The sequence below is a fragment of the Peromyscus californicus genome, unplaced genomic scaffold (assembly GCF_007827085.1).
Source record: "Peromyscus californicus insignis strain IS unplaced genomic scaffold, ASM782708v3 Scaffold_15__1_contigs__length_86483966, whole genome shotgun sequence".
Classification (NCBI taxonomy): domain Eukaryota; kingdom Metazoa; phylum Chordata; class Mammalia; order Rodentia; family Cricetidae; genus Peromyscus; species Peromyscus californicus.
In genome coordinates, this window is record NW_026294447.1 from 28,551,357 (window position 1) to 28,839,714 (window position 288,358).

The 288,358-nt window shown below is 38.2% G+C and overlaps 1 long non-coding RNA gene and 1 other non-coding gene across 2 annotated transcripts; one reads left to right on the top strand and one right to left on the bottom strand.

The window, feature by feature from the left end:
- Positions 1-55,114: 55,114 nt before the first annotated feature.
- Positions 55,115-55,220, bottom strand: LOC128111301 (U6 spliceosomal RNA). Its single transcript, XR_008218566.1, has one exon. It is a non-coding gene; the product is annotated as a U6 spliceosomal RNA (small nuclear RNA).
- Positions 55,221-75,693: 20,473 nt separating this feature from the next.
- Positions 75,694-195,448, top strand: LOC128110775 (uncharacterized). The gene is made up of 11 exons (XR_008218325.1): positions 75,694-78,733; positions 80,549-86,882; positions 99,291-99,631; positions 99,813-99,988; positions 100,372-100,493; positions 101,119-102,836; positions 104,822-104,973; positions 140,055-140,126; positions 140,708-140,782; positions 145,276-145,540; positions 194,878-195,448. It is a non-coding gene; the product is annotated as an uncharacterized LOC128110775 (long non-coding RNA).
- The last annotated feature ends 92,910 nt before the right edge of the window (positions 195,449-288,358 follow it).

Consider the following 288,358-nt stretch of genomic DNA (forward strand, 5'->3'; position numbering starts at 1 on the left):
TGTTCCACTACCCTTCTCTCTAGAGGTCTTTTTGCACCTCTCCCCACAATCCCTTTTTACTTTCCTAGTTTCTGAAGTTACCCCAGGTTATACAGTCATAGCTAAGAATTTAGAGGACGATCCACAAATAAGAGAGACTATGTAGAGTTTGTCTTTCTAGGTCTGAGTTACCTCTCTAAATTTATGTTCTATTTCCATCCACTTACCTTCAAATTTTATGACTTCATTTTTTCTTTTGTTGTTTCAAAATACTGCACATTTACTTATTTCTATGTTTTCACAGATCTGATATTTTCCTTTTATTTTTGAAATTATAATAATTGCATTATCTCTTTCTCTCTTTTCCTCCCTCAGAACCTTCCCATAGAACCTTATTCTTTTAAATTCATGGCCTCTGTTTCCATTAATTGTTGTTACACGCAATACATATATATGTATATACATACAAACATAGTCACATATATATTCCTAAAATATAACCAACTTAGTTTGAATGTTACTTCTATGCATGTCTTCAAGGCTGAGCATTTGGTATTGGATAACCAATTGGTGTACTCCTGCCTGAAGAATCCTATTTCTCCCACTTTGGAAATTCCTTAGTTACCTGTAGTTCTTTGTGTAGGGCTGAAGTCTCCTGTGTTTTCCTTCATACACTTTGGCACGCTTATTGGTGTTGTCCTTGTTAAGCTCATGTTTAGACAGTCATATTGCTGAGACACTATGAGTGTGCTTTCTAACATTAGTAGGAGACAGAATCTCACAGGGAATCCTCTGATCCTATGACTCTTAGAATCTTTCCATCCTCAGCCTTAAATATGGGAGTGTTTTGTAGATGTATCCATTAGTACTGGGCTTCACAACTCTGCATTTTAATGTTGTGATTTTTCTGTAGTGGTCTCTTTCTTTTGCAATGAGAAGTGTCTTTGATGCAGGCTGAGGACTACACTTACCTGTGGGTAAAAAAAACAAATGCTTATAGATTGTTATTAGGGATTATGCTGGTCTAGTAAAGAGGTAGTTATAGGTTCTCATTCCAGATCCATTCCTTCACTAGCAATGAACAGGTGGGTAAGTTTCCAGTACCGGGAATGTTTCCCTCTTGTTGAGTGGGTCTTAATTTAAATTACAGAGCTGAGAGTTATGGTCAAAGTATTGATGTGACTACTGCATCCTTAGTGTTATCATTCCAGGTTGGTCATCGTTGTAGTTCACAGGTGTCATAGTTGATTAGGACCATTGCTTACCTCCTTCCTTTGGAAGCTTTCATGACACCTTCTGGTACCATGATAGCCGATCTTCAGTGAGGGAGACATTTAGGTCAGTTCCAGCTCAGGGACATGTGGGCCCTGTTTCTGAAATGCTTGGTGTCTTCAGCAATAGAGATTCTTACCTTCCATCTATGTGTGGGGGCAACCAAGGCAAAAGCAATAGGACGCATGTTTCTCTAGCCTCTTGGACATTCCTGAATAACATCTCAAGAGAGGGTATCTCACGGCTGGTATTGGGGTTTTTGTTAGGTGGTCTTTGGCTCTCAGAGGGAGCGTTGTCAGCCCGGATGACAAAAGTTCATTGAGATTGTATGTGTATATTTATGCATAGAATTGCACAGGTTAAAAAAAGAATTACACATGGTATAGGTTTTCGTCAAGATAAAGTAGTTAATAGCATGATTCCTTATGACTTTTCAGACATATTTTACTATTTTTCTCTCCTCTTTCCTTCTTCTGTAATTATCCTTCCCTCCTCCTTAAAGAACATCCTTTTAACTATTTTCCCAGTTGGGTCACATGTATGCTGCTATTCCTCTCTCTGTTGCTCCCCAAACCCCACTTCCTTTGCAATGTTCCCTTTATACTTTTCTGGTTTCTGCAGTTCCTCTGGGATATGCACTCACATTTGAAGATTTGGAGGTAGGAACCTCCGATCAGAGAGAACATGTGGCCTTTGTATTCTGGGTCTGTGTTACTCCTCCCCACCCCATTCAATATGTTCTTTTCTAGTTCCATCCATTCCCCTGCAAAGTTCAGAATTTCATTTTTCTTTATAGCTGAATAGTATTCCACAGTATATGTGTATCACATTTTCATTATCCATTTATTGGTTGAAGGATGTTTAGACATTTCTACTCCCTAACTATTGTGACCAGAGCAGCAATGAACATCGCTTAGTGGGTTGAATTCTTTGGGTAAATGCCAAGAAGTAGTATACCTGGGTCATACAGTCGACTTATTTTTAACCTTTTCGGGGAATTTTCCATACTGATTTCCATAGTGACCGCACCAGTTTGCAATCCCACCCCCAGTTAGTGAGGGTTCCCTTTTCCCCACATCCTCTTCAGCATTTGTTCTTCGTTGTTTTCTTGATCTGCCAATCTGACTGGGGTAAGACGAAATCTCAAAGCTGTTTTGATTTGTATTTCTCTCATCTCTAGCTATGATCTATTACTCTGAATTAAAATAGACTCCAAATAGTCAAAGACCTAAATTTGAAATCTGAAATGCTAAAATTGATAGAAGCAAATATAGCAGTATCTTATATAATATAGGTGTAGGAAAGACTTTCTGAATAGGACTCTGTTTGCTCATGAATTAAGGTGAACAATCAAACTTCATAAAAGTAAAATTTTCTGTACAGCTAAGGAGACAATCAATTGAGGGAAAAGAAAACCTACAGAGTGGGAGAGACTCTTTACCTGCTACACATCTGAAAGATGATTAATATTCAGAAAATAAAAAGAACTCAAAAACAAAGAATCAAAACAACAAATGACACATTAAAATTGGGTTACAGATCTGAACATACTGTTCTCAAAAAATTAAAATGGCTAAGCAATATTTTGAATTTTTTTAACATCTTTAGCAATTAGAGAAACAAAGATTAAAATTACTTTGAGAATTATTAATCTTACTCCAATGAGAATGGCCAACGTCAACAAAACACCTCACAGCAAACGATGGTAAGGATGTAACCATCTTCCTAGTTTTCTCCCTTCATTTAACCCTGCATCAGAGGACTACTTATTATTCCCAGACCATACCATTCTATCAAGATGCTTACAACACATTCTCAGTCTTGCTTCAGACTGTCTTAAATGTCCTCGTCCTTTCTCTTCCACAATCTATGTAATTTTTAGCATTTCATTCTTACTGCCAAAAGTGACAGGAATATAAAGAATCTAAATAATACATAAAGAGTCCTAAGCTAAATAGTTCTGTGAATGCTGGTTGAAGGTAGTAGACTCAAGCGCCACAGGCTGTTTAATAGAATAACAGCACTAACCAGAGTGTTACTACAGAGTGTTCTCATGTTTCTATAGTGGGAACAGCCAGGTCAACAGGAGATAGTTTGGGTTATACAAAGGCAGCCCAGAGCTAAAGATATCTGAAATATTTATAACGGAAATAGAGCTTGCTTGCCCTTATTCTAGGGGGAGACACTATCTGTGTCTTTCAAGACTGTTTATGATATAAACATCCTCAAATAGGCAGTACAGAAAAAGAAGTAGTTAGTCACAGCTCACAGGTATACAGCAGCGTGAGGACTTCCTGGAGACTTAGCTCTGACAGCAATAACTTAACACACAACTTCATGGTTTCATGACCTGCTCACCATTTTACCTTTCCCTTCCATGAGCCCCTTGGTCCCACCCTCATCTGAAAGTTCTTTCTGGAAGACCTCAAAACCCAGAAGTCTCAGGCTGATCTGACCCAAATCTCTAACCTTTCTCTTTGTCATCCTCACAAGTTGTATCAGGTTTTCTATGTTTTCAACCCAGAGTCCCTGACTTTTGTGGTCTGTCTTTTCCCCTAGGTCTCACTCCTTGCCCTGCTCTCTCTGAGCTCCAACTCATGTCTCTGACTCATCATGCCCTCCATGCCTTTCCTCTACCCCTGCCCCGTGCCTTCTTGACTTGCCATGTCATTGCTCTTGGGTTATCTTTTACTTTTTTTCTTTCTTTATATCTTTTTTTTTTTTAATGCCACCAGGCTTTCAAGCAAATGTGGAGAGCAGTAGGCAACTTTATTGATGGAGGCATTAAACATGATAATTTCCCATTTTAGCAGTTTCAGTCCATCTCCCAAGTTCCCATTTCTTACTTATAAAATATTTGGGTGGTAAACACCACAGCAATGAAAACTGGAACAGGCCTCAGATAATGGTCACAATAAAATGCTCATTATAATGCTGACAGTAAATATAAGAGGTATATTTCTGTCTTACCTCTCCCAGGGTAATAGACCTAAAGCATTTTGAGTTTCAAGAGTGAAAACAACTAATCCTTTATTGAAGTTAGGCTAAAATAGAATATACTCAACAGGTTATATTGTGGTCATTTTTATTCAATTTCATTCCAAGTTCAGCAAAGGGACTTTGCAAGGTGACTTACAATTTTTCTCATTTTTTTTTGTTTTGTTATTCTCCATTAGACCGCTAAACACATTGCTGGGTGTCAAAAGCTTTTGCCATTAGGACAGCGAGAAGACTACAACAGTGAATACTCTGTTGATGGTTTTAGTTTATGATGCGTTTCACGCTGTGCCTCTCCAACAGTTAAATCCTTTAGCACTTTCAGTGGGATGAATCATCACGTGTGTGTGAGAACCTTAAGCACCTTTGTTTCAGGAGAAAAAAAATGTCACGTCTGATGTCAGTCTGTGATAGCTCAATGTCTGCTGGGTTTCAAGGAGAAATCCTGAAACTGAGCAACGTTGAAAATGGGGTGCTTGATGGTCCCACTTCTGATGTTTTTCTCCTTCAGGACGGTTCTTATATAAAGTCAAATTTGCACTGTTTATCAATCATACAGCATTTACATTTGGGGCTAATAACTGAGAAGAAGCAATCAAAAACTGACAACATAGACAGTTCCAATTAAGAGGAAAAAAACGGATGGAAAAGTCTGTATCATCACACAGAATGAAACCTACACTGGGGTTGTATTTGCTGGTAAGTTCCCTTAGAATTGTTTTCCCATGTAAAAGCAATGCTAAACACGGTAGATCTGAGTCGTGACAGCAAAAGCCTGTTAAAGTTGCTAAGGCTCTGAACCCTAGAAGCGACACTGTTGCCAGCCTAAGGACAGACCTTAAATAATGAAGATGCCACCTTCATGGTGGCGGGTTTGGTTTTGACTGCCGTTCCTGGCTTCCCTGTTACTGACGATGAGGATGAGTGCCTAGTTTTCTCAAGTCTCTTGAAATAAATGGATGACGCCGTCTTTAAATTTGCTTTTAGTTCTGATATTCTTTTGCATCCTCAGGCCCATTTATTGTTTTCCTGCCCTTTTAAAATCTAGGAGATTGGAAGGATCTCTTTAGAAGTAGCTCTTTTCTGTCAAGCCTGGCATTAGGAAAGCAACTGTCTGCACTTCTCCTTCTCCCTTGTTCATCAGAATAGGGTAAGTTCTCATTTGGGGGGCTTGGTATATATTGGGATGGTATTCACTTTCTCCGTGCTCTTGGAATAGCACCATGCTGCATTGATACTTTCTTTCAGTAAAGAAAGGGGCAGGTTATAGGCTGTCACAATCATTGTAGTCACAGTCCCTTAGTTTTTATGGTTTTGTTTTTGTTTTTGTTTTTTAGCAGTAATTTATTTCAGAAAAGCTCCATGGTTTAGTGTACATAAACACAGTGATGCTCACAGGGTCTGACTGAGTGGGAAGGGATGCATTTTACCAGTATGTCTTCTAGACAGGCAGAGAGCAGCTAGCAGAGTGGAATGAAGTTACTGCAATGAGATAAAAAGGTGTTGACGCTTTGTCCCGCTCTGGTGAAGGGCAGTGGGAAGAGAAGCATCTTGCTTGCCTCACTTGTTTGTGGTCCTTTCTCACCCACTGGGCTGGGGGCTGCTCCAGGACACTGATGCAGTGCAGACAGCAGTGCTCTTTCTCCGAGAATGCCATGTCACACTACTCGGTGTGACACGGGCTCCTTAGTGTCACACCTGGGCCATATTTGCCAAGACAGCTTTGTCAGGTCCTTGGTATTCACCAGAGGGAGATGCCTGAGCCCCTGTGAAACCCCACATTTCAGAGCACGGGCATATTTGAGCAAGTAATTGACTTTCTCCAGCATCGCATTTCTGTAAATCTTGAGCTCAATTTCAGATTTGATTAAATACGACTTTCTGTCTTCCTTGATGTCTGTTTTACTCAGAGTCATAAAATTTTATCACATGATGAGAGAAACAGGGGAAAATGTCAGGTTGAGATGGGCTTTGTGGACCAGACTTGCAATTCCAGTGGGGATGGTGTTGCTGGTGCGGGTGGGGTGTAGCCCAGTACTTCAGTGCAGATTCCTTGTTGCTTGTGGGTTCTTATTCCTGGCTACTCAACTCAAGGAGCCACACCATTCCCATTCTTCTGGTGAAAATGACAGAAATCTAGTGGAAGTTTAAAGTAAAAATCAACAGCCAGCTAGAGCCAGAGGCAGGAACTTCCTACTTAGTTTCTCTTCATTTAGAAACGGCACTTTTTAATAGTTTCTCAGGTAAAAATTATTTTTTATTTAATTTTCACTTCAAATGATTCGATGAGAGGAAATTAAGAGGAATTTTAATAAAGACATCAGATTTTGTTAGCTGCTAAGTCTTGGATGAGACTGTTAATACATAGGTAAAAGTTTAATTGTAGATTGCCCTTTCTAAAGAGGAACCACCTCTGCCCCTGTATGGTAGATTTCTTTGTCTTTGGAATTTGCTTTTGGTGTGTGCCTGTGTGTGTGTGCCTGTGATGTGGTACATGTGTAAGTGTGTACACATGGAGGCCAGTGGTTAAGGTAAGGTGTCTCGCTTGATTACTCTTTACCTTAGGTTTTTGAGAGGACTCTCACTGAGCCACCTGGAACTTGATGATTGGCTAGTCTGGCTGGTCCAAAAGCCCCAGGGATTCCCCTACCTTTACTCCTCGATACTGGGATTATAGACATGCGTCATACATATCTTTTTAGGTGGGTGCTTGGGATCAGAACTCAGGTCGTCTTACTTGTGCAGCAAATACTTAACCTGAGAGTCATCTCCCACACCTGTGTTTGAAACTTTATCATGTTCAACTGATCATTTTTGTGTATACTTATAATGTATCAACCTGTAAATTTTTTGTCATTTGTTTGAGGCAAGAATTTGAAATCCTACCTGCTTTGATGTCTGTGTGGGAGGAGTTGGAGGCCTGATAATTACTTGCTGTTCTGAGTACTGGGCTTTAACTCTTTTTTTTTGGTAAGAACTCTGACTTCAGGGGAACCACTCTAGTCCCACTTTTAGCCCCTATACTTTAGGGAAGCAGCTTGACTTTTGCTTATTTTCTCCATTTGCAATTCATGGTTTAAAGATGGCACTGAAGTACCTACCAGAGATTACTCGTGGCTTTCCTGCATATTTAAGCTTATTTCTGTATGTCAGCCTTGATTCCAGTGTGCTCAGGTGCTTAAGAGAGGGGACTCAGCTTCTCAGGTCATGTTACTTTAGTTATTCTTTAGTGGGAGTCTAATACAGCAGTTGTATAACAGTACAGCTCATGTTGCAAGAGAACAAGATCAAAATATGACATGGATAGAAGCCAAAAGGTTGAACTCAAAAGAAATTAGCGATTATTAGGAGTTGAAAAGAGGAGTTGGGGAACTGGAGGGAATTTTATATTGGGTACCAAAGCACAGATAGAGAGGACAGATGAGGTCTACTGTCCCATTTCACAGTAGGAAATGGGTCTAAGTCAGGGAAGTGGAGCTTGGCAAGGTAAGAGGAACTGAGCCTTTAGAATTTTTAATAAGCCAGGACCAAATATCTTTTTCACTCAATAGTTTTTCAGTGATTTGAATTGAAGTTTCACTTTTGGTTTTGGTGTGTTGGACAAACAGATTGAGTTCTCGTGAATTGGTGTAAAGTTGGAATCCCATGAATGGTAAGCCAGTGAGCCAGCATTACTTTTTGAGTGAAAATCAACCAGTTTAACTTTTTAACAATGAATACAAATGACATTTCTAATGAGTCCCTTATTAATTGGCAAATATGGCTCCATTCAACTTTGAGAGTAAAAACACACACATAATTGAATAAAAACATCACAAGAAAAAGCTCAGTGGTGGCCTGAGAGTTTGGCATGTTTGATTTGGTTGGCCTTCCATTACTTTATTCAGTAATTAATTACCTAACACATATCGTACGCACAAGACAAAAGGCCTTTAAGTTTTAGAGAGCAGAAACAAAGGACTAGGCAATGTCTCAGTAGGTAATGTGTTTGCTGTGGAGCTGAATGACCTGAGTTCAGATCCCCAGAACTCACATAAAAGCAAGAGGAGAGGCAGAGATGAGAATCTCTGGACACTCAAGGGCCCCTTGTCTGGTGTAGTTGGTGGTGGATAAGAGAGACCCTGTTGCAAACACGATAGAAGGCAAATGCTGGTACCTGAGATTATCCTTAGACCTCCACAAGTGGCAGTGTCATATGTTGGTACTCACAAACATGTCACTCACAATGAACACACAAAGCTCACAAGCACTCGAACATGTGTGTGTGTGTGTGTGTGTGTGTGTGTGTGTGTGTGTATGAGTGGGTGTGTGCGTTCACACACACACACACACAGAGCACAGAGTGGGGGAAGGGGAGGAAAGGAAGAACAAATTAAATTAATTCATTTGACATTTACCCCCTAAAGTAGGAGACCCAGGTTTTATTTGTGGAGACTAAATGAGAACACAGCTATGAAGTGGAATTTAAACCTTCCCGTAATGGAAGAGAGATCAGAACCACCAGGGGACATAATTCTAGTGACTGAGGAGTTGGTGGAACCTGCACCATGTAGTTTGATGTGGTTGATAGACAAGACTTGACCATCACAGAAACTGTGTATGGAGAGTGTCTGGACTGTATGTCCTGGCTTATTAAAAATTCCAAGGGCTCAGTTCCTCTTACCTTGCCAAGCTCCACTTCCCTGACTTAGAGCCATTTCCTACTGTGAAATGGAACAGTAGACCTCATACAGTTGTCCCCTCCTGGCCAGCTTCCCTTTGAGGAGTATTGATCACAGTTAAACTGTGCTTTTGAACAAGCACAAAGTCAAGGGATAGAATCAGAAAGCGACTTACTTTTGGGTACTTTACTCCTTAGAATTCATTTGCCATGAGTATTTCTTTACTATTGATGTCCAAAATGACTGAAAGACACTGAAGTCTTGGTTACAAGCAAAAACTTCCATCAAACTTCCATGAATGGGGTGTATGCAGCTGGGAATGGAGTCTACAGAGGGTTGCTTCTCCCTTTCTCCCTTTCTATGCTTGTGTACGGCTCCCCTTCTTCAGGCCCACTAGCCATGACTTCTGAACGCTCTAGCTTTTGAGCTTGGTAGAGGTGTAGCGAGGATGTCAGAGGGGGCAAGAAATTTCTTAACTGGTATTGAAAAAGCTGCCTCCATTCTCTGTGGAAAAGGTTTAGATACAGTTCTCTGCCTCAGGACACTCTCGTGGGTTGGTTAGAGATCACCCAGCTTCTCTAGTCCTACTACTTGGAGCTGCCTTGGGGAGGGAAGGCGCCCTCTGATGTACCCTGTCTTGTGACTTGTCTCTGACCTGTCTGCTTACTGCTTACTGCTTGTCCCCGAGCACTCAGTCCTTGTCATCTCATTACTTTTTACAGAGGGCCACTCATGTTTCTAGTCCACTCTCTCAGACAAGCCCGAAAACGACTCCAGTGCAGTCCTCTCCAGGCACGGAGTTCTCAGAGAGCCCTCTCCAATCCTTTGTTCTCAGGTATTCTAGGAAGGCAGCATAATCACCAAATTGCTACGTCCTCTTTGCTCTGCCATAAGAGAGAGTTCTGGCTGGTTTCTGTGCTTACCTTCCTCAAGTGTGAGTCAGATAATTTGGCTCTTTCTTGATCTGAAATAGCAGTTATTAGATTTTCCAAGTTGTTCTTTTGAGACTTTTTCACTAGATTTGAAGCTGGAAAATACATACCGTTAGTCATATTTTTTGAGGGGGGGGAAAGACTGGGATCCACAGCTTCAAAAAAAGCTCCATCAAAATGCATTAATGAAAGAATTATCTTTCATTAGGGATCTTTTATACTCCTCATATGGTAAGAAGGAATTAACTTGTTTTCTGAGTCTTCTCTTTTTTAAAATAAATTTTATTGATGTTTCCTAATCTCTCTTTAAAAATTGACATATAGAATGTACCTCTTTTAAATGTACAGTAGTACATTTTGACAAGTGAATTCTCATGTAATTCCTATCATAACCAACATTTTAATCATTTCCCCCCAAAGTTTCTTTGGGTCCCATACAGATAACTCACCTTTACGGTCAGGATCCTAGGCAACTTCCAATATACTGTCAGTCACTATAGATTTGGACAGACTGCTTTGGAACTTCATGTAGTTTGAATCCTGCAGGAGGCATTGTTACACATCTTTGTTTGCTTTGCATAATATTTTGGGGATTCAACCATATTTTGCTATGTGTTAGTAGTTAATTTTCCAACCCTTCTTTGGGGATTAATATTATGAAACTGTGTGGCATATAGTTACACCACAATTGGTTTATTCAGATGCTGGCTACATCTTTCTGGGTTATTTTTAGCTCAGGCGATTACAAATGAAGTTCCTGAGGAACAGACTGCTGATACAGGAATGCTTCTCCCTATGACTACACTCTAGTTCATTTGGTTTAAACTTTTATTTCATCAGAATTTTGCAGTTTTTATATTACCAGAGAAGAAAAACTTTAACTTAAGATTCATCATTCAGGTGGCATTTTTATTCCTCTTTTTTTTGTTTGATTTTTCAAAACAGGATTTCTCTGTGTAGCTTTGGAGCCTGTCCTGGATCTCGCTCTGTAGACCAGGCTGGCCTCGAACTCACAGAGATCCACCTGCCTCTGCCTCCTGAGTGCTGGGATTAAAGGCGTGTGCCACCACTGCCCGGCTTATTCCTCCTACAATAGCATGCTGCTTAGTGCATTGCAATACTCCCTATTAAAATACACCTTTTCAGCATTGGGATACTGGCCTACTTTAGTAGCAAGGGATCTTAAGAATCTTGTAGAGAGGCTGTGGGGTGTGGGTCTCTGTCTTAATCATTTCATTCAGCCGTATATTTGCATCTTCTTAGATATCACTTCAGTGTTTATCCTTTGGTAGTTCAATGATGTGCTTTTTTTTTTTTAATCTTTAAATTCCTTGAATCCACTGATAAGGTTTATCTTGTCTTTAAAATTCTTTGAACTTGGGTTCATTTGGGTGTTTCTCACTCGAGAACACTTTCACATGACTAGTGGGTTTTGTTAAGAGCCATACTAGCTTTTCTATTTATGTTGTTTTCATTTTTGATATTTGACCTGGGCATGTGGACTTCTTTCTTTGGTTGTGTGTCTGATGTGATAATCTCGCCTGTTTTAGATTGGATCAGTGAAGGAGACGCGCGATCTGAGCTAGGGAATGTAAAGCTGATAAACGAGATGTTTAACTGGAACTGGGAAAGATGGCTCCCAAACCAGGGTCTGTAGCTAGGCCTGTGGGTGCAGAGATGGACAGGACAGAGGAAAACATGGGAGGGGAATGGAGCCTTTCACTCGTCAAAGATGGCTCTCCAAGTAAGCAAGTTCAAATGCCACAAATCTGGAACCAGGCCCGAGGCTGTGGAGATGGCTACAGGCAGGAGGGAAATCGGAGGAGACTGATGGTGGTGGTGGTGGTGGTGGTGGTGGTGGTGGTGGTGGTGGTGGTGGTGTAGGAAATGGAGGAAGTGACTCACCCAGTAAAGGTGTCTGAGAATGAGGAGGTGGGCAGCTCAAAGCAACCCACTAAGCAAGCAAGTAACAGAGTCACCAGGAGGCCAGTCACTGTCAATCTATGGGACACATAGGAACTTAGTCAAAAAAAGTCACAACAGAAAATCACCACTAGATTGGTATAAGGAGGAATAAGGAGGGTTCTGTGGTAGTAGCTTGCAATAGGCTTGTAGGTTTTCAGATAGTGACAGGTGTGTGTGGGAGGGGACATGCCTAGCACTGGTAACCTAGTTAACTACTCACTGCTTGTGAAGCCATGGCTGTTGGAGGAGCAACTACAACCACTAATTTACTAAGCTAGACTAAACCCTAACAACAATCTATAAACATTTGTCCATATACCCACATCAAAGAAACTCCTCTTTGCAAGGTCACACTCTTTATCTGAATGCAGAATAAAGTTTCTGTTGTCCAATGACTCATATTTTTTTATAACAACAATAAGAAATTTCATATTTTTACTAAGTGAGCTCCAGGCTAATCAGATTCTAGGGCAATGCTATATTAGCTTTGACTTGGTAATCGAGATGAAGCCACTGAATTAAGTAGATGAAAACCAGCTTATTTACTTTCCTCTCCTATTCCCAGGCCAACCTTTTCTGAAGCTTCATTAACAGTTCTTACACTATTGCAGCAGCTTGACAGTTGGTATACAGATACAACACAGTATAGCAACAAGCTTTAAAAAAACACTTTCAAGGATGCATGAACTTCATCAATTCTGTATTTATTATTTATTTATTTACTTGCTTACTTTTGGAAGATGAGGTTTCATGTAGCCCAAGCTAGCCTTGTACTTGCTAGGTAGCCAAAGATGATGACCTTCAATTTCTGACCCTGTTGCGTCATTCCCCAAATGCTGAGATCAGAGATATACTCCACCATGACTGCTCTATGTAGTACTAGAGATTGAGCTCAGGGCTCCGCAAATGTTAGACAAGCATTGTATCAAACAAGCCATATCCCTGGGCTTTGTACATGATTTGTTTTAGAAAATCAATAATTAATAATAATATATGATTACAAATGTCTTTTATTTCCCAGTTAGGTAAATTACGCTTTCTGTCTCAAATGCTGATTACAGGACTTTCTCTTCCCTCCTCTTGTTTTAAAGAAAGTTTCATATTACTTAGTTTGTATCTCACAGTTTGTATGTACCTCAGCACAATTTTTTTAGGCATGGGTAATTAATAAAATTAATGGGTTTCCTAATAATTATATTTTACAGCAGGGTGAGATTCATTATCAGAATGTTTTCAAGCATGGCACATAAAGAATCCTGCCAAACCATACATTAGAGAGTCAAGTACTAGCTAAGAGATGAACCTTTGGGACAGAACATCTTGTTGAGATGCCCCCTGGACTTCATCAAAGGTGGAAACACATTGTAGCAACAGGATTTCTTTGCAGTGGAAAAGGTTCCCCCTCATTCAGGGCACTGAGAACTGGCCAGAAGTTAGAATGCATACTCTTCCAGGGACTTGGCTTAGTTGCTTAAAGAGTTGCAGCAGGGGCACTGTAGCATTGATTCTAACTTAACACAAATGCTAATCTCAGATGACCATAGTGAGAATATACTGAGATTTACATAATCATTTTAAAAATACACTGACTAAAAACTAGTCATAGTCATAAAGGGTTCTACTCTTTTCAAGTTGTGTTAATTTTCTTCACTTTTCCCATAATCTCCACAGTATACGAATAATTCATCCAAGTCAGTGGTGCTTTCCTCCACAGTATTTGCCTTAGTCACTATTTCATTGCTGTGAAGAGAGACCATGACCAAGGCAACTTATAAAAGAAAGCATTTAATTGGAAGCTTGCTTATAGTTTGAGGGGGTTAGTCCATGACCATTATGGTGGGGAGCATGGCAGCAGGCAGGCATGATGCTGAAGCGTCACATTTAATCCACAAATATGGAGAGAGAGAGAGAGAGAGAGAGAGAGAGAGAGAGAGAGAGAGAGAGAGAGAGAGATAATATAGAGACCCTGAGAGAGAGAGTCTGGGCCTGACATGGACTGTTGAAACCTCAAAGCCCATCCCCAGTGACATACTTCCTCCAACAAGGCCATGCTACCATATCTTTCCCAAAACAATTCTACCAACTAGGGACCAAGCATTCAAACATATGAGTCTTTGGGAGCCATTCTTATGGAAACCACCACTGTATTAGAACTTCAAGTGGTCAAGACTTTGTGCCATTTGTTTTCCTTCCCTTAGGGGAATTGCCCTGGGGAATTGCTGCAGTGTAGACCTAGGCAGGGATGCAGGGGAATATCCAGTTCTGACTAAGAGTAGAGGAGAGGTTTATTGTGCCAGCTGGAGCTGTAGGTGGAGAGGGCCAGGAGTTAGATGAAACCATCTAGTGAAACGAAAGTTAGGGATGCTGTCCTGGTTTTGTTCTGCTACTGTGATAAAGCTCTTTGACCAAAGAAACTTGGGCAAGCATGCCTTTATTTGGTTTGTATTTCCAGCTCACAACTCATCATTGAGGGGAGTCAGGATAGGAACTTAAGCAGGAGCTCCATGTAGAACCCATGGAGGAACTCTACTTGAGGGGGTGACTCTTTAGCTCACTCACTGGCTCATGATTGGCTAGTTCTTTACAAACCAGAACCAGCTGTCTGATGAATGGTGCTGCTCCCTGTGTGCTGGGCACTCACCCATCAATTAGTAATCAGGACAGTCCCTTACAGACCCACATAAGCAACCTGATCCAGGCAATTCCTCAATAGAGTCTTCTCTTATGACTCTACACTCACTGTGTCAAGCTGATAATCTAGGACAACCAGAGCACATGTTAACTTAGGGTACCCTTTCCTTCATCTTCATTTTAGTTATCCAATTTTCCAAGGGAAAAACTCCATACCACATACTTTGCTATCCCTAATGCCTAGTGCATTTCTCTCAACTGGAGCAGAATGTAGCCAAATGTATCTTTCCTGAATTCTTAGGTTACATTTCCATCTAAAAAGTACATGACGAATCTATTTTTCAAGATAGATGTGGGTTCGACTCACACTGTGTTTGCTTCAGGGTATGGATTATGTAGTACCAGTAGTAGTAGTGGTAGATGCACATGAAAGAAAAGAAAAGAAAAGGAAAGAACTTCTCTGAATTACAACAACATTTGGTCTTGAATTGGAGATTGATAAATATGGAAATGTATTTTCTAGTTAAAAAGCCAGAATCTGGTACTTTTCTACATTTAGTTCAAAAGTCCGAATTTTAAAGGGAATTGACCATCAAATTTCTTATTCTCTAATACCTCTGAAGCACTTAATCTTCGATGAACAAAATGGCTTTTGATTTGTTCACTGAATATTAATCCTTCTTAAAATGTACAATTGACTTTTTGTTAAGCGTCATCTAACAGAAATCCCTAACGAGTGATAACTTTGATGGGCTTTAAATATGCCAACAGTATTTCTCTGAAAAGCATACAGTACTTCATACAATGAAATGCTGTTTCAGAAATAGCTTCATGAGCCTTAAATTAGATAATTTTAATGAACCTTTATGTGAGACTGGATCTGTGTCTAATTTATCTGACAGTGTCTACTGAAAAGTTTTTGTCATTTTGACAGGTTGTTTAGGAATTTTGTCAATGCAAAGGATGGTAATATAATACTAACCACATTTCCCTGGAAACAATTTCTTCTTGTACAAAGGACTGTAATTTAGTACTGAAAAATCAGAGAAAGAAACTGCAACACATTATAGTTTTATCTCACCCAATAGTAAGCTATACACAAAAGGTACTTGGCATAAGAAAAACACATTCGTGGTAAACATTTCTATCAATCTGAGGTAGTTAGAGAACTAGTTGTCTAATATTATGTCAAGGGCATGGTGGCTGGGGATGCAGCTCAATGTAAGTGCACTTGCTTAGCAAAGGGATGAATCTGGGTTTGTTCCCGGCACAGCGAAATACAAACAAAGTGAATCCCTGCAAAACAGACCAGCTAACCAAGTCTTCCAATGGCAAAAATGACATGATGGCCTCAAAGTGGCTTAGGTAGACTGCACCTTCAGCAGGGCTACGCTCAGCTACGAGACATCCTCACACCGCCGCCCATACCCTCTCCTCTTGGACTTTTGCTACCTTTAGTACTACACTATATTGAAAGAAAGAACATGAAGCCACAGGACTCAGAGAATAACTACCAGATCCTCCCCAACTCCCTCCTCAACCTGGGACTCCGCATCTGAGATTCTTGAGTAGAACAAAGTGCCAGTGCCTAGAGACACAATTTAAAATAATCACATTTCTCCCTGGTTTTAGGAACAAATCCCAGAGTATTTTATCATATTTGTCTTGGGACTAACACATAAAAAGGCTACAGTGGAAGAGTGGGTCCAAAAACAGATTGACAGGGAATTCCTGGACTAATATCTCTGGCTCTTAGCTAATGCATCTCATGGGAAAATAGGTTTTTAAGATGGTCAGCAGTTTCTGTTATGTTTTTAGTGTTGATAGGGAATGGAAAAAGTCAAGTTTACATGATGAACACCAAAGGCTGAAGAATGGAGGAGATGCAGGAATGACTGGAGGGGAGAATTATCCTCTCTTCTTGCATCACGCCCATCCTTTAGCCAGTTCTGTGACAATGGGACAATGCTAACGTGGAGCCCAGCCTCCATTTCTGTCAAACACTGGCTGGCTTGAATTAATGGTTTGATGTCCTGGATACATTTTTTTTTTTTTTTGGTTTTTTTGAGACAGGGTTTCTCTGTGTAGCTTTGCGCCTTTCCTGGAACTCACTCTGTAGCCCAGGCTGGCCTCGAACTCACAGAGATCCGCCTGGCTCTGCCTCCAGAGTGCTGGGATTAAAGGCGTGCGCCACCACTGCCCGGCTCCTGGATGCATTTTAATAATGTATGGGGATGTTTTTAGTTGTCAGGATGGTTGCTGAAACTCACCTCACATCTATATGGTGGAAACTAGAAATACACAGGGTCAAAATGGGGTAAAAAGAGTGCCATTTATCTGGCATGGCTTTGAATGTCTCTCTGAGGACCTTGAAGATGGAGTTGAAACTTGTTTTTTGGGTTTCTGACCTAGAGTCTAACCCTTTTACATACACACCAGCATGTTCTCTGTATTGTGTCAGGGAATGCACCAACATAGTTTACAGGTGCTGAATTTTATAGGAATCAATAAGGACACCTTGGGAGAAAATTTAATTTGTTTTCTTTGGGACTTTCAAAGAGTTGTTCATCATCTAGGAAGTGATGTGCTAACAGGAAGCTCCTTCAGGAATTCGACTTGTAATGCTCCTGTCAATCTACATTTGAGGCAGTAACAGCCTGGATAATTTATGCAGAACTTGAGTGGCTGATGGCTTTCTTGTGTTTCTTAGTGTAGCTGTACTCAAACATCTTCACTGTAGAATGCATGCTATTTTATTTGAACTCAATTCTCTACCATCCTCCATTTTATTATAGATAGTACAGTCTTGCCCACGTGCATCTGAAAGTGTGTGTCAGTTGGTTTTATTATATTTGGATTTCAGCTGTAGGATAATGAATAATCACTGCAAAAATATCTGATTAAAAACTACAACAACAAAAACCAGTCAGAAGCTCTGGGTCTGACAGGGTTGAGAAGCACTGGGGTAGGTGATTTTCAGGGTTGCTTCTGTTGCCATCAACCAATGTCCTCACATAATCTGGCAGTGGCACCTGATCTCTAATTAACAAGGGTCTAGGTTTGTTGTCTGATTCTAACTGGAAGGGACAACCTCTTGTAAAACACTGCATGAATGATGAGAAAGTGATGTGGAGGAGAATGTGGCAGAGACTGTAGAGGAGACTATTGTCTCCTTTTCTTATATTTCATAAATGTTGAGGTCACTGTTAGTGTGCTGCCCTATGTTTCTATCTAGAGTGCTCAGTTCTAAAGGAGACATCTACGTCCCTCACTCTGAAGCCCTTGAAACATTGTAGAAGAAGAGGTAGAAGGACTGTAAAATCAGGTCTATAAATCAAAGGTCCACTCCTAATGATCTACTTCCACTAGCTGGGCATCACCTGCTAGGAACTCTACATGCTCCTCCAAACAGCTACTAGCTGAGGAATACACATTCAAAACATGAGCCTGTGGAGACATTTCAGATTCAAACAAACATCCCTCAGTTTGCATCTTTCTGATGATTTCTCACGATTAGATTGAGGTTATGGATTTGGAGATGACAGAGAGGCCTGGTGTCCTTCTCAGTCTGTGTGTTGAGGGGGGATGCATGGTAGGCACAGGCTTTATGCTAAAGAGCAATGCTTGGTTGCTCAATCCTTTACTATCAGTGGGTCTTACTGGTAGCAAATTTATTGTGGTGCTGCTAGTGATTTTCTTTCTCCTATTCCGTCTACAGTGTGTTTTCTTTTATTTTCTAGATTATAACAGAATTACTAATTACATTACTTCTCCCTTCCCTTTCTTCCTCCCAACCCTTCCATATATCCCTCTTTGCTATCTTTCAAATTCATATCCTCTTTTTTCATTAATTGTTGTTTCATGCATATATGTAACATACACATTTATATATATGTATATATCGTATATGAAAGAGTTACCCTGTTTCTCATTCATTTATTTATTCAATCATTTTAAGTCACTGTGGCCTACGACTACTTACTTTACTCTCTGTGTTAAAGTTCAATTGTATTGCTGTTATTTGTATTTGTACTAAAATTTTTTTTTTCCAGTTTTAACTGCTATGAGCTTCCAAGTTAACTTGGTTAACTTTAATACTCTTTTGGCGTGTGGCCACCCTGCCCACACCTTCTTTCCTTCAAATACTTTCCTAAATTAAAGAATCATAAGACACCCCGGGATCGTCTTGTACTATGTCCCGGACCTCGGATCAACAGTCGCCCACTTATGCAGACGAACCTGTCATGTAGGGATAGCGTGTGCAGGGTTGAGTGGCTGATGCTGAGGCTCTCCCTTTACTACTCTTACCTTATCTTTCGAGACAAGAATCTCCCAGTGAAGCTGGAACTCAGTGCTTCCACAAGAGGAGCTGGCTGGCAAGCTCTCAGGACTCATTTGGCTCCACCTTCTCAGTGCTATCATGCCTAGCTTTTACTTTTGGAAGTAGTTGCTAGGGACCTGCACTTGGGTCCTTATGCCTGCATAGTAGGGGCTTTACCAAGGGAACTGTCCTCAAGCTTCTGAAGGAGTATTTTATCTACATGGTCACAATTTGACAGGCCGTTTAAGTAGCAAGTATTTTGATCATTAGTCACTAATTTTGGACTGGATAATTTTAATTTCTGCAGGAAAAATACTTAATTTTCTCAACTCTTGCAGAAAACTCCCAGATTGCTCTTTCATTACACTCTTTCCTGTCTGTAATTATTTTTATTTCTCTGCCTTAGAATTTTTATTTGGATTGTATTTCTTCTTTCAGACAGCACTAGTGTGTTAGTTCTAGTAACACATGCAACAGAAAGGCTATGCCTTGTGGAACTTGTTGCTAGAGTTTTTCTGCCTGGCCCACAGTCAGGACAAATCTCTCTCACCCGCCAGTCCCAAGCCGCTCAAACCTGATCAAGTAAACACAGACACTTATATTGGTTTCAAACTGTATGGCCGTGGCAGGCTTCTTGCTAACTGTTTTTACAGCTTAAATTAATCCATTTCTATTAATCTATACCTTGCCACGTGGCTTGTGGCTTACCGGTACTTTACATCTTCCTTGTCCTGATGGTGGCTGGCAGTGTCTCCCTCCCCCAGCTTCCTGTTCTCTCAGTTTTCTTCTCTGTTAGTCCCGCCTATACTTCCTGCCTGGCCACTGCCAATCAGTGATTTATTCATTGACCAATCAGCAACACATTTGACATACAGACCATCCCACAGCACCTCCCCTTTTCTTTTCTTAAAAAGGAAGGTTTTAACCTTTACACATCTCCAAAGTCAGCTTGGTATATTTGGGAATTTGGGCATAGCTTCTCTTACTACTTCCTGCTGGAGGGGGGCGCTGTATCTTCTGGGGAAACAAAGAAAATTTTAGGATCATGGAGTAGTCCGTGAGGCTGTATCATCTGAGCCAGTTGCCTTGAAACGGTTCTGGATGTTGGATCATCTGGGCCATGGTGTCATCGGAGACCTTTCAGGTGGTCTTGGCTGGTCAAACCTGATGTGTCTTAATCTGGAACAAATCCATAGCCTCTGGCTTTCTGTGGAAACAAAAGCAGAGTCTCCTTTCCAAAGTAACATATCCTTATATCTAAATTTTGAAGTCAAGGTACCTTTAAAATATACATTTTGGCATAACTCAACAGCTTTTACAATCAAATGTTTTTCTGCAGTTAAAAATCCCAAAAACAACACAATCCAGATTCTCTGTGTAATATTCATCTTCACGTGGCTTATTTTTTATATTAATTTTACTGTCTCTTTAAAGACTTTATTTTTTAAAACTATGTATTTGTTTCTATAACTGTATATATAACCTTTTTTGTCTCTTTCAAGCCTACGTATATTTTACACACATTTTAAACTATTACATCTGAATCTGTCTTATTGTGAATCTCTTGCTTTAAGCTGCAGCAGCTGTGGCTGCTGGCTCCGCCCACCTCAGCTTCCCAACATGGCGGCGCTATGCTTACCGCCAGCTCTGGGAGCCATCGTGGGTCTATGCTTTTATCCAAGCAGTGTGTAGCCCAGAAACCTCTTTCTTTTTGTACTAGCAAAGGCTAAATCCACAATGTAGCTTAAAGTGCCACTTGCAGAGGCCTCATTCCCGCCATACTGCAGGTCGAGCGCGCACGCCAGCAACCAACCAGTAGCTCAAACCGGCAACTGCCGCTCATTTGAGAGAGACAATTAGGAAGCTGTTTTTAGCTCCATTTTAGAATCTTTTTTTCTTTTTTCAGGTTTTAGGTGGAAACTCTTGCCACCACGTTGGACGCCATTTGTTGCTAGAGTTTTTCTGCCTGGCCCACAGTCAGGACAAATCTCTCTCACCCGCCAGTCCCAAGCCGCTCAAACCCGATCAAGTAAACACAGACACTTATATTGGTTTCAAACTGTATGGCCGTGGCAGGCTTCTTGCTAACTGTTTTTACAGCTTAAATTAATCCATTTCTATTAATCTATACCTTGCCACGTGGCTTGTGGCTTACCGGTACTTTACATCTTCCTTGTCCTGATGGTGGCTGGCAGTGTCTCCCTCCCCCAGCTTCCTGTTCTCTCAATTTTCCTCTCTGTTAGTCCCGCCTATACTTCCTGCCTGGCCACTGCCAATCAGTGATTTATTCATTGACCAATCAGCAACACATTTGACATACAGACCATCCCACAGCAGGAACTCCCATTGTAGTAAGAGGCTTTCTGTAAAGCACAAAACAAGATTCATTTCCCAGAAATAGCCAGCTTCTGGATAACCTCACATAGGTCTGTCTTCCCTAAGAGTGTCTACAAGATGCTGGCATGGCTACCTTAGGATTTATGAATTTTGCCTGGAGAGTGGGCTGTACTGGCTGTTAGCTGTGACTTGAGAACATTGAATTTTAAGTTTGCAATTTTCAAGTGTACATACAAGTTATAGGGGTTCATGAAATGTGGTTAACAAAGATAAAGGAACATGAATTGTAAACATGAAAAAAAAAACCATCTCAATGAATGATTAGAAATTTCTCCTAGGAAACAGTTGTAATAAGAAATTGCACAATGTTCACTCCTTGGCACAGGGCTGACTTGATTCAAACCCAAAGCAATGCTGAATTACCTTTAATAATTAGTCTGTTCAATTATAGCTTTGAATGAGGCCGTGTGATTAGGAAAAAGGATTCATGGCTTTTTACTTTTCAGAAATTCTTATGTCTATTTCTGATGAGGGATATTTTGCTAATGAACATTTGTTTAATGGTGGCTCTTCTTTCTTTGAAAAGGTAAAGTAGTTCCACAATGATATGTTTCATCCCTGTGCAGGGATGAAAATGTGTGTGTGGGAAGAGGCAGGAAGGAAGTGTGGCCCTTGCCCTTTTGAACTTACCAAAGGATGATAAAAAACAACTGATGAGAGGCCATAGCTGTCACAGGTTCAGGAGACTGACAAGTAGACTGTAGACATTTAGGCTGTGTTATTCTCATGCATCTCCACATTTTGTACCATTGTGGCATTTTGTGCAAGTGTTATAGTTTTAAAAAGAGTGTTTTCTGTTAGTTAAATGTATTTATATTCCACATCATGGTTCATTTATATTTTGTTATTTGGAAGGATGTATTGATATATTATGAAGAAATTGATGTCTACTACCATGTCTAAAAAAATTATCTGTGGCTTTTAGATTAAGTTTTTTACTGTTCCTTCATTCATCTGGGCAATCAAATTAGAGACTGCTTTGAGGAAACCAGAAATGATCAGCTTTTCTCATGTTACAAAAATAGTTCATTTTTTTTCCTTCGTGAAAAAGCCCATCCTCTACTAGTTCATATTGATTTCACAAACAAATTAGAAAGAGAGCAATAAGCAAGTGACAGTGTAATCAAAACAAATCCAGGTAATTATAATTGGCCTCGTAAATTCTATGCTGCTTAGGGTTCACCACATAGGGAGACTTCTGGAAGACAGATAAGGTTCTGCTATTTTGAAAGCGTGACTCTGTCACTGTTCAGACTGCACCGGTGTACTCGGGTAGGACTGTGTTCAGAAGGAGTTCTTACCTCTTTTCTGAGCTCTTGACTTTGAATTACTGGAAGTTCTATTTGAATGAAGCATTCAGTGTGAGGAAGGGTTTAAAAGTCAGTTCTACACATGTGCTTGTATTTTTCATCAACAGAACTTCTCTACAAATACATGATTTTGAAAGAACCACCCAACTGAGCTGAAACTACATTAGACATGTCTCCTGAGACCATCCTGGCAGGATGCAAATGACCGTGCTGCAGTAGTGAAGGGATTCAGTGGTATGCAGTGAGCTTCATTCTTCTGGCTGAGAGGTAGTCACAGATATGGCAGTAAAATGTGTTCCTCTTCTGCTTGTTATCTGTCGGTGTCAGGAGCGGTGGCTTTTCCGTGATTTTTTTTTTTTGTCCTGGCCCATATTTAATATCTTTCTCAGCCTTCAGCACAATCCAGTGATAAAATACAAAGATGCTCACAGAGGTGAGACAAGGCTCAGTGTTGGACTGTTGGCATGGACAGTGGTGTTTTCAGTGGTCAGGAAAAAGTGTTCAGAAGCAAAGGCTGAACATTGGTCAGGTGACCACGTAAGCTTAGGCTGTGATGGTCTAGACCTGGATGACATGTTGGATATATCATGATGCCTTAGTTTCTCTCTATGGCTTTAATTTCACTGGTTTCTATATAAGCCAAAATAATTTTAAAGTGGAGATGTTGAAAAATATTAGATAATAGATGCTACCATGTATAAACTGCTAGCCATGCCTAATGTTTATGCTGCCCCCTCCATTTTCTTTTGAGGATTTCATGATTTTTTTTTTCTGCAAATGATAAATTGGTATGGGACTAATGAGGACTCTGAGAATGGACTATGGGGAGCTAGACTACTTTTGGCTCACCTAAGTGAGAGAAAAACTTTAAAGTCAACATTAAAGAGACAAATAATCAATGAGGAAGAAAACTTAAAATCTTATGCAAGTCTCAGTATCCATAACTCCTGGGATCAAGTGATCTTGCTCCCACTTGGAGTTCTCCCGTGGGAGTGTCCTCTTTTCAGATCTGCTCCCAGGCCATCCAAGCTCAGAGGCTCAATAGTGCCTTATCTCCAATGTGCAGCTCTCGCTTGGAGTTTCTGTACTCACCTGTTCCTTCAAACTCCCTTCAGTAAGCTGTCCCCAGGTTACTATTTGATTACACCGTCCACTCATGCTGATACTGTTATTGGACAAAGTGAAATTAGAAACCATGAGTGTCAGTCAAAGTTCAGATCTACAAATGAGACAACGGTTTCGATGGGCATCACCACATGAGAAAGAGTTATGCCTTTATGTTATCGGGTGCTATATACTTAGTAAGAGACCCCCAAGCATCTCTACCTGGACCTGTAGGTATTAGCTAACACACTGGAAAGGAATTTGCAGATATGGTTAAATTTACAACATTGAAAAAAGAAGATCGTCTTGAGTTATCAAATGTGTCCCATGTAGCCAAAAGAGTTTTTATAAGCTGGGAGGGTCACAGTGTGAGGACAGAGCAGTCCTTGCCAGAAGGGTGTCTTGGGTCACTGCATATAGAACATCAGCGGCTGAAGGTCAGGAAATGGATTGTGTTCCCTGTCTTCTGGAGTGAATACTGGCATTTTGCTTTAGAGACACTCATTCTGGAACTACAGTATATGAATTTATGTGTTTTAAGTCACTAAGGTTGTAGTAATTTGCTAGAGTAGTAGAAACTAACATGCTTGGGAATAGGGTTGATAATCCCGGTTCATTCTCATTCATTTACATTTAAAAGAAATCTTTTGATCTTCTTTAAAATTAGACTAGTATAATGAATTATCTTCAACTGAGGTTTTATAGCCTCTCCTAGGACTAAGTGAGGTTTCACTTGTCCTGAGTTATCAACCTTCTATGTGGTATTTTAGCATGTGACTTTCCTATCTCTGATTCCAGGAATTCGGCATGAGTTCTTGGTCAGAGCCAACTTCTCAGCATCAAAGCTGAAGTTCCCATTCACTTGTCTTAGAAACATTTCTTGATTGGGGCAATAGCACTAGAGTCTAGATCCTCAACCTTTCTAATGCTGCTACCCTTTAGTACAGTTCCTCATGTTATGGTCACCCTTAACTATAAAATTATTTTCACTGTTACTCCATATCTTTACATTTGCTACTGTTATGAATTATGTTTATATTTGTATTTTCTGATGGTCTTAGGTGACCCCTGTGAAAAGTGTCATTTAGCCCCCAAAGGGGTCACAGCTCACTGGTTGAAAACCACTGGTTGAAAACCGCTGGTATAGGCTCTCCCTAGGTGCTGAGGCCGTTACTCAGAATCAAAGATAGCACCACAGATGGATGGCAGCATGCAGTTCCCAGGCTAGACGGACCAGTGCAGGGCTGTAGCAGCACTGAAACCTTCCACTGCAGCACTTTGTAGCATTGTGCTGTGCTGTTTGGAGTTTTGCAGAGAGAAGTATAGCTCACAGCTGAATTTTCCAGATGTTGAATGATTTTAACAAATCATCTTTAAATCAGAATTTTTCATGTTGCCTGAAGCTAAGAGCTGTGGTTAATAAGTACTTTCCCATTCTGCCATTCTTATTGTGTTGCCTTTCACTTCGGCAAATCCCCAGTCCCCGCTTCCCTCTTGACCACATGGTAGCTGTACTTGCAGGATTACAGACTGACCTATATCTTTTAGGAAGAGAAATCTCTAAATCCCTCCACACTATTCTCTCTCCCCCTTCTCTCTCTCTCTCTCTCTCTCTCTCTCTCTCTCTCTCTCTCTCTCTCTCTCTCTCCCCTCTCTCTCTCTCTCTCCACACACACACACACACACACACACACACACACACACACACACACATACATGAATGCACATTTCTTTACCTTGCACCACTTAGCAGACTTTTCTTACCCTCCATTAATTAGAAAAGCAAAAGCATCTCATAGTAGTATGTTACACGTATTATTGGGCAGGGGAAGGACAGTACCATGGGAATGTTAGATCAGTAGTAACTCTAGTACATTGTTCCAGGCATGAAGTTGATCAAGTAGACAAAGCCACATGTTTGCTTACAGAGAGCCAAGGTGGGAATGTGTGCCGTATAACACACCAGCACCGCTGGTCACAAATGAAGTTTTTGTGAGCAGCTTTCACACTGCACATGGAATATTTGGGAGCACTCAAATAAAAACTTGTCGTATTTATAATGGAATCTCATGGCAAGCTGTATGGTCAGTTGAAACCAAATATTTAGATGTAGGCCCGGCCTAGTCTTCCTCTATTAGAAACTACTTTTGGAGATGCTCAATATAGACTGGGTTAGAAATCACTGAAGAGGAATGATTACATCACTAGAAATAGGAGGAAATAGTGTTCCCGGTGGGGCAGTTCCTTAGAGGGAAGTGAGTGAGAAAACTATTTGTTAGCTGTGGCATTATATCATAGAGGGCTGGTGACAAGGAGACTCAAAAAAGACCGACACTATTACATTTTGTCCTAGGGATGGAGGTTTCAGAGCTATTGGGCCTGAGTTGTTTTTGTCAGGGGAGCCGTCTACCTCGCTGAATTTCCTGCTGCTGCTTTCTCTTAGGTCATAACTTAATGTTAAATGGTTGGCAAGTTAAAGACTGAATAGTAAAAGATATCTATCCTCATAAAGAGCTATTGAAACCAGTGCAAATAAAGGCTTGGGAGGCCCCCAGGCTAGGCTATTTGCCATGACTCTGTGAAAGGTGGATTGGTTTTTCATGCTCTTCTGAGTCACTCAGCTCAGTGATTTTTAACTTAATGGGCATCTTTTTAATTGGCTGACATTGCTGTTCAGGGCTTCACTTGGAGGTCCAGTGTAGGAAAGTGGCAGAGGCTTCAACAAACCAGAGGAATGAAGACGTTCAGCCTTGCTGGCATTGCATGTGGATAACCCTTGTCCAATCTTCTTGCTGACCAGGAATAAGAACGTGAGAGTTCAGGCAATGACAAAAGCCATTATACATTTCATTAAAAACACAGTAATTAAAAATAGACATGACGAAAAAAAACCAAACAAACAATGAGGTGAGAGCACACGTTTGTGAATGACATGCCCATGCGAGAGAAGCAGTGTTTATTCAAGGAATTTAGAGTTTCGGGGCATAAGCCAGGTTGCTAAGTTATTGGTTATTGGTTATAAGTTGGTAAGAAATGAGGAAATAGGTATAATGACCCTTTCCAACCCTTTCTTCTTCCAACAAGCCCTCCTCCTACTTTCCTGACTTTAAAAAAACACGTTCACTTATTCTCTGTGTGTGTATGTATGCATATATGTGTCCATGACACATGTGTGGGGTTTAGAGAACAGTTTGTGGGGAGTTGGGTCTCTCCTTCCTCTACGTGAGTCCTAGGTATAGAACTTACCTTGTCACACTTGGTGGCCAGCACAGTTACCTGCTGAGTCATCTCATTGCCCCATTTAATTTTTTTTTTATTGACCCATTGCATTTAAAGTTATTTGATGGAATTTGAACAACTTATCAGTGTTGCTTTAACGTTGACACAGTGGTTGCACCTTAATCTGTTGCTTTTTTAGCCGGGAATTATGACGTCTGCCTTCTCCTATTCATGATGAAATGTTCGGGGCTACATATTGTGCAGATTTTGTGTAGGCAGCCATAGCTGCTGGGAGCCATTGGGTGCAACAGCCGTGTCATGTCCAGAAGAAAGTGTTTCTTTCTTTTTAAAAATGACTTATTTTGTTATCTTATGTCTATGGGTGTTTCACCTGCATGTATGCATGCACACTACGCATATGCCTGGTTACTTTGGAGGTCAGAAGAAGGTGTTGGATCTTCTAGTGCTGGGGTTATAGAAGGCTATGAGTTACCACGTGGTTGCTGGGAATTGAACCAGGATGCTCTACAAGCACAAGTGTTTTTAACCACTCAGCCAACTCTCTAGCCCCAGAAGATGGTGTTTCAAGCACTCCTCTCTATCCTCTGGTTCTTATGTTCTTTCTATCCCCTCTTTCAAGATGTTTCCTGATCTTGGAGATATTTCAGAGCTCTGGAGGAGAGTGACAGAGGTGTTTAGATGTTTAGGGCTGAACTGAAGAGTTACTTTAGTTTTGTTTTAAAGATGTCAGACACTTAAGGATGCTTAAAGATGCTTGACAAAGACCCCTTAAAATGGCACAGATAAGAAAATTACATAGAGTATTGATATGGTATAAATAATTATGTGCCCCAAGTTTATAGGTTCAAATGTTAATCCTAAATGGTAGTTGAGGTTTGAGGAGTGATTAGGTCATGAAGGTGGGCCCTCATGAGTGATATTAGTATTCTTATTGAAGAAATCTGGGAGAAATGGTCTCACCTGTTCTACCATGGCAAGGCATACTTGTAAGATACCATCTGTGAGACAGCAAGTGGGTCCTCTCCAGACACTGAATATACTGGTACCTTAATCTTGAACTCAGCCCCTAGAACTGTGATATTTAAAAATTACATTCATAAACAGTCCTGTTTGTGAGCTATTGTCATTGAAGCTCAAAGGACTAGGTCACTTTCAAGAATAGCTGGAGGATCAAGAATATTGAAAATATTTCAAGAGATATGTCTTAGCTAGAATGATCTCTAGGTTTCTGTGTACAAATGCATTGAGATTTCCTAATATTTGTTGAGAAGCTGAGGGTATGTATATATGACAGTGATTACTTTCCTTGTGAGGTAGAGTTTAGTCTCATTTTGTGAGACTAAAGACAGAAGTAGGGAAACCTGAGATTGTAAAACATTGATGGGAACTTGGTAAGTCTTAGGTAAGGGTTATGTGGAAGTATTACTCAAGAGAAATTATCAGACCTAAGGCTAATGCTTAATACAGTTTGGATCTGAAGTGTCCTCCTAAAAGGATCATGTGTTGACAAGTTAGTTCCTAGCTCTTGGTGCTATTGAGAGGTGCTTAGGACATGAGGTCCCTGGCCTAATCAATGGGTTGACTCTATTGATGGACTTATAATACAGTGGAATTAGTGGGAGGTAGCAGAAAACTAAGAAGTAGGACCAGATTGGGATAATTAGGTCAATAGGGCATGGTTTTGAAAGGTATCTTGACCTTAACCTATTCCCTTTTCGGTTTGTCTCCCTGCACCATGGAATTAGCAGCAGTGCCCCAGTGTGGTCTATTCTACCATGATATTTCTGCCTTCAACTCTGTAGTGGTAGACCTGGTCCTCCATGAACTGAAGTCTCTGGAACCATGAGCCCAAGAAATGACTCATTTAAGCCACTTTTCTTAAAAGTGTTTGTCACAAAGATAAACAGAGTAATCTGGTATCACATACTCAGTGACTCGATGAACCCAAATTTATAGTGACATCAATCTGACTTACAATGTTTTGTGGATTCCTTCAGCAATAACGCAGTTCCTGAAGGAAGACAGTAAAGAGATTCCTGTATGAGTTCATGTATATTTAGTTTCAATAAGTTTTAGAAACAGGAAAATAACCAAAGCATTCAGATGGTAAAAATAATAAAATAGAAGCAGAATCAGGAAGAAAATGAAAAAAATTAAGTAGGCAGTCAAAGGATAATATGTTCCAAAATGATTGATGTGCAAGAAGTAGTTGGACAAAGAGAAGTATTAGAGAACTGTGGATGGAAAGTGATAAGTTTGAAACTATAATTTCTAGGTGCTAGGGTCTTACTGTGTTTACAGCAATGAGGCATGAGGTGTCACCAAAGAAGAAGTGCCTAGGAAAACAAGCAGCCATAATGTAGTACCTTTAATTCTCACAAGATAATGGAGAATGTGTTAGAAGTGACTACTAGATAAGACATAGTCCAATACTCTTCAGTAAATAAAGAATGTGGGTAGGTGGTGATGATAAGGAAGGCTGGAGCATGTTACAGTCAAAACAACAGGATTAAAAAGGGTTAGGTAGTTGTAATGTGGGAGAAGAAACAAGAAATGTGGATAATTCCGAATCATGGCTGTCATACAAGAGGGTGTGGGATAGAAAACCACCTGCTGATAGTCATGCAGAGAAACACTTCACATAGAGACATGGTTAAGTTCAAATGAGGTCATGGCATCTTCTCTTTCTGTATCTCTATGTGCTGTTTCTGAACCTTGGTTTCTAGCTCATGTAATCGACTGTAATGAAATAATAGCAGAACCAGTGAGCTCAACACTGTCTCTTCATTCTTTTAAGATGTGTATTCCTGGTAATATACTATTTCTGAACCCTTCCACTTGGTTACCACAGACATATGTCATACTTTACATTCCTAAAGATAAATTAATTTCTAAGTTATCTTCACAATGATGCAACTCTGTAAATGGGTTTCCATCTGCCAATTACTCATGTGTAACCCACAGCAAGTCTATGACATCTCTTTCATACCTGAATCCAGCTTTCTTCAGACCTTGTCAACTTTATTTCTTGAATCTGCTCAGTAGCACAAATGCTACTTCTTTCCTACTGTATTTTTATTATTTTTAATTATATATATGTGTGTCTGAATATGAGTATGTGCAGGTACCTTCAGAGGCCAGAGGCATTGCATTCCCCTGGAGCTGACATTACATGTGATTTTGTAGGAGCTGGGAACTAAACTCATATACTCTAGAAGAGAAGTATGTGCTCTTAACTTCCAAACTATTTCTCTAGCACCATCAAAGTTACTTCAGATCCAGGATAACACTTCATTTGAGACTGGAGAGAGGGATCCATATGTGAGAGTGCTTCTCACTGCACGAAAGTGAGAACTTCAGTTTTATCCCCTGAATCCATGAAAAGTCAAATATGCATCTGCAATCTCAGTGTTACTATTAGGAAACGGGAGGCAGAGACAAGAGAATTCCCAGCAGCTTATGAGCTAGACATCCTGGCATATGAAGTAGAAAATAAAAAAGGCACATCATCTTAAACAAGGTAGAATGAGAGGAATAACACAGAGATTGTCCTCTGACTTCCTTACTTGTGGCATGCATGGCATGTGTGTGTCTGTATTGACACAAGTGAATGAGGATACACACACACACACACACACACACACACACACACACACACACACACACATTTTGGTTCTGGATTACTTTAGCATTGTTATCAGGTTCTGTGCATCTAAATTGTTTTTAGTGCCAGAGTGATGTTCAAAAAAAGGAAAAATCTGATTATGTTGCTATCTGGATTGGAATTATCTGTGGATTCCCATTGTCTTTAAGATGAAGTCTAAGCCGGAATTGTCCAATATTTCAAATTTATGAAGAAATTGATAAAGAAAGATGCCAGAAAATGGAATGACATGCCATGCTATAGCTTGAATATTTTAAAAACAGCCATTCTACCAAAAATCATTTACATGTTTAATGCCATCCCAATCAAAAGCCCCACCTCATTCTTCAGGGAAATAGAAAAAATATTCTAAAATTCACATGGAACCACAAAATCCCTCAGATATCCAAAATAAACATGAACAAAGAGAATGATGCTGGACTTTTTACAATTCCAGACTATAAGATATACTACAGAGCCATAGTAATAAAAACAATACGGTACTACCACAAAAACAGACATGTAAGCCAATGGAATAAAATCAAAGGCCCAAACATGAATACATGTAACTACATATATTTAATATTTGAAAAATATTCCAAAACCATATGAGGGAGAAAATAAATGACACTAGGAAACTGAATGTCCACCTGTAGAAGAATGAAACTAGACCCTATCTGTCACTTTGCACAAAACCTAACTCCAACTCCAGATAGATTAAAGACCTAAATGTGAAACCTGAAATACTTGAACTGCTCGAAGAAACAAGGCATTACCTACAGGGACTAGGTGTAGGAAAGGGCCTTCTGAATAGAATACCATTTGCCCAAGAATTCAAGCCATCAATGGACAAGTGGTATGTCATAAAATTAAAAATCTCCACACCTAAAGAAACAATCAACTTCATGAAGAGGAAGCTCCCAGAATAGAAGAGATTTTTTTTTTTAGCTATACATCTACCAAAAAACCCCAGTCAACAAACAAACAAATGACTCATTAAAAATGGACTATAGCTAGGATCTCCCGCTCCCCCAAGCTCTCTTTCCCTCGACCCTTGCCCTTCACTACCCCCACTCATGTCCAGGCTGTTCATGTAGATCTCTTCCATTTCTCTGTAATTGGGTGATCCCCGTGTCTTTCTTGGGGTCCTGTTTTCCAGGTAGCCTCCCTGGTGGTATGAGTAGCAGTCCAGTCATCCTTGTTCCACATCTAGTATCCTCCTATGAGTGAGTACATACCATGTTTGTTTTTCTGAGTCTGGGTTACCTCACTCAGGATGATTTTTTTCTAGATCCATCCATTTGCTTGCAAACCTCATGATGTCATTGTTTTTCTCTGCTGAGTAGTATTCCATTGTGTATATGTACCACATTTTGTTTATCCATTCTTCAGTTGAAGAGCATCTAGGTTGTTTCCATGTTCTGGCTATTACAAACAATGCTGATATGAACATAGCTGAACAAGTGCTCTTGTGGTATGATTGAGCATTCCTTGGGTATATGCCCAAGAGTGGTATAGCTGGATCTTGGGGGAGATTGATTCCCAATTTTTTTTTTTTTTTTTTTTGGTTTTTCGAGACAAGGTTTCTCTGTGTAGCTTTGCGCCTTTCCTGGAACTCACTTGGTAGCCCAGACTGGCCTCGAACTCACAGAGATCCGCCTGGCTCTGCCTCCCGAGTGCTGGGATTAAAGGCGTGCACCACCACTGCCCGGCGATTCCCAATTTTCTAAGAAAGCACCATATTGATTTCCAAAGTGGTTGTACAAGCTTGTATTCCCACCAGCAGTGGAGGAGAGTTCCCCTAGCTCCACATCCTCTCAAGGAATAGGAGACTGTGGTAAATGAAGACCACATGAGAATAGGAAGAAGCAAAGTGCTAGAGAGGCCCACAGAAATCCACAAAGATACCCCTACAACAGACTGCTGGCAATGGTTGAGAGACAGCCTGAACTGACCTACTCTGGTGATGGGATGGCCAAACACCCTAATTGTCGTGCTAGAAACCCCATCCAACGACTGAGGGATCTGGATGCAGAGATCCATGGCTAGGCCCCCGGGTGGAGCTCTGGGAGTCCAATTAGCGAGAAAGAAGAGGGTTTATATGAGCAAGAATTGTTGAGACCAAGGTTGGATAAGGCACAGGGACAAATAGCCAAACGAATGGAAACACATGAACTATGAACAATGGCTGAGGGGTCCTCAACTGGATCAGGCCCTCTGAATGGGTGAGACAGTTGATTGACTTGATCTATTTGGGAGGCATCTAGGCAGTGGGACCGGGTCCTGTGCTCATTGCATGAGTTGACTGTTTGAAACCTGGGGCCTATGCAGGGTTGCTTGGCTCGGCCTGGGAGGAGGGGACTGGACCTGCCTGGACTGAGTCTACCAGGTTGATCTCAGTCCTCGGGGGAGGCTTTGCCCTGGAGGAGGTGGGAATGGGGGGTGGGCTGGGAGGAAAGTGAGGGGGGCGGGAGGGGAGAGAACAAGGGAATCCGTGGCTGATATGTAGAACTGAATTTTATTGCAAAATAAAAAAAAAGAATAAAAAAATGGACTATAGATCTAGACAGAATTCTCAAAAGAAGAGACAAAAGTGGCTAAGAAATACCCCCAAATTATTCATCATCCCTAGCAATTAGGAAAATGTAAAACAGCTTTGAGATTTTTGTCTTACCCCAGTCAGAATGGCAGAGACCACAAAATAATGGACAACAGAAGCTGGTAGTGATGAGGGCAAAAGGGAATTCTCATTCACTGTTGATGGGATTGCAAACTGGTGCAGTCACTATGGAAATTAGTGTGGAGAATTCTCAGAAAGCTAAAATTAAATTGACCTATGACCCACCTACACCACTCCTTCGCAAATGCCCCAAATATTTGATATTCTACCCTATAGATATTTACTCAGCCATGGTCATTGCTGCTCTGCTCAGAATAGCTTGGAAACAGAAATAACCTAAATGTCCTAAAAGTCTATGAAAGGATAATGAAAATGTACTACTTATACACTATGGAATACTATTCACCAGCAAGAAAAAAAATGAAATAATGTCAGTAAATGAAAGGAATTAGAAGAGATTATATTGAGTGAGGCCGCTTAGATTTAGAAAGACAAACACTGAAGGCTCTCTATCTGTGTGGTTTTTATTTCCAAATCTTCAGATGTGAGTCTATAACCTGGAGTAACCACAGAAACCAGAAAAGAAAAGAGAACATGTCTGGTAGCAGTAGAGAGGAACATAACAGGGTATAAGTGTTTTGAAAAGGGAAATGAAAAAAATTTGGGGGATTTAATTATGGAGGGAAGTGGGAGGTTAATATAGTAAGAGAGAGTGAGAGAGGAGGGTAAAATAAAAGTAAAGATGTCTGAAAAGTCATAAAGAATCCTATTATTTATTTACCTAAAATTACGTACACAAACATATATAGCTTAAATGAAATTTTCTCACTTAGTCTGGCAATGCTTTCCCCAAGAGCTATCTATAAACTGTCTACCAGAAACCTCAATACCAGGCATGAGAAGGCCCCTTTGAAGTTGTTGGTCTGGGTTGACCAAGAGCCTACCAAGACACATAGCCTGTTGCTGTCGCTCTTGATTGCCACCAGAGGTTAAAGGTTAAGTCCTTATTGCTGAAGACACCATACACTTCAGACACAGAATTCTAAGGATGGAACTAGATATGATCAAAAGGCTTCCTCCCTGAGGATTAGTTTTCATGGTGCTTGAGGGTACCATGCAAGTTCCCAAGGGAGGGATGCAACCAACAGTTCTACCCAGCTATGATGCCTATGAACCACACAATAACCAACATGGAGAAATAACCATAAGGGTTCAGTAGTGGCATGCGTATCTTAGTGGTAAACAAGAACTCTCTAATTTGACTTAAAGCCTACTCAACAAGAGAGAATTTATACCTGGTACTAGAATCTTAGACAATTATCTGGCACTAGTGAGGTCATGGATATTGGAGGAGAACCTTATTCCACCAATTTACTAAAACAGCATAATTCCTAACAGCATTCTGAGTATTTATCCTTATGCCCACATAAAAGTATGACTGTCACCACTCATCAAAGAAAGTTTATATTTACAACAGATGGAGGTCATTTTAGAAAGCCACTAATGAGATCAGAGTATAGAGAACTGTGATTGGGTGGTGTCCAGCCTCTACTGATAAATCTACAATACTACTCCTATACCTAAACTTCAGGATCATAGTGGAAGAGAGGGCAGAATGCTCCCAAGAACCAGAGGAACAAGAAGTCTGCTGTGAGATTGATTGCATCTCCTAGAAATTTGAGAGAAGCTACTCCCACAGAATCCCAACAACATGGCTGTCCAAGCAAGACCTAAACAAGGATGGCGTAAGTAGATATGCCGACATGGAGGTTGTAATTTCATGGGGCCCCAACCATAGATAAAGAACTACAGGCAACTAAGGAATACCAAAGGGGAGAAATGGTCTTCCCCAGGGAAGAGCCTCTCTCCCCCAATAGTTTATTTAATACCAAGTGGTCAGTCCTGATCTCTCTCTCTCTCTCTCTCTCTCTCTCTCTCTCTCTCTCTCTCTCTCTCTATCTCTATCTCTCAGAACAATTAAGGAAAAAAGAAGAGGCCAAGGTGGTGAGCACATGGGAAGAGTTGTAGGAAGGGAAAATAATATATTTTTTAATTTCAAAAGATTAGAAAAACCATATAATGAAAAGTATATGTATAATTTACCACTTTGTGTTAGGTTCATTAAAAAAGAGAAGGGGAGCTGGTGAAATCAATCTTAGTGCTGTTTGTTTAACTCAACATACCACAGCATTGCTAATTCTATATAATCAACGATAAAATTTGAGGTTTTACTTATTTTGATTCTGTTTTATGAATATTGTATGTTCTCTATATTTACAACTCCTATCAGATTTGACTCACCATAATTTGAATGCTCAAGAGTCACAAGTGGGAAAAGGTTCCCATATGGGAGAGTGTATACTGAAACTTTTGAAAATGACGCACCAACTATTCCCTTCTTTGGTGCCTCAAATGATTGTTCATTTTCTGTCTCTGTTCTCTTACTGTTTGTCTGGTCCTATTCAATTAATGTCTCAGAACCTCAGGTTTTGAGGTCTTTCTGATTGGAATATAACTCATCTACTACAGCAGATTATAAGTGCTTCAATTTTTCAGAAAGCAGAGGCTAAGAATAACTACTCTCCTTCAAGGAAGCCACCTCCAGGGAACAAGCAGTGAGAGGTAAAGGAGGAACAGGGAAGAAAAGAAAAGCAAACCCATTAAGGAAAGTCTCTGCTCAAGATGACTGATAACTCAGTTTTGTTATGTGACTCTTGGAAAAGTGAACTGTTTTCAGAGCAGTTCCTGGGTGGAGGAAAAAGGAAGTTTGTCATCAGTACCTCCTTTTTTAATTGGTTAGAGGTTCATCTCCCTGTTTTAGATATCTCACATCCAATATGGTCACTGATGGGGGAGCTAGGAAGACCATAGTGTTGGAGGGGAGCTGAGCAAGATGCTAGGCAGAGAATGGCAGCCAGAGGTTACAGCTGCATGGGAATGTTTAGTCTAAGACCTGGTGGCCTTCAGAGCATCTGGAGCGAGGATGAGAGCATCTGAAACAGAATGAGAGGCCTGACATACGGGGTGACTTTTGTGTATCTCTCAGTGGTAACTGTTACTTTCTCCATGAACCTGTCACAGATCCTAAAACAGAATCAGAACCTTCCACTGTGCTCTTGCACTTTCCTACACCGTCCTGGAAAAAAATATGCTACCTCTTGCCCTAACTTGCCGTGGGGGTTTGTCTTCCATATTAAATTGTGAACTCTGTGAGGGCAGATTCATGATTGCTTTTCCCCACAAGGTCCCCACCTCTGCCTTCCAAACCTCTGCCTCATGTAACATAGGTACTCCATAAATGCTTATGCCACTAATGGATGAAAATTGGAGTTAGTGAAACAGAATCTTGTGTTTTTTCTGAGCAAGTTTTTGTAGCAGAGGTACTTTCAGAACATAAACTGATTACTAAAGGTTAGCTTGCCTTATTAAGCTTTTCACAGGCTGCCAGGCTGAAACCTGGAATAATGACATGGGGTGGAATGCACTTTCTGACCAATGAGGCCCACTGTTCTCTTAGGTTCATTTGTCTGCAAATTAGATTTGTCAGGTTAGAAGTTCAAATAAAGCCCTCCCTTTTCCCTCCCATTGCTCTTTGATACATTCTAATGAGAGCCGTAGCTCCTGAGTCATTGCTTCAGTACTCACATCTAATATGAAAGAAATTGAAAGCCAAAAGGGAACCTTGGGTCTCAAGAACAGCAGGTCTGCCAGGCAAGACACCAATCCCTTTTCTTAGACATGCTATCCAATGAGAAAATGTTCTGACTGCTGCATGCTTTTGGGTAAGGAAAGTGGTGTAAAGGAGATGTTATAAAGGTAGGCAGTGTCAGTTTTTATTCCAAACTCTTTCTGTGCCATCTTTAGTCAACTTATGTCATAGAGAAGTGACACTGTCTGCTAATTGTATTCCCACCCAGGGACCTCACTGCTGAGTGATGTCCTTGATGCAGCTCAAACATTCTAGCTAATTCCAATCCCATTAAATATTCACCATCTTTCTCAGAACTAAGCTAATGGAAGAAACACAACATAGCTCCCTTATCAAGGATTCACTCAAATAGTTTTTTTTTTTTATGACAGAGAAACGACTGGAAACTGAGTATATAACATCAAGACCCTAAAAATGGGTATAGAAATGATTCAAACCTAAAGTTACAAGGAGTGACTCATATTATCCTGGAGAGGACTGATGTATGAAGAAGCCATTTGTTTAAATTTGTGTCCTTAGTTTGCTCAGTAGGGTATTGAAATGTAGTTTTATTTTAGGTATTTTAAAGAATAGATCAAAACAATAAAATACATTTTTAAACCAAAAAATAATAAAAGTGAAGGGATTACTGGATGAGTTCATTTCATGTTGCTATAACAAAATAATTGAGGTTGGATACCTTATAAGTACAGTTCATTTGACTCATAAGTCTGGTGGCATTTGAGTCTAAACAGCACGATACTGGTATCCTACGGAGAGTCTCTCTGACTGTGTCATAGCATAGCTGAGAAATTGAAATGGTCATGTGTAGAAGAGAGTCAATACGTAGAATGACCTTGTCTTATAACAATTTGTTCTCCTTTGAGAACTAATACTCTTCTGTGAGTTTACCATCTTAGGCTGTAATTTTAACTGTGTAGTGGTTATAGTGGTGGGTTTATTGTAAGAATATAGGCACACAGTGACTATTTTTAAATTTTAATTTACATTTTAAAATTTCACATATATAAATTCTGCCTACTGACCTCTCTCACCTCCTACCTCTCCACCACACCTATTCATCCTCCTCTTCCTCACGCATTTCCCTCCTTGATATCACGTCTTTTTGTTTTGTTCTATGACCTACCAAGTTTCACCAGGGGCATTTATATGATCATGGGCTTATAGCATTCTGTTGGAGCCTGGTTGACTCAGCAGGAGGGACACAACTAAAGACAGCAATCCCCACCCTTCACTGCTCCCAGATTCTATTAATAGTTAATAAAATCTGACTGATTGCTGATAGGGTTGGTCTTGTTTGAGCCCAGGGCAGCAATGATTACAGCAATTGTATAATTGCTTTTTTGTTTTTAATTCCATTTAACACATGGTTGTTGTTAGGTAATGAAGTTTAATGTTAATGATCATCATCGGTGATTATTATTTCATGGAGGAAGAGAGTAGCAATATATTCTGTCCTCTATGACCCCATGTACCACCTCTTATTATGTAGTTCTCTTTCCTTTGCTTTGAGCAAGTTGTAGGCACAGTGCTGTGTGCTATATCTACCTGACTACTTGCTGTCCTTACATCATCCTTCTGAGGGGACTGGACACAGACTTCTTTGTGCTTGATAGAACTGTGGCTCAGAGAGATGTGGAGACTCCCCAAGGTTACAGAATAAATTAATAGCAAAACCTAGTCTTCCTGCCGAGAATTACTGGTATAAAACCCTCATACTTGCATTTTATTCATTTTTGTTTTAGATTTAGCTGTGGGTAAGAATCACATGGAGAACTTGTTTCAAGTGTGTAGTAGATCTTTCTTTCTGGAGAGAGTCAAAGTGTGAGCACTTCATGCACTTTCAAAAATTTTCTCTAGTAGTTTTTAAAATGGAAAAACCATGCTAGAATATGAGATACAGAAGATCTGGGTTTAGTTGTTGGCTCGTTTATTACATCAATTCACTAATCATATTAAGAATCTTCTAAGCAGTGGGCATATCTTTTTGTATTTAAATGATCCTTTCTTGGTTTTGAGGGGTCTTTGATTTCCAATTGAAAGAAAAAATTATTTTAGGCCATTCAAATCCTGACAGGATCTGGAATACTAATAAGAAGATCCATTGCAGCATTCAGTTCACATGGCTTTTTATACTGTGTCTTAAGGACTGTTTTTAAGATGAATACAGCTAAAAGCAGTGTTGAACTCTCTACCTTCTGAATAGGGTACTGATGGCTTGTGTCCATTTTTTCCTAAACAAGAATAATTTGTTGCATTCTGAATCAGATGAATTAACACCACCACCAAGGTCTGGCTCAGAGAATGGTGTTTTGTAGCCCTGGCTTCTTTCCCTTCTTGTGTTGTCTCAGTCGGTTCACTTCCCTTTTCTTGTGTTACAGCTGCCCGTGTGCGGCTATAACATCCTGGAATTAATGTAATGAATTTACAGCTCCATTTTTGGCTCTTTCTTTCCCCAGGTGTTTCTGTCAGGAGCGATGATTGTGCAATTCTGTGTTGTCAGGAGCTTCACCAAATGTCCACATGTACAGCCCTTTCCTCCTCCTGTCCCCACCTTTGAGTCAAGTGTTGCATCCCATAGTCTCTCTCTCTCACTCTCTCTCTCTCTCTCTCTCTCTCTCTCTCTATATATATATATATATATATATATATATATATATATATATATATATATATATATCCTCTATACTCTTGTTATGAGATAAGACGATAGACCACGCCCTTCCAAGGCCCCATGCCTTCTTCCTGTTCTCTGGGTTCTGTAGTAAACACACTCTGTCCTGGGAGTGGTCTGAAAGCCCAATAGGTATGACATCTGTCACTGCAGTAAAGTCCGACATTTTTGAGAAGTGTGCTTTTCTAATTGCAAGAAAATACAAATGGTGCTAAATAGATTTAAAACAACTTATTATTTCAGAAAACTTGGTGTTTATTCCAAGAGAGGCACTATATTGTCCTAAATTTGACTTTATATTCCCTTATCCAGAGAGCTGTCATTAAGATTCATTGGTCTCTGAATCAATTTACACATTTATTTGCCTTGCATTTCCCCACTGTATCTTCTAGAATGGCCTGCACACCAAAGACATGCACAAATTTTATTGGCCCACTGAGTTACCTTTTAGAGTGTGACAGAGGTTGACAGATGTTTTACCAGCCATCTAGGGATTGCATACCACTGGTAGAAATTATTAACTTGTAGGAATCAATAGCTGGAGTGTGCCATGGGCACTTACTTCAAGTACAGGTTTTATAGAAAGTGATTTCATGACTTGACTTCACATGGAGGGACAATTTACTTTTCATTACTTTGTTTTATAAATGTGAGCTTTATAAGTTTTATTGCCATCTTTTTATTACTCCAACACACAATTTATGTTCTACTAACTGAAAATTAGCTACATGCCCGGTCACTTGGTGCTCCCAATGCACAACAAATTTGAGATAAACTGGCATGGTCTTTTGATTTCTATAAATTTTTTAGTTTGAAAAATGAGACTAATATTGAAATAAATGAAGGTAGATAAATGCTCTGTCATTTTCTTAAGGGATAAGAAGATTCCTGTACACTATACACTAGGAAAATTAGTGACTGTGGATTGTATTTTTAGTTGATGAGTAAAGAAATGGTTTGTGAGCAGCTAGTAACAGAAGCAGTAATCACAAGAGGCTGGTGCCTGCTAACTAAGAGGAAACATAATTAGAGCAACCTAATTAGTTTTTTTTTGATGAGATTGCTATCTCAGTAAGTTAGAGGGATGCCCAAAGTAGTGTGTTTGAAAAACCAGGCAATGACCATGTTTTCCGAGCCATGTTTGATTAAGATGGATGCTTAAATTAGTGTTAATCATATTGATGAATAATTTAATGAAGATAATCAGAGATTATATTTATTGTTTGTGTGTAAGTGTGGGTTTTATATGCTTGTGGTATGTAATGTGTGTATGTGTGCACATGTGTGTGTTTGTTTACATGCAGAGGCCTGAGATCAACTTTAGGTTTCTTTCCTCAATTACTCTCTCCTTTTATTTTTTGAGACAGGGTTTCTCACTGGACTTGAAACTTACCGATTTGGCTCGGCTGCCTTGCCAACAAACTCAGAGATCTGTCTGTCTTCACTGCCTCCTACAGCTGAAGTTACAGGCATATGCCACCATGCCCTAATTTTTACGGGGTTCTGGGAACTTGAACTCAGATCCCCCTATTTGTGTGACAGGCACTTTACCAACTGAGCCATCACTTCCCCACGTCACCAAGACTGTTAATTACTATATCTGCATCATCAGGAAGTTCCCACAAAGATGTATCTTAGCACTCAGTCCTTGACCTCAGTGTGTGTGTGTGTGTGTGTGTGTGTGTGTGTGTGTGTGTGAGAGAGAGAGAGAGAGAGAGAGAGAGAGAGAGAGAGAGAGAGAGAGAGAGAGAGAGAGAGAGACTGTTGAAGCAGCATGGTGTTGGAAACTGTAGTGCTGTAGTGATTAAGATGACTATCCGGGCTCAAATTTTGCTTCGATCATATCACTAGTACATGAGCAAGTTACCGGACCTCTTTCCTCAGTGTCCTCATATTTAAAATGACTATCTTAACAGTATCTACCTAATGGAGTTAATGCAGTCAATAAAACAAATCATATAAAGAAGCTGGCAGTGCACTCATTACAATAAATGTTTTAAACTATCAGCTACTATGTTGTAGATGTAGAATTTGAATCACTGAACATACAATAAATTAAAAGAAACAGATATTACAGGATTGTCCTGCTAGCCCCCATTGCCAGCACCTGTGGTTTTCTAAAGATAGGATAATATCTGATAAAGTAAATATTGAAGCCCTAACACACCCACACACATACACACACACACACACACACACACACACACACACACACACACACACACGAGATATGTGAGCTTTTACATCAGGAGTTTTAGTTACCAGAAGTTTAAGATGAGTTTGTATGTGAAGCAGTCATCAACACAAGTGAAGACAATCCTAGGCTAAGTCAACAAAAGCATGCTATTAACCAAGGAATGGAACTCTAAAGGTCTACCAGTTCCACCACTTCTGCGTGTTCTCTTTTACGCTGGTTCTCACAGTTATAAGTACCAGTGATAAGTTAGAGTGGGTTCAAAGAACTGTGGCTAAAACTGCAAAACAACACAAAAGCATACCACAAGGGAAACATTTGAATTTGTCTGATGCTTAACATGGAGACAAACAAGAAGAAACAAATTAACTAGAGGAATTTAACTGACTTTTAAAAAATTTTGTTATTAACTAAGTGAATGCTGCTGTTCTCATAAATTAATGCCTAGCCCAATCGTCATCAGAGAGGTTTCCTCCAGCAACTGACAGGAGCTGATGCAGAGACCCACAATCAAACATTAGGCTGTGCTCGGGGAACCCGCCAGAGTGGCTGAGGACACCAGGAGAACATGGCCCAAAGAATCAACAAAGCAGGCCTCATAGGAGCTCACAGAGACTGAAGAGGCAACCACAGAACTTACATGGGTCTGTACTAGGCCCTCTGCATACACGTAGTTGTATAGCTTGGGTTTTTTTTGTTGGGACTGGCGTATCTCTGACTCTTTTGCCTGCTCATGGGACACTTTTCTTCCTACTGAGTTGCCTTGTCCAGGCCTGACATAAAAGCTTATGCCCAATGCCATATTTGGTTGATGTCCCTGGGGGGGGGGGCTGCTCTTTTCTGAAAGGAAACAAAGGAGCAGTGTATCTCTGGGAGAGGGGACATGGGGCAATGGTAGGAGGAATGGAGGGAGGCGAGGCTGAGGTTGGGATGTATTTTATGAGAGAAAAATAAAGAAAAAGAAAAAGAAAAATAACCACTAATCCATGAAGTTTAAGATGAAGCATCAGATCTACAGCACATTGTTGAACCTCTACACAAAAGTATACAACACCTATTAAGGTCCATCTTGTCTTTGCTTTTCCTCACAGCCCTTACAATACCTCGATGAGATTGTTTTCATGAATACACCCACTTACCACAGTTTATTAAAACATGTCTTATTACCAGGTTCTTGACCAGATGACTTCCCATCTCTCCTCCTTTTCTCCAATTACATTTTATTGACTCTTCATAGTAGAGGTTCAAGGTGAGGCAGTCCATCTTAAGTTAAGAAAAACATGATGAGCTTTGTGGAGGTAATGAGTTCTTTTTTACCACGTTCAAATTTAGACTAAATAGCTATTTTAATACTAAAAAAATAAATCCAAGGTTAAGTTGGGTTGGTACATCAAATTGCCTGTTACAACATGATCATTTCATTCAAAATATGACTGATCAAATATCTTTTATTGCCTAGTTTAATACCTAGACATTCTTCCACCTTATTTGGGGGTTGGATTGAAGGTACTGAACAATAGAATTCATACTTTAACCTAAATATAATTTTAGATGGGCATTACCTGGGGCAGTTTGTTTAATAAATTCCTATTTTTCCCAATTTAGAAAGTATGTAGATTTAGTCTGCTGGTTATTAAAAGAGCAAGACTACTTTAATGAGTGTGACCCCAGATTTCAAGTTCTTAGTGTGAATTTTGCAAATCTTTCTTACATTTTCTTTACCCACCAAGAAGTCTAATAACCATTGTGTTAATGGTATAATACTTCATATTAATTCAACACATTAACTTATATATATATTTTTTTCACATGTATTATATTATCTAGAAGTTCTCCCAGATGGCCACTTAGGTAGATAATGGAACAGATTCTGTGAGGTTAATGATTGTCTGAAGTTTCATAGCTAGCAAGGGACAAAGGAAGGACCAAAGTGCATTTCACCCTATCTTAAATTCCTTTTCTTTCTTTGGATTAATGGTTTTAGATGTCAGCAATTTTATCAGTGAGAAGCTACTTTTCCCTTTGGTTGGAGAAAATTGCATTCTCTTTTTGCAGTCTTTTAGCCTTATTGTGAAGTATATTTCTTGAACAATGCCAGCTTTGAAATGTCATTTACTTCAGATCCTGAAATTATAACCTATTAGAAGCAGTGTGATGATGTCTGCATGTACAGTGGATGCCACTGCTTGGGCTCTGAGGTGTGAGTTGTGTTTACCCAGGTTGGTTACAGATGGAGGCTGGCCAGTGAGGTGTAGGATTCAGGCTCTGTAAGGGTAAAGTCCTGATAGTCTGTATCTAAGGACATTTCAGAAAGGCTCAGTATGGTTGACTTCAGATGTTACTGATGAGCATGGACACTGAAAGGAAGTGCTGAGTATGGAACACTAGATGATAGCTAGGAAGTCTAAGTCACAGAGACAGTAATTCAGAAGTAGATTCTACACGGTGGTCAGGGACATTGTGAGTGGGAGTGAAACAAGACAAGCAGGATAGGAATCCATGCTCTCCGGGGGATTGTTTTCAATGTATATGAGTTTTCTAAGTTGCTTGGCCTATCAGAAAGTGATGTTCCTATCATAGGTGAGTTTGAGACTCTCTAAACCAGATACTAACTCATTGTCTTGGGCTGACATTTTGGATATTGCTTCCACATAGAGATGTAACGTTTGTTTATACTACTGGTATAAGAAAGAAATTGGAGAAGGTATCATAAGATGGAAAGATCTCCCATGCTCATGGATCACTAGGATTAACATAGTAAAAATGGCCATCTTACCAAAAGCAATCTACAGATTCAATGGCAATACCCATCAAAATTCCAACACAATTTTTAACCAACCTTGAAAGAACAATACTCAACTTTATATGGAGAAACAAGAAACCCAGCATAGCTAAAACAATCCTGTACAATTAAAAAAACTGCCAGAGGTATCACCATCCCCGATCACAAGCTCTACTACAGAGCTATAGTAATAAATACAGCATGGTATTGGCACACAACCAGACAGGTGGGTCAATGGAATCGAGTCAAAAATTCAGACATAAATCAGTACCTATGGGCACTTGATTTTTGACAAAGAAGCCAAAAGTATACAATGGAGAAAAGAAAGCATCTTCAACAAATGGTGCTGGCATAACTGTATGTCAGCCTGTAGAAGAATGCAAAGAGATTCATATCTATTGCCCCGCACAAAACTTAAGTCCAAGTGAATCAAAGACCTCAACATAAATCCAGTTACACTGAAATGATAGAAGAGAAAGTGGGAAATAGCCTTGAATGCTTTGGCACAGGAGACAACTTCCTGAATATAACACCAGTAGCACAGATACTGAGATTTGCAATTAATAAATGAGACTTCATGAAACTGAAAAGCTTCTGTAAGTCAAAGGACACTGTCAATAGGACAAAACAACAGCCTACAGAATGGGAAAAAGATCTTCACCAACTCCACAATTGACAGAGGGCTGATTTCCAAAATGTATAAAGAACTCAAGAAACTAGATATCAAAAAACCAAATAATCTAATTAAAAAATGCGGTACAGACCTAAATGGAGAATTCTCAACAGAAAAATCTCAAATGGCAGAGAAACACTTGAACTTCCTTAACCATCAGGGAAATGCAAATAAAAACGACTCTGAGATTCCATCTTACACCTGTCAGAATGGCTAAGATGAAAAACAAAAGTGACAGCTAATGCTGGAGAGGATGTGGATCAAGGGGAACACTCCTCCACTGCTTGTGGGAGTGCAAACTTGTGCAGTCACTTTGGAAATCAATATGGTGGTTTCTCAGAAAATTGGGAATCAATCCACCTCAAGACCCAGCTATACCACTCTTGAGCCTATACTAAAAGAATGCTCAATCATACCACAAGGACATTTGTTCACAGCAGCTTTATTTATAATAGCCAGAACCTGGAAACAACTTAAATGCCCTTCAATCCAATAATGAAAAAAGAAAATGCAGTGCATTTACACAATGAAGTATTAAAAACAATAACTTCAGGGAATTTTCAGGCAAATGGATGGAACTAGAAAAAAAATCATCCTCAGTGAGGTAACCCAGACCCAGAAAGACAAACATCATATGAACTCACTCATAAGTGAATATTAACTATAAAGTATAACCATGCCACAATCCACAGATACAAAGAGGCTAGGTAACCAGTATGGCTCAAGGGGGGGGGGGGGGGACACATGGATCTCCCTGGGAAAAGGAAATAGAAGAGATCTCCCAGGTAGATTGCGAGTGGGTGGGGATAAGAACTCTGAGACCAGGTTGGGGAGTGGGTGGAGGAGGAGAGTACTGAAAGAGATGACTGAAAAGAGAAGGCTTTTTCAGGTCAGGTAGAAACCTGATGCAAGAGGAACTCCCACGAATCTGCAAGGATGACCCCAGCTAAGTCTTCTAGCAAAAGTGAATATGTAGCCTAAAGTGTCTATCTCTTGTGATCAGATTGGTGATCACCTCAATTGTCATCAGACAACCTTCATCCAGTAACTGATGGAAACAGATGCAGAGCCACAGCTGAACATTAGGCTGAACTTGGGGAATCCTGCTGAAGAGAGGAAGGAAGAATTGTATAAACCAGAGGGGTCAAGGACATCACAAGAAAACCCATAGAAGCAACTAACTGGTCTCATAGGAACTCACAGAGTCAGAACCAACAACCAGGGACCTTGCATGGGACTGACCTAAGCCCTCTACATATATGTGACAGTTGTGTATCTTGGCCTATTTGTGGGACATGTAAAAATGGGAGCAGGGTTTGTTTCTAATGCTTTGGCTGGCTCTTGGTAGTCTATTCCTCATACTGGATTGCCTTGCCCCGCCTAAGTGCAAGGGGGGTGCTTAATCTTACTACAACTTGAAATGCCATGCTTTGTTGCTACCTATGGGAGGCCCGGTCCTTTCTGAACAGAAACAGAGGTGGAGTAGGGAGTGGACTGGGGCAGTGTGGAGGGGAAGGTGGGGAATGAGAGGAGAGGAGGGAGGGCAAACTGTGGTACAGATGTAAGATGAATAAATAAATAAATAGATAGATAGATAATTGTACTTGATTAAACAGATTAATTCTCAAGCATAACACTCCTGGAATGGTCTTGGAAGCACAGCTAATTTATCCAATGATATCCATTTAAGAACAAAGATAATTTATTAAATCCATAAAAATGATCAATGTCAAGTCAAAAAGAATCAATGAAAGTTAGTGAATTCTCAGAGGTCACTAAAACCCAGACACTGTTGGAAAGTTAATTTTAGCTTAAAATTACACAGTGAGGCTAAGAAACATAAAGGCAAAAAGGGTTCTGAGTGTATACAACTTGAAAGTCCACAATAAAACATCAATAGTTCAAATTAATAATCAAATCTAGTTCTCTTCATCAGTTCATTGGGTCCTATGCAATTAGTTTTTATTTAGGTCACCTCTCTACTTTCAGAAACTCATCAACTTCTTGATTAAAGAATTCCTGGAAACTCTGGGTGTCTCCTGGTATGGTCTGAAAATTGTCCAAGTGGAGTCAGGCTGTAAGCTTGGTAATGAAGTCAGTTCTTTGAATGATAAGAATTGGCAGAAAATTTTCCATGAAGTCCCAAGAGTGCCCTTTTTCTTGAAGACACAAAAATTTATCTTGTAGCAAAACCTTTAGGCAAGTATGAGTGAAAATAGTACTTACCTATAGAAAAAAGGACAGAATGATGATATTTAACTCATTATAATTTTGAATGATAACATAAAAAGAGTAAAATTCTCTGTTGGGTATAATGAATAATATGTCATATTACATGTTAGATAGTGAAGAAATTAGTAAATATCAATGGCCTGCTGACAATAAGTCTTTTGAAATATTTATGCCAGTGGTAGGTACTTATATGTACTTAACCTAGACTAAACTTCTTTTCTGATTTGATAGTTTTCATAACAAGTGGAGTTATTTAAGAAATGAGGACATACCAAAAGGTTTAATTATTTCTACTTTTTGTAAGATGAAAGATCAAACATTCATGCTTCTCCAGGGGCCTCATAGAAAATCTCAGAGGTTGTTTTAAGTAAAGGATAATTCTGGAAATTTTAATCCAAGTGGGATTTTTTAATTCTAAAATTTAGATTTGATCCCTGGAAAGTTACATCAAAAATTATTTAAAGTTGCTTGTTTGATCAAGAGAGAATCATGAATGCCCAAGAGATGATAGTTACCTAATTAGCCAAAGTGACTTAAATTTTTTTTTAAAAACAGAAACCTGCAAGACTATGCAAAATCTTAATGAAACCTAGGCATGAAGAACTTTGAATTATTTTAAAGATAACAACAAAGTTTATGAAAAAGATAACACAAGCCTAAAAGATGCCCTGGGCTTGCTGTGCAGGTTACAATGAAAATAGAAACCAGAAGGGTTACTACCCTTTGTTGAGAACTCTAACATCAATTTATCGGTTTTCTGTTTGTTTTGAGACAGGTTGTCATATAGACCTTGGACTAGCCTTAAACTCCCTCTGTAACTTAGGGTGATCTTAAACTTGCTAACTTCTGTTTCTCTGGTCCCCAGTTTCCAATTTCTAAAGTGACATGATTACAGGTATGTGTCACAATGCCTACATCTCAATTTTTCATTTGAATAAAAAACAGATTATTCTGCTTGTGTATTAATGTTTGGTAAGAAATTTTCACACTATTCCTATGTCTTTTCATTTATTATATTTGAATAGTTTCATCAAGTATATATATATGTGTGTGTGTGTGTGAGAGAGAGAGAGGGAGGGGGGGGGAGAGAGAGAGAGAGAGAGAGAGAGAGAGAGAGAGAGAGAGAGAGAGAGAGAGAGAGAGGTAGTTGAGGCCAGAGATGCCAGAGTTTGATGTTGGACCTTTTCCAATTGCTCTCCTCCTTAGGTTTTTAGGCAAGATCACTCCCTGAATTTGAAGATTACTGATTTGGTTTGTGTAGCAAACAATAATTGAGCCATTTCAGAAGTCCCCCACTTTTCAAAGTTTAGCAATGTTTTAAGGTTTCCTTTTATATAGAGGTCCTATAAACCAAGGCAAAGATGTTTTAAAATATTTGCAATTCTCTGGTCCCCTTTATGTCTATTCTTCACTATGGTCTTTCATGTTCTGCAGCTAAGTGAGCCACTAGCCTCCTTGGAAAGCCATAGTACACACATACACATGCCTATCTACAGCATGGCTTGCCCCTGTTGTTGTCTTAGTTAGCCCTGTTAAAGATAGACTACCACAAATGCACCTAACTTAGATTTTAGAGAAAAAGCTGCAGGATGGACAGAGACCGTGCTTAGTAGATAGTGTCATAACCAAGCATTTTAGCAAACCTCATGAACACACACGGCTTAATTTTCTGTAGCCCTATGTCGGCTTTTGATATCTCCTTAAACTGCTAAAATATGAATATGTTCATTAGTGAGACTCAGACCCACAGTCAACATCAATAGATGAATAAAAAAGAAAATGCAGTATTTATGCAATGGGGTTTTATTTGGCCACAAGGAAGAAGGAAATTATTTCATTTTTAGGAAAATAAGTAGAACTGGAGGCCACCGTGTTAAGTGAAATAAATCAGTCCCATCAAGGCATGTATTGCCAGCTTTCTCACAGGTGCAAGGAAGCTCAATGAGGAAAAAGGATGTGAAACTAAAACCAGGGGTCACTTGAGATATGAGAAAGGCAGAGGAAAAGGGAGAGGAGAGAAATGAAAGAGGAATAGAAGGAAATATGATCAAAGTACATTTTATGCATGCATGTCATCATGAAATTAACACATATTAATAAATTGAGGGAAAGAAGGAACAAGGGATGCTGAATATAATTTATAAATCCTCCCCAAAGGTGAACTTATCTCATTTATGAATGGCTAGCCAGAGGCATACAATCTCTGGTTTATAATGCCATCTACAGCCCCAAAGTTTATCTGTTCCTATTTCCGAACTGTTCTTGTCAATGGGTATTAAATGTTTTCTTAGTTGATTTAAACTCAAAAATAGACTGATGGGTTAACAATAGCAACAATAAAAGGCTCAACAGACATACTTACTGTTAGTTACACAAAAGGTCCCAGTTTCTGGTCAAATGTTGATGGAGGTCATCAACAAGGAGAAGAGAAAGAAATTGTGGCAGCAATGCACAGGGCCTGCACGGGTCTAAACCAGATGGGATCCTGGTGCTGAGAAGAGGAAGTAGAGATGACCTCCTATCCCCAACTATCTCCAATCTCTGAGGGGTCTGGAGAGCTAGCTCAGTGCTTAAGAGCCTATTCTGCTACTGCATGGGACCCGATTTTAGTTTTCAACACCCAAGTCAGATTGCTTGCAACGACCTGTAAGTCCAGCTCCAGAGGATTGGATTCTCTCTTCTAGCTTCCGTCAGCTCTCAGCTTACACACACACACACACACACACACACACACACACACACACACACACACTTAAAAAGCAAAAGAATCTGCTCAAGAGAGAAGCCCCATCTTTTTGTATTGCAAGTCAATGAAGCACATAGAGTCTGTGCAGGACAAAGAAAACAAGGAGGCACCACATTAGGGAACTGAGCGTCTTCTGATCTATGCACAGTAGGGAATGCCTTGATGATAGTGCTACAACCCCAGGAGCACTTATATTTGCATGGTTTCCACCGGAAGGTCCCGCAGCAAGCTGTCATTTGCAGGCCGAGTCCATCCATTCCCTAGGACCATCACCTGATGATGAGATCTGACAAGTGTCAGGCCTGCCCAAGGCTCCGTCACTTAACTGATCCTCTCTCATCCTTTGACAGCTTCAGAATGAAGTTTATTTCCTGAATTTAATGGATTTGTCATAGACTTTAATTGAATCTTCCAGATAAAAGAAATTTAGGACAACTTCAATAGTCTGGCTTGTAGCCTTGCTAGATGCTTCAAGTCTTGAATATCAATCCAGGCACTCAGAAGATGGGCTGGGATAATTGCAAATCAGTCTTATCAGGCCCAAAGCATAAATCCTTTTTTCATCTTTCTAAAGGTCCAGACTTAGGGATTTAGGAAAGAAAAAAGTATTTTATGGAAATAATTTGTACTTGGTGGATCAAATTCCTGAGTGATTTTTTTCCCTGAAAGAATATTAGGTAACATTTAACAATCAAGTTTACTATTAGGATAAGTGTTTCTTAGGCAAAAAAGTATTTTGTAAATATGCCATGATTGATTTTTGAAACTGCCATCAATCAATTTAAAATGACTTTTGTTAGTGTGTTTCTCAAGGACAAAATAGTCAAACACATCCATTTTTCGGTGCACTATTTTCCTAATCATGTAAAACTTAAATATTGGGCAGGATTTCTTTTTTAGCAACTATTATAACTTACACTTGTCTACTCTGTTGCTTAGCATCAAATGTCTGATCACATGTTTTTATGAACTGACAAGATACTTGATTCATACATTAGGATCTGAAATTGTGTATCAAAGAGAACCAATATCTAAAAATAAAGTATGGCCCTCTCCTTTTCCCGGGTTGATGCTTTTCCTATTGAGTAAGAAGAAAAGTAGAAGGAACAAAACACCAGAGTTTAGAAAATGAACTATTCAGTGAAGTGGCTTTTTTAGTCAGTCTTGGAAATCTTGGGAATAATCAAATCATTTGTCTTTTTGACAGTTACTTATGAAGTCATATTATGCAAAACCAAGCTTTCTGGGGAATGTAAAAAAAATGATGTCTAGGATGTATGGGTATTTTGCTCTTATTTATGACTTTCTGAATAGGAGATTTCATTAGTGCCCTCTGCTTCAAATAAAGCAGTGGTATAAAAGGTTGTTTTGAATGTGTGCCTTGAGAGTAAAAATTATGTATATTAAAGTTTGATACCTTTGTGTATGTTTTGAAATCAGATGATTGATTTACAATCAAGGTATCTCATTTTTGTCCTTTTCATGCTGACTACTTCACTTCTGGTTTTGCTTTCCTATTTCCCTAGATGCTATTGAATTTTCCCCCCAATAATAAGGTATTTTGAGACTTAATAAAAAATAAATAAGACATATTCCTTTGCTTGGAAACCTGCCCTGACACTTGAAAAATTATCTTACTAGTTAGTTTCCCCAATTAATTAATTACACAATATTTTAACATCTGCTAATTTAACAGTTTCTTTACTAGACTATAACCTTATTAAGAGCAGATCAAATGTTTTGAAGTCTGTATATCCCAGCAGGAGCACAGAAATGGTTGTGTTTGTTGAAGGGTTTTCTAAATAAATGAATGAAGAGGCAGCAAGAATATTTTGTAGGAGGTTCTTGGAACTCTCTGTAGCTGTAACTTTGGAACAAGGTTGGGATAGATGAGCACAGTGGCACAAGCTCAGAAACAAATGGTTCTAAATCACAAGGGTGTTTCTAACAGAAATAAAGTTGGATGCGTTCCTAAACTGAAAGATGTGGAAAATGTTATTAACAATGACAAAGATAATCTTGAGCAGTAACAAGTTGCCTCCAAGTTCTTGTCCTTAATTCTTTTTTCTGACTTTACTGGATGATAGACTACACGTTCAAAATTGACTATAAGATCAAATACACCCTTTCCTCCCCAAGTTCCTTTTAGTCATGGTGTTTTATCACGGCAAGAGAAATTCTAAGACAAGAAGAGGCCACGATGGACATAGATGCCTTTCCATGCAGAACACAGCTTTTTGCCACCTCAGCTGTGAACCAAGAGGAGGAAGTCCCTCATTATCATTCATCCTTTCAGCCAGCTTCCCTTGTGAATATCAGTGTGTGTTTGAAGCAGCTGACCAGAGTTAGAATCTGTGAACTGTGAAGATGATTGGATTTAGGAAGAATTAAATCCAGGCCTTTGCTGGTCTTAGCAAAGAATGCTAAATTGAACCAATCAGTCAAGAATGTCCCCATCAGATTTCCAAGATTTTCTACTCGTCTGTTTTAAGTATTTAGGCCAGCTTTTTCCATCTCAGTCCCTGATGTCAGCTACCCAATCTCTTCTGGTTGATGCAGGGCTATCTTACCTTTTAGATGACAGAAACAAAAGGCCAACTTGAAGCTAAGTTTCTATTGCAGCAACTCATCTACCAAACTTGTCAGAGATACTAAAAATATCAAATTGGTTCATGAATGAAAGGCAGTCAACTGCTGTAAAAGCTCATAAATAAGTCAATGGCTATGATCTGATCTGTATTTGTAGATGTTGATTAGGTCATTACCAGCACTGAGATGAAGAACATAGTTACACGTTATTTCTGTTGCTTCTATCTCTTCTCAGTCCGAACCCTCTGATACCTCTGCTGCTTGAGAGTCATACTTTTCTTTCTTCTTCTTTACTTATGACACCTTTGTTTATCCATGTGATTTCTTTTTATATCCACAGAAAATTAAAATCATATTTAAATTGTGAAAATCTCTCTGTCCCAAATTTGTTTACTAAACTTATTTCACTTTTAATTTTTGTTTATTCTTGAGAATTCCATAAAAGTGTTCAATGTACTATCATGTTTATTCCCATTTACTCCTTCCAGGGCCCCCATTTCCTCTCAATAGGACCCTCCTCCAATTCATATTTATATAACTTACTGAGTCTACTTAGTGCTGAAGTTATGTACATTGTTGTGGGGCCTTCCAATAGAGCATGGTAACCATTCCAATGACCACATCTCCAAGGAAGAGTGATTCTCCCTATAGGCCAGCAACTATAAACTGCTAATAGGTTCTCAGAAGGGAATTGGTCCAGAAGATCTTGTAAACCACTGTCTTAATGTTCTATTGATGGGAAGAGACACTATGATCAAGACAGTTCTTATAAAGGAAAACACTTAATTGGGAGCTTACTTAAAGTTTTGGAGGTTTCCTGCCTGGCAGCAGGTAAGAAGTCATGGTGCTGGAGTGGTAGCTGAGAGCTTTACATTCTGATCTGCAGGCAGAAAGACTGGACCTGGTGTGGCCTTTTGAAACTTTCACGCTCATTCCAGTGATGCACTTTCTCCAACAAGGACACACCTACTCCAACAAGGTCACACCTCTAAATCCTTCCAAACAATTCACCATCTGGGGACTGAGCCTGCAAATATATGAGTCTACGGGGGGCATTTTCATTCAAACTGGCCCCCATAAGCTATAGCCCCATCATAATGCAAATATATTAATTCCAACTTCAAAACTACCAAAATCTTTCAATCTCAGCTCTGTTTAAAAATCCAAAGTCCAAAGTTTTCTTCTGAGACTCAAGGCACTCTCTTAATTGTAATTTCCTATAAAATCAAAAGCAAAAAGCAGATCACATATTTCCAACATCCAATGCACAGAATATTAGCATTCCAAAAGGGAGAAAAGGGAGCTTAGTGAAGAAATACTGAACCAAAGCAAGAGTGAAAACCATCAGGGAAAACTCTGAATTCTGTATCTCCTTGTCTGATGTCAACGTGTTCTTCAGATCTCCAACTCCTTCCAGCCTTGACGATTGCAACACTTATATATGACAGCATTGTGGCTAGATTGATCAAGTTTTGTGCAGGTAACCAAAGCGTCTGTGTTTTAATGAGTACAATAACCGTGTCATGTCCAAAAGGCAGTGTTTCTCAGCACTTCTTCCAGTCTTCTGACTCTTACATTCTTTTCTTCTCTTCTTACACAATGTACCCTGAGCCATAAAAGGTATGGTTGACATAGAGGTCCCTTTTAGGGTTGAATATTCAATCTCATGTTCTTAGTAATTTGACTAGTGATGCATCTCTGCATGGAATGCTGCCCACCGCAGGGGTGTTGGGGACTTTTCTGGACAAGGTTGAGACCCTAAGCCCAGGCCCATGGCTATAACATAAATCTTTAGCAGACAATTTGACAGCATGAGTATTCAGCAAAATAAAAACAACAGGTTCTATCTCCTAGCCCTGGACTTTTATCTGGAGTCTAGTACCAGATGTGAAATTCCCTCTGGTGGGGTAGGCCTCATATCTAATCAATAGGCAGCTAGTTATCTCCTAACAGCCACGCCATGATTATACTGGCACATACCTTGCACATCAGCATGCACTGCAGGGTTTAGTGCTGCACATGACCATTGGTTTCTTATAAGATCATTAATGGGTTTTCTTTAAGGTTTTTTCATACGTTCTTAGTTTGGTCTACCTCATCTGTTACCCCTGCTCAACCCACCCCGACTCCCATTCCCACTTAAACCTAGAGCCCCCAGTATTCCTACCCTCTTCTTTCATTTCACATGTATTTGATTATTGTTTTTTAATTGTGTTGCGAGATAGTGGGCTTCTACGTGGCTTTTCGTACACTCTTCCCCTGGGTTAGCCCTTTTTTTCATCTCCTGTGCTCCCCCATACTTCTAAGCCCCTCCCTCCTGCTTAAGCCTTTCCATCCCCAAGTGCCCAACACCCCAACTTTCTACTTTCATTTTACCTATAATCTAATACCCCCTCCACTTCAAGTTTCCTAGCTTACCCTGGTACTCCAAGTTAAACATGCAAGCAGTATGGACCGTTTCACCAATTTGCATGCCATCCTTATGAAGGGCTGTGTTAATCTTCTCTGCAGTGTTCCAGTTTTGGTATGTGTGCTGCCGAGGTTAACATTAAAAAATTATGCTTTATTTTATCCTACATCAAAACTTTTCAGGTTGACTCCCCTATTTATCATTCACAAATTTATTTGTAGACTTCTTTTCTCTCTCTATTTTCCTGATGGCACTTGAACTGGTGTTTTCTCCTCCTCCTCCTCCTCCTCCTCCTCCTCCTCCTCCTCCTCCTCCTCCTCCTCCTCCTTCTCTTCCTACTCCTCCTCCTTCTTCTTTATCCTTTCTTCTTCTTCTTCTTCTTCTTCTTCTTCTTCTTCTTCTTCTTCTTCTTCTTCTTCTTCTTCTTCTTCTTCTTCTTCACTTAACTTTGTCTTTAATTAACTCATCCACTCATTCATGGTTTATTCTTTCTCATGTCATGCCTTATTGCTTTTTTTTTTTCCTAGATCAAACTTTTCACGTTGACTCCCCTGTCTGTTTTCATTTTAAATTTAATCTAAAAGGTTTCAGTACTAAAAAATAGTCATTGCATTTTTATCAATACAAACATGATAGACTTTACAGTTTGGAAAAAAAAAATATCTGCAGAAACACATGATTGCTAGTCTACCAGAAGACCATTCTCATCAATCCTTTGGAAATGCTGACTTCCTTTTCTTCTATCAATTCTTCTGTCCACTTACTTTTGGGTTTTCCCTTGCCATGTTCTGTTCCCATACTCATTATCGTTTCTTCACCTGGCTATTTTCTGTCCTTTCTTACTCTAGATTCTGCTTCCCAGGCTACATGTCCTGACTTCTCACATCTGGATGTGGCATCCTTCTGGTTTCTCACTCTGCCCCACTGGATTTAGTGTGATTATACCACATGAAGACTTAGCTCTCTCCCTTGTACTCCTTCCTCAGAAAGAGTGTGGTTCAGGACATAACACATTAAAGACAATTTCAGTCCTCACAAATACATGAAAGCAGAAGGCCTTTGAGATTCAGAGTAAATGACCATGGGTCTTCAGCATATTCAGTTGCTTACAGACTTATTTACCTAACATCCCTCCAAAGTACGTATACAACTAATCTTACTGAAAAATAACTTTCTATATCATGGACTTAAAACATTTTTTAAAGCTCTCAATACAGCTAATGGGTTTTCTTCATTGTTTTAGAGGATACTTTTATTCATTATCCACTTTGAGGATTGATTTTTTTAGTACTTCTGTTTATTCCCAGTCTGCCTTTGGGGGAGTTATGTGTGTCCCTGCTGAATGGTGTCCTTTGAGTCTATTGCTGTGAGGGGCAGTGACTTCATTTTGAGATTTCAAGTTGAGTTTCAGTTCCATGCACTGGACATCCAAGTATGACCTTAGAGAATCTCAGCTAGTCTTCAAAGCTTTGCTTTTCTCTGAAAAAAAAATTTTTTTTGAAAGCACACATTTTTCACAAACATGTCTGACTTTTGAACACAGTTCTCTCAGCAAGAATTATCTGGTATGTTCCTGAGATTTTATCATTAGGGTCTAACAAGATGGCATCTTCTTCACCATAGACTTAAAACGTGTGTTTTCTCCAGAGTTATACTCATCTTGAAAATAGATTGCCAACTTATTTTCATAATTTTTTCTCATATATTTTATTTTTTAAAATTATTTTATTTTTTGTAAGGGTGTCATCATAGTCAAAATGATCTTTTGATTCCTGCTTCAAACACTGTCAGATGAGCTGGAAAAAGGTTAACAAAATTTACATGTTTTAAAAAAATATTTGTTTTAATTTTTTTTAAATTTATTTTAATTTATTTTGCAATACAATTCAGTTCTACATATCAGCCACGGATTCCCTTGTTCTCCCCCCTCCTGTCCCCCTCAACTTCCCCCCAACCCCCCCCCCATTCCCATCTCCTCCAGGGCAAAGCCTTCCCCCACAGACTGAGGTCAACCTGGTAGACTCAGTCCAGGTAGGTCTAGTCCCCTCCTCCCAGGCCGAGCCAAACAATCCTGCATAGGCCCCAGGTTTCAAACAGCCAACTCATGCAATGAGCACAAGATCTGGTCCCACTGCCTGGATGCCTCCCAAACAGATCAAGCCAATCAACTGTCTCACCCATTCGGAGGGCCTGATCCAGTGGGGACCCCTCAGCCATTGGTTCATAGTTCATGTGTTTCCATTCATTTGGCTATTTGTCCCTGTGCTTTATCCAACATTGGTCTCAACAATTCTCGCTCATATAAACCCTCCTCATTCTCGCTAATTGGACTCCCAGAGATCCACCCGGGGCCTAGTCCTGGATCTCTGCATCCAGATCCCTCAGTAGTTGGATGAGGTTTCTAGCACAACAATTAGGGTGTTTGGCCATCCCATCACCAGAGTAGGTCAGTTCGGGGCTCCGAATGGGTGAGACAGTTGATTTTTGTGGGCCTCTCTAGCACTTTGCTTCTTCCTATTTTCATGTGGTCTTCATTTACCATGGTCTCCTATTCCTTGTTCTCCCTCTCTGCTGTTGATCCAGCTGGGATCTCCCGCTCCCCCAAGCTCTCTTTCCCTCAACCCTCACCTTTCATTACCTGCACTCATGTCCAGGCTGTTCATGTAGATCTCATTCCATTTCTCTGTCATTGGGCGATCCCTGTGTCTTTCTTGGGGTCCTGTTTTCCAGGTAGCCTCCCTGGTGATGTGAGTAGCAGACAAGTCATCCTTGTTTCATGTCTAGTATCCTGCTATGAGTGAGTACATACCATGTTTGTCTTTCTGAGTCTGGGTTACCTCACTCAGGATGATTTTTTCTAGATCCATCCATTTGTCTGCAAACCTCATGATGTCATTGTTTTTCTCTGCTGAGTAGTATTCCATTGTGTATATGTACCACATTTTGTTTATCCATTCTTCAGTTGAAGGGCATCTGGGTTGTTTCCATGTTCTGGCTATTACAAACAATGCTGATACGAACATAGCTGAACAAGTGCTCTTATGGTGTGGTTGAGCATTTCTTGGGTATATGCCCAAGAGTGGTATAGCTGGATCTTGGGGGAGATTGATTCCCAATTTTCTAAGAAAGTGCCATATTGATTTCCAAAGTGGTTGTACAAGCTTGCATTCCCACCAGCAGTGGAGGAGAGTTCCCCTAGCTCCACATCCTCTCCAGCATAAGGTGTCTTCAGTGTTTTTGATCTTAGCCATTCTGACAGGCGTAAGGTGGTATCTCAGAGTTGTTTTGATTTGCATTTCCCTGATGATTAGGGATGTTGAGCAGTTCCTTAAATGTCTTTCGGCCATTTGAGTTTCCTCTGTTGAGAATTCTCTGTTTAGTTCTATAGCCCATTTCTTAATTGGACTGTTGGGCATTTTGATGTCTAATTTCTTGAATTCCTTATATATTCTGGATATCAGTCCTCTGTCAGATGTGGGGTTGGTGAAGATCTTTTCCCATTCTGTAGGCTGTCGCTTTGCCTTGTTGACCGTATCCTTTGCTCTACAAAAGCTTCTCAGTTTCAAGAGGTCCCATTGATTGATTGTTTCTCTCAGAGTCTGTGCTACTGGTGTTCTATTTAGGAAGTAGTCTCCTATGCCAATGCGTTCAAGACTACTTCCTACTTTCTCTTCTAGCAGGTTCAGAGTAGCTGGATTTATGTTGAGGTCCTTGATCCACTTGGACTTAAGTTTTGTGCACGGTGATAGATATGGATCTATTTGCAGCCTTCTATATGTTGATATCCAGTTTTGCCAGCACCATTTGTTGAAGATGCTTTCTTTTTTCCATTGTGCACTTTTGGCTTCTTTGTCAAAAATTATATGTTCATAGGTGTGCGGATTAATGTCAGGGTCTTCAATTCGAATCCATTGGTCCACATGTCGGTTTTTATGCCAGTACCAAGCTGTTTTTATTACTGTAGCTCTATAGTAGAGCTTGAAGTCAGGGATCGTGATGCCTCCAGAAGTTGTGTTATTGTACAGGATTCCTTTGGCTATCCTGGGTTTTTTGTTTTTCCATATGAAGTTGAGTATTATTCTTTCCAGGTCTGTGAAGAAGTGTGTTGGTATTTTGATGGGGATTGCATTGAATCTGTAGATTGCTTTTGGTAAGATTGCCATTTTTACTATGTTAGTCCTGCCTATCCATGAGCATGGGAGATCTTTCCATTTTCTGACATCTTCTTCAATTTCTTTTTTCAGGGACTTAAAGTTCTTGTCATATAGGTCCTTCACTTGCTTGGTTAGTGTTACCCCAAGGTATTTTATGTCATTTGTGGCTATAGTAAAGGGTGATGTATCTCTGATTTCCTTCTCCGCTTCTTTGTCCATTGTATATAGGAGGGCTACTGATTTTTTTGAGTTGATCTTGTATCCTGCTATGTTGCTGAAGGTGTTTATAAGCTGTATCAGTTCCTTGGTGGAATCTTTGGGGTCGCTCAAGTATACTATCATGTCATCTGCAAATAGGGAAAGCTTGACTTCTTCCTTTCCAATTTGTATCCCCTTAATCTCCTTATGTTGTCTTATTGCTCTGGCTAGAACTTCAAGTACTATATTGAATAAGTATGGGGAGAGTGGACAGCCTTGCCTCGTTCCTGATTTTAGTGGAATTGCTTTGAGTTTCTCTCCATTTAATTTGATGTTGGCTGTTGGCTTGCTGTAAATTGCCTTTATTATGTTTAGGTATGTTCCCTGTATTCCTGATCGCTCCAATACCTTTATCATGAAGGGGTGTTGGATTTTGTCAAATGCCTTTTCTTCATCCAGTGAGATGATCATATGGTTTTTTTCTTTGAGTTTGTTTATATGGTGTATTACATTGATGGACTTTCGTATGTTGAACCACCCTTGCATCCCTGGAATGAATCCTACTTGATCATGGTGGATAATTGTTTTGATGTGTTCTTGGAGTCTGTTTGCCAGTATTTTATTGAGTATTTTTGCATCAATGTTCATGAGGGAGATCGGTCTGTAGTTCTCTTTCTTTGTTGTATCCTTGTTTGGTTTAGGAATTAGGGTAATTGTAGCCTCGTAGAAGGAGTTTGGTAATGTTCCTTCTGTTTCTATTGTGTGGAACAATTTAGAGAGTATTGGTATTAACTCTTCTTTGAAGATCTGGTAGAATTCTGCGCTGAAACCATCCGGTCCTGGGCTTTTTTTGGTTGGGAGACTTTTAATGACTGTTTCTATTTCGTTAGGGGTTATTGGACTATTTAAATAGTTTATCTGGTCTTGATTTAACTTAGGTATGTGGTACCTATCCAGAAAGTTATCCATTTCTTTTAGGTTTTCCAGTTTTGTCGAATAGAGGTTTTTGAAGTGTGACCTGATGATTCTCTGGATTTCCTCAATGTCTGTTGTTATGTCCCCCTTTTCGTTTCTGATTTTGTTGATTTGGATGCTCTCTCTCTGTCTTTTGGTTAGTTTGGATAAGGGCTTGTCTATCTTGTTGATTTTCTCAAAGAACCAACTCTTTGTTTCATTAATTTTTTGTATTGTTCTCTTTGTTTCTATTTTATTGATTTCAGCTCTCACTTTGATAATTTCCTGGCGTCTATTTTTCCTGGGAGACTGTGCTTCTTCTTGTTCTAGAGCTTTCAGGTATGCTGTTAAGTCTCTAGTGTGAGATTTCTCCAACTTATTTATGTGGGCATTTAGTGCTATGAATTTCCCTCTTAGTACTGCTTTCATAGTGTCCCATAAATTTGGATATGTGGTGTCTTCATTTTCATTGATCTCTAGGAAGTCTTTAATTTCTTTCTTTATTTCTTCCTTAACCCATTGGTGATTCAGTTGGGTATTATTCAGTTTCCATGAGATTGCAGGTTTTCTGTAGTTTTTGTTGTTGTTGAAATCCAACTTTAGACCATGGTGGTCTGATAGAACACAGGAGGTTATTCCAATTCTTTTGTATCTGTTTAGATTTGTTTTGTGGCCAAGTATGTGGTCAATTTTAGAGAAGGTTCCATGGGGTGCTGAGAAGAAGGTATATTCTTTTTTGTTAGGATGGAATGTTCTGTAGATATCGATTAAGTCCATTTGAGTCATGACATCAGTTAAGTCCTTTATTTCTCTGTTAAGTTTCAATTTGGGAGATCTGTCCAGTGGTGAAAGTGGGGTGTTGAGGTCTCCCACTATTAATGTGTGGGGTTTTATATGTGATTTAAGCTTTAGTAATGTTTCTTTTACATATGTGGGTGCCCTTGTGTTTGGGGCATAAATATTCAGAATTGAGACTTCATCTTGGTGGATCTTTCCTGTGATGAGTATGTAATGCCCTTCTTGATCTCTTTTGATTGATTTTAGTTTGAAGTCTATTTTGCTGGATATCAGGATGGCTACACCCGCTTGTTTCTTAAGACCGTTTGATTAGAAAGTCTTTTCCCAGCCTTTTATTTTTAGGTAGTGTCTATCTTTGAATTTGAGATGTGTTTCTTGTATGCAGCAGAAAGATGGGTCCTGCTTTCGTATCCATTCTGTAAGCCTATGTCTTTTTATAGGTGAATTAAGTCCATTGATATTGAGGGAAATTAATGACCAGTGATTGTTCATTACTGTTATTTTTTGGTGGTGATGTGTGGGTACTTCTCTTCGTTGGGGTTTACTGCTGTGGCTTTATCTGTTGCCTGTGTTTTCGAGGGTGTATCTGACTTCCTTAGGGTGGAATTTTCCTTCTAGTGCTTTCTGTAGGGCTGGGTTTGTGGATAAGTATTGTTTAAATCTGGCTTTGTCATGGAATGTCTTGTTCACTCCATCTATGGTGATTGAAAGTTTTGCTGGGTATATTAGTCTAGGCTGACATCCATGGTCTCTTAGTGTCTGCATTACATCTGTCCAGGTTCTTCTGGCTTTCAAAGTCTCCATTGAGAAATCGGGTGTTATTCTGATGGGTTTGCCTTTATATGTCACTTGGCCTTTTTCCTTTGCTGCTCTTAATATTCTTTCTTTATTCTGTACGTTTAGTTGTTTAACTATTATGTGGCGAGGGGACTTTTTTTGGGGGTCTAGTCTGTTTGGTGTTCTATAAGCTTCTTGTATCTTCATAGGCATTTCCTTCTTTAAGTTGGGAAAGTTTTCTTCTATGATCTTGTTGAATATATTTTCTGTGCCCTTGAGTTGGTATTCTTCTCCTTCTTCGACCCCTATTATTCTTAGGTTTGGTCTTTTCATGGTGTCCCAAATTTCTTGGACATTTTGGTTCATGACTTTGTTGGCTTTAGTGTTTTCTTTGACTGATGAATGTATTTCTTCTACTGTATCTTCAACGCTAGAGATCCTCTCTTCCATCTCTTGCATTCTGTTGATTATACTTGCATCTGAAGTTCCCAATCGTTTACTCAGATTTTCTATTTCCAGCATTCCCTCTGTTTGTGTCTTCTTCATTTTTTCTATTTCCCTTTTCAGGTCTTGGACTGTTTCCTTCATTTGTTTCATTGATTTTTCTTGATTTTCTCTCAGTACTTTATTGTTTTCTTCCAGGACTTTATTGATTTCTTCTAATTTGTTTGCCCTTTCCTCTAGTTGTTTACAGCGTTCTTCACATTTTTTTGTCTTTTCCTCTACACAAGCCTCTAGCTTCTTCATGATGTCATTCATAAGGCTGTTTTCTTCTGCTTCTTCCAATTTCTGATGTTCAGGTCTAGGTGTTGGAGGAGGACTAGGGCCTGGTGATGCTGTATTGCTATTCATTTTGTTGTATATGTTTCTGCCTTGACGTCTGCCCACCTCCTTGTGGTTCGTTCTTGGCCTTATCCGCACACTTGGTTCAGACAGACCAGTGTTCCAAAAGGGAAGTCAGTGTTCCAAAAGGGAAGTCCGGAGCAAGATGGGAGCTGGGGGCCGGCCTCTAAGTCTCAGGAAGAGGCTTGGGGCTCAGGCGGATGGGCGTGGGGGCAGGGCGTGGAGACTGCAGGGTCTGCCAGGGGTCTTGGAGAAGGGGATCCTTCCTGGTGGGACTAGCAGGGAACCTGCCCGGTGGCCAGAACCTGGGGCCAAGTTGGGCAGGTCTTCCCTGGAGTGGCTGGTGCCCATGGATGGGGTCTGGGGCAAGGAAGGGCACTCACCTGTGTTCCAAAAGGGAAGTCCGGGGCAAGATGGGAGCTGGGGGCCTGCCTCTAAGTCTCAGGAAGAGGCTTGGGGCTCAGGCGGACGGGCGTGGGGGCAGGGCGTGGAGACTGCAAGGTCTGCCAGGGGTCTTGGAGAAGGGGATCCTTCCCTGTGCGGCTAGCAGGGAACCTGCCCGGTGGCCAGAACCTGGGGCCACGTTGGGCAGGTCTTCCCTGGAGTGGCTGGTGCCCAGGGATGGGGTCCGGGGCAAGGAAGGCTGTTTTAATTTTTTAACTCTGTGTGTGCTTGTGTGCATATTGTGTGTGTGTGTGTGTGTGTGTGTGTGTGTGTGTGTGTGTGTGTGTATGCTTGTGTGCATTTGACCTCCAGACTTCCAAACAAATGAAGAAGGAGAAATATCTCTCAACTAGTGGAAAATGTTTCTGAGATATTAGCCTTTTTCATTGTTAAGAGGGTACTGCTAGTATTAAAAAAAAGAATTGCTTGTCCATGTCTTTGAAAATGGAGGGAGTTAGGTAACAAATAATGATGCTTCCTGATAGGACTTCAGGTGAGAAGTAAGTCCCATGTGCTTCTTAGCTACCAACCTAAGGAGGACTGTGTTATGCATTATGTTTTCTACACTTCACCATGCATTGTCCATTCCAGATCCCTCTGGAAGTGGAGTTACAGGGGGTTGTGAATGGTCCGACATGGATACAATGAGCCAAACTCAGGTTCTCTGAAAGAGCAAAGCATGCTCTTAAGTGCTGAGCTGTCCCTCTAGCCTCTAAACTACGTTTTTGATTAGAAGGCTATTAAAATTAGTGAACACAGCAAGTAAATTTAGGATGTCTATGCACATGCACACATATGCATGTGAATTTGATGTATTTATATGTGCATGCATATGTGTGCAGGAACACATGCCTGTGCCTATACGCCTGAGGCCAAAGTTAACCTTGAACATCATAGCTTTTTAGTGAATATTCATGAGGCTAATAAAAAACTTGAAGAAAAACTTCAATATTTAAAGAATTGAATAACAACCCATCACTAAAATCATGAGGCTCAATTTGCTTACTTTTGCAATGTATCTTACAGGACCGAATCCTTAAGCTTATTTTTGTTTACTTTCTTTGTTATTCCTCATGCCCAATTCATTTATCAAATTGTTCAGTATAATTTTCTTACCAGAGGTATCTTTAGTTCTACAAAAAAAGAGACTGCTTCCTGTATGAATCTGTATAAATAGTTTTCTAGCACTTTTTCCATTCTTTTAATATTTACAAACATTTGCACTGTACATCAAAATATGTGATTGAAACTATTGATTCAGTCTAGATTTTTTGGAGGTTTTTTATCTTTTCTTTAATCTAATTGAAAGGATCAAAAAGTTATATGTGCATGTGTGTACTTGTTAATTGCTGTCAGTACCAGGGAAGGTTTGTGGGAAGCCTAGTAAAGCCTCAAAGAACTTGTGAAACATAAACTGAATAGGGCTCTGAATAAATAAATGCCATTTAGCCTGTGTTATTACGGAGGCAAAGACTTCGGGGGAAAATCTATATTTTCATCAGAGCACAGTAAACTCCTGAAGTGGTGCCTGGGGAATCAGGTTGCCAAGCAAAGATCTGAGAACCTCATCAGAAGCTAATGCCTGGTGAGGGGCACACACTGTAAGCTTTGCTGATAAGGGAGAAGTGTGAGCTCTATCTACTGTAATTTCCAAGAACTGAGGGTAAATGGGGCAGTTAACAAGAGGACCTCTTCCACCTGGTTACCTTCAAGCTGTTGTCACCGGTACCGGGCTTTCCTGAATAGTATGTCAACCATATCTAACTCAGCATGGCCCCACTGAGCTGCAAGATAAATTTGAAAATGTGTGTCAGCTTTTTAGTGTCCACAGTGGGACTGAGAAAAGAGATGTGGTTGTTCTGGTTTCTACAGAATTCCCGATAGTGAAAGATGTAGAGAACTTCATCTAAGAACTGCCCGCCTATGGAAATACTCATCTCAGAAGAACTTAGAAGAGTAAAGTTCCCTTAGTATGCCATTTTCAGAAAGAAAGGAATCTCGTTGCTTGTCAGAGTCTCCTGAAATATACAGAAAGGCTTGAGATACATTGGGCGACTGATGAACCCCAAGGGAGAACAAACGATGTGCTGAGACAATTAATGATGTTTCTAGAAGAAAAGGTTTGGGGACTGTACCTCAAAGTTCATGCAACTCATTTGATAAATCTTAATTGATTTCACAAATAACTCAAATTGTGACAACAATGATTTTTAAAATCTTGTTTAATTTTGTTTCCTTATGATAAAAAGTTAACATACAAAGTCATACTTTCTCCAAATCCACTCTAATGTTTGATATTAATTTGTGAACACATGACATTTTAAATATTTAGACAAAAAAAGAACTTTGAAATTTCCTTGACATTTATAGATTCCATCTAAAAGAGACAATGACACTTTATTAATCATTGCAGTGCTCGTTTCAAAGATAGTGAAGCATTTTGAAGTGCATTGCAGTGCACTTTGCCACACACAGGGTTGCCTCAGTGTTTAGGAACAGGTAAGCATGTGACTTTGTCAGTGTAAGCATAGTTCAGCTTTCAGACAGGGACCGTCTACATTCATAAGCAATATACTTTGACATCTTCCCTAATTTCCAGCCCAACAACCTCTTTACACACAATAGCCCTCCTGACATCCAAACAGATTCCTTCAGCTTCTCCAATTTATCTAACAGCAAAGTGAACCTGAACAAATACTCAAAGGCCAATACCTCCTCTCACAGAGATAACTGGATATCTATGTTTACTGCTCCTCTATTCACAATGGCAAGGAAATGGAACCAGCTTGGATGTTCATCAACAGATGCGTGAACAATGAAAATGTAGTACACATATACCCAGTGGAACTTGATCCAGCTAAAAATATAAATGAAGTGACATTTTCAGGGTGATGTATGGAGCTGGGAAGTGTATATTAGCTGAGGTAATTTAGATTAAGAAAGATAAAAATGTCATGCTCTCACTCACATGGGTCCCAGTTATTGAATGTTTATATGTCTGTATATTAGTGGAGATGAGTTATGAAATAACAAAGAGATAATAATGAGAGAGGAAAAAAGACGTGTTGAGGGTGTGAAAGGACAATAGAACATATAAGCCATGAATGCAGAAGGAGGTTTTGAGGGTATATGGAAAGTTACATGCAGGAAGGGGCAGGGGGATAGGGTAGAAGTTGGATAGGCAATAAACAAAAACATTTACACATTTTGCTGAAAAAATGCCACAGTGAAACCTGATACTGTGTATTCTAATCTAGAAAAAAGAAGCCCATGGGGGAAAAAGAGATGACACTAAGCTGTAGTTGGGTAGGATTAAGAAATTCTGATGTGCTATTGCACAGTAAGGTGACTATGGGTCACAATAATGAACGGCATCAAACATCCAAAAGGAAGAGTTTTGAATGGTTTTGCCTTAAAAAATGATAAATGTTAAGGAGAAAGGTATATGTAATCTGGTCTTAAAATTACCTAATGTACATATGTTGAAACAGCAAATGATACCCCATAAATATGTATACATTTGAGGTTTTCATGTGTCAGTTTAAAATTTTAACTAGGGCCATTGGTGAATGTAGCCCTGGAGAACAGCTGACCAGCATGCATGAGATCTCGATTTTGATTCTTTATAACACAATAAATAAAATAAAATTTTAAGTAGGGCTGGAGAGATGGGGAAAGTGCTTGTTACATTGGTAAGAAGACCAAACTTTGTATTTCCAGCTTCTATGTAACAGATAGATATGGGGGTATAATGCTTATAATTTCCATTCTGGGAGGCAGAGACAGGAGAATTACAAGGATTGCTGGCTAGTCAGTGTAGTCGATTGATGAGCTCAAGGTTCAGTGAAAGGCCTTGTCTCAAAGAGTAAGGTAAAGAGAAGTCAAGGGAGACACTGGATGTTAACATCTTGCCCTCACATATGCTTATATGGGTATATGTACCTGCACACACCTGTGCACACAAACACACACACAGAGAAAGAGAGACTAAAAAAATAAAATTTTAACTAAAATTATTGTTCCCTTACTTTTTAAAGGATGTGACAAATTATCTCAAAGAAGTAGTCCTAATATTGCCAAGAATGTAGTTTTATGAATACTACAAAATAAAATTTTGAGGTAAAATTTACTCATTGCAGTCTTAGAAAAGAGAATGCCATGAATGATGCTCCTCTGAGCATTGAGTGAGATGCAGCAGCATCTGCCCTGATGTTGGGATTAGAGTTTGTCATATGACTTATTTTGTTTGCTTAAATAAGCCACCTCACTGAAACATGCTTTGCTTAGCAGGTCTACTCTGTGACTCACATCAGTCCTTTACCTAATCTTCACTTTCTGCTTGCTGGCTCTTGATGGCTTGGGTAACAACTCTAATGTAATTTCAGAGTTGCTGTTTGCATTTAATAGGTATTAAATTAAATGTGCAATTGGTTGACTGGAGATAAAAGTATCATTGAGCTTTTGGCAAAAGAGCTGAAACATATATTACATTCCAATGGGAAAACCATTAGTGTTAATAACTGAATATGAATCGCTGGCATTTATTATCCTTGTCAGTATGCTAATGCTCATTAGATTTTTAATGAGAGGAAGGCAATAAAAACACGGCATAGAGTTAAAAATGGATATTAATTAGGGTATTAAAATGTCCTTATTTATGTAGTTGTGAAGAGGAAAGCTTGTAATTGAAACACTGATAATAGAAACATTTCCTCACTCTATTTCTTTCCCCTCCTACTTCTATTTTTAAAACACTATACAAACAGAAATAGAGAATGAAAGACACAACTTGTTTTAGGACAAAATTTTAAAACATCTCCCTTGAGGTGGTGTGTGTGTGTGTGTGTGTGTGTGTGTGTGTGTGTGTGTGTGTGTGTTTGTGTATAGAGTTTTTTTGGTGTGTGTGGTGCTTGTATGTGGTGTATGTGTGGCATTTATGTGTGTATCCCCAGACAAATGTATATTCACTTTGCAGGGTGAACATGATATAGTACTCTAGTTTTGTAAATTAGAAAATGTCTATATATATATATATATATATATATATATATATATTATATAATCAGTGTTTCTCAAGAGGTTGTGTTAATACTGAAATTCGCCAGAAAAACTAGTTCCAATATTTTGGTTGAATTTAAGCAAGTTTTTATTAAAATACTGAATACTGACCAAGATGGAATTTGGTGAGGACCATCACATGGAAACTTTCCAGATAAGTGGCCCCAAGACACGTGTTGGTGCTGCGTATTATGGACAATACTCCACTGTACTTTCCCATGAGGCTTTGTTGTTATCTTTCAAGAACTACAGCTTCAGAATCCCAGGAAGTTACCTGGTCTTTGGGCAAATGGGGCTTACAGGTTAACTTTGGGTCTAACAGTTGCCATGCAGAAGTTAACCTGGCTTTGAATTTTTCCATCACCACTCTCTGGTTATTTTCAATGAAAACAAAACACCCCCCCCCACAAGTTCTCACTTAAGAGGGAATAAGAAATAATTCATTCTGGAGCCAAATTTTAGTGAGCATGGCCTGGGAACTCAGTTTTATGCTACCATGAATTCCATGTTCCAATGTAGAAGCAGTTTCATGGAGTTTTGTAATTTTAAAGAGTAATAAGAATCATAAGTCGAGATGAGTTTAAAATACATTGGTGGGCACATCAGGAGGTGGTTAGAGCAAGATGTCAGAAGCTTTTCCATAGGCCTCTGATGACATTCTTTGCTTTTGGGTTGGTAGAATCTAGTGTTCTGCTAAGTTAACAGATCCCCAAAAGTTTTTTTATCTCTTAGTCACAGGATGTTAATTCCAACACAGAGGTGGGTAAAGAATGGTAACTGAGGGGTCTAATACTAGCTTGAGATCAGGGAATTAGCCTGTGGTCCTTCAGCACTACATCCTCTCTACCCTACTACAGTTCTAGTCAATCATGCTCTGCATATACAACTTATTTCCAAGGATTCTCATTGACAACATATTGAAGAAACTCCCTGAACTGCAACTTCTGTGTCAGTAAAACAAGACTGAAAGTTAAATATGATTCTCTATGTAACATCCTGAGCACAGTTCCTAGCACATAGTAGGATGCATAAAATGATCTGTTATGACTTCTGATCAGGTAAACTGAGGATGGCTACTCCTTTCAAAACAGCCTGCTTGAGCTTTCCTAATTGCTGTCAGTAAGCCTCATCAGTGTGAGTTCTTTTGTTAAGCCCCATGAGCTGGGGCATCCACATTTCATACATGTCACTTTCAATAAATTAAAATGAGTGACCTTTATCTGTGCTGTACCTCTGGGCTTGTGTCAACTTTGTGTGATGCACAGATAAGTGAGAAATAGCATCTGTCTTCAAGTAGATAATTAGAATCAGTATTTTCAATTTCAGCAATTTAGATTTTGTACACTTTTTTTTTAAAAAAAACTGAAAATTAGAATCTGTCTAAATGAAAAATGTCTTTAGTTTATCCAAGTCACTGCTGTCTAGTTATAAAATAAAAAAAATTAAACATATAAAAATTACACACATTTACATTTCCTGGAAATGACCCAGTATCATTTTTCTTTTACTTATGGCATATTTCAAGAAGGCAAATGTATTGATAAAATTAACATGTTCTTATTCTTCACAAGAGAATGATGGATGGAGGGCTTGTGACAGTGTGTTTTGATAGTTTGCCTGAACCAAGGCTCACCTCTGGGACAACTTTAGGTTGGTGATGCAGAGCTCCCAGCTTTTTTTACCAGAATTGATTGCTCAGGCCATAGTCTGAAGTTTGACACACCCGTAAATAGATCACTTGCAGTGAGTGGGGCAATAGGCAAATCGCTTTACATGTGGTAGTCCTCAATGTCCGCATTAAAACATTTTGTAGTACAGTCCTTGGCAAAAAAAGAAAGTATTATGACAACTCATTTTTTTTAAAAGAAAGTTGTTTTCTTTTTAAAATATGTGAAAGCATTTCTACCCCCATTGTCTACCATGCCTCAGTCATATTGATAATCCTGAGATTCGCCAGAGAAAAGCTCCACCATTTTAAGCTAAATTTGAAGCAAGCTTTAATTAAATACTGACCAAGATGGACTTTGTCAGGACTATTACCTGGAACTCTCAGCTGAGTGGCCCCAAGACATGTGTTGTAGGGGCTTTTATGGATAAAACCATTTGGCCATTGCTATTTTCCCATAAGGTGTTGTTATTTTTCACGAATTATAACCCTCAGCATTCCAGGAAGTTATCTGATCCTTGGGTGGGTGGGGCTTGCAGGTTAATTTGGGGCATTACAATATCTCATACATTTCACTACCCTTCTCCTCACATAATGCCTCTTCCTCACCTCCTACAGGCCCCTTTCCAGTTTCCTAGGCTCTACCCATACTCATTGCCACACAAAAGCACATAATAAAATTAGAAGCTGGGATCCACATGAGAGGAATCAGATGTTTGTCTTTCTGAATAAGGGTTTCTTCACTTAGTGTAATGTTTTCCAGTTCTATTTATAGTTCTGTAGATTTCATAATTTCACTTTCCTTTACAGCTGAATAAAATTCCATTGTGTGTTTGTACCCCCATTTTCTTTAACCATTTATCTGTTAATGGTAACCTGGGGTGATTCCTTTTCCTTGCTATTATGAATAGAGCAGCAAGAAACACAGATGTGCAAGTTCTCTGTTATAAAATACAGAGCGCTTTGGAGATTTGACAAGGATGGTAGGGTGGAGTCAAATTTTAAGTCTTTTTTTTTAAGTGACCAAGAAAAGTCCAAACTGTTTTTATTTTTATTTTTGAGACACCCAACCCTGTTCCAATAGTTCTTGTACCAGTTTGCATTCTTGTCAGCAGTAAGTTAAGATTCCCTTGAATCTCAGTGCCATGAGTGTGAGCTACTTTGCTGTGACTTGTTTGTCAGGGAGGTTCCTGAGGTCCCGAAAGCAATGCAGGCATTTGTTACTGCTGTGGAGTGCCCACCAGGACAAGACTTTAAGAGCCTGTTGCTGAGGACATTACATACTTTGGTTAGACAGAGAAATCAAGTTGGACTTGGGCGAGAAGATTCCTTCTGTTGTTCAGCGCTCAAGTCCCTGATGGTGATGAGAGACCACCGCTGGGAGTGAATTGTCATCAACAGTCACATGTAACTGTGAGTGATGCATAGAACAGTATAGAGAGGTCAGGCAGGATGTTCCCATTGGTAACAGAGTGGCAAGTTTGCTGTACTTGGATTTGAAGTATCCTCCACAGGAGGAAATTCTTGTCTGGTACTTCATATCTAGCCCATGGACAAGAAGAAGATCACAGTCCTCAATGGAGAAGTAACTGCTGTTATTTTGCTAAATGGGTATGATATGCCCGTACAATTGACTTCTATACGATTATTTCTTACCCATAGATTGATTACTGCTCTCAGCCGATGATTGGAACAGCTTCTGTTTTTCTCTTTCAAGTTTATAAATATGAAAAGCAAAGTTTCAGTGATTGGAGGGTGCTTCCCAGAATCATGCCTTTCCTTCCTCACCCTATGACTAGCTTAAGGATGTTAATATGAATGATGTAATAAATTGAGACACACAAAAAAACAGTTATTGTAAATGCTATCCTGAAAGACTTCATTTAGCTCACAATTTAGAATGCATAATTTTTAATTATATGAGATCATTAGCCAATTTGAAATTCCATGGACTCACATGTGAAATCTCTGTAGTGCTGGGTCAAAAGGGATGAGAGCATTTCAGTGGGTCCTGACATCACTCTCTTCTTTAAGAGAAGGGATTCTTACCAGGATAGCTAGGTATTTCTTTCTAAATGCCCTAAGAACTGATAGAAGTGTGAACACCTTGGATCAATAGTAACTGCTACTTTAAAATTTGAAATGACCCTTTCAACCCCATCTCCAGAGCCTCTCATTGTGTCCTAGCCACAGCTCTTCTTCATTGATTTTTGCTTCATTTGTCTGTGAAAACTCATAGTCCTTTGAGCTACATCCTGGAAGCGTGAGCAGATAAATTCCTCTCCTTTCTCCCAGTGGAATGTCACATCAGTTGTCACTTATACCTTTCACATGTGCTTACTTGGGGAACAGGATTAGTAATAAGTTAATGTATTATAAGCTTATTCTTTGACATGAACTATATTGTGGGTTTCATATATATTTTCTCATTTAGTCAATGCAAGAACGTTTTAGGAACAACTTGAAGTCAGAGCTAATGTGACTCAGGTCAGGGAGGTGTACTTTTAGGTCTAGTGATTAATTTTACTAAAAAATAGCAAGTATTTGCAGAGATGACAGCATTTGTTGTATTTGTTGAAGAGCCAATGAAGATGAAAATTTATCTTATAAGAAAAAATAAAAAGGAAACACAGATTAAAAGCTTAATTTTACTTACTTACATGATCTAATTAATAACATAAGATTCTTGCTAAATATTCATTTTACTAAATGGTTAAGGACAGAATGCTTCAGGTATATGGTTCTATGTAGCTCTTTGGTATGCAAAGACCAGTATGGGTGGGTATTCATTATCCAAATAGGAGTCAGGGATGGTTACTGGCTAGAAAGAGATATCACTCTAGAAAAAGAACCATAGGGGCTGGAGAGATGGCTCAGAGGTTAAGAGCACTGGCTGTTCTTCCAGAGGTCCTAAGTTCAATTCCCAGCAACCACATGGTGGCTCACAACCATCTGTAATGAGATCTGGCGCCCTCTCCTGGCATGCAGGCACACGTGCAGACAGAACACTGTATACATAATAAATAAATAAATCTTTAAAGAAAAAGAAAAAGAACCATATAGAAAAATAATCATAATTTGAGACATTGACATTTGTAGTTTTGTAGATCAAAGCTGGTCACATGTAGGCAGTTTCATTATTTTGACTTCATATTTGACTATGTAATGATTTATGATGTAAAAGCTTTTGAATATTTCCTCTAAGAATGTAAAATGAGCAAGGTGGTGCTGGCACATGTCTTTAATCCCAGCACTTGGGAGGCAGGCGGATCTCTGTGAGTTTGAGGCCAGTCTAGTTAGAGGCCAGTCTAGTCTACAAAGTGAGTTCCAGGACAGTCAAGGCTGTTTCATAGAGAAAACTTGCCTTGATAAAAAAGAAACAAAACAAAACAGCAACAAAAAAGAAAAGAATGTAAAACGAAAATAAGAATAAGGGGAAGTCTCTATTGCTCATCACACAGTTACAGTTGTTTGTGTTAGAAGTGGACATGAATTTAGCCTCAGCAAAGATTTATTAAGTATTATGGGAAATACTTTCTATTTCAAGAGAAGAATAACAATCCTTGAAGTCACATAATTTAGATTATATGAAAGTGGAAAGTAAATACAAGGAAGCACTTATCAGCATCAAATGTTTCTGTTATAAAGATTTATAGGTGGGAATCATCATTTGCTTTTCATATTTGTCCCTAAACAGGACACATATTGAATCTTAGATACTCTCAGCACAATAGATATTTTCAGATTATTATTTTATATACATTTATATTTAAAATTTAAAGGTGGGGATAGTCAAAAATTTCTGACCTCTCATGAATGAAATAAACAGTCGAAGTAAAATGCTGTGACTAAGGTATTAATCATATTTTAAAGTGAGTTTTTTAGTTTGATTAAAGATATTTTACATCTTTATTACTTATTACTAATCCTGTTCCCCAAGTAAGCACATGTGAAAGGTATAAGTGACAACTGATGTGACATTCCACTGGGAGAAAGGAGAGGAATTTGTCTGCTCACGCTTCCAGGATGTAGCTCAAAGGACTATGAGTTTTCACAGACAAATGAAGCAAAAATCAATGAAGAAGAGCTGTGGCTAGGACACAATGAGAGGCTCTGGAGATGGGGTTGAAAGGGTCATTTACAGGCGAGGATGATATTTAAATGAGAAGACAATGGTAAGAAGCAAAATGAATTTTTAGAGCAACAATAGCCTACTTATGGGGATACTTTAGACCAGTGGTTCTCAACCCTGCTAATGCTGCGACCTTTTAATACAGTTCCTCATGTTGTAGTAATCCTCAATCACGAAATTATTTTGTTTGCTACTTCATAACTTAATTTTGCCACTGTTATGAATAGTCATGCAAATACCTGTGTTTTCTGATGGTCTTAGGAGACTGCTGAGAAAGGGTCATTTGACTCATGAAGGGGTTGTGACCCACATGTTTGGAACCTCTGATTTAGATGGTAGTAGAGACACCAGAGACAGATTGGATGTTGATAGATCAAGCTTTTTAACTTTTTAAATTATTTACTTAAAAGTTTTTGATATTATACTATTATTACATTTCTCCCTTCCTTTTCCTCCCTCTAGTTCCCCCTTATATGCTTTTCTTTGCTCTCTTTCAAATTCATGCCCTCTTTTTTATTATTATTGGATGCATCTATGTATTTGTATATATAAATATATGTATCCATAAATATAACATGCTCAGACTGTTACGTTTTTAGGGCTAACTATTTGGTATTTAATAACAAATGGTGTGCTCTTCCCTGGAGAAGACTATTTCTCCCACTCTTAGGATTCCTTAGTTGCCTGTAGTTCCTTGTGTAGGGATGAGGCCTCATGGAGTTATCCTTGTTTACTTTGATATGTCTATTGGTATTATCCTTGTTCAGTTTGAGTCATCATGTTGGTGAGATTTTTTATGGGTTCAGCTTCTGATATCCCTAGGAAATACAATCTCACAGCAAACTCTATCTTCTGGCTCTTACAATCATTCTGCACTCAGTTCCACAGTGTTTCCTGAGCATTAGGTGAGGGTGTATTTTACTATTCAGTGCTAGTGAAGTTGTGGATGTCAAAGGAGAACCTACAATCATTACTTTAATAAACCAGCATAACCCCTAACAACAATCTAAACATTTGTCCTTATACCCAAGATAAGTGCAGTCTTCATTCATCATCAAGGAAACTTCTCTATGCAAAGATGGAGACTACTATAGAAAGCCACAACCCATCAAAATGCAGAGTTATGAAGCACAGTCCTAACAGATTAAACATTTAAAAATTATTATATTCTAAATCTTTTATAATTCACATGGACCAGAGCTATCTTTTCAAGTAGATCACTAGGATCTAGTTATAAGGTTAAAAATCAGTTGTTTTCTCCTGCTATACAATACAAACTTACTCATAAAAACTGCTTGGCTTGTACTTTGTGCACATTTAAATTTACAGATGATACAAACCAAAGTATGAACTGTTAAGGGTAAGTATAAATCTTAACAAAAACAAAAAAAATTTATAGACATAGTGCTTATTTCATCCACAGAAGTCAATGAAGATAAAAATTCATGTTATAAGAAAGAATAAAAAAGGAGTTGATAATTAAATGCTTAATTTCCTTCACTTATGCACACTAATGAATGCCATGAGATTCATTATAAGGACTATACATTTTGTTAGATGATTAAAAAGTTGACAAACATCTACTAAATGTCATTAAATATGCTAAATAATTAAAAATTGAAGGGAAACCAGGCAACTTTTCAGAAATTGACAATGGCAAGCTCTCTTTGTTTATTCTGCTTAGAATAAAGTAGCATGGACTAGTTGGCTCATGACTAACACAGACTCATAGTTTCTCATAGTTCCAAAGCTGAGAGACATACCTAACGCCAGCATGGTCAGATTTTGATGACATGTTACAGGTGACAACTGACTTATTTTTTTCCTCCAGTGGCAGAAAAGAAGGTGAAAGTGTTCTCTGGGATACCTTTTATTTGGGCTTTCCTTCCATTCATGAGGGTTCCAGGCCATGACCTCATGAATTTCCAAAGACTTCACATAATGCTATATAACACTAATGACCAGAGTGAAGTGATGCAATTATTCTGTTCCTACAATGGACTAGTACAGAAAGAGGCAATGGCAGAGGCACAATGAAATAAAACTAGAAGAAAAATTAATGTGTCAATTTTCTTTTGATGAACTTGAGATCTTTGTTCCACGGTTTATAATCTCAGCTCCCTCAACAGCTTGCTTACTAATCTTACCACAAACATTGGAAAGAAAGATGTAACCCACAACTTTTTAAATTAAGTTTGTCATGAGAAGAATGTTTAAATTAAGTTAGATGCTAAGCAAAAGAAATGAAATTCAAACGTTGGTTAATAAAGTGCCTAAGAAGATAGTAAATATCCAGGCATGCAGTGCAGCAGACTGTATGTACTCCTAACCTACAAAGTCTCAGCAGTAATGCACTCTGGGAAATCAGCCCCAGGCCTTCTGGGAGAGGATAAATAAGCAAGGAGGGGAGGAGGGGACCTTTGTTCTGTCTCTGAACTAGCTCTTTACAAGTTTAATCAAATTTGGAATTCGAGGGTTAAGGCTGAAAACTTTTAGAGCAGATCTGGTTTTGCTCAGATGATAATAGCATCACTCCAGAGATTCCCAGCCAGTTGTCAGGGATATACACAATGAGGTTCAGCTCTACAGTGTGGGAGCCGGCAAAATCTAGGTAGAAGTGATAGACCCCAGACTCAGGGCACTATCCTCTAAGGTGGGCGCCCCAGAAACCCGGATTCCAGACCAGTTGCTGCAATCACATGAAGCTTTATTTTAACCGTTTGCACACACAATCCCTACACAATTCAGTGAGAGGAGCCCCGAACAATAATTGCAGGCATCTTTTAAAGTCAAAAACCACAAAAATTAACATAGCGTTCGGGGCAATACACAATTGGCTAGTTTAAAGATCAGCACCGGAGAGGGGGAGTACAGCTATGGGGACTTTCCATGGGGGCTGCTTTTCTTCCTAGAATAGCCACAGGATCTTCTGCTAGACCCAGACAACGTCACAAGGTTATTCTGCTGATGCCACGAGAAATATGACAAGAATATTTCTGCTGAGGCTAACGGTTTGGGGACCTGGTTTGGGGGCCCGAGGCTGGTACTCGTTCCTCTTTCTCATGTTTAATTCTTTCAGAAGGTCCTGAGGATCTATGTGGGTTGAACATTTCTGATTGGTTCACTGATGTTGAGCTTAGCCTTATAACTTTTTTGGTCAATGAAATGTTATAGTATCTAAAAAGGCATATTTTAAAAATTCTGATTATATTCTGTATTCTATGTCTGTCTCCTGGGATCCTTAGGTAGTGGCTGCATCATCAGTCTAGGCCTATATTGCATGTATGTATCTGAGATCAAGCTCAGACTGTAGCCTTAGGTAAAGGCTAATTGATCCACAGCCTGAAGCAGGCCTACTCATCCAGACAAGCCTTGCTGAGTCACTGGAACCTAGTGTCCCTCAGACCTGTGAGTGCAGTGATATCTCACTATGATTGTAAGCCATTGAGTTTTTATGTGACTTATTTTGGAGCGTATTGTCAAAATAGGAAACTAATAGGATTATCAAAGTGCATGTGTATAGTTTCCTTTCAAAATCTTTAATATTATCCCTGGGTATTTGCTATTAATATTTATTAACAGGAATTTTTACAGTAACAGTTTTTCATCGTCAACTGCACAGCCTGCAGCTTTTGTCCTAAGTGTTCTCAGCCCCAGTTCACCTGGAAGACTCATCAGGAGCAAAGATAACAACTACCCTTTAGCTAGATCCTCTTAGTATTTTGAAAATATTTCATCAGTTCATAAATGCATGGATTCAGCCAGTGAATATCAAATGTGATCCATGCATGTATTTGCTCATTAGAGAAAAGGCCCAATCAGTCCACATGTTTAGTAAAAGCACCAAGAAAGTCGTTTTCTTCAAGAACATCTGTCAAAAAAATCTTTCTGCTGAGTCATTGATACCCAGGAGATTCTGCTGAGTCATTTATCCCCAGAAGATATGTTCACATTTTCATACCATTATGAGAAGTGATTATATTTGCAGAAAGGAGTAGAAATAACAGTGATGCGGCATGATCTGAGGGGTGTCTCTGAGTTGGGGGTCCTTAGTATATATGAACCACTGTTTGGTATAAAGATGTGTTGTTGTTTCCTTATTTTAGAGAGGCTGATTCTGAACTGGAAAGTTTTGTAAAATACGAATAATTTCTCTATGAGGGGATAAGAAAAAGGAGAATTTTGAATCAAACTGAAAATTGTTTCTGTAAATTAAATGTCTACCCCAAATGGAGTTTAAAAAGCAGTCAACTTTAGAGAGAAGTGTGTTTGATTGTTTTAATGAAAAAATTTTATGGAATTTATTTTGATCATATTCTTTCCCCTCTCCACACTCCTTCCAGGTATTTTCTACCTCTCTACCCAGCAAACGTCATGTCCTCCTCCCCCCAAAAAGAAAAGGAAAATAACAAAACCCACAAAAATCAAAACAAATCAACAAACAAAATACCAAAGTAAACAAATCAAACAAACAAAAAGCACACAATAAACAGAGTGTATTTTTTGTTGGTCAAGGACTCCTGGGCATGGGGCCTGCCCTGGCATGTGACTGAAATACCCTGTGTTAATCCACTGGATGAAACTGATTTTCTCTTTCCCAACAGTTATCAGTTGGAAATTGTTCCTTGGTAAGATTTCCGGCTTTGCGTCCAATTCCCTCATCTGTGCTGGAATTTTGTCTGGTTTGGACTTGTGTACATGTTTTTTAATGTGAACACAGTAATCTTTCTTTTGATTTCTAGCATGCATCATGATTAAAGTGCTTTGTAATGTACATATTCCATCCTTGACTGAACTACTTACCAAGTTTGAATGATTTTCTAAAGAAAACATTTTCATTCTTAACCAATTTTGTTATCAAACGACTCTCTTTTCATTATTAAAAATTTACAACTTAGTTGTTAAGGCCAAAACATTAAAAATCCTATCAAAATAATAGTAACAGTAACAAAATAATATCCAAAAGTGTACTGTGTGTTGGGCAATGTTATAAGAGTTCTGCGTGCCTTATTTCAATTATGCCTCACAATACTCTTTTTATATGGACACCATTATTACTCCTGTCTTATAGATAAGAAAAATAAAAGTTTAATTAACCTCTCAATGTCACACAGAGAGTAAATGATAAAAGTAAGATTCTAACCCAGGCAATCTCATTTTAAAGCCTGGATTCTTAACCATTTATACTGGTCAATTACTAATGCTGTAACCTGAAAGACTGATCTAATTAGGATGCTTATTGGTCATAATTTCCCTCTCAAGGCATTGGAACAACTAAAATCCATCTTTAGTAACTGGCAAAGACCATCTCATTGGCACAGCAAAAGGCCAGGATGTCAACAGGTGGAACAATTGTATGCCAGATGTAAGACAAATTGCTAAACGGTCTTATGAATAAAAAACCCAGAGCCAGATATTGGGGTAAAAACTGAGAGATCAGCTAAGCAGAAAGAAGACAGCCACATTCTTACCGCTAGAAATCCTCAGCCAAAGAGAGCCCTTCTTCCTGCATACCCATGACAGTATGCCTTTCTGTCCCTGCCCTCTCACTTCCTCTCTCCACCCAGCTACACTTGACTTTGAAATTGACTGATTCTTTTTTTCCATGTATCCTTTGGTAGGAATGATCAGAAAAATGATAAAAGTTTAATTTTGAATATGGAGCTCTTTTTTCTTTTTTCTTTTTTATTTTATCGAATTACCAAAGTTTTAAGTTTTATGAATGACAATTGAAAGAACTGGATTATCAATTTCCACAGCAAAACTAGAACAAAATTCTAGTAAAAGCAATGATTAAATTTTGTTTTTTTGTAATTTTGGAACAACATGAAAATAAATATTGTTTGCATAATTGGTGATCAAACATTTATTTTGCAATAGGACATTGGGATGTTTCTAAGAGTTTGGAAGTGTAGCATTCATTTAAAAGCCGAGCATGAAGATGCACATTTGTAATTGCAGTACTGTGAGGGTGGAGACAGTACACCCTGATGCCCTTGCTGGCCAGCCAGTTCAGCCAATCAGTGAGCTCCACATTCAGTGAGAAACCTCCAGGGATAGAGGAAGTTACAATGTCAACTGAGCACACACAGGCAAGCACACCTGCACATATAAGTGCACACACACACAAGGGTACACACACACACACACACACACACACACACACACACACACACACACACAGCACACACATCCTCCTTAACCCCACAGTTTCCAAGTTCCTAGATTCATGGTGCCAGTCACTAGGTTGTTATTCAACATAAATGTGATTGGCTGGGAAAACTGTGGAGACTGATCCATTTGAACAGTCCTGGTGGTTGATGTTATTTTAGAAATACTTTGCAGTCCTTTCTTGGAAGGGTAGATCTTGCCACTGTTTTACATCCCATTCTGTGTGAAATAAAGATCTGAAGTCAACTTGAAATAATGATGGAACTTGTTAGTTTTCATTGCAGAGCAAGCACCATCATTTTCCAGATCAACATAATGAGACCAAAGAAGCCTATTTAATATCAGAGCTTGATTTGAAGTAAAATTGGACATCTTGAACAAGGCAGAATTCCATCACAAGTTAAGTAAAAGTGCAATTATCCTTTCTCAGAATCCTAGATACCTTCAATTATGATATAGGAGAGACAATCACAAAACCAGATGCCTAAGTGTAATCAAAAGCTTATATAAGAGAGGGAGGTCAGTGAGTTAATAGATGTGGAATAATGATGTGTATTTTTTTATCATCTCGCAGGGTTTACCAACCCTCTCCAATTGCTGAGTTGCAAGGATTTCTGAGGATGTGAAGCTTCAGCATATGATATATACGGGATTCAAAAGGACATTTGAGAAGTCACATGTGTTGAACTGCCTCTGCCCTTTTCTCATTCTAGTCACTATGAAGTAAAAAGAGTATGCTTGCAAATGTACATAGGACCTCCTGCATAAGGACAATTAATTCCCTCTGTTGAAGATGTTTGTAACATCGATTAGTTGAAAACTTTGAACATAATTCTGAAATGAACCAAATAAAGATGTACAGTCCATAAAACTTGATCCACATTGAATTATACACACATCCTGGGTATTGATGCTTTGTAATAATATAACTCCCTCGGGCATTTTTCTATTGACTACTGTAGAATAGCTAAGTAAGTCAGAGCAATTTTATGTGTTAGTTTCATTTACCTGCTTTAGATTCCTTAGATCCTTTGATTGATTTTAATGAAGTTTTATTCTGTGAAATGCATTCTGGCAGGCTTTTGGCTAGCTATTTTTTAGAGTTTCATCTGTCTAAGCATGATAAATGTTGCTATGACTAAGGAGATAGTTACATTAGATAAAAGTTACTTGTAAAATGTTATAGTAGATAAAGTTAAACTTGCAATTTGCATTTGAAGACAAAACCTACAAGCAAATACACCAGAAGCTGCATGTGCAGCCTTCAGTTTGAATGGGTGAAAGACTAACAGCTGGCTGACTACGGAGGTGGGAGGTGGAAGTGAAGTCCCTCTGCTAAGGCTGTTGGTTGTGGTTGCTTGCTTGCTCTCTACGCATGCGCTGTTCTCTGGGAGCTGCTGCTATCGTTGCTCTATGTTTTATTTTTCATGTGGAGATTGTTTCATAGAGCATAAATCAGAGTACAGGGTATGCTTGTCATCACTTCACTAATACACTTGTCTTTTGACTTTAAGAGGTGAAGGTAAATGGAACTGTGTGTTTGACCCTCATGGGGACAGTTATACATTTTCCTAGGCCACAGCTCTTCTTGGCAATAAACACTGCCATGTTAAACCAACTAAGCATGTTATTTTCTCTATTTCATGAAGAAATTTCACAGAGCTTTGAGAAAACAATGTAGAACTTCTGGCTACTTCAGTGGTTTAGAAGTGTGGGATAAGTATACAATGACTCTTTTGTCCCTTATATTGTACCAACACTGGTAACATTTGCTTCTTTCCCAGTTCCTAAATCAGGACTCCTAAACCCCTTGGAATACCTTGCATGCATCTTTAGTTATAAAGCAACTACTGGTGGACTTCTCTGTAGTGTCAGGATGGGGTCTTATCAACAGAAAAACCCAGTGTAGTAGAAGCCTGGAATAGTCCTACACCCTCTGATCTCTGAGACAAAGTTGAGGATGGAGATTAATGGATTAACAGCAGGTTATGCTTATAAGATTCATGAACTGATACATATCCTAGGAAGTTGCTGTGGCATAACTCCAAGGGACAGACAATCCTGTACCTCTTCATGTAACTATTCATATAATAAACCAACAAACACAAACATACATGTCTTTCTGATTTCTGTAAGCTATCTTAGCAAATTACTGAAGTGGGGAGGTAGTCTTTTTCATATAACAGCCTTATAGCTGTTATATGAAAAGTTTGGGTTATCCCGGAATTTGGAACTAGCATCTGGCGGGAGAGGAATCTTTTAAGAGTAAGCCCTTAAACTATGAGATCTTTTAACTTAGCCATTAGTGACAGAATTGAATTGAATTTTTTAACACCTGGTTGGTGTTTGGAAAACCAGACAATTAGTCATTGGCATTGGCAAATACTCAAGTGTAGGGAAATTAAGTAGTTCGATTTCTACTGCATGTTACTGTCCCCAGATAAATCTAGAGATATGCAAATATTACGGTATGCTCAAACTATGCCTTTTCAATGAAATTCAAGGGGCTAGAGGGATGGCTCAGCAGTTAAGGGCACTTCGCTGCTCTTGTAAAGAAATAGGGTCCAGTTCTGAGCAGTGATGTGGTAGTTCACAACTGTTTATAACTCCTGTTCCAGGGGATCTCTTGGTCTCTGTTGGCACTAGGCACATATGTGGTGAGCATACATACATACACAGAGGCAAATGCTAATACTCATAAAAAGAAATGAGTAATTATTTAAAAGCAATTCAAGAGCAAGTGGTAGTTATGGTGACAAAGATGATTCGGATAACTAGGTTAATAACCAAATGTATGGAATAGTTACTAAAAGTCATTCATTGATCAGAGCATTTTTCATACATTGTTTTATTTAATTGTTAGACCAATGCACAAGATAGCTATCATTATCCCTTCCAGTTTAAAAATGAGTAAATAGAGTCTTGCCAATACTATAATAATAAATAACTCTATTAGGGTCACATATCTAGTGTCAGGCGGCCTAGGAACCCAGGTAAAAGAACCTATAGCCATTTTCCAATCAGACAGCTATGAAGATGAAGGGTCATAACTTCCACATAGTCAGGTTTGTAGAAAACTAAGCCCCAAACTTGCTTACCAGCCTAGAAAACAAAAGCCAAGTTTAACTGACATGTAAGCACTGGCTTGAAATAGGTCCTTCAACCACATAAGGGAAAGATTTTTGGAGGAAATGATCAGTAGGAGACTGGGTGACAATAGCAGTTGGTTTTGTGGCGGTTGGTGTGATAAGAAGCACAAGAGGTGTTTATCTGGCCACAGGTTTTCCAAGAGAAGTATGTAGTGGAAAGAATGGGGATATTTAAGCACGTTGGTTAGCTGATGTGTGTTGTGGGATCTTACCTTCTATAGCGGAGGTCCATGGCCTGGTTTTAGTGCTGATTCTGGCAGAAGAAGATGCCAGGGTTAGAGTCTAGACCACTCTAAACAGAAGCTCATGACACAAGAATTCTTAAGATTTTTTATTTACTTTATGTAGGTGAGTGCTTTGCCTGTACTCTGTATATGCATGGACACAGTGTATACCTGGTGTCCATGGCCAGAAGATCTCATAGAACTGAAGTTATGGACCATTGTGAGGTGCCATGTGATCGCTAGTGTCTGAACCTGAGTGCTCTATAAGAAGAGCAAGTACTCAACCCCTGAGCCATCTCTCCATCTCCCAACGATGAATTTTGTGTATTCTTATGGAAGATTTATTTCTGGATAGAGGTATGTAGACCCAGGGTGTTTGGGGTTTGTTGGAGGTTGGAGGATGTACTTGCAGTTGTCTTTTGTGTTGGGTAAGTCAAAAGCAAGGCTATTGGTTCTTGCCATTTGTGTGGGGAAAGAGGGATTGGAGAAAGGAACATAAAATGATTTAGCTTGCCCCTCTAGTATCAGCAACTTTAATGTGTTTATTTTAATTCTGAATGTTCTGTTCATCTGATATTATTAATTTTAGTTTACTGCTGAGAATAAATAAAACATGGGGCTTTAAAAAAAACACTCCAAAGTTATAAAAGTAGTGGGAAAATCTAGGCTTTAAATCCAGCTCAACTGACTCCAGATACTTTGCTTTTTATACAATAGCATGTGGTGAGACATATTTTGTTAGCTGGAAGTCTCCTGCCTGAGTCTACTAATATGAATTGTGAACATATGGTCATGCCTGAATCTTGTCTAGACCTTTTGTTAAAACAAGGAGACAACTGCTGTGACCTATGGCTTGTGTTTTCCCCCAAGTTTGTCTCAATGTTTTAAGAAAGCAAGTATTGCATGTCTATACTCAGCTTTCACTGAACGTTTCCACAGTCATCACTAATAATTCTGACAGATAATAGGAGGGGATTGAAACAGAAGTTGTTATTTGCAGGGGCTGTGAGAGAGCTTGGCTTTTCTTGTAGAGATGGATTGGGAAGCACCAGCTGTTGTGTCATGGGCTCTGTCTTAAACAGTGTTCCTCATCCTCCACATCCCAGTCATCACACAGATTCTCCACACAACTTCACTGCATCACTGTCAACTTGAAACCGTAGTTGAGGAAGAAATTTCTGCCTGAGCTTACTCCAGGGTCTGGGTGGACATTGGCTCTCTCCAGTCACTGACTCCTGGTTGTCATAATTTCCACATAGCATAGTGCTCTGTATGCCATCTAATGACTACTCCATCCTGGTAGAAAACAAGTACTCAAGGTAGCAGTATTTTCACCCCTTTGTACCCCCTTATTTTTCTAAGTATCTAATAAGTCTTTGTTAAGATGAGAAATTGTAGCTCCAGGGAGAACTGCTTGAGGCTTCTTTACTGGACAGGCATGTTAAGGGGTGGAAAGGTCCTAAGTAGAAACCCTGAGGCATGGGCAGGAAAATGCACTTGGCTGAGAATGTTCTAGACAGTAGTTGAAGGATATTTTTCAACATAGGTAGCTAGTTACAGGGTCTGGCTATTGGTCCCACCTCTGCAAGTCTCTGAATTTGGATACAGCCCTTAATGCAATCACTCACTTCTTTGTTTATTGCCTAACAAGGTAACATTGGCTAATCTATAGAATGACATACCATGAGAGTTCTTTGATTTTTATCAAGTACTGCATGAACAAAGAATATATCTAATTATTTATACTAAATAACTAGTCTTATTTAGAAAGGAGCCTTAAGAACCCAAAACTGAATAACATAACAAACAATAGGAAAAAAAAATGGAACATTAGAAATCCATTTACTTCAATGAAAATACCTGACATTACAATAAAAATAATTTTAATGTAACACCTTGCTTTAAAATGTTATTAGAAACTGTCACACCATATAATCATGCACGCCTCCTGCATTCTAATGAAAATAAACTGTTGTTTCTTTTGAGCCTGTCTCCAGAGGAAAGTCCTCAGGGATAAACCCAGTCATTCAGTCGCATAATAATACGACTGTCTTTCTGTGTCCTGGCAGACAGTGATGTACAGAGGAGAATGCAGAAGGCAGTGGGAATGAAAACTGAATGTGGCGTTTTTTGTCATGACTTTATTTCCTACAGCTGACTGTCTTAGATACTTTCTTTCATTTCATTCTCAGTAAGCTATAGTTTGACTCTACATTTAAATTATCTGGCTTTTAATACCGTCTTTACTTCACCCCAGTTACTTTGAGACATATTTATCTCTGTGAGCATCAGTTCTTTTAACACAGAAAGAGCATATTAATTGCTTTCAGGACTCAATTAGAACATGCACACCAGGTGCCTGGGGCTGTAGCTCAATGGTAGAATAGTTGCCTAGCATGTTTGAGTTTCCGGGTTCAATCCCTGCATGTCCCTCCTCCCCTGAAAAAAATCCAACAGTGAAACTTACGAAAAATGTCTTGGTGCATGCTAGCCATCAATAAATGTTAGAAACTGTCCTGATTGTCACCTTGTTTGGGGGCTGCCATCATGGTAGCAGAACCACCATATCTCATATTTGGATGTTTTCAAGAAATAAAATAGCTTAGAATTGATTTATGTTGCATGGGAATATCAGTCAGTCCTGCTTATTCTAGTTAAACTGCCTGGCAATTTCATCCCTACTCAAGTATGTTCCTGTGCCTGTGCATGTGCGTGTGCGTGTGCGTGTGCGTGTGCATGTGCGTGTGCGTGTGTGTGTGTGTGTGTGTGTGTGTGTGTATACACATATATGTGCATGTGTGTGCTTTCGTGTGTGTGCGTTGCTGGACAAACCTAAGGCTCCACATAAGGCTCCTACCACTCTACCACACACCCTGTCTCACTTCCACTGTTTGTGTGCTTAATCAAACCATCAATACTTGAGAAAAGGCCGTTGCTCTTTAATTACCAGTTGTAAACTTAGATGGGAGTAAAGGGAAGTGCGAAAATTAAAGTGAGCTGGATTGATGTACTCCTTTGTATAGTTTTAAGTAGAGTTGTTTAACACTGATATATGATTAACCGTCCTGCTTCTGACTCCTGGGAAATGGTTCTTTGTCAGTGTGGTAGTTCTGAGAGCTCTGCTTTTCCTTTAGCAGGTACTGGTAGAAGCTGAAGCAGATTAACTGTCCCAGGGATGGTGGTGACGAACGCAAGGTATAGAAGCCAGAAGTCCATTTCACCTGGCTGAAATGGTAAGATAGAATAGGTTATTAAATTATGAAAATACTCAGAATTTAAGGAGAGTTTAAAACAAAATAAAACTCATGGTAATTTGGGAAGTGACTGCTGGGTGTAACTGGGCGTCTGGGACAGACACTCCACTTCTGGTTACATACATATGGCACTCCAGCGAGCCGCCCATACATCCACATGAAGTCTGAGAAAGCTTTAAAAAAAGCATTCTAGAACACATAAACAGAGCCAAAAACAGCTTCCTAGTTGTGTCTCTCATGAGGACTGTGGTACAAAGACACAGCGGCGGCAAGCAGGCTTGAGCTACCGTGTGACAGGTTCCTGCAGCTTCACACAAGCCACGCCCACGGTACAGATTCAGACATGAAGTCCTCTAAGGGGTCACAGTATGTTTAAAAGATGTGGGTAGGCTTAAGAGAGAAACAAAAGGATATATAAAGCCTTAGATTAAAAATATAGATTTAAAATAATAAAACAAAGTTCTTAGAAGGGGGAATAAAGTAATATAAAGGAAATGAGTCACATGAGGATGGAAAATACACAGAGATTCTGTATTATATATGTTATTGGGTTTTCTTTGGATTTTTTGACTGTTAATGAGCTAATTGCTGAGAGACATTTGATTGTGGGGGCTGCTAGGTTAAACTAACCTATATATTTTGAAAATATCTTGACTTCAAAATTTGAGTCTGGGGATGTTTTGTTTTGGGGAGGTTCTGCTTTTGTTTCCACAGAAGGTGAGAGACTGTGGGTTCCTTCTGAGTTAATAAAATCAAGTTTGGTTGAGGAAGACCTCATCAAAATCGTGACTACAGACATGGGAAAATAAACCTAAAGTAATGACAAGACACATGACATATATTTTACTTGCTCAAAACATAAAACAAAAAATTTATCTTTGGCTGGCTTTTGTATAATATTCAGTTTATATTTATATTAATATGGATACATATGTTACCTTTAAAGTTTATATATTTTCAGAACAAGGGGGCCATACACCAATAAAAATGGAATGCCCAGATGATCCAATGCTTCAATACACCTCTGTTACAGTTTCCTCTGAGTTCTGCATCCCAAACAGCTTTAAGGCTGTTGGCTGAGATGAACCAGCCACACAAAATACCCCAGTCAGGACTTAGCCATAATTCTAAATTTTCTCAGGGTTCCCATAAGATTACCGGTCTCCCAAATCAACAGGAATTAGTCTAAAAAACTATGCCCAAATTCCCAAAATATTGTTTATGAATGTTTATTTTCATTTAAGGGTGGTTGACTATAAATTGTTAATGGTCATAGTCAATCTCTTTCTAAGGAAGAAAGGAGATATGATACAGAAAAGATACAGAAAAGATATAATGGGGCAAAAGGTAGATTATCATGATAAAAATGGTGGATTATTAAGTCTACTTTAATCCAGAAAAAGTTGTTAATCTAAAAATATTTTACATTGGTATGGATTTTAGTTTGTTGATACAAATTAAAAGTCAATTTTGTTATACTGTATGTATATTTCTACTCTTGTTTAAGGTGTTATGTTTATGCAGCTCATTTAAAAATGTAATGTATGTGGACACCAGACCGACAGCTGGGGTGCCTGCATGGGTCCAAACTAGGACCTCTGCATATGGATGATAGTCTTGTAGCATGATCTGTTTGTGGGACCCCCCCTTGCAATGGCACCAGGATCTATCCCTGATGCATGAGCTGGCTTTTTGAAGCCCATTTCATATGGTGGGATGCCTTGCTCAGCCTTGATATAGTGGGGAGGGGCTTGGCCCTGCCTCAACAGAGTGTACCAGGCCTTGTTGATGCCCCATGAGAGGTCTTATCCTTTCTGAGGAGTGGATGGGGGTGAGTTGGGGGAGGTAAAGAGAGATTGCGAGGAGGGAAAACTGTGGTTGGTATGTAAAATGAATAAAAAAATTAATTAAAAATGCAATGTATAATTAAAAAATACAGGTTAATAGTCATCTATAGTAGTCAAACTTCAAGCTATATTAGTTAGGTTTTCTAGGTATACAAAGATACATTTCAATTAGATAGGCAATATTCAAATACTTCAAAGATCTATAAAATATGGCATTTAAATTTTTTTAAGAACATAGACTTTTCTCAACGAGACACGTCTGCTCCTGGCAGAACCAACTACTTCAAAGAGGATGATGGGCACCAAAGAAGCTCCTTATGGACTTTACTTTCAATGAGTCAAGGCTAGCCATTTGGGCAAGAAATTGCTCTTGCCTGGTCTGCTTGACAGTATGTTGTATAAACTCTGCATGCAGGACCCATAGGAAAGTGACCATTGAACTTTGCTAATACAAGATAGGATGGTCCTTCAGGGTTCCTCCTTCACAGAAAAAACTGCCACACATTCTGCAGGACACAGAGGAAAGTGTCTGATGAACTTTGCCAATACAAGACAGGGCAGTCCTTCAAAATTCCTGCTTCACTGAAAAGTCTGCCAGATACTCTAGGCCTGCAGATTGAAGACAGATGTTCTAACATTACAGAAGAACTTTGGCTGATTGTCCAGGCAGATAGATGTTTCTGTCATTTCTAGAGTTCTGGAAGTTGTTTACAATGCACTTACTGTTTATTCAGGTAATATATCCTTCTGGGGTCTTTGATGGAGTTGAAGACTAGATAGTTATAATTATAGTTTACCTTAGTTATGATAAAAGGTAAATTAGATATGAGACTTTAAATTCACAAAGATAGGATAAATAGAGTATTTTCTTTAATTTTGTCAAATTAAAGAAATAGACTGGATATTGTAACTGATTCTTACTTGATAACTGTTTTTGTTGTATATAATTTTACTATGTTGAAGTTAAAATCTTCCTTTTTGAGTAAACAGAAAGTGAGAAAAGCTGTGAGAGGATCCTTCTGTATGCTGTGAATACGTGTGTTTCTCATTGGTTGAAAATAAAGTTGTTTTAGCCTATAGCCAGGCAGAATAAGGTTGGGCTGGAAAGCCAAATGGAGATACAGGGAGAAGGGTGGAGTCAAAAGAGATGACTACCAGCCACCAAGGAAACATGAGGTGTAGAAAATGAGGTAACAAGCCACAGACCATGTAGCAAAGCATAGATAAGAAATATAGGTTAATTTAAATGAAAAGTTAGCTAGTAATAAGCCTGAGCCACTGGCCGAGTATTTATAAGTAATATAAGCTTCTGAGTGGTTATTTGGGAACTGACGGGTGGGAGAGGACTGTCTGGGATGGGTGAGACAGAGAAAAACCTCTGGTTACAGGTAAGATACATTGTATTATTAAATTATGACAATACTCAGAATTTGAGGAGAGTTTAAAACAAAATAAAACTCATGGTTTTATTTTTAGAGTTAGAAAAGTATAATTACTATTCTGTACTGCTTATAATAATAAGACAATAGCTTTATAGTTCCTTTTTAATTAAAATATTAGTGTGTGTGTGTGTGTGTGTGTGTGTGTGTGTGTGTGTGTGTGTGTGTGGTGGGGCATATGCATACTGTAGTTCACGAGTGAAGTATAGAGGGCAACTATTGTTGACTTCTACCATATGAGTTCTGGGGGTAAAACTCAGGTTGACAGCAAGTGCCTTTACCTTCTGAGAAATGTTGCTGGCCCAGCTTTACAGTTTCTTTATTGTATTATTAATCATTTACTTACTGGCTTTTCTACATTTGAATGTAATTCTCCCTGACCTTCTGAATTGTGTATCCTCCAAAGTATTTTAATAGACTGAATTATTAAATCATAAAAAGTTTAAAATATTCCTTACTTATATAACCCCTGTTTTTCAAGTTTCCTAATTAAAGAAGAAAAAAAATAATGAAAAAGAAAATCACATCTAACTTTCCCTCCTTCAAACCGGGTAAAGGGCATCCAAATTTTAGAGAGAAATGATTTACCATGGCTTGAGGAAAAAGTCTGTGGTTATCTTGGACCGGCTGAGCTCAGAAGGTGAAAGTTGATGTTTCTAACTTAACTGCCTTTCCCACTACTTTAGTTTTCTATTGCTGCCATAAAAACTAATACATCCCAAACTTGGTGCCTTAAAATGCCATACATTTATTTTTTTACAGTTGTGGGTAGAATAAAGGGGCTGGCCGGCTAAGTTTCATTCCAGGACTCTAGGGAAATTTTATTTTCTTACTTTTCCAGTCTTTAGAGCTTGTCTGGCTCCTTTAAAACCAACGCTGCTGCATCTTCACACCATCTTCTTTCTCTCTGACCTCTGCTTATATTCACAGTTCAGTCTCTGCCCGACTATCTGAGCTTGTGAGTACCTAAAGAGTATGCTGATGCTGATGAGTAACCTAGGATAGATTGCTCTGCCTTCCGGTCATCAACTACATCACATGCAAAGTTTATCAACTTATGGTGACATATTTACAGGTTCTAAATATCAGGCTGTGAACATCTTGGGATGATTGTGTGTGTGTGTGTGTGTGTGTGTGTGTGTGTGTGTGTGTGTGTGTGTGTGTATACGTGTGTGTTGTTCTGTGTGCCACACCCACAGAGTCTGAAGCCTTTCCAGCTGTAGATAGGATCTATCAGGAACTCCATAGAGTAGGTTAGTTAATTACCTGTGGAATTTTAATACATAACTGTGGGGGCTGATGTTTGAGTATTATCAGTGGAAATACGGGTCTTTAGCTCATTACGTAGAATTCTTAGGACTAGCTGTGTTTCATTTTTTTAAAAGTCATATTGTAATTCATGCCTATATAGTACATAATGCCCCCAATGAGGTCTGTAACTATATTAAGTACCATTTGTGCAGTGAAAAAAAACTATTCACACTATGATAATAATTATAAATAATCTTGCATTAAGCCATGTCAGGTTTTGCTACCTCTTGGCTTGCAAATACCTGTTTTGTTTCTTTATTGATTTTGTAGTTCTCAATATCATTATGTAGGGAAGACCAAGAGCCACAAATACACACACACACACACACACACACACACACACACACACACACACACACACTATACACAGACATGTATATACACACAGGCACTCATGTATACACATACACAGAGGCATGCATATGCATTACACACATGTACTTCCAGCAGTTGTTCTAATTTTGTCAGGTACATAGGTGGCACTTAAAAAGTTTCAGATTTTGGAATATTTGTAACTAATGTTAGCATACAAAACATTGGATTTCATTGACTTTTTTATACTTATATCATTACACTTGGTTCTTATCACACTTCCCATGGACCTCCCCTTTCTTCCTTGCTGGTCCCCGGACCCAGTAGTTCCTCCTTCTGTTCCAATTATTTTGTGCTTTCTCTTGCACATGAAATATAGATTTAACTATATATGACATTAAAGTAGAAAGGGGACTAGGAGAGATGAAGAGTAGATATAAAGGGAGGGGGAAATAGGAAATGGAATATATGTAGCAGATTTTGGAGTACTTTTTAATTTCAGTTTTGCTGATTAAAGATGCTTACCCAGTAAAGTACAGATACGTAGTTCCAAATCCAAGAAAACCTCCAGAACCCGAAACACTCTTTTGGTAACCAAGTGTCTTATAAAGGAATATTTAGACCATTTTGATAGAATCTATAAGAAAAAGCTGAGCCATGCTGCAGTAACAAACAACTCCTCAGTCCGTTTACTTCTTGGCATTACTGCTCGCCTTTGCCGAAAGAAAGAGAGCGAATGAGTGCTGAACTAATAATGAGTTGCTTTCCCCTAAAACTCAAGCATCATTTATGATCCGGGTCATGACCTAAATCCCTCCCTCTGATAACAAGGCCAGAAAAAGCAAATCATGTCCCAGAAGACAGCAGACTCAGGGATATTTGGTAATTGACATCAACCACTGTCTCTGTATTTTACTGAATAAATGACATATCTAGAATGTTCTCTCAGTGAGGGAGAGTAGAACACTTGCAGTCAGTCTTGGCCACAGGGCATAGCTGACCAGTGAGAGTGGCGCTGTGTCCAAAGCCTCTGTTGGGGTGGTGAAGCCCTGCTGACTCTTCTTGCCCACCCTCTAGAGGTTCAGGCTGCCATTTCTGTTTCTTCTTCATACCCAGCAGTCTGAAAGAAGTTATTCTGACACAGCCATGGGGTGATATCAAATAGAGTGACAGTGTTAAAAAAAAAAACAAATCTAACAGAAGCAACAATAAAACCCAAACCAAAAACAACAAACAAACAAATAAAAAACAAAAATATAAAAAATAACTCTTTTCTATAAGGATCAGGATTTTGAACTGGAAAGTTTTCTCTTGATTAGAGGAAATGTACTTTGATTGGCCTCATTATTGGAGTAGATTTCTGGTTCAACATTCATGCTCAGATGTAAGCTCTAACTCAAGCATCTGCTTGGCAACCACATCTATGGGGGTTCCTGAATGTCCCCATGCCCTCCCCCCATACACTTGTACAAACTCTGGTAAGAACACAGGACACAGGGATCTGTGGATGTATATGGGGTGGCGAGGGTTGGGGTATGTAAGTAAATGAGTGCTTGAGCTTTGCATGGAGGATTATAAATGAAACCCCAATTTGTACCTCAGCATAAATTTACACAATCAACAGTTCAGGCACACCTCCTCTCTTCATATTTATGAATAAATATTAATATTTATTTGACTGTCTTGAGTAAGATCAGGGTTACTTATATTTTGTTCTTGTTGGTTGCTGAATATGGATGGCAGAGAACAAGCAATAGCAAATGTTAAGGATTGTTTCTTTCAAGCATATTAACTTTAAACAGTCTACTGCACATGCAAGGAAATATATTTATGAACTGTGCAGTGTTGTGAGTTTATTTAGCAGTATGAGCCTATGAGTTTAGAGTAAAATGTTAAGTGGTTAAATAAAATATGCCCTTGCTGGACACAGTCTGTTGATATTGAGGAATGCAATGCTTTTGACAAAGTCCTCCCACAGATCTCTTCTCTCGTGTTATCTCTCCGTTCTTGTGACATCACCCACAGGTGAGACAGAGTGGCTATGCCAAATGCTCCATCTCACTTTGCTGAGACAAATGATAGCTGGTTGGAGATGATGGCTGAAAGTGCCACACCACCCCAATGTGGTTCCCGTGATTTTTGCATGAACAAAGAACTTACTTCTCAGTTACTCATTGCTCTTGTAACTCATTATCTGGCACCCTATATTTTCAATCCATGGCCAAGCCCCAGGTGGAGCTCCAGGAGTCCAGTTGGTGAGAGAGAGGAGGGATTATATGAGCAAGAGATATTGAGACCATGATTGGAAAAAGCACAGGGACTAATAGCCAAACTAGTGGAAACACATGAACTATGAACCAATAGCTGAGCAGCCCCCATGGAACTGGATCAGGCCCTTTGGATAAGTGAGACAGTTGATTAGCTTGAACTATTTAGGAGGCCCCCAGTCAGTGGGACCAGGACCTGTCCTTAGTGCATGAGCTGGCTTTTTGGAACCTTTTGGAAAATGCTGAGATGTTTTGCTCAGCCTTGGTGCAGGGAGGAGGGGACTGGACCTGCCTCAACTGAATCTACCAGGCTGAGTTGAATCCCCAGGAGAGACCTTGCCTTGGAGGAGGTGGGAATGGGGGGTGGATTGGGGGGGAAGGCTAGGGGACGGGAGGAGGGAGGACAGGGAATCTGTGGCTGATATGTAAAATTAAATTAATTATAAAATAAAATAATAATTAAAAAAGAATTATTTTGGAAAAAATTAACAACTACTTCAATATATCAAACTGAATGGCTAGTTGAAGCTCACTGCTTATTAAAAAGTATATTATAATTTATGTGAATATTTAGAGTTTAATTGTACCTGTTTAATTACAGCTTCTCACCAGAATATTCTGTCTTCCAAACTCAAAGCCATCTATTGGTTTCATTGTAATAATTCTATTAAAGTAATCTGTTTATCAGGTGAGCAACTTATACAGGGTGTAGGTAAGCAATGAGAAATACTTATTTTCAAATAACACACAATGGAATATGAGGTAGGAAGGAGTGTGGGTGGGTGGGCTTAGGGACAGAAATATCAGTTTGAATTCAGTCTCTGACACTTGTAAATAATGATGAATGCTAATTTCTTGAATGTCTCCTCATTTGCAAATGGCCTCTTCAATTTCCAGTGGAAAACCAATGAGGGAAATCTGCTTGACACTCATGGTGTTGCATGGTCACAGCTCTCCATCTTACAGAAAAGCGCTGACACACGTTTCAGGGATACAGAAGTGTCACATAAGTGCACAGCATATAAGTACACTTATCTATGTATACAGAAACATAATTTCAACTTTCTAAGAAAGAATCCCAAAACCTGTGTATAGTTCTCCTGCTGCATGTGTCCCACCCTGGACTTCTATCCCCTGTTCACCAGATTATGCCAGTGTTCTAAAGGCAGTCGGCAGGGCAAAGCCTGAGACAGATAGCTCTCAGCTGCAGCAGCTCCAATGGCTTGAGGTTAGCGTTGCTCTGCCTACTACAGTTTGGACCAATTACTGTCTTCATACCTACTCTATAGCTCTTTTGGCCTAGAACCCTGAGTGGGGCAATAGTTCTGTTTGCCTTTGAAGCACTCAGGCACTGTTCTTTGGGTCTGGCTTCAGAAGGGCACCTTGGCTATCTCAGCTGGAGATTCCCTTGGTGGACTCCTTAGCTTCTGCCTGTCTCTGTGGCCTCTCCTCTTCCTCTCTCTCCAGATTTAGGGATACTGCCTTTCCTGCTTCTTTAAGTCGGGGGAGATTAAAAACATCTCTTGTGTTTGTTTTGTGCAAAATAGATTCCTGCATCTCAAATTCTCGAAACATCTAAATTACTTAAGGGTTTAGAGTTTTGAAAAAACCATGCCTAGGAGCAAATGGCAGGACGTCCTTCATTTCTCCATGCTTTTGAAGTCAAGTGTGAGGGAGCAGAAGGTTGGGTGAGTGACTCACACCAGTAATCCCAGCATTCTGAAGGCTGAGGACAGCTTGATCCATATAGTGAGTTCCAGAAACAAAGGAAACACATAGCAAGACCTTTCAAACAAACAAACAAACAAACAAACAAACAAACAAACAAACTCAAAACCCAAATAACAATAACAAAGAAGTGGAGAAGCAAAGGAAACAATATATTAGGAAAAATTGTGTTGATCATCAAATTTTAATCTTATGCTTGATCCTTGCTAACTTGGTATCTATTGGCATTAAATATCATTAATATGCATATCATTGAGAATTTCATTCTTCTACATATTAAAGACAGGGTTTCTCTGTGTAGCCCTGGCTATCCTGGAACTTGCTCTGTAGACCAGCATGGTCTCAAACTCAGATATCTGCCTGTCTCTGCCTCCCAAGTGCTGGGATTAAAGGCATGTTTTTTTTTTTTTTTTTTTTAAAACAGAAGAATTATCTAATTATCTTGAGAGGAGTTACAAAAGACAATTTAGCTACCAAAGAATTTGGACTTTGAGAGGAGATAAAAATCTATAAATAGGGGGAAAGTTGACATAAAGAAATATGAATTAATACATTGTAAACTGAACAAGAGGTAGTATCTCTGGGATTTTACTGTAAGAGGAATAATGATCTATATAGTTTGACAAGCTTTCTGGAGGCTTTATTTGAAATTTTCTATTCTTTTTTGCTTCATCTTAGAATTAATGTATAAAGGGCTACATTGGATTTTGCTGATACCAGTAAGACAATAGACAGCTTCTCAATAAGTTCCATCTGGAGAGATCACCGTGAGCTTTAAGCAAAATGAGAAAATGTGGTAATTTATCTAGGGTTACCTGGCACTGAGGCACACACATAATTTAGTGGAAGAAGAAGATGCAGGGCTCAGATAGACTAATGATACAATTGTAAATGTGAGATGCCAAAGGAAGTTCCTGGCGGCAATGGTGTGATTGCAAGTAAAGACAAGAAGCCTGTGGAAGTCAGGGCTTTCTAGATTTATTAAGGAGTAGGTGATATTTTGGGTGTTTGAAAGTTTGCCAATTAGATTCCTGAACAACTTCATGTGGTAAATACTCTTGTCCTCATTTTATAGATGAGGCAACTGAGTCACAGAATTAGTTAACTGAGTCTCAGAGAGAAAGGCAAGGAAGATAGGATTTGAATTTGGGTGGCCTGGCTTTATAACTCAAATTATTGACAGGTAGTACTTAAGCAATTGCAGAGCAGATGAAAATAACCCAGAACAGAGTGGATCTTGCTGATAAGGAAGAAGAAACAAAGTGCTGGCCTTTGGGTTTGATCCTGGCAAAGCATAAAAATTGTTGCAATCATGGTCCAAATAGTAAAACATTAGGGAGGTTTCTGCATTATTAGGTTATTTGATATGTCATGAAACAGGTATACACATTTTCAATTTATGGTAATTTATTTTAGACATGGATTTGGGAAGCTTTGATTATTTTGTTATTTTTTCCTACTAATAATCACTCTCAACTTCCTGAAATTCAGTCCTGTTTTGTAGATTTGTTTTCCCCTTTTTTCTTTCTTAATTTCTTTTCTCTTCTCTTTCTTCCTTTTTTTTTTTTTTTTTTTTTAAAACACAAATCCTTTCTATCCAGTCCTGGGTGATCTGGAACTTACTATTCAGACCAGGCTAGCTTCAATTTCACACAGATTCCCCTCTTTCTGCTTCTTGAGCGCTATAAAAAAAAATGCAGACCACCATGCCAGATCTTCAGTGGCTTTTGGTTGTTTTTTTTTTTTTTTTTTTTTTTGGTTTTTCGAGACAGGGTTTCTCTGTATAGCTTTGCGCCTCTCCTGGAACTCACTTGGTAGCCCAGGCTGGCCTCGAACTCACAGAGATCCGCCTGGCTCTGCCTCCCGAGTGCTGGGATTAAAGGTGGTTTTTTTTTTTTTTTTTTTTTGGAAGAAAAGTTCCTATAATCCAGGAAATGTTTTAGAAAAAAATGAAGCATAATGTTTTCATCCTGTGTCTTTGTATTTATTGATACTGTTTAATTTTGTCATTCTTGGCTGTCTTAGGGTTTCTTTTGCTGTGAAGAAATACCATGATCATGGCAACTCTTATAAATGAAAAGCATTTCATTGGAGTGGCTTCTATTATCAGAAATTTTGTCCATTATCATCATGGTGCTACATGGTGATGTGCAGGCAGACATAGTGCTGGAGGAGTAGCCAAGTTTTCTAGATCTTGGCTTGCAGGCAGCAGGAAGTTGTCTGAGACCCTGGGTGTGGCTTGAGCATATATGAGACCCCAAAGCCTGCCTCCACAGTAACACACTTCCCCCAACAAGATCACATCTACTCCAACAAGGCCACACCAACTAATAGTGCCGCTCCTTTTGGGGGCCATTTTCTTTCAAACCACCACACTGGCCATTAATTTTTGTTTCTTCTGTTAACTACTTTGTTGACAGGGTATAATTTGATAATAAATTATCTTCAGAAGATTTTCAGGAGTTAACTGGCAAGGGACATTGTCTTAGTTACTGTTCTATTATGCTGACAAAACACCATGACCAAGGCAATTTATAGAAGAAAGCATGTAATGGGTTGCTTACAGTTTCAGAGGATGAGTCCATGGCCATCATGGCAGGGAACATGACAGCAGGCATGCAGGCAGATTTTTTCCTGGAGCAGTAACTGAGAGTTCATACCTGATCCATAAACACAAGGCAAAGAAGGAACCAAGTGTGAATGGCTTGGGGTTTTGAAACCTCAAAGCCCACCCTCAGTGACACACCTCCTCCAACAAGGCCACATCTCCTAATCTGTTTCAAACAGTTCCCCCAGCTCTGGACCAAGCATTCAAATGTGAGTCTGGTGGTGGGGGGCATTCTCATTCAAAATACTATAAACACCTTGCCATGCATCTCGACTGTGAGTTTTGAGGTGAGTACATTCTGACTGTTCTTTGATTTCATTTTGCTGAACTTTAAATGATTGGCAGCAACATTTGGAATTTCCTGTAATGACATTCTAATAATAGTAGTTTCAAGTCACTTTAATAAAAAAGATTCATTGAGTGCTTGAAATTGGTTATTTTGATACTGGAGGATATCAGGTACATGTTTTTCAAGATGCACTTGCAGTGGAATTTCCTTTGTTAAGGTGACCCACTTCTGAGGCTTTTCTAAAAATCCATACCACTTTGGACTGTCACTTTTTAAAACGTGCATCGTTCAGCGTGTCTTTAATTGCCTAAGAGTGATATAAAAGAATACACAGTGGTTCATTAGTATTGACAGAATGACTGCAATTGTCCAAAGGGTTGAAGAGCACAATAAGAATTGCTTTAATATGAATAAATGTTGAAAGGCTTTAAAGATGCTTTAAATGCCTTAATTATAAAATAATGCATAACTGGGTTTTTTACCTTTAAGAATCATCATCACTATTGTTATTACTATTATTACTATTATTACTATGAGACTCTGTGCAGAGAAGGTGCTACCGGTGTTTGTTCTGTTTCTTTGACAGGTATGGGATGACTCATCCCTCACGGGTTTGAGTTGGCCCAAACAAGTAAAAAAGATACTTTCTGAGAACCATCCTGGGTCTGCCTGATGGTTTTAGCAACAGCAGCTGAAACATGATCTGGAGATGACCTGGACCAATGAGAGGCAGCCATGTTACACCAGCAGATGCATATTCATCAGACCTCCCCCCAGGGTGGGGTAGAGGGTATATAAGGATTGCCTCTTCCTGAATAAACTGAGCTTGTTGTTTGGACATTCTCCTGGAGTCTGTGTGGTTTGACTCTGTGCCTACTTGGCCCCCGCCCCCAAAGGGAACAACAGCAAGGACCCTGCAGCAGACAGGTGGAGTTAAGAATTCAATAAAAGTGGAATGAATTACATTGCAAATGAATTGGGAACTTGTGAATTAAATAGAGAATTATAAGTAGGGCAAAGGCAGACTACTACAAGCTCTGACAAATAACAGAATTTCACTCGTGACATCTGGATTTTAATTGTGCATTTTTCTCAATGTGCCTTTTAGGTTATGTTACACAGCTGTCAGGAAAGCTCCTTGTTGGCCACATGGTGGCATCCTTGCAGTTATGATGGTATTTAAAAGCTAACTGCAAGCTGGAGAAGGGAATTCTTGACACATCCCATTAAATGCTCATCTTCAGATGAAGTGTACATGAAGCATTATGCAATTGACCTATAAAGGTATGACAAAACGTTAAATATGCGTTTTCCCTGTGAAAAATCTAAGAATAAATCCGAGTTTAAGAACAACTCTTCCATTCATAATGAGTCTGCTTGCCTCTGAAGCAGAAGGATTTTCCAATCAAGGGCAAACAGTGACTAAAAATAAGAGTGGGTACCAAGAGTTAGTTATTCAAGTAATTAGAAATGGCATGCTGATGTACAGTCATTAAATTTTAATAAATGTTATTTCTCATGACTATGAGAGGCTTGTGGTCTTAAGCTGCTTCCTCTGACTCGTCTGAAGTTCCTATAATCAAGATGAATTAGATCAGCTTTCATTTGGAGCAGCGTTTTCTTCCTGTTTCATGCATGCTTTTATGCTTTTTCTTTTTTTTGCTCAGACTGTATAGTGCTTAGAGTGAAGATTGGACCCAGGCTTATCCTTGGTGAGGCTGAAATTCTAAAAGTCTCTAGAGTTCATGCTCCTGGATCATCATCACCATGCATTCACATTGAGATCAAGGTGAGGTACAGATGTGGATCTTAGCATCTCTGGGTTCTTAAACAATGCCATTGTCTCTCATGTTAGACCCTCCATTCATTGTGGAAGACTAGAAACTGGTTATTTTTATCCACGAACCTTTCATTTCTATTTCCCTACTTTGTACTAAAAGTGATTGAAAACATCACCTTTTAGTTGAATAAAGGGGAAGTATTTTAAAAGATAGGATAAATAGAAAATTCTTAGGAAAACATAGATAGTTGTTTTCTTTGGAAAAAATAAAATTCCATTGTTGGCAAAGGATTATTCATTCTGCTTTGCTTCTTGGTTGATACATTTGCATATTTAAAAATCTCTCAGGGAAGGTGTGGAATTAAAAATTACAGATATTAGATAGCCTAGATATATGACCCAGCTAAAATATATCTGTATTCAGTATTCTGCATAATTAATACTTTGTAGCAGTTTATTTGGCCTTAAAATTTAAAGTGTTAGAACTTGAACGTAATTAATCTTTTGTGTTCTGCTTACCTATGTTAACAACATATTAGAAAATATGAGTTAAATACTTAGGTTCTAGTAACTCTTAAGGTTATATCCTTCACGTTCACAAATAAGTTGTTTTACTCATTTGTATTTTATCCAGAAGGTAACTAAAAGAGGTAAACACATCAATTAAGAAAGCACAAGGATTTGAGAGAATTAAATGGATTCTGGTGCCATTGCTTTCCCAAGAGGATCTCCAAGGAACTGCCTGGTCAGCATCAGTCTGTGACTGTGGGCCCAGCAGAGACTCTGTTGAGCAGACACAGAAGAAACTTAGAAATGGAACATGAATTTTATGTAAGGGAAAAGGAAAGCTCTTTGCTGTTTATCTCAGCAGTTTTCTGGAGACCAAATGCTACACTTTATCCCCACGAAGTACATGAAAGCAAGTTGGTTGTAACTTGTAGCTGTCAGTCGGCTTTCAGAGTAGAATCCATGACTCTACAGTTTCATGCCTAATGTTTTTTGTTTTTATCACTGTCAGAATAAGCATATAGTCTCATGCTTAAACATGAATCAGAAGTGTGCATTCCTCTTTAAATCATATAAACAAAACTTGAAGATTCAGTGGTGTTGCATGTAATTTAAGACCGTGTGGACACATGAATTAGTTAATTCTGTAGTGTCTAATTGCCTAGCCAAACTGTAATTTTGAATATGTTCTTTGGGTAAGGAAAATAGGTTAGTTATTGGGATTATAATATTCTTCACACACCTGTAAAAAAGTATTTTTTGACTTCTGTGTATAAAATAGTTACCTTGTACTCCATAATGGCAATGTTGTGCCAGTTTTAATCCAATCCATAAGCATAGTAGGGAATCACAACTATCTTTCATATTTTTTTTTCTGGCATTAAGAAACGATAATCCTGGGATCTATAGGATGATGACTCAGTGCATATGGTGCTTGCCACCAACTCTGAAGGCCTGAGTCCACCAGAGGAACTCACATGGAGGAAGGAGAGAACTGACTCCTGCACACATGTGCTATGGCATACAGATACTCCTGTGCATGCGCTTGTGTGTGCACATGTGCACAAACACACATACACACACAAATAATACACAAAAATAAAATAAAATTTAAAAATGATAATGATCTCAATTGTGTCTTTAAACTCTATTTCAAAAGTCTCATCAATTTCACTTATAAGCAGACCTAAATTTGACAACAATCCTCCAAATTTATCAAAGTATCCATGAGCAGAGAGGCTAAAGAATTAGGCACAGAACACTTTCTTCCTTACCAAGTTGAGCCCTCTACTTTTTAGTATTTATTCACAAAAATGAAGCTGCTTTAAGTTGGAGATAGCAACAGAATTCTAACATATCAGCTTAATGAATATTCTACTGTGAATTTTATGGTTAAAGAAACTAAGACAAACAATGTTATTCTTCTTCTATGGCAAAGGAAGCATCATTGAAAACACCTTAACTACATTTTTGGGTATCTGGCGTGGAGTTTGGCGGAAGCAATATTGGGATCGGGAGTTGATAGGAGAGGACATGTTATGATGACTAACTACCACAACGTGGTATTTTCAAATGCATTTCTTTGTGCCATTAGTATTTTGCTGTTACTTATATATGTATTGTCGATTTTTATTGATACTAGCTTTATGACTTACGCTATTTACTTAAATTAATGTAAAGTATTCATAGAGATAAGCTTTATCCCAGGAGACAATAGGTACAAATAAGAGTGATGGATCAAAAAACCAGTTCAGAAGCAGACAGGTGACACTGGCTGAACATCAGAGGAATCTAACACTGACAAAGTAATGGATGACAGTTGACAACCTAAAGATATCTTTTAAGGTAAGTTTTTTTTGTTTGTTTTTTGTTTTTTTTCTTTTTGGCATAAGGACTCCAATAATGGCTTTTAATTCTACTCAAAGGTTTTTGGAATTTAGGTCTATTTCTGTAATGACATCGATCTTAACCTTGGTGCACATGTGATCTTTAAAAAAATCCCAGCTGATAAAATCTGCTGGAGGATACCCAATCATTTGCGGCAGGTGCTGTGAGAGGCCTCCCTAGAGAGGAAGTATCCCACTGTTTCAAGTGAGGCAGCAGAAACATTAGAAACCAGTAAGCCAAGGTCATTCAGTGTGACCCAGTAATGCTGCTGGCCTAGAGGCCTCAGCTCTTTTAATCTTCTCTCTGTGTGTATTGGAAAAGTGGAGAAGATAAAAAGATGTTAAAGAAAATATAACTCTTTGGTCAGTTCAATCAAGGGCAGCCCGAAAATGGAGCTAAAATAAGAGAGGTAGCGTCCTCATCCAGGCATTGTACCCTAGACAGCTGTGTGCAGTCAGCTTATGCAACCTTGGCTCTCTGCTGCACTTATAATTGAAGTTCATCTTTATGAGATTTCAGCAGAGCATGGTCAAAGAGGCTGGTCATTAAAGGCAGGAAGCACAGCAACCTTAGTAAATATAGTAGGAAGGGATGCAATTTGCTTTAGCAAGGTGTTAAGATGAGAGCTTTTGAAATTTATCTTAATTTAGCCTTGGAAAGAAAGACATGACCTTCGTCCTTCATCTTTGTGTGGAGTTGCGTTTTGATATACTTGCTCTTCATGCTAAGGGAGACAACTGGCTTCCTCTAAATGAGTTTGTGTTCTTTTGCTTTCTTTGTGAATTCTATTTTAGTAGCTTTAGGGATGGACCATAAAACCTATGCCACATTGAAATTCCAGCAACCCAAAAGGAAACTATTTCTTTTACTGAAAAGGCACTTATTTATAAACTTCAAGGTCATTCGGATATTATTTTTCATACTAATTCATAGAGTTTATTGCTTTTACTCCTTAGATAGTAACATTATCCAAATTTTAATAAAAAAAACCCAGTGGATCATTAGTTAAATAAACATGAAATACTGTGTGCCTTTGCAATAGCTAGATTTTAAAGAACCCCAGAACTAGAGAAAAAGCAGCTTGAAAAGCTGAATAGCAAAATGATGGGCAGTGGGTAGACTTGCAGAGGCAGGCGGTGTGTACTGGGAATGGTTCTACTGAGTACTCAGAAGAGGAAATTTTAGCACTGCTTCTCTAGGAAATAAAGATAGTATGAGAAAAGGGGAGAGCCTGTCAGATAAGAAGGGTTCCTTTCCTTCAGCTTTAAAAAAATTAGTCAACTAATAAAATCATTTCTTCAAGTTACACTTAAACAGAGAACTACCTTTATTTTACTGATTATGAATATGTGTGTAGGGGATAGGCACATGTGTGCAAGTTAGAGCTCTCATCCCACTATGGGTTCCAGGGAACACACCCAGATTGTCAGGCTTCAGTGGGAAGCACTGTTACCCACTCCACCATTTCTCAGGCCCTTCTTTATCCTTAAAAACGGTCTATGTCCTTTCTTTTTCCTCCTCTTCTCATTTTCTTCCCTTTTTCTCTCTCTCCTTCCTCTCTTCCTTTTTCTTCCTTCTATTTCTTGTGACTATCCTAGACCATGACTCTAGAAAGAACAGTGCTTCCTTACTCTTCTTCTCCAAAGCTCTGGGATTTTTCTTAATTTTGGATTACTTCTTTGATGCCCTCCTCCTCTTTCCTAATGTCCATATGTTGGACTTCTGAGTTAGGCTGAAGTGCACAACTGGAAGTTATAATGGTCTTTGGGACCAGTGGTGACCAAATGAAGATGAGTAGAGTTGGAGTAAAGTACAGATACTCTGTCTTGATGCCGAGACGTTTAAGTAGCTGAGCATAGGCCATTTTTAGCTATGTATTTGTAGTTTTTTCCATTCATAAACTACCCTTCCTCATATCCCCCTTTCCCATGGTATGCTTATAGATATGTAAATGAGGCAGACTCACTGCAAAGTGAATACAAAGACTAATGAAGTGAAGTGATTGCTTCCAATGATCCAAGGATTGCTGAAAACCAGCACAATAAGGAAGAGCCAAGGGACACCTCCAGCAGTGTACCCTTATAGTCTCCTGAAGGTGAGATTTTGCCTACACTGTATACCCTGGCCTTTGGCCCCAGGACTGTGAAAGAATATGATTCTGTTGAGTCCACTGTGGAAGCCATAGGAAATGTCTATAAGTCTTGTTACAGAGAAGTAGTGTATACTGTAGCAAATGCTTGCAGACCTGGAAGTGGTTTTACTGTTGATGGAAGGTTAGAGGTGTGAAGAATTTCAAGACCCATGATAGGAAAAGTCTAGGCTCTAGTAAGCACCAAGAAGGAAGAGCTGAGTGCAGTGGACAGTTTTCATTGCCTCAGAGGACTGGAATGCCTTGGATAGAAGTTTATGCGAAGTGCTCCAAAGGACACCGGGAGCTTGTTTCAGTGATGCTTGGTACTGTAAGAGAAAGAAAAACACGATTGGACTGTGATGTACAGTCATATAGAAAATTCAGCGTATGAGCAATAGAATTAGATATTTAGCTGACAAGATAACAAACAAACCTTTAAGGTGTGGCTTTACTTCTTTTAAATTACAGGAAAGATCAGGGGAAAACGTAAGTTGGGGAATGAACTGTTCCGCCAAAAGAAAGTTGCTTTGGTGATCCAGCACATTTGTAGCTTACCCAAACTGCAAAACCTACTTCTCATAGAAGGTTCACTACTAGAAGCATGACTTAAAGCCAGTGAAATAGTTCCTGCTTCCCTGAAAACTTTCTTAGGGTGTGTGACCTCTTTGTTCCTCCAATTTCTATACCTTGGACTAAGAATGTATGTAACAGTTATCCTACGACTTTCTCATCACTTTCTATTGAGAATGGATGCTTTATACTCTATTGTCATAAGTCCATGGATGGAAAATACTTTTTGCAGGATGAATCATGGTTAAATTTTCAACCGTACCTGATTGAGATGAGATTTATGTCATTTGAGCTCAGAAAAATTAGATGAGACTTTGTATTGATATATAACAGAGAGACATTTTGTGGGAGTGTTGGGGTGGTTTGTGTATATTTCCATACAAGATGGACTGGAGTTTGAAGAACCAGAATATACCACCACAGATTGAATTCTTCATCTTCAAAAATATGTCTGCATGTAGATCCCTACAACCAGCACACTTTATACTATTTAGAAAAAAGGCTTTGAAGATGTAAAAGTTCTTCAGATATTATACTGGAGTACCCGGGTGAGCATGAATGTAATGACAAAAGTCTTTGTTAGAGACAAGTGTATGCATGTGGTAAAGAAGGCACTGTGGGGACAGCCACAGAAATTGGAATGATGTGGCCACAAGCTAATATATCAAGGACTATCAGCATTTCCCAGTAACAGAAGAGGTGGGAGGATTTTCCTCCAAGACCTGCCATGGTCTGTGGTCCTGTTGATACCTCCAGTTTGGATCTTTGTCTCCAGAATTATAGGGACAAATTTCTGTTAAGTACCCAGGCTTCCCCTTATGCGTTGGTTAATCATCACTGACATGGTGCAGAATCCCCTGAGAAGGGAGTCTCAGTAGGATTGTCTAGATTAGGTTTATCTTGAGCTTCTTGATAGATTCTTTGAGATGGGAAGGTCTACCCTGAATATGGGCAGCATCATTTAAGGGGCTGGACCCTGCCTGACCTGAATGGAAGAGGAAAGGTGGAGCTGAATATTAGTATGTGTGAATTCATTTATTCTTTCTTGACGGTGTATATGAACAACTGCTTTAAATTCCTTCTTCCTTGACTCACCACCATGATGGACTGTGAACCAAATAATCCCATTCTCTTTTCAGCTGTGTTGTGAGGGTACTTTTTCACAACATCAGGAAGCAAAGCTAAGACAACCTCTAAACTTCCTACTTCCTCTCAGGAGCTGAGACTTTCTTAGTCACAGCCCCTGTATGTCTATTAGATGATAATGCCAGCCAGGTTGACTTCTTTGCTTTCTCTTTAAGTCAGCCGTTATAGTCTGATACTCTTCCCATTGGAGCTAATTCCCTGCAGAACTGACTTCTCTTAGCAATTGGAGCCTTTTCTTAAATTAATCACTTTTTTTCCAGGCTGTTGGATCACATGTCATTTTTAAAACTTTTTGGGGGGTGTGCAGTGAGGTGCAGAGATGGCTCAGCAGTTAAGTGAACTCTCTGTTCTTGCAGAGGACCCAAGTGCAGTTCTCAGCATTCACTAAGTGGGTTGCTTCCAACCCCCTCTAACTTCAGCTCTAAGGTCTCTGAGAGCCTCTTCTAGCCTCCATGGATGCCCACATACATGTGGCAGGTACTCACACACAGGTACACAAATAAAAAGCCAAATAGGTGTTTAAACTCTCCTTTCTTTTTAAAACTTACACTCAGTGAGTTCTACAGCCGCTCTGATCCTTTCCCTTAAGTCCTATCATCTGCTGGCACGAGTCCTTATTCCTTTTGCTGCTCCCTGCAGTTCATTTCTTCCACGGGTGCACCCCTGCAAGAACTCAAGTGCATATTTGCATTTTAATGGAAGGATAATTGACTTTTGCTGAACATTTGAATAATTAAGATCTCACATTTACAATTTAATCCAGATATTTTATAGCCTCATTTCTCCCAACTTTGGAGAAAGAGATCTTTTTTGACACATTAACCACTGGAGCTATTATACTCTGAACACCCAAGAAATTCGCTGTGGAAATCCTAATTTATAACCCTCCCAATAGCTGGTATTTCATCTTTAGTTTATAGACCAGGACAGTAAGTAACTTACAAAGTCTTATGGTTTTCAGAACAAGTTTAGGCTGAGGAAATTGATTATTCTTGTTTTTTACTGTCTTAGATTTTATATACCTTAAGTTTATTATCTTACACATACATATTTTAAAATATTATTTTTTATTTGGGATGTTTTTAGTATAAATTGCAGAAATAATCTTTATTGAACACTTACTACTGTTCATAGTGTTAGATTTTTCATGTTCATCATCATGCATGCATGATATTTCTAATAGCATCACCAGGTGATCATCAGTTTCTTAGTCACAGACTAAGAACTAAACTTTAGGATAAACGTATTAACCAAATTAAATAGCTAGTTTGATGTAGGATCTTTATTAAAATGCAGATATATCAGAATTCAGAAAGTAAGCTTTTAACCAGTTAATAGTACAATAACTCAAGAACTTCAAAGATATAATGTTATAATGGAGTAGCATATCTTTGCAATAAGTAACCATTATTATAGTAGCATTGGAGGGCCGTTAAGGGAAAGTGGTTTCTTTCCAAGATACCGCAGATAGAGTTAATCCAGTTGGTCTAGCCAATTGTCTGCTAAGGGAGCATATCTCAAGCAGACAGATTTGTATTAGGCCATGGAGTGAATACTTACTCTTCTAATGAGATGAGGCACTTTTCCTCTCAGTCCTCTGCAGTTGCTACTGGAGCCACCACCATGGAGTTGTGTTAATTCCTCAGAAAACATAACCTTTCCCTTTCTTTGATCTGTTTTGCAAGTATGCTTTCCCCCACACTTTGGGTCCCTTTCCTCTTTCCCTGACTCTTCCCCGGCCCTACTTTACCATGAATCGTCTTACCCACCATGTGTCTAACCTCCATTGCTCAGTTGGTGCTGGCTTAACTCAAGCAATATGGTGTTCTCTCTTCCTTTTCTTCATCTTGCTCCTCTGAAGGTGCTAAGATTTATAACTTGTTTGACCCGTGCTTTTTCTTTTAAACTCTAATAAAAATTGTCCTTGAGCTTCCTTCTTTATTATCAAGATTAAGAAACCCCAAAGAGAAACCAGATTTCTCTGGAAATATCTTTTACCCTGGGTGGAACACCCCATAATTTCTGGTAGACTCTTCAAAAGATGCTTTCTGCTCAAACATTGCATAAATCGTTATGGATCAAAATAGATGTAAAATGTTTTATATATAATATACACACACAGGTATATGAATCATTTGAAGCAGTTTTCAATTAAAAAATAAAAAAAGAACTCAAAGACACAAACAATAAAAAAGAGCCAAAATATTGAAGCATGGATGGAAAATAAATGTTGTATACAATAGAAGTTTGTTAAACATCTACTAGATCTGTCCACACATAAATGTTCTTGTTTGTAATTCTCCAGGGATTTGGAGATGACTTAATCTCTCTTACAAGAAACAAAACGTATTTTGCTTCATTCTCTTTATATATCAGACAAATCTGTGGGGTTTTTTTTGGTAGTTAAATCTCAGCAACTTTTCAATTTATAAGATCAGTTTCTACCTTAACATGGATGGATATAAGGAGTCCAGAAGGGTATAAAGAATAGCTTCCTAGGGGTAGAGCTCTGCAAGGTTCAGGCTTACCCATTGCCTGATGATTTGCTTTCCTGTACCTGTGCTATACAAATGAAGTAGCCTGGTGGATGTGATGGAGTGGGTGTCTGGGGATATCTACAGGTATATGACGATAAATCAATGCAAGGTGAGTTGGCCACTCACTCCTTGTCTGTCACTGATGCATTTGCTGTAAAATGACCAGAATGCCAATGGTCAGTGCTTTGACTTTGGTCTGCGGTGTGGCTGTGGATGTGCTAGTGGGTCTGCTCAGTTTTCCTGTTCTTAGCTTGATAGTAGGTCCTATTGCCCCCATAGACAAGGCTCTTGCTTCTGGAGTCCTCATCAACTGTTGAACATACAACTTCCTATCGAAGAAGGGATCTAGTCACACCTTTCTCTCAGCTTTGTTGTTGTCTCCCGAACAGCCCCTTTCTTCATAGATTTGGGGTCCCAGCAAATAACTTAGCAAACCATGAAAAATGCAACTGCTTTTCACACAGTTGTTGAAAACTATTTAGGTGCTGCCACTCTATCCTTAACTGAAGGCTGAATTTAATGTCCTCTGTGGCAACATGAAGATCAGGGGCAATTGATGCTGTACCAAAAAGAAGCCTCCCTTATGCTTTCAAATTTCCTTATATGGCAGGAAATTATATAGTAGGTTGATATTTAGAATTTGCTGGAGTATTTTGTTTTAGGAATCCTGGAGACAAGATGGTTAGCAACACAGTGGGTGGTTGACGGGTTTGTTCTTCGCTGAAACGATTCCTACAGCAATAATAGCACATGCAATTGGACTCTGGATCTGAGAGGGCTATAATAATAGTGTTAGGGTCTGGCTGAACATTAGACTCATCTGGAAGTTTAAAAAGTTTTGACTCTATACCAAACTAATAAATTTTGGAATCTATACCAAACTAATAAATTAGAATGTGTGGGTGTCTAATCTCAGTGGCAATGTTTTGTTTTAATTTTACCCATTTAATTTTCCTTTATTTAAAACAAATTGCATTGTATAACATGATGACATTTTCATAAGCTGTATGGTAAGCTCAGTGAAGATGGATGAACACCCATCAGCCCACTGTATCCTTGTTTATAGGAGCATCATCTACTACTGCCCCGACTTGTATAAGCTGAGATAGTTGAGAAAAGAACTATGTTTCTTAGCTTCCAGTTAATCAGGGCAGGTGGAGAAGGAGTTTGAATCACATAGCTTAGTATGATACGTTAATACTTGCTTTATAGTTATAAACTCCTCAGATATAAGGACTTAATTGCACGAACTTTTATCTGAGGGCTACTTAAAGGTCTGTTGCCCATTTCTTACACAACAAATGCTTCTTATTGGTAGAAGTATTAAGGCAACTCTACATAGTTAAAAGGGAGGTTTATTTTGTGGGGTAACTTACAAGTAAAGGGATAGGTTACAGGGTCCGGGAGAGGTGAAACTCAGTCCATTGGTGTTCCCTGGAGAACTCTGCTCGGTCTACCTCCAGCGTCCAGGGTCCAGGAACGAAGTGAGCTGGCACATCTGGATCTTAGGTCTTAAGGGCTCCTGTCTTGGCCCCGCCTTGTAGGCATGACAATTACCAGAAGCCTCAATGAGAGTAGTATTTACAGCTAAAAGCTGGACCAGCTACCCACTACAACTTCTGTTTATTATTATTAGTTTTCTTTACATTCAATAAAATATATTTTAAAAATTATGTCATGGTAGAAGGGTTGAGAGTGATTCAATGCCTTTACCTGGTTCGATTTTTCTCCTGAAGTCTTTTCTAAAGAAGCTCTTGATTCTGTACAATCTTTGGACAACCACATGGAAGTCTATACTGTGACATAACCTGCACTTGAATAGTCTTTTTCTTTAGAAAAATAATCTTTTTGTATTTTATATACATTAGTGTTTTGCCTGCATATATGTCTGTGTGAGGATGTCAGATGCCCTGGACCAGGAGTTACAGACAATTGTGAGCTGCCATGGGGGTGCTGGGAATTGAACCCAAGGTCCTCTGGAAGAGCAGCCAGTGCTCTTAACTGCTGAGCCATCTCACCAGCCCCTTGGGTAGTCTTGAGATCTGCATTCTTCTCCAGTTGGACTATTCTAAAAATCAGCTTGACAGATATATTAATGACTTGGAACTTGACAACTTCAGTCAATACAGGCCCCATGCTTCACTAGTACTCCTTTAGAAAATTTACTTGATTTCTTAAAGCTTCTACTCCTGATTTTGAAAATAGAAGTCATGGTTTCAAAGAAGTACTGTGAGGATTGGGTGAGCAGTACAGACATCCTGCAATGGTGCTTCGGACATAGTAGTACTCAGTGTTTGGAGGACTGCTATTGTTCCAATTCTCCTCATTTGATGTTTCTATGAGAACTTTAATAGGTATGTAATGCTGATTATTATAATGCAGTGGTTCTCAATCTGTGGGTCATGACCACTTTGGAGGTTGAACAACCCCTTCACAGGGGTCATGTATCAGATATCCTACATATCAGATGTTTACACTATGATTCATGAAAGTAGCAAAATTACAATTGTGAAGCAGCAATAAAAATAATTTTAGAGTTGGGGATCACCACAACATGAAGAATTGTATTAAAAGATCACAGCATTAGGAAGATTGGGAACAGCTGTTATAGTGTACAATTCCAATACTAGAGCTTTTAATGAAGAAAATATCAGCACTCAGAGTAATGAGTTTAAAATGTAAATGATTTTCAATCTACTTGCTTTATGGTTGGTTTTCTTTTTTCTTAAACGTGTAAGAAATCTTATTTTCAGTAAGAGTGAACCTGAGTGTTTCCCCCACACCCAAACACGAATCAAAAGCATACAGAAATAGGTCAGTGATACTGTGAAATTTATAATAGGGATAGTCATTGGAGTATTAAGAATTTGATGGATTACACCAGTTTCTTTCATTATATGGATTTCTTTGTAGAAAAGAAACATGACTATCTGTTCATGGGCTTTTACTGCCTTTGCAATCTATCAGCATCACAGTATTGTAACTTCAAAAACATTGCTCCCTTGCAGCACAACTCATGCTTCTGCAGACTTTTGAGTGGGCTGCATCCTTTATGGTTTGCACTGCCGAGAGAGCACATACATGATTCCATTTGCTGCCATTGCACAGAGCTCACACCAGTGCGGCTCACGCTTTCACTGGGCTTAGTGTTCAACAGCCTTGGAAGTATTGCTGTAATCTTTTTCTCATGAAAAAAAAATTAGAAATAAGCAGAGGGATTGCATAAAAATATGACTTCAACCCTCACTCAGCTAGACTCATAGTTGTCAGATATAGTGTAGGAACCAGGCTTTAGTTCTTTCTCTCCATGTCTGTCTTTTTCTAGTACAGACCTTCATCTTTAGAAACTTCTATTGGTGAAATCAGAGCAATGAGTACTCTTTATTCTCTAGAACTGATAACAAATTTAGTGGAAAGAGCTGCAGCCCTGGTGAAACACGATTGTAAGCATAAAAATTCTGTTTGGATATGTGAGTTGAAGAGCATCTTAAACCTTTACATGGAAACAGCATGTTGGAATAGCCTGGAGCCCAGGATCCATGTTGTCCAAGCATTTCTATTGTGCATTCTCCCCACACAGGGAAGCCAACTACTCCAATGGAAGTATCAATGTTATGTTTTACTATCCAAAAACATTACTTTCCATAAAGCCATTTATAATTGTCATTGACAAATTAACCTAATTTGTTTTCCTGGTACCTGAGGGCTGGGTTTAACCCCTTTTCCTCTTGGATTCCATATTTACCCTTCCCCTTTTGCAGAGTGAGCAAAAGGAACTTGTAAAAGATATAATATGAGTCATCTTCCAACAATAGATTTCTTCTGAGATGGTACTTTGAAGAGCAAATTGCCTTTTTTCTCTTCCGCTCAAAATAAGTAAGAGCTGAGGGTTGTTGATTCTGTATTACTGCTTGGGCTATTGTGCAGATAATTTTTCTCTCTCTCTATTTCTGTCAGTTTAGTGGATGGCAATTATGTATTGTTTCTCTAGGTGCCAATTGTAACTGCCATCTTGTTATCACAGTCATAGGAGGCAATTGTGTATCCTCTTGCTGCTGAGAAGGGTATATATAATCAGTAATTCTATCTATTATAATGGCAAGTGGGTGGCATCTATAATACACTCTCATTTTTCAAAATAAAATGATATATGTGTTAGATGTCCAGCTGTTAAGTGAGCTAGAAACTTATAAAAACAATAAAAATGTCAAAAATCAAATGATACAAAGAATTACTTACTTTTAACATTTCTGACCATAAAGAACCATGTTTAGAATTGTGAGACTGTGTAGTGAAAACAAGTTCTCATTTAGAGTATAATGGAGAAAATGACAAAGACCATGTGTTGAGAACAGCAAACCCGCATCCTGCTTATCTAAAAACCCAGAAAAAAAACTAGAAGTGAACATTGATTTTGAAGCTTTCTACTTTTCAGATGAAAAGTTTTCTAAGGGAAGTGTGGACTGAGCCCAGGTATCTGCAGGTTTGAAAGTGTAGAACCATGCTGGGGCGGCGTCATTACATTCCAGACTTGCTCTCAATTTAGCCATTTGTTGGTGGCTAGAAATAAGCAATCTGCAACAGGAAATTATAAACATGCCAGATGGTGTGCTGGGAAAATCATTTAACCTCTCTGATTCTGAGCCTTCTAAATTTTATAGCAGGGAAAAGAATCTGTGCCCTGTAGGACTGATTAAATAGGACCTCGCTCAGTTTCACTCTTAAGGTGTAATCAATACAGGCAATCTATCCTGTATCCACAGGGGTCATAACAAGGGTGAAATGTGAGACTTTAAAAGAACCATAAAGGTCGTCCATCCCAATTCCTTTATTTCACAGGAAGATCCGAGAAGGCTTGAAAACATATGCCAGCACTGGGCGACTGCTCCTTGTTGCCTGTAAGATTTTCTATCAGGAACCCAGGCTTCCACTGTGTCAATAGCACTGATGTTCAGTGTGAACCTGGTAAACAGTGACACCCATGACTCTAACATCTGAGGTGATAAGCAGTATAGACAACACAAGGATTTCACAGAGCAATGGCCTCTGCCTCCTTTTTTTTTCAATGAATCTTGGATTCATTTTATGCTGAACTCCAAAGCCAAAGCAACTGGGGGTCAGAGGAGCCTCTCTTTAAGAGATTACAAATTAAAACCAATTCAAATAAGGGTGGTAAAGATAGCTTACGATAATTAGCACTTTTTTAAATGTGTATGGACATTACGTGTAATATTTCAAATTAGCCTCTTGTGAGACCTGTGAGATCATTCGTCCATTTATCCTGATATTATAGACTATGAAATTTAGACATAGAAGCTAATGACTTTAAGTTTTTAATAAGGAAGTATGTGATTCATTAGTTCAACAACTAAAGGCACTCTGAGAAGCCTGTTGAATCACAGCTTACCCATTGGATAATTGTAATTTTATACTTAGGATATTAGTTGAGAAATGATTTTTTCCATGGAAAAGAAGGAAAATAATTTAGTTGACTCATTTTGTTCTAAACATAGAACAATAAATTTCATTCAACATACTTAAGGTTTACAAAGTGATGTTATAGGATATATTATGGAGATAATAAAACAGAATAACACATCTGCCATAGCATAGTTACTTTTGGTGAGAAAAGCCCATAAAATATATTGATAGGTGATTAAGTTGTATTCATGTCTTGGCGTAGTGTGCGGTGGACATAGAAATCCATATATCTTTGTAAGGGTAACTTCATAATGATGAATGCTTCAACAAAGTCTTGAAATTATTGGTGGATTACAATGGGGTACCATTCCTTTGTCCCTTCTGCCTCTAGAGATGGAACATTCCAGATGAATCATCCCACCAGTATTTTGCATAGTTTACATTTCTGTGTAATGTTTTGATTTGTCTGTACCGCTTCATGAGGACTACTTTATTATAGAGTTCTCACTATTCAATGCTGTTGAATTCCCTTCCTTCCATATGTAGCAGTCAGATGCATATCCGCTCCTATCCCATCATGCCCTATAAAAGTTGACAATGAAGACATTTGTAGTTAGAGTATATTACTTACTTTAAACTCTTTTTGCTGTAACTAATGGGACAACCCAGCAAAGAATTAACCATAAAAATATATTTTATGGCATAGGGTAGAGATGTTCTGACCTCAGCCGATTAGGGGTTACAGCGAAATCATTGAGGTCTAAATTATTACTACCTTGTGTTTGTCATGTGGCATCTTTCCCTCATGTTGGCAAGAGTATTATTATGGTTCTACATGTCTAGAAGTTCCCATGAGACCAAGGAGAAAATTTAACAATGTTTTCTTATGTCCAGGTATTTGGTAGACTCACTCTTCTGTCTATTGGGGGATGATCACATGGCATTTTTTCCCACTGAGGGAGAATAGAACTACTGTGACAGGCTAGGTCCATCAGGCTCTGCTTCGGAGGTTAGAACTGGGACTAGTTTCTGTTAGTAAGGAGGAAAAGGGAGGATGCCCTGGTAGATGACCACAGTCTCTGATACCATAGGAAGAACTTGATAGTAAGTGTTGGTAAAAGTAGACAAGGCATAAAAACAAGAAAAAAACTCTGAAAACAATAAATAACATTAATGATCATCTCTTTAATTTATCGGCAGGAAAAGAAGAAATATAACTTAATTGTGCCATCTAAATGGTTTCTTCTTCTGGTAAATTGTCCTCCTGCTGTTGAAGAAGATAATTATTCTATTTGTGTATTAAGAGTCCTGCTAGCTTAATAGATCCCTAATGAAATTAGCAGAGGGTTTGTATTTCATTATGCAACTTTATGCACAAAAGTGATTATTACAGATACCTTTATGTGTTTGCATGTATCTCTGTTTTATTTTATTAATCTATATCTTCAAAAAGTTTAAAAACAAATTGTTGCCTATGGAACTTTCTTCCACTATAGTCTAGCCTTGGTCTAGCATCAGTTTCTGGAATCTTGTTCTTTTTTTTTTTTTTTTTTTTTTTTTTTTTTTTTTTTTTTTTTTTTTGGTTTTTCGAGACAGGGTTTCTCTGTGTAGCTTTGCGCCTCTCCTGGAACTCACTTGGTAGTCCAGGCTGGCCTCGAACTCACAGAGATCCGCCTGGCTCTGCCTCCCGAGTGCTGGGATTAAAGGCGTGCGCCACCACCGCCCGGCTGGAATCTTGTTCTTTTTGATTGATTAGTTAAATAGCAAGATGAATTTGCTACCAGACTGTAAGTGTTTTCAATTTGCATGTGTGCTGCCTATTTTCATGAAAAGTAAAAACAAAGTTCTATCTAAGACTTTGGAGGAAAAGGATAAGACAAAGAGAGTGAGATACAATGTCATGATGAATCCTGGAAGCAGAAGACAGGAGAAAGATAAGGTGGATACAGCATAAACTAGTTAGTGTACACTTGACCAGTGTATACTGGTAATATGGACACTGGAATATGGTTGATGAAGTGGTGACCAGGGCAGAGGGGAAGAAACTGGAAGAAAGTTCAGAGAGAAGAAATCTTTGATGTGTCTCTATAGAGGTCTCGTGTCATTGAGGTAGAACAAGAGGAAATGTGTTCTTTGAACACTGGACTTCCTCCTTTGCCTTTCCCCTCACTCTAGATTTTCTCCTCACTCTCTAGTCCTTCAAGACAATGATTGGCTAATGCTTAGAAGGCTTCCCAAGTCCTATTGTACCTTGTCCTGACCTCTATTATTCATAGAAGCTGGATTGTCGGTGTTCCCCCTTGGAAACTGGCTCAGACTGCTGCCCTATTCTTCTGTCTCCAGTATACAGAACAGTACCATATGACTAGTCTATAACAGACTATGAATGGATTCCTACCCTTTTCTGCATACGTCTGGATCTGAAGACAGTAACCCTAAAACACATATTTCCTTGTTTAGTCTTCAGATATTTCTTACAGAAGGACTTTTGAGTTGGAAGATACTTCTGGATTTTCAGGTTGAAGTGGTAGTATTAATGGCTTCAATAATGGCTTCCTCTCTATCTTGTCCTCTGACAACTTTGTAAACTGTCCTCAATCAAGAGGTGGGATCTTATTTATTAGCTTGTATTTTCTTTTGCCAGTAAAATGGAGGAAGGCAAGTGCTGAGCCAGTTTATATTTTAGGTCTTTTACTTGTCATTCCCCTGTTCTTTTCTGGAGTGATTTTACCTGCTGATGAATGATTTTGAGTTAGTCTAATCAGAGTTGAAATTCTACAGAGGAGAAAGCCTACTTATGTCATTAGAGGTCTTTCTGGACTAGGCTTACTTGTCTGAATCCCAAACAGAGAACAGCATGTAACGCCTTTATAATGCTTTACACTTGTTAAATATTTTCATGCAATTCCAAAGTTTCTCATCTTCTTTCAAATGCACAATATGACCACTTTATATGGATGCACATCTTTTAAAAAACTCTTTTCTTGTTCAAAGAATTTGGTTTGTCAACCTTTTAATTTAGAATACATATACATTTCTCTCAAAAATATGTTTTTAATCTTATTCATAATTTCAATTACATGCAATATACATATAATCTAATAGTTTTTAAGCATGCATTTATAGCTACTCTCACTTTACCTACATTTGTAAAGTTTACTCAAAAAATGTTAATTTTAGATTAAAGTCTGAATTAATCTGATTCTACACAGTGAAACTTCCTATCCTATTTGCATTTCAGATCTTACTATTCTTGAAGATAATAGTTTATATTTATTTTTTGCTTTATTTTCTTTTCATTGAGGCTTAACTATAAAACTGCCACCAGTGATCAATTTTCTCCAACTAAGCTCCAACTCCTGGTTTCTAGAATGTAGTAAAATAATACCAACATCTGAAGATCTATGTTTTATACACAGGTCCATGGAAGACATAAAACAACTCTGGGCCACAGTCATTCATCCATTCACAAGTATTTTCAATAACTATCAGGATAGAGTTATTGCTGTTAGTCTTAATAACACCAGTTTGTACTGTTTGAAATATATACAGTTTAGTAGACAGACACTATGCTCATGAACAAATAAATAGAACCTTTTAATTACCTAAAACCAAAAAAAAAAGGACACTGGTATAAGTGCATTTTCAAACTCCTCTTATACCAAGATAAATGAAAAGTATTTGTAACCACTTTCCAGAATGAAGAAGTAAATGCTTCTTGGACTAGACTATGAAATAACTCATGTGGAGGAAAAAGGAGGAAGCTTTAACAGCAAAACGAGGAAGTAGACAGCTCAGAAGCTATGAAATGGAAAGCCAACATGGCCAAGCCACATGTCAAGCTCACAAAGCTTAGTACATACTCAGAAGCATCTGTGATTAAAATTGCATTCTCAATCACCAGCCACCAAATATATGGGGAAGATCAATGCCAGCATAGTGCAATTCAGTCTAGGAATAGATATTGACTAAGAAATATATTATTATCACTGTAATAACTGCTTTTCATGTAGTATTATTTGTGATATGACTGTCATTATGACTCTACAATCATTTAAACATGTACAAATTAGAAATTTAAGACCATTTATTTATTTCCTAAATAATAGTTAATTTACAAACAGAGCATTGCAAACAATTAAGAACAAGTAAACTTTTTCCTAGGCTATGAACAATAAATTACGATAATTTATCATTTCATAGAATGAATATTAAAATGTGACTGAGTGGGTGCAGATGAAGAATCTGGTGAAACTCAGTCCTCATTTATAAAACCCAATAATAAAAATGGTCTATGATTATGAAAAGAAGTGAAATTCCATGTAGTTAGCAAACATAGGAAGACTTGCTCAAGTTTGTAGGATTGGAAAACACAACTTAAAAAAGGGGTATTATTTTATACTGGCCTAATGAGCAAATGCTAGAAAACAGGGTAAGTTCCAAATAATAGCGAGAACATGAGGCTATCTAAGGACCCTCCTTGCAGTGGAGTTTGAAGCAGGCTTTCCTTGGGGCTTAGTTCTACAGTGCTTAGTCAAGTTAAATGCTGACATTTCTTATAGCTCATGAACTTCTAGATTTTTTTCTCCAGAGAAGCATGTTTTTATGCATATGTGCAAAGATATTTGTCATGGCCTTGTTAGTAATAGTAGGGAGCTTGAGGCAAAACATAGATGGAGTACATATGTGTAATAGTGTGTTACATTTCAAAACAGTGGCTAGTTGAATGCAGAATAGCAAAGATTTTAAAAGTAGGATGCTGACTGAATAAAGTGTAAAGGAAGCTGGGAACAAATTCACACATTTATGACTTGGGAGGCTGAGGCAGGGGAAATGGGACATTGGGGTCAGCCTGGGCTGGGTACCAAGACTAAACTCCCGAACAGTGAAAAGCAAGAAAAAAAGAATATAGTCTACAGGTCAACAATATGTATGTAAATGAAATATACATGTCTAGGAATTAGCAACTAACAGGAAACACATCTAAAATATTAGAATAATGTTCTATGGAGGGGAAGAATGAAGAAGGACATGACAAAGAAAATGAATTTAAAAAATAATAAAAACCTCTTTATAGAGCAAAAGAACCAAATATAATTTAGTGATGAGCATCATTTCAGAGATAAAAGGCAATACTCACTTCCAAGAGATAAGGATGTGATCATAAAAATGAACCAGTGGGAACACTGTAATGTGGAGATACCATTTGATGTTGACAGGTGCCGTGAAGGAACCAATACTGGCATACAGAAGAGCAGTGGCAGCATAGGTAAAGAGAGCCGCTTCTACAGAGTGGTCATAAAAGGGCTCCCTGGGCTGGGAAGTAAATGTGAGCAGAGGCCCACAGGAGCCGAAGAGCCAGCCATGGGAATACATTTGAGAAGTGCCTGCCAGACACACAACTTGGCCTGTTCTGAAAACTGAATAGGGGCCAGTGCAGCTGTTGTGCATCGAACAGGCATGAGAAGGCCAAGCGGAGCTAGAATCGGAGGCTAAAGCACATAAAGTCTTTGGAGTCCATTCCAATTACAACGAGAAACCCTGAAGGGGATTAAGCAGATGTTAACAAGATCTGGTTTACATTTTTAATTTCTCAAAGTTTACTCTGCTGCTCTGAGCATAGAATGGATTAGCAGAGGTCAACAGAAGGAGCAGGAATTGACCAGGAGGCAGCCTGTGAGAAAGACAATAACTGCCACAGGCTGGCGTCATGGCTGTGCTGTGGCATGCTATAGTCACAGCCGTGGTTATGTAGAATCAAGATGTAACATGGAGGTTGAATCGCCCGGAATTCCTGATGGACAGGTTTGGGAAGTAAGAAAAAAGGGATGAATAGACCTCTTGGGCTCTTAGCTTACCATTTCCTGAGAGATGAAGACTAAGTAAGCAACATATTTTGACAGAAAGTCAAGAATTCCTTATCAGAAAGCCTGTCTATCTTCTTGTAAGACATCCAAGAGAAGGTTCAAAATAAGGAATGAGATTAAAAGTAAGCTTTAAACTCATCTGTGAACAGGGAAGGTGGCTTCTAAGTAACTTCTTTAAGCCATTGAAAAGATGAAGCCAGTCAAATAGTAAACATGGAGGTGGCAAATAAGGGAATCTGTGCAGGGTCTTAAGGAAGTCTGTCTGAAAGGAACAAAAGAGATAATTATGGAAGGCAAGAGTGGCTGAGGTGGTAGGAATGAGTAGTGTGGTTTTCCCTATTAGAAAATTCTAAGCTGTCAATTTTGCTGTCGCCCAGAATAAAGTAAGGATGAGAAGGTGAGCTTATTAAGTGGGCCATAGATGCTCCATTGGCAACTTTAATGACAGTGATTTATACTTTTTTTTTTTTTTTTGGTTTTTCGAGACAGGGTTCCTCTGTGTAGTTTTTGATTCCTGTTCTGGATCTCTCTCTGTAGATCAGACTAGCCTCGAACTCACAGAGATCAGCCTGGTTCTGCCTCCCTTGTGCTGGGATTAGAGGCACGCACCACCACCACCACCCGGCAATTTATATCATTTTTGAGTTGGAAGCTACAGTGAAATTGAGAGAGAAATGAACACAAAGAAAACAGGAGACAATATATGGGTACCACACTTTTAAAAGTATTTCTGAACAAGTTGGACAATGACTACATTTAAGCAGTGTTAAAATCAGTGCAGTGGTCCCTCCAAATAGTAAAAAGAATTACCATATGATACAACTATGGCATTTCTCAGTGGGTATCTACCCATGTCAGCATGCAGCAGACATACTTACATTTGGTGTCTGTCACAGCACTAGTAATCAGAGCCAGCATATGGAGTCATTTTAGGTTACCAGACAAGCTGTAACTTTCTGTAAGACATCTACATGCAGATACCAAATAAGGAATATGATTAAAAAGGCCAAGTAACATATAAAAGCAGACCTATTAGAATAACATCTGACTTCTCAATGGAGACTCTGAAAGCCAGAAGGTCCTGGACAGATGTTATGCAGACACTAAGAGACCAGGGATGCCAGCCCAGACTACTATACCCAGCAAAACTCTCAATCACCATAAATGGAGTGAACAAAATATTCCATGATAAAACCAGATTTAAACAATACCTATCCACAAATCAAGCCCTACAGAAAGCACTAGAAGGAAAAAATCCAAACCAAGGAAGTTAGATGCACCAATGAAAACACAGGCAATAGATAATACCACACCAACAAATCCCAAAGAAAGAAAACACACAACACCTTCACCAAAAAATAACAGGAATTAACAATCACTGGTCATTAATATCCCTTAATATCCATGGACTCGATTCACCTATAAAAAGATACAGCCTAACAGAATGAATACGAAATCCGTCCTTCTGCTGCATACAAGAAACACACCTCAAACTGTGAACCAGCAGCTGAGGAACCCCCATGGAACTGGACCAGGACCTCTGGATAAGTGAGACAGTTGATGAGCTTGAACTGTTTAGGAGGCCTCCAGGCAGTGGGACCAGGACCTTTCCTTGGTGCATGAGCTGGTTTTTTGGAACCTAGGGACTTTGCTGAGACACTTTGCTCAGCCTTGGTTCAGGGAGGAGGGGACTGGATCTGCTTCAACTGAATTTACCTTCTTCTCAGCACCCCATGGAGCCTTCTCTAAAACTGACCACATACTTGGTCACAAAGCAAATCTCAACAGATACAAAAAATTGGAATAACCTCCTGTATTTTATCAGATCACCATGCCTTAAAGTTAGAACTCAACAACAACAAAAATTACAGAAAGCCTAAAAACTCATGGAAACTGAATAATGCTCAACTGAGTCACTACTGGGTTAAAGAAGAAATAAAGAAATTAAAGACTTCCTAGAATTCAATGAAAATGAATGAACAACATACTAAAACTTATGGGACACTATGAAAGCAGTGCTAAGAGGAAAATTCATAGCATTAAATGCACACATAAAGAAGATGGAGAAATCTAGCACTAGTGACTTAACAGCACACCTTAAAGCTCTAGAACAAAAAGAATCAAACTCACCCAGGAGAAAAAGACACCAGGAAATAATCAAATTGAGGGCTGAAATCAATAAAATAGAAACAAAGAGAACAATACAAAGAAGTAATGAAACAAAGAGTTGGTTCTTTGAGAAAATCAACAGACAGACAAACCCTTATCCACACTAACTAAAAGGCAGAGAAACAGCATCCAAGTTAACAAAATTAGAAGCGAAAAGTGAGACATAACAACTGACAATGAGGAAATCCAGAAAATCATCAGGTCATACTTCAAAAACCTGTACTCCACAAAATTGGAAAATCTAAACTAAATGGACAATTTTCTGGATAGATATCATATGTCCAAATTAAATCAAGAGCAGATAAACAATTTAAATATACCTATAACTCCTATGGAAATAGAAGTAGTCATTTAAAACCTCCCAACCAGAAAGAACCCAGGGCTAGATGGTTTCAGTGCAGAATTCTACCAGAACTTAAAAGAAGAGATAATATCAATACTCCTCAAATTGTTCCAAACAGAAACAGAAGGAACATCGCCAAACTCTTTCTATGAGGCTATGGTTACCCTGATACCCAAACCACACAAGTCACAACAAAGAAAGAGAATTAAGGAATGATTTCCCTCATGAACATTGATGCAAAAATACTCAACAAAATACTGGCAAACTGAATCCAAGAACATATAAAAAATATCATCCATCATGATCAAGTAGGCTTTATCCCAGAGATGCAAGGATGGTTCAACATACAAAAATCTGTCAATGTAACCCATCATATAAACAAACTGAAAGAAAAAAAAAACCATGATCATCTCATTAGATGCTGCAAAAGCCTTTGACAAAATCTAACACCCCTTCATGATAAAGGTCCTGGAGAGATCAGGGATACAAGGAACATACCTAAACATTATAAAGGCAATTTACAGCAAGCTAACAGCCAACATCAAAATTAAATGCAGAAAAATTCAAAATGATTCCACTAAAATAAGGAACAAGACAAGGCTCTCCAGTCTCCCCAAATCTATTCAATATAGCACTTGGAGTTCTATCTAGAGCAATAAGACAACAAAAGAAGATCAAGGGGATACAAATTGGAAAGGAAGAAGTCAAACTTTTGCTATTTGCAGATGCTATGGAAGTATACATATGTGACCCCAAAAATTCAACCAGGGAACTCCTACAACTGATAAACACCTTCAGTAATGTGGCAGGATACAAGATTAACTCAAAAAAGTCAGTAGCCCTCCTATACACAAATGATAAATGGATCGAGAAAGAAATAAGAGAAACATCACCCTTTACAGTAGCCATAAATAATATAAAATACCTTGTTGTAACTCTAACCAAACTAGTGAAAGACCTGTATGACAAGAACTTTAAGTTCTTGAAGAAAGAAATTGAAGAAGATATCAGAAAATGAAAGATCTCCCATACTCATGGATAGATTGAACCAACATAATAAAAACGGCAATCTTACCAAAGCAATCTACAGATTCAATGCAATCCCCATCAAAATACCAACACAATTCTTCAGAGACCTTGAAAGAACAATACTTAACTTCATATGGAAAAACAAAAAACCCAAGATAGCTCAAAGAATCCTGTACAATAAAGCAACCTCTGGAGGTATCATGATCCCTGACCTCAAGCTCTACTATAGAGCTATAGTAATCGAAACAACTTGGTACTGGCATAAAAACCAACATGTGGACCAATGGAAACGAATTGAAGATCCTGATGTTAACCCACACACCTATGAACACCTGATTTTTGACAAAGAAGCCAAAACTGTACCATGGAAAAAAGAAAGCATCTTCAATAAATGGTGCTGGCATAACTGGATGTCAACATGCAGAAGATTGCAAATAGATCCATATCTGTCACCATGCACAAAACTCAAGTCCAAGTGGATCAAAGACCTCAACATAAATCCAGATACACTGAATTTGATAGAAGAGAAAGTAGGAAGTAGTCTTGAACAAATTGGCACAGGAGACCACTTCCTAAATATAACACCAGTAGCACAGACACTGAGAGCAACAATTAATAAATGGGACCTCCTGAAACTGAGAATCTTCTATGAGATAAAGGACATAGTAAATAAGAAAAAAAAAACCAACAGCCTACAGAATGTGAAAAGATCTTCACCAACCCCACATCTGTCAGAGGGCTGATCTCTGTCAAAATATATATAGAACAAATATATATATATATATATATATATATATATATATATATATATATATATATATATATAAAATATATAAAGAACACAAGAAACTAGACAGCAAAATACCAAACAATCTAATTTTTTTAAAAAAGGGCTATAGATCTAAATAGAGAATTCTCAACAGAAGAATACCAAATGGCTGAAAGACATTTAGGGAATTGCTCAACATCCTTTGTCATCAGGGAAATGCAAGTCAAAATGACTCTGAGATACTTTTTTATACCTGTTAGAATGGCTAAGATCAAAAACACTGAGGACAGCTTATGTTGGAGAGGATGTGGAACAAGGGGAATAATCCACTGTTAGTGGGAGTGCAAACTTATACAGTCACTTTGGAAATCAGTATGGCAGTTTCTCAATAAATTGGTGATCAATCTATCTCAAGACCCAATGATACCACACTTGGGCATATTCCCAAGGGATGCTCAATCACACCACAAGGACACTTGTTCAACTATGTTCATAGCAACATTATTCGTAATAACCAGAACTTGGAAACAACCTAGATGCCCCTCAACTGAAGAATGGATAAAGAAAATGTGGTACATATACACAATGAACTATTACTCAGCTGTAAAAAACAATGACAGCATGAAATTTGCAGGTAAATGGATGGAAATGGAAAATATCTCCTGAGTGAGGTAACCCAGACTCAGAAAGACAAGCACGGTATGTATTCACTCATAACTGGATACTAGATGTAAAGCAAAGGGTAATCAGATTGCAACCCACAGCTTCAGAGAAACTAGGAAACAAGGAGAATTCTAAGAGGGACATAGGGATCACCTTCGGAAGGGGAAACAGAGGGGAGCCCCATGAGTAAACTGGGGATGAGGCAGGGCAGTTGAGGTGAGGGGATGGGGGATGAGAGCATGAGGAAATGGAATAGTCAAGCTAGGGGAGGGACAGAGTGGGAGAGCAATGAAAGAGATAACCTTGATAGAGGGAGACATTATGGAGTAAGGGAGAAACCTGGTGCTAGGGAAATTCTCAGGAATCCACAAGGACAACCCCAGATTAAACTACTAGCAATACTGGTAAAGGTACCTGAACTGGTCTACCCTGATAATCAGATTAGTGAATACTCTGTCATCATAGCGCCTTCATCCAGTAACTAATAGAAGCAGATGAGCAGATGCAGAGATCCACAACCAAGCACAAGGCTGAGCTCTGAGAGTCCAGTGGAAGAGAGGGAAGAGGAATTATATGAGTAAGGGGGCTCAAGATCATGATGGGGAAATCTACAGAGACAACTGGACCAAGCTCAAAGGAACTCACAGAACTTTAGACTGACAGCTTGGAACCTGCATGGGACTGGAGTAGACTCTCTGCATATGGGAGACAGTTGTGTAGCTGGGTCTGTTTGAGGGGCCATGGCAGTATGATCAGCATCTATCCCTGGTGCATGAGCTGGCTTTCTGGATCCCATTATCTGTGTTTCGACACCTTGCTCACCCCTGATGAAGCGGGGAGGGGCTTGGTCCTGCCTCAACTGAACGCACCAGGCTTAGCTGTCCCACCATAGGAGAATTTACCCTGCTGGAGGAGGGGATGAGGGGTGGGCTGGGGGGAAGGAATGCGGGGGGGGGGGAGCAGGAGGAGGGATGAAAGGGGGAATCTGTGGTTGGTATGTAAAATGAATAAAAGAAATAAAAAATATGATTAAAATTAGCTGAACTTTAAGGATAGTTGTAATCTACAGCTTAAATTGGGGAGATAGCTTTAGATGAAACCTGTTTACACCATGGGAGAGATGGAGGCAGATAAACTGACAACAAAAATATAATGTATATACATAATAGAGTTTTACTTGATCATAAAAGAAATGAAATTATGTTGCCTGAAGGAAAATAGATGAAACTACAAATCATTGTGTTAAGTGAAACAACTCAGTTCTACAAAGACATGGTTTGCATAGTCTCCCTTATGTGAGAGCTAGGCAAACATATATGAACATAAAGCCCAAAGGAAGGCTTGGAGGACTAGGGGAGGGGAAGGATAGATAGTAGAGATGGATAAAGAAGAGCTATAGAAGGTGTGAATATTATCAAAGAACATTTTATGTATGCATGGAAATGTCATTTAAAACTATTTGTACAATGAACAGGGCAATAAAAAATGTCAACCATCGCAGATGTTTGTCCTGTAAGGTCCTTTACACACTGACTCTTAATGCCATGTGCTTTTTTTATTCTAACTGTGTGTATTCCCTCGTTCTCCCAGGCCAGATAGAATGGAGGTGGTTAGTGTCTTCAGATAGCTGATTATAAAGCCTCCTGTGGCAGGTTGATAATTAGCATCTTGTAAAGCCAGTACTCTTGAAGCACTGGTTCAATATGGCTGGAAGTGGAGTCTGAAGCAATAAAGTGTTTTGTTTATTTCAGCTTTCAGTCCAGCTATAGATTTTCATATTTACACAGAGTTGTTCCAGTCTTTATGCTATCTAAAAAATTGAGAGTGGAAGTCTGAATTCTTAGTGTCAAAGTCATGATTCAGTCTTTTGATAATTCAGTAGCTTTTATAGATAGACACGAGGACATTATGTTAGCTGGCTGCTGGGTGCTATACAGCTTTTCTGTGTGAGTTCCTCATAGTAAGTCTGTTCTTGTTAAATTCTCTCCTTCTGTCTGGCCCCCGTGCTCTCTCCTACTACATAATTTCTTACAGGTATGCTTTCTTAATCGATCCAGCTACATAAATGTCTCTTTCTTTCGATCTTCTGATCAATTTTATTGTTTATATAATATCTACTTAGCAGTTAATTTATTTTGCTTGATTTTTAATTGAAGTGAAAATAGATTTTGTTATTTTTATTTACCTAAATAAATGGCCATGCATGCACATGCTCACATACACACATTTACACACATACTAATGTTTTTATTAGGAATTTATAGGGCTGGTTAGTATTTCAACTGTCTGTGATTTCTAGATTCTTACTTATACATTTAAATTTCCTCTATCCATTTGGTTTCATTTTACTTTAAATATTTTCAAAGTCAATATGTTCATTTTCTTCTGCTCTCCAAAACTTTCAGCACAAAGTTTACTTTGCTTTTGGAAATCTGTACTCCTGCAGACTGACTTTAGAACTCTGTGCTGTTTGCAAATTTTACAACTGAGGTTATGTCAGCCTCTCTGATTCTCATCGCCCTCTGTCAAATGGAAATAAAAACTGCTTCTTTGTGAAAATTTAAAGAGATATTTGTGAAAAGCATCTAAATAGAGGTGGTCAACACAAATTATTATTGATTATTTGATTACAAAGCAACTAAGTCTCAAATTGTGTTTGTAAACCTAGCAAGGATTTATAACTTTGACACAACTGAGTGATTTATATCAAAGGAATTATTTGACCTAGTTTTCAACTTGGGAAGGCATAGTGGTGGTTTGATGGGATGTCCAAAGTAAGTCTCCAGCGTTTAAATACCTAGTCACCAGTTGGTGGCTGATTATGGAGAATTAGGAGGTATAGTCTAGCTGACGGAAGCATTTCACCAGGGGTGGGAGGTGAAGCTGGTTTTTGAGGTTTAAAAAGATCCATGCCATTTTGAGTGTGCTCTCTACTTCCTATTTGTGGTTTGAGTTGTGAGCTGCCAACTGCTGCTCCAGCCACCTGCTGCTTCTACTCTGCTGCCTTGGACTATCACTTTCCGAAACTGTAAACCCCAAATGAGCTTTTTCTTCTACTAGTTGCCTTGGTCATGGTGCTTTATCACAACAATAGAAAAGCAATTAGTATACTTTCTATTATTAGTGAACACAATGTTTCTCACCACTTGACAAAATTCAATTGAATTTCAAGTGATCTCTTAGCCTGCAAATATATACATGTAACCCAGATTTCAGTATTTCTTGCCCCGTGCTAACTCCTTCAAAGGTTCTTTTTCATTTGTGTACTCAGGGACAATACTTATTTGTATCATGCCCACGATGAAGCAATTTGTGTTATGGTTACCTTCCCAGGCTTGACCTTTCCCCAGCCTTCTGTTAAAAACGTGGATTCTTGCGGAAACTTCTCAGAACTAGTTGCTGGGATATCTTTCCATTCACAATGCTCTAACTACAGTTAACTCTTAAAGGAGAATGAATGTGGTAAAGTACATCTCTTCGATCTTTTTTTATTGTGATTTGTCATTTACAAAGTCCATATGGTTATAAGTCTTTACTACAGGGTAGATAACTCATAATGAAGATTACCACGTAGGATTTAAAAGCACATGCTTAAGCAAACCTTAAAATAACATAGCAGTCATAAGTCTCTGTGCAGGACAAAGAACAGACACATTAAATTTATGTCAGGTCTTATGGATGAACCTCGGGCTCCTTTTTACTTTCAGAATCTGCTTTCCCCCAACCCTGCTCTGTTCCTCAACCCTCCTACATGTACACTTTCACTCCTCTGATGCAGTTCAGCCAGCCCTGCCGTAAGACTAGGAAATCTCTCAGATCATGGGCCTAAGGGTGAGTATGAGCCTGTCCTACTGATCTCATTCCCTTAGAGAAGCTTTTAAGTGAGCACAACCTGTCACACTTGATTATTTTTCATTCCTGATAGATTATTTATACATACACAGATGCAAATGGTAAAGCCAAATGCATGGCATGAGATGTTTTTCTTCCTACAGCTGGAATGATGCAGAACAACCTTTCAGCAGTGAGAGATGTCTTGTTATGTTTTTACGCTAAGCAGTGTTCTGGTTTCTTTGTTTTCCCCGTTGGGTGTGAAGTGTGCCTCAGGAATTCTACTACACACATCTAGAGTCATCGTGGCATTGTACACTGTAGTACACAGTTGAGATGGGTCATACGTTGAAACCACACAAAATGGCCTTGAGCTTTAGGGCTTTTTTTTTTCTTGACTTATATGTCAAGTTTAATCACAGAAAACTGTGAATAAATGATGGATGAACAAAGAATCATTATTTTTAATTTTTTTCTCTATACCATTCAGTGGTTCTTTATTGTTGAGACTTTCAAACACACATATGATGTGTTTGGAGTCAATGCACTCCTCATTCCCTCCCTTCCAAGACCACCTTTTTCCTCCCAGCTAATGTGCTCTCTTTCTTATTTTCCCACTGAATCTACTTAGCGCTTCCTGTATGTGCACAGGTATAGGACTGTCTTTTGGAGCATGGGTAGCCTTTCAGGGTCTGCATCCCTGAAGAAAACTTACTCTTCCTCCCCAATAGCCAGCCATTCATTGCCGATTGAGTCTCGGCTAGGGGTGACACTTAATAAGCTCCTTTCTGATCCGTGCGGGAATATTGGCTGGCTGGATATTGTGCACTGTTTTCAGGTTTCTAGTGTCGTGATTAAACACATGACCAAACCAGCTTGGGGAGGAAAGGATTTATTTGGTTTAAACTCCTACAACATCCATCTTCTTTGTTGGGCACCATGGCAGTATTTCCAGCAGATGGCATTAGTATCCTAAGGAACCAAGCACCGGGAGCTAGGCATTTTCTCTATGAGTGAACAGCTTAAAAAGGCAACAAACAGAGTATTGGGGAAGTCCATTAGGTGTTGATTTCTTGATGTGCCTAATAACACTTATTTACAGTGTGACCCTGGCAGGTAGGTGTTAGTTTGAAGAAAATGACTAAGAATTAAAAAACCTTGTTTCATGTCTAGTATCCTGCTATGAGTGAGTACATACCATGTTTGTCTTTCTGAGTCTGGGTTACCTCACTCAGGATGATTTTTTCTAGATCCATCCATTTGTCTGCAAACCTCATGATGCCATTGTTTTTCTCTGCTGAGTAGTATTCCATTGTGTATATGTACCACATTTTGTTTATCCATTCTTCAGTTGAAGGGCATCTGGGTTGTTTCCATGTTCTGGCTATTACAAACAATGCTGATATGAATATAACTGAACAAGTGCTCTTATGGTGTGGTTGAGCATTTCTTGGGTATATGCCCAAGAGTGGTATAGCTGGATCTTGGGGGAGATTGATTCCCAATTTTCTAAGAAAGCGCCATATTGATTTCCAAAGTGGTTGTACAAGCTTGCATTCCCACCAGCAGTGGAGGAGAGTTCCCCTAGCTCCACATCCTCTCCAGCATAAGGTGTCTTCAGTGTTTTTGATCTTAGCCATTCTGACAGGCGTAAGGTGGACTGACCTACTCTGGTGATGGGATGGCCAAACACCCTAATTGTTGTGCTAGAAACCTCATCCAACTACTGAGGAATCTGGATGCAGAGATCCATGACTAGGCCCCGGGTGGATCTCTGGGAGTCCAATTAACGAGAATGAGGAGGGTTTATATGAGCGAGAATTGTTGAGACCAAGGTTGGATAAAGCACAGGGACAAATAGCCAAATGAATGGAAACACATGAACTATGAACCAATGGCTGAGGGGTCCCCACTGGATCAGGCCCTCCGAATGGGTGAGACAGTTGATTGGCTTGATCTGTTTGGGAGGCATCCAGGCAGTGGGACCAGATCTTGTGCTCATTGCATGAGTTGGCTGTTTGAAACCTGGGGCCTATGCAGGATTGTTTGGCTCGGCCTGGGAGGAGGGGACTAGACCTACCTGGACTGAGTCTACCAGGTTGACCTCAGTCTGTGGGGAAGGCTTTGCCCTGAGGAGATGGGAATGGGGGGGGGGTTGGGGGGTAGGTGAGGGGGACGGGAGGGGGGAGAACAAGGGAATCCGTGGCTGATATGTAGAACTGAATTGTATTGCAAAATAAATTAATAAAAAATAAAAAAAAAAGAAAAAAAAAAAAAAGAAAAAAAAAAAAAAAAGAATTAAAAAACCAAAAAAACCCTTAATGTTCCCAAAGTATGTACTAGACAAAACCAGGATTATCTAGATCTAGCTGACTCAAATAGTCCATGTGGCCACAACGTTCAGAATCAGTAGTCTTACACAGGGGCATTTGTATATAGATTTCAACTAAACAGGGTAAGTATTTCTATAAGGGAATGGAAAGAATTTAGAGATTTATTTTTTATAACTCAAATATCCTTTAACTGAAAAAATGTGGAAGACTTGTTCACAGAATTGAGGACGAAAGAACTCTGAAAAATCTCTACATAAGCAATGAGAACATGGGCAAATTTTTGAGACTCATTTTTTCTCAGAACTAGAGGAAAGAATGAGAGTTGTCATAGTTCCGTGACAGTACAGGAAGCATTTGTGCTAGGGGAATGACCATTCACCAAAGCAGAAAGGCCCATACTTGCCTGTTCCTCCTCCCCAGCATACCTCTGGAAAACAGGAAACACCAAGTGGTTTAACAGAGGGGGATCCCGGTTTAAAAAGCTCCACCCACGTCATTATCAATACTAGACCGGTTAAATGGAGTCTTAGAAAAGTCTTTCTGAGGATTTGTTTGTATTTAATGTGCCTTAAAGGTTATTGAGCAAACCCTCTCCCTGAGATTAGCCAAAAAAGAAAAAGGAGAAAAGGGAATCAGCATGACTTCTCAGCATCACCGATACTTGTCGAGACAAGCATGAGGCTGTGTTGAAAGCTTAAAGGGAAGCTGAGAGATGTAGTGTGTTCATAGTGGGCTAAACTATGTCTGGGAAGCTTGGACGTATTACCGAGGGTCTTGACTACGCACATGTGTAGGGCTATCCAAAGCCCATTGGAGACCCGAGAAAGCCCTAATGCCTCAACATGGACTGAGTGTGAGGCTCTTGTCAAGCTGAAGTGCTGAAGTCTCCAGACAAGACCCACGACTTCAGAGTACCAATGTTGGTACTAACATACACGGAAACCCCTAGCAGAGACTGGGGTGCACACTGATACAGAGAATTTAAAGAAATATGTTTATTTATTATCCTACAACTAACAGCATGCATACATATATTTGTATATACATATATATTCCTAAAAATGACCTGTTCAGTCTGTATAACGTTACTTGCATGAATGTTTTCAGATTTTCTAATGCCTCTTATGGTTTTCTTTTCTTTTACTCGTTAGTAATCTAGGAGTGTTTAAGTTCTGTGGTAAGCACAGTCTGCTTTCTTGAAAGCATTTTATACCGATTGATTTTTGTTGTTCTTTTGTAATGAACGTATTTTCTACTTTCTCTTCTTGTCTCATAATACATGTACCAAAACACTGCCATTACAATGTGGCAGTCTAGAAATTTCATGCATTCCCAAGCATTTGTTTTTATTATTTATCAATGTTTTTAGTGAGCTTCTGTGAGCTGGTTTCGTACTCTTATTTTTGGTGTGTAGCCACAGACTTCCTCTGTTTGATCTATGGTTTACTGCAGGAATACTAGGTTGATTAAAAACTTGAAAATCATTCAATCAATCATATTAATAGAATACAGGTAAAAAGTCACATGGTCACTACAGTAGAACACGAATAGTAGCAAAGCATTTTACAAAGTTCAACTTCTTTTCATTGTAGAAAAAAAAACCTAGAAAGAGAGAGAGCAATTGCTTGCTCAGTCTCTTGATTTGGCACCTATAAAAATACCACTAGTTGAAGTGAATGCTCTGAGGAAGGACTAAGTGGTCTTTTCTGAGTTCAGCAAAAAATGAGGCTGTCCTCTACCCTAGTCATTTCAGCATCGACTGGAGGTTATAGCCAGGTTGGAACAAACAAACTATGCTCAGATTGCCAAGCAAGAGATAAAACTAAATCTGTTTGTAGAGGTCATGATTTTGTAAATAGAATAGCTGACAGAATTAAAAATAGCTTTAGCACTCACTAACACATTGAATAAGTTTTCAAGATACAATAGCCATGCAAAAAAATTAAAATTATATTTCTATGGACTAGAAATGAAAAAATGGAAACATTCAATTAAAAATCAATTACATTTAAGGATAGAATTTAAAGGCTAAAGAACTAATAGAGGAAGTTCAAAACTAACAGACAATAAGAACAAAATATTTGGAAAACAATTTAAAGAGGTACCAACAACAGAAAAGCTACATTTACAATCAGAAGATGATGATCTTAGGTGAGGCAGCAGTGTGATTCACGTTGTCTCTGGATTCTTTGCATCTCGGCCAAAGTGTCCTTCTGAAAGCATGTCCTAAAGTTATATGGAACTGAGGAGATTAAGAATTAAAATAAGGGAGAAAGGGTAGTGTTTGAGCATTTCCCCCTTCTGATTCCAGAAGTTTCTGTAAAGTTATATCCCTATCTTAGTGGCAAAGGTTAAATGAATGGAGTAAAAAATCTAGAGAAGCAAACTTTCATCTCTATCCACTGATTTATTACAAGCACACCAATGCAATTTCTTGTGGAGATGATGGTATTTTCCTTCAGTGAATGGGACTGGGACACATAAATACAACACATGAAAATAAACTCAAAATAAGTCACAGTCATGTTTGATAGCCAAAACTCTAAAACTCCTAGAAGATCTAAATAAATCTTCGTGACCTTGGATTAAGCAAGAACTACCTAATTATGATATCAAAACCTCAGGAGACAGAAACAACAATAAATAGGACTCCATAAAAATGAAGAAAACCATTTGGGTTTCAACAGATGCTACAAAAATTAAAAAGATATTGTAACAATTTATAGAAAATATTTCCATATCATATAGCACCTTCAAAATATATCTAAAAGATATAAAAATGGTTATAACTAAAAAAATATTTACCCAATCTAATTAAAAGTGGCCAAATGATATAACTAAAATTTCTTCAAAGAAGACTTTAACATAACATCTAAACTCATGAAAATCACCTAACTTTTTGATTACTAGAAAAATACAAATCAGGTCCACAGCAAGCTACCCTGTAACATCTACTGAGAGCCAAAATCAATCAAAACAACAAGTAGGAAAAAACAGACGCTGTATGTTGGCAAGGGCATGGAAAAAGCCACATCCTCATACAGTGCAGGATTACTAGTGATTCAGTCACATAGTGTGACATTGTTAGGGTGGCAGAGAGAATCATCATGGTTGGAATTAGTCCTTTCACTCATTCAATGTGTTTAATGTAAATGTTAACAATTTAGCTAGCATAAATGGATCCCGTAGTTCCACTGCTGTATACTTAGAAAGTGAGAACATGTCAATATACAACCCTATACACATATGTTTACAACAGCCTTAATTCATACTATCTTGTAGGCAGAGTTTTCCTGTCCTAACCACCTGCTCCAAAATAACTGACACAGAGGCTTAATATTACTTACGAATGCTCAGTCTATAGCACAGGCTTGTTACTAGCTAACTCTTACACTTAAATTAACCCATATTTCTTATCTATGCTTTGCCACATGGCTCATGTCATGTTACCTCATGTTCTATATGTCCTGCTTCCTCTGCAGCTGGCTGGCATCTCTCCTGACTCCATCCTTCCTCTTCCCAGAGTCCTCTGTGCCTAGCTGTCCCACCTATACTTCCTGCCTGGTTACTGGCCTGTCAGCTTTTTATTAACCAATGAAACTAATACATATTCACAGTGTACAGAAAGATTATTCCACAGAACTGTCCTAAAGCATAAACATGCAAGAGTCTTTCAACTGCTGAAGTAGTACACTAATATAATGGGATAGTAGTCAGAAATTAATATTAACATACATATGGTATACTGTAGCACATATGATCCTTGAAAATATGTCAAGTTAATGAAACCATGAAGAAAGTCCAGCATACATCTGATGTACAGAACGTTAAGCAAAATCAGATCCACAGATCCAGAAGGATTGCTGAATGGGGTTACCAGTTTAAATAGAAAAAGACTAATACTTAGTAGGTTTTATTCTCAATTTCATTTTCTAAAAGCAAATTTTATGTATTTGAATTTCTTTCTCAATGAAACAGTGTCAAACAGAAAAGTGGTAGCATATGTTAAAAATATTCACCTTTGGGGGCCAAGCATGTTTGAAATACCATCTCTTTCAGAGAAGCATGTGAGGGTTTGGCAATATATCTGAAATTTTATAAGGAAATATGGTATTAGGGGTCACTTACTCTGCAGTGTCACACATGTAGCAGGTGCCAGGATCTGGGTCTTTCTTCTTGCATTTTCTCCAGTCTGTGGTCCAGTGAGTGAGCATATCTGAGTTCTGGTTTGCTATGCTTCTGCTGTGGAAAGGGTGAATTCATGAATAAGGCTGGCAGAGGGGAGAAAGAATGGGGGGACTGTTCATGAGGACAGAATTTCTGCCTGGCCCCATTGGAACTATGATTCCTGGCAAACTAAACTGAAAATTGCAGAAAACATCAATTTTCTCATCTCACAGTGCATTATTAACTGATAATGTCAAATCTGGTCTGTCTGTGGCATTCTCATCTGGCACACTGAATGGGATTGCTCCTAGCTGAGGAAATGCTTCTTCTATGTCTATAAGGTAAGATTAGAATCCAGAGGCTGAGGATGAGGCATGCAAAGGTATGCCTTTCTCCTCAAAACATCATCATCATCAACCTGATAGTTTTTGGGGAAAGGCACACATTTGTATGGAATTACATTTTTTCCCCTGAAATTTGAGTCAACAAAGGTCTTTATTTCCACAAAACAGTTTAGAAAAAGTAGGAAATACTATTAACTTTTAGATATAAGAATTATTTTCAGAGTCATGATTATTAAAGTTGAATTGACTTTTAGATCATTATATATGCAAGGGGTGGGTATATTTGTATATTTTTCCAATTATAAGGAAATTTGAGATGGAATCCTTTTAAGAGACAAACTAGCTTCATCCATTGATAGTGATTATCTGCACAGAACATCTCAGAACATGGCACTTATTCTCTTTGAGTCTCATTTTCCTAAAAGAATCCCTGTGAACTAGCCCTGCAGATCCTTTCCAGCTCTTTGATTATGTGACACTGTCACCAGCAAGCAGAGGCACACCTGCTATGCTACAGAGAGTTCCAGGGAATCATTAATGATTATTCATGGTGAGGGAAGCTGGGGTAACACCGACTCTGAAAGCTGATCCTCTTTTACTGCAGAAGTGCACTCTTGTGTTACAGTGTTTTTGTACATGAGAAATGCCGCCTGCCGGTCCTTGAAGGTCTCTGAGCACATTCTAGAGATCTACTCTAAAACATTTTATATATACTTAAAAACACAGCACTGTGCACTTAACAATCAAGAAGGTAGATCTTATTAACTGCTGATAACATAAAAAAAAATAAGACTAAGACCTAAACAAACAAATGGACACCTGGAAACCTGTGGAGATGAGAGATGAAGGTATCTCAATTTGTCGAGATGGTTTCCTGTGTGTGTGTGTGTGTGTGTATGTAAAACCTCATCAAATTGAAAATTTTATAGCACTCATATCCTGATGAAACTGTTTATGAAAAGCATTCTTTCATTATGACCCCATTCTTTTCATTATGATCCTTGTCTCGTGGGTCCTGAATTTGGAGGAGCTGAAAGAACAAGCAAGCAGCAAGCAGTACTGGAAAACATTGAAGAAAATTTCTAGGAGCTTATCATTTTTGTTGATAGAATTACTCTAGACCAATTTTGCCTTAATTATTGCTTATAATTCTCAGAGTTTCTGAATGAACCTGCAGTGAGTAATGACAAACTAAAGAGACTGAGTTTTGAACCTTACGACTACTTAGGAGACTTCAGAGTCTTTCTGTCCCTGTGATCACATTTTATAGTTAAAAGAATAAAATTTCTAAGGGTAATACACTTTCAGTGAAACTTTTTGAGGAAATAAAAAAAATACTAAAGAGAAAATATCAACACATGAATTCTTAGCTGAGTATGGTAGCATGTGCCTGACATCTTACCACAGGGAGACTGAGGCAGGAGAACTGTGAGTAAGAGGAGACACTATATCCCCAAATCCCTCCAAAAACCATGCTAATACTTGAGCTTGCAGAGATATTCTAATGCAGAGGGCACTGAGTTAATCTGAGTGTGTATTTTCATTCAGAATAATGTAATCTCTTCCTTCCTTCCTTCCTTCCTTCCTTCCTTCCTTCCTTCCTTCCTTCCTTCCTTCCTTCCTTCCTTTCTTCTTTTTTCTTTCTCTTTCTAAACGAGGTTATGGCTAGCCTGTGCAACTTAGTCAGACCCTATCTCAAAATGAACAGTTTAAAAAAGAAAAAAATAAGGCTTGTCTAGCATTTTCAAGTCTCTAGGGGTAATTGCCAGCACCATTAAGACAAAAGAAAACAAAACCAGAAATCTACCACCACCAAGAGAAGGAAACCTCCTAACCTCTCCAGAGTGTGGAATGAGAATAATGTGTCTGAAGCTTTTTTTTCCCCCTCTAACTTTATAAAAATTGATACGTGGAAAGCATTGTAAACTATTAACTATCAAACCACTGTTATAAGACTCAAAATTCCGCATACTAAAGAAACCAACAAAAACCCCTTTCATTGAGGAATTGAAAATCTGTACATTTAGAATATTTGAAGGCTAAATTTCAGACATCTGGATAAAATTAAACCCCATGATTTTAACAATAATACAACAAATCTCTAGATAGTTTGATCAAAACATTTACTTCTGTATTGATGACCCAAATGTGGATAGCTCTGACAAGACTCTGGGTAGTAATAAATATGTTTTTTCTTACTTTGGGCTCTAGATTTACCTGTTAAGCCTAAATCTAAGTGTGTGAATTCAGTAGCTGTGAGAAGTGCTGAAAATGATGGGCTGTGTGGCTGAGTGGAAGCTGTGGAGTAAAAGATTTTCAATTACTGAAAAACTTATCAGTTCAGACAGATACATCTTATTACCTTGTTCCTAGGTGTCCATACTAGAAATGACCTTTTAATTGACTTTTTTTGTACTATTTGAATCTAGCAGATATTGATGGGAAATGTTTTGCCAAAAAGGTAATGTGAAGTAACTCGGAGGAAATAATGTCAAAAAGGTTCTACGTTCTGAGAGAAACATCTTGACAGCTGATATAGTATGTGCTACCGCCTGTTTCTTCTGTGCTCTGTGCTTGGTGTAGTTTATGATTCTGAGTTGCTAAGTAGGGAAGATTAAAAGTTCTTGTGTATGCCTGCATAATATACAAATTGTTTAGTCGTAGCCTATGGAAATAGAATTACTGTACAAATGATCAAAGCTACATATAAGCAAGGGTATCTGTAAGAACAGAATAGTAGGAAATCTGGAGCTATTGTCTTAAGTGCTTAGCAGGATGTTTCCACCACATCTGATGCACTTTCTCAGATTTTTTTTTTCTTGGCCTCATAAATGTGTCTCTCTCAGATTTTCCTCTACCTCAGCTCCTGGGGACAGACCATTCCAGGCAGAGAAAAAGAAATAGCAGATTCTCAAGGTGCAAGCAAGTCCAGCAGATGTCAGCATGTGGAAAAGGGCTCCTATCAAGCAATTGGAGTAATCAAGGGCAGACACAGTCAGGACAAAGTCAGGCAGGCAGACAAGACCTTGTCTGGATCCTATTATCAGAGCGAAGCAATCACTTGTGTGTTTTAATCTAAGGGGCACCTGATCTGATTTGCCTTTTGAAGGCTGATTCTGGCTGCTGCATTAAGGTGGGCTTTGGGGAATGCATAAAAATAGGATACCTGGAAAGAGGTTATCTGTGGGGGAAAATATGGCAATGCTTTAGTCAGGTGTGAGTTATCGAGACATCATAAGGGACAGTCTTGTTAATAGTGACTGTCTTAGTGAAGGTTTCTATTGTTGTGATAAATACCAGTAAGGAAAAGCAGGGCAGGAGCTCAAGACAGAAATCTGGAGTCAGAAACTGAAGCAGAGCCATGGAGAGATGCTGTTTACTGGCTATGGCTTGTTCAGTAGGTTTCCACATGTGTGTGTGTGTGTGTGTGTGTGTGTGTGTGTGTGTGTGTGTGTGTGTGTGCAAGTGCCCACAGGACCAGAAAAAAGTTGAGGATCCTCTGGAGCTAGAGCTGGGGGGTAGTTTGTGAGCCTCCTAGTGTGGGTGCTGGGAACTGAACTCAGGTCCTCCAGAAGAGCCAAAAAGCTTAGCAACTAAACTATCTCTCAAATCTCTTAACTTACATTTTTTAAATTGACTTACAAAGTTATAAGGTTCTGTATGGATTTTTCATGCAATTTTCCTTTGGTTAACCCTTCCTTTCCCCCCTTACCTCCCTGCCCCCCACAGTTAGCCCTGCTTAAACTTTCCACACCCCAAATACTCTCTGTTTTCATATTACCTCCATCGTACTATCACCTTTCACTTCAGGTATCCACACTCAATGGCTTTTTTTATATTTCCTTTCTTCCTACAGGTAGGTACCACAGGTTGAACACAAAAATCTGAAGATTTGAAGAGAGTATCCATACATGATTAGTGAAACATGGTATTTATCTTTTTCCGTGTCTGGGTTACCACACTCAATATCATTTCTTTTTGTTGCTGTTGTTGTTTCTACTTGAAAATTTGTTTAATTTTTCTTCATAGCTGTTTTGATTGATTATCTATTGTTTAAATAGGGTTATTTATTTTCTTTTTTTATTTTATAATTAATTTAATTTTACATATCAGCCATGGATTCCCCTGTCCTCCCTCCTCCCACCCCCCAGCCTTCTCCCTCAATCCTCCCCCCATTCCCACCTCCCCCAACGCAAGGTCTTCCCTGGGGATTCAGCTCGGCCTGGTAGATTCAGTTGAGGCAGGTCCAGATGATTAGTTCTTTGAGCTCTTTTGTTTTCTAGATATTAATCCTCTATTGCAAGTATGGTCTGGCAAAGATTTTCTTCAGTTTTATAGGCTGCCTCTTAATCTGAGTGACAGTTTTCTTTGCTGTACAGAAACCTTTGAATTTCATGAGATCCTATGTGTCAATTGTTAGTCTTATTTCCTTAGCTACTAGAGTCCTATTCAGAAAGTCTTTGCCTTTGCCTATATACTAAATGTCCTCCCTACTCTTTTCTTTAACAGTTTCAACGTATTGAGTCTTGTGTTGAAGTCCTCAACGAATTTTCAGTTGAATGGTGTTCATGGTGAGAGATGAAGGTAGAGTTTTATTTTACTACATATTCATATCCATTTTCCCAGCATGATTTGGGTGAGCTAGTCAAGGCAGTGCTGGAGAGCTCATTCAGGTAGGTAGTGAAGATAAAGGAAACCTGGTGGGCTGACCAACCCAGTTACCACCCAGACCCAGAACCAGGGCTGTGAGTTGACCCACCCCAACATCCACCACATTTATGAACTGTTGCAGCATGAGAAGTGGACCGACCTACAGATCCAAAACAGCAGGATCTCCGTGACATAGGACAACAACAGGATATACAAAAGGAGCCCCAGTGAGAGCTTATTATCAGTGGTGTAGCAAAAAAAACCAGAGGCCTCGTGCCAGACCAATGACTCATGGCAATGAACACTTGCAAGGGAAGATGAGTGGCCACTGATCCTTCATAAAGTAGTTCTCCAAACTCTCAGCCTGGCCTTTCAGCTGGTTTTAGGTAGTGAGGGGTTGTGAGCTTGCAAAGTTGTCATAGTAGACTGTATTAATATATGTTTTATTTTTTTTTTGTGTGTGTTTTGCCTGTTTGTCAGCATGAATTGTTTCCTCCAGTTTCTATCTCTCCCATTTTCCATACTTGTATGTGAGTCTTCCTGGTAAGTTGTTTTCACTTGGAATTTATTTTCTACAATAGTATTTAGGAGGAAAGCCAACTGCAATATCAGAGTGATTTGGGAGGAGTTTTCTTGTCATGTTGTGGTTGGAGATGACAGATGGACTCCACTGCTAGAAGATGAAAATAGTAGAGAAAATATTATAGAGTAGGTACAAAAAAACCCCATGCACGTACAAGCTTTTTCTAGTGCAATATAAGCCAAAACACAGCCAAGCAAATGATGTACAAAAATGCAAAGAAAATAAACAGGAAATAAAGATAGAAGCATCTAGATCCTGAATCACTATTTTCCCAGTGCTTTTGAATGAAATATTTTCTGAAGTTGCTGCTTTCTCTTATAGACCTTAGGTTTCAAATCTAGAAATAATCAAATATACCAATGATAAAATTTAGTTGATTCCTTTGTTTGGGAATTGTAAGCTCTTGTCACATCTGAAGGTAATACCTTTAAATCCTGAGATCTGTAGCACCATACATGACTGATCAGTCCCTTGGAGGGAGGTTAAAATGAATGTGAAATTTGAGTCATTTAAGTGGCATGTTTGGAGATCTTCATAAATATTGTAGTCTAAGAATAATCACATTTTTTTTCTGGTTGGAGCACACATGGAAATTCTTCAACAACGTTGATTCTATTTACCAAATTTAGCTCTAAATAAATAGCTGCAGAATGCTTTTTCTGTTTAAGTTTCATATGGGTATCATATTTAATTGCCCCATTATCTTTTAATGGTACCTTTGCAAAATAGAGTCTGCTTTACTGGCAAAAAACAAGTGGACATGATTAGAAAATATTTACCAAGTAGTCTTTTTATTTTCTTTTAGAAAATAACAAAACTGTGAAAAATATTATCTTTGACTAATGTAAATGGAAATCTCACTTACAATAAAGTGAACTCGGTACACATGGATATGTACACATAAAATCCACTTGTGTACCCCTTGTTCATACAAGCACATGATATTCAGTCATAACATGAGCTGGCAGAATTAAGCACGATATAGCTATTAGTTTTGTAGCTATTGTAAAATACTATTAGCTTTAATTAAGTAACAACAATGAAATTAATTGGTTTTCTGTAGTTCATAAATCATGCAAATATTATAAAGTTTTTTGTCTAATTAAGGCCATGACACATGCTATTTTTAAGGTTGAAAAGTAACAATTTGAATATAATAATGGAATGGATGTTATATATATTTTTATTATGACTTAATCATAAATGAATAGAGTACTTTGTTGTCTTGAGTTAACTTTTTGTTAACACATGCATTTTATTTAGTTGACAAAGCTATTTGAAAACAGAATGACAAACAGAGCTGTTTAGATATATAACTAAAGGTCCTTGCACTGCCCCTAAGGGAGTGGCATGAGTTTTCTGCTAGGTAGATAGACATTTTTAACAAAACACCTTGAGAGACCTCCTTATGTTAGAAAGAAGGAGGCCTTCAGGGTCTGCTTTGAAAGAGACTGATAACAGGGCTGTTCAGTATTAGAAATAAATGGTTATTTGAAGTTGAAAGTGAACCCAGTAGAGAAAAATGCCACAGAAACAAAGGCAAGTTTGGGATGGCATAAAAATGCCAAGAGTGAGAAATGCATAGAAGTGGAGGGATGGGAGGAGGAGCAATGAGAGGACCATACATGCCGCTAGGGTGGTTTCTTACCAGGCATGTGATCATCAACATCTTGTTTATCACACACAGTTTTTGTGTGACACACACACATATCTATCATCTATCTACCTATCTATCTATCTATCTATCTATCTATCTATCTATCTATCTATCTATCTATCTATCTATCTGTCATCTACCTATCATCTATCTATCTAGCTATCATCTATCTACATATATATCTATGTATCCATCTATTTACACACACATTATGCACACACGTATTCAAAAGTGTTTTTGCAAAATCTAAGTAAAAAGATATGTGCCAGATGGTGTTGAACAGAAAGTAAAAAAAAAAAAAATAACTAAGTTGGGTCAAAACTGAATATTAAGAATTTATCAAGAGAGGAGGGTAAAGTTAGAGGGGCAAGATACAAGCTTCTAGTTTTCAGCTAAATTCTGCCTTAGGAGATTTGATTTCTTCCTAACTTGAGACAATAGTTAGAGGAACTCAAAGCAGTCCAGAGTCTCAGCTGACTAGTCGGGATATTCTACTGGCTTTTGACTCTCCACACAAAAGGCATTTGACTCATATTGAGAAATGATAACCAAGTGCAGCAGGCTTTGTTCTGATTCATAGTGGAGTCAATTTGGCATTTCTGGGCTCCTTGGAGTTTTGTCTGTGAAACATTTCAAATATTTTAAAAGTCTAACAAAAATGAACAGCTTCTGAAAAGGTGACATGAGCTAACTAATCTGTCAAATATCTCCTCTGGAATAGAATTGTATCCACTCAGGTGATAATTCTGTAATAGTATCTCTTGCCTTGCAGAAGCTCTGATTAGCAGTTAGATGTCTTTGATGGAAAAAGACAGAGAAAACAATTATTAAAGATTTAAATTTCCATCTCAATTCTTTCCTGCTAGGTTTAAGCAAACTTTCTCGGAAGGCACACGTGGCTCTAACTGTGACTATGATGGCAGAATTTCAGGGAGTTTGTGGGTCTGTTGAGCGAGCTTGTGAGGGTGCCAGATTAGCCCCAAAGGATCTCCAGGTCTGGCATTGCCTGCTCAGTTCCTAGAAGATGAGATGTGGAGCAGCCTTCTGCAATTGAACCCACCAGGCTGCACTCTGGAGGAGGATCAGTCTAAATCTGAGATTTTCCCCAAACCTCCCCCAGACTTCTCATCCAGGAGGTTTGTCTAGTGTGTGGTGTCTTTCTGTCAGCCTTTGTGCCTTTTTCTTCATTGACTTTTTTTTTTTTGGGTACTTTTAATGATTGAAAATAGAGATAAGAATCCAACTTCTTGATTGTTTTTTAAGTAAAAATATTTGTTCAGTTACTTAGAATAGAAAAAAAAATAGTTCAAAGGGGAGTTGTTTATCTACAGAAGATATTTGGTTTCCACTTCTAGCAACCGTTTTAAAATTTTATATGAAATTTATTTTAATAGCTATACAAATTATGAAAACTGTACATAGTTAGGGTTTATGATGTGATATATGTTTAATTGTACAATATTTAAATTACACTAAATGTATCCATCCCCTCAGTTATTTATCATTGAGGGCAAAATGTTCAAAATCCTACTTTCTAAGCTTTTAAAAACATATAGCATGTTATTATTATTACCTATAGTTATTGAATCATCCAGTAATGCGACCGACCTTTTTGCTCATATCTGGCATCACTCAGTGGTATTTTGAGTATCACAAAATGTTAGTATTATATTTTAAATCACAAATGACATAGCATTTTGGGTCCTGCATACTCCAAAGCATTAGTTATGATCCTGGTCCTTGAAGTCCACCGCTGGGTTTGCATCCTTTCTTACTCCTTATTAAATACACTGTTTTTAATGAGTCAGTTCATCTCTCTGAGGCTGTTATTTCATTGCCTACCACCTAATAATGTCTTCATAGTAATTATTTGTAATTACAGTATTATTTTATTATATGGTGTCTTATTTCAAAACCAATTTATTCTACAAAAATAATAGGCTAACTCTATGCCATCAATTATTTTGGTAGGTTTACTTTGTGTTGTATTGCAATGTGAGAATAGCAGGATTAATTTTTCATTTTTTAATTGCTTGTATAAACTAGAATGGAAACTTTTCAGTCATAGAAAAAAAACAGTGAATGTTTACAAGTGAGGAGCAAAAGAAAATTTAATTATGATACATAATTTACCCTAACCCACATGAATTACTGTTTTTTTTTTTTTTTTTAATTTAACGACCATAGGAAAGAACAGACTTTGATTAACAGCTGAGTTCCACGTTTCACTTCAAATTAAATGCTGGAAGAAGCTCATGACCCCAAGTGAGATAAACCTCACCTGTGCTGCGATGGTGCTGAGAACATGCATGGTTTTCTGTGCTGCCCAAAGTGCTGAGTGGAGGCTGCCCAAAGACAGTGATGGACACAGGAGAGCACTTCAGCTACTCAGTGTCATTGAATTTCTGGAGGACAAGAGGGCAGCTGCGCTTGTTTGTGAACAAGGCTGGAGGTAGAATGATCTTGTTTGGCCCAGACAAGTACATAAATGTGAACAATGGAAAAAAGGGAAATACATTGAAGAGTTCCATAGTTCTGAGAAAGGATAATATATTGTGACCCTTCAGTGTGAGAGGCAAAACAATCGATTGGAAGCCTTTCCTAGTAGAATTGATAAAATTTCTCTGGTTTTTATCCACAAGCCTTCCAAATGTCACAAAACATTAATTTGATTATATTTTTTTAAAACTGAAATTGCAACGGGTGGTGACTGAAATGTTCCCTTCTAGAGTCTGGTAAGTTTGCCCCTTTAAAGTAGTGTCAAACCTACAATGGGTAGCTTATAATTTTTCTGTTTTGTGATTGTGCGAAAATAATACATTTTCAGTTGCAAAGGTATTTCAAAATTTGAATAGAGCTCCTTTCCTAGGCTGCTAATATAAGTATGATAATGTTCTGCAGCTGCATACCTGTGAGGAGAATCAACCAGAGCTTTACAGAGTATTGGGTACTGAGTTATGATGTTTGGTAGGTGTGCTCAAGGGACTTCAGACTCTCAATATTTTTAATTTACATGGCTTATCAAGACGTAATCTCATCTTAAGTGGAAAATCATCTTTACACATCACCATTTTAATTCCTTACTATCCTTATTTCCTTTTTATTGGTCTGCCTCTTAAGGCAAAATGTTTTGTATATTTTCATAGCCCTTCCATTACCTGTCCCTTGTTTTATTACTCAACAATTACTTCGTTTTATATATTAAGTTTATGATATATACACCTCAGATACCACTGCATATTCAAATTAATATGTGTGAATTACTGCTCCAGTTTAAGTGTTAGGAACTAAAGGTAAGAAAACTTAATAATATTTTGTGATAAAAGCTTTTTAGTCGCCGGGCGGTGGTGGCGCACGCCTTTAATCCCAGCACTCGGGAGGCAGAGCCAGGCGGATCTCTGTGAGTTCGAGGCCAGCCTGGGCTACCAAGTGAGTTCCAGGACAGGCGCAAAGCTACACAGAGAAACCCTGTCTCGAAAAACCAAAAAAAAAAAAAAAAAAAAAAAGCTTTTTAGTCATGAGGATAATATATTCTAGAAGCAAAATGAACTAACGCTTGAAGTTCCATGAAGTTTACAAAAAATGTTTTTGGAAGGTGCATTTTGGAATAGAAGTTGCAAGGGTTTTTTAGGTGTGGGGTGCTATACCGGGAGACCTGGTAATAATTGTGTGTGTTTAGACTATGGAATGTATGTTGGCATTTTGGGCAGCTAAGGCTGCATAAGTAGGTATTTTAATGATTTTATCCCACTGGTTGGAGAGAGCAATGAGAGGTTTTTAAGCACGCAGTGGGCTGCCTCATTTTTTTTCATAGCTTTCCCCAGCATCCCTAAGTTAATTATTCCCAAAACCTTACCTGCAGTTCTGACTTGCTTGTTATGCATCATAATTATCTTGGAAATTGCTGACTTGTTAGTGTATACATTTCCTGCTGTCTCTCGAACAAGTCCACTTTAAACAAACTAGCTTTGTCCTTTGCATAGCCCCTCCATTTTTTCTTCACTCCCTTGTTTCATAATGGTGACATTTCTCCACATTAGTGTGGTTTAGAGATCTGGTGCCATCTTCCTAACTTATTTTTATTCAGTTTTCCCATCACAATGTGTTCTGCCAATCCTAGCAATTTTGTTCCCATGAACTTCACGTTTTTCTCAGACCTCATTCATCATCATTCCAACTTTTCAATGAACTAGGTGGTTTTTTTCCCCTTCACTTCTAATCTACCATAAAGAAAGGCACCAAAACTTTGTCCTCCAAAATGAACCTCATGACATATTTTCTACCCTTAAAAATCTTTAATGGTTTCTTACCTCTCATAGAATAGCATTTAGATTCCTTAGTGCCATTCAAATTAGATGATTGCCATCTGTTTTCATTGCCCATTTGAGCAATCTTCTTCAGAAATATTTCTTATCAGGACCCATCATTTGCAATGCTTCATTGATGCTTTAAACATTGTCTTCATTCATTATATATTGTTTTGTATTAAAATCAACTTCATTCTTTTAATGTTGTATGCTTGTCTTAGTTAGGGTTTCTATTGCTTCAATAAAACACCATAACCAAAAAGCAAGTTGGGAAGAAAAGGGTTTATTTGGCTTATACTTCCACATTGCTGTTCATCACTGAAGAAAGTCAGGACAGGAACTCAAACAGAGTCGGATCCTGGAGGCAGGAGCAGATGCAGAGGTCATGGAGGAATGCTGCTTACTGGCTTGCTTCCCCTGGCTGCTCAGCCTGCTTTCCTCTAGAACCCAGGACCACCAGCCCAGATATGGCACCATCTACCATGGGCTGAGCCCATCTCCATTGATCATTAATTGAAAAAACATGACTCACAGACAGATCTTAGGGAGGCATTTCCTCAACTGAGGCTCCTTCTTCTCTGATGAGTCTAGCTTGTGTCAAGTTGATACACAAAACCAGCCAGTACAGTGTTATTATCATAATGCAGTTTTAGTTACCTACTCCTTTCCTGAATGGAGGAGGGAAGGCAATTCTGGCTTAGCTGAGCTCTCCAGCTTAGTTGTATCCTAGGCTGCAGTCAAGGTGTCAATTTGGGACTGCAGTCCTTTCCAGATTTGTTTGGTAGAATTTGCTTCTGCATGCATAATTTTATAGTAAGATTCTATTCCTCCTAGGTTGCTTGGTGAGATCCCTGGTTTATCATTGCCTTGGCCTTTCTTCATCGATGTGATCAAGAGAGGCAGAGACAGGAAACAAAAGCCAGTCTTTGAAAGCCTAGTGTTAGAAATGCCATTTTATTAGTTTTACCATGTCCTGTTTGATAGAATTATGCTACTAAGTTCAAGCTTTGTTAAAGAAGAGTGCAGTATACGCAGGCTCTGATATTAGATTGCTGAATGTCACACAGAACACTCATGCTTTTACTACCTTCAGATACCATCTGCTTTCATTGAATTGAAGATCGGCATCCCAGTGTCTCAGTTACTTTTGCTTTTGCTGTGATAAAATATTCTGACAAAGGGAACTTAAGAGGAGAAGTTTATTTTGGCTCACAGTTCAAGGCATCCTGACAAGGAAGTCAAGACAGCAGGAACTTGAAGCTTCTGGTCACATCTTACCCACACTTAGGAAACAGAGGGGGATAAAGATGCAGGCTGCTGCTTAGTTACCTGCCGTCATTCATATAGTCCAGGATCCCAACCGGGGAAGAGTGTCATTCCCAGTGGATGGGTCTTCCTACCTCTGTTAATTTAATCAAAATAATCCCCACACATGCCAAGAAGAGCCTCTTCCATGGGATCCTAGATTTCACCGGGCGGTGATTAACACTAACCATCATGCCGAGGTTACAACTCAAACTGAGGATGACAATGATTCCACTGGTGGTGATGTCTAACACACGTCTGTAATTCTGCCATCCTGGAGGCCGAAGGTCATGAAGTTGCCGCTGGACTGAGATAGGTAACAAGGCTGTCTCAAAAGTAAAAGTTCATCAGTGTTCACTTTTGACTAAAATCACTTAATTTTATTATTTAATTGAAGTTTGTTTTGCAGTAAAAGTGAGGAAAAAGTTAAAAGTTACTGAGTGAACCCCTTTACAACATGTAGCAAAGAATATTACACCATTCTGGGGCAAATGTCAGACAGGATAAAGTGGTAAAGATTATTCCATGGTATCGATGTCTCCGAATTTTACTTGAAATTAACAATAAAAACATCTAACTTCCAATTCTGTTAATAGTTTTTAACTTAAACATTCTCTCATCCTCTCCCTCTCCTTCTTTCCCCCCTCCCTCCCTTCCTCCCTCCCTCTCTCTCTTCCTCCCTTCCTCCCTCTCTCTCTCTCTCCCCTTCCCTGTCATACCTCCTGCCCCCATGCATAAGTAGGTACATGTGTGCCTGTGTACATCAGAGGACAGCTTGTGGAAGTTGGTTCTATGACTGAACTCAGGTGATTAGGCTGGTATAGCGAATGCCTTTATATATAGCCACTCTGCCTACCTCTATTTCACATTTTTTAATTTTGTGTAGTTTGATGTTTCTTTAGATGCTTTAAATTTGCCAGATGTTATATTTGATGAGGCTTTCTCTGGTAAAGACATGAATTTGAATTTGTGTTAGCTACTTGTGTAGCTAAAGAAAGCAAAAACAAAAACAAAAATGAAGTGTTCTTTGGGGCTTACAGTTCTAGGGGATACAGTACACCATGGAGAGGAAAGTGTGGGGAAGGAGAATAAGGACAAATGTTGATGTTCAGCTTGCCTCCTACTTTTTATCAGGTCTAGGATCGCCTTCCACATTCAGAGTAAGTCTTCCTTTCTCAGCCTTAAATTGTCTGGAAACCCCTTACATACAACCTCCACATGTTTGTTTCTTAGGCAAGATTGATCCAATCAAACTGACAATTATGATCATCCATGCTGTACATGTTGATAGTTTTGAAGCTGAGCTATATTTATAAGCTTTAAAATTTCAGAAAGCATGTAAATTTTCTTTATATTGGTTTAATATAGTTATTTTTTCCTGTGGTCTTGATGAGCACAAAAGTATTTTGAGAAGTGTTACAGTCTCAACTTTCAAGGACTATTATTAAATTTCATTTACTTTCACTTTCTATTTTAGAAATTTTATACTTTGACACCAATGAATTACTTATAAGCTTTCTAATGATATAAACAGATTAAAATAGTGTAATATGAAAAAGAATAAATTATTTTAGAATAATTCTTAGTGTAGGTTAAGGTTTTATTCATTACTTAGGTCAAAATGACCTTGTTTTTATTTTTTGATGGGTGCATTATCTGATTTGAGATGTTTGAGACAGAATAAAGCTTAATTCCCAGGAGCAGTGAAATAATTGCACTTTGAATTTATAAAATTCCCTTCCTTCTAAGCTGACAATTGTGATGGAAAATTTGCATTTGAACCCAGCAAACATGTAAATTTTAAAGTTTGCTAAATGAATTAAGTTGGAAATTAAAAAGGAAAAACACTACTCTCCTTTTGCCTTATTGAAACCATTAAATATGCCTTATAAAGCTATTTACTTTTTAGATAAAGTATTACCTAATTAAATTTTTCAGCTTCTTGTAAATCTCTTCAGATATTTCCTCTCCTGGAATCTCACTATCAGGTGTGTTTTTTTTTAAGTAAATATTTGAATTCTGCTTAGATATATATTATTATTACCAGGCTCAGTTATGCTGCTGTTTACCCTCCTTCCTCAACCCAAACCTAAGAATTACATGCATTTTTTTATTTAAGAATTTGAAGGTAGTATATAAAAAAGAACTTTTAAAATAATTGTAGATAATGCCTATTTTACTAAATTCCCAAATGTTCTAATCATCCCCAAAATGAAATAAATATGCTGCTTATTTCAGGAAAATGAACTGTTTGCTAAATGCTAATAATTACATAGTTGCTAAATTCTTCAGGACTGGGTTTGTGTATATCTTTTAACATTTACTACTTTTCGTCAATGGGAAAGATTTTATCCTAAGAAACAATGTTGGGGGACCAGCCCCCACCTTTTACAGGGTTCCTGTGAAGAGGAGAGAGGAATAAGGAACTTGTAGATAGAAGTATAGGCCTAGCCAATGAGAGGAAAGACAAAAACATAGGATAGCTTTGGGAGGACCTGGGTCAATACCCAACTGCGCAGAACTTTATTCAAAAGGGCTTTTTACAACAATGCCAAAGGGTGAGGCAAAAGACCTCCCCATGCTAGATACAACCAAATGTAGACCCTTCCAAACACCTGGCACCCAGGCCCATGGTCCAATCATCCTCTTATGCAGTCCTGCTGGGTAAAGCAAGCTCACATCTCACTAGGAAACCTCTGTGGACTCCCACAAAACAACAAAAATAAAAATGACAAAAATGTGCAATTATGACAAAGAGTCTAAAAGTATGTACATTTGCACACCCAGAACTTCAGCATTCAGTTCACACTTAAGCCCACACTGTGAAAGCCTTTTAAATTGTTTGCATAGTGAATCTGATTTCTTATAATTCATATCTACATTTTCCAATGTACCATTGAAATTAAGTGTTATCTTTAAATTTTTATTTTTATTCCTTTCATTTACTTTTTCCTGTGTGCCTGTGCGTGTTCACTTATAAACTATAGCATATGGATGTCAGAGGAGAACTTACAGGAGTTGACTGATTATTTTCTTCTCCATGTGAGTTTTGGAAATTGAACTCATCAGATTGGTAGCAATCACTTCATCATCTGAGCTACCTTGATTGATAGACTAACATTTTGGTGAAAAACAAACAATGAAATTATTATTAATTAACTTCTTGGCACTAAAAATCAAACATTGAAAAATTCATAAAAGTTTCTTTTGATTTTCTCTGACTAAATTGTCAGTTCAATGACTCAAATTGATCAAATTAATTAAAAATATAGGGCAAATACAATATATATTAAGTGTTTTAAAGAGACTTTCATCTTTCAAAGACATATTGAATAATTCTAAAACTTTTTTTCAAGCACACATGCCTATTTCAAATTTAAAAAGGGTCAAGTATTAAAGTAGTATAAATTTATTAAAGTATTTTTGTCATTCTGAAATTTAAAACACCAACTGATTTTCATAGTCTTATGAGTTATGGAAAGAAATAATGTAAATTGAATGGGTGCTAACAAGAACCAAGGAGAATGAAATGCTATGAAAAAACTGTAAAATTATGTATCATATACCTAATTATTTCCCTGGCAGGAGCTATATTTGCAATAATTTAAAAATGATTATAATTTTTAATTTTCCATGAAAGTTTTGTTAAGGCCAATGTTTATACATGTGTACATGTGCAAAAGAGTATATAATTAATGTCACCCATTTAGCAGACATGAAGGATCATTTTTCCAAAACAGCTGTGTCTGGAGGTAATTCAGTTCTTATGAAATATGTACATTATGAATGAGCATTAATTCATTGCCCGTTATCAGTTGTTTCATCATAGATATAGTATTCAGAACTTTTGAACCTATTTCATACTTGTTAAATGCAAATAATAATAGCTTATCTCTTTTAGAGAAGTTGTAGAAGTTAATATTAATTGCTGCATTATGATGAATATTGTTTGACAGGTGTTAGTCTATACTAAATGATGCCTATTATGATTTAATTTTTCATATCTTCAGGACAGGGATATAGTAATGAATGAAATGAATGAGAACATATAGAGTATGCAAGTAACCAAGATAAATAAGTAAAATACCTAAATAATTAGTAGGTTATATAGTGATAAGTCTTAGGAAAAAGCAGAAGCAGAGCAATGGATGAAGAAGTGTACCAATGTCAGACAGATGCTGAGAGTTTATTGAGTATGCTCAGGGGAGGCATTAGCTTCAAATGCATGCTTTAGTAAAGACTTAAAGAAGAGGAGTGAATAAGCCATGAGATGTTTGAGGACGGAGAAACTAGTGGGAGGGCTTGGGCAGGTGCAATGATCTGTGGAATATTCCTTTACACTGTGTAAATATATGTCACTGTGATCAGTTTAATAGAGAAGCTGACTGTCCAATAGCTGGACAGGATAAGGTTAGGCAAGAGAAGCAGACTAAGGACACTGGAAAAAACAGGAGTTGCCAGCCAGACACAGAGAGGAAACAGGAGGTGCAAGATGAAAAAGAGGCAATGCCATGTGGCAACACATAGATTAATAGAAATGGGTAAATTTAAGTTGTAAGAGCTAATTAGTAATAATCCTGAGCTATCAGCTGAGAATTTATAATTAATATTGAGCTTCTGTGTGGTTATTTGGGAAGTGGCTGGTGGAACAGAGCTGATCGCAGTCCTGACGAAAAACTCTGCATACAATGGCCTGTTGTATGATATTTTGTTTGTTTTGTGACAAATAAAGCTTGCCTAGAGATTGTATGGCTGAGCTAGTCACTAGTTAACCATAGAGGCCATGCAGTGGTGGCACACACTTTTAACTCCAGCACTTGGGAGGAGGAAGCAGGAATATCAGGAGTTCAAGGCTGCCCTGGGCTATGCAAGATTGAATCAGTCTAAAAGAGAAACAGAGCCAGGCAGTTGTGGCTCACACCTTTAATCCCAGCACTAGGGAGATGGAAACTAAAATATAAGGTGGGTGGAGGCAGGATCTCAGGCCATTCAGTCTGAGGATTCAAAGAGACAGGATTGATCATTTTTGGTCTGAGGTTTTGTAGAGGTTAAAAGTGACTGAGGCTGTTCTGCTTCTCTGATCTTTCAGCTAAGCTTTATTTGTCAGATCACAAACAAAATATCATACAACAATGGTTCTCATGTTAGAATGAATTATGGGCAGTGCACTGAGAAGTATGAGATGTGTGCTGGACATGGTGGTATATGCCTGTAATCCTAGGACAAGGGTGACTGAGACAGGAGAATTGCCGATTCAAGGTCAGGCTGACTACAGGGTAGGACTTTGTCTAAATAAAAAAAAATATATTGAAGGGGCCAAAAAAGTCATAGAGGTTTGATGGTGTGGGCCTAGAAGTCTACAGAGCCTTTGCTTTAATTTGAGGAAATTAAGAAGTCCGTGGCAGGTTTTGGGTAAATATGTGGCTTGATTGCAACCTAAACAAGGTCAAGGTCAATCTGGCTGATTATTTAGACAACTCCAAAGGGAGACAGTGCCTTAGAGGCAATGAAGGTTGAGAGACATGGTTGGATAATTGATATACTTCCAATAAGGCAACTGGCTTTGTCAGACCCGATGTTCAACCTGCATGAGAGGAGAGTAAAAAAATAGTTCCACAGTTTCTGTTTGAGTCATGGAAGAAGGTTATTATTGAGAATGGAAAGACAGAGTAATGGACTTGAATATCTTACCAGACAGTCAAAGGAAGAGGCAGAAGATGGATTGGATAAGTTAAGTCAAAATAGAAGGCTCTGGGCTGATGATAAAATTTTAGTAGTCTGAAGCAAGCAAATGAACTCCAGCCATACAACTGAACGCAACGTCCAAAGACAATGGTGGACAGGAAATAGTGATTGGCTCCTCTTTCTGCCTAGGGTTTCAATGCTGTGAAATACATAGAGGACCCAGACAAGGTTTCTGAGGGTGAGGGTAGGGAAGTAGGGAAAATAAACAAGACTGATAATGATCTGGAAAGTCCGGGAAGGAAACTGGGCAAAAGAATAATAAATAATGTAAGCTATGGACAGTGGTTGAGTCTGCTCTAAGTGGAACTTCTACCATCTTTCCTTTGGTTCTTCATTGGTAGAGTCTTATGGAACCGTGAAGACTGGAGTCCACTCACTATGGCTTTCATATTGTTAGGCAGTTTCGACTTTGTCTCTCTGTCTCCATCACAGTGCTTCTGAGTTAAGCAAAACATTTATTTCAATGTCTACTTACTGTTCCACTCCAGTGCCTTTATCTCCTACATTTCAATAACTCCCTACAGTTATAGAGTATTTTTCTTTAATTGAGTCTACTGACAGTTTGAACAGTCATAGACAGCCCATTTCTTTGTCAAATGTCATTTTCCTAATATTCTTTCCAAAGAATGAATTCATTTACTGTCATGCACTCTTTTGTGACTTTTAAAAGTACACTCACATCTCATTTCTTAATAGATATACCTTTTATTGAGAATAGATACAGAGGTAATGAATGCAAGCTACATTATGAAATTCAGTTTAATTTTGAAAAAATACAAGGTGCTAAAATTTAAAGTAGGTGATAAAGATTGAGATGAGTAAGACCAGCCTACTGTTCTTGGGAGTATAAAGAATGGGGCATAGGAGACTGTGTGTTGTGATATGCACCACTGGTGTTGAGGTTGGAAGGGATGGGAATTGTCAAAATTTTATCTTCATGTGTGTTCGGTTGTGCTCATGAGACTAAATGATTGAAATATACCTGTTGCTTTCATTCCTTTTTATCTTATGAAAAAAGTTAATGCTGGTTACTCAGCCATCTTTAGCTCTTGTTTGCCATGTTCCTTTTGATACCATGGAGTGGAAGTATTGTCTCTCTGTACATAGTTTAAGAGCACATTCATCATTTAGTGGAGTGAGTGGTAAAATCTACTCCTCATCTTTACCTCCCTATACAGGCAGCCTATGCTTCACTAAGAATAGAATACTAACCTGGAACCTGTGTAATGTGGAAACAGGAGCACATCTCCTATTCAATGTGGTAATTTTGGGGGCTATAATTGGAGAGTAATCAGATGAGAACTGCAAGAGAATTCAGGGAACTTTGCACTTGGCATAATGTAAACTCCAATATCTTTGCAAGAACAAAATTTTAAAAATGGTTTTCCCCAATAAATTCCTGATCTACGTGTCTTCCTCTCAAAAACATTAATGATTGCATATTGACTGTTGCTGAGATATGGCACAAACTTTATTTCTAATTCTCTACTCTTATTATTTTCTGTCATGTTTTCTCTCCATTCTTTCATTTTCCCAATGCATGCATGGGCAAGTGCACACACACACACACACACACACACACACACACACACACACACACACTCAACCTAATGTCTACAAAGATTAACCTGATGTTTTTTTTCAGTTTACAAGAATTTTTTTAAAATTTTATTTATCTATTTTACATCCTGATTGCAGTTTCTCCTCCCTCCTCATTTCCCAGTTCCTTCCCCCAAAGCCCCTCTGTTCCCACCCTCCAACCTGCTCCTCCTCGTTTCTGTTTAGGAAAAGACAGGTCTCCCCTGAGTATCAACAAAACATGACATATCAAAGTTGCAGTAAGACTAAGCACCTCCCATGTAATAAGGCTGGGCAAGGTGACCCAGTATGAGGAGTAGGGTTCCAAAAGTCAGTAAAGGAGTCAGAGACAGCCCCTGTTCCCACTGTTAGGAGTTCCACAAGTGGACCAAGCTACACAACTGTAATATATATGTATACATACTTGGCCAGGTGGTGGTGGCGTAAGCCTTTAATCCCAGCACTCGGGAGGCAGAGGCAGGCAGATGGATCTCTGTGAGTTCAAGGCCAGCCTGGTCTACAAAGCGAGTTTCAGGAAAGGCGCAAAACTACACAGAGAAACCCTGTCTCAAAAAACCAAAAATAAATGAATGAATGAATGAATGAATAAAATATTAAATAAATAAATAAATAAATAAATAAATAAATAAATAAATAAATAAAATATGTATACATAATACCCCTGACATTGCCTGAAACACCAAGATCCAGAGGCTGGGTGATCCAGAGACCTAGGATAGAAGCAAACATGACTGAAAGAAAAAAATGTCAATGCAATGATGCCTAATGATATTCTGTTGTATTCATAGATTGGTGCCTAGCCCAGTTATCATCAGAAAGGTTTCATCAAGTAACTGATGGAAATAGATGTAAACCCACAGCCAAACAATAGGTAGAGCTAGGGGAATCCTGCAGAAGAGGAGGAGAAAGGATTGTAGAAGCCAGAGGAGTCAAGAACACCACAAGAAAACTCATAGAATCTACTGACCTGGGCTCATAGGGGTTCACAGAGCCTGAACTGACAACCAGGGAGCCTGCATGGGACTGACTTACCCTCATAGTTTAAGATCTATTTCATTTTCTAATCTCTCCATGATCCTTTTTCTGAGTCTCTTCAGTAAATGTTAATCAGTTTGATTTATTCCTCTTTTGTAGTGTATCTCCTAATCTTGCCTTTTTATTTATCTTTATCTTATCCTTCACTTTTGACACATCATCTTATGTAGCTTAGGGTGGCTTTGAACTCAGTATGCAGCCAATGATGACTTCTAACTTCTGATCCTAGTGCCTCTGTATCTATCCTAAGTGCTGGGATTACAGGCATGCACCACCACAGCAGCTTCTCTTTTAGACTTTAGGGTATTATAAGCACAGGAGTAGGCTCTTACTGTGTTAACATTAGATCTGCATCAGTGTCTTACTATTATTAAGTAGCCAGTAGATGTATAAATAAAACTGACTCTCCCAAGCCATGGTGAGGCTCTACTAATAACAGGAGCTATCATCTCAAAAAAAAAAAAAGGATTTTTACTTCATTTTCCACAAAGACTTTTCTCTTTAACTCTTGAATATAAAGAAGGTAAAGATAAAGTAGTAACTTCTCCAGGAAGCCAAATTTATTGACCTTAAAGGAAAGCCTTACTACTTATAAACAACTACATTTTCTTTTTCTTTTCTGGTGGTAGGAAGTACGTGCTTGTCAGGAAAATAAAACATCATCACTACATTAGTCTTTCCATTGTTTTATTTATTTTTCTTTTCTTTTTTTAAACTGATCTATAAAAGTCTGTTGTTTGAGGAATGTTCTAGGATGTCTGTACATTCCAAGATCACCAATCAGAAGGGTTAGTGGGTTTTGGATCTTGATGTCTCTTGATAATGGTGTGAAGAACAGTAAAGATGTAAGGGGGTGGATAGCTCCAAATTAGGTGAACAGCATTGGCCTTGTCTGTGTGGAAGTAAGAAAACTGTATAAGATTCAGAGACTTTCCAAAGTAGTTATGAGACCAAAGTAAATAACCATGTTGAAATAACCATGTTTAACATTGTACAATATTTAGTGTTTTCTATAAGGGGCGTGTTCTGGCGTTTTATTTATTTATTTATTTATATATTTTTTTTTGCAACTTCAACATCAACTGTATTTCCTTTATAGCCTTTATTTGTCATCTAAAGGAAAATTCATGATATCTTTAGGACCTGAATTGCAAATTTTTTTCATCCTTCTAGTGACATTGATTTGATTATACACCATAAACTGTCCAGCAGGATTTTTATTGTCAATTTAAAATGTAATAATAGCTCAAGCATCAGAATGCCACTGGGTGCATTTGGCTTGGTGACTGCAGCAGAGCAATAGCCTAACATTGTTCATGTGTTTGGAAGCCCTAATGGTCCGAACAATGAAGTTAAAGTCCCAGGCACCCTCACAGAGATATTCTGTGTAGAGGATTTTTGTACATTATGGCACTTTTCTTCTACGTTGTATGATCCAAACCAAGAAGAATGAAAAAGATTGCATTAATTTCCAAAGTGATTGCACTTCAAGTCTGCATCAAGACATCTTGCCAAAATATTACACTGTAGAAACCCATGTTAAATTTGAAAGTAGAATGGGGTTTGAGCTGAAAGATAAAACTGGTCACGTTGTCTTCTCTCCTCTGTCATGGTTATTAAAAAAAACACTGCTCAGATCACATCCAACATCTGAAAGTTGGAGAAATTTGTCATTGTCCTTCTTGTATTCACTTAATGCCGAATGGATTTTCTGAAAGAAATTGGATTTCCATTTCATTTTACATCTGAGGTCCATTTGTCTCTCTGCCCTCTGGCTTTGTGAGGACATCTGATGAGGAACTTTTTTGTCTGCCCTCCAAGGAACTTAGTGCCACCAGTTCCCAACAAAACATTTTTATCATTTTCTTGCATCCTAATACAACCTCATTCTTTAGGGCTATTGATCTCAGATGTTAGAAAAATATCAGTAAAATATATCCATGCCAGGATTCATTGCTAATAGCTCATAGTGGTTTGGACAAAGTTTTGCTTGTAAGACAAAGGCAAACCCCAAACAAACAAGCAGGCAAGCAAGCAAACACACATAACTGACCAACACTGACTTCACAGAGAAGGGGATATGAAAGAGGAGTTTCCTCAGCCCATTAAATAAGTTGATAACCTGCTCCGTGATAGATTGATTTAATCCATATCAAATGAGGATAAATTTCTTTAATACTATTTGAATGAGTTGCTGAATTAAAAATTGAAAGTTTTCTGAATTCAAACTGAATATTTTCTATACAGAAGATCCCTAAGCTGAGAGATGAATGGAAATCCAACCCAGTCCTTATGAAAAGGCCAGATAATAACTATCAAATTGTAATTTGAAGTGAGAATCTGATCTATACTGATTTAAAATAAGCAATAGAAGAACAATAGACACAGCAGTGAAATGACAAGGAATTCCTATTTACAAGTGGGTACAGCTCCTAATCATCATCTACAAAACACATGGAATGTAGGGGAAACTCTAGACTCTGAGAATTGAATGGCAGAACCACCTCTGGGGAGTAGATCAGCACACAGGGCATCATCTTATACACATGTGATAAACACTATCATGGAGGTAAACAAGGTGTTTGAAGGGTTCAGCAGGCCACTGAGTATGAACTTGGAATGGAAAGTCAAAAGATTAATTCTGGAAAATCTTTCATTGGGTACACTAAACTGCATATTGGAAGAATGAAAAAAGATTAACTAGAGGAGAAGAAAAATACTTGTCCTTTAATTTTGCTCTCTATTTTATTAGAAAGTCATTATCTCAGAACTCGTCCATTTATTTGGTTTTTTAAAAAGTATTTCCTAAGCTCACATGAATATTAGAGGATAAATTTAAGGTTGGAAAAGGAACTGCAGTAAAGGGCAGGAAGCTTTTCGCCTTCTGTTAAATGCCCAGCTGCGTGTGCACTTTGGTAATTATGGGCTCGGCTGCTCACGTGTGCATTTCACCAGTTCACACAAGTGATGGTTAGAGAAGAGCAGAGGAAGGCCAGTCAGAGAACATTAACACACTCAGCATCCGTTAACTATGGAAGCAAGTGGGGCAAGGTACCATTGTGGACTCAAGACACCAACGGCATGCATGTGCAGTACCATGCCTGCTTGGGGCTTTCATACCATTTTGAACCCACAGAAATTCAACAAGAAGTTATAAACCCCAATTAAAACTCATAGGTCTTTAAAAGGAGTATTGTTTTTATGTTTTTGGTGTGAGTTTATGTGTGCATGTATGTAGGCCTATGTGTGTTGTGTGTGTGTGTGTGTGTGTGTGTGTGTGTGTGTGTGTGTGTGTGTGTGCATATTTGTATGGACATGCATGTTAGAAATTAGAGGTCAATATCTTCCTCAGTAGCTCTCTACCTTATTAATTTATTATTATTCTTATTAGTGTGCGTGTGTGTGTGTACACACTTGTGTATATGTGCACAGGCATGCACATGCTACAGTGCACATGTGAATGTTAGAGATGTTGATTCTTTCTTCTTTGTTTGGGACATGATCTCTCTTGCTTATCACTGTGTACACCAGGCTATTTGGCCTGTAAGCTTCCAGTATTATCTTGTCTCCACATTCCATCTCCCCACAGTATGATTCTAGGATTACAGATGCATGTGATACTGTGTCCATCTTTATGTGATCTGTAAGGTTCCAAATTCAGCTCATGAGGTTTATGTGGCAAGTACTTATTCATTGAACCCTCTCCTGCACCTTCCACCTTATATTTTGAAAGAGAGTCTCTCATTGATGCCTGAGTTCCATCATTTTGCCAAGACAACAGAGATAGTAACGTCCAGGGTATCCCTTCCACTGCCTCCCCATTGCTGGTTCCGGTGGATCTGTCCTCATGCTTACATTGCAAGCACTCCACAACTGGTCCATCTCCCCAGCCCAAAGAAAAACATTTATTGAATCATTAGGATAGCTGAAAGAAGAGCATATATATATATATATATATCACAAACCACTTTCTGGAGGATTGATCTACATATGACATACATACAGCATTCATGCATGTACATACATGCACACCATGCACACATATGCACACACACACACACAACTTTCTGTGTTTCTTTGGTTAATTTAGGTAGAATGGTTTGAGAAAATATACAAGAATCATTTTTTAAATTGTTTATAAATATGGTCAAACTGCTGCTGGACTCAGAGCAATCAAACTCCTGACTTCCCTCTCACTCCTTGCATTGTTGTGATTAGAAGATCTTCTAGAGCAGAGTTTTAGTTTGTACATACCCCTGCATTGTGCTCGACCCTCTCTGTAATTTGTAGTAATCAAAAAAGCTTATGGAAAGTTGGGGAGTGAGGAGAAAGGACACAAAGTAAGATTGTACAGCTGGTGCCACTCACAGAACTAGCTCTTGACCTAAATCTCTCATTTCTGGGTGGATTACAGCATGAAGAACTATGACATGACATGGAAAACATCTAGGAAACAAGAGTGGAGCTACACAGCCTGCAGTTGTTGACAGGAGAAGCACCCTATCCTTGGACTGATTGACATACGTGACACATGGGTGTGGAGCTGAGCATGTAGGGTGCCATCACTCAAACTTAATGTCTCTTTGTATTTGTATTTTCAAATGTCTTTCCCTTGAATCTGACAACCAAAGCCAAATGCTGTTCCTCAAAGGTGAACAGACTTCATAATGCTGAATGGAACAGCTCTTCTCCATCACACAATTTACTACTATCCCTTCCTTCTTATCTTGTTCTCTGATTTAAGTAAATAATAAATAGGTATCTAACAGTGTATTTAAATGTATACCCAGTTGCTAACAAAAGCCTTTTCTTTGTGTCTTGCTCTCACTGATACCAAATGTCAGAATGTGAATTTAAATACAGAATTATGAATAATGAATTGAAAGAGTTGATGTTATCAGGACAGAAATATTCCATGTTTCATCCACTTGTGCTGCTTTAGCAGATTATCTGAGGCTGCATAATTTATGAAGAAAAGAATCTTGTTTTTCACAGTGCTGGAGGTTGAGAAGTTCAAGACCAAAGTGTCTGCATTCAATGTCTGGTAAATGCCTAATTGGCAGGTTTTTATGTCTGAACGTAAGTAAATGCCATGACCTCTCATAACAGAAAGAGTCAGGAGGTGGGCAGAAAGGACCTGATGCTGTGTGAGGTCCTACACTCAGGAAGGAGCTGCTAAGCCTAGCAACTTTAGTTTAAATTTGATCTTTTGAACACACGTGGTAGATGGAAAGAACTGGCTCTACAAGTTGTCCTCTGATTTCCACATATCACGTCACAACACACATATACACACATCAAAATAAAAATTGAATAAAATAAAAAGTTATGAAAGTAACCTACAGAATTTCCACATTGTGATAAAGTACAAAGTTTGAAGAGTCACTCTTTCCAAAATTTAATACAAAGCTACAGTGCTAAAGGAAGTGAAGGAGCAGTGTAAAAATAGACATATAAGGTCAATGACCTTAATCTGACATCACGAAACAAATGCTTATGTTATAGATGATTGACTTTTTTACAAATATCCCAAGATCATTTAGTTAGAAAAGCTGCTTAGCAAATGGTGCTAGGAGCTCTGAATATGACATGCAAAAGGATATATTTATCACCTCTACCTCAAACAATATAAACAATAACTCAAACTGAATGAAACTCAAATAATGCTCCAGATTTAAAATCCAGATGAGAATATTAGTGAATATTTGAGATTTTGAGTTAAGTTATTGCATATTTACAGTGGAAACCAATGAGGCAATTCTACATAGTTTATCTGATAGTCAAAAGATATTTATTTTGGGACAACTTACAGCAAGCAAAGGGGTCAGTTATGGGATCCAGGAGAGGTGAGGCACAGTCTAATGTGATTATCTGGAGAACTCTGACTTGGTTTGTAGTCCAGCATCCAGCATCCAGGATCATGAGGTAGCCAAGAGAGAGTGAGCATGTACGCATTTCAGATCTTAAGGGGTCCCCATCTTGGACACACCCTGGGCAAGGGCAGGTGCCTAGCAGTTACCTGCTACCTACTAGGGATAGTGCTTTAGGGGTGAAGCACAGACAACTACCCCTACATCTCCCCCCCCCTTTTTTTTTTTTTTGGTTTTTTTCGAGACAGGGTTTCTCTGTGTAGCTTTGCGCCTTTCCTGGAACTTGCTTTGGAGACCAGGCTGGCCTCGAACTCACAGAGATCCGCCTGCCTCTGCCTCCCAAGTGCTGGGATTAAAGACGTGCGCCACCACCGCCCGGCTACATCTCCCCCTTTTGTCTAAGGAAGAAAGTTCTAACCTAACACAAAACTATATACAATACGTATATATTAAATGTATTAATAATACAATTACCAAAGAGAAATAAAGGGTAATGACATAAACAAATGGAACTACAACCAATGAGAGTAGCATCAAACAAGGGACACATGCTAAAATCCAGAGAAGTCTGGAGCACAGGTAAATGGCACATACAGAGATCATTTGAAAAGATGTCCTATCCTGAAGAACCTGAATCTAATACTTAATATGTTCTAGCTAAAATACAAGAAGATTGTAACTATAACTGTTAGTTTTCAATCCCATCAAAGACTTGAGAAGGAATACAATAATACCTGAGAAATGGGAGAAGGACACAAACAACTTTTGGGAGTCTTGTGAGAGTAGACAGAGAACAGCTGGCAGCCTAGACAGTCATCTAAAGTGTCTCATTCAAATTGGATATAGGCCTACAGTATCTGACAGACCATTTTCAGAAGCAGGTATTTTGAAAGACTATCTTACCCTGTCTTGGCAGAGTTCAGTAGTTGCTTATCCTTGTATCCCGCTCATTCTGAAGGAACAGTATTCATACTGTCAGCAGTTGAGGCAAATGCAGTTCTTTGCCCAGTAGGCCATTTTGTGCCAAGAAGAAGACAAATTTCCAAATGGAAATGTCTTATAAGCCCAGCATTCTCTTGGGATCAAATCGGTGCTTTCAGAAGCAATCATGTCTCATGTCAACAGAATTGTAAGTTATTTAAATGCCATATTCTCTAGGCCTATGAAGTGCTTGAAGACTGCCTATCCATCTGACCTATATATCTGAAAATATGGACAGCCTAACTAACATAACTATAGAAATGATTAGCATAGGTGACTATAAATCTGTAAGGCTTCTCTACCTAAATAACTTAAGGATTAAGGCTTCATGTAAACAAGGTAAACAGTCTGTAAGCAAATGTATGGTAAAAGGATAATGACCTCAAAATTGTGACAATACACAAAATAGCTAAAGCAGAAGTAGGAATGTATAGTGCAATATGCAATAGACAATAATCCTAAATATATATCAATAGACCAAATATCCTAAACAGAGGAAGAACATATATACAGTATGACAAATATAATTTTACATTTGTATCAATATACAAACATTTCAAATAAGAGTAGAAATATATGTACATTACAACAAACATAGTTCTGTATTTGTATCAATATACAAATTATCTTAAACAGGAATATAAAAATAGCTTACATTTGTATCAATATACAAGAATCCATAACAGTGCAATTTATCTAAGACTGATATTTTATTAAATTAGTTTACTGGTATATACAATAATCTACCTTAATATACTACACCTGTTAATTCTCCAGATTTGTATCCTGCTTTCCCTGATTTATTTGTATTAGTATAGAATGTGGGGACTCCAGAAATTGCCTTTTGTTATACAATGTGAGAAAGGACACATTTAGTTTTCTTTATGAATTTTATTCTCTTGATTTTGGGATAACAGTTGTTAATCTCTCCCAGAAAGTCATTGTAGACTCTCTGCCAGTATTCATTATCTTCCCATAGTGAAGAAATTTCCTCATTAGTTAAAAGTGCTATAATTTCTGCTGGGTCTATTCCTTTCAACTGGCAAAGCCTTATTTTCCTTTTTGAATCAATTCAAAGAGCTTTTCTACATACGTCTTTAATGCCTATCTTGGTTTATGTGGTAGAAATATCCATTCCAATATAACATTTTTCCTTTGCATCAAAATCCCTGTGGGGGCGTGTTTGTAGGGGAGTATGACCAGAATGCACTTAAGTTCTAGATTCCTATGATCCACATGTGCTTCTCATATTGTCTTTTCTACTAGAGCCAATTCCTTCTCAGCTTCAGCTGATAATTCTTTTGAACTATTTAAGTCCTTGTCCCCTTCTAGTGCATTAGCCAAAATTTTTAGTTCATCTTTAGGTATTTCAATGATACCCTGTAAGATGGAAATGTTTCCTAACAATTTTTGAAAATTACTAAGGAACTGCAATTGATCTCTGCTGAATTGTACCTTTTGGGGTCTATTTTTTTGTAGCTCTATCTTATATCCTAACTAATTAATAGAATCTCCTCTTTATATTTTTTAGGACAATTTTTAATCCCCAGTGGGGCAAAGCTTTCTTTACTTCTTCAAACATGCTTTCTAAAGTACCTAATTTTGGATCAGCTAATAAGATATCATCCATATAATGATAAATTATGGATTGTGGAAATTTTACACAAATTATCTCCAAAGGTTTTTGCACAAAATATTGGCACACGGTAGGGCTGTTTAACATTCTCTGTGGGAGGACTTTCCATTGATATCTCTTATCTGGCTGAGGATTGTCATAATTAGGTACTGTGAGGGCAAGTTTTCTCTATCATTTTCTTGTGAGGATATGGTAAAGAAATAGTCTTTTAAGTCAATAGCTATTAAAGGCCATTCTTTGGGTAGCAGAGAGGGCAAGGACATCCCAGGCTGTAGGGAGCTCATAGGCTGAATTACTTTATTAATAGCTCTCAGATCTGTCAGCATTCTCCAATTACCAGACTTTTTAAAAATATCAAATACATGAAAATTCCAATTCTTCAATGTGTTGAGCATTTAACTGCTCTTGAACCAGCTATTCTAAAGCTTGTAGCTTTTCTTTTGTCAAAGGCCATTGTCCAACTCAGACAGGTTTATCAGTTAATCATTTTAAAGGTAGGGCTATTGGTATTTCTGAGAGTTCAACAACAGTTGTGCTCTGTTTATGTACAGCCTGAATTGTTGGTGACTGTATTTTACAGTATAATATTATTCCTAGAAACATACATTGGTCTGTATTTTCTTTCTGAGATTTTAGACATTTTAATCTGGGTATTCCACTGCTGTAACAGATCTTGGCCACAAAGATTCACTGCTATACTTGCCACATATGACTTTATCCTTCCTCTCTGTCCTTCTGGCCCTATGCATTCAATACATCTCGAACTCTGTTTTACCTGAGACAGGGTTCCAATCCCTAGAAACTGGACATCTACCTCTTGAAGAGGCCAATTCGGTTGCCATGATTTTGATGCAATTATAGTGACATCTGCACCTGTGTATACCAGACCATCCAGAACAATGTCATTAATTTGCATTTTAAGCTTTGGTATTTGTTCATTTATGGAAGCCTGCCAAAATATTCATTTTATTATGTTCTTTGGAACTTTTGATTCATCTATCAGAGCTGTTCTACCATCCAGTGCATTATCGTTCTTTTCATTATACACTGGGTTATTTAATTATCCTGGAGAGGAATTTCCTCCACAGTGACTGTAAATATTTGGACCACATTTGATTTGGGGGCCTGCAAGTAGCCCCCTGAGGCATTTCCCACTGGTAAAGGGTTGCCTCGTATATCTTGTGTTTATTGGTCCAATGTTGGCCTTTGCCACATCTTCTACATAATCCAGAAGGTTGGGGTCTCCTGTTTGGGTTATTTCTAGAAGGAGTATTACTTTTAGGAGTACCCTATGTACAGTTTCTGCTTACATGAACTGGTGTACCACAGTTGAAACATTTGGTATACCAAGGCATTCTTCTACCTCTGGAAATTGCCTCTCCTATCCAAATCTCATTACTATAGTTAAGAAACTCAACACCATAAGTATATTGAATCCATTCTTCCAAAGGAGCTGATCTGACTTTTAATGGTATAACAGACAACTACCCACACACCTATTAGAAATATTACCACACTGGTAGCTTTATTATAGAAAAGTTACATTATATTTATATTTATTATAGAAAAGTTACTTTATAAAAATTAAATGTTTCATTCTCTTCAAATTTGTCATCAATACAGTGAAAACACACATACAATGACAGATGATAGTTAGAAATGTTATATCTGTTAATGTCTCATACATAAGATGTACAAAAACCATTTTGTGATTCAACAATAAAAATTTAACATAGACAAAGGAATTATATTGATGCTACATCTCCAACATCTGCAACAGGATATGTATCATCCACATATGTGTGAAAAAACATATCCAATAATTCAGTCTTTAGAAAAGGACAAATACTAGAATAAAATACCAATTTTGCATTAAAATTGTTAAATTACAAACATAAAAATATTGATGAAGGTATGGCAAGACTAGAACCCTCATATACAATCTAATATTATTTGGCAATGAAATGAAATGATATGTTGACATATGCTGCACTGTGAGTAACTCTTAAATATAGTAAGCAAAAGGGAGGCTAGCTATAAGAAGTTTTTCAACCATCTTCCAGGGCTGGTCTCACAACCAGGAATGGTTTGTTAACACAAAATGAACTCCATGGTTATTTGTTAGAGAGAGAGAGAGGGGGGGGGGGGAACATACAATTAGGTAGGAGAAGGAACATAATCAAAATCTATTTATGAAAAAAAATTAATTAAGAAAGTAGTCACTGTCATCCAGTAACTGATGGAAGCAGGTGCAGAGATCCAAGGCCAAGCCCCAAGTGGAGCTCCAGGATTCCAATCGGCGAGAGAGAGGAGGGATTATATGAACAAGAGATATTGAGACCATGATTGGAAAAAGCACAGGGACAAATAGCCAAACTAGTGGAAATACATGAACTATGAACCAATAGCTGAGGAGCCCCCCCATGGAACTGGATCAGGTCCTCTGGATAAGTGAGACAGTTGATTAGCTTGAACTATGTAGGAGGCCCCCAGGCAGTGGAACCGGGACCTGTCCTTAGTGCATGAGCTGGCTTTTTGCAACCTAGGGACTTTGCTGAGACACTTTGCTCAGCCTTGGTATAGGGAGGAGGGGACTGGACCTGCCTCAGCTGAATCTACCAGGCTGAGCTGAATCCCCAGGGGAGACCTTGTCTTGGAGGAGGTGGGAATGGGGGGTGGATTGGAGGGGAAGGCTGGGGGGTAGGAGGAGGGAGGACAGGGGAATCCGTGGCTGATATATAAAATTAAATTAATTATAAAATAAAATTAAAAAAGAGGAAGTAGTCACAATAATATAATTGCATTGATATGAAATGTGCAGAATTGGTAAATTCTAATAATGTACATATTATGAAAGAGATTTTATTGGTTTTTGCCACTAGGATTGTGGAATGTCTTATAATTGGTGAAGACATGTTTGTGGGTGATGAAATTACTGTATACTTAGACAGTTAGGGTGGTTATAAAATAGTGAATGATAAATAACTAAAGTATAAATATTTAAAATGTGACTTTTTTTGGGCAGGTGAGTTGTATCATAATTAATCTGTTGTAAGATGGATATATCCTTCCCATCCTCCAGAATCCCAAAATAGAAAAGAAATGAAACTAACCAAAATACAAAAAATGTAAAGTAATTGAAATACAATGTAATGAAAAAAGCTAATGTAGTTGAAACATAAGACAAGGACTTCAAAATTGCAACTATGGATATCTTCAAGGACCTCAAAGATAACATGAACAAATCCCTTTAAAAAAGTCTGTGAAAACACAAACATCTGAATAAAACAATGAAACAATGAAAGTAGAATTTCATAAAGAAATAGAATCATCAAAGAAAACTCAAACTGAGATAAAACTAAAAATGGAAATTTTAGGATGTCAAAGAAAAGTGTCAGAGGTAATCCCACCAGCAGATTGCAAGACATGCAAGAAAGACTCTCAGGCACAAGAGACAAAGTAGAAGAAATGGATACCTCAGTCAAATGGAATATTAAGTATGAAATAAAATGCAAACATAAAACATCCACAAAATCTGGGGCACTATAAAAAGACCAAATCTACAAATAATAGGAATGTAAGAAAGGAAAGAAACCCAGGAGAAAAGTACAAAGAATATTTTAAGTATCATAGAAGAAAATCTCACCAACCTAAAGAAGGAGGTGCCTATCAAGGTACAAGAAGCACATAGAACACCAAATAGATAGGATGAAAAAAGAAATTCCCTATGACATATAATCAAACAGTAAATTATAGACAAAGAAAGGATATTAAAGGTTTCAAGGGAAAAAAAACCCATGACATATGAAGCCAGGCCCATTAAAATAACACATGTTTCTCATTGGAGACACTGGAAGCCAGTAGGGTATGTACAGAAGTTTTACAAATGCTAAATGACCTCAGATTCTAGCCCAGGCTACTATACTGAGCAAAACTATCAATCATAATTGGTAGAGAAGAAATTCCACAATCATATCAAACTTGAATAATTTCTATCTACAAAATAGACTTCAAACAAAATCTAACCAGAAAAGTTAGGGAAAAACACTATATACCCATAAAAGGAGAACTCTATCATGAAGACATTGTAATACTAAACATCTATGCACCAAACACAGGGGTATCCAAATTCATAAAAAACACACTACTATAGCTAAAGTCATATATTGACCTTCACATAGTAACAGTGGGTGACTCCAATGCCCTACTCTTGCCAATAGACAGGTCATCCACACTAAACAGAGACATGCTACATAGACTTAAATAACATCATAATTCAAATTATAGAAGATTTAACTTAAACACAAAAGAATGTACTTTTCTCAGCAACACTTGGAATTTCTCCAAAATTGACCCATATACTTGTACCAAAGCAAGTCTCAACAGAAATAAGAAAATTGAAGTAACGCCTTGTATCCTATCTGACTATCATAGACTGTAGCTGGATATCAACAATAACAAAGAACAGAAAGCTTACAAACTGGTGGAAACTGAACAACTCATTACTGAATGAAAAATGGATCAGAACAGAAATCAAGAAACTGTATTTCAAGAATACAAATAGATCCATATCTATCACCCTGCACAAAACTCAACTCCCAGTGGGTCAAAGGGCCTCAACACAAGAGTAGATATTCTGAATCTTATAGGCAAGAATGTGAACAATAGGATTGAACTCCCTGGCACAGGAAAGGATGCTCTACTAGGACACTGGTAGCCTAGGCACTAAGACCAACGTGGTACCTCATGAAGCTAAAAAGCTTCTGTATAACAAAAGACACCATTGCTTGGGCAATGCAGCAGCCTACAGAACAGGAAAAAAATCCTTACCAGTCACACCTCTGACAGAGCATTACTATCTAAAATACATAAAGAACTAAAAAAATCAAAATCAAGGAAACAACTCAATCAAAAACTGGAGTACTGAACAAAGCAGTGTTCTCAAAAGATGAAATGCACATGCCTGAGGAAGACTTAAAGAAATGTTCAACAACATGAGCCCTCAGGGAAACATAAATTAAAACGACTTTCAGAATTCATCTTATACCAGTCAAAAATGCCAAGGTCAAGAAAACAAATGACAACACATGATGGATATGGGGTAATTATCTATAGCTGGGGAGGGCAATCTTGAATAGCTACTATGGAAATCAATGTGGTGGCTCCTCAGGAATATGGGAATAGATCTACCTCATGATATAGCTATACCATTCTTAGACATATACCCAAAGGACTCTGCATCCTCCCACAGAGATACTTGCTTACACATATTTATTGCCAGAAATGGTAAAGAGCCTAAATGATGAATGGATAATGAAAATGTGGTATATAATTAATACAATGGAATATTATTCAACTATTAAGAAAAGAGAAATTATTAAATTTGTGGGTAAATATATGGAGCTGGAAAAAAATCAACTTAAGTGAAGTAGACCAGAAACAAAAAGACAAATAATATGTTTTCTCTTAAATGTGGATATTAACTTTTAAGCCTTCAAATATGTGTGCTACAATCAAAATAACCAGAGTTCATGTACTTGGTAAGGGACCAGGGTAGAAGAAAGAATCAATCCAAGGAAGAAGAAATAGAATGTGTTGTTATGGAGAGACCAAAGGGAAACTAAAATAGAATTAAATATTGAGGAAGTGGTTGAGAAGGGTAAAGGAGAGATTATGGGGAGGGACAACTAATACTAGAGACTATTTGAAAAACTATATGGAAATCTACTACTGTAGAAGCCTTATAAAGTATATATATATACAAAAGGAATTTAAGTGGAGTTACCAAATAATAGAGGATATAATGCGCTTACAATACTAAGTAAAGCCTCCAGTGTCAGAAATGTGTTATGTTTTGTTGAGTCATTGGCCAATGGGGCCCCATGGAAAACTTCAAACATCACAGCTATTGGTTGCTCTCCACAACCTGATGGTAAGGCCCTATTGCTGAAGACACCACTTACATCTATCATCGAACATGGAGAGGTCCAGTTGTTGCCTAACTATAAGCTTCACTGCTACTGACTAGTGTTCATTTACTGGAATACTAGAGAAGAAAAGTAGTCATGAACTTGAGTTCAAACCCTGTGATTTACAACAGCAATCTGTCTGCAAGATATACCAGTGTAATAAATAGTGACACAAACCTTATGGGAATAACCAACCAACTTCTGACTGAATCTAAGTCCCTCTCCATGAGATAGAACCCATATGTGATACTGCAATTGTGGCCAAGAACCTGAGACTAGAAAGGCCATGGGAATAGGGGAAAACAAAATAGTCTGCTAAAGGAATATAGCAATAAAATGATTCTTAATGATATCCAGCTGTACCATATATCAGTGCCTCATTAAGCCATCACTGGGAAAACTTCTTTTTTTATTTCAGCAGGTGGGATCTAACAAAGGGACCCACAACTGGGCAATGTATAGAGAGTGAGAGACTTTGGAGCCCTCAATTCTAAATGGGATGTCTTTATCAAACCCCTCCCCTCTAGTCTCAGGGATCTATGTGGAAGAGGAAGTGGAAAGATTGTAAGAGCCAGAAGTAATGGATGACTCTAAGAAAAGGGCGTCTTCCAGACACAACAGGACTGATGCATACATGAACTCACAGAGGCTTCAACAGCAAGCACAAGACCTGCAAGTTTTAGAACTAGATGGAGTACCTGCACTGAGAGGGGGAATTGGACCCAAGCTCCTGCCCAACTAAGAAGTTCTTTAGCTTTAGTACTGTTGGTAAAGAACAAGTTAATTTTCTTCAATGGTGTTTAAGTTGGTGTCTTAATCACACTTCAGGCATCATATTCAAGAGTAGTTAGCCAGCATTAAACAAACTCAATGGTATTTTCATAGACATTTTGTCTTACTTTGTTTTGTTTGGGCATTATTTGTCTTATTGGTCTTTGCTTGTATATGTTGGCTTCTGTGAATTTATTATTTTTGTGTGCTTTCTTGTTATTTTTTGTCTGTTTGATTTTCAGAAAGAGAGGAAGAGAGAGAGAGAGAGAGAGAGAGAGAGAGAGAGAGAGAGAGAGAGAGAGAGAAAGAAAACATAAAGATATAAAGTTGGGTGGGTAGGGATGTTGGGAGCATCTGGGAGAAATTGGGGCAGGGAAAAACCTGAAAAAATACATTATGTGTAAATTGTTTCAATAAAAAATAAGTTTTATATATGACTGAAAGGAAATATCCTCACCATAATTAATGCCCTTAACCTGTGATATTCTTGTAAAGCATGCAAAAATAGATGAAAGTACACTATCACTGGCAGAGTATTAAGTTGCTAGCACACTGCCTCAGCAATGTAGAAGTTAGAAGGGTTAGTCATTTACTATGGAGGGGTCTCTTGTGGATCAGAAGCAGTAAGAAATATTTTTTTAAAAAACTGGTGCACTTGTTTGTATATTCTTAAATATTCAATGAACATTAAAAGTATTAAAACTGTACAGTGTTAGGCATTAGTATTAAACAAATAAAGTCACAGTAAACCTAAGAAACCTGCCCTCATAGATATTGCCATTCTTTTGCGTGTCTTAGCATTTCGGAAGCACACACGTTTTTACAAATGAAGAATAATACTGAATGCTTTCCAAGCACACAACAGAAGGTAGATGTTTCAGCCACAGATTTGATGGATTCATGACTTCTGTAGTTGTGTGCATCATTGGTTTTGAAAATTGACTACATTGGCCATAGAACATTAATATAAATAAATATTGATTAGTTCATATTTTCAGGTTTGCATTTGCTAAAGTCCATTGTCTGTTTTTCTTTGATTCCAGCTGCTTTTCTGTTATTTTGTTTTCTTGTCTCACACCTCTTGCATTGACATTCTAGTAATGTTTACCATGGCATTCCTTCTTGAAAAATTTCACCAACCAAGTTCCCTGGAGCATGCTTATTTTTTTTCCAGCTTTCTCTTTTTTTCCTCTTTCAAACACCATCTTGCTTGTGTTTAATCAAATCAATACAGGTAAGTGATTCTCTCCATATTCTTCATTGTCATGGACCTGATGCTTCATTCAGAGCTTCACATTTATATCTCTCCTTTACTTTCCTCTCACAAGCACACACAGAAAATACAATCCCTTCAAGCTCATATGTTGAATGTGTGTATCCCGAGAGAAGGGTTTCCTTGGAAACACTAAATATGGAAAGCTTCTATGTCTGCCTGCTCATCAACTAGTGGATTGACAACTGTTTCCATGCAGAAATAATTTATTTCAGAATGGTGTGTGCATTGTTAACAGTACAATGTACAGAAAGTAAAAATTACTTCACTGGTTAAGCACCGAGAAAAAGACAACTTGATGTGCTTTCCAGAATTAAGCATTCGCTTTAAAGCCTTAATATCTTACATTGTGCTGGAGACATTTTAATTTTTTTTGTCATTTCATGAGGTATTTTTTTTTGCTTAGAAAAATTTCCTGACATAAAATGGTTTTCCATTTATATTTTACTTCCTAAGTATTCAATATAAAAATTTTAATATTTTTGGTCCCATTTGATCTATTAAGCTAGGTTAAAGTTCCTGAATTCTTATGAATTTATTGATGGGTTTAAAATCAATGTGAAAATTAGTTTATCCTTCATGAAATTTACTTCATAGAGAAGGCCACATATGATACTCAAGATGTTAATGGATATTTTAAAATCTAAGTTCATAATTTAACCTTTAGTATCTCCCCCTTGTTATTTCATGTCACCTGTGTTCTACTATACTGACTGGGGACATAATAGGCCCTGGGGGAACTAGTTGTTTTACTAAATGCTCATGTTGTCACGTTGCCTTCTAAGTATTTAAGTTTATACCTATACTCACTGCTTTGTCCAGAGAAGCTTCTCTTTGGTGCATGTAGTGGTTAATGTAGAGACTCATAACTGGTCAAAGTGCTGAGAATAAATGACTGTGAGTGCTCAGCCGTAGAGGGATCATTTTTATCAACTTCACCCTGTCCAAGGAGGAGGAAGCAGCATCTCAGAAGAGGGAGTAGTGAGAAAAAACAAGAGTGGGAGGATGGAGAAGAGAGCCATGAAATACTGTCTCCTAGACATGACATGGCTGTTGAATACATTAACTCACAGCAAATCCACCACCTTCACAACGTCAAGACAGACAAAATTACAGGTGTGGATGAGGAGTGGCTCCTGAGGCCCCACTCCTTCAAGAAGAGGTATCAGAAGTTAATGGTTGATGAGGGAAGAAGAATAATTTTTCTTTGAGGATGTGGGTGCTGGTAGGTTGCCCAGTGGATGGCCCATACCCACATACATATGGTCAGCACTAATTGGGCTTGTAATGATGATGATGATAATGATGATGATGACAATGATAATAGTGATGATGATAATGAAGATAATGGTGATGACAATGATGATAGTGATGATGATGATAATGATGATGATGATGATGATGATGATGATGATGATAAAAGAGAACATGAAGTTGGGAGAAAGATGGGTTGGTGGACTCATGGGAACATTGGAGGGAGGTAGGAAAGTGTGGTTATGATGAAAATATACTTTATATATGTATGAACTCTACAAAGAATTGACAAAATATATTAAAAAGTTAAAAATATCTTAGATTTATTCAATTCTAGTCTTTTATAATTTTTATTATTAGCTATTGTCTAGTCTCTATGTTTTGAGTAATTTGATAAAAGAGAAAATCTGTACTATGTGAGGAGTGTTTCAGTTTAGAGTACACATGAAAATGTCAAATGAGATAGTGATCATGCAACAAAAAATTCAATGAATATATAACTTTAATAAATAACCAACTAACAAAAGGAGGACACTGATACACACACACACATGAATGAATACATATGCATTTATATACACATGCACAGACGATTTTGACAATCAAATTTATTAACTGTTTCATTGCTCTAAAGTAGGAAGTAGATAGATCCAGATTGATCCAGATTGAAAAACTAGAACTGATGATAGTGGAGGTGTGACTCATGAAATTCAGAGTGGTATGTAGGGTCTTGATGCTTTCATTTTGAAAATTCTTCATTTTATCAATGTGTATTTAGACTGAATTCCTTTAAACTTATGTAGTACTTTTGAGTCCTTTTATTAAGATGGGTAATTTATGCTTCCCAATTTTTTCCATATAAATTAATGATGAATATTACTTTGTTACATAGAAGAATAATTTCTATAGTATTACTTACTGATAGTCCATATATTGAAGTATAACATTATTTGCTAAAATTGGATAAAGCTACTATATCTTAGACCTGTGGTTCTCAACCTTCCTAATGCTGTGACCCTTTAATACAATTCCTCATGGACCCACATGGGGGTCGCTCTTGGAGTTTATCTTCTTGACAGAACTGATCATTTGGGCAAGAAACTGCTCTTGCCTTGACTGTTAACAACATGTTATATAAATTGAACATGTAGGACCCATAGGAAGGTGACCACTGAACTTTACAAGACAAGATGGTCCTTCAGGTACCTGCTTCACAGAGAAGACTGTGAGACATTCTACAGGACACAGGAAGAAGCTGCTGAGAGACTCAAAGCCTGTAGGCTGAAGAATGGATGCCTCAACATTGCAGAAGAACTTTGGATGACTGTCCAGGCAGCCAGCTGTCTCTGTCATTTCCAGAATTTTGGAAATTCCTTACAATGCATTTCCTGTTTACTTAGGTAATATTATATCCTTCTGGGGTCTTTGATGTAGTTAAAGACTAGATAGTTACAATTATAATTTTCCTTGGTTATGATAAAAGATAAATTAGATATGAAACTTTAGACTTATAAAAATAGGATAGATAATGGAATAGTTTCTCTGAATTTGTCAAAGGCAAATGGACTAGACATTGTTGATGTATTTATTGCTTGTATATATTGTATATAGTTATTGTACTTACTGTATATAGTTTTTCTTATATTAGTTATAGCTTTTTAAATTTTTTAAATTTTTTATTAGACAAAAAAGGGGAAATGTGGTGATACTTTATTTGTGCTGAAATGTGGTGATATTTTATTTGTGCTTTGATAAATAAAGCTTGCCTGGAGAATCAGAGAAAAAAGAAAGCCATTATAAGTAAACAAAAAAGTCAGGCAGTGGTAGCACACACCCTTGATCCTATCACTTAGCAGGCAGGATCTCTGTGTGTTCAAGGCCACACTAGGGAACAGAGCCAAGTGTAGTGACACATGCCTTTAATCCCAGTACCAACCATAGCATCCTGGAGGTCTTTACAGACAGACAGAAAGTAACAGAGCTGTGTAGGAAGAGGAAGTGCGGTAGCTGGGCTAAGCTAGCAAATGAGAGGGCAGAACAGCAAGACAATAAAGGCATGGGTAGACAGGAAGTAACTCCCATTTGGAAACTGCAGAGTTGGTGAGGTAAGATTGGCTGGTGGCTTTCCCTATTTCCCTGATCTCTCTAAGGCTTTCACCCCTATATTTGGCTCCTTATTTTTTATTTAGTAAGACCATTTAGAAATTCATCTACATCTCTCAGGTACCTCCATATGCTATTTTTACTTTACAGTCATATATTTTCTTTATTTGTAATCTCTCATGGAATTTATACAAAGTCTGCAGTACTAGATTCCACACCATAGATCAAGTAGACTATTCCTGGCTATTAAGGCCTTCCCATAAACTTGCGATTTCTCTTTATATTCAGAAAGTGAACAAATACTATCCTTGTTTACTCTGGCAATGGAGCCAGAGCAGTTTTCTCTCTCTCATCCCCGAGTAAGCTATTTATTCTTCATCTTTATGTGGGGGCTCTCCAATTACTACTTTACTCATGATGGAGAAGAGCCACCACATGTAGAATAAGATCTGTCAGCTGTGACAGAAGGGTGAAATGAGCTAATCAAGTCATTTTGCAGGCAATCTTTCATTGGTGTATTGATAAATGATTACGTCACATAAGCCAACTTAGTTTTGATTTACATGCTAGTTCCAACTGGAGAGAGATACTAGATGGTACCATACTAGAAGGAAAGGAGATAGCCACTGTTTCTGAAAATTCCCACCTGAGGTCCTCTAATAAGAGAGAGAAATTGAAAAGGGTACCAAACCTTTGGGCAGAAAGCCTGCCTTCTAGGCTCTCAAGTCCCATCTAATTCCTATAAATTTGATTATAGTTGAACAATGCTACTGAAAAGATCTAGGTCTAGTGCAGAGTGAGTTTATATCCAAACCTTTTCCCTAGCCTTTATAACATGTTTGCCTTGGTGTCAATGTTCAACCAAATGCCTCTGAATCTCCTTTGAGGCAGCTCATATCCAAATAAATTTGAGTTGATAAGTGGTAGTTTAAAGGATTTGACAGAACTGGAAAAATTGTCTTCACAGCCCCCTCCTTAAAGCAACTATATGTTACAACAGTCTTCATGGCAGCAAAATGTATCAGAAGCTTGGTGTTCTCCTTGGTAGTTCTGTCCTTCCCTGTTCTTCAGATTCCAATCCTGTTGATTCTCCCAAGATCAATCCAAGCAGGTCATTGGCTTCTTCCTTGAGAATTAAGCACAGCACGTAGATAGGACTTGATTTATGTAGCTTCTAGTTTGGTTACTTTTGTACTTGGGAAGAGACAATAGAGAAGAAATACATAGTTTTCAAGAGGATAAGTTCTCAGTGTTTCTACTTGTTGCTTTTAAGTATATACACATGTGTCCTGGTCTCTGAAGCTCATGGAAGAATAACAGCCACTAAACCATGTGAATTTGCTATATTTTACATTGTGTGGGACAAAGAGGATGTATCACTAGTTTCCTGCCTACTCAGAAGGGAATGTGTGTTTGCTACCTTATGTTGTATTTCTTGCTATGGCTAGCAGGCACACAAGGTTGTCCTACCACACATGACTGGTCTGGACTAGACCCCAGCAACCTCATGGGGAGTTCTTTTAAGCAAGCTAGGGATATCATTCACTTATAGTACAGAAGAAAGCAATTTGTTCTCCAGAGTAGGTGGGGAAAATGATGTCCACTGCTCCAGATGCCTAATATCTTTAGAGTCACAAAGTGGAAGCTTTATTGACAAGATCAAGTCAGAATGAGTTCCGTAGTCAGCATCTTATAAATTTTGCCAGTCTAGTCATATTAGCAAAACAACATATTTTATAATAATCATATTGTCATACCAAATAAACATATATATCATCCAACATCAGTTTAACTAATGTACAGTAGATTTTTTTAAATGTAATTTTTAGTAATTATATATAAGCTAATATTCTAAAGAATATAAAACTAAAGCATGCTTCTAGTATACATGCAACTACATTTAAGACCATTAGGATTGAAGCTAATAAGAACTGAGAGACTGCTGTGTTATAGGCATTTACGTATTTATGTATTTCATGTACACAGGTGTTTTGTCTGCATGTACATATGCACAACAGAAGAAAACATAGGATCCTATGGGACTACAGCTATAGACAGTTGTGAACTACCATATGGGACTCATAGCTCTGCAATAGAACTCAGTACCTCTGGAAGAGCAACTGGTTAGTGCTCTTAATGACTGAGCCATCTCTCCTACCCCAGCATTTACTATAACACGAAAGCTAAGACAGTTCTTTCATTATGGTCTGGGGTTAGTAGAATTGTATACTCGTGGAAAAACTCTGTGTTATTTGAATATATAATTTTGTGTTTCTTAAAAAATGAATAGTAGCTTCTGTAAGATAGGAATGATTAGAAAGAATGAGCACAGTTTACAATAAAGAGCTTTAAGAAACAAGCTTCCTTTGTATTAAGATAATGCAACAGGGAAGTAAGGATAAACTGCAGTTTATTTTGTTATTTTTCCTACTTTCTCTCCTCCTCAGCTGTCTTTGTTTCTTATTTGGGAGAGGGCTAGAGACATGTAACACAGGATGGCCTTGAATTTCCTATATAGCTCAAAATGGCCTTAAATTCACAGAAATCCCCTTGCATCAGCATCACAGAGTGCTGGGATAACAACATGAGCCTGGCTTGCTTATGATTTCTTAATTTTTTTTCCACTTGAAATATTTTGGTTTCTGAGATTAAAATAACAACAACTAGACATCTCTTGTCATTAAATGAAGCTTCTGTACTGGAAATGGGCTCTATCTAATTGTGTTGCTGGTCAAAGCAGTCCTATGGGAATCCTCAAACAACCCAGGGTATTTACAAGACAGTGGGTTGCTCTCCACAAACTGACAGCAAGGCCCCATTGCTAAAGACAATACCCACACATCTCACTGACCACGGAGAAGTAGAGCTGGTGCCTAGAGAGAGCCTTTACTTTTATGTTCTAGATCTTTGGTACAGGAAGGTACTCCGCATGTTACCAAAGGAGAAACATAAATACCAACCCTTTGATCTATAGTGGTGATCTCCCTTCAAGATACGTCAGTGCCATGGTGGCACAAAGATTGTAGGAGAAACCAGCCAGTATCTTGTTTGACTGAAGGCCCACTCCATGAGATTGAACCCATTCCTGACACTGCTTTGGTGATCAAAAACCCCAACACTAGATAGCCCGAGGACCTACAGTAAAACCAAAGTTTACTCTTCTACTAAAAGAATATAGAAATAAAAATGACTCCTAATGACATTCTGCTATACTCATCCATCATACTCAGCCAACATCAGAGTAGCTTCCTCCTACAGCAGCTAGGAACAAATACAAAGACTCACAGCCAGTCATTATGTAGGGAAGGAGAGACCTTAGAACATTAAGCCCTAATGGCGATGTCTCCATTAAATCCTCCCCTCAGAACTCAGGTAACCCTGCAAAAGAGACAGTAGAAAGAGTATAAGGGCCAGACAGGATGGAGGACACCAAGAAAACAGAGCCCTCTTTATCAACAGGATCCATGCACACATGAACTCAGAGACTGAGACAGTATGTTCAGAGTCTGAATAGAGTCTTCACCAGATAGGGTCCTAGAACTGAAAGGAAAAGTGGACATATGCCCCATCTCTGACCCAGAAGCTACGTCTAATGGATAACCACTTGCAAATGGAAACTTAGTTTCCTCCAAGGGACTCTCACTGGGAAAACAAACTACTGTGAAAGGTAGGCTCCGTGCTCAGCAGTAGATTGTCAAAAGAAAATGAACTCAGTTGTCAAAAGAAAATGAACTCAGTGGTGTCTTTGGAGGTTCTTTGTCTCATTATGTCATGTCAGGGTATTTTGTTCTTAATCTTATTTTTTATTTTTGTTTTATTTAATTTAAATATATTTTAATTTTTTTCTTCTCTTTGTGTCCTACAGGTCCTTTGCCTTATGGTTTCTTTGTTTTTTTTTTTAATTTATTTTAATTTATTTTGCAATACAATTCAGTTCTACATATCAGCCACAGATTCCCTTGTTCTCCCCCCTCCCGTCCCCCTCACCTTCCCCCCAAGCCTCCCCCCCATTCCCATCTCCTCCAGGGCAAAGCCTTCCCCACAGACTGAGGTCAACCTGGTAGACTCAGTCCAGGTAGGTCTAGTCCCCTCCTCCCAGGCCGAGCCAAACAATCCTGCATAGGCCCCAGGTTTCAAACAGCCAACTCATGCAATGAGCACAAGATCTGGTCCCACTGCCTGGATGCCTCCCAAACAGATCAAGCCAATCAACTGTCTCACCCATTCGGAGGGCCTGATCCAGCGGGGACCCCTCAGCCATTGGTTCATAGTTCATGTGTTTCCATTCATTTGGCCACTTGTCCCTGTGCTTTATCCAACCTTGGTCTCAACAATTCTCGCTCATATAAACCCTCCTCATTCTCGCCAATTGGACTCCCAGAGATCCACCCGGGGTCCAGTCATGGACCTCTGCACCCAGATCCCTCAGTAGTTGGATGAGGTTTCTAGCACAACAATTAGGGTGTTTGGTCATCCCATCACCAGAGTAGGTCAGTTCGGGCTGTCTCTCGACCATTGCCAGCAGGTCTGTTGTGTGGGTATCTTTGTGGATTTCTGTGGGCCTCTCTAGCACTTTGCTTCTTCCTAGCCTTATGGCTTCTTATAGCTAACAGCTTAGTGTTTTAGTTAGTTATAGGCTTCCTGAGTGTGCAAACAAGTGAATATCTGTGTCTATATCTGTTTTTTTGAGCCTTTTCTTGAGTTTCTTTCCTATAGTTTGTTTTGTCCTATTCCAGTATGTTAGTTTTTGTTTTATCTTATATTATGTTATTTTAATTATATTGTATTATATTATTATCCCTTAGAAGCCTGTTTATTTTCTAATGAGAGACAGATAGGGAATGGATCCAGATGAGAGGGGAGGAGAGGAGAAACTGGAAGGAACAGAGGGAGGTAAAACTGTAAACAGGTGAGATCATCTGAGAAAAAGAATCTATTTTAAGAAAAACCCAAAAGAAAACAGAGAGATCAAGAAAGGGTGTGGATTTGTGTGACTCAGGAGGAGCTGAGAGGAATCTGGAGAGGAGGCCATAATCAGAATACATTATATGAAATAAAATCTATTTTTAATTAAAACAAAATGAAGAGTTTTCTATTAAAAATCTCTATTATTGTGTATGACATTGGAATGGATTACTGTAACCCTTTCCTTTATACCTATATATGTGGAAGCAAATAGAAGGACAAGGACTTGGTGTTTGTAAAACCCAGTACCTAAAATGACTAACAGTTTCTACCACTTGCAAACTTGAACTAAATCTGAAGTCACCACCCCTCCCTTTTTTTTGTCCAACAATTTCCTCCACGTACTTAAATACTTTTGCAATTGCTACTATAATCTAGATTATTCTAGAGAAGTTCCTCATCTCTAACCAAGAATTCCTCCTGTGGTTTGAAGTGATCTCAGATTTTTCTCTGTGATGCAGTTAGCATGTGAGTCTGTTTATAGATATGGACATGGAAGCCACAGGATTGACACAGGCAGGTTTACTGTGCTAGCCAGTTAAAATGCACTCCACCCCATTTTTGATGCTTATTAACATGTAGAACTTTTCTGCACAGTAATTAGGTATAAGTAGTAAGTGCATTACAAATACGACTGAACAGTTGAATCCATTTAGGACTTTCCTTCACTGTCATCTGTTCTGGGAATAGAGGCATATTAAAACTTTTGCCTGTTTCAGGGACTACTAATCAGTGTCATCCATCTAACCCTTCTACACCATGTGTCTCTAGTCTCATGCTTTCTAGGGTCAATTTTTTTTGGTTTTCTTTCACAGGAGACTGCATTCTGCCCTCTTGTTTGTATTCTCCAGGCTCCTCTCTTGTGAAATTTTCCTGGGTATTGATCTAGCTCTTCTCAACTGTATACTAGACATACCAAATAGGCCTAAAGTGTCTTTTGAGCATAGAGTTACCAAAACAGAAAATACAGCTTAGGGTTAGCTCTCAATGTACAGCAAGTCCAAGGGTACCAGCATGTGGGCTACAAACTGTGGTGGATGTTCACCTCCTGGACAAAGTGGCAAAGCATGAGCCAGAGTTTTGGATAAGACAAGATAACCAAGTAGCAATTGCCCAAGGCACCGTCTTTGAGAAAGAAGCTAAAATACCACCGAAGTGAAATAAAGCTTTTAAGGCAAGTTTCCACGCATAACATCTTACATAACTAGAAAAATGTAAATCGGCCACACTCTTCTGCCAAAGTAGATGGTGCCCTTAAACGAAAAGGAAAAGAATAAACTAAAAGCCCCCTCACTGCTGATACATAGCCTAAACCAAATATATATATAAAACCCTAGAGTTTATTGTGGTAAAATCATGCAACATGAGACATGGCCTCTTAGTAATTTTATGCTTACTGCATTAATGCGAAGGACTGGCTACACACACAGTAGTTCTCTCATGCACATTATCATGTACAGCAAAACTTGCACCTGTTAATGAAAAACTCCTCCTTCCTATCCCTCCCCAGCCCCTGGAAATCAGCTTTTCCCCCTGATTTACTGAGATTATTTTGGATTCTTCTTTGTGTAAGAGGAATCAGGCAATATTTGTGTATTATAGCTGGCTAAGCTTCTTGTCCTCAAAATTCTTGCATGTTGTTCCCTATCACGGGACGCCCTTCCTTCTGAAGTGTGTGTAGGAGTCTATTGCATGTCTATATGCCACTCTTTCTTTCTGTATCTGTTCATTTGTTTCTAGACACTGAGGTTGTTTCTACATCTTGACTATTTTGACACCACTGTGTTGAGCACAGGGAGTGCCATTGCCTCTTTAAAATTCTCATTCTCATTTTTGCAAACTGCTGGCAGTGGCTCTCTGCCAGAATCAGGAGCTACATGGTCTGCATTGTCTCTGATCTTCAGTGACCTATAGTCTATTGTTTATTCAGGGGTAATCTTCATAAAGACCCAGTCGTATCTAAATCTGAATCATTTACATACTTCTTACCTAGTGTTCCTTAAAAATTCATTACATTTTTTTTTTACTTATTTATATACACATGCCATGATGCACGTGTAGTGTTCCAAAGACAGAGGGATTCAATCTTCTCCTTCCACCTAGTGAATCCCAGGGGTCAAACTCAGGTCCTCAGCCTTGGTGGCAAGCATCCTAACTTGCTGACATATCTCACTGGCACCCAAGAAATATACATGCTCATACATTTTCAAAAAGAAATGTGAAAGGAGAGCAAGCAAGAACTACAGAAAAGGAGGAATAAAAGGTGTTACACCTTTTCTAAATAACATATTTCACTTAACAAATGGATAAGAATGAAAGAAGTGATCTTGGTTCCATATACTATTTTTTTTTTTGTCATTAGAAAAGTCAGCCTTCCCCCAGTTCTCTAAAAGTGAAAAACAACTTTTATGGAGTGTAATTTTAAATGGTAATGAAGTATTAGCTCTTCAAGGTGTCTGGGTACATCTGTGAAGCCCAGTGAAGAGAATGTGGTTGTTAGGAGCTGGAGAAAAAAGTATATGGTGCGAGTGTAACTCTTAACCTTCTATGCTGAGGTGGGGAATGGACTGATGTGGGAGCATAACAATTAATAAAATTCCTTTCCCATTTGTTCTCTTTTGTCATTGCACATGAAATAAGGTCTTGATACATGGACCAGGCCAGCTGGAACTCACTACATTATCCAGACTGGCCTTGAACTTGAGATCCTTTTGCCTTTGCCTCCTGAGTGATGGGATTATAGTCATGTATCACTTGTTTTCTTATGTTCTGTGGCTCCGAGATGTTAAAAATTAGGAATAGTATAGCAGGCAAGAGTGGGATATAGTGATGCTTGAAACAAGAGAACAAAGAATCATTTTTAGAAAAGAAGATCTGGAGGACATTTGTCAGGGAATCCCAGAGGAACAGAACTGATAGAATGAATACATTAAAAATGATGTTTTTAGATTGATTTATAAAATACAGTCTGGTAGCATACCAATGGCTGTCCTTATACTGAAGAGGTTGAGAACTTGGTATATGCTCATTCTACAAGGCTACATGTCTCAGAAGTGCCAATCTGATGCTGAAATCTTGAAGGATTCCTGGAGAGCCACTGGTCTTCAATAAACATGAGAAGGCACAATAATTTGTGTTTTGATGTCAGCAAAGGATGGCATCAGCAGCATTTTAAATGAACTCAGCCAGCAAGACTTGAAGGTAAAGCTGTTTCCTAAGACCTCCTAAATCTAGACCACTGTCCACATTTAGGGTGAATCTTCCTATTTCAATTAACCTAATCAAGAAAAGCCCTCACAGGTATGCCAAAAGACTTGTCTCATGGGTGATTCTCAATGTTCTCAAGTTGACTGACAAAGCTAGCTGTTACAGACAGAAAGGGCCAAAAATGCATGGGTATATTTTAATATGATAGTATATATAAACATGTTATAAATTTTCCAATGTATAGATATAATTAGGCTTTCAAGGTAGCTATTTAAAGACTGTTGAAGTAAATCATATCACTTTTCTAGAATTGGATGATAAATAAAATGGGGAACAAAGAAAAACTTCAGAATTGAAACTGGTTTTGAACATAAAATCTGACAGATATTTTCAAGATTTGAGTGGTGTTTTAATGAATTTTAGCTACACTTTTCAGTTTGACAGTTTTCTCCAGATCTGTAAGTTCAGAAATATTTAATGAGTGCTTACTTGTTTCCTGGTATCATTTGAAGCATTAAACAATTCAGGACCTTTGCATATAGGTTACAATGGCCCAGACTTGTGTCTGTGTGTGTGTGTGTATGTGTGTGTGTGTGTGTGTGTGTGTGTGTGTGTGTGTGTGTGTGTGTGTGTGTGAGAGAGAGAGAGAGAGAGAGAGAGAGAGAGAGAGAGAGAGAGAGAGAGAGAGAGAGAAGTAGTGCATATGATGATACAAAGAAACACGTTAGTACAGTGTAGAAAGGTTTCTCTTGAGGAGGTGGAGATGAAACGTGTGTAAGTATCAATTGATTGTGTAACAAACAAACACAACCCTGGGAAATAGCATCCCTAACAGAAGCAGCAGCAAGACCAAAAGTCTTAGAAATGGAATTGTTGTCTGTTGAAGGGCAGAAAGAAAGGAAGGACAGACTGTAGTGAATACGGAAGGCGATTAGGTTGCTGATGTGGGTCAATGCTAGATTGTTCAGGGTTTTGGAAGTGGTTGCCTTGTGATTATAATGAAATAGCAATAGTGAGCTTAGGAAATGCAGGAACTAGTGACCAAAGTTCAGAGAAGTGCTGCAGAGGACCCGTGGGTGATATGGTTCTCCATTGGTTCATCAGACGTTAATGAAAATTTCCAAGGAGAGATGAGGAATATGACTAGAGGGACAGCAATAGTAAATGTCAGACTGATCCCACAAAGAATGTACACTTGAAATAGAGGCAGGTAGAGCTACAGATGGGCTGGTTGTTGGGTATGGGAATGAAGGAAAAAGAAGAGTCATCATCATTTTGAGGTTGGAAAATCGTATGAGCTGTGTGCAGTTCACAAATGGAAACATTGGAGGAAAAGCATGTTTCTCTGGGTAGAAATTATGCTGTCTTGGTGGTGTTAGAATGAGTGGGTATGGTAAGCAGTCTACAAGTCTGTAGCCAAGACAAATTGACTAGTCTTCGGGTATAACCTGGAAGATCAGCAACATAAATATTGTCTAAAATCATTCAAGGGGAAGAAACACCTATGACGAGGATAGCACTAAGAAGAGTCTTCTGGGGGGGCAAAATGTAACAATAAAAACTGACAGGTGAGGTGGAGCTAACAAAGGCAACTGAGGAGGTATTAGCAATGAAGAAGGGAATTCTAAGTGTGTTTGCTCAGTCAAAAGGAAACAAATATTTCATGACATGTTGAGAAGTAAAAGCTAAAGATGTGGCTTTCCATTGTCAACATTATCTTATAAAACTATAATCTTGCCTCCTTGGACCATTGAATTTCCTGACACTTGTGGAGCCCCAGTTCATCCTCTGGGACCCCATCCTTGCTGTGGGTAAGTGACAATTGTCAAGATACCATTGAACAGGCTTTTATTCTCATTTCCTGAGACATAGCCTCATTTAACCCTGACTGACCTTAAACTCCTGATCTTCCTGCCTCCACCTCTCAAGTGTTGGAATTCCAGGTGTGCACCACCATGCTTGGCTTCATTTTAACCTAAAAGGAGTATTTTCTGACTGTTGGCCTGTTTCTCAATGACTAGGAGATTATACATGCCTCACTTTTCTCAAAGAGGCCTCAGACGATGCTTTTAATTGCTTCACTTTGTGATTAGCAATGTGTTCTATTCTCCCTCTCCTAATAATCCTCTAAGTTTGAAGCAATGGGGGCACTGTAGAATAGCACATACTATTTTTACTTGTAGGGCAGCTGATTTCTATGAGTTCTGTGAAATTTGATAAAATTCAGGATAGAAGTTGATAGTGACAAGCCTGTATAGGTATAGGTATAAGGAGATTGACAGATTCAAACAGCCTTATGCTGTGGGATGGTCTGTATGTCATATGCTCTGATTGGTCAATAAATAAAACACTAATTGGCCAGTGGCCAGGCAGGAAGTATAGGCGGGACTAACAGGAGAATTGAGAGAACAGGAAGGCAGAGAGAGACACTGCCAGCCACCGCCATGACAAGCAGCATGTAAAGACGCTGGTAAGCCACGAGCCACGTGGCAAGGTATAGATTTATGGAAATGGATTATTTAAGCTATAAGAGCAGTTAGGAAGAAGCCTGCCATGGCCATACAGTTTGTAAGCAATGTAAGTCTCTGTGTTTACTTGGTTGGGTCTGAGTGGCTGTGGGACTGGCAGGTGACAGATTTGTCCTGACTGTGGGCAAGGCAGGAAAACTCTAGCTACAGCCCTATGGGATGGAAGGTTAAAAGAAGTAATCTTGTTTGTATTCACACTTCTTAGCCACAGGATTAAGTACTACCTGCCTTATCTGGCATTCTCTTTTTGGCTCTACATTAGCTTTAGTGTATCACAACATTTTCTTTGCCATTCCATATATTGAATATGATAATGGATCCTTTTATTTAAAAAAAACCCCACAATTTGTTATTGATTCTTTGAGAATTTTACATCACTAACCCCAATCCCCATAACCTCCAAGTCCCTCCATTTTCATTGCTCACCCCTGCAGCATCCTCCCCAAATTACTTAAAACCAACCAACCAACCAACCAAACAAACAAACAAACAAACCCATCTATGCCTTCTGTCTTTCCAACACAATGGATGTTCTTATTCATTGAAATAAATATTTCAGACTGTGGTTTGCTTGAAATATGGGTACTTAATACATGCCCACACATTGTACTAGTGTGTCACAGTCTGTCACAGGAATAATTGCTTGAGAAAACAAATTCTTTGAGAAGCAGTTGAGATAATCCTATGGGATTTTATGAGAATAGTTACGTACAGCCACTGTGACATAAGATTGGAAATGCGGAATGAGTCTGCTTTCCAGAGAGATGCTGTTCCTCCTAAACTCAGTACTGGTTTGGGGCATATTCTGGCAGAAAAAGACATGCCTTTCAAATTAGAATGAGAATGAGACTAGTGAGAAGAAACTAATGACATTGTAAGTTTCCTACAGATTGAGAAAACATAGTAATATTTCCAGTACCACTTTCTTAGACAATAAATATATCTGCTGGTGAAAGGCTAACTCTTCATATATAAGGAAAACAGGTTAATTATAATTGAAATACAGGTTAGGTCTTCAATTTGGGTTCACGATCATAGCACTAGATTTTTAAAAAAAGAAATAGTGTAAACTGATTCCAACTACATTTCTACCTACTTCTAATAATGAATTAGCTTGGCTTATATAGTTGAATGATGTAAGGACAGGGCTATAAACATATTGTGATTTGGTACACAGTACGTTAAATTCTTTATAGTAATGCTCAAGAGAAACTTATTGTTAAATAATTCAGCAATGATTACTAAAGGACAGCATTGATTCCTGTGAGCAAGTCAAGGCTTCCACTGATTAAAGAACACTGCCTCTACTCTATGAGGCCAGGTGGAGTCAGCTAGTTAGGGTGGTATATTATGATTAAATGATAACTCACAAAGGCAAACTATATTGAGTTTGGGCTTTGGGACTTCAGGTTTGTACTTTAATTTACAAAAAGATTCAATATTTAGATTCAGTTTCTCTCAGAAAACTTTGCAATGATAGGAATTTTTATATTCAACTTTGGGACATCTCTAAAGTGGTAATAGTTCTCTGTTAGAAGCTCCTGGCATTATTATTTTAGCTCACTGTAAAACCCGTAGGCCCTACCAGAAAAATGAGCTTGGATGCAATTTAGCATAACAAATACCCTAAGCAATGAAATGTGAGGCCATGAGCAGCGCTTCTGTATATCACAGAGGGTTCTGCTTACCGTCTGCTCTAATGTGATTCCTTCATGGAAATGGCAGCGGTTTCTGTACACCTAGCCTACCTGTCTGAATGGTTACTTCATCCTTGGATTCCTGCCAGTTACCTTCTCTGATGCTATTGAAGAGACATGGTGCCTCATATTCAGCTTGACATCATGGCTAATACCCCTTTCACCCAAACAAATGTAATTTTTGGCATTAGACATACTTTCATGTGGTCTGTCCAATTTACCTGGGTATAATTAGCCTGCAGTTTAATGAAATTTTGTGGTTTTTGCTTTAGCATAGCCTTGACTAAACTTTTCATTCTTTTGCTTACCAAGTCCCATTATCCTCTAAGACCTGACACTAATGCTGATCCTGAAGTTGTTTTCCTGGAGCCTTTTATTGCAGCCAAATAATAAATTGAATTCTGTAATTATGTCCAGTGTGGATTTAAAGTTTTTTTTCAACTTAATTTTTTTCTTCTGCAACAAGAGTTGAATCTTGGGACTGATCATGGTAGGTAAGAATTCTCTACTGAGCTATATCATAGAAATTAGGGTTAGAGTCTTGCTATGTAGCTCAAGCTATCCTTGTATTCCCTTCATGACTAAGGCTAGCTTTGAACTTGAGAACCCCTTGCCTCTGCTTCCTGAGTGCTGGGATTACAGGTGTGTACTACCATACCTGGCTTCATATCTGAACTTCTTTAGGAAGGTAAGTTGAGCTGAATTACAAGAATCATTTTTGTTGTAGAAGTATAGAGAATTGAAAGTGCAAAATAGAAAGTAGATACATTATTCAGGAAAGCATTGTTTTTCCTGCTAAGTAATGATAAAATATTTAAATCATAGAATTTCATATTTTAAATCAGTTTAGTTCATATTTTACAGTTGTCATAATAGGATTATCAGAGATATCAAAGTTCTTTTCTTCCCTATTAATTTGTGGAGTTCTGATGTAAACTCAGATCCACATGGCTCTAGAACTTGAGGCTCCATCTGCTGAGAATCGGGGACCCTCATTTTACTGTGTTTGACCCTCCATGATCTCCATGATCTGTCTTACCCTTTCATGAATTTGTTCACCATGGTAGGAGCTGGATTGTTTGAACCGAATAGGAAGGTTAATTGTTGCCCAAACACGAAATGCCAGGTGCCATAAATACAATACTTTTCTTAAATATGTTTTGTGGATGCTGTTGATTTGTTCCATTTTGTTTTCAACTTTGGATCCCATGGTAGCTTGATGCAGGCATCAGGTTCCTTAAGAACTAGGCTTCCTGCCCAGATCCCAACTTTCATGTGGATTGTAGGAAGTTACTTTAACTCTTAAAGCACCAGTCACACATGTAAAGTACAGAGTCAGGTCAGTGTTCTGTTAGATTTTTCTGTGAAGATCAAATGAATGGTTTCTAGCACAGTGTCAGACACTAGAGAGAACTCAATGAATGAGAAACACAACAGTGACACTACTCTGTGTTGCCAGAGAAAGCTTGGCATAAAACCTACTGAGGTGCATTCCTTTCTTTCTTCTTGGGGGTAAAGAATATCATGCCAGACAGAGAATTTGTCTCCTTAGGTGGAGATATGGGAGCTAGGGACAGAGTCTACCATTAATCATCCAATGGTGTGTGTCAAGGGATTACCAAAAGACAGGTGAAGAAGTTTTATTCTGCATAAGACTAAAAAATTATAACAGTCTCAAGGCAGCAAGTGTGCATTTCATTAACTGAAATTATTACCTGTATATTCTACTGGCTCTCCGATGATATGATAAATGTAGAGAATATGCTACTATGTAATTTTCTGTGTATATTTTATGGACTACACCCATAAAGGGTTCATTTAGGGAAGTATGTTACTATGTGTATCATGAACACAAAAGATTTTTTTAATAGTAATTGACTTTACATAAAAGTAGGGGTATCTGGAAGAGAGAAGTTATTGAAGAGAGTTCAAGGACTAAGTGGGTGCATCTTGAGACAGGAACATGAGTAGAAAATCAAAGCTTCAAAGGAAGTGAAAGTCACTACATGTCCAGTAGCCAAGGTAAATCCACAAAGAGAAAGCTTGTGTAGAGGTCTATGTAGGAGGGACAAAACAAACATTTGATGGTAGACCTAGATACAGCATTGAACATCAAATGAGAAGACAAACTTGACACAAAGTGGAAGAGCGTGTGTGGAGGAGTTGGCGTGCCGTGGGTTCTTCTGTAGCTTTTATCTCTTAGTTAACCATGATGATCAACCTCCTGGTAATGGTAGAAGCTGCTTTGCTTCCTTTTCCAAATGCCATGCAGATCTTTGCTTCTTCTCCTTCAGCCAACTCAGTTAGTGGATTTTAGAGGGCTGGAGGGATGGCTCTGTGGTTAAAAGTACTTGCTGGTCTTCCAAAAGGACCAAGGTTTATTTCCCAGTATCTACGTTGAGCAGCTTACAACTGCCTGCCTCTAACTCAAGGCAATTCCACGACCTCTTCTGGCCTTTTTGATCACACAAACACATTCCACTACCACCAATAATAACAATAATAAAAAATGATGATAATGATGATGATGGTGATAATAATAAACAATGTATTCTGGAAAATATATTCAGTTTTTCTAAATTGTCATAGAATAGCACATTGATTTGCTTATTTCACTTGTAGTAAGAAGAAGAATGGTCCCCTTAAGATGTCCCAAACCTATAAATATGCTTACATGAAAAAAATGGATTTTTTTGAACTTCACAGTTCTAATTAAGGTTAAGAACCCAGAATGAAGAAAGTTTTTCTAGAAATACCTAATTGAGTCTCTTACTTTTGTTTGAAGAAGAATTCTTCCAGCTTGAGTTCAGGAGCTGAGTATAAGCACACACAATTTATATTCCTGTCAGACTTTTAACGAAACTCTATTAATTAAACTTGTGTTGTTTCTAGCCACCATAATATGTGGTAAATGGTTATAGCAGCAATAGAAAATTAATATGAAAATTCCTGCTACTGGGAGCAGAAATGCTTGGACAAGTATTCTAGACTTACATGTACAAGGTGATATAGAGTATTTTTTCAAGAGCAGTCTAATAAACAGAATTAGTGGTTTATATGATATATTGTCCTTAAATTGCTTTCCAAAGTGACACTATCACATTACATTGACAATGAGGACAACAAAATTTGATAAGGTTTTGAGTAGGCTTCATGGATTCCTGGGTCAAGCAGGAGAAATTTGGCATTATTACATTAGTATGCTTTCTGCTTCATCCATAGTCTCTTTCTAATTAGTAAGCACTCCAATCATTTTCTGTAAAACATTGAAGTGTTACAACTTTATAGGATCATCTTTTTATTTAGACATCTTATATTTATGTTCTTTTAAATTATAGTAGAATTATTGTTTGCTGTTGAAATGCAAATACTATTGATTGTTTTATATTAGTTTAGAATCCATCAACCTTATAAAATGCATATCTAAAAATAGTCAGTATTAAACATTTCTTCACACAAAAATCTTATCATCTGTGAATAATAAAAGTTTTTCCAATTTCAACTTGGATACATTTTATTTATTTTTATTTTCTTACTAATTGTCTAGGAATGTTAGAATAATGTTGGGTATGACCTTGAAAAAGAATGCCAATATTTTGTCATTAGTTATGAGAAACATTTATTTCTATAGATGTCTTATATTAAATAAAATTTTCATTTATTTATTTTGTGTGTTTGGAGGTGGATAGCACATGCCGCAGTGTGTATTCAATGGTTATCCATTGAAGTTGGTTTTCTTTATTTACCATGCAGCTTCTGGGGTTTTTAACCTGCTGGGTTATCTTGCCAGTCGCTCAAAAATATCTTTTATAGGTTAAGGAAATTACTCTTCCTTTCCAGTTTGCTAGGTCTTTTTGTACATTGATTTTATTTTTATAGCAGCTTTAAGAAAAAAAAAAAAAAATATATATATATATATATATATATATATATATATATATTATATCTCCTAACCATACTCTTAGCCTTGTCTTAGTCATGTCAGGTCACTGTAACAAAATACCATAAGCTATGTGGCTTAGACATGAGACAGTGCAGTAATACTGTTATTCCCTAGAGCTTTGGAGGCTGAGATGTCTATGGTCCAGGTGATGGCTGATTTAGAGGCTGAGGTGGTAGAAAATTTGGTGATTGGTCAGGCTTGACTATCAAATAGCAACTTCTCATTGTATCCTCACAAGGCAGAGAGAAAGAATGAGAAGGGGAGGGGACACTTGGCCTTTTCCTGTAGAGACACTAATCCCATCTTGAGGATCTCACATATCCTCATGTAATGAATTTTCCCCCAAAGGCTTGATCTTTGAATTACCAGTTCATTGTGAATAAGGCTTTAGCACATAATTTAGCTGGGACATAGTGTAATATATATCACTTGCCTTACACTCAGCATTCTGTGAAGGTGATACATTTTTATCAATGAACTTGCATTCATATATTGCTATACAAAAAGACTTTTAGATGATATAATTAATGAATGTAGAGTCTTGTCTTTTATTTTTTCCTGCATCCAGTCACTCTTGGCATGACCTAATTTTTAATGAACTGGTGTGGCAAATGACAAAAGCTGTTTTCTAATGCTACCTTAACCTTGGATTTCTGTGAAGAGTGAAATTGGTTCTGCTGTACTATCTTTTTGCCATTTTGTGCTACTTTTGACAGATTTTTCCTTAGCGATTGTGTACATGTATACATTTGTGAGTTAAAATGAATTGAAATTTTTTTCAGCATTGTGCTTACAGGTTCATTATAAAAATGAAGCAAGGCTCATATAGTGAAGTGTGCCACATTTCATCATATTTCAGTCTCTGGGGGGAGCTTTTGTAGGACAGAAATTACTTGTCCTTAAATGTTTGACAGAACAGGGTTAGAAAGAGGTTTCCTAAGGGCAGTAGAAATACCTTTCACTTTCTTTCTTCTTGAAACAAGATGGCAACTTTTATCTTTGTAAAATTATCTATTTGATCTAAAATTTCAAAGCTTTGGCTTAAATTATATTTTTTCTTAAAATCCAAGTTTTAGTCACATCTCAAAATTTGGGGTATTAAAAAATCTGTTTTACTTTCAGTCATGGTTTCTTCTTTGATCTATCAGTTAATGCTTATGTAGATGTTCTAAGTTTTCGATTTGCTATTTATTTCAGAGGCATTGAAACTAATGATTAATTTCAGTTCCTCAAAATTTCTAAAGATTTATTTTGTTGCCCATCACACACACATAGTCTGTTTAGTTACATGGTTGCACAGGATTATGGCTGATGGTGTTTTATTGCAATATGAGTGCCTAATAGTCCCTCATGAAGTCTCCTGTGGTGGACTTGAAGAGAAATTTTACAGACATTTCCAGTATACCAAAGTTCAAGGTTGTGGGTTCCACAGGGATTCTTGTCATTTTTGTTCATTAAAAAAAAAAAAAAAAATCCCAGCCACATCCATTGTCCACTCTTCCAGTAGAGACATTTGGACATTACTGGGGATGGTGCTTTATCCATTCCTGGCCATATGGAGACTAATTAGCAATTTTTTATTTCGTAATCCTCCTGCACAGACTTCAGCAAGAGCCACACCCACAGAGCCTTCCAACCCTGTGTCATCCATCAAGTCAGAGAAAAGGGAAGCAGTCCGGAAAAGAGTGCTGGAGAGACGTGGGGAGGACTTTAAAGAGGAAGGGAAGGTCTACAGACTGAGGACTCCAGATGATGGCGAAGACGAGAACAACACTTGGAACGGGAACTCCACGCAGCAGATGTAGATCGCGGCACAGTGGGACAGTCTTCACTGCTTCCCCAGGAGTCCACTCCAGCTTCTGCTGGACAAGTGGGGCTGCTTATGTTTTCAGACCATGGGTACACTATTTCTGCTTAGAGGTTATGAGTTCAAGTTGTTTAACCTGAAAAAGTCAAAATAGGAACTAGCTGGATGCTAGGTCCTTGTACAGGGTAACCAGCTGCTCGCCCAGCCACCTACCAGTTCCTGCTCAAACTTTACAGTCCAATGTTTCATTTAGAATACTTTTTGCTGCAAGATTTTTAAGCTACACAAAGTAATTGGTATGTCACTGGGTAGTCTGACCCTAGAGCTCTTCCACTAGCTCTCAGGTGATAATGATGGTTAGCATTTCTCTTTGCACTCATCAGCTGCAAACAGAATCTTGTAGGTTTTGATCTTACTTAAACCTTGAATAAAATTTTTTTTCCAAAAAAAAATCACATCGAGTTATTTGTTGATGGTAATCTTGAGTGTATAAAGTAAACTTGGAAGTGATTAAGCTTCATTTGAATGTGAAAGATTGGAATGGAGAGAAGGGTGAGTTGATGAATAACTAGAATTTAGTTCACTGTGAGCTATAGAGAAGAGGGGCTGCATGTGACTGTCATATACAGAATACCATGTGCCTTTAAAAATTACTTATCTTCAAGGCATAGAAAAATCATGAACCACCCCAAAGCCTATCCACTGTCCAAACACATTTTCTTCCATTTCCCACTGCCCAGAAGGCCTAAGGAAGGGTACATTTTCAGCAACTGTGCACATTTGACTTCTGGCTAGGGATGGAATTGAGCATGACTGAGTAGAATAGATCACATGTCTGGGTTAATGGCCCCCTTCTTAGGTTTCTAAGTAGGAGGTCACTGCAGGAGAAAAATTGTATTTTTAGTCAGGAGTGAAGTATGAGTAGCTGGAAGAATACTGAGATCAAAGAGTTATTTTTAAATCAAGTCAGGGGAGACCTTAGGTAACTGTTGTGCAGTCACTGTATATGAATAAAGAGGGCAAGATTTTTCTCTGGGGACAAAGAAAATACATAACCAATGATGTCTTTGGAGCCAACATTTTAAATGCAATCTTTCATATCTAAATGGATAGAAATGCTTAGAGTGATTGAGAAGCCCAGACAAGAGGCTTTTAAAGGCCTTTCAGTTATATACAGCAATCTAGTGTCTACTCAAGAAAAAGACACAGGTGAGTCTGCAGTCATTACATAAAAAAAGTTAGTAATCCAATATTTACATTATCCTAGGAGACCAAGAAATCCATTTAGTAATTAGTTAGGTGAAGTCATGAATAGCTTCTAGGCTATGAGGGGAATGAGGCTTTCCATTTTGTCTGCTATTGAAGCCGACACAATGCACTTAAGTCTGATAAAGTTGGAGTTTATTCTTAGATGCTTTGAGATTCATTTATAGTAAAGCTATTCTCAAGTGAAGGTAGTCAATTTTATAAGATGCTCAGAGAATATAATAGGACATCACCAACATATTTGTAAGAGCAGGTCCTTGGAAAGCAAGTGCCTCTAAGTTTGTAACTAAGAATTTACAAGGTGCAGGAGGGTACTTCTTTTTAACTTGAAGAATGTTCAACTATTTTGTTGATTTTGTTAAGCCAGTGCAAAAAGTATCCATAAGTCTAAGTTTAGTGTATAATAAAGCATTGAATGTAGATCTAAATACATAAATAACTGTGTCAGAAATCAGGGATAAGATGATGTTGGGGCTGGGGAAACCAAAAGAGAAGCATATTCTAATGATCTTAAAACCTGTATAAGTGATAGTTGTACCAGTTTGTCTTTTTGAGGGTCATAACAGGTCACAGAGGTCCTGTTATTTCCAGAAGCACATAGATATGACAGATCACAGTGACCTCTCTTTTTATTAGGATGCTTGTACCAAGGACTTGGCCAGATCAGCTGAGACCATTATAGATTTGGCCTCACTTGTATGCCCTACATTTGTACAATTTTTAGCTCAGAAGCTACTTGGCTTAAGCTCTCAATAGATGAGGTTCGAGGTAGTAAAATCTCTATAATTATCAAACTGCTGACTGTATATTTTGCCAAGAAAGTGGCTGTCTGATCCAAATTTAGTAAGGGAACCTATTTTTAAAAATATATTTTGTCCACCAGATTTACTGAAGTGAAAGCTATTAAGCAAGGTGGTGTGCTAACAAGGGTGATGTCCCTGGGAGAAAGATTAGATGAGACGAAAATGCTGAGAGATACTTGAGTCCAGTCTCTGGAATAATTAAGATATCATAAAATTAGAAACAGAATACAGTACTTTAGCCAATTGCAGGGAACTTTTTCATTTGGTTTGAGGTAAGGACAAATTTGGGAAGAATGGAGATGTTAAGTTCTTAGAGGCTGTCATTCTCTTCCAGAAATGTGTTCGTGTTATTTGGCTTTAAATTTCATCATGTTGGAGTCAAACTGTCTTCAATTATGCTCAGACAGCTTAATTCCTCCTACCTGAGCCCACCACCTCAGTTTGAGTACTACTGGAGAAGAAGATGCATCAGTAGAGACTAATGCACTCATCAGGGGCAGCAACAATGGTCTCTAGAATCTGGGATGCACTTGAGTTTTTCTTGTTTATAGGAATGAAAATTTTCAATAATTTTGATCAAAAATACACTAAGGATAGCTGCTAAGAGACAGAGATCTATCATCTTATACTTTTTTGGTGGTCCATTTATGATAACACATATATGAATATATATATATATATATATATATATATACCATGATAGATGCATAATATATAAAACATATATCAAAAGAGGACTCAGGTGTCCTACTCCATCACTCTCTGTGTTATTCCCTTGAGACAGACAGGATCTCCCACTAAACCTGGAACCTGCTAGTTTTTCAGCTATACTGCATGGCCCACAAGCCCTTGGGATGTTTTTTAATAACCTCATAGTGCTGGGGTTAAATTCCCAGCCACACCTAGTTTTTCACCTGAGGGCTGGGTGGTCTAAACTATTTTCCTTTTTTCACAGGAAGTGCTGTACTCACCGAACCATTTCTTCAGCCATAATTTGTACTGTTAGAAAAATTGGTAATCAATCTATATTGCTTAAAACATTGAAGGCTGGGAATATAGCTTCAGTGATACAGCACATGCTAGTGTGTACAGGCCTTTAGGGGAAAATATATATATCAGTACAATATCAAGATTCATGGGTTATTGAGATCAGTCTGCCTCCCTTCCCCATCTTCTTGTCCCTTCCTTTCCTCCCTTTCCTCCTTTTCTTCTCTCTCCTTTCTTCCTTTTTTCATTTTAGGCTATGTCTGGATTCTGGCTAATAAGATGAGATGTAGGTGGTTGTAAGTCCTGCAGTGAAGGCTGCTATCTGTCCATTTGAAAAGGACATCCTACCCTATGATTTAATCTAGCACTAATCTAGCATTGCCATGAAGATATTTTGAAGACATGGTTAACATCTCTGATCAGTTGATTTTAAGTAAAGGAGATTGCTCCCCATAATATGAGCAGACCTAATTCAATCTGTTAGAGGTCTAAAGGGCAAAAATTCAATTTTCTAGAAGGAATTATGCCTCAAGACAACAGTGTTAATTCCTGTCAAGTCCTGCCAGGCTGCTTTATGGATTTCAAACTCATGAATCCTTAAAACAGAATAACCCCATTCCTTCAAAAAAAGTCTCTGTTTTATTTCATTTAAATATTTTATTTCACAATTTTTTTTAAAAACACTTCTTGACATATATCAAAACCATCACTTTCTTTGTAGGGATTTGAATAAAATTTCCAGTGTGAGGCTAGGGAGTGACTTCGGACCAGGTTCAAATAAATTTTTAAGGAATGCAGAAGATATTTTGAGGCTTAATTTTTAATAAGAAGAATGTACAATGATTCATTAGATATGCTGACCAAGGTAACATGAGAAAAATCAAATTCATCATTTGCTTCTTTTTTCTTTTATTGAAAATAGATTTTTCCTCATATAATATATCCTGATTACAATCCACCTGCCTCCTCCCTTTTACTCCCCTCTTCCCTCCAACCCAGATCCACACCCTCTGCTGCTTCTTAAAGAGATTCAGAACACAGTATTTATTCATGATGATTTATGTGAACAAATCATATTGAGTTACTTGAGATACCAAAGAAAACATAAACATAATGTCTTAAAAATCAAAGATATAAAGTAAATCTTAACTTCACACCCATGGGATGGTCTCAGGTGATTTTTTTTTTTCAGGGACCACCTTTTGTGACTATTTTTCTGAAAAGTTGCAAAGATTCCAGATTGTATTTTGGGAGAGCAGTGCCTTACTAAGCTGTTCAATATTTACTTCCTGCTTGTTCATTTTCCTCTATAATTGATTATGTATAAGCAGGTGAACTTTAAAAAATGTTTTACTTTTCTACCACTGTTTATAAGTTGTACATCCCTATATGACTTAAATTATTATTTAGACACTTGCAAATGGAATAACATTAGATGTACTTTCTTTCATATACCCTGACTTCCATTAACAGAATTTTACTTTATCTTTGTTGCATATATTGTTGGAGACTATTAGTTTTTTTATTTTTTTAGACTGTATGACTTGCTGTAATTAGTATAAGCATCCATTTATAATTGTTTGAATTTTTATTTAAATTCTATAAAGATTCTTGCATGTTCCTAACTACTTAGTAAAGACATTTGCTAAGGCATATACTGAAGGGAGAGGACTACTAAAGTATAAAATATATATACACTCATCTAGTATGCAAATGTTTATATTGGCTTTAGTCTTTACAAACATGTGGACCTGTCACATTTTGCCAAATTACTTGTATAAAATAAGAACTTAATTGTCATAATTTGCACTTCTTGATTATAAAATACGTTGAATAACTTTTAATATACTTAATAACTTCTATCAGTTGAGTAGGGCTTATGTCTCTGCTCATTGTTTTATTTGGCTACTTGCAAGATCTTTTTTTGTGTGACTATAGGACTTTGATTACAGATTCTTTTTAAGACTTAAGGTTATTATTTCATTTTCTTGCTGCCTTTTTGTGCCTATAACTTCTTAATCTTAGTAGAGTAACTTGATTTTTCATCTAGGTTATATCATGTTTAAGAAATGTTTTCCTTTTCTGAGTCCAGAGCGAAATTTATTTATATTTTCTTATGAAAGTTAAAAGTTGTCTTTCCTATTAAGTATACAATTGATTTTGCTATATGATTATTGCTTTTGTATTTTGAATGATCTATAATCAATAAAATATATCTAGTTATATGTATTTAAATTAAAGTAATTAAAGAAAATATATCAATATTCAAAAGCATGGGTATAAATTTTATAAAAGTCATATTTAATTGCCTGCCTTCTCTTATTTGTGAAAGGAGTTGAATTTTGTCCTCTACCCCTTTGAAATTGACAGTTTGGAGCACTTCCAACCTCTAGTACCTGAGAGCATGACATTATTTAGAAACACGGTCATTGAAGACATAAGTGGCTCAGACGATGGTGACAGTGACATGTTAAGGACTAAGGCAGAATGGGACCACTGCCTCCCACGGAAGTCGTATTGAGATATAAAGACATTCACTGGGAGGACACTGAGAGAGAGCAAAGGCAAAGGCCCAGATTCTATGAGCCAAGGAACACCAAGAATTATCAGCAAAACACCAGGCTCTTAGGGAAGGGAGTGGACTAGATCTGCTTCTCAGTTCTCAGAAAGAAGCAGTATTAGTTGTAAACTTCTGGTCCTGTGAACTGGGGCATGAGGCTTTTCTATTTTTTTTTTAAGTTGGTAGTGGTTATCACCTAAGCCCCTAGAACTAAAAGAATCTGAAGTATTATTTTTCTAAAAACACCCTGTGGTTTTGAAAGCTGTTTTTGCCCTTCTGTTTATACCTATTTACATCTTATTAGCAAGGCAACTCTTAAAATTGGGTCATTAGTGGAATAGAAAAAAGTACATTATGCTCATAGAGGATGAGTGTAGTAGGGAATACATATTTCTGATAAAAAAGTCTCAACTATCAGAGGAACATCATTTCTTTTTATTACTGATTCTGTTAGGATGGATTTTCATTTATTTACAGTTAATTTAGTGATTGCATGAATTCTTTTATTAGTAGAAAGGTAATAATCTTGTGCTCATAATTTTTCATGTAGAGAAATTAAGGGACAAGATCACAGATGAGGGGTTTTATGCCTTTGTAATGTTGAGAGACATCATCAAATCATTCTGCATGGACATGTTAGCAATTACTCTACCACAAGTAATGGAAGATAAGGACCTAATTTCTCATTGATTCTTCTTAACTAAATCATAAAACTTCTGATCTTTTGTTAATAACTTATCTGAATAAAAAAAATTCAGAGTAATGTTTTTCTCTTGACTCAAATTCTCCTTTACTCCTGTCTTTTGCCTCCACTCCTGACATTCTTGAGAACTTTTTTTTATTAAACAACAACAAGTTTCTAGTGGACCAGAGACAGGGCTCAGCAATGAGAGCACTTGCTTGTCTTACACTGGACCTGGACTGCATTCCCAGCATCCACATCTGCAGCTCACAGAGGTCTGTGACTCCATTTTGAGGGGTCCATCTGACAGAAGCTTCATGAATGTGGTGCACATGCATGAACCCAGACACACACATACACATACAATAAAACAATAAATAAATCTCCTAAGATAATCTTCTATGTTTTGTAGACTTTTTAAAAAGTCAGAGAATGGAATGAAGTGATTAGTTTGGTCAATAGCAATGCAGTAATGCTGGTCCCCTGGTTGTGACAAATGTATTATGGTAGTGTGAAAACATGTGAGCAGCAAGGGGAATAGAAGGAATATATGAGAACTCTGAATTACCTTGGCAATTTTTTTGATCACCTGACTGTATTCTAAAATTTAAACATTCTTCATAACATTAAAGGCATGGAATAGATATGGTTAGAAAAAATAATGTCATTTCAATAAATATCAAGGACAGGCATTTCTGATTATCAAGAACACCATAATTCTTGGGATGGCAGGTGACAAAATCTCTTCCTAATTATTACAGAGGAGGAGAAGAAAGATTGTAGGAGCCAGAGTCAGGGAGAACCAGATTAGGATACTGCAACATTGTACTAATAGCAGCTGTGGTTACCTACACAAGACCTGAGTAAGCTCAGATGAATCAACACTTCAGCATTAAGAGGAATCCCTATCCCTGGCTGAAGAACTGTCGATAGTTGACTTCTAAAGTAGGAGCCCTAGTTTTCCCTAAGAGTATGGCTCCTGGTAGGTCAACCATGCCCTATTGGATGGTTCCTCACCTGTGGATATATGGACAACACAAATTGGACTCAATGTGAGCTATAAGAATACAAAAAGAGGACATAAAATCGTGATGGCAATGGAGGGTGGGAGTGGATCTAGGAGGAGTTAGGGGAAGAGTGGGTATGTGTGAATATCATCAAAATACAGTGAATATAATAATTGAATTCTAAAAATGAATAAAATATTACACTAAAATGTATGTACAAATACAACAAATGCATAATAAAAACTTTTCTGGTGAACATGTAATTGGAACCTAGAATATAAAATAATTTAAAAATTGTCTTTGAGATGTTTTTCTGGAACTGTGTTTCCTCACCAAGTATTTTAGACATGATGCGCTTCCACTGTGCCTTCTGTAGCAAAGCCCTCTAGATAGTGGATTCCTGCTCTCTATGTTTCCATAGCAGACCATCTGCTGCTTATGTCCACAAGCTTTCATTCTAGAGAAGTTAGAATGAATTTATCATCCAGTTAGAACACCACAAATCTCCTAGTCCTACTTCTCTAGTATTATCCCCAAACCATCATTGTGAAATTGGGGTTTTTGGTGCTTTTTCATTTTTCTCTATTTGTCATGGTATGATTGTATTTTCCTGTGTAGCTTTGTATATATTTCAACTGATTTTTTTACAAGGTCTGGTGAAAAAAATACTCATGAGAGAATTTTGAAGTACTTTGATAAATTGTCCTGTATAATATTTATATCAATTTATGGACTGGAAAGGGATGGGTGGGAAGACTGATTTCCTGACACATCTGTTAAGAATGTTGATTTGTTTATTATACAGATGTCTTAAAGTTAACAATAAATTTTATTTTTATATATTTTTGAGACTGTAATATAATAACATCATCTTTCCCTTCCCGTTCCTCTCTTCAACCCCTCCCTAATGTACCATCCTTTCTCTCCTTCAAATCCTGCCTCTTTTCCCATTAATTGATAGATATGTATTTATATTATATATAATACATGTAACACATATGATACATATATATGTTTATACATATACACATATTTCCTAAATATAACCAGCTCAGTCTGTATAATGTTATCTGTATGTATGTTTTTAGGGCTGACCATTTCGTATTGGATAACTAATTGATGCGCTCTTCCCTAGGGACGACTATTTGTCCCACTCTCAGCATTCCTTAGCTGCTTTTAGTTCTTTGTATATGGTATAGGCCTTGCAGTGTTTCCTACCCACTTTAGCACATCTATTGCTATTGCCCTTGTTCAGCTTGTGTTTAGACAGTTATGTGTGTGAGACTTTAGGAGGGTAGCTTCTGACATTACTAGGAGATACAGTCTTACAGCAAGCTCCTTGATTCTCTAGCTCTTACAATCTTTCCACCCCCTCTTCTACAATGTTCCCTGAACCTTAGTTTGTAACATGAATCTTAAATGGTCTCATTAATAAAAAAAAAAAAACCCAAGTCAGGTATTGGGGTGAAAGCTGAAAGATCAGAGAGTAAGCCAGCCATGTCTTATAAGCCTCTAGGAAATCAGCTCAAGGGAGCAAGTTCTTGTTTCCTCAGACTGAAACCCTCTGAGTCCTCACCTGAAAAGGTCTTAGTTGAACTGCTTAAAAAGCGTTGTAGGAAATCCTCACCCAAAAGGGTCTTAGTTGAACTGCTTAAAAGCCTCTAGTTCCTGATCCTCACACCTTATATACCTTTCTGCTTCCTGCCATCACTTCCTGGGGTTAAAGGCATATGTTCTTCCCAGTATTAGGATTAAAGGCATGTGCCACCACTCACTCCCTGGCTCTGTTTCCAGTGTGGCCTTTAACTCACAGAGATCTGGAAGGATCTCTGCCTGCGGAATGCTAGGATTAAAGGCATATACCACCACCGTCTGGCCTCTTTGTCTAATCTAGTGGCTGGCTCTGTCCTCTGACCCCCAGATAAGTTTTTTAGGGTGCACAATATATTGGGGGACACAATATATCACCACATTTCCCCTTTTTGTCTAAAACAGTAAAAGGTTATAACTAATATAAGAAAAACTATATGCTATAAGTACAATAAGTATATACAATATATACAGTCAAGAATTACATTAACAGTGTCCAGTCCATTAACATTTGACAGATTCAAACAAAAAAATCCATTATTAATGTACAAAAATCCAATCCAATGTAAAATATTTAAAACTGGTAGCTGCCTTTTAAAAGTAGATTCAATAATCTACCTTTTATTTTATCATGTCCATATTCCTTTTCTCCTTTTCAGAGTAGATTCAATAATCTACCTTTTATCTTATCATATCTATATTCTCTTTTTTTCAGAGTAGATTCAGTAATATATATATATATTACTTTTATATATATATTACTATATATATAAATATATATACCTTTTTATGTTATTATTTCTGTATCTTTTTTTTAGAGTGGATTCAATAATCTATCTTTTATCTTATCATTAGTTAGTAATAGAATTTGTTTTGTAGATATGTCCATGGAACACAAATCTTAAAAGGTCTTAAAAAAACTCAGAGTCAGATATTGGGGTGAAAGCTGAAAGATCAGAGAAGCAGAACAGCCAGCCACTACCTTACCTCTACAAACCCTCAGCCTCAAGAAGGCAATTTCCTATTTCCTCATGCCTTATATACCTTTCTGTGTCCTGCCATATTACTTCCTGGGATTAAAGGTGTGTGTCACCACTGCCTGGTTCTGTTTCTCTCAAGTAGCCCAGTGTGTCCTTGAAATCTCAGAGATACAGACAGATTTCTGCCTCCCGAGTGATAGGATTAAAGGTGTGTACCACCACTGCCTGACCCCTATGTCTAATTTAGTGGCTGGCTCTGTCCTCTGATCCCCAGGGAAGCTTTATTGGGGTACATAACATATCACCACATGTCCATTGGGACTAGGCTCCAAAAACTCTTCATTTTGATTCATTGTGGGTTTTTTTTTTTTGTTGTTGTTGTTGTTCTCTGTCTGTTGCAAAGACAAGATTCCTTCCAGATGATTTTATTTGGGAAAGTAGAGTACTGTAATCAACTACTATTAATGGATTGCCATTAATGCATGTCTTTAAATCAGTAGTACATTTTTGATGAGACTAGATGCTCCTGATATTGGTGCATATATGTTTAGGATAGTTGTGCCCGATTGGCTAACTGTTCCCTTGATTAAAATGAAATGTCTCCATTTATTTCTTCTGATTAACTTTAGTCCGAAGTCTATTTAGTCAGATATTAGGTTAATGACAACTGATTGCATCCTGATTTGATTAGCATACTTTTGTTTATCCCTTTACTCTGAGTTGGTGCTTGTTTATAAAGTTAAGATTTTTTTTGAATTCAGATAGATGAATTTTGTTTCTTGATCCATTCAGTCAGAATATGGTGATATTTTATTTTGCGCTAAAATGTTATTTGTATGTTAATAAATAAAGTTGCCCGGGGGTCAGAGCTATTAGCAAGCCATAAGAAAGTGGTGGCGTACGCTTGTAATCCCAGCACTTGATAGGCAAAGCTAGGTAGATCTCTGTGTGTTCAGGGATACAGCCAGCATTGGAGACACATGCCTTTAATCTCAATACCAACCATAGAAGACCTGGAAGTCTATACAGAAAGGCAGTGACGAGGCAGTCATGTGGTTAGGTTTACAACCAATGAGAAGGCAGAATTGAAAGTCTTTATAAAGACTTTAACACAGGAAGTAGCTTTTTTTCGGAGAGGTAGGACCACCGCAGGAGGAAGGGTAAGGTTTTAGCTCTTAGCTCTGACCTCTTGGCTTTCTTCTTTGCATTGGTTCTGTGTTTCTTATTTAATAAGACAGTTGGTTACATCTACATCAGCCTGTTCTTTTGATTGGAGAATTGAGGCCACCAGTATTTAAAGTTACTATTGAAATATTTGCATTAATTTTGGTCATAGTGTTGTTGATTTTGGTGGGATTTTTTTATTTGTGTGTGTGTGTGTGTGTGTGTGTGTGTGTGTGTGTGTGTGTGTGTAAGGGTGTTCTCAGTGATACTTTGTGTTTTAATAATAAGGCCATCATATTTCTTTCTATTGTCTCTCTGCTATGCTCAAATCTCTTTAGCCTGAAATATTAATTTCAATATTTTCTTTCTGTTATGTTCTTTTGATATAATTTTTTAGATGGTTCACATAAGGAAGTTTTTATTTCTCATTCAGTACTTTTGGATATTTTTTCTAGGCATATTAGTCTAGGCTGGTCATCAAAGTCTTTGAGGAGTTGAAATGCAGTGTGCTTCAGTCTTTTCTGGCTTTCAAAGTGTCCTTTGAGAAGTAGCTCTTCTGATAGGTTTTCCTTTATACGTGACTTGTGGGTTTTTTTTATCCTGCTTGCAGCTTTCAATACACTTTCTATATTCTGTATTCTTTGTATTTTAACTATGATATGACATGGCTATATTCATCTTCAGTCTTGGCAAGGTGGTATTCTATGAGCTCTTTGTATTTCTATCTTAGTTCGAGGAATTGATTTAATATGAAGTTCTGGTCTATGCCGTTGCCTTAGGATTCTTCTTCATCTATGTTTATTTTGCAAAACTTTAGTTATTTTATGGTGTCCTGTATTTCCTGTGTATTACTTTCCTGTGTTGTTTTTTAAATTTTTTATACTCCTTGCTTATTTGGTCTAGATCCTTTGTTTTTGACTCCTGATAATCTATCTTTGCATTATTTATTTTACCTGTAATGTTTCCTTTGGATTTTTTAGTTGAGTTGTTGGGTTCTTTGTAGCATGAATCTTAAATGGTCTTGTTAATAAAAAACAAACCCAGAGCCAGATATTGGGGTGAATGCTGGAAGATCAGAGAAGCAGAACAATATGGTGATATTTTATTTTGTACTAAAATGTTATTTGTATGTTAATAAATAAAGTTGCCCTGGGGTCAGAGCTATTAGCAAGTCATAGGAAAGCCAGGCGGTAGTGGTGCATGCCTTTAATCCCAGCACTTGATAAGCAGAGCTAGTTAGATCTCTGTGTGTTCAGGGATATAGCCAGCATTGGAGACACATGCCTTTAATCTCAATACCAACCATAGAAGACTTGGAGGTCTGTATAGTCAGGCAGTGATGAGGCGGTCATGTGGTTGGGTTTACAACCAATGAGAAAGCAGAATTGAAAGTCTTTATAAAGACCTTAACACAGGATGTAGCTCTCTTTCGGAGAGGTAGGACCACCACAGGAGGAAGGGTAAGGTTTTAGCTCTTAGCTCTGACCTCTTGGCTTTTTTCTTTGCATTGGTTCTGTGTTTCTTATTTAATAAGATGGTTGGTTACATCTACAGAACAAGCCACAGCTTCCTCACCTTGCCAATTCCTCAGCTGATCCTGTTTCCTCAGACTGGAAGCCTCAGAGTCCTCATCCAAATGGATCTCAGCTGAACTGCTGCTCAAAAGCTTAAAATCTTAACCAGCTCTAGTTCCTGGTCCTCAGGGCTTATATACCTTTCTGCTTTCTGCCATCACTTCCTGGGATTAAAGACTTACTTCCTGTGATTAAAGGCGTGATTCACCATGCCTGGCTGTTTCCAGTGTGGCTTTAAACGAGAGATCTGGATGGATCTCTGCCTCCCAAGTGATAGGATTAAAGGTATGTGTGCCACCATTCCCTGGCCTCTATATTTAGTGGCTGTTCTGTTCTCTGACCCCAGATAAGTTTATTAGGGTACACAATATTTTGGGGAACACAATATCACCACAGTTCTTCAATTCCATCTTCATTTCCACTTGAGTCCTCTTCAATGTTTCTGTCTCTTTATTGAATTCCATTCTTGGATTGCCTTCACTGTTTCCACCAGCCTTATGTTTGTATTTTCTTGGGCATTTATTCTTCTTACATTCTTTCTCTTTGATATATTGAGCTGTTTCTTTGTGTCTTCTTTAAACTCCTTGAAACCTTTGATGAAGTTTATGCTGGTTCTTTTAAATTCTGTATCCTGTGATTCATCTAGGTAGTAGTCACTGGCAAATATTTCTACAGGAACGGTGGGTTTTGTGAAGATATTGACTTGATATTTCATATTGTTGGTAATTTTTGGATGGGATCTGGGCATGTAGACTTCTGTTATCAGTTCTAAGTCTGGTGTGGACCAAGCAGGTTGAGGCAAATGAGAGGATATATGGGTGAAGTGGTCTTAGAGGTTGAAAATGGCTTGGGTGTAATGAAGTTGGGTGTACAGAGACTGAGCTGCTGTATACGATGTGCCTTACAAGCCTGGAGTGTAGCAGTAGACATGGTTTAGTAGAAGGGTTAAATGTGGCAAGTGAGGGGCCTCTGAGTTGGGGGAGAGTTGGACTGTCGCCAAGAGATCATTTGCAGTACCAGCAGTGGAGGCACTGGATGTGGGACCCAAGCTAAATCTGGAAGGATGGGAATATTCTATAGACTGGGGGATCAGGGAGGGCTAGACCTTGGGAAAGGATGTAGGAGATCTACCTTGTTGGATACAACCCAGATGAATGGTGGATGTAGGGTTGGTCCTGGAAGATACCTAGAGGTAAGTTGTATTGCAGACAGCAGGTGCCCAGACTAGGTTGAGGCACTGGATGTGGGACCCAGAGAAGATCAGGTGGGTTGAGGAGAAGGGGTGGATGGGGAGGGTCAGGGGTTCTCACTGGGCTAGATTCTGGAGAAGGAAGCCATTTGGCCCTATTATATTTTTCACATGTGAACACTAATCAATTGTATTTGTGTCTCATTTTTTGGATACAAATTTGCTGATGTACTGTGAAGCTGGATATACTTTTACATTTGCCATATCTACTCCCATATTTTGAGTTACACATAACTGTTCTTTATCAAGGCATTTTGACTTTCAGGGATCAATCTTCATAAAACTGCTTATTTGTGGATTAACTCATTTCTAAGTGACAAGGAAATTTTTTTTTTCCTAATCTGATGGTCTGGACCATACTGAATTCACTTGGACAGTCTTTTTAAGTTCCTGATATCCCCAGGCACAGCATTTTCCTCTTTAAAGATGATCCTGGACATGAGATATTGGAAGCAAATTTATTGTTTCTTGCCTTCTCATTGAGCTCTGCTCTATCAAGATGTTTCCAAACCACAGTTCTGCCCATTTTTCTGCCCATTTTTCAAAGTCAAGTATCTTGTTATCTCCTTTATTTACCTGTAAAGTCTGTTCTCTCTACAAGAAAATGTCCATGGCCACTGGAAATAATTGTGGATATTTACTTTGGGCTATAGCTTACCTATGATAAAGCAATTAATTTTCTTCCAGTTCCTATTTAAGAAACATGGCATATTTTGATTTCCCTCTCAAATGTTTCTTTCTGAAGTTTCTGAGAACATAAGTAATGTTAACACAAGCTATTTCTTGGGAACATATGGGCTTCTGGAAGATTTTGTTTTAGTTCTGAAGCACAAAGACACCTAACATGATGAAATTACTAAGTTTTCTTTTACTCTCAATAAACAGACAATTGAGTTCTTCTCAGATACTTTCAAAGGACTTTCAAATTATATATATGTATATGAATATACATATGAATATAAACATATATCTTTGCTTCCTCCATCTTTTCCATACAGAATTTTTAACATCTTATAAAATTCCCCTTGATAATATTTTAACATTCCTTACCAACCCTGAGTCTGACTAGTAAGAAATAATTCATAGAGTCTCTGAAGTTCACCAGTCATTGTCGTGAAACAGAAAGTCATTTAAATATTTTTTTTTATTTTGCAATACAATTCAGTTCTACATATCAGCCACAGATTCCCTTGTTCTCCCCTCTCCCGCCCCCCCTCACCTTCCCCCAGCCCACCCCCTATTCCCACCTCCTCCAGGGCAAAGCCTCCCCCGCGGACTGAGTCTACCATTTAAATATTTTTTAGAAGAGCTATTTGTAAAATGAAAACAAATGTCAGATTAGTCTTCATGGTGTTCTATATGGAACATAGATTTAGTCTTTGAAACTCTAGGTGTTATCAATGCCAGATATGGACCCAACTGTGCATTGCAGGAAAGCATCTGTAAATGTCGTAGAACAGTGTACACTTTCAGATGGTTTAAAAACTGAGTTTTATGGCAAACTAGGTCAAGGTTAAAGAAGCACTAGTCAACCTTTATGTATTATCTTTTCTCCATTCACTACCGAGGTTTGTCAAATTCTTCTTGTAAATTCAAATTTGAGCATTATCTTTAAAGATTTTCCAGCCCAGAGCACTTGCTTTGTGTCATGGCTGAGCTTTATACATTTTTGTGTGTCCCCCATTGACTTTTATAGATGCAGTTAGAGACACAGCCATTCTAAATGTCAACCCAGGGAACATTAGTAGTGGTTCCATCCTTAATTATTATGATTGGCAGTTGTGTTGACTTATGGTCTCCAGGAATTGCACCCGTATTCTAAAACGGTTAGCTATCTCAGGACAATTAGAATTAAGAGTGTGTGTCTTCAGGGTTTTCTGCCTTATTCATTACTTTTTCTGAACTTTTATTTCAAAGTCTTTTTCTTTTTTTTGTATCTCAGAATTTTTACCTTACAAATGAAATTCCATTTATTTTCCAAAGTAATTTTTCTCTTTAGATTTTTTACTTGGAAGTTATATGGAGTTCTGTATCTTACAAATACTTTCTTTATTCTATTATTTGCATCTTTCTGTCGAACATTACATTCTTTTCAGCTACTATAAACACAGAGGTAGAAGGTAAATGATAGAAAAGTAGTTAGAAGAATGGACCAAGCCTTCTTGTATCAATGAGTGATCCAATTAAAAGAAGTCTTTTGAGACTCAAAAAATTTATTTGTTTAGAAATAAGTTCAGATTGTGTCTTCTAATAGAAACAATTCATATGATCCCTGGCATATGGAACAGACTTTTATAAAACATCGTGCACATTTTTGTCACAAGTGTTCTGTAATAATTACTGGTCTCTGTTTTCTTCATTAAGTTATCTATAGCAAGGGAAAGGCTGCTGTGCGTTTGTGTATTTCAACCTTTTAGCATACCACTTTTACCCAGTAAGTACAAAGTACAGGCTTTCAATTTAAAAGTAATGATTTTTGAAGTCTTTGTTTAATCCATACTGAATAGTGTCCAGATTGATTCATTATTTTGTTTTTGTTTTTGTTTTTTTGAGACAGGTTTTCTCTGTGCTGTTTTGGTGCCTGTCCTGAATCTCACAACGTAGACCAGGTTGGCCTCGAACTCATAGAGATCCGCCTGGCTCTGCCTCCTGAGTGCTGAGACTAAAGGCACGCACCACCACTGCCGGGCGAGTCATTATTTTGTATATCTGGTTTCTGTCCATATTACCCAGGCTGGCCTTGAGCTTCTTAAGGATCAAGTGAGTCTCATTTCACTGTTGTTTGTGGATGTGCTGATGGGCAATTATGGAATGCAAGCAAAGAAAAAAGAAAAAGAAATGTAAAAGTAAATGCTCTGACTTAATAAATATAATATTTAGTTCTAAGTCTTTGAACTTCTCTGGCCATCTCTGTGATTCTACATTCTTTTGGCATGTAGACTCAGCACAGTTGCTTAGATACTGCACATGCAAGAATTTATTATTTTGTGTTGTCAAGCTGCAAAATGTTATGTAATGACCATTATGATTATTTCAACCTTTCCTCAGGCTTTTAAGAGCGAAAAAGTATCTGGTGAGAACTTACATGTGCATCACTGGGGATTATGATACTTGGAATGCCTCTGAAATACATGAAAAAGAACAATGGCTCTGATAAAGTATTCATAGTTCCTAAAATGTATTCATTTATAACTGCCGAGCGTAGCTGAGCAGTAGGTTTATTTAAAGTTAAATTACCTTTGTATTTCCTTGCTTCTGTTCATTTCAGAGCAGCAGGATACTGTATCCAGCCTTCCCCTGAGCAACCGAAGATGAGAACTCCATATAAAATTTAGATATTTAACTGATTGCTTCAAACAATTGCTTTGAAAATGCAGTGGTGTTTTTTGATGAAAAGCCAACAAGTAGAATTTTCTATCAAATCCATTCTTAGAGGAATAACTTTTTCAATTGCTCATCTAATTGAAGGGTATGAATGTATTCAGAAAATCCTCCAATGAATTTATTATGCAATCTGAAAGCGCAAATAGCATATTACATAAACGATAACAAATAGGGTTAAAGCAGGAGTTAGCATCACAACGCCACAAGGGCTTTTTCTACCCTCTGAAACAGCTCGTTCTTTGTAAGCTGTCCTTCATGACTGCTGGTGGATTAGTCCAAGACTCTCAAGGTTTCAGCCTGAAGATGACCAGTAGTCTGTGCAGTTCACCAAGATGCTGTTGCCTTAGACTGAACTGCCAGCTGGCAACTGCGACCTTGACTGCAGTGTTTTAAGACAGACAGATTGGAGAATGGGAGATTAGAGTGAAGCATTTAAAGTATTTCCTGTGTAGGAAAATTTTTGCAAAATATTCTTTTTTTGGTAGTGAATATAAAGAATACCATCCATGAACTTTATACTCTACCATAGGGATACCTGCACATCTATGCTCATTGCTGCCCTAGTTACAATGGCTAGGAATTGGAAACAGCTCATGTCCAACAACTGATGCATGGATAATGAAATTATGATTCCACTGTATGACAGACATTTCCTTTGAAGATCCAACACATACACACATGCATACACATACATACACAAACATAGAGAGAGAGAGAGGGAGAGAGAGAGAGAGAGAGAGAGAGAGAGAGAGAGAGAGAGAGAGAGAGAGAGAGAAAGAGAGAGACTCATCACAGAGATGGAACCCATGGAACAGACCAAAATAACAATTGCACCAAAGTTTACTCGGGAAATTAAGGAGCTTTTATTGGTGTAACTAACAGGGCTATGGGTGAGGAAGTTACTTACAGGAGTAGGTATGACCAAGAATCAGCTGTACCACCAAAGGGCCTCTACCAGCATGGCTGATAACTCACTAACTCTTTAACCCAGAGCTCTCTGCACAATTTCCAGTCAGCTTGACAAGTTGGAGAATCTCCTCTCTGTAGCTAGCCTGATCAGAGTTCTCTCCCAGAAGCTGTTTGCTCCTTTAATAAAACAAGACATGACTTTCAGCATCTTCTAAGTTTCCATTTTCAAGACCTGTGATGTTTTGTTTTCCTCCTTGATACTCTTGGGCTTCTTCCCTCCCGGAAGGAATGTTTGAATTCAGAAGAAGCTGCTATACACCAGGAACAAATATACACAATCAAATTTAATTCAGTTTAGAGGAAAATGAAATTGTGAGATTTTCAGGGAAATGAATAGAAATAGAAAAATTATACTGACTAAGGTTCAGAACCTAGTAGCCTAGGTTCAGAAAGATGAATGCTGCATATTCTCTCTCATACATTGTGTTGGTTTAAATGAGAATGCCCTCATAGGCTCATATATTTGAATGCTTGGCACCAAATTTGTGGAACTGTTTTGGGAAAGGATTAGGAGGTACGACCTTTTATGGAGAAGGGTATGTCACAGGGGATGGTCTTTGAAGTTTCAAAGACTCAGTCTCCTGCAGCCATTATACAACTCAGAATGAGCTCTCTCAGGATGTGCTTCTGCTAGAGCACCATGTCTGCCTACTTGTTGCCTTGCTAACCACCATGATGATCATGGACACACCCTGTGAAACTGTAAGCAAGTCCCTAATGAAATGTTTTCTTTTATATGTTGCTTTGGTCATGGTGTCTCTTCACAGCAATAAAGAAGTAACTATGACACATGTGAATCCTAGCTTTAGCTCTTTGGCTCTTTAAGGAGATGTACTTGTGGAAGCAAGGACAATAGAAAGGGGACATGGGGCTTTGGGGATTCTTTCATGGATGGAGGATAGTAGAACATAGGTAAAAGAAAGTAAAGGAGAGTGTTGGTGCCAAGGTATTAGTAGATAAGGAGGTGGGAAGATTAGATACATGAGGTTGTGGGAAGGGAAGCTGGGTCTGCTCTTGGGATCCTTTTTCCTCCCATTGGATTGCCTTGTCCTGTCTCAACATGAGGGCTTTTGCCTTGTCTTATTGTACCTTTTTTGTCCTGGTTGGCTCTCTTGTTTTCTGACAAGAAAACAGAGGGAGAGTGAATGTGAGGGAGAGGGGAGGTGGGGAGGTAGCTGGGAGGAGTGGAAGAAGGGGAACTGGTCAGGATGTATTATATGAGAGAATAATCTATTTTTAATTTTAAAAAGAGAATAAAGAGGCCATACGGAAGATGGTTGTCTTATAATCCAAATAAACAAGGCAAACTAAAGATTGAAGAGCATCATGCTTCATGACTGGATGACAATGCTCCTGGAAACTAGTACAAATAGAGTTCTCAGAAATACCATCACAGGAGTAGGTCAGCAATGCCTGAGAAGCCCCCATAAGAAGTCCTTGTCAGTTTTCTTGGATGGTCCCAGGACTAGAGGATTATTGTACAGAATATATCACGTATCTTGGCTGTAAACTATAGAGGGAGAAGACTGGCACTGAGCTAAATAGAAACTTCTTTCTTGTTTTCTGGCACTTGAGCATCCACCCATAGGAGATTGCTAAGAGGGTTGCTGAATGAGAAACAGCATCATCAAGCTTGCCAAGCTGTGAACTCCATGAAGCAGAGGTCCAGTCTACTGAGCTAGACATGCCCATGTACAATAGTAACTTGACTGTAGTAGGGTAACCAATTACCCACGACTAAATTTGAGGCCTGCTCAGTGTGTATGAGAGTGTTGATGACCTAGGATTGGCACTATGAACTTGTCTAACAACACAGGTTTGGAGAGGTCATTGGCCCAGTTGAAGAATGTATAATTCAGTTTTAACTAAATGGATTGGTTCTGCCATAGCCAGGGCCAGAGATTCCAGAAGAAGGTCTTGTTTTTCTTTATCTCTTTTGCTCTAAAGGAGTACCTTTTCCAGGAGACTATACTGTATGTGGAAGTTTCTCTCCTGCCTGCCTATTCCCAAATACCCAATAGCCACTTCCCAAATAATTGACTTGGAGACTTAATATTACATATAAATGCTTGGCCGATAGCTCAGGCTTAATACTAACTACCTCTTACACTTAAATTAACCCATAATTCTTATCTATGTTTAGTCACATGGATTGGTACCTTTTCTCAGTTCTGCCTTGTCATCTTGCTTCCTCTGTGTCTGGCTGGTGACTTTTCACTCCACCCTTCCTCTTCCCAGAATTCTCCTAGTCTGGTTGCCCCACCTATACTTCTTGCCTGGCTACTGACTGAATAGAAGTTTATTAAACCGATTAGAGTGACAAATCATTACAGTGTACAAGAGAATTATGTTGCAGCACTATACTGAGAATGTGACTAAAACTATGTGACACCAGGATACCTAGAATGGAAACTGGACTGTCCAGATCATCTCAGCTCTCTTCCTCTATCCAGTAAAGCCTTATTAACTCCATGACCCTCAAGAATATCACCTCCAGGAGACCTACCCTACTGTACAGGATCTCTGTCATTGTTTTCCCTCTTAAGCACCCTATAATAAAATACTTTCTAAAATTTATCCCCTCTGATCTATAAATTTCATTCTTCAAATCTGTGAGACAAGTACCCAAACTCTACCAGTTCAAGGTAGCTTTGGTGGCTGTTGAATTTCTGGGACCCTAGCTTGCAAGCCAAGCAACCCAACAACTAGAAAAGTCTCTGTCACATTCAAAGTCATCCCAATATTCCCATCTTACTGCTCCAGCCTCCTGAGTGCCATTGTTACAGGAATGAGTCACTACAGTGGACTCCTTAATTTAAAATAGTCCACTCAGATGTGATTAAATTCAAGACTGGTGAAACTAACACTAACAACAAATTGGAAAACTGAGTGAATACTTTTCAGAATTGACATGTACCCATAAATATGTGATTAAATGTTATATATTTTAAAATGGAATCCTGTACTATATTGTGACATTTTAAAAAATTTATTTTCTCTAATATGTATAGATAATTGCTTAGGGATGGGCATTTGTCTAATGTGCATGAAGCCCTGGATTCAGTCCTCAGCATAGTATAAACCAGGCCTGGTGTTACATACCTGTAATGTCAGCACTTGGTAGAAGAGTGAGTAGGAGTACAAGGTATCCTTGCTACACAGTGAACAAAAGTCATCCTGAGTTATATGAGACATAGTGTCAACAATAACAACAGAAGCACCAGCAACAACAACAAAAAGCAAAAACACAAAAACAGGAGAGGAAAAAAGAGAAGAAATAGAGAACGGATGAAGAAATTATGTGATTAAATCATAGCAACTCCTATAAACAGTATCAGAATACTGTTTAACTTTGTTTCCTATTATATATATTGGAAAAGGTCAATATCTAGGTTAAGATACTTCATATCCCTGAAATTATTATTTATCTATTTTATTTCTACAAATAAAATGTTTTTAGATTATCAGCAAAAGCAAGTGAATATGTATCTCTATCATAATTCTGCAGTTACAATGAAATTTGAGGAAGATTAATGAAAATTGTTGAGTATGATGAATCTTTAATCTGGCAAAGAAGATAATGTATGAAATATGACTCCTGTAATCATCAAATACTTTATAATTGCTAAAGAAAAGGATAATCTCCTTCTGTCTGCCTCTAAAGATTAGGGCTTTATTCTTAACAGTAAATACCTCTAGCTCACATTAAGACAGATAGGAGCACAACTGATGATACAAAAATGGCTAATAAATCTTTGAGCATCTATCATATTGTGTTAATACTTGACAGTTCATAATCTACCAGCATCATGTTATTGTAAAATGTTATGAAACGTAAAGCATTTGATATTAAGTTAGTATCTTGGGTTATTTGGCTTGATTTAATTAACTGCCATTCAAGTCAATATTTTCAAGGGTTATGAATTTCCCCCTTTACTCGTTCTTCTGTAAGTAAAGAATTGCTGATTAAAATCTCTCTTTATTGCAGTGAATCAAATGTGGGCAGAAGGTGACCCAGGGAAGAAACTGAGAGAAGAGAGTTGGACTGATTATAGTGTCCAGTTTAAAGGACCTGGTCTCAATGTGAACCCCTCTATTCCCAACCCTTCTTTCCGTATCAATGTCCACCATGGTCACGCTGTCCTGACTCCACAGGCCACTGTATGGAGAGTTAAACAAACAACTCAGATATTTGCTGTTGGCTTTCTCTTTATTGATCAGTCATAGAACAAATGCTGTGCATCAATTTTATTGATGAAGTAACCAGGTGATAAATTATCCTTTGTTTCTCTGAGCCTTAACTACCAGGGTAAGCAACAGGTCCCACTGTGAATCTGGTTGTCCTTCATCCAAATAAAGCATTGATGTTGTAGATATTTGTCCACTGCTTAACAGAAAATCTGGGTAATTAATTATATGTATGAGAATAATAAATATATTTATTTTACTTTACCTGATATTTGAGGTTAATTAAACGGGGAATAACTACCTGGTTGACACTGGGCTGTTTGCTTTTTATTTATTTTTCTTTGTTTAGATTAGTTCATTATGCAACTAGTAAGAACAGTTTCGGCACCTTACATGATTGTGTAAGGATGACAAGGCAAACTTTCTTATGCTTGTTATAGTAAGTGCTCAACAAATTCTCTCAAAAATTGTTGTCAGACTATAATTAAAAATCAAGCAGAGTGAAAATAGAGAGTCAGAGTCAGTAGAAAAAGATATATTTTCTTAACAAAATGTAATTTCTTAAACTATCATCAACTGACTTATGTACTATATGAAACTAAATGAAGTAAAATTTTTAAATCTTTAAATTATGTTTTTCCCCACCCTCAAAATCATTTTAAGCCAAAACCATGTTCCTCTCAGAAGATATTGTCCATTTTACTATTATTCTCCAAATATATTGTATTCTACTTTGGAAACATTTATGCTTTAAGCAATAAAGCATGTTTTCCTTTATTAGCAATTTACATACCTATGTTTGAATGTATTTATATATACAGGCATGAACACTTTTTTTTTTATTTTGCAATACAATTCAGTTCTACATATCAGCCCAACCCCACATCTGACAGAGGACTGATATCCAGAATATATAAGGAACTCAAGAAATTAGACATCAAAATGCCCAACAGTCCAATTAAGAAATGGGCTATAGAACTAAACAGAGAATTCTCAACAGAGGAAACTCAAATGGCTGAAAGACATTTAAGGAATTGCTCAACATCCCTAATCATCAGGGAAATGCAAATCAAAACAACTCTGAGATACCATCTTATGCCTGTCAGAATGACTAAGATCAAAAATACTGAAGACACCTTATGCTGGAGAGGATGTGGAGCTAGGGGAACTCTCCTCCACTGCTGGTGGGAATGCAAGCTTGTACAACCACTTTGGAAATCAATATGGTGATTTCTTAGAAAATTGGGAATCAATCTCCCCCAAGATTCAGCTATACCACTCTTGGGCATATACCCAAGGAATGCTCAATCATACCACAAAAGCACTTATTCAGCTATGTTCATATCAGCACTGTTTGTAATTGCCAGAACATGGAAACAACCTAGATGCCCTTCAAATGAAGAATGGATAAACAAAATGTGGTACATGAACACTTCTTAACATATATAACTGTATAAAGTTTTTCATAAAATCTTAACATAAGGAAGAGTTTTCAAAAGCATTTGTGAAATCCAGTTGCTTTCCTGAAATAATATATTTGCATAGTAATTATAAAATATGTTGGGTCTCTATAACTAGTCAGCAATATATGATTTAATTTGTGTTTCTATTTCTTTACAATTTTTGGCAAAGCATTTCTATTTAAATCAGATCAGCACTTTTTGGTATGCTAGGATTTTGCTTAATTACTGGGCATATGGTAGCTTAATTCACCTATTTATCTCCTGCCCTGGTTTTAGACATGACCTGTTAGCAAGCATTGTTTCCCCATCTCAAGAGCAGCAAATCCCCAACCTGTATTGCTAACTTTTAAAGCCTATAGTCTGTGATATAATACCAAAGGAATAGAATGCAGTAAACAGAACAAGAACAAGTCTTTCTGTATAATCTTTGCAATTTAAACAGCGACAGGTAGTGAAAAGGATAATTTCCTTCTGCTTACTGCCAATCTGGACTTGAATTCAAACAGTAAAAGGTAACAGTTCTCACTTGCCAGTTTTGATGAGGAAAAGCAAGCACAGGCAGATGAGAGATGGGAAAAAAACGTCTACAAATTCCTGTCTCCCAAAGCAATGGAATGTTGATTCCTAAACCAATTAAAGATGCTGCTCACTGTAAGTCACTATTTTTTAGGTTCTGAATATCAGTTCAAATTTGGATTGAAATTCTGAGATGTGCACAGATCTCATGCTGGCTCAGGCAAGCCCAAAATATTCCAGTTTCTCATTTAGATATCGAGAGCCATGTTTCCATCTCAGTCTGGAAATTTTAAGCTGCCAAGAAGCTATTGGGGGATTTCATCCAGAGTTGTCATTCACAACACAGATGCCAGAGAAAGCTATTCACATCCCTGGCTGGTTTTGTGGAACTCCAATCAACAGCTGGCTTCTCAGGCTGCCAAAACAATCCACAATATTATGAATTTCTGCCTTCCTTCTCTTTTCTAGGCTTTGCAGAGAGTTTAGGAAACAAACAGTCATTCAATTTCCACTGTTGTAAAGAGAGTCAGGAGTTGACAGATAGGGAAGACTTTCTGCCTATAGGAAGGAAGATATATTTTCCAGAGTCTAATCATGGACACCATTAGCACAGATGACCTCTGACCACCTAACAAAAGTCATCCTTTTGAAAGATAGAAGATCTTAAGTGCAACATTGATATTTAGTCTCCCACCTCTCCTTTTTCTTTCTCTCCCTCCCTCCCTCTTCCCACTCCTGTGTGTGTGTGTGTGTGTGTGTGTGTGTGTGTGTGTGTGTGTGTGTGAAATAAACAATCTGTTTTGTTTTATATGTACAGAGAATACTCTGAGTATCTGTTGTGAGGCAGTTTCCTCAGAGATCAAAATGTTTCGTCCTTCAGGGAAGCTCTTTAAACAGGAAGGTGAACAACTCAAAATAGTTTCAGGAAGTCCCTGAAACTGAGGAGGTTCACTAGGCCACTCCCTGACAGAGAAAGCAATACAAGCTGAGAGTCTCCCTCAGATGAGAGAGAGAGCTGAGTTGCAAAGAAGATTATCAAAGGACTGGATCAGCCAAAAAGACCCAGAGAAGAAGAGCTGTAAAGACACTGAAACAAGACCAGTTGCCTGGAAGAGGCAGAAACCAGCTGAGTTGTCTGAAAGTGGTTTAGGCTAACTGAGTCATTTGGATAAAAGACTCTCCAAATTGTTGATCTTCCTGAAGGTGGTGCAGTGTGCTCCAGGTTCCCAAACTTTTGTGAACTGTCATCCATACTGGGGTGAGCTTTGGTGATGAAGCTTGTCTTTGAGTCTTCTGCTCCTGGAGGTAACTCCTCACCCATGTTCCTGTAGGTAAACCTAATAAAACTCATTGGTTCACCAAGTTGGACTTTGGTGCTTTCCTTACTTGAACTACTGTGGGCTCCTTATCTATAGTGAGTGGATGTGTGTGTTGCATCTTTCCAGGAAATGTCTTATGACACAACAGTCCGCTATCCCCTGTGACTACTATATGTGATAAACATATATCTCACAGCAAATAAAAATGCTTGGCTCAGCTCCTGTGGTATTCTCAGTGGCTACTACATTACTGATACAGAGTGGATGTCTCACAAGTATTTATGGTCAGAGGGAGATGGCTTGATGACTGGAAAGAAGGAAACAAGAAGAGAAAAGACTTAGAAAGTGTTTTGTGATGTGGTAAACATCTATAAACTGAAATCAGCCAGACTTTTCAGATTTGTAATGTAACTTAATTGCAGAAGATTAAAGCACAATTTTAGTATAAAAGGTAAAGATCACAGTTTTGACACACCTGTTCTTGTTAAAATTCTTATTTTACTGAGAGAAAACAAATACACTAAAAAACGGAGTAAAGTGTCATTTGGGTATATTGAATGAGACTCATATCATGTGGTGATAGCTAAAAATTCAAAGGCCAGATGGTTTATAAAAAGAAGAAAAAATAATTATTATCAAGGATTAGATGAAAATTAACAGAAGGTCATTGCCAAAAGCCACAGAATTGATAGAAGTAATGCATACAAAGGAAATAAAATAGCTTTTAAATGTTTAGAATTAAATGATCTTAAATAAGCTATTTAGTTTCCAAATGATGTATTTAACTCAACTTTCTTATGATAAGTAAATAATATCTATTAATTACTCATTATATCAATGACTTAAAATGTGATTGTAACTATGAAGTTACACGGTGAGTTGACTAGAACTTGAAAAGTTCATAGTGGGAATATAAATTGGTCACTATGACACAAGAAAACAAGAATCTAAGCTGTAGCTAGTGTTGTGTGATATGCAGAGATGTGATTTAATGCAGAAGCAAAATGTACTTTAGAGAGACAATGAAAAGGTAGTTTAAAGAGGGATTTTTTTAAATCTGTTGTTATATTTTGTATGTGAGCATTACAAGATAAGACAAGGACACTGAAGATGAAGATGTGTTGAGTGAGCTGAAGGGAAACTTCTTAGTACCAAAGTGGTCTTAGGAAACCAAATCTTATGGGATTATGCAAGTTTATGAGTATTCTTTAGTGATGTGAAAGTTCAACAAGTATGCAGTAATATAAATAACTGCAGTGGCATGAGGAGCTGTAGGGGAGAATAATTATGATAGTGATCAATATTGCTTTAAATGATAACATTTCTTTTACTTAGAGAAGGGGTAATGGTTTAGAGTAGGGAAGGATAAAGCAACAAATACTTCTGTTTAGAGAGACTAGATGGAGACACATCTCAACACAAGTTCTTAGTCTCCATGCAGACTTGTTTTCCAAGGGAAGAAAAAGTTTAACAGTGCCAGTCTCCTGAGTGCAAAATCAGTGAATTTTCAGAGGCATGGACTCAAAGAATCCCAGAAAATATCAAACCAGCTACTGTTTTTAGGGACTGAATTTTTCCTGCATCCATGTGCGACTCAGTTTTCTCATCAAGATGGCCGAATGCTTCACATAAACAATTTAAAAGAAGAAAAGACTTATTTTGGCCACAGTTTCAGAGATTTCATCCTAACATGGTGGGGGAAGGGAGGTGTCAGGGCAGCTCACATCATGGCAGCACAAGAAACAAAGAGGGACAGGAACTGAAAGAAGACAGAGCAAGGTATGGCTTCCAAGGACACTCTGCCAACCTGGCCTCACCTTCTGTCATTCCATACCCTCCTGACAATATGTTCACATTTTGAACCTGTCAATGGATTAAACCATTAATTAACTGAGAGCCCTCATTATCTGTTCATGTTTGGAAACACCCTCAGACATGCCCACAAGTGTGTTTATTGATTAGGTGTTTCTCAACCCAACTAAATTGAAGGTCAAAATTTAACCATCATAACTGGTATATTGAGCAGATGTTCAAAAACTCTATTATGCTAACATAAGATGGAATCCTTCTGGTCAAGAGAGATTTCTATATGCATACAGCTTCACTGAAAAACTTAAATGGAAAATTATTATAAAATGGTCTTCTATGGAAGACTTTATTTCCCAAGATGGCTGTCCTTTAGATGGACTTTATAGATAACATGCTACGCTCTCTGTCTCTGTGTGAAAACAAGTGAAACATTTTGATTAATCTCTTCAAAAAAATTCAAAATCTATTTGTGATTTTTTTCTGGCCAGAACATTTAAAATAAAAACATTAAAAAAATTTTTTTTTCAACTAACATCCCCCTCCCATGACAGAGATGGTCTCTGCCACTATAGCATAGGGTATTCCAGAGTCCGTTGCAACAGGAAAACAATGTCATTCTGAAATCTACAATACTGAATTTTTTGCCTGTCATTTGTCCTTTTGAGTGGACATTGTACTCTCACATGGGTAGATTCTCTGAGGTGAGGACAGCCCAGACAACGAGGGAATGAATGTACATGTCCCCAGGCTGGAGCAGATTTAGTGTACTGTTTTTTTTTTCCAAATAAAATATGATGTAGTTTCTGAAATGGTTACATTCAGGGCAGGATAGGATGTTTTTCTTTATTAGAGTACTTGTAAAAGATTTCAGCATCAGAGCTTCTTGATAGCTGGAGAGATTAAGTGGACATTCACATGGATTTGTCGGACTGATGAAGAATGACACTTTAAGAGAGAGAAAGCAGAGAAAAACCAGAACCCCAGTGCTTCTGAGGAGCATAAAGTGATGCTAGACAGGAGGTTGAAAGCCTATTAAACTAGCCCATGACAGGGTCAAGAGTCCATTTATTTGTTATTTCTAGTCCCTAGTTCGATGACACATGTCCAATGTATTGATATTTTCTCTGTTCGTTTTATTGACTGCTTTTGTATGCGCCTCTAATGTGAGTATTCATGGTCCCCCTTGTCATTCTTTTATATTTACTGAAAGAGTCTGTGACAGGGGCTACAGGGTGGAAGGTAGAGATGACATTCCTTTTATTCCCTGAGAGTCAACCTAAAGGGAGATTTTTCAGATTTGGCACTGGCAGGCATCAGGATAATGATCCTTTGCACCTACAATAGCAAAGAGTAGACACCGTGCTTCTATATCAACACAGAATAGAATATAAAATTCATTCCTGGGCAGTATGTTTAGGAAAATATCTTTCATACATGTGTTTGTGAGACATTGTGAATTTATACAAACATTGAAACGGTTTAAAGTTGGTGCATGGAAATGAGATTTATTCACTACAGTTTCTTCAATGTTCAAGAAGAGAATTGTGGAAATGTAAGTGGAAGATATAGAGGGAATTAACAAATATAATGTTTTATTATTAGTCTTTATTATTTTTATTTTACAAAGTCTGTACGTATAATATAAATACAAACTATGCCCACCTACTATATTTTCTGATTTTCAAAATTCGTTTTTAGCATTTGAATATAACCTGGAATTTCATTTTCAATTTTTTCCCTTCAACAAAATTGATTTAAAATAGCCAGAATAATGAAGCCAGGAGTTGGAGGCCCAACCTTCTGCCTTAACCTTGTGCATCACCAATAACTTCACTCTATAAACTAGAGAACATGAGCTCATCATTTGGGTTGAGAATGGAGATGTTTCTGGAAATTAGGGGCTGCCAGCTGTAAGTCTCCTGACTAAAGACAAACCAAATGGACTGTGAAATGATTACATCCATAAAAAATATGTATAAAGGCCAATGTGAGAATAATGGAGGAATCTTCACTCTACACTCTGAAGAAGCTCCTTGTTGTGTGAATAGAAATGGGAAACTGCATTTTTGTTTAGTTTAGTACATGCTGCAAAAAAGCTACAGTGTTCTAACATTAGACATGGAGTGAGTGGCTTGCTCTGCAGTCATGTTTGATACCGGAAAACAAAATGAGGCCTCTGCTTCTTTTATAACAGAAATTCTTTTAGCATGTGTATTAATCTGATTTCATAACATTTTATTGTTTCCTGCCCAGGGATTTGATCTAGGAAAATGTAATATTATAAGGTTAAGATGTTTGTTTATTGGGTGATTTGGTTGAGGATAATTTTAAATCACATCATTTAAAGTAGGAAATGATTCCCAATTCCCAGTCTATTTGCTCAGTTTCTTAGATATGAGAAACAGAGAGCTATAAATTATCAACATATCACAAATGCACTTTAAACAATTTTGTAATGTTAGGAAATGCACTCTAAGAAGGTGACACTGAAATGAATTTTTGAAAATTGTGAAGCCCAGAACACATGCTCAATACTATCCCAGGTTATGGTGGAAGATATGCTGAGAGCCACAAGAGTATATAAATGCAGAGGTTGTTGCCGTACCCTGATTTTACAACACAAGATGGATAAAGGGCTTCTTGTCTGGTTAACACTAAACAAATGAATGAGTCTAAATTGTTGTTAATTTTTGAGCATTAAAATGACCACACTGGGTTTATTTGTCTTCTATATTAGCTGTGTTTCTTCCCATCAGTACTGTGCCTTCACCCTGGCCCTGCTCCAAACACATCCCATGGCTTTGTGGAGATTCCTAATTGGAATCATATCAGTGTTTCCATGCACAGTATCCCACTATCTTCTGGAAAATTTTCATTAGCATAAGTACAATGGAATTAAAGTTCTGATTTCTGGGACTGGAGATATGGATCAGTGGTTAAAAGGACTTACTGGTTTTCCAGAGGATTGCTGTTTGGTTCTCAGCATGGACAAGGTGGCTTACAACCACCTGTAATTACAGCTTGAGGGGATTCAATGCCTTCTTCTGGCTTCCATGGCCACTAGGTTCCCACCTAGGGAAAAATATACATGAGCACACACAGACACACACTCATGTTTGCACACACACACACACACACACACACACACACACACACACAGTGTCATATGCGCAAGTACACATGCATACACACACACAGAGTGTCACATGTGCAAGTACACACACACACACACACACACACAATTTCAAAAAAGAAAGAACTCTTTCAAAATTCTAATTCCTAATCCAGGTGTGGTGGTGCTCACGAGCATTCAGGGAAGGGCAGGAAGGATGAAGATCTCAAGGGCAGCCTCACCTATACAAGCATTTCAAGATAATCCAGAGTTCCATGAGACCATCTCAAAAATAAATTAAATAAGTTTTGATTTCTTTTTCTAGTGCTATGTGTTCTATTCCCAGATGGAATTACTGTGAAGTTTAAAAAGCTAAACACTGTGGCACATTTATTTCTCCTGGGAGAAGTCCTAGTAAGACATTCAATCTGTGGGGTTGGATTTTTTTTTGCACCAAGGCTGTGCAATGTGTCCCACCATGGGCACTAGGCTCCAAAAAGCCAGCTCATACACTAGGGACAGGTTCTGATCCCACTGCCTGAGGCCCCCCTAAACAGTTCAAGCTAAACAACTGTCTTGCTTATACAGAGGGCCTAGTCCAGTACCATGGGGGCTCCTCAGATATCGATCCACAGTCCATGTGTTTCCATTAGTTTGGCTAGTTGTCTCTGTACTTTTTCCAGTCATGGTCTCTATATCTCTTTCTCATATGATTCCTCCTCTCAATAATTGGACTCCTGGAGCTCTGTCTGGGACCCAGTTGTGGATCTCTGCATCTGCTTCTATCAGTCACTGGATGAGGGTTCTATGATGATAGTCAGTGTATTCAGCCATTTGATCACCAGAGTAGGTCAGTTCAGGCACCCTCTTGACCATTGCCAGTAGTCTATGGTAGAGCCTTCTTTGTGGATTCCTGGAAATCTCCCTAGCACTCTGCTTCTCCCTATTCCCAATGTGCCTTTATTTATCGTGGTATCTCTTTCCTTGCTCTCCCAGTCTGTTCCTATTCCAGCTCAAACCTTCCGCTCCCCTAAGCTCTCAACCCCAGTCCCTTGCCCTCCATGACCCCTGCCTCGTCCCTGGTTTGCTTGTGTAGATCTCATCCATTTCTCTATCACTGGGTGATCCATGGGTCCTTCCTAGGGTCCTCCTTAGTAACTAGCCTTCCTGGAGCTGTGGGTTGCAGTCTGGTTTGCTTTACATCTAATATCCACTTATGAGTGAGTACATACCATGTTTGTCTTTCTGAGTCTGGGTTACCTCACTCAGGATGATATTTTCTAGTTCCATCCATTTGCCGGCAAACCTCATGCTGTCATTGTTTTTCTCTGCTGAGTAGTATTCCACGGTGTATATGTACCATATTTTCTTTATTCATTCTTCAGTTGAGGGGCATCTAGGTTGTTTCCAGGTTCTGGGTATTACAAATAATGCTGCTGTGAACATAGTTGAGCATGTGTCCTAGTGGTATGATTGAGTATTTTTTGGGTATATACACAAGAGTGGTGTAGCTGGGTCTTGAGGAAGATTGATTCCCAATTTTCTGAGAAACCACCATACTGATTTTCAAAGTGGTTGTACAAGTTTGCATTCCTACCAGCAGTGTAGGAGTGTTCCCCTTGCTCCACATCCTCTCCAACATAAGCTGTCTTCAGTATTTTTGATCTTAGCCATTCTGACAGGTGTAAGATGGTATCTCAGAGTCATTTTGATTTGCATTTTCCTGATGACTAAGGATGTTGAGCAATTCTTTAAATGTCTTTCGGCCATTTGAGATTCTGTTGAGAATTCTCTATTTAGCTCTGTAGTCCATTTTTTAATCGGACTGTTGGGTATTTTGATGTTTAGTTTCTTGAGTTCTTTATATATTCTGGAGATCAGACCTCTGTCAAATGTGGAGTTGGTGAAGATCTTTTCTCATTCTGTATGCTGTCTTTTTGTAACATTCACATTGCAAGAAATTAAGAATCATTCTCTCACCACATTGATTTCCTCTTCATTTTACTTTCCCTTGTCTCAGGAGATATTCAAACATGTTTGAGTTGCACTTAGGCTAAGATGAGTTTATAAAGTGATATGTTTATGTTCCTTGGCCATTTTTGTTTATAGTTATTTACCAGTATCCTGTTGTAGGAATGCCATTCAGAATTACTTCCACACCCACTTGCCTTTGTGAGCCCTAAAGTACCTGGCTGGAGAGTTCATTGCAATATGAACATTCCCTGCATCACTGGAAAGTGGAAAGATATGGATTGTAGAGCCACGTTTGGATGATATGCAGGTGAATTTAACTTAGGAAATTATTGGCACATGTTAATGTTTAGTGTCCTAGTTTGCTTCCATTGCTATGACAAACAGTGATCAACAGCAATTTAGGGCAACTTAAGGGAGGAAAGAGTTTATTTGGTTTACATGTTCTGATCATAATTGGTCACTGAGGGAAGAAAGAGCAGAAACTCAAGCAGGAGCAGAGGCAGGTACCAGGAAGGAAAGTTGCTTAGTAACTTGAATCCTCTGGCTTCCTCAGTTACTATTCTTACACAGCTCTGGACTGTCTACATGTGGGAGGTATCAATCATAGATCAAGAAAATATCCTATAGATATGCCCACAGCCCAGTGTGATGGGAGTAATCCCTCAACTGAAGTTCTCTCTCTCCCATGGTGACTCTAGTGTTGTCAAGGTGACTACAAATAACTAGCATAATTATTATCATTTTAAGATTAACTATTTTGCAAACTACTTGAATTGGTTGAAGTCTTATAGCTTTTGGGTGAAGGAAACATGAGAAGAGAATTTTTTCTAAATCTGTCAAAATTTACAAACATTTAAATGATACTATCATTCATAAACCTTGAAGATGAAACATTTCTAAATTGTTAATATTAAAATTCAATATGAAAATTAATATTACAGAAATAAAATTTGAATGCAGCTGTGAGAAACAAAGATTTTCAGTTCCTAGTAAGAGTGACTGCATTTTATAGTAAGAGCATTGGAGACTCAGAGTACCAAGAACAAGGCAGTCTATTTTAGGACTTTGCAGAGTCACATGTCTAGCCCAGATGGCAAACTGAGCCCAGAGAACTCTTTAAGACCTAACACTAAGCACCTTCTCCCTTCCCCTTATTGTCTCAGTAAACAGGAAGGTATAATCTTACATGCCATCTGTCTTTTCTTAGATTATTTATGTTTGTCTTTTTATAAACAAAAAAAGCATGTGAGTTCATCTTGTTTATTTTTAAGACTTTTAGGGTATATGACCTTGTAGGCAAGCTTGGGTGTCAATATTTTTTTACTTTAAACTTTTAGTTGGTTGAGATGGGCATGACCATCAATGTGCTTGTGTGTGTGGGTGTGTATGTGTGTGCTGTGGGATGTTCTGTATGGCAAATGTGTTGCTGATTAGTCAATAAATAAAACACTGATTGGCCATTGGCTAGGCAGGAAGTGTAGGCAGGACAAGGAGGAGAATAAAGCTGGGAAGTGGAAGGCTGAGTCAGAGAGGCACTGCCAGCCGCCATGATGACAAACAGCATGTGAAGATGCCGGTAAGCCATGAGCCATGTGGCAAGGTTTGGATTAATTTAAGCTGTAAGAACAGTTAGCAAGAAGCCTGCCACGGCCATACAGTTTGTAACCAATATAAATCTCTGTGTTTACTTGGTCAGGTCTGAGCATCTGTGGGACTGGCAGGTGAGAGAGATTTGTCCTGACTGTGGGCCAGGCAGGAAAACTCTAGCTACAAATGGTGTTCAACGTGGTGGCAAGAGTTTCCACCTAAAAACTGAGAAAAAAAGATTCTAAAACGGAGCTAAAAACAGCTTCCTAATTGTCTCTCTCAAATGAGCGGCAGCTGCCGGTTTGAGCTACTTGTGGGTTCCTAGCGTGTGTGCTTGACCTGCAGTATGGCGGTAATGAGTCCTCTGCAAGTGGCACATTAAGCTATGTGGTGGATTTAGCCTTTGCAGGTACAAAAAAAAAGAGGTTTCTGGACTACATGCTGCTTGGATAAAAGCATAGACCCACGATAGCTCCCAGAGCTGGTGGTAAACGTAGCCATGTTGGGAAGCTGAGGTGGGCGGAGCAAGCAGCCACAGCTGCTGCAGTTTAAAGCAATAGATTCACAATAAGACAGATTCAGATGTAATAGTTTTCAATGTGTGTAAAATACACGTAGGCTTGAAAGAGACAAAAAAGGTGATATATACAGTTATAGAAACAAATACATAGTTTTAAAAAATAAAGTCTTTAAAGAGACAGTAAAATTAATATAAAATATAAGCCATGTAAAGATGAATATTACACAGAGAATCTGGATTGTGTTGTCTTTGGGATTCTTAACTGCAGAGAGATATTTGATTGTAAAGGAAACTGAGTTAAACCAATATGCATATTTTAAAGATATCTTGACTTCAAAATTTGGATATAAGGATATGTTGCTTTGGAAAAGAGTCTCTACTTTTGTTCCCACAGAAAGCCAGAGGCTATGGATTTGTTCCAGATTAAGATACATCAGGTTTGACCAGCCAAGACCCCCTGAAAGGTCTCCGATGACACCATGGCCCAGATGATCCAACATCCAGAATGGTTTGAAGGCAACTGGCTCAGACAATACAGCCTCATGGACTATTCCATAATCCTAAAATTTTCTTTGTGTCCCCATAAGATACAGCGGCCCCCTCCAGCAGGAAGTAGTAAGAGAAGCTACGCCCAAATTCCCAAATTATATGTAATTTTACTTTGTTAAGGTTAAAACCTTCCTTTTTGAAAAAAAAAAGGGGGAAGTGCTGTGGGATGTTCTGTATGGCAAATGTGTTGCTGATTAGTCAATAAATAAAACACTGATTGGCCATTGGCTAGGCAGGAAGTGTAGGCGGGACAAGGAGGAGAATAAAGCTGGGAAGTGGAAGGCTGAGTCAGAGAGGCACTGCCAGCTGCCACCATGACAAACAGCATGTGAAGATGCCAGTAAGCCACGAGCCATGTGGCAAGGTATAGATTAATGGAAATGGATTAATTTAAGCTGTAAGAACAGTTAGCAAGAAGCCTGCCATGGCCATACAGTTTGTAACCAATATAAGTCTCCGTGTTTACTTGGTTGGGTCTGAGCGTCTGTGGGACTGGCAGGTGAGAGAGATTTGTCCTGACTATGGGCCAGGCAGGAAAACTCTAGCTACATGTGTGTGTGTGTGGCTTAGCAGAATGCAAGCAAAGGTGGTATAGTATCTCCTGTTCATTTGTGGCTGCACTCAAGCTGGCTTGAGATACCTTTGAAAACCAACCATCAGAGCTTCTTCCTTACACCAATCATGATGGAGAAGAACTTAAACTTCAGAAACAATCCCTGCTTTGGTTTCTGTAGTGCATAGGAAATTGAGAGATAATATTTAAATAATCAAAATAAGGTACAAAAATAGTAGACAGAAAAAGTGGTTGAAAGTTGACTATAAAGTTTGTAATAAAAAAACAGTATCTTTGTCTCTTCAAATACCATAATGTGATAGTGTACTATAGACTGGGTGGCTTATCTTTCAGTTGTGGAAGCTGGAGATCTGTGATCATGCTGCCTGATTTGGTTTTTGATTTGAGCTTCCTTCCTAGTTGGTACAGTACTTTCTAATTTTTTCCTTACACTCTTAAAGTGTAGATTAGAAAGAAATGTTCCCTTTCTCATATGAAGTCACCAATACCACCATGAAAGATCCACCCTTCTGACCACATTTAGTTCTAATTAGTTAGTTAGAACTAATTAAAATGGGCTCAAAGGCCTCATATCCAAGTAAAATAACATTGAGAGTTAGGGCATCATGGGTAAATTAAATAGTCACAAACACTTAGTGCATTACAGAAAATGTCTTGGGTGTGCTCAGAGAAAAGAACTCTTTCTTTTTTCAGGCAATTCAGATACCAGGCTTTCCTAGAAACAATAGGTCAAAAGAGGAACTTACCAGTTTCTAACTCTAAAAAGAGCAGTTGTGGATCTCAGTAGAGAGATGGAAAAAAAGCACTTAGATATGAATATGAGAATAAAATAGACAAATACTGGGATCAAACAAAATGATAAAGCCAGCATTTAAGATGAATGGGAGAAAAAATGAAAGTGAATGGTAATTCTAGGAAATAATTGACATCATGTTTATTTCTTACATAAAGAGACAGTAATCTGAAGAGACACAGTTAGCAAAGAAGGCACAGAAATGGAAGAAAATTGACGTATTTTCAGCAACTTTGGAGCTAAAGACCTACGATGAAAAAATCAGCTACTAAAGTCTACAGAGTCTGTAACACGGAGATGTTTCAGTTATAGAGAGGTGTGTCTAAGCAAGTCATGAATAAAATTTTAACAAAAGAGAAAAACATCTAAAGGTATGTCTTCTTCATTTCAATTTTACACCTCATTTGAGTATAAGATGAATCACAGAAATGAGAGTGTTGGGAAAGGGTCAAGGTGTTTGAAATTCTTGGGATATGTAGAAGCTCTTCCATAACTGCAGCGTGACTAGTGAGCAAGGATGAGTCACCTTTACCAGGCTTCATTTTTTATACCATTTTATGGTGTTTTGTTTATAATATATTGTTTTTATACTTCTTTTATGTACTAGGCTTACTTCCCCTTCCATAATGCAAGATGCAATTTTCTCAATTTACCACGCCAAAAGTCATGTGTATGATCCATATGCAAAAATGTATTTATATACATTTATTAAAGTAGATTTTTGAATGGCAAAAAAGTCAGTGGAATGATTCTTAATGATATTCTGCTATACTCATGGATTGATGCCTAGCCCAACTGTCATCAGAGAGGCTTGACCCAGCAACTGATGGAAACAGGTGCAGACAGTCACAACCAAACATTAGGGGTATCTCAAGGAATCCTGCATTGTTTTGTAACTTTCAGTGTTTATATCTTATAGCTTCATATTAACCTTAAATATTTCACTTTTCATGCTATTGTAAATGAAATGATTTTATCAGTTTTGTTCTGCTTTGTTCATTGCTTGGACTAGAAATAAGTTGACGTTTGGTGTATGGATCTTATAGACTGTAAATTGCTCTGTTTATCATTTCTAGAGTTGGTTTCTGTTTATTTTTTCAAAGTTTTCTATAGGCTAGATGACACCATTTCTGAATTGAGAGTATTTTATTCACTCTAAGATGGCTACCTTTTAATTCTCCTTTGCTTAATTTCTGTGTGTAGAAGTATAACGTTTAGTTTACCAATTTTGTTACAAAGAGTAAAACATTTCACAACAAGGTGCTTTATAAAAAATTTAATTTTTATTTTATATGTATGTTTTCCTGCAAGTACGTGTGTACCATGCACATGCCTAGTGCCCATGGAGGTCAGAAGAGGATGTCACATCCCCTGGAACTGGAGTTACAGATGGTTGTGGACCACCCTTTGTAGATTATAGGAACTGAACCTGGATCCTCTGCAGTATTAGCAATCCATCTATCCAGGCTCAATTTGCGAGTTTTTGACTGGTGCCAATTATCAGTTTGGAAAATGTCTTTTTTACTCTCATATTTTTCAGTGTGTTTTACAATCAAATGGTAACAAAAATTGTTAAATGTTGTTTCTGTTTTATTGAGATTAGAGGTGTATTTTCTTCTGCTAACTTGGTGATGACATGATGGACAACTAAACTAACCATGTTTCAATGAACATCCTTACTTGGTGAATAATTCTTTTATATATTGCTGGAATCTGTTTGCTATTTTGAGGGGTTTTTTTGATCTGTCTTCAAAGAGGATGTTAATATATATTCTCTTCTTGGAAGCTATGTCTAATTTTAGTATCATTATAACACTAATTCCACATTCAGCTTCCAGTTGAGAAGTGTCTCTTTTTTTTCAGATTTGCAGTAGTATTCATATCAATTTCTGCATGATATTATATAGAATGCACAAAGAGCTGTAAGGTTTTGTAGAAGGCCATTTTGTGTTAGGTTTCTTTGCTTCTAAAGCCACCAAGTTAGAAGCTGAAAAACACAAACTTATTACATTAAATTTTGGTAGCTGAGAAATTTAGCACAGGTGTCATGGAGGTAAAACTGAGGTGTAGGCAACGCAAGTATCTTTCCCAGGAGATTCTGGGAGAAGATCCATTTTGTCACCTTTTCCAGTTTCTCCAGGGTGCATAGCTTAAGACTGCCTTTGTCTACACAGGCAGTTTCTCCTTTGTTGTATCTCTCCATGTTTTAACAGTCATAATTTGCTAATGCCAACAAGAAAGGGCTCTCTGCATTTAAAGGCACACATAATTAAATTGCAGCCTGGTTGAGAGGGATAGCTGCCTTATCTAAAATCCTTCAACTTCTTCACTTATGTAGTAAGATCCTGCAGCAAGGTGTGTTTATGGATATCGGAGTTTAAAATGGACACATTTTGGGCAATCATAATATAGCTACCACATTTTAAACTTATGACCTCAAGCTCTTTAAACATTATTGATTTATTTAAACTTTATCTTTTTTTTACTGAATTCATTTAGGTAATTTTTTGACCTTTCTATAACATGTACATTTGACCTAGATCATCTAATTTATGAGTATATAGTTCCTCACAAGTATTTATTAGTTTCCTTATATATAGACCATTATATATATATTCAGGTCAGTGATGTTTTATCCTTTCTTATTGATATTTTGGTCATTTGAAGTTTTTTATATTAGTGTATGCTCATTTTTCAAACTCTGGTATAATAAATATGTCATAATGCTAGGTGAATACACAAATGAGTAAATAGTATATAAACTATAGGTCATTGCTAGACTGAATAGGAGGCAATAACTTAATGATATACAGAACTGATGCATATATCCTATCAAAATCAAGTTCAGTATGCCCTCAGTTATCTTAGTTTGGACTTCCCAAATAACTAAAGCCAAACAGCATTAAAAAACAAAAGGAGACTTATGATGAATAGGGACACAAAGAGAAATAATCATTGTAACTATTTCTTTTTTTGTTTATTTATTTATTAATTAAGAACTTTTCTATTCATTTTATATGTCAACCACGGATTCCCCTGTCCTCCCTCCTCTCAACCCCCAGCATCCACCCCACAACTTACCCTCCATTTCCACCTCCTCTAAGCCAAAGTCTCCCACAGGAAGTCAGCAGAGCCTGGTATATTCAGATGAGGCCGGTCCAAGCCCCTTCTCCCTGCACCAAGACTGTGCAAAGTGTCTCAGCATAGGCACTAGGTTCCAAAAACCTGGCTCATGTACTAGGGACAGGTCTCGGTCCCACTGCTTGGGGGCCCCCTAAACAGTTCAAGCTAAACAACTGTCTCACTTATCCAGAGGGCCTAGTCCAGTACCACGGGGGCTCCTCAGCTATTGGTTCACAGTTCATGTGTTTCCACTAGTTTGGCTAGTTGTCTCTGTACTTTTTCCAATCATGGTCTTGATATCTTTTGCTCATATGATCCCTCCTCTCCCTCATCGATTGGGCTCCTGGAGAACTGCCTGGGGTTTGGCCATGAATCTCTGCATCTGCTTCCATCAGTTACTGGATAAACGTTCTATCATGACAGTTAGGACGTTCAGCCATCTGATCACCAGAATAGGTCAGCTCAGGCACCCTCTTGACCACTGCCAGTAGTCTATAGTGGAATCATCTTTGTGGATTCCTGGGGACCTCTCTAGAACTCTGCTTCTTCCTATTCCAATGTGTCTTCATTTATCATGGGGTTTCTTTCCTTGCTCTCCCACTCTGTTGCTGATCCAGCTAGGACCTCCCACTCCCCTAAGCTCTCTTTCCCCCGACCCTTGCCCTCCATTACCCCACCCCCAGTTTGCTCATATAGATCTCATCCATTTCTCCATCGCTGGGTGATCCCTGTGTCTTTCCTAGCGTCCTCTTTGCTAGCTAGCCTCCCTGGAGCTGTGAGTTGCAGTCATTGTAACTATTTTTGATTGAAATTTTTCTTTGGAAAATTATGTATAAAGATAGACTACATGGACACATTTTAGGACTTATTCCAGATTTTATAAGGGGCCTGTTCAAGTAAGCTTTCAAAACATTTAATCCATAAGAACCGCTAATAGTAAAAATTCCATTCTTCAAGTAATTCAGTCCCCAAACATAAGAAAATGTTTGACTTATGTCTCTCCTTCAGGCTTGATATCTATTAGAAAACTCTTCAAAATACACCCAGATTCCAGCTCTCCCCCACTGTACTTTATGAGACCCAAGTCACCATAGACTGTCATTTATATTATTTAATGATGATTAGGGCATTTTCCTGCTGCTCACTAGCTTTCTGTGGCTTGCCCTTTCACTTCATTTAAAAGCCCAAAGCATTGCTGTGACTTGGAAGGGCTTATCTGGTCTTCCCACTTAGATCCTCATCTTCCTTCACTCTCTTCATGACCCCTGGTGCTATAGCCACAGAACACAGGCCACCACTTTGTGCACATGTCAGGCTTGTTTCTATCTTATGGTCATTGTAAGATGGATTGCTAAACGATCTTATTAATAAAAAAACCCAGAGCCAGTTGTTGATGTGAACACTGTCTGGCCTCTATGTCTAATCTAGTGGCTGTTCTGTTCTCTGACCCCCAGATAAGTTTATTAGGGTGCACAATATATTGGGGTACACAATATGTCCCCACAGGTTGTAGTACTCATTGTTCCTGTAGACACATCGCCCAGGAGTCTCCTCAGTGAGGCTTCCCCTGGTCACCACATCTGTGATTTTACCTTTATGGGTTGCCGTCACCCTCATAAGTCCTTTGTATTGTTTATTTTTTCTCATTTTATTTTGTTTTGATAATTTTTAACCTAGTATGTGTTTATTTATTTCATTATTTATAAGTACATTGTCTTATCTGTTATTTCTCTACAAGAAACACACAACACCACAAATCAGGTGCATTTGCTCTTCTTGGTCAATTGTATCCCTTAATGCCCAGAAGGCCTAGGAGAGTGACTGGCACAAAGTAGGTGCTAGGTGAATATTTATTAATAAACATTCATTTAAATACATAGTTGAGGGAATACATTTGGAATTAGTAAGTAAGTCCAACAAAGCAGAATTAATGATATCAATGTTTTTTCATAGTATTTCATAATAATGCACAGAATATCTCAGTTTTGGTGGTATTGATCTTAGCTTTTGAAATTTACTCTTCACATAATTTTCTTTGGCTTGGTCATGATCATCTTTGTATTCTAAGGATATAACATACTAACCAAGACACAAAATGCCTTAAGATAATCTTCAGTAAAATAGCTTAAACTAAGTGAACATGTTGACTAAATTTCCTTCTCTCGAGTATTTTACTTTAAAACATAAAGATAAATACTGTTTTCCCCATCAAAAGAGAATTCTAGAAAATTATAGTGTTTATAGTCCAAATTTCCTAGCTGGAAATTCTAGCCAAGGGATATTTGAGTTCCACATATAGCATGAAAGTAGCATGTTAGTAGTTAGAGATTTTTGAACCAGAGAAGGCTCCATAATAGATAATTCAATTAAGACTATTACTTGTCAATACCTGAGTATATGGCAGTCTGCTCTTGAGATTGTAAGCCCTTAACTAGCTCTCACATCAATGGGAAAAAAGAATAACCAGAAATATTCAAAGGATCCTCTGTATTTGGGGCTTATATTTCAGAGCAATACCTGGCAAACTGTAAAGAAATTTGTGATTATGGAATGTTGGTTTAAAAAAATATTATTAAGTGAAATAAATTTGAAATGACATTTTTTTCTGAAAAATATTTTCAAAGTCTCTATGGTGTGCTGTGATGCACATACTCTCTCTCTCTCTCTCTCTCTCTCTCTCTCTCTCTCTCTCTCTCTCTCTCTCTTCATAAAATTCCTGTTTAAAGAATCATTCAACCTTTCTCCTTGAGACACGTTTCTGTAGTCAGAAGTTTTCTCTAGTACTGCCCGGCCACACGGTCCTTCAGGTGCTTATACAATATTTACTCAGAGGCTTATATTTAGTTATCAATTGCATGGCCTATGGCTCAAGCTTCTTGTGAGTAAGCTCTTTTATCTTAAATTAACCCATTTCTATTAGTCTATAAGTTGCCATGTAGCCGTGGCTTACCAGTATTTTCACATCTTGCTTCTCCTGCTGGCAGCTCACAGTGTCTCCTTCCTCCCCTCTCTCCTTCCCCTCTCTCAGATTTTCCTATCTGGCTCCACCATCTGACCTGCCATAGGCCAATTCAGCTTTACTTATCAAACAACCAGAGCAACACATATTCACAGCATACAGTAAGACATCCCACAACACATTTCATAGGGATTTCTTACATGAAAAACCATGACATGGTATGTTTTTGAAAAAGCATGTCAATGAAAGGGACCATGGCTAAGGTGGGTAGAATTATGTATGGTTCAGTGCTAGGTAAAGGTCTGATGAACAAGCAAGAACAATTTTCCTACCATATAGCTTCTTGCCAGCTCTTTATACCAGCAGTGAGACTCTTGTCTTGCTTACATAGTGGACATGTCTTTCATTCAGAAAGATGAGCCAGCTAACTGTATGACTGTATGGGATCTTTAAGTGCTGCCTTAAGGTGAATTAGTTTGAAGAATTGCTTTGTCTGTAGCAGAGTTGATCCCCTGTGAATTCTAGTGGTCTGAAAGGACCATAATCATTTTTCCAACCATTATAGGTATTTTCAGGCAGTGTGATTAGATTAAAGTTGTTTGCAGCTATGAAGCATTTTTTTTTCTCCTTGCCCTGCTTAGAAGTGATCTGCATTTTCATTATATTATTTGATGGTGTCTGCTTTTTTTTCCAACTGAATAGCCCCCATCTCTGAAATATTTCACAAGATAGTACAGCAGCTGTGTGAAAAGCTGGTTGATTTCAAAGTGATCTCTAGCTTTATGACTGTCCTGGCTCCAGCACAGAACCAAGTGTGATTATAGCCTCCATAAAAGGTTACAGGCTGCAGAAGAATTGGCTCCAACTCAAAGGCAGAATAATACTGATGTATTTTGTTCTTTAGACTTGACTGAGGCAAAAACGTGTATAAAGCACTTGATTTAATTGAACCAATATTTGTTGAGTACCCATCACATGCAAAAATTCATTCAGATACCTAGATGAACTAATGAGCTCAAATTTGAATCAGCAAAACAATGGGTATCGTGAGAGAAGGTGTTCTTCCAAACCTCTGTATAATTCCATGCTGAAACGTTTGTCTAAGCCACATGAGCTGGGGAAAAGAGTTGAGCGTAACTGGGAAAAGACTAGCAGTTCTGGCACCCCTGTCTTCTGATTCCGTACCTGTGTTTCCTGACACACCAGCATTAGGCAAGTCAGATGTCATTTTACAGTTAGGTCCTCAGATAGAAAGCTGTCAATATTTCTACCAACTGCAGATTACTGTTCATTGAATTAGAGATGGAATGAGTAAATAAAAAAATAACAGCAAGGAAAGGATCTATGTCATGCTTTATCATTTTGAAACTGAGATAAAATGGCAGATAAACCAAGTGTTATCGGATGTAAGTGTCATGTAATTTGAGGTAAAGAGAGAGCTGGAAACAGTGAGAGATGTCAAGATGCAGTTCTGGAAAGTGTTCAAAGGTATATTTGATATAATGTATCAAATAAATGTATATAGAGAATATAAACAACAACAATAGAAAAGTAGAGAAGAAAGTAGGTGAAAGTTAATGTGTCAGAAGATAAGGAACGAAGGAACTAGAGAAGGGGTAGTGCTGTGGGATGTTCTGTATGGCAAATGTGTTGCTCTGATTGGTCAATAAATAAAACACTGATTGGCCATTGGCTAGGCAGGAAGTATAGGCGGGACAAGGAGGAGAATAAAGCTGGGAAGTGGAAGGCTGAGTCAGAGAGACACTGCCAGCCGCCACATGACAAACAGCATGTGAAGATGCCGGTAAGCCACGAGCCACGTGGCAAGGTATAGATTAATGGAAATGGATTAATTTAAGCTGTAAGAACAGTTAGCAAGAAGCCTGCCATGGCCATACAGTTTGTAACCAATATAAGTCTCCGTGTTTACTTGGTCGGGTCTGAGCGTCTGTGGGATTGGCAGGTGAGAGAGATTTGCCCTGACCATGGGCCAGGCAGGAAAACTCTAGCTACAGGGTAGCATTGTAGTTACAGATATTTGTTTTCATTCAAAGATTAGCACAGAGAAATATTAGGCTGAAATGAATTTTCAGGAAGATTGAAGAGTGACTCAATATAAAAGCTTGGCATATGTTATGTTTTTCTATTTAAAATGTGCCCCTGAAAAAGGAAACTTGGGGTCTATTTTATCATCTATGCAGAAATGGTTGATGGACTAATGAACTGTGGCCCAAGGAGATGCTTCTTCCTGATGCAGTCCATCTTGGGTCACAGGAATGAGAACTAAGGAAAGTTGCAGCCAGAGCTCCCATGAACTACTGTTCTCCACTCATCAAGGTCTTGGGGTTACAATGAAACTTTTCAAAGCTCAGTGGATTGAAAGTAGCACGTGCTGGCACACTCTAGCTAATGATCTGCAATTACCCTAACTAAGCAAACTGGGCACATCAAACTTCTTGGCACCAGAAAACCTCCATAATGCCATCTGAGAATAGAGATCATTTCAAATTAATGCAATGTTAATCACGGTAGGTGGATTCAACAGGAGAATCACTTATCATTACCGTTCCAGCATTGAAAAATAAATTATTCAAATTAGTACTGTGCTGACCACTGGCACAGTGCAAGGGCAGTCCACTGCCATGGGCGAGTATAAGCAATCAGTCTTCTCACATCTTAACTCATTTGATCCAGATCCGAACCTGAGAAAACGGATCTTGGAGCCTTTCTAAGCTCCGGACACTCACTGAGAGACTAGTTTCAAACACTATTCTGATTTCGAAGCACATAAAGTCTTTTATCCAAAACTCATCTTCTAGTGATGCTTAACTACACAAGGAAGGGCGTGTAAGAAGTTCATTGATTATAACAGATCCCTTTTCAGCCCTGCAGCACACCCTTGGCCGAATTGGACACGGCTGCATCTGGGTGTCAGGCTAAGCTTGTAAGACAGAGTATTTCAAGCGTCCAATCACTCTTTGGCTTGTTTTGTTTTTTATTTGTGCCTCAGGCTTTCCCTGAAGCAGTGGGAGCTGGCTCAGCCTGGATGAATTAGTATGGATTAGGACAGCATCTAAAGTAACCATTACTCCAGGGAGGAGAGTCTTGAGAGTTAAGGCTTCCTTCTCCTCCCTTTCGGAAGGACTGTCTAGGCACTTTCCACAGGGTTCCCCAGAGGGTCACTGGAGGACTGAGACCTCTCTCTCCACAGAAGTAAGTAGCTCCGTGGTGCATGCTTCATTTTTTTCTTGACTCTCCACTCCATTCCTCTTGCTTCCTGAAGTCACATCTAAAACAAATAACCTGTGTCCTGGCCCCTGTCACCAATTTCGCTGTCAGGGAAATTCTAATGAGGACAATCATTCTAAACATTGAATTTTTTAGCAACAATTTTACACTACATTACAGTTGGGAGGCTGCTAGGTCGGCAGCAAAAAGCAGTATGTTATGATATTTCACTACCATATGGGAGTCCTCAAAAACTTCAAGTTAAAAAAAAAAAAGAAACCCAGAACAAAACATGCATAAAACATGGCGTGCAATCTAAAGGAAATTCAGCTACTGAGAAATGCACCACTGGAAGGTCCATTAGAGAAACCATACCACTCAGCTGAAAATATAGAAGGCCAAATTCCTACAGTCCATTTATGAAGCCACTATCATAAAAGGAAAATTATTCGTGCTAACTCTGTTGAGTTTGTATAATTGCATTCATGTTCTTTCGATCATCTTGCTGATATGAGAAACAAACATTATTTTTTAAACTTGTACCTCTTGCATAAGATTTTCAAAACGTAAACAGTATGATTCATATTTAATTCAGTGTATTACAGAGAAGGTGCCAATGCTTTACAATTTATCTGAGGTAAGTGAATTTCTCCATGATCTAGTTTTCTTACAAGAGGTCACACACTTTTCAGAAAGTTCACTTCCTAGATTTCTGTCATTCACATATATTTCAGAAGTAATTGCTATATGAAAGGTTAGTCTTGAAGGATTTCTATGTTTTCCTGTCTCCTTTAAGTGTCAAATATGGGAACATGAAAAAGCAAACACCATGTATCAAATGATCTATATCATTCATGGGAAGGTGATGGATGGGGTCAGACTCACTCAGGCAGTAAATTCACATCCATTTTCTCAGGGAGCAGTTGACATAGTTTTTTGAAGTCCCCTCTTGATGTAAAATATTATCTTCTTCTCCCCATTTCTCTCCTATCTGCTTCTTCCTTCCAGGTAGAACAGGCAGTAAGATTTCAGATGTCTTGAAGACCTAAAAATTGAGTACATCTGATATATTTAATAAAGGTCAATGCCTTGGCATCTAGAATTTTGCAATGAAAATACACTACCTTATGAGTTGTCTTCAAAATGGAAATGTGTTGGAAGTAAAGGTAATTATTTATTCCACACACTGTGAAACAGGTGTATCTGCTATTTGGAGATCCAAATGAACATGCCAATTAAAGCATCAGGTTTACCAAAAATGTAGCCTTATTTAATTGCCCCATCTCAGAAAGCTGGCTTTTTCTTATAAAGTAAGCTTTGAAAAATAACACTGATGGTCATTTAGAAGCTGATGGTAGAATGCCAGTGGATCAGAAGGGAATGGGCTCACATTTTATCTACCTGTGGACCTTTCAAGATGCCAATTTTTCAAACTTCTAGGGTCTTTCCAATGGAACAAAACATTGCATCATTACATATGCCATGGTGGGCACAATACTGTCAGTTTTGGTGGAGCATATATGTGTAGGTACAGAAAAACACAGCAATACAGCAAAATGTGATATAGTCTTTAGAGAGAGTAAGGGAGGCAGATTAACATTCATAAGACCTCACATAAACTAGGAAGAGACAAACACTGAGTTACCTGCTTTTGTTTTATTTTTTCTTCTGCTTTTAATTTTAATCTCACAGGAGTGAGATATGTTTGAGGGAGCCACCTTTCCCCAGGGCTTGGGAGCAGAGGTTAAGCATTTCTAAACATGCATTGTTAAATGCTGCTGAGCATTTCTACATGCAGCTGCTTTTGTGTTGGCACTTTCTTGAAGTCTTTATAGTTTCTTGAATGAGTAAACACACATGCCCAGAGCAGGCTCCCCTCACCTTTCAATGCCAAGAGAGAGACCTTTGCCTTTTGCTGGCAGCCTTAAATGGGAAACTGTCAGCTAAGCAGTCCTTTCTCTGGCAAGCAGTCACATTGTTCTTGTGGCAGCATGGCTATTTTGGATATTTTCCAATCACCCCAGCTGCAAGGACTACTACCATTGAAGCCAAGATCTTGTTCCAGAAATGCTTGCTCAGGTCATAGCTCTCTAGTCAACCTTCACTAGCTTTGGAAAGAAATATACTAGGCGAAGCTAGGTTCAGCTTTATGTGATCCTGCAGTGAAAATGGGAGAGTAACCAGTCCTCAGTAAACCAGCAAGAAGTTAATGATAGGATGAATTGGCATCTGTGCTCTGATTAGAGCAAATATAAGCCTTCATTTATGTGCCACGTACTCCTTTCTGGATATTTAATTAGACTGCTCTCCTAGTGGTGGTAGTGAAGACAGGCAGTTGTAGAGTTCCAGAGAACGACCTATGGGAGAAGTGATAGGAAGGAAAGGAGTGGAAACCACAAAAGATGGTTCATGAAGTAGAGAAGGCAGAGATCCAAGACTGTGGAAAGTGAAGGTAGATGGTGAATGTGGTGTTGGTGTTGGTGGACTGTTAATCCTCAGAGTTGCCAAAACTTGAAGGCTGGGGGGCTCAATACTCAGGGAAGGGAGCTATCATACTAGGTTCTGTAAAGGTCAAGGCGAACTAACACCAGTTGACTGCTGCTATCACTTGCTGGAATTTTGCTAGTTTTCTAGTCCCAGGGTGCTGGCAACTGGAACCCAGAGAAGTTAAGTCTCTATCTTGAGCACCTTGAGTTAAAAGGCTCTATTTCGAAGGTCCAGAGCCATATGTTTCTAGTTCCCACCTCTTGGGGCTACTTGCCTCTGGTTCTGCTCAGCACTAAAGGTCAAAGAAATACTAATACCCCAAAAAGCTGATCCTCATTTACTTAAAATCCCCATTCAAGTAGAACAAAAAGATCCCAGTCAGCTCATGAAAGACAGCAGGAGAAAGCAGTTTAACTTTGTGAACATGATCAGGGCTGACATGTGGATTGTGATATATTTAGGTCAAAATATATATAAAAGTTCAATAGAACGAGTGTCCATAAATCCAACAGTATATACAACTATTGATTTCTTAGGATGCTTTAGGTTTTGGATGCTGTTTCTTTATGGTAACAGGATGAGAGTTTGAAAATAGTACTTCTAATTGAAAAAAGAAGTGCTGGCATCCCCACAACCTAGCCACTTTTTTTAGTGTTTCTTGGGGATAAGAGGTGATTATAGTCATGCAAGGGTTGTCCTGGTGTTGGTAGGAGAAATGCTTTTCCTCCCTTAACAGGTTATACCAGTTATACAATCTAGGTTTGCTCAAAGTAGTGCTGGCTTTGTGGCAACGACTTTGAAATACTTTTTAAATATACCATTTGGCAATCTAGATATTTTGAGGGTGGTAATTTTGAAGGCACAGACAGAATATGCTTGCAGAAGCTAATGTAACCTACTCCCTTTATTCAGGGAGTTTTAGAAACTGGCACACCTGCAAATTGTTAATTGACTTGTATGTGAAACTTAGTCAACTGGCATTTAAATTTTATTAAAATTACTACTGAATATGTAAGGCTAGTTTCATTCAAAACATTACATAAGCATTTTAATATACCTTTGAAGCAACAGAATTCTGAACTTTATCTGGTTTCAGCATCCATAAAAAGGTTTAATCATACATGCAAGTAACATTATACAGACTGAGCAGGCAATATTTATACATTTAAGAATATATATACACATACCTGTACATATACATTTACATATCTATGGAACAACAATTAATGGAGAAAAACGCCATGAATTTAAAAGAGAGCAAGCAGGGGTATATGGGGAGTGGTTTGGAAGGAAGAAAGAGAAGGGGGAAATTATGTAATTATAATCTCCAAAAACAAATATTTTAAAAATATTCAAAACCACAAAAAAGAAAAAGAAACAAGTTTTGAGGAGAATGCATACACACATGAGTGAAACAGAAAAACTATGAATACATGGGTGCCTCAGAGCAGGCTATGAAATCCACACGTAGGAGAAGTAAAGTGGGTTTGTTTCATGCAGCAAACATTCTTTGCAGGGCAGTTTTTCTCGTCTTACAGCTTTCTTGATGTGAAGGAGGCTGATACTTTTTTTAAGGTCCTTGGCATCTTTGAGTAACTTTTTGATATTTATTAAGCCAAACAAAGGCAGCCTCTGCTTCACTCAGTGTTGAGGGACTGGCCACTTTGCTTCTTTGGTCTAAGGGCCCATAGAAAGAGGCACTGAGGGCTCTGTTAAAACAGATCTTGCCTGCTACACATCTCAAGTGAATATGTTTTTGTTTCCTCTCTAATATTTTTCCTTAAGCATCTTCATTGAACGTGCATTCCCACTCTTGTTGTTCTATTTGGTTCATAGACAAGAATGACAGAAAGAAAATATTTACTGTGAAGATAAGAGAATGGTGAGCCAGCTTGACTGTAGGCTTTCTATTTCCTATCACTGGTATGCATCATTGAAGACAGCAACCAAATTTCAAGAGCTATGGGGTCCACGCTAAAACAGTGTTTGAGGTCTGAATGTGTGCAGCTTTAATTTGCCATTTTGTGGAGTCAGAAGTAGACATCTGAGAGACTGCAACTTTAATTCTGTTCTGCGGCTGTAATGGTCTGTTTTGTGAGCACAGGCTCCCGGCTGCTTCTTAATGAGATACCACCATACTTCAGGCGAAAACAGACTAAAAAACCAAGAGCATTGGGAGAAAATGGTACAACAGGACTTAGAGCAAAAAGAAAATGGGCCACAAAAGGATTCTTCACTAGGCCACCCTGTGGTATCTCTTGGTTGCAGCAGATACAGAAAGAGACCCAATTTACAGTCAAAGGCTCCCAACTGTTAATTTGATAAATTTATGATGAAAAGAAGAGGAACTTCAAAATTATCTCAGTTTTGGATCAGTCACTCTTTTAGGTTGATATTTGTGGCCTTTAAATGTGTGTGGACACTTGAAAAGATCTCTGATGTAAGGACTCTGGGTTGTGATCACCGATAAGTGATTATAATTCTGGAAGATAAATTAGAAATAGTATAATACTTTTAGCTCTATGTGCACCTTAAATTTTTTTAAATTATTTTTATTTATATATTTTTTCTTTTATTGAAAACATATTTTGTTTTCCATATAATATAGCTGATTATAGTTTACCCTCCTCTACTCCCAGTTGCTCCCCATATCCCCTCCCATCTGGATCCACACCAATGCTTCATATATACCTGTCCATTCCATGTCTGCTTACTTGAGCTACGGTATTCTAATACCATAGCCCTATGAATCATAGCCCCCATCTTATCTTTTGCAATGGTTCTTTTTTCCATCTTTTAATCTGTACATTCCCCCCTGGGACTTAAATTTTGCAAAAATTAAGAACTAGAAGCACAGTTAAGAAAATGTTTTCTATTTCTTTTAACTTGGAGAATGAGGCTTGAACTTGTGTTATAGGTCATATTTATTTAGTTTTATGTTAAGGTAAATTATTCATAGATTTTAAAATGTAGCATCTGCATTGTAATTTTTAATGTTTTATTTATTTATTTATTTATTTATTTATTTATTTTTACTTTTCTGTCTGTTCACATATACTTCACTAATAATAGGAAAAATAGAAAACTAGATTCATCATGTTACCATATTAAGTTAGACTTCAGCAGAGACTGTTTTCTTTAAGGTTTGGAGAGAAGATGGAACATGAAGGTTAGCAAACTGAAGGAATGGTTACTTATTTATTTGTTTAGGAATAGAAAACGAACACTGTTAATAGTAAATCATTTATTTGTATTTTTATTTTTCAGAAATGTTCTTGCCACCTTACCAAAATCTTAAAATTATCAAGTATTCCTGAGACTGATGAATTCTCTATGTCAGTAAATAAGTTTTATCAGGTTTCAGATTCAATCACACAGTTTTAGCAACAGCAACGTATTTTGAGAAATACATTATTAACCAACTTCGTCATTGTACAAATTTCAGTGTGTACCCAGACATACTAGGTGATAGCCACTTGGTGCCTCTTGATGCATTCAAATGGCTTGGTATAAAGGACATACATGAAACAGATGCCTAAATCACATGGCACAGTTTTTCACTACATTTTTTGCTTTGTAAGTGCAGTACATTCTAGGAGAACAATAAAATGTACAGAGTAGTAAATATATGCCCTGAACATAGTCATTTATTATCATTATCACCTATTATTTACTGCCAATAATTGTATGCGCTGTGCTTTTTAGTGATTGACAGTGTTGTGGGATTCTGTCAGAAACACAAACACATGAGTAATGCTGGTATAGCACTATGACAGTTATAAACTCACTAGGGGATAGACATGATTCATCTTTATTATAATTGCGCCACTGTCAAAGTTATAGTCTGTTATTGACCAGAATGTTGTTATGTAGGTGTGTGATAATACTGGTTTCATTAAAGTTTGTTCATTACTCTTACGGTATGACTCCCACAGATGTCACCCAAGATATGGGGCTCAAGCAAGATGCAAAATGACACTTTTGAAGCAATCACTCATTGGTAGGTACAGCATTATTGCCTGATTGCACATTATGATATTTACCTATGGCTTTGGAATGACATGGTGCTACACAACTGTAATCACTAGAAGACTGTGATGTGGGAGCATCGAAATTTCTAGATTATCCTGAGATAAACGGTGAAACCTATTTGAAAACAATGTATTTGTGATATTCTGTCCTTCTGTCTCTCTCTCTCTGTCTTGGTCTCTCTCTCTCTGTCTCTGTCTCTCTCTCTCTACACACACACACACACACACACACACACACACACATACACACACACACACACACACACACACACACACACACACACACACACACACACACAATATACCCCAATATGAATTGAAGTGCTAGTCCTTTGATATATGGTATTTTCCAGTTAATTATATCTTATGTACTCTGAAAAAATGCATTTGTGTTTCATTTTAAATATAACTAATTAGATACATACTGTTGGTTAATCACTATTTTTGATGGTTTTGAATATACCACAAGTCTAACAGTTTGATTTCAGAGTTCATCAGTACTTCAATTACTTTATTTTTTGCTTCATGACCAGAAACAATAAATTTTCAATATAACCCAAGTTCTGAACAAGTCTAATCAAAACCTTCATACTACACTATTACTTGAGACTCTTTCAAACCCATACACAATAATTCTATGCAAGTTTTCATTCTACTTAAGTCACTTAAACAAGCCAGTTATGATTTCCCTGCCCTAAAGTGAAAGCATGCCTCCAATTTTAACATCATTTTCTTTGTGTCATGTCCTTTCCTGATGCATACAACTGACCTCTTTAAAATAGTCAAGCATCAACCCCCACGACCTCACTAGTCCTCTTCACCTGCACCCTTTACAATGTGACTTTCAAGTCCCACTCAACAGGGGGGACATCATGCACTATTCTAGAAACACAGTCAACTTACCAGAGCTAGGGTCATGGACCTTAGAAAAGAATTTATTGATATTTTTTAAGCCCCAAAGTTATTTACAACTTTCAGAGATTGTTAATCATTTTACTCAAGTCTGCAAAAGTAAAAATGACATATTCTGAATATCCCATTGAAATTAGTGCCTTGCTATTATTTTTAAAATATGACTGAGAATTACCTGTTATGGAATATGTGAAACTTGTATTTACAGTGTAATTTCAGATCACCATAAACCATTTGTGCCTTTTTAGAAACTCCACATCTGGAGAATAATTTTTTTTGTGTGTTTTTTTTTTTCAAGACAGGGTTTCTCTGTGTATTTTTGGTGCCTGTCCTGGATCTCGCTCTGTAGATCAGGCTGGCCTTGAACTCACAGAGATCTGCCTGGCTCTGCCTCCCGAGTGCTGGGATTAAAGGCATGCACCACCACTGCCCAGATGAGAATAATTTTTATAGGGGACAACTGGAAAGAAATTGTTATTTCACAGTATTCTTTTGGTGATAGATTTTCAAGTATGCAGGACATATCAGCTCCAAGGAAGTACAAAGTAATTGCTATAAAGAGGACTAAATTTATTTTGAATAATATTTTATGGAACACATCACTTCAATACAATATTTTAAAATTTTAATCTCAAATTGACATAAAGTATTGTTTTCCTGTCATACAATCAAAATACTAATGTTTAAATACTTGTATCCCAACTTAAGATGCATATTCTAGCATTCATCCATTTTAATTACAAATTTAATAATCTTAGTAAAGTTATAGAGTTATGCAACCATTGTCACATCCATTGTAGAATACTCATGAGGTAAGCTCATTTTTTCATTGCAAAATAATATTACATTTTACATTGTATACCACACTTTATGTGCTAACCAGCTGATTGCCACTTGTCAATTTATTTCTGAGAATATTACAGATAGATTCCATAAGAAATATTTCTTTCATGAATATGAACTATTTTAGAAAATATCTTTAAAATACCTAAGGGGATTTTGAAATATGACTGAACCATGTTTGAAGGACATCTGGGGTAACATATTTATAGCATAGACTCTGTGGACTCTGGCACAATAATGAAACATGCTAATTTGTTTGTATAGAATTTCATATTTATTTTCCCTTGTATAATTGGCAGATGAAAACAGTGATACACAAGTTATAGTGATGGGCCAAGCCCACTCTGTGGCCTGCCTTTGTGTGCAAGTGAACAATGATTTTGGGAAAGAATTATTTTTATCACTTTAATTATGTCTCTGTGTGTGTGTGTATGTATGTATGCATGTGTATGTGTGTGTGTGTGTGTGTGTGTGTGTGTGTGTGTGTGTGTGTGAGAGAGAGAGAGAGAGAGAGAGAGAGAGAGAGAGAGAGAATATGCCCATGGGGGTATGCACTGTGGAGGTCAGAAATATCAGCCCCCTGGAATTGGAGTTACAAGCTATTATGAGTTCTCTATCCTAGGTACTGCGAATTGAACTCAAGTACTGTAGAAGAGCAATGTGTGCTCTTACCCATTGAGCAATCCTCCAAGTATGAATCTTTTGTTTCAAAAGACTATTTAATTAGGGCTGGAGAGATGGACCAGCAGTTAATAGCACTTAAGAGAAATGAATTTAGTTACCTGATACAATCGCAACTGGTTGTAATCCAAGTTCTAGCCTTCTTAGATACATGCATGTGGTGCGTGTACATAGGTGCAGAAAACACACACACACACACACACACACACACACACACACACACACACACACACACACACACACAAATCTTTAAAATAAGAGTATGTGATTTAAAAACAAAATATAGTTTTCAGACTTCAAAGACAAATATTTTTACTTTCTATCCCTGAAAAGAAAAAAAATATGTCATCTTTTGGGATAAAATATCAATTTGTTATCTGGATTCTAGCATTAATTCTACGAGTAAAGCAGCAGTTTCTTGCTTTGTATGGTACTCAGTTTATATTGGAGCTTCAGCCATTGATTATGACTGGTGGTTCATTCATGTGATCAGTGGATAATGCTCTCTGTTCCCTGGGAAGTCAGCTGGGACAGTTTACCTGCACACCTGTACTTGACATTTCTGTGCAGTTTACACTTCATTTTCTCACAGCACGGATCTGGACTCGTGAATGAAGCATCCTAAAAGTAAACATTACAGAAGGTTCCTGCAGAGCATGCAACGTTTTTCATGTGTAGCCTTGGAAATCACAGAGTTGAATTTTTACTGCATTTTATGGAACAAACTTATGCCAAAATTCAATCTGGAAAGTGTCCAATAAATTTGGGGAGAGTTTTGAGAGGTTTTATTCTTTACTAGGGGTGTCTCTGGAGACTTACTGCCATAGTCCTTTAATGGACCCCAACTCTTCCCTTCCATCTCAATACAAAGTATACTCAGCTCCTTTCAGGACTCTCAGTGTTTGAATCATTACTTTATCACAATAGATTTAAAGTATAGACTTTTATCCCCACATCAGCTCAAGTGTGAATTAAGAGTCCTTAATTAAGATGCTACTTCATCAGAAGATCTGCAAATCAAAAATACAATTTGTCTGCCTCCCACACTTTCGGTATTGAATGCTGGAATGTGATTAATGCCATGAGCAAGACCATTCTAAATGGGAAATGGAAGGAGAACAATAGTCCCTGCTTGACAGCAATTTCAAACACCAGCTGGGAGTTCTACTGTGCTCTGGCTACAGAAATATATGCGGATAGAGGCCCAGTTCTGGTCCTCTTACTTTATTTCAGATTCTTGACTCCAGGGTGAGTCATACTTTCTCCCCCATAGCAAATATTTGATATTCACACCTGAGGATCTATCTATATAAATGTAACATACCTGAAGTTAGGATTAGAGAGATAGATCATCAGTTAAGAGTATTTACTGTTCCTGCTAAGGATCCAGGTTTGGTTCTTAGCACCCAATTTAGGTGGCTCATATCACCTGTGACTCCATCTCTAGGGAATCTAATGCTCACTTCTGGACTCTGTGGGAACCTGTACTCATTTGCACACATGAAATACACTCCAAGTTCTGAAAGACTATGACAGCCAGCTAGGCTACCATGAACATCAGGCACATAGACCAGAGACACCTAAGCTGCAACTGACCCAAATACTTCCTTTCTGAAGTTCAGCTTTCATGGTACCAGAAGTTGCCATGTAAGTTTCCGAAGGAAGGAAGCGACCAATAGTCCTACCCAGATATGATGCCTATGAATTACAACAACTGGCATGGCATGATAACTCTAAGGATGCAGTATTGGCTCAGATAACTTGGAAGTAACCAATAGCTTTATAAATGGACATAAGACCTACTCAAGAAGAGGAAAATTATGCCTGGTACTGGAAACCTAGCCAGCTCTCTAGGGCTAGTGAAGTCATAGATCTTTCAGGAGAACCTAAAACCATCACTTTACTACACCAGCATACTCCCTAACTACACTCTAATTTTTTCCCCTTATACCCACAGATAAGTGTAGTCCTTACCCCTCATCAAGGAACCCCAAAACAATAAAAATTCAGAGTTGTGGAACCTATTCTGAAGGGATTTATCTTCAGAACAACTCTTGTACCTCAGGCTTAGGGAACATTGTGGAGGAGGGGTAGATAGATTGTACGAATCAGATTATCTCATAGTTTGATGTCAGAATATGTCTTCTAGTAACATCAGAAATTATACCAATAAATTCTCACCATTATTACTGTCTGTACATGAACTGAACAAGGGCAATAACAATAGACATGCCAAGGTGGAGAGGGGAAAGCTCATGAAGCTTCACCCCTATTAGAAAGGGATACAAGCAACTAATGAATGCTAGAAATGGAGAAAGTCTTATCCAAGGAAAAGCACCTTAGTTGGTTATCCATCAAAATGGTCAACCCTGACAACACATAAATAACATTATAGAGATTGAGGTTATATTTAAGAATACATATATTCCTATGTATATACATATGCACATAACAACAATTAATGGAAAAACAAGACATGAATTTGAAAGACAGTAAAGAAATGTATAAGGAAGAATTTGGAGGGAGGAAAGGGAAGGGAAAATAATGTAATTATATTATCATATCAAAATAAAAGATAATAATAATAATAATAATAATAATAATAAACCTTAGATATATTTTCATTTGCCCTCTCTGACACTTGCATTGCAGATTGGTACAATTATTTCAAATATTAATCTGACATACTACATTGAAAATCTGTTCCATTAAAATGTATCCATACCCACATTTTTTCTGAGATAGTATCTTTTTACGTGGGTCACCAAAGACATTTTTATGTCATCATTTTTTCATGTTCTTGTCCAGTGAAGAGGCAAGCTGCTGAGATTTAAGGCAAATCTTTATTTTCTAGGTAAGAAAATCAAAGAAGCACACCCTTAAGACCTTGGAAAACATTTCCTCTAGCTGAGAGGGTCTAGGAGACACATACTCTTGCTATTCTTAGAACTCCTTTTTCCTCTAGTTGTGGAAGTCTCAAGGAAATGTCTTAACACTTTTTGAAGTCCTAACAGAGTCTACTAAATCTCTCTAAATCTCAAATTCACCTGGAGGCTACATTTTAACAAAAGAGCTCAGAATTTGGTCTTTGTCCAGATGTTATCTCCCACTTTGAGAGCCATGTGTTGCCTAGAAGGACTGGGTGCAAAAAAACAGATTGTATTTTGAGCTACAAGTTCTTATTTCTTACATTTCCTCTAAATTCTGTTAAATATTTTAGTAGAACTGTCTATAGCTCTTTGTTCTCTCTCTGCCTGTACTCTTCATTTGCAGCCTAAAATAAACCAGCTAGGACTTTCAATATTCTTCTGGGAAAAAAAAATCCTATGCTGTATCAATGATGTCTGGTAAAAAATTTTGATACCCCAGGCAGTAATGTACCAAACAGGGTAAATGGTGAGATTACAGCACCTATGGGAAGGAAACAATGAAGCATGTTGTTTGTAGGAAGTCTAAAATTAGTACTGAAACTAACTAAAAGCCATTCTTTATATGATCACTGGGAGGCCGCAATTGTAAACAGTATAATTGAAAATACTTCTTCCTGTAGACTGTTCTCACTATTCTATCCTGTGGATATTATTCCCAAGGTTACATAATGGCATGTGGCAAGAATTTTTACAGTTGTGATTAGAGTCCCTAATCAATTGTGTTAATCAATAGGTGACCCTTGGAACCATGATCAAACTGAAAGTTCCTAAGGGGATGGAGTGGTTAGACTCAGAAACAGCGTATATATTACCTTGCTGACACTGAAAAAAAAATATGTCCACCTTATGAATTGTCTATGAGGGCTATGAGTTCAGCAGGCAGCCAACCTAGCTATACTGTGTCTGACCTTCTGACCTGTAGACATTGTGAAATAATGAATAAGTTTTGTTTTAAGTCATCAAATGCATCATGATTTTACCTCCATATAGAAAGTAATTATATTTTGGTTGATATTTTATTATCGTATGAATTTCTATGGTATTATAGATAGCAAATATAAACTAATAGTCTACCAAATCCATTGGTACACTATGTTAATAGTTCACCACGTATTGTACTGTTTCTAAAGTAAAACAAATGCAATTTAGGAGATAAGCACAAGGTTCTTTAGACACATAGCTGAAGAAAAATTGTCCCCGCAGGTTGTAAGGCCTTTTGCATCATGCTGACATCTGTGCTGGGCCTTGAAGCTAAGTAACAACCAGACAATAAGGCAAAAGAGAAAGGACATTCTGACTAGCATGACTTCATCAGTGAAAGCTGGATGCCTGGAGTTATGGAAAAAATAGCATGGAATGATGTCAACTCATGGTTACAGTCACTACTAGTAAAGGTCTAAATTTGGAGGATAATTTTTTTTGTTTTAGTAATTGATAGAAGTAATTAAAATATAGATGCTATCTTGGTTAAGGGTTTTACTGATGCGATAAAATACCATGACCAAAAACAATATGATTAGGAAAGGGTTTACTTCATCTTACAACTTTCAGGTCACACTCCATCACTGAGAGAAGGCAGAGCAGGATCTCAAGGCAGGAGCCTAGAGGTAAGAAGCGAAGCAGAAGTAAGGGGTGCTGCTTACTGGATTGATCATTATGGTTTGCTCAGTCTGCTTTCTTATGTAATCTGGGACTGCCTGCCCCTGCATCCCAGCACCCACAGAAAGCTGGGCCCTGCCAAACCAATCACCAATCAAGAAAATTCCCCCACAGACTTGCCTATAGGCAATCTAATGGAGGCATTTTCTTAACCAGGGTTCCTCTTCACAGATAATTATTGCTTAGTTGAAACAATGAAGACAACTGAATCCTTGTCATCTTGACATACCAATACATTATTATTAAACCATAACCCTTCTTTTCTTGTTTACCCCAAAGTTCTCATATAAAACAACTCTAACTTTTAAAAGTCCCACAGTCTCAAAAAATAAATCACTTTAAAAGTTCAATCTCTAGATAATAAGGAGGTTTCAAGGGGAGACACCTGGATCTCCCTGGGAAGGGGAAATAGAAAATATTTCATGAGTAGAGTGTGGGCAGGTGGGGAATGGAACATGAAAGATCAGGTTGTGAGGGGAGGATGGCAGATGGAGGGGGAGAGTACTGAAAGAGACTACTGGTAAGGGGGGCATTTGGGGGCCAGATAAAAACCTGACACAAGGGAATCTCCCAGAAATCTACAAGTATGACCCCAGCCAAGACTCCTAGTAATAGCAGATATGTAGCTTTAACTGGTCATCTCCTGTGACTAGGCAAGACTTCAACCATATAAACCAGGCATATAACCTTCAGCCTACAGTCTGTCTTGCCTATGGGAAGTGCTGGGGTAAGGGTGGCCCACAGATTGAGGGAATGGCCAACCAATGACTGGTCTAGCCTAAAACCCATGCCAGGAGAGCCTAAAACCCAAGCCCATTCTTGATACTGCCTAATGATATTCTGCTATACTCATAGATTGGTGCCTATCCCAATTTTTATCAGAGAGGCTTCAACCAGAAACTGGTAGAAACAGATGCAGATCCACAGCCAAATATCAGGCAAAGGTCATGGAATCCTGTAGAGGAGGCAGAGAAAGGATTGTAGGAGCCAGAGGGGTCAAGGAAAACCCACAGAATCAACTAACCTGGGCTCATGGGAGCTCACAAAGTCTGAACCAACAACAAGAGAACTTGCATGGGACTGTCGTAAGCACTCTGCTTATATGTTACAGTTGTGCAGCTTGGTCCTCTTGTGGGACTCCTAACAGTGGGAGCAGGGGCTGTCTCTGACACTTTTACTAGCTTTTTGGACCCTACTCCTCATACTGGGTCTCCTTGCCCAGCCTTAATACATGGGGTTGTGCTTATTCTTACTGCAACTTGATATGTGAGGTTTTGTTGATCTCCCTGGGAGACTTGCCATTTCCTCAATAGAAACAGAGAAGTGGATTGTGGGAGTGGGGATAGGAGTCAAGGGGAGGGTAGGGGGAGGGACTGGGAAGAATGGAGGAAGAGGAAACTGTGGCTGGATGTAAAAAGAAACCCAGTCTCTTTGAAATACCCAAAATACCTTTAAAAGTTCAAAATATGAAATGTACAAAAGTCTTTCTAAAATATCCTGAGTCTCTCTAAAATAGCCCAAATATCTCTACTGTGGGTTCCTGTAAAATCAAAAACAAGTTAAATACTTTCTTATTCTAAAAAGTACAAATGAAGATCTGGTTACATTCAAACTAATACAAACTCAAAGTCCAACAGAGTGAGGCACAGTGGCAGATACCTGGGACTCAGATCTTCTGGGCGACAAAGAGCCCAGTAATCTCTCATTCTCTGAGACTGCCATCAATAGCCCACAAAGCTTGTCCCATGGGTACAGGCTGCCTCCACTCCACATCTGCTACACTTCTTGGTGGTTGTCTCATGATACTGGTATCTCCCCTTTGATGAGGTCTTCTCTGAACCTGGGGTGCATCTCCACCATTAGCCTCTCCTTTGTTCTCTTCAGGGACTCTAGCCCTATCATACTGTGCCAAGCATTACCTTATCTCCATGACTCTGTCAACTGTGGTGCTTCCACTGAACTAAGGTTGCACCTTCACCGATGGCCTGTTCTAGCCTCCCAGAGGTCCATTTCTCAGCTGCACTCCCTCACTCCTTTCACACCTCCAGAGTTAGTACTGCCCTGGAAACTCTTATCCATTACCAAATTTGGTTACCGGCATGGAGGACAACCTTGGTCCCCTCTGGACCACCGAATCTATGTGCTGACTCTGAAGAAACATTTCCCTGAAGATTTTGACTATATGATGCTTGTTTTATTAATCACAGCTGAGTCTTCAGCCCTGGCTGACCAGTATCGATTGCCCCAGTAAAGCAAAATTATTGCCTTGTTGGTTCTAGTCTACTGTTAATCACAGCTGATTTCTTAGCTCCAGCAGACCAGATGGATTTGTTTTTTAATTTTAGAGATATATTTACAGTATTTCCACTCTTCTATTTTCTCACTCCAAACTGTCCAATACACCCCTCCCTGCTCTCCTTCAAATTCATGTTATTGCTTGCATATGTACATATTCATGCAAATGTCATTATTATGACATATGCATATACATTCCTAGACATAACCCACTCAGTCTATATAATGTTACTTGGAAGTATGATTTTATGGCTGTCTATTTGGCACTGGACAGCCAATCGATGTACTCTTCCCTGGGGAGGACCACCTCTCCTGGGAAGCTTTACTCTTTTGCCTATAGTTCTTTATGTAGCATTGAGGCCTTGTAGACTCTTACCTCTCCACTTTAGGATGTCCATTGGTGTACTACTTGTTTAGCTCATGTTTGGGCAGTCATATTGGGGAAACTATGGGTGTAGCTTTGATTGTTACTAAGAGACACAATCACAGAGCGCACTTACTGATCTGGCTCTTACAATCTCTCTGCCCCATCTACTGCAACGTTCCTGAGCCTTAGGTGCTAGAGGGTTTTGTAGATTAAGGAAAATGGAATTTTCCCAAGTTCCTGCCCTGAGAAAATTCCTCCCAGAGTCCTGGGAAAGATGTTACGTATGGTGTGGGGTATCTGAGGGAAAGGAATCTATGTACACTATGCTCTTTTGTCCGTTAACTTTATTCCTCTATGACAAAATTCTGTCTTCACACTTTCAGCTCTGTCTTCATATTCAGCTCCTCTCTGTGCCCAGTTTTCCTGTCCTCATAGTTTTAGTAAGCTCCTATGCTTTTGACCTGATCTTTGTCCTCTGTTCCTTAGTCCTCCATCTATTCTTCCTGGCTCCCTATGCCTGGCCCTGATAAACTCTAAAAGAGATCTGTTTTACCCTCTATAGAACCTCTGTCTTCTCCTCTCTCTGGCCACGAAGTTCTGTGTCAGCCTGTTGAATTATGCTCCAGTCTTTACTGTACCTGGTTGTGCAAAAAGCCCTATTGTCCTCAGTCATTTGCTCTGGAATTCCACTAGACTTGAAGGCAAGGGATGGTAAGAGCATCACTTGCACAAGAAGCAAAGCTAGGCATCTATAGCCTACTTGTCTCCTAGGCTCAGCAGGGGAGTTAGTTACCTAGAAGTTCAGCAGGTCTGAGAAGCTGAACTGTTTGCCAAATGGTCTATAGTATTTGGGCATGCAACAATTTCATAGCAGAAGACAACTGAAATATTAAAAACTGGATAATACCAAATATTCCATAATAAATGGCTTGCCTCTAGAAAAATATCTTGAAATTTCTAGGTATAGCTTTAATATCCAGCTGACTCTGTATAATATATTCTTGTAGCCTGCAAGAGTATTGGGACTGGGTCAAAATTTTTGTAGTCGTCATTGCCTGTTGCAAAGAGAAGTTTGCTTGATAAGGAGTGAAGATCATGTTTATCTGTGTATATAAGGACAAATATTATAAATTGCTAGGGAGTATGTTGGTTTTGTAAATTAGTGTTTGTAGATTATCCTCTAGTAACTACAACTTCACTAGTACTGAGTAGGTAGGTTTCCAGGGTCAGGCATGGTTGCCTTCTTATTGATCATTTCTCAATTCAAATAAACACATAAATTTCCCTGATAGAGTCAGATTCCTTCTGAATTTTCACAAGCTAGGTCTCCATCATCTGCATTGCTTTCAGCATTATCTTATAAGTTCCTACACTGAGTTCCAAAAACTCAATGATTTTTCTAGTTCAAAATTCTAAACTCCTTCTACAATTCTCCCCTAAACAATACAGCAATACCTTACTCGTGGTACCAATTTCTGTCTTAGGGTTTCTATTGCTGTGATAAAATACCATGACAAACAGAAACTTGGGGAGGAAAGGGTATATTTTATTTGCTAAATCTTAGGTCATACTCTATCCACTGAAAGAAGTTACAGCATAAACTGAAAGCAGGAACCTGGAGGCAGGAAATGAAGCAGAAAACATGGAAGAATACTGCTTATTGGACTTCTATTTAAGGCTTGCTCACCCTGCTTCCTTATATTACCCAGGGTCATCTTCACAGGAGTGGCACTATCCATAGTGACATGGACCCTCTCCCATCAATCACCAATCAAGAAAACACCCTTCAAACTTTCCTACAGGCCTTATAATGGAGGTATTTTCTCAACCAAGGTTACTCTTCCCAGATACCTAACATTAGCTTAGGTCATGTTGTCATCTTGACCTAACCAGGACAGATATCTCTCACAAGAAGTCACTTGAGAAATTAAAGCCAATCTCTTGTGCTTCTGAACTTTCTTTTTTTTATTATAATCTGTTTATTTTTTATTTTTATTTTTTTATTTTGCAATACAATTCAGTTCTACATATCAGACACCAATTCCCTTGTTCTCCCCCCTCCCGCCCCCCCTCACCTTCCCCCCAGCCCACCCCCTCATTCCCACCTCCTCCAGGGCAAAGCCTCCCCCGCGGACTGAGATCAACCTGGTAGACTCAGTCCAGGTAGGTCCAGTCCCCTCCTCCCAGGCCGAGTCCAGCGACCCTGCATTGGCCCCAGGTTTCAAACAGCTGACTCATGCAATGAGTATAGGACCCAGTCCCACTGTCTGGATGCCTTCCAAACAGATCAAGCCAATCAACTGTCTCACCCATTCAGAGGGCCTGATCCAGTTGGTGACCCCTCAACCATTGGTTCATAGTTCATGTGTTTCCATTCGTTTGGCTATTTGTCCCTGTGCTTTATCCAACCTTGGTCTCAACAATTCTCTCTCATATAAACCCTCCTCTTTCATCATGAGATTTGCAGGCAAATGGATGGATCTAGAAAAAATCATCCTGAGTGAGGTAACCCAGACTCAGAAAGACAAACATGGTATGTACTCACTCATAGCAGGATACTAGATGTGGAACAAGGATGACTTGTCTGCTACTCACATCACCAGGGAGGCTACCTGGAAAACAGGACCCCAAGAAAGACACGGGGATCGCCCAATGACGGAGAAATGGAAGAGATCTAAATGAACAGCTTGAACTTTCTTATTGTTTATTACTATCTAAAGTATAAGGACAGGGCAAAGAATTTAGAAATAAACATTTTCTCAGCTGTAACAGCAGCTCAGGTAAAATGATATTTATATACAGCTTTGAAGGTTGCATGATTTAGACTGATATATCTGCTTTGCTGTTAACAACCTTAAAACAAACCATTAGCTTGTGATTTTCTATGTACATTTAAACTGTTGTGCATGTCAAACTATGTATTTTCTATTTTAAAACATCATAATACATAATAAAAAATTTTATGTCATTTAGAAAGGAATAAATTATGTTACTGTAATGTGCAAGATATTTCAGATTTGAGAGGAAATTTAAAAATTGTGTTTATTATTATTATTTATTACTATTGTGAATAATTTTCTATATGCACTAGTAGAAAAATCAAAAAGAATTTCATTAATAATCATTTAAACATCATGAAGCATACAGCAACAGTATTCAGACACACTTCCAAGTAACTGATGATTTATTGTATCTTTTCTCCCTGATTTTGTATTTCAGAGAATAGTTCAGGAATTTGAACAACCAGACTAATCACAGGATAAGTCACTAGAAGTTAAGATTAATAAATAAAAAAATGAACTTTCCATAGCTTATATAACTAATGTAATTCATAGAATGAGGCTTAAATCTTTTAGGACCTTTCTTCATCTTCTTATCTCCACTTAACTTTGTCTTCCCATTGTATTTAAATACTTATATTAGGAAGCTGGGGATCAAGACCTCACACAGTCACAGAATCTCCTATTTGGGATCAAAGGCATAGGTCAGTTAGACCACTTCTCTCTCGTTTTCTATCTCCGAGTCTTAAGACTTGTGGTGTGACCCTTGTGAATGCTGGAAATTTCTTTTCCCACTTAGAAGTGGTTCGCCTCTGCCTGCTGTCTAAAAAGGCCCTCCAACCTGAATTAAGATTCACAGAGAGCATACAGATAATTGCTCTTCATTCTCTCTCTCACACTTCCTCTCTCTCCTTTCATTCTCTCTTTCTCTCCCTCCCTTCCTTCCTCTCTCTCCTTTTTAAAAAGGTATCCTGTTATAGACTTTGATACAGCTTTCATCATAGAAATCCAGGGTATTAGCTAGTTCTCTAGGTAAGTTAATGCCCGAATACAGGTTAGAGCTTAGTTTTATTTTTTAACATTTTTCATTCGTGATGAGGAAGGCTCAATCTTGATGTGTAAGAAGGAAAAGGCAAGCCAATGTTGCTTTTCCTAAGGCAGCACTTGTCTCACAATTTCCTAATATTTTAGGTAGTTGAATTTTTAATAAATCATACTTGAATTTGTATCCAAAAACTATAATATGAATTGTGTGACAGTCTTTTAGTATCTATGATTCCCAAAAGTTGGCATGGTGTTACAGGTGTACTGAAGGTACCTGAGATGATTATCTGACCTACCTGTGCATATTCTTTCTGAAATAAATAAAGGGCTATGTTGTATTTGAGTTTATTCCTATTTGACAGAGCATAACAGCCAGGAAGCATGTAAGCTGGCTTATGAATATTTTCACTTCCATCTAATAGTCAGTTATAAAATAGTTCAAAGCCAGTAGATAAGAAAATATCATGACTGTGCCTTTCTAAACTGTTCAGGGTTAGGGTTGGGGTTAGGGTTAACAACATCAATGAAGACATTTTTAGCAGGAACAAACCTTATAGCAGTCTTAGCAGTCAACAGAGGTAGTTTGCTCCTCCTTTGTCATGGTTATCTTGAATGGGTAAAGATATACTATTACAGCAAGGATGATTTGCCACTGATTAGCTGCATAGACACACCACTGGCTTGTTCCCTCTGGAACAAGGCAGTGTGGTGTGCTTGAACTTACGTATCACAGATGCATGAAGCTTCCTTTTACCTTGAAACTAATAAAGGTCAAAACATATGGTAGAGTGCAAAAGAAACTATGTAGGATTATATTTCTTTACTTTTATTTTTTCGAGGTTTATTTTGTTTTTAATTATGTGGATAAGTGTGTGTGCCTAAATGTGGGTATACACAGTGAGTGCAGGTGACTACAGAGGGCAGAGACATTAGATCTCCCTAGAGCTGGAGATAAATGAACCTACACTTCTCAGCGTTCCTGCAAAATGCTGTCATCCCCCGATGGAAATGTATATGAAAAACTGGAATAGTTATGTATATAAAATTTCACTTCACATACCAATAAACTAGGACAGTGGTCATCTGTGTAAGCTAATTACACTGATGTAAGTATGCTCAGTGCTGTGGAGTGGCTTAAGGGCTGTGTCCTTAGGTTATGTTCCAAGATGTCAGGAAGATGTAGAACTATTGATCCCATAGATTTACACTTTGATAAATGAACTTCAAGTATGGGGCTATTTCTAGGACACATAAGTTAAAGCAGCCATGATTTGTGTGACTCTTTGAGAGACATGGATGAAGAGGAGAATCTAAGAGTAAGATGTGTTTTCTCCACATAGAAACCCAATGTTCTATGGCACCATGTCCCACCAAATGAAATTTGCATGCAGGAAACATTTTCCCTACCTTGTATTGCATCAACTCACAGGATAAATACCAGTGTGTACAGGAACAGCAAGAACAGTCTTTGCTTTCTGAGTGGCTAATAATGTATGACTTAGAATGACTGTGTGCATTCTTATGAAATTAATAAAAAAGGAATATTAAAACTTTATAACACATACATTAATCTTTTAGAACATTTCACTTTAAAAAGTGGTGTTGGAGTCACTCTCATGTTTAAAACTTGTCTCAAGAAAGTTTGAAAGAAAGTATACCCTTAGAGGGGAGAATCCATGGGTGTTAAATGTGGTCCAGTGTTTCCTCAATATGCTCCTTTTCTCCCTTTTGGGATGGTAACATATAGTCTGTGCCACGGTCTGTTGGAATTACGTAATTTACATTTTGCTTTTACAGGAGGTTATAGTTAAGAGATTGCCTTGAGTGTCTGAAGAGACTTTGGATTTAGGATTTTTAAACAATCCTGAGACTGTGAAACTCTATGGAGACTTTTGAAGTTAAGTGCATTTTTCTTATGATGTGCCTACAAGTCTATGAGGGCCTAGAAATGAAATGTGGTGGTTTGAATGATAATGGCCCCCATAGGCTCATATTTCTGAACTTTTGGTTCCTAGTTGGTGGAAATGTTTGGGAGGGATTTGAAGGTGTGGTCTTGTTGGAGGAAGTGTGTCACTGGGAGTGGGCTTTGAGATTTCAAAAGCCCATTGCATCTGCCTCTAACATTTGGATAAGATGCAAGATGTCAGCTATTGCTCTCAGCAACATGTCTACCATCCTGCTGCCACATTCCCTGCCATGATGATTATGGACTAATCCTTGGAATCTGTAAGTAAGTCCCTGAAATGTTTCCTTGGTCGTGGTGTTTCTATACAGCAATAGAAAAGTAACTATGACATTAGATATCAAAGTTGCTGTGACAAAGTAATCAACTTATGAAGAATACAGATCTACTTTTTCACAGTTTTAGGGGTTTCCATTCATGAATGCCTAACTCAATCACTTTGCACCTGTGGCAAGGAACAGCATCATGGTGAGAGAACATGTGATAGAAAAGCTTTTCATCTTTTATATGCTGAAAGTGAGAGGAGGGCTGAGAACCTAACATATTTGTCAAGGAAATCATTCTCAGTAACTTACTTTCTTTACCTAGTCCCCATCACAACTCAATAACAGCATGAGCTATGGACAAAGATTTCAACCCATGAGCTTTTGAGAGATGTTTAGGATATTAACCATAACTACATCCTTAAAGATATTCTTAAAATATCAAAATATCAACAACGTTGAGCAGACATTGAGACCACAGTTTGCACATACAAAAATACATTTGTACACAAGTATGAGTTGAAGACCACTCAATTTCATGAAAAAAAAGTTAACCAATATCAGCTTATTTAAATGAATACAAAAATGCCTACTAAATGGAATCGTGGCCTCATACATATTATTCATAGGCTCCTGTCACTTAAAAACAGATTTTACTGTCAGTACTGATGTAAGAATTCTTAATGCTTGTCATTGTTATATTATTTTTCTATGTTTTAGATGAAAGTTCTGGGGAGGAATTTCATTTCCTAAGGTTACATAGCTCTTAAGTTTCAAAACAAGCAGCTATAAGAGTGGCATTATGATATAGGATCATATTCCCAGAAGCTGAAATCATGCAAATTCTGGGATGCTCAAGTGACCTTTAGTCATTGTTGCAACTTCTAGGATACTAAGTTAGAATCTCACAAGCAGCATGTTTAATCTTCTTCTGACCTTGAGCTAGTTACTCATTCACAAAGGCTCAATTGGAATTCAGCATTGGCATTCATATACTTGAACTTGGAATAGGAGCAGGGACATTGCATGCATATAAAAATGATTAATTTCAGAATTTAATTAACTGATAAATTGTTCCATTGTTCTTCTAAGTGTTTTTTTTTTCTTCTCTAGTTTTAAAACTAAGGCCTTGTGATATCATCTTTACTAAGAGTGTTCTTTTTCTGATGGTGTCTGTTTTCCTCAGCTTATAGAAGAAATTCATTCATCAAAAAAATGTACTGACCACATTGTATGTGCATAACAACACACAAGACACTGCTAGCCAAATGAGCACAAAACAATGAGAATTGTAAAGTCAATCGAAAAGATCCAGAGCCAAGTATAAATTCTACAGAGGTTCAGACAAGGGAAGGTAGCTGTGTATCTCCAGGGTCACTAGAAGCCTCACAAATATGGGGAGAAATTGTGCAAGAATATTAGCAGTTGATCTCCAAAACCAAAAATAAGGATGGATAATATAAGGTGAAAAGGTATACCTGAGAGGAAGGCGTTGCTCCTGGAAAAAATGATTGTCTTCAAGATAAAGCAGAGATTAAATTATAAAAATTACACAAAGACAAGATTATACAGCCCTAGTAAAGGCACCCAGAAGAATAAATCAATAAGTTCTGACAGTTGGGGGCTGTTAGCCCGTGCTAAAACTACGTTCTTACTTCCAGAGCAATTCATTTTTCAAAATAGTGATTCTTTGCTGTATGTATAGCTTACAGTTAGATGAGATCTATAGTCCTTTCCAGTATCCTTCAAGAAAAGGACTGAAGGGTGCCATGTGACTGCCAATTAAACTGAAGCTTTCTTTGGTGGTCACAGACCACATCTGGTCCTGCAGATCCGGTGATTTATTTTATCCAGAGAGCAATGGGTAACTGTTTAAGGGTTTTCAGGATAGAAGGCAGATGGGCATCTGTAATGTTGAGAAGTAAGTGGAGAAATCCGGGAGGAAACACAGTCAGATTGGATGGGTCACCATGGCTTCCTCTGGGTAAAAGATCCTAACACTAAGAAAAGGGTGCTTGGGATAAGGAAAGAAGACAGACTCAAGTGGTATTAAGGTAAAAGTTTAGACAGAATTGTGAAGGTCCTGGATAAGGAATGATGAGGCAGGAAAAAGGTGTGTGTCCCATTGCTTCTCTGCATTTGGCCTCCTGCCAGGTGCCATTCTCTAAGTACCGACAGAAGTTAGAGGGCAGGATGAGAAAGATAAGGAGTCCAGTGTTGCATACAGTTCGTCTCCACACAGGTGGCAAACACGGCATAGATATGGGTCAGTCAAATATCCAGAGGATTAGTTAGTGAGAAGTGAAATGTGGTGATATTTTGTATATGCTCTAACAAATAAAGCTTGTCTGAAGATCAGAGGGCACACGAGAGGCAGAGGCAGACGGATCTCTGTGAGTTCAAGGCCAGCCTGGACTACAGGAGACTAATCCAGTCTAAAAGAAAAACAGAGCCAGGCAGTGACGGCACATAATTTTAATCCCAGTACATGGGAGTCACATGCCTTTAATCCCAGCACTAGGAAGGTTGAAACAGGAAGTGATATGGCTGGGCCAAGAAAGAAATATAAGGCAGGAGGAGACTGGAGTTCAGTGCCCTTTCGCCTGAGGACCCAGGAGCATTCAATCTGAGGATTTGTAGAGACAGGATCTTCCCCTTTTGGCTGAGGAGTTGGTGAGGTGAGAAGTGGCTGTGGCTTGTTTCCTCTGATCTTTCAGCATTTACCCTGATATCTGGCTCTGGGATTTGATTAGTAAGACCAATTAAGATTCATGCGACAGTGAAAGATGGGAAACTGCAGGAGTGAGCCTTATAGCAATAAAGAAAGAATAAAAAAGAAACAGAAAGCAAAGGAAGAAAGGAAGAAGGAAGAAAGGAAGGAAGGAAGGAAGGAAGAAAGGAAGGAAGGAAAACAGGGAGGGAAGGAGGGAGGGGGTTCCTGTGGTATGGTTGGCCTGTGATGTGGTGAGCCTGGGGTGTCACTGTGGGCCTCTGAGTAGTCGGCTTACCAGATGACTCTGAGGTATCTGGCATTCACAGGTAACTTTTCTAGGGCAAAGGTTGGAATATGCAACATTAGGTAAAAATGTCCACCCAGAAACACTGGGAACTCTGGGTAAATCTCAGCAGGAGCCACGTGTCACTAGTACAAAAGAGAAACTCCTTTGCAGCATAGACAAAGACACATGGAAGTAATTATCAAAGGGGAAAGACACACTGAATAGCTTCACAACCTAAGCATTTAAAAAAATCATTTGTGGAGGTTTTGTATATTTAATCTAGCAACATTGCAACTCTCTACATTTATCAAGTTTACTATTTGGCAAATAACTATAGAAGACCAACATTTGAGGTTAATGTAAAATTAAATGTCAATAAAACCTTTTTAAATTGTTAATCCTTTATAAGAACTTAAAAAACAACAACAACAGCAACATTGACACAGGATTTTATTCTGTAGCACAGGCTGGCCTTGAACTCTTGATCTTGTAGACTCAACTTTCATGAGTTCAGTACTACAACTCTGCACCAGCACATTTTACCCAGGCTTTTATTTTTCCACCAAGCACCATAGGTCTTGGAAACCTACTAGATCTGTGGAGGGAACAGTGATCTTGCAAGTACTGTCCGAATCTCTAGAACTTCTTTTACTAGAGCATAGCAGTCATGTGTTTTCAGTAACTGAATTCTTGGGTTACCATAACTCCATACTAAGTATGTGGCATGTTCTCAGTTATAAACTTAAGTTATTGGTGTTCTGTTTAGTGAGACATTTACCTTTTAAAGCATCAATTTCTTTCCCTCTAATTGAAAGATTAAAATAGATTTTATCATTGTGAATGTACTATCTGTTTGCTCAATCTAAATGTAAAACTGATTTTTGATAGATGGTCTATTCTGTGTTTTTTTTTTTCCATTGAACCCCAAAGTGCTCACAGGAATATGAAACACATTGAAATTAATAAAGTAAAATTAATGACCAGAGACGGGGCTTACTGGCTAAGAATGTGTACTGCTCTCACAAAGGACTCGGGTTTCATTTCCAGCACTTATTTCAGGCAGGTTTCTACAAGGTGGATTCAAAGGCAGATATTTTCCAACACACTGATTGCCATGAGAGGTCGGCATTATAGCTGCTGTGGTTAGTTTTTCTGTGGCCACATATCTGGCACACACAGACACCTGAAAATATGGAACATTTCATGCTTTTGGAGGGTTCAGTCAGTGTGGTAGGGAAGGCATGGCAGAATGGGTCAGTTCACATCATTGTGGACCAGGAAGATGAGAATGAAGACAACAACCAGGGGTAGAGGACTCCAAGAGTCTACCTCAAGTACTCCCTTTCTGTAGTGAAGCCCTGCCTCCCAAAGTTTCAAAAACTTCTCAAAGTAATTCTAGCAACCGGGGATCAAACATTCACAACACAAGCCTACAGGATGCATTTTAGATTTAAGCCATGACAATAGCTATTATTATTTTTATAGTGGAGAAAAATGACAGCTTTAGTGGCTAAAGTTGCTGTTGGATTAATAAAAATAAAATTTTACCCTGCTCTGATTCTATTTTCCTTCCACTGTGCCAGACCAAGGTAGAGAAGAACTCCAAGGCATCCATTGCCCTAAGATTTCTTTCACAAATCAAGCAGGATATTTGATCTTTTTTTTTTTTATTAGTCTTACTTCATAGAAAGTTAAAAACCTAAAGGAAAAATGGACCCACATTGGTGTCTGGGGTTTAGGTCAAACCTGTAAGAGAAAAATAAAAAGAAACTTTTCTTATGCCTTTTCAAAGGAAAACTTCATAAACTTCCCATAAGCAGAAAGCAGGGAGCCTTTTGAAAAGCAAAACCATCTCAGAATGTGTTATTCCATGGCAGCAGACACTGTCTTAGAGGGACACATGCTCTCTATCTTCTAAGTGACTTTTACTCTTCTGACTTGACCTTCAGAAATCCATTCAGAGAGCTAAGATAGCACTGCTGAAAAACTGTACAATAACATCTAAGATCTGAGGAATTCTCACATATGTGGAGCTGGAGGACAGATTTGAATAAGGAGGAAGCAGGAGGTTGGAGACAGGTGTTTGTACTGTGCTGATGGCACTCTTGCAGCCTGGAGTCACATACAAGGCAGAAACACTATGTTTCTTTTCTTGAAATAAAGAATTCCTGTAGCCTGAGCAAGCTGACTAACAAGCAAACTCCTCACCTCCACTGTATTTATACCACACATGTTCCTCAGCAGAGCAAGGAACATCTAACCAGGCAAAATGTCACAAAATAATGGTGTTTATTAAATGTCTGCATCTGCTTCCATCAGTTACTGGATGAAGGCTCTTTGATGACAATTAGGGTACTTTTGTTTTATTTTTCCTGTGTCAAGCCTCTTGACATCAGGTATTTTCTATTACATGCTGTGCAACTCTGCACAGAACCTAGTTTGGAACTGAGATGCTATTTGAAGAAAGAAATATGCTATTTGAAGAGAGAGGTTTTGGGAACTACAAGATCTTAGTAGCCTTCTCCAAATGAAACTTGTATAAGAGACTCATTTAAGGAAACTTGGTTTCCTGGGAGAGAGCCTAAAGAAGCAGACCTGTAATAAAGGGAGACTTTCATTACATGTTGAATATGTGATACCCATTTGTCCTTGACTTTGGGAAAATCAATATATTCTCCTGGTAGGTAATCCTTTAAATAGTGGAAATAACTTAAAATAATTAAAAATAATGTTCACATTCATCAGTAGATTCTTAATTTAAATAACACCCACCAACACTCATGCCCCCACAGATAGGAATATATGAGATCTGTTAAGACAAAAAAATATAAAAAGCACAAAAACTTATGGAACTTTCTTTAAATGATTTATCCACTAACTCTACTAAACAATGAAGTTGAAACTGTGTTTTACTATTCCCAAATGAACACTATCCCTATAAGGCACTAAGTTACTCCAATTACAACTTATGTAATTTGGCAATTTAGGGGCAAATGAAGTGAAGGAGTGTGAGGCAAAAGCACTCTCCCAAGGTCCAACTAAAATGGGTAGAGCAGAGGTTATGGGACCTCTTACAGGTGCTTTTACAGTAGTTATGCAAATTACTTTTCTCATATATCACAAGATTTAATTCACTTTCCACAGAGCTAAAACACTTCATTTCCTTCTTTGAAATATATAATAAAGTATCATGCCCGTGAAGCCTCTTAAAGACACAAAAAGATTAAAAATAGAACAGGATTAAATACTATATCAAGATTTCTACTACTGGTATAAAGTGCAATTCACTGTGGTTGGGAAGAGAGAAGACAATTTTATGGATATATTTTTCTTTCTTGATCTGCACAAGTCACACTGGATTGGTGATATATTCACACTATATATAAATCAACTGAACTGACTTCTTCAGAGTCTAAGGTCTAAGGCCTTTTATTTCTTGAGTGCAGCATCCCTTTCAGTTTTATGTACAATCATGGTACCTTAGAAAGAAATCTCACTAATTTTTGAAGATCTTTCAGACTTACTCTGTCTAATACTCCTCCACTGAGTATTGTCTTATGATCCATTCCCATGCTTTCCTCCATTGAAAAGATAAATAGTTCTTTGAAGCTATCTCACATTCATTTCACGTTACTAGACTTTGTCCTAATATGGTATAGATTTTGTTTTACTGCCATCCATTTGGTAGGAAAGACATTTCCTTTGAGAGGCAGGTGAGAAGGGCAGTGGTGTAGTTTGAATGAGAAATGAAATGTCTCCCATAATCTTGGGTGTTGATATTTAAACACACAGTGGGACAGTTTGGGGATATTTTGATGGTTCAGTCTTGCTGGAGGAAGTATGTTCAGGGAGTTTGAGAGTGAATGTTGAAATTAAAAGCCTTGAGCCACCTCTGGTTTGCTCTCTCTTTGTGCTTGTCTTTGAAGATGTGAGCTTGAAGCATGCTGTTTGTGCCATCACGCCTCTTACTTCCTGCCCAACATAATGTAATCTTACCCTTCTGGAATTATAAGCCAGAATAAATTCTTATATAAGTTGCCCTGGTTCATGGTAACAAGAAAGTATTGTCTCTACTTTATGGTCAACTTGCTGGCAATGAAAATTCCCCTGGAATTTGTCACAACCTCATTGTCTCAAGGCCACCTTCCAGTTGATTAAATAGGGCATGTAGATGAACTAAGCCAGACCAGAAAGAGCTGGTTTGACTTGGGAGCTTTGGGAGAAAGAAACTTGGTCATGTTTTCAAGAGTGTTCTTCCTTTGGGTTACAATGGGAAAACCATCAGAATAAATGATATATAGTGGGGAGGGAGAAAGATTAAGAAGAAACACCATGAGTGACAGGCTTCTCTGTCTTCCTTAGTTCTTCATAAACGTGTTGCCTGTTGCCATTTTAAAATTCCCACTACCTAATTATAATGATGAAGAAGGGGGTATATTGGAAAAGGAAATAATCCTTAAGAATCCTTCATTCAAAGCATGCAGTAGGTTCTTAAACCAATGACTTTTGGTTCTACTTCATATCATAAAAGACAACTATTTTCTGAGCCATGTATATAGATTTGGCATTTAATCATTTTTAATGACATCATGTTTCTCTGGCAGAGTTTGCAGAGCCCAACAAGCAGAATTTTAACAATTTTGGTTCTAGCCAGCTTAAATTCTTGGTAGGAATATCTCAGGGAGACATTTAGCTGGAGAGAAACAATAGACAACAAAAGCCAGGGTGTGCTTGTGTTTTGTGAATTGTGAAGAACTGGGGATATGGCTCAGTTGGTAGAGGATTCACTTAGCTTGCAGGGAGCCTTAGGTTCTATCCCCAGATCTTCACAAACTGGATATAAAAAATATATGTATTTTTTGAGACAGGGTTCTCTGTGTAGCTTTGGAGCCTTTCCTGGAACTCACTCTGTAGCCCAGGCTGGCCTCGAACTCACAGAAATCTGCCTGCCTCTGCCTCCCAAGTGCTGGGACTAAAGGCATGCACCACCACCACCTGACCTAGTGGTGTATTCTTGTATTCCTAGGACTTGGGAGGTGGTGGCAAGAGTATTGAAAGTTCAAGGTCATTCTCTGACACAGTGAGTGCGATGTCAGCCTGGTCTATGTGATAGTATCGTCTCAGAAAAAGCAAAACAAAACAAAATTGTACTTTACTTAATTGCTATTCATACTTATTAAATACACTTCCCTTTCACTGCCTCACTTTAGTGTGTATTAATTGTCTTTATGTCAGTTTGTTTTGAATTTTGTGTTTCCATGAGATTTCTTTGCTTCTTTTTGATGCTGGTAAATTCACCAAATTCCTGATTGTTCTTTTGTACTTTGTACTCATTTTTCATTCTCCCATTACTTCTTTGGTAGGGCTAGATTTTTAATGATACTATAGAAAAAAAACTATAGGTAGTTTTTTTTAATCGTTTATTTCTCATTTTTTCTTTGCTAAGTTGCATGTGACTTATTCTGTTGTTGCTAATACCTAGCCACCTGGAGCCCTCATTATATTTTATTGTAATGGAACATGGGAGACAGAAGGAATTTTAGGTATTCAGTATGAATTGTAAACCCTCTCTGAAGTTGTGCTTTTGAAAGCATTTCCTTTCTAATACAAATTTTGTTCCTGGAAACTTAAACTGTTTTTCTAATTTGAAATGTCAGTATTATAAGCTTTATTTTCTTTGAGTTACAAACTTCCACACATAACAGTTGTACAGAATTTCTTCAATTATTATTCTTTCTATCCAGCTTACAATCCTGTTTATTGCAGGTACTCCATGGGGTCCATCCACTCTTGTGGATATCGCTCTGTATAAATAAAATGCTGATTGGCCAGTAGCCAGGCAGGAAGTATAGGTGGGACAAGCAGAGAAGAGAATTCTGGGAACAGGAAGGCTAAGTGAGGAGACGCTGCCAGCTGCAGCCATGAGTACCAACATGCAAGATACTGGTAAGCCACGAGCCATGTGGCAAGGTATAGATTTCTAGAAGTGGGTTAATTTAAGATATGAGAACAGTTAGCTAGAAGCCTGAGCCATTAGACCAAACAGTTTAAATAATATAAGCATCTGTGTGTTTATTTTATAAGCGGGCTGTGGGGCTTGGCGGGACCTGGAGAGAAGCTCTCCAGCTACAATCCACAGGTTTTCTAAGCCTGCTACACCTTTATTTCCTCATGCAGTAGCTACCCCACACTAGGCTGGACATAACTCATGCCTCTGTCTCAGCTCCCGAGGACTGAGATTTATAGGCATGTGCTAGTATCTTCTACAATAGATCAGTTTTCATTTACAAAAATTCCACGGTGATCCAGGGATTCAGAGTAATCCCAGCCTGTGGTTTTGATGATGTATTTAGTCAGGGTTCTCTAGAGAAACAGAATCAAACACAATGAGTACATACTAGAATGGAATTTGTTAGATGGGCTTATACAACATTGTTTGGGTAGTCCAAAAATGGATCTCCTTAGACCGAGGAAACTGAGAACACAGTAGACGCTTAGTTCACAAAGCTAGATGCTTCAGCAGTTTCAGCTGAAGGTCAGGAGGATTCCTGGAGAGCCATGGATCTTCAGTTAGCACTAGAAGCTAGAGGATGCTGTGTCATGCTAATAGAAAAGGATTGCAGTGTCAGTGGTAGCAGTTACAGTGCAAATGAGCATGTCAGTGAATAAAGGGTATGGAGGCAAAAAGCAAAGCTTTCCCTTCCAATCTCTTTTTATTTGGGCTGCCACTGGAGGTGTCATCAACATTTCCAATGTGTTTTCCCACTTCAAATAATCTGATCAAGAAAATCCCTTACAGGTGTGCTTAGCAGCTAATCTCTTTGTTGAGTTCCATTCCAGTGAGGTTGAACACCAACATAAACATCACCCTCAGCTTCCATATGTGGTAGCCAGGAATACTCGGATCATCTTCAATAAGACAGACAGAAGCTCTGGGTTATACATCAGAGATGGCACAGTATAGGCAAAATCACATAATTTGTGTACGTAATCACATGGTATAGCGTTTTGGTATATGATCAACACCAACTTAGTGTGCTATAAAGAAGTGTGGGGCATTTAGAGAAGCCATACATTTAGGCATAACAGAACAGTTGTAGGGACAGCTTTTGGGTTTTGGCTTTATCCACTGGTATACACTGAATTTGTTTTGTAGGCTCTAAAGATACACAATTTTACTGGGGTTAAATACAGTAAACAAGAATACTAAACCTTTCAACATAAATTTAAATTAGTTTTTATGAGAGATTCATCCATTTGCCTTATAAAGAGTGAAACATCTTATGCTTACTTTGGAATAAAATTATGAACTATCCGGCTTTTAAAATGATATATAAGATTATTATTTCCTGATTTAAGAAGTATCATAAAGTAACACCTTTGTAGCTGTTTGATCTTAGATCTTCACTTGTTTAGTATTCAATGTTGAAGAGACTGTGAAATTCAGAAAATTATAAAGTGCTATAAATAAGGACATCAAAGTAACATAAAACACACTGCCATCTTCTTACAATGAGAAATTCTCCATTTTTCCATAATACAATTAAGACTAAGCATGCTCCGCATAGATGTAAGTGTTAAGTTACACACTTATGATGGCATTTAATATTCTAATGTATATTTTTAATTTGACATTGGCCTATTTTCCAGAAGTATTTTTCAAATATTAACTATCAATAAGGAATAGGAGCATGTATCTGATAAAAAAGATGCTTTGCATTGTTTTAGTCATTAAGTATGATAAAAGAATGATCAAGGTATTTTTCCATTTTTGTCTTCAACTCAATTCTCTGACCTTATTCTTCTGTTTCCAGAATGTCAAACACAGATAAGACAGGAATATCCCAAGGAGTGGCAGTAAGTAGGCTGAAAGTGTTTTCATTCATGTGAAATGAGTTTCCAATGAAACAAGAGAACAGAAAAACTCCTCTTTCTATGATATAAATGTCTCATTGTTTCTCTGGAGAATATAAGGAAAATGTTCTGATAGTATTAGGCTGGTAAAATGATTAGTTGTAGTTTGATTCACCAAGAAAACCTAAACCCTTATAACACAAGATGGAATTATCTTCCATTTTAATAGATTGATATCTAAAAATAGTGTCATCTGAAGCATCATACTTGAAGTTTGAATATTCAGGTTTGGTATCTTAATGATATATATTATATAAAAGAGAAGTTACAGATACTAGAGAGCTATGACTGCATAGTGGGGGGTGAGAAGATCAACTTAATTAGGCGTGTGAATAAGCATAAGGATTTTAGTCTTAGTAACTTTGTACATTAAATAAATATTTAGAATGTTATTTAGAGATTTTAAAGATGTAGTGACACTTCTACATCTCCAAGAATGATAACCAGAAGGTCCAATGGGTTCTAATAATTAAAGAGTGCTGCACAGCCATCATTTGAAAACTATTTTTCATGCCTCACTCCAGTGTCTACAGCGTCCCCTGAAATTAATTCACATATGTTCTTACACTTTTAGAATTTCACAATTAGCAATCTGTTCTGGAGGAAGAGAGAAAACTGAAGTCAGAGAGAAGAACTGACTCATGGCAGGAAATTATCCAGGCTGTTGCCTTTTAGGCCCTTTGCTTGTTGATGTAGTTTATTTTTGACAACACCTACATTCATACCACACCTTGCAATCATATTAAACCCCATTGCCCGATCTGATCTATCTACCATTCATGCTAACATCCATCTTCATCCCAGATAACCCTACTTCTACTTTACGTATTTTTAATTTTAGGCACTTTTGGGCACAAGGCTTAAGTACTTAAGAACTTAAGTAAGAAAGTGGGATCATTGCTGGAGGGTAGAGGGGACTGGGATCACTGTCAGAGGCTCTTCCGCCTGTGAGCATCTTGCAGTCTGTGTGCAATTTTTGTAGTTGAGGATTCATAATTGAGACACTAATGGCTTTAAGTGCCAGTCAGAAAACCCATCTGTTGCCAGCTGATGAAACATCTGTCTCATCTTTTGCTGGGAGGAGGGTTCCTTTGGTATCCTTACTGAAATTTGAACATCTCTATGTTGTAGAATGATTTTGGTGTGGTCAACATCATAGTAATTTCATTACATAAACCAAAGAAGGAACACTGATTTTAGCATATTCATGGGCCTGCCCTGCACGAGGGATTCAGTGTTATATAATCTTTTCATAATTTTTCATATTAAGTAAAATAACTTACTTTCGTATTCTTGTTCATGTGTGTGCACATGCATGTGTAAGTGCTCATGTAGTGGTGAGAAGTGGACCTTACTTGTCCTCCTCAGCCATCAGTCTCCACCTTATATTTTGAGCCAGAATCTCTCAATGAACATAGAGTTCACTGATTTGTCTAGACTTAGGGGCAAGTTTCTGGCACCCAGGGATCCTCCAGTCTTCAACTGCCCACTGATAGGATGGATCACAGGTGCCCACTGCTGAGCCTGGGGATCTTAATGTCAGTCCCCATGCTTGTGACACAAGCACTTGACCTCTCTGAATCTTCTGACTGAATCTTCTCTGCAACCACATTATTTTAATTCTTCTAGAGAAGACTTAGTTATTTTCTCTGCATTATTTTCATGTTTTTTTCCTCCTGTCTTGCCTTGGTTCACTTCCAGTCTGCAAATTAACCTTTAGAGGAGCAGAAGACAATTTTAAGTGATACTTAAAACATAATAAATATTCTTCTAAATTTCCAATTTATTCAATTTTAGCTGACTGGTTATTTTATTTGTGTATATTAAGTACAAATCAATATGTTTCTTTGTGACTCTTTCATACATTTAGATAATCTTCTTTAATCATAGCCCCATATCTCTCTCTTCTATCTATTCCCTTAGTAGATCTCTTCCTAGTCCCCAAAAGCTCACTTCTATTTTTCAGATCTCTGAAAATGATCTTTAAATTGGGAAAAAAGTAAAAGAAAATATTAGCTACAGATACTACTGGAGAATGGTCAATAAATAAAAATTAAAACATGAAATAGTTTGTATTTACAAAGACATTTAGAATAATACCAAATACCCAGTTTTAGAAAATGTTAAAGTGTAGGATGAATTTTTGAAAATTTGAACTTTAATAAGTTATTAATTTAAACTTTGTTCTTTTAAGAGAGCATAAAATTAAAAAAAAAACCCAAATTGGAAGCTTCAACTCCTAAAGAGATGGCCCTAAAGCACCTATTGTGGGTTTTCTTGGGCTGACCAATATTGGCCTGGCAGGGCCTCCTATATATCTCTCCTACATTCTTTAAAGTGTCCTCAAATGCCTTAAATACTATTAATATTCTTATAAATTTTTGTAAATTGACATTAGTTGAAATTTTTCAAAGTATTTTATTTGCTTATAACTGTATATGTTTATTTTAGAGTTTGCCAAGCATGTATGAAAGCTCTCAGAAAAGGAAATGTCTTAAAGAAATTTATGAGACTTTTTTCCAGTAAGCAGTGCTTTTAATATGATGTGCACTTTCTTTTCTCTAATCTGAAATTATAGTAAAGTTTCAGAATTGATTTCGTAGCAACTCCCCCTTATGTTAGAAGTTTTGTGTAGGGTGGATTGTGGTTTGGATTATCCTTGCAGAAGCTTGGATGATGGAAACAATATTGCTAAATTTGTAGAGCAGTCATAGAACACATAGGCTATGGTTGTAACTGAACTAAGGACTTGAGGTTGGAACTCTTGCATTCTTGTCAATTGTGTGGTCTGCAAGAATTGCCTTGTGTGACGCCTGAACCTAAGTAGAGAAAAGTGGATAACGGGAAGGTGAAGTAGAGTGAATGATGTTTCTAAATCCTTATGCAGCTTACTTCCTTACCCTTCCTCCCTCCTTCCCTCCTTCTCTCCCTCCATCCCTCCCTCCCTTCCTCCCTCCCTCCCTCCCTCTCTCCTTTCCTCCCTCCCTCCCTCCCTCTCTCCTTTCCTCCCTCCCTTCTTTCCTTCCTTCCCTCCTTGCTCCCATTTCACTTTCTCCCCATTTCTCTTCCTTTCTATTACTATGTAGCCAGCCCAGGCTGTCCTGGAATTTCATATCCTAGAATGGTCTCTATTTGGGGATCCTCCCCCCATAGCCTCTATATGCCAGGATAATAGGCATGTACAACCTGTTGAAACAGGATTTTAATAAGAGAACAGTAATGGAAGAGAGCATTTTGGATACTGTATGGGGCTCAGGAAAAAGACCATGGTTAGTTACAGAAGGTCATTTTCCTCCTCTGGACTGGGCCACTTTCTACTTCCAAGTCTTTTATTTTACTTTAGGTGACTGAAGGAGTTCCTTTATGATTGCTCATGGACCTTGGTAGGAGGCTATTTACAAGGGTATGGGTGTGGTTACACCAGTGAAGAAAATGCTTTTCTCTCCTGAAATTACCATGAACTTCCTAAAAAATCCTTATGGAAGGGTAGAGTCTTCTGATCCTTTCTTCCCTCCATAACAAGATGTTTATGGGCTCAATGTTGTGCAAATAACCACACTTTCTGTGGATTAAAGAGTGCTGTGGTGGTATCATGCTTAGAAGACAGTTGAAGCTAAAAGTTTTCCTCCAGTCATGGCTCGCCCTGCAGTCTGGAAAACTTCAGCTACAGATAGTGTTCCACACACTCTGCCCAATTCCCTGGGTTTTACAGGTTTTCTCGTTTTCTCCCTCGTCCACAATGTTCCATAAAGACTTACATGGAGTGACATAGATTTTTCAGTTATGGCTGAACATTTAAAGCTGCATATTCTCAGTATTTTAACCTTTTATAAGTCTTTGTAAATAGAAGCTCTTCTGACCTCAAAGAAACTGATGGTAGTAGTCTATGAAGATAAGTACAATAATTTATAAGAGACTTTGGTGGCATATCATGTCCATTAAGGAAAAAAAATATTATAGTTTCCCTCCTAGACCTTATGACCTCCCTAGCTGGGGGATTTTGATCAGGTTTATATCATCAGATGTGACTTCCCTCTAATGGAGCATACCTCACTCCCAATCAGAAAATTGATTGGATACTACCATAATAGAGTTGCCACTATTAGTATAATGGGTACATCATGTCTGGCTAGTTAGTAGTGTCATAGGTTGGATCCGTGGCTGAGTGAAAGTGTTGACAGCAATTCTCCTCAAAAGCCTATACAGTATTTTCTGGCACATTGGGGGATTGTTAGCACGTAGCAAGCCTCAGTCATAGTACTAGGTTGATTTCTCTTTGTTCTGAGATCAGAATGTGTGCTGTCAACAGCATTAGTGCCTTAGTTTCTGGTGAGCAGGTAAACAATTGTGGTAGCAGTTGCCTAGGCACTAGGCTTTACGTTTAATAACCTATGACATCTGTGGCTGCATTACCTACCATTCTTCTAAATGATAATGAAAATTGAATTTTTCTCCTCATTTTCAGGAAGATATTTTAAAATAATAATTTTCAAATGCAGACTGGACCTTTAAAAGAGTGTTTCTTCAATCATATACTCTGTTAAAAATATTATTTATGGCCAACTGATGGTTAACTGGGTGAAAATTTTCCATCTAGACCAAGAATATGCATAATAGTAAAATAGTAAGAACTGTTGAACAATTTATGCCCATTCAAGCGGGGCAGCCACTATTTAAAAGTGTAAAAAATAGTCTAGGAAATGTTATATGGATAAATCTTTAGAACATTTTTATGCAGAATTGATTTTCTTGAAAATATAATAGGAAAAAGTATGTATCAATATATTACTTTGTGTATAGTCTTGTAATTGGGATGTTCAATTATTTTATTCCAGGATTTTAAAGATACTAACACTTTCTTTAATATCCATTGGTTTATAGAACTGTACTAAAGATATTTATTGAACATATCAGTAGTTGTCAAAATGTAACATGCAAAACTCTTGAATATAAATATTCTTATGTGTAGAGCATAGGAACATATGTACTAAACTCATGAGAAAGATAATAATTGACAATTAATTTAAGTGATCTGTCCACCATGCTTTATGCACAACTGTGCTGTGTGGTGATATATTGTGTCCCCCAACATATTGTGCACCCTAATAAAGCTTATCTGAGAATCCGAGGGAAAAAAAAAAAACAGCCACTATATTAAACACAGAAGCCAGGCAATGGTAGCACATGCCTTTTATCCTAACATTCAGGAGGCAGAGATCCATCCAGATCTCTGTGAGTTCAAGGGCGCATTGGGAACAGAGCCAGGCATGGTGCCACACGCCTTTCATCCCAGCACTAACCAGAGAGGTCTGGAGGTCTGTACTGACAGACAGAAAATGATGTAGCTGGGTAGAGAGAGGAAGTGAGATGGAAGAACAGAAAGGCATATAGGTGTGATTATACAGGAAGTAGGTCTCTGGAAGCTGAAAAGTTGGTAAGGTGGGGTTGACTGTGGCTTGTCCTAATCCTCTGATCTCTCAGTTTTTACCCCAATATCTGACTCTGTTTTTTTTTTTATTAATAAGACCATTTAGCAATTTGTCTTACAATGCTGAAACCTCCACAGTGTTGTAAAAGCATCTCATTGCACCATTGAGCAACATTATAGTGGAATCAACATTTTCTGTACAAGTGAAGGTCTTAAAATGCAAAGTAGTCAAAATAGGCATTAAAAGCAGGGGCAGCTCCTCTGATAGAGAAAAATGTTCCTGGAATGCAGAAGGGAGTGAAGAGCTGTTTAGCACAGCTGTGATCACTGAACTGGAGACAGTTCAGCCCTAGAGGGTGAGGTATCCCGGACACCTCGAGCTGTTTAGAACAAGAGCTCTGCCCTGAAGGTGTCCCAGACATCTGAAGCTGTTTAGCACAGCTCTGATGGCTGGGACTGCAAAGAAACAGCCCAACCTTGGAAAGAAAATTTTTCTGACTTCTCGGGAGAGTCAGGCCTGGAACTGCTTTGGGAAAGTCAGAGTATCCTGACTCCTTGGGAAAGTCAGGATATACCTGGTGTTATGGAGAATGGTCTCCCCTGCAGGACACAGCAATCCTGCTCCTTCCTCTCCTGGAGAGCCACAATCTCAGGCTCAGTGTTACCAGCTCTCTCTTGCTTAGTCCACTATGGGATGTCTTATCAAGGGTCTTCTGTTCAGCTCCCCCTTGCTCAGTCCACTATGGGACATCCCAGCAAGGTTCTTCTGTGCACCAGTGAATGAGGGTCTTCACCCAAACTCTTTTGAGAAAGAGGTTTATTTGGGAAGGAGGAGTCCAGGAGAGTAGCTGCCTCTACCAGGGTGGAGAGAACAACTCACAACTGACCAGTCAGGGCAGTTTATGTAGGATGTTCAGGGAGCAGAGTCTACTGTGATTGGTTAGTTTATTTTCTGCCCAGGGATAGGCCAGTTTTGTGGCTTAGGGGCAGAGACAGCCCTGATTTCAGGGCCAAACTGTGTTTCTTTCACTGGCCTTTCTTGGCTTTTTGACACTACCTCTAAGGCCAGGACGCATTTCTTTCACTGACTCTGATTCTAGGGGCCAAGAGTGATTCTTTGGTACTGGTTTCAGAGTCAGGGCATATTTCCTGGGTTCTGAGTTTGGGGATATAAAGTGTTCATTTCTCTGGCTCAGGTCCCAAACAAAGGCTGTGTTTCTTTCCCTGGTCCTGGGCTCTAGGGCCAGGATTCATTCTGCTGTCCTGCTCTGTGATTGGTTGGTTTCACAAGTCAGTTGGACAGGGCCAGAGATGGCTCTGATCTGAGCCAAACTGTTGTTTCTCTCACTGGCCTTATCTGAGCCATCCTTCCCTAGTTCTGGGCTCCCGGGTCAGGGTGGGTTTCTTTAGGCAGCCCCTTTTCCCTACATTCCCCCTTTTTTTGTTTAGTAAAAAGCAGCTGGGGGTTGGAAAGGGTAATAAGCGGCTGAGGTTTGAGAAGGGTAACAAGCAGCTGGGGAATAGAAAGGGGCAAAGTTATCTTTAGACAACTTCCTGCTGGATTAGGGCACCAAGGTTCTTGGGACAATCTTGACCTTCTTCCTCAGGATGTAACCAGGTTCTACAGATCTCTGGCTTTGAAAGATTATGAACAATCTTCTTCCTTGGCATTTTAATAATCATGAGCAGGCATATGTTTTATTTTTCCTTTGTTTTTACACTGATAAATCCAATTATTTGACCCACACTTTACAGTATTTTTATTTAGAATGATTCTTTTCTACCCAATTTAAGGGTTCACTTTTCAATGTGTAGTTCTGTCAGACATTGTTGCCTTTAATATTTACATTCAACTTGGGAAAATCTTTATTTTATTTTTTAATTTATTCTCTCATACTATACATCCTGTCTCATACTATACAACAGTTTCCCCTTCCTCCAATCCTCCCAGTCCCCCCTCAATCCTCACCACTCTTCCCCAGATCCACTCCTCTTCCTTCTCCCTCCAAAAATGAGGAGGCCTCCCAGAGGTATCAAATGAATAGCATAACAAGACATAAGAAGAGAAAGCACAAACCCTCAGTCAAAGCTAGGTGAGGCAACCCAGGGGGAGGAAGAAGTCCCCAAGAGCAGGCAAAAGAGTCAGAGACACCCCTCACTCCCACTGTTAGGAGTCCCACAAAAACCCCAAGCTAAACAACTATGATATGTAGTCAGAGGACCTAGTGCAGACCCATGCAGGCTCCGTGGTTATTGCTTCAGTCTCTGTGAGCCCCATGAGCCCTGCTTAGTTGATTCAGTGGTCAGTGTTCTCCTGATGTCATCAACCTCTCTGGCTCTTACAATTCTTCCCCTTCCTCTTCCATGAGGTTCTCTAATTCCAAGGAGAGGGACCCAAAGGAGGTCCCCAATTTAGGCTCTCTCTCTCTGCCTAAAGTTTGTCTGTGGGTCCCTGCATATGCTCCTATCTGTTGCCAGAGGAAACCTCTCTGATGGTGATTGAGGTAGGCATTGATCTTTCAGTATAGCAGAATATCATTAGGAATCATTCTATTGATTTTTTTCTGTCCTAGGTTTCTGGGCTATCCAGTCTCCAGTTCCTGGTCATCCAGGTAGTGTTGTTATTGTCTTCCTCTTTTGGTGTGGGCCTCAGATTGGACCAGTCATCGTTTGGTCACACCCTCAAGTTCTGCGCCTCCATTGCCCCAGCACATCTTGCAGGCCAGATAGATTGTAGGTCAAAATCTAAAATCTCGTGTCTAGGTTGGTGTCTCAGTCTCACCACAGAAGACTTGAAAAGTCCTCAGTAGGGTCACCCTGTAGAATCTTGGGAGTTTTTATTGCACTAGTTTTTCATTGTGCCACCTTCCAGTCATCTCATCAACCTTTTATGTACTCCAATTCCAGTCATCTCTCTCCATACTCTCTCCCTCCATCTCTCCCATCACACACCTGAGCCTTCCTGTTCCTATCCCCACCTGTGCCCAGTCCACCTGTAAAGTCTACTCTATTTCCCCTCCCAGGGGATCCATGCATTCCGCTTTAGAGCTTTCCTTTTTACTTAGCCATTCTGGGTCTATAGGTTGTAGAATGATTATCATTTACTTAATAGCTAATTGTTGTTTATAAGTGGGAACATACCATGTTTGTCCTTCTGTGTCTGGGTTATCTCACTCAGGATGATTTTTTTTAAGTCCCATCCATTTGTCTGTAAATTTCATTTTGTCTTTGTTTTTAACAGCTGAGTAATACACCATTGTCTACATGTACCCCATTTTCTTTATCCTTTGTTCTTGAGTGACATCTAGGTTGTTTCCAGTTGCCGACTGTTATGAATAAAGCAGCTTTGAACATAGTTGAGTGAATATCCTCGTGGCATGATAGAGCCTGCTTTAGGTATATGCCCAAGAGTGATACAGATGGCTTTTGAGGGGGATTGAGTACCAGTTTTCTGAGGAACAACTATATTGATTTCCATAGTGGTTGTACAGGTTTGCACTCCCACCAGCAGTGGAAGAGTGTTCCCCTTGCTCCACATCCTCAGCAGCCTGAACTGTCACTTGTGTCATCATCGTAGCACTCTGACAGGTATAAGATGGAATCTCAAAGCAGTTTTGATTTGCTTTTCCCTGATGACTAAGGATGTTGAACATAAAATCTGCCTACTTCTTTGTAAGCTACCCAACTTATTTTGGTACAACATGCAGATAGAAAATTACATATACTTCTATGAATTATCATTGCATGGACACTTTTATTCTTTGCTCAGTGAAACAGATGGACTTGTCACAGAAAACACTGGCTGTCCTGTTTACTCACTGCTAGATATAAGCATCTAAGAAAAGGGAAATAAGTGAGATATTTCATTATGTCCAGTCTCTCATTCTCTTGTATATAAACTGACCATTTATATTTTTTAAAAGAAATGTTTGTATTTTTCTTATAAATGAGTAACAAGCATATAAATAATCACAACTGTTATTTGATGATATAAAGCAACATCTCTACCTCCCTACCCCCCTTTGTGTGTGTGTGTGTGTGTGTGTGTGTGTGTGTGTGTGTGTGTATGTGTGTGTGTGTGCATACATGTATGTGAATGTTGTCCTGATGGTAAATTCTGGACTTAGTATGAATAGAAGTCCCTACTGACTTTAATCACTGCTTTTGGTGTTGCTCTCTTATGTAGGTATAGTGAATCAACTAGAGTTCCTTTTTTATGTGTTCCATCATTCAATATTAAATTTAGAAAATTAATTGTTTTAATAGTAGTTTTGTTCATTTAATACTACATGAAAATTCCTAACATGTAATGCAGTTTACTCCTGACCTGAAACTTGATAAGCAATCTCCACCCCAGGAGAACTGTAGAGATGGAATGGCTTCCAGAAATAATGGCTTCCCAGCATGTCTTGGACCAACTGGTCTTCTTTGAGCAAGATGTGCTACCTCAAAACCTGCACCATGGAATTATGAACAACCTTATGCTTTCAGGTTTTGTTACAGCTTTGTTTTTCTTTTTTAGCATTTCTAGGAGTTTAGATGATGAATAATGGCTGCTGTGTCTTTAAAAATTGATCACTCTTCCCAAACTACACTTACTGCTTTTGATTAACCAGAATGAGCTCTGTGGTTTTTGAAATATCTCCTTCTCTGTGGCCACTAGTTTGCCCTATTTTACAAAGCTTTAGAAAGTTGGGATTTAACTTCATGCATATTTTAAATGGGTCATCTGACCTTTACTTACTGATATGAAGAAATTGGCTATAAAATTATATAAATTAGCCGGGCAGTGGTGGCGCACGCCTTTAATCCCAGCACTCGGGAGGCAGAGCCAGGCAGATCTCTGTGAGTTCGAGGCCAGCCTGGTCTCCAAAGCGAGTTCCAGGACAGGCGCAAAGCTACACAGAGAAACCCTGTCTCGAAAAACCAAAAAAAAAAAAAATTATATAAATTAACTGTGGTGGTTTGAATGAGAAATATCCCATAGGCTCATGTGTTTGAACATTTTTCCCCCAATTAGTGGATTTTTTGGGGGAGGATTGTGGAGTCTTTAGAAGGAGGAGGCTTGCTGGAAGAAGCAAATCACTGGGTTCAGGTTTTGTGGGTTTATAATCTTGTCAACTTCCTGTCTTCCCTCTCTGCATCCTGTATACAGAAATAACGTGACTAACCAACTTCCTCTTCTTGCCACTGTGCCATGACTTTTATCCCCCTGGAACCTTGAGCCACAATAGACCCATGCTTCCTTACATTGCTATGGGTCCTGATATTTATCACAGCAACAGAAAACTAATCCACACACTGCAAGCTTTCTACAATGTGAAAATCAACCAGAATTGGAAATGACTGATCAACTCAGTTGACAGTTCTAAACTGTCTTTAGACAAGTCAACTTGATTCTTCCTTGCAGGACCAGCTTCAATTCAGTCTCATGGATGTTTTGAAAAATTATTGTCAAGATTTTCACTACTTTAAATAAAGGCAAAATTGCCGTAAGTATATAATTCATAAAGAGTAGTTACTCAGACCCTTTAGCATATCTCCTAAAGAAATCTAAATGCAATGGTTAATTTTCAGTTTCACTTTACTTACATTGTCAGCAATATTAATGCAATAACACAGCCAATTTCTCTTTGTCTCTGCTATTGCTTGTCTTATAGGACACACACTCTCTTGAGCTTCTGCTATCTTATTAGTTACTCCTTACATCATTTTCAGTCTAGTCACTTCTTTTCTCTCTAGCTTTTCCTGCTCAATTCCTTTCTCCCTAGCTTCTTAACGTTGATGAGTCCAGGTCTCTACACATTTCCCTTTTATATTCTGTGGTTTTACTTATTATCTTGGTGAATTCCTCTCTTGCCTTAGCTTTTCTTACAGTTTTAACATCCAGATTCCAAAATGGAAATTCTAAAATGTCAAAATTTGGAAAATATTTTAATATTCAGTGCATAATTTCCAACATGTGATTTCAGGAGGTAGATCTCAATAAAAATGCCAGGAATGGGTTGAAAATGGTGTTGAAAATGCCCCCCAGAGAATGTGTATAAGTTACATATAAAACAAAAATAAACTTTATGTTCAGACTGGATCTTCTTCTTGATACACTCCATTAAGTATATACAAAGAATCCAAAGAAATCTTCAAAGGTTTGAGATAATATCCAACAGCATTTTGAATAATTGTTATAAACATATACCTCATAAATTAATGAGTTTTAAGTATGTATTGCTTACCAGGTCCTGTCTTCCAAAGCCTAGAATGAAGTATACCAATATTCTAACATATTCCATATACCTAGATCATGACCTTTCCTTCCTTTTCATCTTGCCACACCCAGTCTAGGGTTCTCCCCATTTTGGATGGTATCATTTTTCAGAACAAAGACCTGATGTTATCATTTATTTGTGTCCTAGTCAGTTCTATTGCTATGAAGAGACACCATGACCAAGGCAACTCATGAAAAAAGCATTTAATTGAGGGCTTGCTTAGTTTCAGAGGGTTAGTCCATTATCATCATGACAGAGACTACAGCAGTACCACAGAGCATGGTGGTAGTCTGGCATGGTCATGGAGAAGTAATTGGTAATATATCCTGATTTATAAGAGGAGAGAGAGAGAGTTTGAAACCTCAAAGCCCATCCTCAGTGACATACTTCCTCCTACAAGGTCCACATCTACTAATCTGTTTAACCATTTCAAACAGTTCTACTCCCTAGTGACTAAGCATTCAAATATATGCACCTATGGAGGCCATTCCTATCCAAAGCACCACAACTTGTCTAATTCTCTGTTTCTTCTTTATTCCTGATGCTTATGCCTTCAAAACACACCCAGAATATCACTCTTCTCATCCTATTTGTTATTACTACCTAGCTGCCAGCCCTCCACATGTTTTGTCTGCATTTCTGAAATAGCCTCTGGGAAATACTGCTTCTACTCAAGGCTACTGAAGTTTATTCTCAGAAAAAAATGAAACTTATCATTCCCTTCTAAAAGCCACCTTAATTTTGGTTAAGATCTTTCAAATCGTCTTTTCATGTCTAACAACTTCTACCAGTAACTTGATGTGTTGATAGTTTACCCAGATGCTATTACATAAAAAAAGAATCTTGTGTGGAGATTAGGTGATGAATAGAACTCCATCAATGGGCTCTTCAAACTTATAAGAGATCCTAGAAACCTCTCATCTCCTCTGAGGATGCAGTAAGAATATATTCTCAAGCAGGAAGTAGGACCTCACCAGACACTGATTATGCTTATGTCTTTTCTTCAATTTTCTTGCCTTCAGGATGAGAAATATATTTCTGATACTTAAAAGCCACCAAGCCTATAAACTATGCTCCAGCAGTCTGAAGAAACTAAGATTGAAATTGGTACTGAAAAGTTAGGAGTTTATATAGCAAATATCTAAAAATGGAGAAGTTGATTTCAAACTGGGAAAAATGAGCAAAGGCTGGGAAAGTTTTGTAGTGCATGTTTTGGGGGAGAGAAAGCCTATGTTGCCATAAACAGACAAATGGCTGGGCCCCATCCGATAATGGATCAGAGTTTCAGGACAGGCTATGAATCAGGTTTTCAACCATTAAGAAAAGTTTTGACTGGAGATTGATCGCTTCTCAACTTCTGTGATACTATCCTTTGACACCATGTTGTGATTTTTTAAAACTCGTTTCCTATTTAAAATAACCAGTTGATATGTAAATATACCTTTTGTAACTCTAACAATTGCCATGCATCATTGTGTGTATTGCTTCTCTTAAATGAGTGAAATGAGTTACTTTTTTTCCTAATTTTCCCACAAATTGTAGAGGGTCTATTTCCTAGAAGTGGACCCTTTTTGTTAGCATGCCACATTTTTCTGAAGGCTTTGACCCTGTCAGGGAATTTATACAATGACCTTTAAGCCAAAGTCATGCTGTCATTGACCCTCTGCTCAACAATCCTTGAAGCACTAATAACTCAAAATGGCACAACATTTCATTACCATGGAAATCAGAAGGGATGATGGTGGTCTTGATGTATGAGTTGGTGTCCTAAAACATGTGATGGATTTAGAGTCTCAAGGTGCTTGACAGCTGTGTTTGTTTAACATTTGGAGGTTAAAGAATTGGAGGAATTCATTTAAATTTGTTGGCAAACTATTTCAAACATAATAATATTACTAAGTTTTTAATTTAATACAATTCTGAAATTTCTGATGAATTTGTATTTATTAAGCCCAAACCATAAATAAACATTGATTTAAAGAATAGAAGACTTTAGAATAAAATTAATAATAGCTAACAACATTCTTGTTAGTTCTTTTGTAGTATATTTCATCATCACATTCATTTTTATAGTAATATTTTTGGCTTTTATTTTAAACAAATTTCATTTGTTTCATGTTTGAGAGTTGCTTTCATGACAAATGTTAGTCACATGACCTTCATGTTCATTTTCTCATACTAACTTTCTTTGCAGTTATGTAGGTATGATGTATTATGGATAATAAGAAACTGGCAGATATGATTACTATCTCTAGATCTCTAGCATGACCATTCATATTCTTCTTATCCCTCGTGTCTCCCAAACTGATGTAGAATGTTCAGCAGATAACTCTGTAGTCCTGGAGCACAAGACTGAAACACTCTTTGTTACTGAGTTAATGCTAGAAGAAGACACAGTCACTTAGCAATATCCATACCATACTGCATGCATGCCACATAAACTCTTACTGTCTCAATTTATTGATACTTCAATTTAGTTTAATT